The sequence below is a fragment of the Lynx rufus genome, unplaced genomic scaffold (assembly GCF_022079265.1).
Source record: "Lynx rufus isolate CCGP_SWC_20201006 ecotype Redwood Valley unplaced genomic scaffold, mLynRuf1.p SCAF_15, whole genome shotgun sequence".
NCBI lineage: Eukaryota > Metazoa > Chordata > Mammalia > Carnivora > Felidae > Lynx > Lynx rufus.
The window spans coordinates 61,649,329-61,893,121 of record NW_025814829.1 but is presented as its reverse complement, the minus strand read 5'-3'; the positions used below and the strand labels follow the sequence as shown (position 1 = coordinate 61,893,121).

Below are 243,793 nucleotides of genomic sequence, written 5' to 3'. Positions count from 1 at the left end.
CTGCTATGCGCATATACACACATCTAGTTCTATTTCTCTGGAGAGCCCTAATACGGTGTTCTAATCCAAAGAGCAACACGACACCGTCTTACTCTCCTCTGCCACAGTGGCAAAGACCAGTCCTTTGGGCACAGGGAGGAAATTGGCACGTGTGCAAATCTGTCGAGTCAACATATCCTCTTGGAGCCCGTCCTTGGAAACAGCTGCACGTGGTGGGGGCGTCTCACACGCGTTAACGACGTTCATGAGGACGCTGTGGTCCCCCCACCCGCCAGCACCCACGGCCTCCCTCGTCCAGGGGCTCCAACGCCTGGCCAATCAAACCAGCCTCCCGGCCACAAAGACTGGCCACGCCAGGCCAATTAGAGTAAATGAGTGAATGCAGGAACTGATTTTATTTTTATTTTTTTAAAGAGAGCTTGCTTCCTCTTCTGAGAAGACAGCGGTCAGGCTCCCGGGAGCCATCTTCCACCGCGAGGGAGACGGCCAGCCTGCCGATCCCAAGCCCCGGGAAAGACTTAGAGCCACATCAGCCCCACGCCAGAGACTTCTCCCGGGACAATCGTTTCTCTTGATTGACTCGGTAAGTTTAATTTGCGTTCCCATAATCCTGACTGGCTCCACAGGGCTGCGCCGACCGCTACAATAGCGGGAAAGACCATCCAGCGGCCGTCAACAGGAAGTTAAGTAACCGGCCAGGATCCTGATAACGAAATCTTTCGTAACGATTAAACGCCAGGATGCAGGTCTGTAGTTGTACGTGTAGAGACGAGTCCACATCATAGTATCGAGTTCTTTCGAAGGTAATAAGACAGCCACAGAATATGCTCTGGACGAGTATGCAGGAGTCTTACCAACGGTCACCTCCAGGGGGTAGAACCATAATTATATGTAACAACTTTAGTGTTGTCTTGTTATCCTTCAGTGCCAACCTCTCACTTTTCTTTAATGTTTGTTTGTTTGTTTGTTTGTTTCTTTATTTGGGGGGGAGGGGCAGAGAGAGAGGGAGAGAGCATCCCAAGACGCCACGCTGTCAGCGCAGAGCCCGATGCAGGGCTCGATCCCACAAACCGTGAGATCATAACCTGAGCAGAAATCAAGAGTCGGAGGCTTAATAGGCTGAGCCATCCAGACTCTGCTAACTTCATACTTTTCTAATCAGAAAAAAAAAATTACTTTCACTCTGGAAAAACGAGAGAATATTTGACATGTTGTGTTTTCGAGAGTTTGGAATGTTCCCGTGTCAAAATGGCCACTTAACAGGGCCCCGGGGGCTCAGTCAGTTAAGAGTCCAACTTCGGCTCAGGTCACGATCTCACAGTTTGTGGGTTTAAGCCCCGCGTTGGGCTCTGTGCTAGCAGCGCGGAGCCTGGAGCCTGCTTCGGATTCTGTGTCTCCCTCTCTCTCTGTCCCTCCCTTGCTCATGCTCTCTCTCTCAAAAATGAATAAACGTTAAAAATATTTTTTTTAATGGCCACTTAACTACACATGCCTAGTGGAAGGGTGGAGGTCCAGTGACGGCAGCCAATGAGGTGGGGATTTGCAGCAGCGGAAACTCTCCTTCCCTGCCCGGTGGGGACGCAAAGTCGTGCAGCCGCTTTGGAGGACATTTTGGTGCCTTCTTAACAAAACCTAAAAAACACACCCTTCCCGTACGATCCAGCAATCACGCTCCTGGGTGTCTCCCCGAAGGAGGTGAAATTTCTATCCGCACTAAAATCTCCACGTGGGTGTTTTAGCAGCTGTATTCAACATTATCAAAACTTGGAGGCTTCTGGAACTTCTATACCCTTGCCCCTCAGTGCTCAGCCTGGAACGCCCTTCACACATTCACCCTCCAAAGTTGACCTCAGACGCTTCCTCGGCCAGGAAGTCTTCCTCTGCACTCCCCCAGTACCTTTTTCATGCTGGTCAGGAATCCCTTCGGCTGCAAGTAACAGAAATTCTGACCAGCAGTGGCTTCAACACATGGGGGTGGGTGGGTATTTTTCCCTCAAGTAGGAAGGTAGAGGGTTGCTGACATTGGTTCAGTGATGCAGTAATGTCAGATCTGGGGTCTCTGAGATTCTCTCCACCTTCCCCTCATGACTACAACATGGCTGCCACTGCTCAGAGCATCAGACACCCACATCACATTCAAGGAAGAGAAGTGAGGGGCAGAGCAGGGTAGAACATTTCTCCTCATTTGCCTTTCTCGAATCCAGGAGGGAAAAAGGCTTTCCCAGGAGTTTGCAACAAGCATCCCTTATACCACACTCTAGAACAAGGGCCCCTTCAGCCCCAGCCTGGACCTACACTTCTGAGATGAAAGGACATGAACAAAATGGGGTCATGTCAACAGGAAAAGCCTTTTTTTTTTTTTTTGATCCTCTTTACCCATTTCACCCTCACCCCCACCCCCGGCAGCCCCCAATCTATTCTCTGTATCTATGAGCTCAGGGTTTGGGTTTTCAGGTTTCACTATAAACACGGTCCTATGGTACTTTTCTCTGACCCATGTCGCTTAGTGAAATGTCCTCGGGTCCGTCTGTGTCGTTCCAAGGGGCAAGTTTCATTCTTCCTTATGGCTGAGTCATATCCCAGTATCGTGTATAATCACATACGTATCATCACTCACCCTTCCACGGACACTCGTGGCTTCCTCGCCTCGGCTGCTGTCAACAATGCTGCCGTGAGCGTGAGGGTCCTAATCAGGGTCCCGATCAGGGTCTCCCTCAGACAAACAGCCAGCGGAGGACTTCCTGGGTCACAGGGTCGTTCTACGTTCAATTTTTCAAAGGACCTCCGCGCTGTTCTCCAGAGCAGCCGCTCCGGGTCGCATTCCCACCTGCACCGGACGGGGGGTCCCCCTTCTCCGCATCCCCGCCGACACGGACTGTTCTGTTTCTGAAGACGGCCGTCCTGACAGGTGTGCGGTGCTCTCTCGCTGTGGTGTTGACCTGTATTTCCCTCGGGATCGGTGACGCTGAGCATCTGTTCCGGTGCCTGGTGGCCATCTGGAGGTGTTCTTTGGAGAAATGTCTGTTCCGAGCCTCCCACTATTTTTTAATCAGATTTTTTTTTTTTTTTTTTTTTTTTTTTGCTATTGAGTTGTGTTGAGTTCCGTTGAGTTCCGCCTGTTTTGGACATTAGCCCCCCCACCAGACAGACGATCTGCAGATCTCTTTCTCCCATCCTGCAGGTTCCCTTTTCCTTCTGTTGATGGCCTCCTTTGCTGTGCCGAAGCTTTTTAATTTGCTGTGGCCCCACTTGCTCATCTTTACTTTCCTGCCTTTGCTTCCGGCCTTTAAGACAAGTCGCTGCCGTTTCTTGTACTCCTGAAATGGAGCCCGGCCCGTAACTCAGGAAGTCTGTGAGGCAACATTCATGAGGCTCTGTGTACACATAAAATACCACCACCGCCTTGTGGCTGTTTACATCAACCTAAAAAATTTTTTTCTGAAGTGTATGCATTTATTTTTGAGAGCGAGAGCAAGCAGGGCAGGGGCAGAGAGAGGGGGAGTGAGCGAGAATCCCAAGCAGGCTCCACACCATCAGCACGGAGCCTGATGTGGGGCTCAAACGCATGAACCAGGAGATCATGACCTGAGCCGAAACCTAGAGTCGAACGGTCAACCGACTGAGCCACCCGGCGCCCCATAGATCAACCTTAACTTCTAAAGCGTGCAGTCCACGCCGCTGTCAGTGGCTCACTCCCAGGTTATAAAGTCCTGCTTTCGAGGGCTGTGTGTTTTCAGCAAAGAAAACCACCCCGCATAACTTTCTAAGGACACAAATGCGCATTTCTAGTGGTAAAATCTGTCGCAGAGCAAGATCACGAGAGACCAAGCCGTTTGGACCGTTAGAAGTTCGCCTTGAAACTTTATCTGTTGTGCTATTCTCCCATATGCTTCTGGACCACCCCCTGGGCAGGTCTGCAGACGACAATGTATTTAACAACCCAAATATAACGGAAACAGCGGATGTCCTCGCGGCCACCCCCCCCCCTCACCGAAGACCAAATACAAAGGGCCAAACCAGCTTTCCTATCACTCAGATGCCCGCTCTCACCCCCCAAAGGGTCAGCAGAAAGCACATCGGAGGAGGAGTTTTTGTTTAGGTCACATAAAGGAAGTTTCTGAAAGTTCCTCCCAAACGCAAGGCAGCAGGGAGCTTTACCCTGGAACCCCGAACGTCCACCTCTGCTGACGACACAGTCCCGGCTGGTCCTCGCACACCTGCTCCGTCCCCCAGCTACCGACTAGAGATCTTCTGTGCGTTTCTGTAATTACCGACCGCGGGAGGCTTCCTCATTCAGTCTTCGCAAGCAAACCAAAAATAGAACTTCTATGAAAATATGTAAATACTGTAATTGAGTTTGGAATATTTCGCATCAACTACAGATGTCTCAAGATAGAATTTTCTTCCTAGCTCATTCACTTTCGTTAGAAACGCTTCAGTTTCCCAAAAAAGGAACACTCGCGTAACGAAAAGCCTATCTTCTTGCCGACAGAAAAAGAATTCCAGAGCACATGCACACCCACCTAGAACTGAAGGAACGGGACATCCGCGAGACAGGGCTCAACTTTTAGTCTCCACACCTTCCGGCTGGACCTCTGACTTCGTGCCGGTTACCTTCCTGTTGTCGACACCAAGCAAGTACCCAGGACGACACTCAAACGGGCTGGCGAGGAAGGAGTGACAGCATGTGCGCGTCTACACAAGGGCAGAGGGCAGGGGGGCCGGGGCATAGCAGGGTCAGGGGACACCCAACCGTGGAGGAGCCCCTCCCCCCGCTCCAATACACAAGGGCATGCGGCCTCCGCATCTGTGCACCGAAGCAGCTCCGGGACCAGAGTCGCAGGATGTCCTGTCGTTGACGCAGGGGAACAGGAGCCCGGGGTGCACACAGACAGGGCCACCGCACTGTGCCTCCGGGCTGAGGGCTGCGACCAGACGCAGGAACGCTGCCAGGCAGACACCAGTGGTTCCGAGGGCACCACCAGGATCCGGAGTGACGGCACCAACCTCAGTGGTCGCCTCCCAGATTCTTCCTTGTTCCGAGGATGCGTGTTCCTGAGCGACTGGGGCCTAAGGATTTGGGCCACTTACAAGCTGCGCTTAAGGTAGAAGAGGGAAGTTTCCCTTCTCTCGGGTCAAGAAAGAGTAAGGCAGCCAGCCAGTGGCCGCAGAGGAGACGCCACCTGTGAGGCCTAGAGGGAGGGGACCGGGCCCTGCACACCCTTCCCCTCCGGCGAAGCCAACGGGCCCCGCGCGGCCAGGGTGAAAGCAGTGACTTGGGCATCAGGCCCGAGGAGGGGCACAGGGTGGATTAACACAGATCCTGGAACACCACCTGCTCTCAGAGACCACTAACCCCAAATCTGCTCTCAGCCAAGGACAGGGGCAGTGACAAGGAGCGGTCCCCGTGGGGGGCCAGCTCCCGGCTCAGGCCCGAACACCCCCACCCCTCACCCTGGATACCTAGTAAGTAGAAGAAAAACGATGCCGGGTGTTAGCACGACTCTTCTGAGTATCTCAACCCTCCCAGTAGTTTTCTCAGGGCAAAGGGTGCTTCCGGAGATTCCGTGCCCACCACAGGGACTCTGTGGGCCGTTCCAGCTCTACATTAGCTCCTCGCCCGTGTCGCCTGGCCAGCCACCAGCGTGATGGCCGGAGGGCTGTGAACACAGGCGCCACCAGACTCGAGGGGGCACAGGGCCAGGGGAAGTCCCAGACACCGGGCCCCTAGTGTGCGGCGGGCAGAACTGAACACGGGCTCCCCTGGGACGGGACAAGGAAACTCCTAAGTGGAGACTTCCCACCTAAAATTCAATGAAGCAAACGCACAGACGTTTAAAAATGACTTTGCTGTTTAGAAAAGGGACTTACAGGCCCCATGGATGTGACTAAGGGCACGGAACGTTGGGAGTTTTGAGAACCGATTTTGCAAAGCTGCCCGTTGGTGCACAGTCTCGGGGGGACCGCGATGCAGGGGCCGAGTGGGAGCCCAGAACCTACCTTCCTGGTCTCTAGATCTGAATGAGGACTCATGTACCTGATCCTTAGTGTAAATTTCTTTCCCTCTCCGTGTCGTTTCTCATGAAGGCCAAAGGGCCAGCTACACGCTTTTTCTATACACACGAAGCCTTCTCGCAAAACCGCCACTTATGAAGAACACAGACTCCTCGAACATCATTCGCTATGTTAGTGGTTTCTTCTTTACGTATGGAAGCGATTCTGTTACCTGCTGCGGAAGAAATCACTCTTGGAAGGGAGGGGGAAAGAGTTAAAGTTAGACACGATGAACTCGGAGGTTGTCACCCGCATACGGATTTTTTCATTCGGGGCATAAATACAGACTTGGTTTTCTAATGAAACACGCGAGCGTTCCTAATGGTTTTGATTCGAACAGAAAGTCGTACTCAGAACACCGTGGAGGCCAGGTCACGTCTAGCGGCAGGTGCGCTGGCGTATTTGAGGCTCCGGGTTAGGGAGTTTCTGGGCAACAGACATCTATAATCGTTGGAAGGAAAAGTCCTTTACAAAGACAAACTACTCAGAAAGACAGCTACACGTACCCAGTCTGTACGTGAGCAGCGTTCACACGTGTGCCCTCACCGGGAGACTCCAGCCGCCCGCGGGGTCTGCACCGCGGATGCTGGTTTGTGTCAGTGCTCGATATCCTGACCACCCGAAACTCACTGTTTTAGCACTTTCTTTTCTAATCAATCTTGGGCGTTTTTTTTTTTTTTTTATTTTGAATGTTTTGTTCTTCTAGTATCTTTAAGATATAAAAATCTCTTGATCTTCAACCATTATCTAGAAATGACACAAGGGGACCCACACAGCTCACGGACCTCCAGCAGGGCTCGGCTCATGCAAATGCCCTTTCCTGAAGGGCCATCCGCTCTAGCGTCTTCGTTTACTGTATTCAGACCCAGGAGAAAGCTACTCTGAACAGTGAATGTTCTGGGACGCCTGGGGGGCTCAGTTGGCTAAGCGTCCAACTTTGACCCAGGTCAGGTCATGATCTCACAGCTCGTGGGTTCGAGCCCCGTGTCGGGCTCTGTGCCGACAGCTCGGAGCCCGGAGCCTCCTTCGGTTCTGTGTCTCCCCTTCTCTCTGCCCCTCCCCTGCTCACACTCTCTCTAAAAGATAAATAAACATTAAAAAAAATTTTTTTAAGTAAATGTCCCCCACCACATCTTTATGTACCTACAACGGTCCTGTTCACTCAGATCCACGGGTCCTTGGACACACACTTCAAGTTCTAACTCAAAAGTATCTAAGTACAAATACTGAGTGACTGTTCAGTGACAAGTCAGAAGTACTGAGCATCAGGACTTTCGGTGTTCCTCTCGCGATCCCTTTCTCATCCCTTAAGTTCTGAGGAGACGTACAGGGACAAATTCATGTAGTCAAAACAAAAATGGCACCACAGGAACAGGTCTGCCTTCAGGAAACACGACTACAGAGCGCCGACATAAAGGAGCCTCTAGAGAGTTCTTTCACACGGCTCACTTCATGCAATGCCATTTTCATGCTGCCAGTGACAGAGGTGACAGGATTACAAGGTGGCCACTGACAGAATGACAGCGACTCTGCGGCATTTGTCAACGGTGCTCTGTAGAGCACTTCACGATGGCATCGGAAGGAGACACAGGTCCTCGGACACACGCGTGTGGCTGTGCAAATTTAACTGGTTGTCACGTTACTTGATGTACTTTTGAGCGGGGTTTGTGATTGATACATGAAGGGAAGCAAAAGTCTGAGAGAGGACAGGGAGAGGGACACCAGCGGACCGTTTGGGGACGGTGGACGCTGACGGAGGGAAAACCCGGGTCTGGCAAAACAAGAAAGCCAAGGATAGCCCGTACCTCTGATGAACACATTCAAACTGTAAAATGGCACTCAAAAATCAGTGTTTCATGAAGTCAGGTAAAAAGTGCCGCTGCTTAATGAAGGTTTCGAGAAGCTGGCACACTGAGTGAATGGACACCGCAGACCAGACTTCACGGTGTCTAGAATTCAGGGCTTGCTCAGGCCCTGCTCCCTGCAAACCACACAGGGAGGCCGGACTGCGTGCGTGAGCGTCTAGGCCGCAGAACAAAACGGAGTGAAATCAAACTCTCGTCACTCTTGACTGGGAGACGCCAACAGGGCTGAGAGGAGAGGGGACACACAACAGCCATTCTGAACAAAAAGTACACACGACCACATCTGTGTCTATGTTACTCAGTGTGTTCGACTTAGGGACTCTGGAGGGAACGGTGACGTGCCGTGTAAACTTTACGTGGGTTGAAGTCCTGGGCGTTTTGCACGGGCTTTCCACATGCAGCAGAACTTACTTCAGAGCCGACAGCCTATTTCACAGTATTATCTGAGCGTCACACACAAGCAACATGTATATACTGCAAGTTTATTTCAATCACACAAACGAAGTTAGCGTGTAGGAAATTTAAATGAAACAGTACGGTAAAAATGGCAGAGAACCGAAAAGGCTAAAGAGGAAGCACACCTAAAGCACGAGAATCCAACATTCGTTAGTGTTTCGTCCTCGGTTCCGACGGACACTTGACGCTGGCAAAGTGTGGACGAACCGCGACCGGGACAGCCGTTCCGGAGAGACCTCGGCACCGGCGGGAGGTGTGTACATTCAGTTGGTTTGCGATGGACCGTCGGCCGTTGACACAGCGCACAGGACGGATTGGTCACGGGTCAGATCACAGTGTTGAGGAAAGAAGTGCCTTCCTGTAACTAGAAAGGACCCCTGAACTGCACTCAGCTTCAGACAGCCCGTGGACTAGAGCACAAAAACCGTCGTCTGACGGGGTTCCGAGGAACATCGCTCTGAGAACTTCCCGCGTGAGTTACTGAAATCTCTAACGATGACAAAACTGTCACGTAGGACAGCGGATGTGTACAGTGATTTCATCAAACGTCTTGTAAAGAACACATTTAGCAATCCGGGATAATGCAAAATGATGGAAAATGGCGTGATTCAACACTGGTTTTCTGTCATTTTACACAGATATCCTGCTAATGTTAGACCAAAAGGCACGAGACAGTTAGCGCGTAAACCGGTTCCTTTTTGAGATCTAGCGTTTTACTGCAGTCTTTTATCTCACTTTGGACCACGTGCACCCAGCATCCTATCCTACTAGAGACCAACAACCAACAAAATCACGTGATTTCTCACCAGATTTATAGGGGACATAAGCGTTTATACCATCGAAGTGTCTGCATAACCGAAAGTACAGTAATAAAAATGAAAATGCCTCCTAGTTCTTCTAGAAAACAGTACTTCAGAAGCCTGCCGCATCTTGAATGCCTTTACTACTGCCTGACCATGAAGAGGGACAGAAAACACAACCACAGACCTGAGTGAGGACAGCTCACCCATCACAGATTAATGTCAAACCGCAGTTTCTACACAAACGGGAACTACCGTAAGCAGGAAAAACCTCCCTCGTTCACACCGTTTGGAAGGGTAATGGCAAATCCGCAGCCTTTAGAAAACTATGCTATCGACAAGCTCCGTCTTCCCAAATGAGATTACGAAATCTAGAAAGCAGATGAAAATGGATTACTTCTTCAAAACTTTAGTGAAACTTCAGATAATCAAAGATTTCAAAGCAAGTATGGCACGTAACTGAAGCATACATCAAGACAGAGAGCCTGGAGAGTTTCTGATTTCCTAAATTTTCAAAAAAAAAAAAAAAAAACTATCATTGCAACATACAGAATGTCTCCCCTATTTTAATCTTCGTGAGTTTCCAGGAGAAGGGTGTGGATTACGAACGCACGCACACACACCCGAGTCGGGGTCAGCAGAGGATCTAATCCCGTCCTCCTACCCCAAGTCTCACTCTGTCACCGGAGAACTACTCAGAGCCCCTCGCCGGTCCCCGCTGCCGCGTGACTGACGCCTGTGACCTCAGTCGCTGCTGACGCTGCCACATCTTATGTTTCCACACAACACAATTCAAGAGCAGCTTTCCTGGTCAGAACATGCACCTGAACACCTGTCCGACTGCAGGGCACCTAGGTCATAGTAACTGCCAGATTCAGGGATCGAGTTTTCGAGTCCCACAGTATGATGTGATTCATGTGAAGCTCAGAATCATGTTTCAGACCATTGAAATTACTGAAGCTAAAATACGAACAGCTGAAGACATGATGTAAAAGATTAAGTACTTGGTTCTGCTAACATATTTACCAATTAAAGTCACAAAATATTCCTCATTATTATTCATGCAGGTAATTGAGAAAAAAAGACAATGCAGAAATTAACTTTAAATGAAAACTTATTCCTTCCCTTCCTCCCACCCCCTACACTCTACAAAATGTTTTCCCTGGGACCAGGCCTTGAAAAGGCCACTACATATTAGTGTGACATGCATTACTGTTTGCAATTAAAAAAGCTAATTTTGTGGTGGTTGTAATTACATTATAAAAATGTCCACATGCATAAATCTAAAAAAGGTTGAAAACCTACAGTAAATCTACAATATATTGTTTTACATTTGACCACTGGTGTGTGTTATGTAGGAGTCATAGATTTGGTAAAGCATTTTAACAATTTAGGAAGGCATCTAAATCTTTAAATTCTGGATGAATTTTATGTTGTAATCTACAAAATTGCATGAAGGCTAACTCGAGAGACTTCCTATCATTCTAAAATTCCTCAAGCCAGACAAATCATTTTTAGGACACTTTCTTATAAATATCGCCCTTTGAAAGCACGTACAATTCCATTTGTTCCACGTTTTAGGATCTTAACCTCCACAGGGCTGACCTCAATTACGGAACATCACACATGATAGGAAGACAAACCTGAGAGAAACATTTACAATACAATAGCGTAACTTGCTAAATTCTTCATCAGCACTCTCTGAAAACAAACTTCTTAAGCCTTTCTCCTCTTTATTTTAGCAATGGGTTGTGGAAAACGTGCGATTTTGTCTTGACATGAAAATATTTCAATGCACGGCGATTCTGCCTGATGGGCTTAGGATTTTCTGCATAACCGTTAAATGGGAACTCTTATCCGACCCTTCCATCCTGTTGAAAAGGTCAGAAGAAAGCAGCAAACTGGAGGGAAATCGCTGATCGCCAGAGCAACAGCATCTGAAGGCTCACAAGTGCGCCGGCTCTCCTCCTCCCGACCATCTGTATCCACTTTCTTCTCGCGGCTCACAAAACGTAGGGGCTTGTTGTTAACAGCTGTTGTTTGCAGGGGTCTTTTTTCTTCCTCCAGCTACGGTCCTGTTTCTCCTGGGCTTGCTTCTCTACGCAGAATTGGACTTGCTCAGTTCTTGCCTGATCGCTGGGTACGAGAAGGAAACGCATTGCGAGTAAATTTGATGTGGAGGGAAAGATTCATTCCTAAGAACCCTCAGCGACTGTGTTCAAGCGCCCAGCAAAAAAAGATGGACTGACCTTGCACAGACCTTTGTTTTCTTAATACAAAGATGGTACTAATTCTTATGTGTGTACACACACACACACACACACACACACACACGCACACTCATTCACTTGCTCTCTCCCTCTTGCTTACAACACAGAAGAGTGGATGCCGCGGGCTCAGAACAAGAGGGCAGCGGGTGGGACTGGAGGACAGGCAGGGACAGGCCAGCTCCCCTGGACTCCACACCTGAGATGTCAGGACTTCTTTACCTGGGTTTTTACAGCTTCCGCTGTAAGGAGTGGGCTCTTCCCGCACCCCGAGCCACGCGAAGGGCAGGATACTATGCGAAAGTAATTGGTTTATGCCCCCAAGCAATAAACTGGTTATTTCTTTGTGTGCAGATCTTTAAAGACAGGTATCGTCAAACGGTACAGGGGCAGCAAATCTGCCGACATACTCACCATCAATGAGCTCTTCTTTTAGCTTTGTTAATTCTTTTCTCATTTCATCTAAAATGTCCTAAAATATTAGAGAAAAACAGGAATGCAGAAAAAAAATTACTCCTCCAGATACTCTTGCTTGCATAAAATTCTGAGAATATATGAAGTTTGATGTACGGTTTTGCTGCCAGACCACTTATGTCTTAGGGTAGCCTCGGCAAATCATGTTTTAACAGTCTTCTCTGATTCCAGCCTAGCGAAACATGAGACACCAGAATGCTTTCTAAAACTAAAAATAATTCTGCTGTCCAGAGAAAGGCAGGATTCAGATGATTTCTAGAAAAGACAACAGCTCTGCTTTGAACCTCATCTTCTGGGAGCAGTATGAGAGTTGGTGCAGAACGAAATTTCAAGGAACAGGAAAACTACACCAGAAGAGCAGATCCTGGCCGAGCGGTGATCCGGTCGGAAGCACAGGATTCCCCGGGGACCCCGCCACAGCTGCCAACTGTGTTTCGAGGACTCTGGGACTCCCCTGGCGGGCCCTCAGGGCCGCCCTACCGGGTGGACACGAGGCTGGAGGGGGCCCTGCTGGACCCGCAGGTCCGAAATGGCAGGTACCAGCCGCACGCAGCCACCGAGCACCGGAGACGTGGCCAGGCTGGGCTGAGACGCAGCGCCCGTGTAAAACGCACCAGAGTTCAAAGATTCGGCGTGAAGAAATAATGTGTAATGACGTGTAATAGCTCTTGGGTAATTTTTAAACACTGATTACATATGGAAATATTATTTAGTTCTATTAGGTTAAATAAGATATATTAAAATGAGTTTCGCCACTTCACTGACTTCACACGGCTGCCAGAGAGTCTCCGGCATTCACGTGACCCCTGTCACACTACGATGTAACAGTGTCGACCTGGACGCTCCTTCCTCCAGGAAAACCATTCCATCCTCAAATAGTTCGCAAAATCTCGATTTCCAAGTTGATTTTGGAATAATAGACACCCCCACCCCCTTAAAAAATGACCAAGAACGGGGTCATGTGACAACTAAAAGGGTTTCTGACAAGGCGATGCAAATCTGAAAAGTAACAGCTACCCTCAGGGTGGACTAGTTCCCAGCGTGCGACCTTCTTTAACGTCGCACACTTCAGGTTCAGATTCAGCTGCTCTGTTTAAGTTCATTTTCTTAAAAGGTTTTTCAGGTTTAAAATAAGGTTGAAACTATCAGTAACTCCCCCGCTTTACAATAAGGAACAAGCACAGCAGTTATCGGAACAGCCTCGCCTCACTGTGTCCTTATTCCAATTAATAGGAATCAAACCTTTCCTCTCTTCTCCTCCCCTACAGACAGCCAAGAGTGTACCACGTTCTTAAGCGTGTGCAAGTACTCTACTCTAAAGTGTTTTCAAGAAAAGAAAGTCACGTTAGATATACGGGAAAATAGGGGCTTGATCATCAATGACCTCAAGCTTCCTTTTCAAACCACCTAACTCAATTTAACTTTTCAAACAGCTTTGCAGTTTATAAAAATTAGGTTTATCCGAAACATTGTCCGTATTTCTCTCCTTAACTCGTATTTGACTTTAATTCCGAACTCCTACCACTGCAACATTATCCGTCCCTTTTTGAGCCACGAACATCTGCTAGCATTTAAAAAAAGGAGTGACGCCATGGGGAGAACAGGCTTTGAGGAAAGGTCTGGGTTCTGATCCCGACTCGAACTACGGACGGGGCCGCGGGGCTGAGCGGCGTAACTTCTCAGAACCTCCGAAGCACACAGTTGGAGTACACACGCTGTTGGACGGGCCTCCACGAGGACCCCTAGACGGTGCCGCACCGTGAGCCCGGCCAGTGCCCGGCCTGCGCGTCCGCCAGGGGGTCGGTACGAGGCCACCACGGGGCCTGGTGTGGTCACCGCTGTCAGAGGCCACCGGGTGTGCGGGATGGGAAGGCCAAGGGGACGCTCTCGCTGCGGCTCCTCTGGGCTCAGGTGCTCCGGCTGGCCTTCCCCTTCGAATCTTTTTAACACTACCAATTTTTTAAAAACGTATTCCACCTCCTCTAGGAATAAAATCTTGGAAAGTCCACCATCTCCTCACCCGTCACTCCTTCTCTTTTCCTGCTTCTGAGCACGTCCTCGTACAATGTGTGTCCACGTACGACATGCATCCACGTACGATGCGCGTCCGCGTACGACGCGCGTCCGTGTACGACGCACATTCGGGTACAACGTACGTCTGTGTACGACGTATCCAAAATACGGACATCTTTTTCTTTTTCATAAAGGTGGGATAACTGTTGGCACAGGTTGGTCACTGTTTTGCCAGCACGGGTGAGGGCTCGCGATCCAGTATTTTTTTTTTTTTTAATTTTTTTTTTTTCAACGTTTATTTATTTTTGGGACAGAGAGAGACAGAGCATGAACGGGGGAGGGGCAGAAAGAGAGGGAGACACAGAATCGGAAACAGGCTCCAGGCTCCGAGCCATCAGCCCAGAGCCCGACGCGGGGCTCGAACTCACGGACCGCGAGATCGTGACCTGGCTGAAGTCGGACGCTTAACCAACTGCGCCACCCAGGCGCCCCTCGTGATCCAGTATTAAATGCTCTCAACTGTGACTCCTTCATGGCCGCTGGGTGTTCCCCCACACTGTCCATCTGTATACTTCTACAGTATTTTCTTAGCATAAATTCCTGGGAGTGAAATTTCTGGGTTCAAAGGTAAGATATTTATCTTGTTTTCCCAAACTGCTTTCTAGAAAACAGAGGTACCGGAGAGTGCCCGTCTCCCTCCCATTCTGGACAAGGCCAGGTCTGTTGGGTCCATTTTTGCCAGTGTCCGGTGACAAGTGCAAGCCTATTTCCCTTCGCAATTATACGCCACGCACTCACGTTTAAAGTTTATATTGCGCCACTGCTGGAACTTTTACATTAATGCCCTGAACCAAAAAAATTAAGGTTTGAAAACAATAATACACTACTAATGCTATTTCATTTGTATAAAAATATCTAAACTCTACATTCTTCTTTTTAACTTTTCTTTACTTGAGAAAGGGAGAGAGAGAGGGAGGGAGAGAGAGAGACACGGAGGGAGGGGAGGGTGGAAGGGAGGGAGAGAGAGGGAGAGGGAGAGAGAGGGAGAGGGAGAGAGAGGGAGAGAGAGAGAGAGGGAGAGAGAGAGGGAGAGAGAGAGAGACAGGGAGGGAGGGAGAGGGAGGGAGAGGGAGGGACAGAGAAAGAGAGAGACGGAAGGAGGGAGAGAGAGACACGGAGGGAGGGAGGGAGAGGGACAGAGAGAGACGGAGGGAGGGAGAGGGAGGGAAGGAGAGAGAGAGACACGGAGGGAGGGAGGGAGAGGGAGGGAGGGAGAGAGACACGGAGGGAGGGAGGGAGGGAGGGAGAAAGAGGGAGGGAGAGAGAGAGGGAGGGAGGGGGAGGGAGAGGAGGGAGGGAGAGAGAGGGACAGAGAGAGAGATGGAGGGAGGGAGGGAGAGGGAGGGAGGGGGGGAGAGAGAGAGAGAGACAGACAGAGGGAGGGAGGGAGGGAGAGGGAGGGAGAGAGGGACAGAGAGAGAGAGAGAGATGGAGGGAGGGAGAGGGAGGGAGGGGGAGAGGGAGGGGGAGGGAGGGAGGGAGGGAGGGACAGAGAGAGAGAGAGAGATGGAGGGAGGGAGGGAGGGAGGGAGGGAGAAAGAGAGAGACACGGAGGGAGGGAGGGTGGGAGGGAGAGAGAGAGAGAGAGAGACAGAGGGAGGGAGGGAGAGGGACAGAGAGAGAGACGGAGGGAGGGAGGGAGAGCGAGGGAGGGGGAGGGAGGGGGAGGGAGAGAGAGGGAGAGAGAGGGAGAGAGAGGGAGAGGGAGAATGAATCCCAAACAGGCTCAGTGTGGTCAGCGTGGAGCCAGACACAGGACTTGAACTCACGAACTGTGAGATCACGGCCTGAACCGAGATCAAGAGTCAGACTCTCAACCGACTGAGCCACCCAGGCGCCCCTTAACTCTACACTCTTTTCAAGTGCGTTCACGCTCTGTCGAACACATGCACACGAGACAGTTCTAGAAAGAAACCAGTGCACCAGAGGCAGCTGCCAATGAGCGTGCCTACCTGCTTCAGCCTGTCGTAGTCTAGCCCCTCTGTCTGGACGCCGTTGGCACTGGGCTGCGACGAAGGTGCAGATTTTGGTCTGTACAAACAGAATTTCCAGGACAGGTAAACGACACTTAGGATGTTTAAGAAGTTCACAAAAAACTGCAAATTTACCAACCCAACACCAGATTTAAGTCCCTTTCCTAAAACACACTGTGTTAACAAGTTAATTGTCAAAGTTGCAGGACCGACTGGAACATAAAGCAGAAAGTATTTCTCACGGGGCTCAGCGTTTCCAGCCGTAAATGGTCTCAGTAAAGAGACCAGGCAACGCGATGGGACCGCGGCGCTTCTTCCGGCAGGAGCGGAGGAGCGCGTGCTCCGGGCAGGGGCTGGAGCGAGGCCGCGTGCGACACAGTCTCGTTCTTCTGAAACCGTGCGGTGCCCACTAAACGTCTGGCGAACTGACCCCTAATGTGAATCGGTTTGCAAATCCTGCGCCTTGGTTTTGGGCCGAAAAACACTTTCCTGATGAAGTTTTTACGGAGATGTCATCCGAACAGCGTGTTTCCAGCTAACTACTTCCACAAACTTATTTTGTTTGTTCGTTCGTTCGTTTTAAAAGGAAATGCCACACAGAAGCGGACTGCCAACTAGGACTACGCTTTTGGAACGCGAGGCTCTACTAAAACTTCTACGTGAAGAAGTCAGTCTTAGAAATCGAGTATTTTAAACAACAGTTTCAGTATCAAATAAACCAGTCCTGTCTCCTCTCCAACTCTGGCAACCAGAGGGAAGCCCAGGGGAAAACCTGGAGTTTTACCGGGCGTTCACCCAGGTGGTTAGCCTGGTAAAGTGGCCACGCTCTGAGGGCCACACATCGATGCAGATGCAGACTAGTAGTCAAGTCACATATCATCAAGTTCGCGGAGGACCAACGTCACAAATCTGCACCAGGACTCGGTACCCGTCACTTTGCGAAGCCTCTTACAAGGCTTATCATCCTCTAAACCCATAGACGCTGGTCGTGAAGATGAACTATTGAGTTACTTTGCTTTCATATCAAACGTACGACTGCTTAAAAGGCTGAGAGGGAGCAAGTCGACCGATTTGGTATCATGAGGCAGCCGCCGCTCTGCCCTTAGGAACAAGGGAAGTAATACCTTTCAGAGAACTCCCCTCAGTAAGCACTGAGCTGGGCCGGGGAGAAGATTTACAGGACACAGCTCCTTTCCCCTGGGAGGGGACGGACCCCTTTACACTTCGCCGAGGGGACTGTTGAATCCCCTAGTCACCGAGGACGTGCAGATCCGCGGCAGGGAAGGCAGGGGTTCCCTGCAGAGCCCGAACTAGTGAAAACCCTTAATGGTCGACAGACACACTGTGTGCATTTCCCTTCCCCACGCTGTCTGCTCCTGCTCGTCGAGTTACACTGCTAATTCCTCTGCTTTTCTTTTACTCTTTACATTGAGGTGGTACAACCAGCAAATTCTTTCCTCCTAAGTTCTATAACGAATATCCCCTGACGTTCATATGAGTGCCTACAGCCTGCTAATTAACTGGGCGGTATGTTATGACTATATCCGTGTTTATTAAATAATACAAAGCATTATACAATAAACGATTGAGGAAACATGCAATTAAGAAATTTTCATTCATGCTAACATGCAACCCACCACCACCACCATCACCATCACCATCACCACCCCCAGCCCCATCACCATGATAATTAACTAAAGGGGGGAACTTTTCATACTGAAGGAAAGAAGTAATCACCACTTTTTTAAAACAAAGGTTTATCAACCTTCTATGGGGGGGGGCTCTACGTGGGAAAGCAGCAAGATAATGGAGAAGAATAACAACAGAAAATCTCATTAAATGCTATTTTTCTCTCTTACGTACTAGCAAATTTTCTAAGTCTTTTGGTTACAACGATTAAACCACCTCAAATAAAAAAAGCAGGAAAAACGATTTCACACTTGTGATATAAACATTTTATGCAGGTTTAACTGGCTGACAAACTTTAAATCTTTTCAGCATCAACAGCATGAAAATAATTTTAGCTAGTATCAATTTGGCCGAATACAATCTGATTGCAGAACTTCTAAATCACTGCCAGGGACACCCCTCTGTATACTATTTAAGTCACGTTCCCAGTAGACTTGATGTGAATTTTTAAAAACAGGTGCATATAATAACATGGGCAGATCTCGGTTATTTCTAACCCATGGATTTTCACTGAAAATTGATAACAAAACGAGGTTTCCCAGAGGCTTTTGTGTTACCTCTGGATACCTGCCTATAAAATAAGTACTATAATATTTAAGTCCCTATTCTGCCAAATTAATTCTAAATATTGTGTAAGCACTTGAGGATTTTTAAAAATTGTCAACTTTTTAATTAAAAAATACGAAATGTGCGGTTCTTCTCTTAACTTTAGTAATGAAAAAAAATGGTATAACAGGACTTATCCTAGAGAACAATCCGCTTGGGATGTTAGATGTCAGATTGTTAAAGACACTCAAGTACGTAGGAGACCGAGATTTTCCTCAAAGAGTAAATTTTTCACAATTGCGGCTGTAATAAAGTCCCGTGCTCCACTGACAAACAGTAAGAAATCTTCTGCTCCACCTTTTAAAGGCTTTGTCTCCTACTTCTATGGAGAACAGCCTTTCGAAGAAAATGCACAAGCTACCAAGAGCCTGGAGAAAACACAGGGACCGAGACCCCTATCATGGCCCTGCGGACGTGTGCCCCGCTGCTGTTTATCCCCAGCCAACTACAGAGTGATGGTAGGGGGGTGAATACCATTAACTTTTCTAATTATAATCTCTTAGAGTTTTTAAAAAACTCTAAATAAAGCTAAATGTGAAAGGTCTGACCTTCCCAAGTATCCCCCTCGTGGTGATTACCAGTCCAGGTAGAAAAAGCTCAGCCCTGCCCTGAACGTGTCAGTTAAAAGTCTCAAATCACAAAGTCACATCAGGGTGATACCTGTGTAATGAATCATAGGACCTGTTGTCAAAAACAATCTGATTTTTCCTTGGAGAATCCCGTCTATGAAGGGGAAAAACCATTTAAAGGGAAATACAATAGAAAACTTTTAAAAAGTAATTCTCATGAGGTTACCGTTTTATAGGTTTGCAGTCACAGCAAAAACAATTAAAGGAGTCCATTACCCTTAAAACAATCATTTTTTTCCAGTCCAGAAGACGGTATCTGGACACAAACTCTATCTACGGTCACGTGAGGTCACTCCCTCTACTTGACGATGACTGAGGACAGAAAGGGGACAGACGCACGCTGACCCTCTGTACAGACAGACAGCACACACGCAGACACAGTAAAAGCTGCCCACGCCGAGTATCGCAAGTACCAAGACCCAATAAAAACCACTGCCGCTTTAAGTATACACAAATCAACTCTTCTGAAAGAGCACGTAAACAACTCTTCTTCTACCCTGAATGTAAGATCTGTGAGCTCTTACTGAAAACCACAGGAAGAACTCACAAAGGTTCCAATGGTACATTCCAGCCACAGTCTGAAGTATTCGAACACTCTTGCTTTCACTCTACTGTCCGAGGTCTTCACTCAGCGACTACAGCACAGTGCAGTATCTGGCGTGTGTTGTAAGGTATTAACCCACCTTACCACTGACGTAACTTCGACAGGGATATTCATGACAGAAAGGGGTACTTTCACTGCCCTGCAAGGGTGAGGTGCACCTAAATAAAAACGTGAAGTGGCCAATACACTGGCTCTCAGAAGGAACAGGGGAGGAAACGGGCAGAAAAGCAATACAGTTCTGAGTCTCTCAGACACACTTCTAAAACCCTCTTAGGGCTTAAAACTGCTTGTGGTGACATTTTAAGGCAGGAATCACTGGCTGGATCCAATCCATCAAAAGGTGTATGAATGGTCAGGAAACAACAGACAGTTTCACAATTTCCATTTCAGGAAAGGAGAAGCAAGCCATCCACCAGAGCAGAACACGATTATGACACACTCCTGAGTAACAGGATCCAGTGTTTGGTGACTCAACAGAAAACTCCTTTTCTTAACGTGATTTTCAGAACACTTCCTTAACTTCCTTTAGAAATCTGAAAACTCTTTCAAAGAATTCTTTTTAAACTTGTTTTAATGTTTATTTATTTTTGGGAGAGAGAGAACGAGCTGGGGAAGGGCAGAGAGTCTGACTGGGGGCTCGAACTCACAAACTGTGAGATCATGACCTAAGCTGAAGTCGGACGCTTAACCGACTGAGTCCCCCAGGCGCCCCTCAAAGAGTATTTTTTAAATGAACCCAAACACGTCGAGGAACCTCCTGTGTTTGGAGAACCTCTCCCAGGTCCCTCTGGAGATACCCCTTCTGGCGTGGACTTGGGATTAGCTTCAGGCAAGCGCAGCAGGGAGCCCTTGTCACTAAGGTGGGGACGAGGACTAGACGCAGAGAGAAGGAATTCTAGCCCGCCGCACTTCAACCTTCAACAGACACACAGGACACCACCGTTCTGGTCTCTGGGATGCACTGGATAAACTGAGCTTCAAGACGCGCTCGTGAAGAAAAGCCATGCAAACTCCCAGGGACGAGCTGGAAGGCCCTATCAGTCAGGTTATCTGATAAACACCAATCTTTCTACTCTACTGAAAACACGGCCACAAAAGCAATTCCTGCATTTTTTCCGAAAGTCAGATACACTCATCTTTCAGTCACAGAGAAACCAGAAGATTCTATACATTGAAAAAGGCTCCGTTTCTTTGCGGAACTCACGTAATTGTGCCACTGCCCCGTCTCTGCCGGCACAGAGAGCCCAGAGAAACACACCCAAATTTACCATCAGGCTGATATGGGACAGATCTGTGTCGGGGTCGGGGTCGGGGGCGGGGGGGGGGGGGGGAGGGGTGTCTATCCTCGTATTTTTCCCTTTTTAGGTTTCTATCATTAGAGTCAAGTCTGCTTTTTTAAGAGGCAAAAATAAGGCAAATAAGGCCAGAAAGAAAAGGCAAAAAACTGTTTGGTCCCGAGACACATACTTTTTTCTGGGAAAAAAAAAACCCAAAAAACAAAAAACAAAAACCAAAAACAGAAATCCTTTAAACTGTCTCAGAAATCAAGGGAAAGTCTCATCTATGTTCAAGACCTGTGATACAAATTTGTTATGACAACAAAACACGCCCAGCTAAGAAATGCTGTTTGCTAAGACCACGCCTCGTGGCCCGGGATAAACAAGGTTAACCAGTCTTGTTTCTGGGCACTTTTTCTAAGTTGACTATAATTAAAGTTTCAACTGAGACAGAAATCATCTTTTTACTTCACAAATTCAGAACTTCAGGTTTTATTTTGCTCTTTCTTAAACACTAAATGAAATTTCTCTCCGGCTGCTTTTCAGTTTAAAACATAAAAGTTTCTTTCACAAATTACATTTACAAAATGAAGGATGTCACTGAGACTAATGGGGAAATGTGACTATGTCACATCGCATCATGGTTCAATGTTAACTTTCTTGCGAGAACGGTACTAGGGTTCCGCAGGAGGACAGCCTGCTCCTCAGGGAAAACGCAGAAGGATGAAGGATGAAGGATGAAGCAAATTTGCAAACTGCTTTCCAGAACTCCAGGGAAACAAGCGTGGATGTGTAAACAGGAGCTCAAAGCCAATGTGGCAAAACTAGGAACTGGGGAGTCCGGACGATGGGCATACGGGTGTTTGCTCTTCTCTCGACTTTTCTGTAGTTCGGAAGGACCAAAGCGATCTCAAAATTTCAGACAACTGGCTAACAATAAGCATACGGTGGGGTCCAGACAATCACTAGGAAGAATAGAACGTGCTCAGTGGTTTCCAAGAGCAGTAGGATTACAGGTTTTATTTGCTCCTTTGCACACTCAAATCCACCATTTGATTTTTCCTACAACGGAAATGTAGGCGCTAACCACGTGTAAATGTGAACCTTAGAGAACACAGGTACCTGGAGATGACAGGTGACTTGCTGCCATTCACTGTATTCGCTCTTTCCCAAGGTTTTCTTGCTGGTTCTTAAAAATATGGAACATAAGTTATTAAATACCTTATGTGCTCCCAGAGTTACTGTGAAACAAATAACAAAATCCTAGACGCCCCTATACATGTTTAGGCAGTAATACAGATAAACAAAAAATTTTTCATTTCAATTCTGAGCTTTAATTAAAATCTGTAAGGATTCTGGGCGCCTGGGGGGCTCAGTCTGCTGAGTGTCTGACTTCAGCTCAGGTCATGATCTCATGGTCCGTGAGTTCAAGCCTCACGTGGGCTCTGGGCTGACAGCTCCGAGCCTGGAGCCTGGCTTCGGATCCTGTGTCTCCCTCTCTCTCTGCCCCCCCCCCCCCTTGCTTGTGCTCTGTCTCTCTCTTGCTCTCAAAAGCAAACATTAAAAAATGTTTTTTAAAAAGTAAAATCTGTAAGGATTCTAATTTGTACAACCTCAGACCTTAAAACAGGAAGAAATGAATAAGCAAGTGTGACCAGCCCCCCTAGGAAAACTGCAGACTGTGAAATGTAAAACACTGTATGTCTGCACGCCAGGGGCTAAAAGTCTAACGAGCAGGGCTCCCTATCCGATGAGGAGTACTTGGCTTGGCGGTCTATAGATACGCCTCAGGGAACATGCAAATGAACTATGAACACGTTTGTATAAAAATACAGTCGGCCACCCCTTCTCGTTGGGGGTGGGAGGATTCACAGCTCTTTTCACCTTGTGAACAGCTCTGGGACCCTTACAGTGGAGCTCTGAAGAATCTGTGCTCTTGGTAACAACATACATATAAATTTTGGCTTATGGAAGAAAGATAAAGTTATTACAGTAAGTGGTTCACAAAACAGAGGATTTTTAAGGAAGGCAATGTCAAAGTGATCTGAGTCCTATTTAGAGGAAAAACAATTCACAAAGTCACAGTCTTAACCACAAGATAGCTATCGAACTACCGAACAGTCACCATCCAATAATGAGAATATGAGACTATTGTTGGGTTTTTTGGAGAATGGGTTACAATCACAAAAAAGGAAATTTTTTAGGATTTCTAAATAGTGCAATTCTAGAGGTCGCTGGTAGTCTCCAAATCAAAACGAGTAGGAATTAACATGGACATTTCTCTGCAGTGATTACTTATGGGTCATTCAAGATAGTAATTCATTGAAATCATCAAATTTATTCATGTTGCTTTATTCCAAATTAGATAAAAAAGCTGAAGAGACAGTCCAGCTCTTTGTCTTTTGGTCAAACACAAGGAAATGACACGTAAAACATGAGAGCCTCACATCCTAGGCACGGACACCGCGCTCGTGCAGTGCCCGCAGTGACAGGTGGTTTATTTGTATTCTGCATGAAATACTCTCCACCCAAGATTTCTCCACGTCAGAAACTGCACTGAATTCAACACTTTTCAAAGACTTTAACGAGATTTTCCTTTTACCTTACAAATTAGAAGCTTTACTTCCTTATCAGTACCACCCAAATGCATGGTTAAAATGACAATGCTCTCTAGTTGAGAACGTTTTGAGATGGATGCCAGTACTAATAACTGCAGGCTCACTTAATCTTTTTTTTTCAATAATGTTTTTTAAGGTTTATTTTTGAGAGAGAAAGAGACAGAAAGAGAGAAACGGAGCATGAGCAGAGGAGGGGTAGAGAGAGAGGGAGACACAGAACCAGAAGCAGGTTCCAGGCTCTGAGCTGTCAGCACAGAGTCCGACGCGGGGCTTGAGCCCACGAACAGTGAGATCGTGACCTGAGCCGAGGTCGGCTGCTTAACCAGCTGAGCCATCCAGGCGCCCCTCACTTAATCTTTACCTTTAAGAATCAATGATTAAAGATACTTCCCTCTCATCTATGTATATTTCCTTGCTTTAGCAAATAATGTCAAATCATTAACAGTAGTACACACGGAATGTGTTAAAAATTATGATTTTCAAAGAAAGAATCACCAGAAAAAATCTTCAGGTTTTAACGGATCTCCCAATATCACAGAGGCAGAGGAAAAACAAGTCACTGCTTCTGAGCGTGAACGAAACACTTTTAACATTTTCGTGGCCAAGCAGGTACTTGGTCCAAACATGGGTAAAGGGGAATTTTTAATTGAGGGGCGTTAGTATTTTGAGAAGGTTCTCAAAGGTTGAAATAGATCTCCTAAACTTACCGGGTGTACTTGTCGACGAGGCCTTAGAAGTGACGGGCTCGGAATCTTCCTAAACATACAGAAACTCGTATTAACCACACCACATCTGCTAGAATAACCCGGGGCACAGACTCAGTGCCGCACTCTCCTCCGCCTCCAGTCCTTCTGGTGCACTGCCCGCCGTGTCTTTTGTCAGCCTCCTGCCCCTTCCGTTCCAGCACAGACTGTCCTCCTCTGCCCCAACTCCCCTCCCCGCGTCCTGTCCTCGAGCACCCTCCCTGAGCGGCACCAGCCACCGAGACAGAGCCAGATGTCACAGACGGGTCGGGGTGATGGCACGGAATACCAAACTCGGGGGGGCGGCGGGGGAGAACACCTGTACTGCTCAGACACCGGGGCACCAGGCAGATAAAGCCCGGCTGACATGGGGAGGGAGGAGGGGGCACAGCCCAGAACCATGGGGCAAACAGTTCAAAACCAGGATTCAGTCTAATCCCTTCGTTTTCAACAGCAGGTAACTGAGACCCTAAGAGATTTTAAAGCTCAAGTGAAAGGTCATTCTCTCACCTAAGGTACAGCACTTACTCTACAGGTTAGAATTCAGTCCTTTCCCCACAAACTCAACCCATCTTACGAAGAATGCTAGTAAACATTTATACGCGAGGCTCCAAACAAGCCATCTGTTGTACGTGAAGGACCGAAAGAAGCAGTGACAGATTCCAACTAATCTCCGACACCGTCTCCCGAAGGAGCTCCGCTGGCTCTCGTGCCGCAGCCAGGCAGACTCTTCATGAACTCACGTGTTTGTCCTCTTTCTGTTCGGTGTCTATCGTTGATCCCTTTTCAGCAATTCTTCTCCTAGAAAGAGGGTAAGTCAGATTGTTAAAAAATTCATCTAACTCTTAGCAGAACAACTACTTCTCCAGAGGGGAAGAACTGTGCCTGGCTCAATTACAGCTGAATGAAACGAACACGACCCTCTCAATCGTGACCACATTCACGTAACTCCTCGCTTACCTCCTGGCCAGCAGGGCGCTCATCTCCTCCATCAGCCCGCTGCCCCCTAACGGGAGGGGTCCGTTCCCGCGACCCGTGTCTGATTTGGACAAGGCCGGATTCGCGCCGATGGTGCTCCCTCCACTCGGGAAAGAGGCATCCTCCACCTTAATGAGAATAGACACACGGTGAGCCCCTACATTAGACGACCTGAGCGTTACATTCAAAACAGAAGGAAGACTTAATTTCAATACAAACATCTAAGTATTATTTGTAAAATCTTTTTAAGAACCTATGGAGTGAATGGCGTGGATTTACATAAATCGGTGGAAGTTTCATCAAAGTTAACGTCAACAGTAATGGGATAAAACGGGATAGAAAATAACGGGATAAGACATGTCTCCCTGTTCGATACACTGACAAGGACATACACTTTGGGAGGGGGAAAAAAAAAAGGGTAACCTGCCCCAGAATGCATAATACAATGAGGAAACCTATCAGGGAAACCAAACTGAAGGATGAGCCACAAAATCAGTGCTTTGCAGACGTCAGCAACGTCAACGTCGTGTAAGAAACACTGAGGGGCTGACACCGATTACAGCACACTCGGGACATCACGACGAGATGGACTCCAGGATCTTGGGCTAGAAAAGTGACGGAAAAGACATCACTGACCCCAGATGCAATATCTGAGTAGGTCTGTAGATTGTTAACAGCCCATCGATCCAGCTTCCTGACTCTGATCATTCTACAGTGGACACACAGGTGCATGTCCCTGTCCCTACAAAGCAGGATTTACGGACACTGTAGAGTGGTGTGTCTGACAAAAGGGGAGAGTATTGTGTTCGCCCAGAAGGAAACACAAACACACGGAAAAATCAAAGCAGATACTGTAAGCGGTGAGTCTGGGCGATGGGTTCACAGAAACTGCACTCTCTCAACTGTTCTGAAGTATAAATTATCTCAAATTTTTCAGTCAATGAAGTTCATGAAAGTAGAATACGGTAAACTCGGTACTTGAGTCGCTGAGAAAGGACAGGACACACACACAGAAAAGGGGACACTCGGAAACGCATTTACCCGGGACACTTTCCTCAGTTTTGCTCCGGCAATCGCAGCGGCAAGTCCAGTCAACGGGCGATTGTCTTCAGACACTGATCCCGCAAAAAATCCAGATGCGGGGAGTGGGGGCGCGGGAGGGGGCGGAGGAGGGGGGGGGGACCTGGTTGGGAAGGGGGGGGCGGGGGCGGTGGGGGCGGCGGCCCCGCTGCGGGGAGCGGAGGGGGGGGGCGGCGGCCCCGGGTGGGGGGGGCGGCGCTGCGGCGGCCGGGGCGGGGCCGGGTGGGAGCGGCGGTGGGGGCGGAGGTGCGGGTGGTCCCAAGACACCGCCTGCAGGAGAGAGACGTTAGACAGCCGGTCAACGGGGCGCCGCGCGGTACCCTCTTTGGGAAGCGGTGCAGGACGCCACCGCCTCCAACTCTCACTACGGTTCGTGAGCTCCGCTTAGCACAATGTTAAAGTCTGGATCGGGGTGAAAAAGATACTAAATTGTAAAGCCAAAATAGAGGACTTCTTACTTTGGATTTTTGGGTGTTCCCGGGATTTGGTAAATAAAATAAGTGCTCGCAAAATCTGCGCCTGGGGCAGCGTCCCCGAAAACAAGCTAGTGTATGTGAGGGCGGTTAGTAAGGCCTGAAGAAACAGACCCAAAGTCGTCTGCGTGCACCCCCAAAGGCTGAGACGGTAAGTCTGCAGTGGTGGAGACACTGCCTGTGCCGACTGAGACCATGAGAGGGCATGGGTCCCCATTCCAGTATCTTACGCATGTCCCACACTTAAATCCAGTGTGCACAGAATCACCGAAATGAAGGAATCTACTAGAACAAAGCGCAACCTCAAAACAACCAGAAGTAATTAAAGGATCCGGAATTGGAAGTAGAGAGGTTTTTTTAGTCTAGAAGACAGGGGAAGAGAGAAACGTCTCCACGTCTAGTAAAACCACAGAGAGAGTGAACACGAACTTCTTTCGTATCAGAAGAATGACCTAGTAGGCACTCCCCTCTTGGAGAGTTTCAGGACAAATAAAATGCTATTTGCACAATGGGTGGGGATTTTCTGCAGCTGCTAACTGAGCACTGACTGAGCGGTTCACACAAGCTGAGAACACCAATGGCTCCTAGAAGAGCACAGAGCAGGGGACGCCTCTCTTCCCGGGCAGTGGGCCCCGAGGGCGGGGGGAGGGGGGGTGGCTGTCAGGTCAGGCTCACTGTGCCTCTCTGTCCAGCACCGTGGTCACATGTTACGCATCTGCACATACTAGAATTCTGGCTCAGTGTTTAAGCCAACTTGATAAGTCAAGGAGAAAAAATATGTACACAGCAGTAACAAGTCTTATTATTTAAGAACCAAGACTTTTTGAAGGAGGTGTTTAATTTAAATCCAGACTGTAACACTGTTTCTTTATAAATACAAATCTGTCCTATTCCTTCCTTTACTTCCTGCTAAATCCTCTTTTTGAAAAAAAGAGTTGCTAAGCATCGTCTTTACTTCCAGAACCAGGTCCTCCTCTACTTACAAATAATCCACCCTCAGAAGGTCACATCCGCCCTCCCCCGTGACCATGACAGCACGGCTGGGCAAGGGGAGGGGCGGGAGGGATAACGGGAGAGGATGCGTATTCCCTTCCAACCACCCCTTCAGCCCACCACTGCCTGGCACTCGGGAGCACGGAATCCACTGGGGCATACAGCAAGCCTGCCATTCTTCCCACCCCTTGTGCAAAGTCAGGCTGCCCCACAGGATTCAGGGTGCACCTACCCCCTCGAGTCCAATGTGGGAAGCCCAAATGAGACAGGGCCCACGACCGGAACTGTGCCAGAGCAGACTCTAGGATGACACGCTTAATGACTACAGCTGGGCACCAAGTCTATCCTCCAAATTTCCCACAAACTAAAGGGCCACAAGGGAGATCACATATTCACTGTGCAGACAAACGTGTAAGTAACGTCTTCCTAGTGAAATTGAAAAGATCTGTGTCGTGGGGGCCACCAGATACCGGACCCCCCCCCCCGTGATCCTGTGGGAGACACCAAAGTCCCAATCGCTGTGGGAATTCCTCGTATGGATCCTCCGAATGCAACCGATCCAGCAGAAGACCACCTCACTTGTCGGCCACTTGTTCAAACTACAGACAGCGTGGCACGGTGACGGGAGGCCGTCCGCCTGGAGACACCACCCTCCCCGTCCTTCCAGGCAGTGACGGCCGCTGGCGCGCCACCTTTCGAGGGACGAGTCGTTAGCAGCAACGACGGAAGCCTTACCCTGTTGGGCTGGAGTCTCGGCCGGCTGAGAGGCTGCCTGCGAGCCTGGCTCAGAAGCAGAGGAGTCCCCCAGCACAGAGTTTAGAGGAGTCTCCGCAGGGGCAGGCGCAGGGGCAGCTGCAGAGGGAGAAGGGAGAACACTAGGCTTGGAGGAGGGAGTTGAGGCAATGGGGGTGCTTGGAGGAGGAGAGGCTTGAGATCCACAGTGTGAGCGCGGTGCGAGGGAAGGCGGTGGCGGCGGCGGCGGCGCTGCTGGCCCTGAGGTAGGCGGCGGAGACACCGGACACGTGACAGAGTCAAGCGGCCCGTTGGGTGCTGTTGGTGACGGAGGCAGTGGGGGCACAGGAGAAGAAACACAGACAGGGAGGACAGGCCTCGGACCGGTCGCTTTGCCGGGGGGGCTGCTAATCATGACCGGAGGAGATGGAGGGAGGGGCGACACAGTGCAAGTAGACCAGGCACAGGGCTTCGCGGCTGGAGGCTGAGAAGAGGGTGTGTTCACGGGAGAAGAAGGCCGAGAGTTTTTGTTCAGAGGACGAGGAACCGTAGCGTAATGGGGAAGAACGGGGTGGAAGGCTGAGCCTACAGATGCTGCAAAACGTGTCGCCGAGTGCCGAAGAGGTGGTGTGGGGGGCGTGCAAGTAGGTGGCAAAGCGGTCACCACAGCATAGTCAGGACTGGCGTCTGACCCTGGAGCTGCGATGACTTTAGCATAGGATGGAGGAGGTGCCGCAGGAGGCTGGCAGCCGGCATACTCGGGCAGCGGCGCGCTATACGGGGAGCTGTCGGAGGGCGGAGCTGCGGGAAGGTGGGGAGCGGCAGCAGAGACGGGATAAAAAAGGAGAGAGAAAAAGGGAGCTAGTGAAGCCACAAAACCAGCACTCGGACACAGCGCACACACGCAGACCGCGGTTAGTCCCCGAGAACGCGCTCACTCGTCCATGCATCCTGAGACCCAGGGGAGGAGGACACGGGCTCGCTTTCCGTCTGGCGAGCGTACTGACACACGACATTGCTTACTTAGCTCATCTTTGGCAAGAAGAAGATTCTATCTCAAGTCTCGTTATTCAGTCCACTAAAAGGACATTCAAGTTACGTGAGTAGGACCACAAACAGAAGAGTAAGTCTGCTTGTTGTTTTACGAACAAATAGCGAAACTGGCAAAAAGTTTTACAAAGGGCTAAGGGCCCCCTGTTCGTGCTTATTTGTGGATAAGTTTTGTTTCTTTGGTCGGCTACAACCCCAGAAAATAACGAGGCGGTTAAGAACAAGTAAATTAGCTCAAACGACAACCCATCAACCACACTGAGACCTTGGATACAGGCCATATGGAATAGGAAAATAATTCTGAGATCCTATGACAGTAAATGCCAATTTTAGTGAACGTCTCAAACTGTGCTTTTTAACGCTTACATCTTTCGATAAATTCCATCCGATTTAGTAAAAATTTTCACTAATTTTTTGCAGTACTAGAATACATGGAAGCCAGTCAGTTTTAGAGAGGGTACTTTTCGCCTACTATTCTGAATTCCTCCTTCAAGCACTTTAGAGCACAATCAAACAAAGTTCTTGAACAGGACAGGAGTCAGGACAATTTAAGCAACCTCGGGGGGGGGGGGGGGCTGTGTTCTAAGTTCATCCAAAGTAAACACTTCCCACAAAAACACACTTGCACTTTACAGCCAATTTACAGGGAGTGAGAAGACTTGGAAAGCCGGGCGGCACGTTTCCGACTTTCTCAAGCCCCCGGCGCTAAGTGCAGTAACACCGCGAGGGGGAAGGAGGCGGCAGAGCAACAAGTGCGGCCTGCTTCTCCGTGTCCCACTTGCTGCCCGCCCCCCCCGCCCCCGCCCGCACATGCACCCGCACGGAGCACGGCGCGCGCTTCTTACCGGCGGCCGACAGCCGGCGCTCCCGCTCGCGCTCCCACTCCAGCTGCTCCTGCCGCTCCAGCTGCTCCTGCCGCTCGCGCTGCTCCCGCTCCCGCTCGCGCTCGCGCTCGCGCTCCCGCTGCTCCTGCCGCTCGCGCTGCTCCCGCTCGCGCTGCTCCCGCTGCTCCCTCTCGCGGTCGAGCCGCTCCAGCCGCTCGCGCTCCAGCCGGTCCTGCCGCTCGCGCTCCCGCTCCAGCCGCTCGCGCTCCAGCTGCTCCTGCTCCAGCCGCTCCCGCTCCGCGCGCTCCACGCGCTCGCGCTCCACGCGCTCCCGCTCCAGCTCCTTCTGCCGCTGCTGTTCTTGCAGCTGCCTGGAATTCCGAGACCAAAGCCATCAGAGCGGCGCGGCGACGGCCGCCGTCCTTAGAAGCCTACTCGCGACGAGCCCGCGTGCGCCTCCCTTCCGATGCACAGGCGAAGCGAGCGGAGCCTGCCGTCCACGGCGGCCCGCACCACTTCCCAGCCTCACGGAGAGGAGAGTAACTTAGCAGGGTCACTAGCAGCACACGACACTAACGGCTCATTTTAGTGTGCGCTGTTCATGAGGGAAGTGCCACAAATAAAGGAATTTTCCAAGTAACTGAGCGTACCACCGTAGTGACCAAGTCACTCTTTTCGAATGTTCACGATACAAGTTAATACGTCATCATTTTAGAAATACAACGGCCGGCGAGCCACGACAACAGCTCCGCCAAAGTTTGCTCCATTTATTTTTAAGCCGTTTCCCTACTGCTTCTGAAGGATCGCTACCGGCAGATTTGCTAGGAGAAAAGGTACACACACATCTTAAGATTCTGGATACATGGCTCCAAACTGTTCAGGATTACTGGCTGGGCTTCCCAGCAGCCCAAGGATAGAGAGAACTTCCTTTCACCACTGGGGTCTTTCACTGCTGCTAATGCACGTGCTGTCAGTCACGTGACAGCTGGCCTCCTGGCCCCTGCAGCCTACTGGGACACAGCTGCCTGTGTCCTTTGATGGGTTTTCTCCCGGACAGTTAACATTCCATCCTCATTTGTAGAGCTCTTCTCTCTATTAAAGCTAACAACCCATCGTCACAGATGTTGGTTGTATGTATTTTGAACTTTTATTACGGCCTTTTAACTGCCTTTGATTTTTAAAGTGTCATTTAAAACTGTAATATGTTAGATTTGTTAAAGTTGTAATACAGCTTTTAACTTTTACATAGAGAGTCTAGCGGTGGGATTCCTTCATGTGTTCTGCCTCTGACATCCTTCTTAGCCCCTTCCCACAAGATTATGGAATTACATGTTTTTACAACAAAATCCTTAGCTCATATGAAATTCATCTCGGGTTTGGGCACGCAGTAGTGAGCCACATCACTGTACCTTTACTGGCAGAAGATGCCGCCTTTCTGTGTGTTGACTGTTTCTGAAATTCTACATTTGGTTCGTGGATGTTTGTCTAGAGTGGCACCAGTATGCCTGGACGTCTGAAAGAAATGATCTAGTAGGGTGCATCCATCCTTATTCCTCATCCTTTTGAGTTTTTCTAGAGGATTCTCAGATACTTCGCTTTCTCTGGCTAAGTTTTAGAATCACTTTGTTAAATCTACCCCTTCTGCCAAGACCTATCCTTCTCAGTCCTAGTAACACTTTCTGAACTTTGAAGATCGATGGAAAACATTCATGTCTTTTAACCTCCTTGTCTAAGAATGTATGGAATGTCTCAGTATTTATGCAATTAAATTAAAAATCCCCTTCTTTCATGCTAGGACTTCAAATGCTGGCTGTGGAATCGCTGTGATTATATTAAAACCTACAGAGGCCCAATGTATGTGGCTGTGAAACATATAGCTTGCTTTTAACTTCCATACATACATGTAACAGAGCAAGCAAAGGTCTCCAAGTACCCACCTGGACCCAAACAACAGTCTTGCCATAAAAGTTAACTTTCTCCAAATAAAAATACTCGGCCCCATCTTCTACATAATAATCTCATAGCACCGTGGGTAAGATTAAATGAAGTAATGCCTTGAAAGCTCTTTAAAAAGTGCCTGAAAGCATATGAACACTCAATAAATGTGAGCTATAATAATAATTGTTTGGAAATTTCAAATTAGGACTTTCCTTGGACTGGCTAATAGCCTGGCTGGGTTCCAATTAGAGGCAGAACTAACTGACAGAGGGTGTATGCTAATCTTTGTTCCTCCCAGCACTAGCAATAAACCACTAAGGTTCTTCCAGAAATCTCTCCCCGTTTCCTAAACTGACTATAAAAAAGGAAAGAGCCCACTTGACAAGTGAACCAATCCCACTTCTGTCGGAAGAACCCGAAGCCTCCCTTGGGACAGGTCACCAGACTTGACAATATTGCAGGAGACGGGGTGCCTGGGGGGCTCAGTCGGCTGACAGCTCAGAACCTGGAGCTGCTTCAGACTCTGTGTCCCCCTCTTTCTCTGTCCCTCCCCGACTCACGCGCTGTCTCTCAAAAATAAATAAATGCTAAAAAAATATTTTTTAAAAAAGAATATTGCAAGAGAGAAGCAGAAGAAACCTACGGCAGTGCTCAGGACAGGCAGTGGTGGAGACTCTGGCTGGAACATAATAAATCAGAGTTTTAGGGCACAGTACTGACTTTGTTATGCTGCTGGACAACCGCTAACTGCCAAAGTTACGGAGGGTAGCAATATCGCTACAGGGGTGAAGGCAAGAAATTCGGTGTACTCACAAGGATGTTTTCAATAATAAACTGGGTAGACAGAGTCGGTTCTTTTTGTAATACCTTCTAATAAATAAACTTGGCTGGGATGTACCATTAAACTTAAAACACGGTCTGTGTCAAAAAATAAGGGCATACGCTATAATGGAATCGTCTAAACAACCTATTGGTCCAAAAGGCGAAGAGACGCCCACGTTATTCTAACCAGAGCACATCTGCGTCCAGAAGCTGAGGGGAGGTATCTCAGGGCACGGAAGCTCACGGAGAAATCTGTGACGAAAGACCCAAGTCACTGGGCCCCTGCAGGCTTCCGTGCCACCTCTTTCATTTTACTCCCGTCAAATAACGTGGGTGCACGAAGCTTACTAACAAAACCAAAAGACGACTGCTCCGACCTTTCCAGCCCTGGCTCCAACACCAGAGACCATTACTGCCAACTCTTTTTGGATGTTCCTTCTGTTTTCACTTTAGAGACTGCCTACCGATGCCTCCTGTGGGGCCCTCACCATACCCAGGGTCCCTAAGCACAGTCCCAGCAGAATAATGAGATCCATAATCAGAGTTTATGTCACTGACACAATAATGTAAATACTGTTCACAGCTAAACCATAGAGTATCCTAAAACTACACTGCATTTCTTTTTATTTATTTATTTATTTATTTATTTATTTATTTATTTATTTATTTATTTATTTATTTATTTAAAGTAATCTCTGCACCCACGGTGGGGCTGGAACTCATGACCCTGAGATCAAGAGTCGCATGCTCCACAGACTGAGCCAGCCGGGCGCCCCTCACTGCAGTTCTCATTCAAGTTCTTTGGGTTTTGATTGTTTGTTTGCTTGTTTTTACCTCCAAGTTAATGGCCACTTCTCCAGGCGACACAATGCTTTTATCACTAAAAGTAAGCTTAAGTCACAGGCAGAGGCCAGGTCTGAAGGATTACTGCATAATGGCATTTACAGCCAGGGAATCCTGACTTAAGAAGATTATTCCACAGGTTAGGATATTTATTCTAGCGTTCTCAGCCTATCAAAGATCAAGAGTATCTACTGATGTGGGAGAGGAGCACATTGCCAGATGGCTTCCCCACGATCACGGACACACGGCTGGAGGAGGCAGTTCACAAGCTGCAGAAGATTCCGCTGACCACACAGTCTCTTGATTTGAAGGATGGACGGAAAGCGTTAAAAGCCCCTGGCTCATTTCTAGCCCGCTCGCTGAAAAGATGCGCATCTAAATATATTTCCCAAAGTAGTGTGTCAACAAGAAAATCTCAGGCTTACAAATCTTTAGTAGTGTGAATAATTCTCACCTAAACGGGATGGCGTACAAACATGACATGCACACGTTTTGATCTCTAAAGCAGGACGTTTGTATTATCTTTTTGGGGGGCAGTTTCCAAATTTATAATCTCTGCTTTTCCCAGAAACACCACTCCCGACTCTCATACAGGAAACGCAGGGACGCCTCCTCCTAGAGCTGTGCTGCACGGTTTCTTCACTCTTTGCTAGAACCATCCGAGGACCTCTCCAAAGTACCTGGGCTCTAACCCTGAGGTACGCACAAATTCTACCAGACTGATTTTTCTCTTAAGTTAGGATATGCATTTTACCATAATTTGAAAGTTTCTGAGAAAATGTACATTTTTCCAGAAACAATTACAGTGCAAAGGACCAATATCATAGCCACCAAGAGCATTTAAAAAACATCAAAAATAGTTCCTCCTACCACCCAAATACCCCCTTCCTCGAAAGAAGTCTCCCCAAATGTCAAGAGATGCCCAAAGCACTGGCCAACAGTGAGAGTAATAGTTTTTTAAAAATATATTCAGACACGTATTTAGTTTATGTTGACCCAAAGACTATTTTTCTTAAAGTGAGCAAAATATAATGAAATTTAAAACCACATTTCGTACAGCCTTACCTATGATGAAGAGTGTTATTAGGTAGATAGAGAATGATTTAAAGTCTGAGTTGACAACATTTAGTAACACTACGATGCTACCGACACTTGTCAGAAAATAAAACTACATACATCTTCTGATCACATCACGTGGGTTATTCCACTTCTTCATTAGTAAGCAAATACAAAACGGACCAGATGAAAGCAGAGGATGTAGGTCTCAGTTACAGAGCCCCCGACACAGGCCCGTACTCACAGCAGCAGGCGGTCGACTCTGGGTCCATCCGGCCCCGGCCGGCTGACTGGGGGGCTGTACAACCGCATGGTTCCCGGCCTGCTCTGTGCTGGGACTACCAGGCCCTTTTATATCTTTCAGGTAGTGGTGCCCATTCGCTATTTATAGACATTAACTAAATTACGTCCTATGTTGAGACTGAACACAGGACTGACTCATGTTTCTTAAATACGGTTTTCATCACAGTCAAAGAAGCCAGATATTACTAATACGAGTAGAAACCAAAGACTGACGTCAACAAACGATACGTACAGGGGTAGAGAACTAACCAGTAACTACCGTCACGTTACCAGAGTCAAGGTACTGGACTCACTAAGACAACACCTGGAGTAAACATCTGTTTCATCAACTCGAATTCACGCTCATTGAAACAGAAAGATTAAACTTGTAAAATGCACACACACCTTAACAGTCGTGTCACAGAGCGTGTAACAAAACACAGCTTCCGATCTCGCTCTCCAGAAGCAGAGCCTTTCGATCTGGCGCTGATGTCAGGTTCCCACATACGGTGGCTTCTTGAGCTCCCCCAGTTCTCAGCTGTTCAGTCGCACGGTACCCGCTTTCTCCTTCACAGGTGAGCCACCTCCTGCCCCTCTCCGCCACAGAACCTCATCTTCCTCGCTCTTCCGATAAAATCACGACACCACTTTGGATCCCAATATTCACGGCCAATCACATCTGCTCTTCCGAGCAATTTCTTCCTTGTTCTGGTGTCAAAAATCACTGTCTCCTCCCCATCTGGTTCTTTTCTTTACACTATCCCTACTTCACCCCAAACTCTCCAACCGGAACCGTAAACACTCTCGACATGACCCGGCGCATCAGGTGATCCGCTCTATTTCGTGTTCCCTCATTCTTGCTTTTCCCAGGAAGCACCTCAGATCCCTGGCCCGTCGGACGGGCCCCGAGGTCTGGCTTTCACCTTCAGTGATGCCGGGAACTCCCTAATCTCATCCCAAGATGGGTGCCTTGTTTCCTGGTGGGGCCACGACGTCCTCATTCCTGAATGGTTTATTCTCTCACTTTATTTTTAAATGCTTATTTTTTTTTTTAACATTTTTTTATTTATTTTTGGGACAGAGAGAGACAGAGCATGAACGGGGGAGGGGCAGAGAGAGAGGGAGACACAGAATCGGAAGCAGGCTCCAGGCTCCGAGCCATCAGCCCAGAGCCCGACGCGGGGCTCGAACTCACGGACCGCGAGATCGTGACCTGGCTGAAGTCGGACGCTTAACCGACTGCGCCACCCAGGCGCCCCTTAAATGCTTATTTTTGAGAGAGAGCATGCGTGAGAGGGGGTGGGACAGAGAGAGAGGGAGACAGAGGATCTGAAGCGGGCTCCGCACTCGAACTCACGAACCATGAAATCGAGACCTGAGCCCAAGTTGGATGCTTAACCAACTGAGCCAGGCAGGCGCCCCAATTCTCTCATTTTAACAGAACACCCCTTCCAGTAGCTTCCTGGGAAGTCGTACAGAGAAGAAGTTTGGAAACAACCTCTCAGGATTTGAAGCCCTCCGGCCCACCCCAAGTTCTACTCTCGCAGTCTACAACTCCAGTGACAGGCCCTGTCGGTGGGTCTGTTTTTCTCACTTACTGGGCCGGACACTGGCGAGTCGTGTCCATCCAGACCTGGGGCCCCACAAGTGAGAACCCAGGGCCCAAAGCCGGCCACTCCCACTTGCCCCTGCTGTCCCCAGCAAACTGCAAAGAGGCGAACCACTGCCACGGAAGCCTCAGGGCCACTCTCTGGCTAAAACATTTACCACCTGGCCCTACTCGGAAAAGGTCTGCAGCGCTCTGACCCACACGACCACATCACTGAGGTCCAGGAAACTTTCTCCTGTCATTTATTTGCAAATTCTGTTTCCTCAGGCTTTTCGTTCTTTGCTCCCTTAAAGCTCCCATTATTTGGATATCAGACCTCCTGATCTGATCTTATTTTATTTTCTTTCTCGTTTACTGTCCCTTATCTTTTATTATAACTATTCCTAGGGCAATTTATTTTTCAAAACTTCTATTTTTTTAATGTCTAAGTACATTTCCTTACTCTCTGAATGGTTATTTTTTAAATAACTAGGGTTTCTGCTTTAGGAGTGAAATATATTCTCCTAGTTTTCCAAAGCTGTTACAGTGTATTTTCAGGTTTTCTTCTGCTCCCTGTATTACACCTATTTCCTCCAGCTTCAGTTTGTTCTGTCTGTTGTCATCTGTCTTCAGGCCACAGAACACAGGAGCCCGGCTGGCTGCGGCAAGGACCAAATACTAAGGGTCCGCTACAAAGTATCTTCTTCCCAGTAGATCTAACCCCCCAGCAAAGATAGATTACAGGATCCAGGCCAAAGGAAAATGGTGTATACCTTTCTCGTTATGGGAAAATACTTAAGTATTAAAAAGCAAGGTGCCTTTTTATTATACGACAAATTCAAGACAAGACTACTAAAAAGCAATTTCTGGGGCACCTAGGTGGCTCAGTCAGTTGAGCGTCTGACTCTTGATCTGGTCATGATCTCATAGCTCGTGGGATTGAGCTCCATGTCGGGTTCTGTGCTGATTCCCTCTCTTCCTCTCTCTGCTCCCCCCCGCCCCCCAAAGCATGCAAGCACACGCTCTCGCTCTCTCTCTCAAAAATAAATAAATAAATAAATAAGTAAAAAGCAGTTTCTTAGCATGGCATACAAAGCACTTTGCGAGCTGGACTCGACCTACTGGTCTAAGGCGGGGGGGAGGGGTAGCAAGGACGGCCCCCTGCTCGCCCCTGCCCTTACCCTCTGCTCTTCCTGCCTGGAATGCTCCGCCAGGTCCCATTCAAGGCCTGGCTCAAAGCCATCTCCTCAGGGAACCCTCCTGCCATCTCCCAAGCGGCACAGACAGAAGCCTAAGGAGCATGAAAACAGCGTGTCTTATCTTACCGAGCTCTACTCCGAACCATATACACTCACATTTTCTGTCTCTTATACCTAACACCTACACATACGTGAATTCACTACCAGAAACCTCCTGGCTTTTTCTTAGAACCTTTATTCAGGTCTCTACTCTCAAGCAGCCTACGATGTTCGCTGTGAGGGAGGCCCTTCTGTAAACCAGACCCTCAACGGTAAAAGGTAAAAGAGCGGGTGATTAAGTCGTAAGGGTTCAGAAAAGCCAGCCACCGACAGACCCGGAGGAGAGTCTACGGACAACGAGCGGCCGCCGAGCGAGGCACGGAGGAGACGCGGGGGCGCAGAGACACCGCCGGGGCCCAGGACCCCGATGCCCGCAGACGTCCGGCCAAAGAACTAAGCCGGACGTGAGCACGGCTCGCGGGGGCGCTGAGGGGAAGCGACACACGGGACTGTCTGGACTCATTCCGGTCCGCAGACGTCAACAGTCAAACTCTCCCCTCCCGGAATTCCAGAAAAACCCTGACCGTGCCTACGCAAACTCACGACAAAGCAGAACACGGAGGGGTCGGCGGCAGACCAACTCCTTCATCAGGTCTACGGAGGCGGGAACAGCAGAGCCGGAAGTCTCGGCCTCCCGCCCGCGTCTCTGTAGACAGTGTAGCCGAGCACCTGCCCGGCGCCCTTCCGCGCACGTCCGGCGAAGGTCCCAACCGCGCGCCGCCAGAGCTCCCCCCGCCCGGTGTCTCCCAACAAAACCCCCTCGGCTCGCACGGTCCCTCGCGCGGCTCCGTCGAGGACAACTCACCCTCCCCGCCCCACCCGCTCGGGTTAAAAGCCGTGACCCTCCCCTGCCGGCACCCCGCCCCCAAGGAGCCCAAGCCTCTGCCTTCTCGCCACGTCCACCCCTCGGCGGAAGCCACCCCCGGGTCCCGCCTAGTTGACCGCGACGGCCGCCGAGTCCCCCCGCCGGACGGTCCCGGCCGCGCGCCCGCCTGCGTGCGCGCTCCCCTCTGGGCTAGTCCCCGCGGCGCAGCCAGAGGGACGGCCGAGACGGCGAGACGACTCACGTCCATCGAGACCACTCAGCGGTTCCTCCTTCGCTCAGAACGAAAGCTCAGTTCTCCGCAATCGCCTGCCGCGTCCCGCGTGACAGGACTCTCCGCGGGCTTCAAACCCACCTACCGCTCGCCCCGTGCACTTGTTCTCTCCGCCCCAGCCTCAGGGGCCTCTTCGTCCACGGGCACACGCGTGCACCAGCACCACGAGGCCTCCGCCCGGGGTGCTCCCTCCGCACGCGGCGCACTTCACCCCGACACCCACCTGGCCGGCGTCCCCTTGCCCCTCTGGCCCACACGCCCGCCTCTACTCGGTCTCTTCCGGGGGCACTACTCGCCTACGGGGTCGACGGTCCCTCTGACTGGGGTAAGGCTGTTGACGTCCCCGCCCCGCTCCGTCGTAAGCAGGGGAACAGACGGCGCCCGGAACCTCGCTGCGCCGCAGAGCGGAGGCGACCACGGCCGGCATCCGTGCCGAACGTGGCTGAAGCAGACGGGAGAAGAGGGGGCAGGAGAGGCCTCCCGCGAGGCCAGGGGACAGGACGCGAGCGGGCAACGCAGCCACGATCAGGCCGATGAGCAGCCGCACCGCCACCCTCTCCTCCCCGAGCTCAGCTCGGCAGACGCAGCGGCGTTTACCACAGACCGCCCTCTAAGCAGACACGCGGCCTCGGGTGAGTCACGGCTTTGGGGCAGCCGGGGCCGGCTCGCATTTGTGGGGTCCCCAGGCCGGTCGGCCCTCCACCCTTGTTCCCTACCTAAAGGACAGCCTGCCAGTCTGTGTGCTCTGCCCGCCTCCACAGACCCCCGTCCCCGGCAGCCCTCGCTCTCAGGAAGGCTGTGTCCAGCAGAGACGTCACCTCCATGATGCAACGGGAAACCCGAGCCAAGGACGGATGCTATTCGATCGAATCCGTTTACAAAGAAGCGGACCACTCAAGATTACCAGATATTTGAGGAATACGGAGTACAAAAGACAAACAACCCAGCTCTACAGGAGGGAGAGGACTCAGAGAAAGGACGAGAACATGAGAGACTTAAGATATTGGGGCGCCTGGGTGGTGCAGTCGGTTAAGCGTCCGACTTCAGCCAGGTCACGATCTCGCGGTCCGTGAGTTCGAGCCCCGCGTCGGGCTCTGGGCTGATGGCTCGGAGCCTGGAGCCTGCTTCCGATTCTGTGTCTCCCTCTCTCTCTGCCCCTCCCCCATTCATGCTCTGTCTCTCTCTGTCTCAAAAATAAATAAACATTGGGGCGCCTGGGTGGCGCAGTCGGTTAAGCGTCCGACTTCAGCCAGGTCACGATCTCGCGGTCCGTGGGTTCGAGCCCCGCGTCGGGCTCTGGGCTGATGGCTCGGAGCCTGTTTCAGATTCTGTGTCTCCCTCTCTCTCTGCCCCTCCCCCGTTCATGCTCTGTCTCTCTCTGTCCCAAAAAAATAAAAAATAAAACGTTGAAAAAAAAAAAAGATATGATCGTGAGTCTGGAACAGGCTGTTAAAAAGGGAATGATTACAAAACAGAAAAAGCTCTCTTGGAGATTAAGACTGATCTTTCAATGGAGATCCACCATCGTCCCACCCGATTAGGTGGCCGTGAGCCAGGGGTGTGGCCTGTGGGCGCGTACAATGTGGCCTGTCTAGACAGTAATGCGTGGTAAGTGTAAAATACATTCCGAATTTTAAAGACTCAGTATGAAAAAGAGAATGTAAAACACCATAACAATTTCTACACTTACTTTATGCTGGAATGATAATATTAAAAAAAATTTTTTAAATGTTTATTTAGTTTTGACAGAGAGAGAGAGAGAGAGAGACAGAGAGAGAGCGCACAAGTGGGGGAGGAGCAGAGAGAGGGGGAGACAGAATCCCAAGCAGGCTCCAGGCTCTGAGCTGTCAGCACAGAGCCCGACGCGGGGCTGGAACTCACAGACCGCAAGATCATGACCTGAGCCGAAGTCGGATGCTCAACCGACTGAGCCACCCAGGCACCCCTGGAGGGATAAGATTTTAGATAAACTGGGTTAAACACGATATACTATTAAAATTAAGGTCACAGGTTTCTTTTTTACTTTTGCTAATATGGCCACTAAAAATTACATACATGGGCCATACTGTATTTCTAGTAAATAGTGCTGGTCTAGGATATGTGGCTAAAAATATTGCCAATGATACAGAACAAAAAGAAAAAAGCAGAAAATGAAAAAATAGAAGTATACTGAAGCAACAACCCTGGAGGCCAGCATCTGACATGCAGGAGTTCCCAAAAAAAGTCAACAGAGAAAACAGAGAAGACATGTTAAAAAAATAAATTTTTTTAAAAAAAATTAAGAGATGTGCTTATTAAGTTTTCAAATGGAAAAGGTCTATTAAATATTAAGGTTAAAGAAAGAAATGAGGGAGAAAGAAACTACAAAACTCAAAAACTTTAGCTAGTCACATATTCGTGAGGACTCCAACTACCCTGGTTAATGAGGTTTAAAGGGACCCCAGAGTGGGGTAGGGGGTGGGGGGGCTCCCCTGCAAACACACGGACAAGACAGCACACCCAGGGGGCGGAGCGGGACGGCAGGACCACTGAGCCCCCCTCGCAGAGGGAGCAGTGAAGAGACACAGGTTCAATTTGAAAGAGAAACCGACAGCAGGACTACAAATAGTGGCCACTGGTAACGGGCAGGGACATGAAGAATTCGGGTTTCCTAGTAAAGTCAGCCGCCACTAGCCATCACTCGACTAATCAGGAGACAGAAATAGAAACATATTATCTCGCGCTATGGAAGAAGCCATCCAAAATACTAAAAGCAGAAACGGTTAGGAGGGATTGATTCTGGAGATTAACACAAAGGGAAGGCCACACGCTCCCCCATCTCCGGCCCTCCGGCGCTACCTGGGATTCTACCATGAACACACGACTTAAAGAGGAATTAATCTGACAGTAAGCAAGTGGGAAAAACTGAAAGGGATCTAGGTTAAAGGCAGGAAAACCAACTAGAAAACGATGGCAGTGCGTAAGGAACACACACCAGAAAAGCTATCGGTGACGAGAATGTCCGAAGAGACAATCTGTCAGGCTTTCCGAGACAGAAGTCACAGGGTATGCCGGAACAGAGCCTGTGAATGAAGATAATTACAGACTTCCTAAAGCAGAAAGTCCGGGTGAAATACGAAGAGAAGGAAGTGTGCGCGCCCTGAGGTGTTAGCGGGATACCCAAACGCATGCGTTCCGCAGCAGAACACTCACTGAGGACCACTCGTTGGAACCGAGGGGTCTGTGACCCTCCGAAATGTCATGCAGGTGCTGCACAGAAGAGCACGTGTACGCGCATTTAAGAAGGATGCAGGGCTGGGTGGAAGAGGGCAGGAGTCCACTGCTGGCACCAAATTCTCAAAAGGACGCGTGGATTCCATTTCACTGGAAATATGGATCTCAGGTGCAGGATCACGGCTGTAAACATGGGAGCCGTCAGCATAAGACGGTTAAGAGAAAACTACAATATCCCACAGAATCCTCAGTTTTTTGAAGGTATACCATGTACAGAAAAAACCCAGAGACAGCTAAGCGCACGCCCTTGCGGAAGAAACGGAAGGGAGAGCAGTCCGCGATGAACAGAGACTACAGTACCAAAAGGAAGAAAGCAGAGGCAGGCTGTGCACCAGGAGAAGAAACCTAAACCAGAAACAAGCCAATGATGATGGAAGCAGCATTTCCAGGAGATCAGAGCAGACACCAACAGATTTCACCAGATAAAAATGGAAGCGGGTGGAGGAGAGCAAAGGGAAGGAACAGAGATAAAAATGAACACCAGGAGAAAGAAAGTGGCGTCCAATGGAAGGTTTATCCAAGAGAAAGAAGAGGGGCGCCGGGCTGGCTCAGTTGGGTGGGAAGTGCGACTCTTGATCTCGGGGTTGTGAGCTCAAGCCCTACATTGGGTGCAGACATAAACATTGGTTTTTTTTAATTAAAAAAGAAAAAAAAGAAGAAAGTCTGTGTGTGACTACGGACAGAAAATAATTTAAAAATTTACACCAATTTTTTGGACGATTTCAAGTCTTCAACTAAACAAGTAACATAAACAACATCCAATTTCAAATCCTGACGTATCTTCCCACATACAAGCAGAAAAGCCTCAAGTCCAGCTGAGCGCTGCAGGGCTAACACCCAGATGGGACAGATACACACAGCGTTTTCACAGCAATCAGTAAAAAATTCGCTCAATACTCATTTCCAGTACAGCCTCAAGCTGCAAGTCGTGGACAGCCCTCCATGTAGCGGACGGCCCTTCAGAGACCCTTAACCAGCCGGCAGCATCCTCTGCGGCTCCGGTCTCTACTCTGTGCTGTCCTCGCCCAGCACCTGTCCCCAGGGCCACATGCTTGTCTGCTCCACGACGTGAAAAATTATCCGTTACATTTGGGTTCTCTCCTGGTTCTTCCTGGCTTTCTACAAATGGGTTACTCCTGATAATACTACAATCATTTTTTTTATTAATTATTTTTCCGTGTGTAGGGGGGGGTGGGCAACAGTATCATTACAATTTCTAACTCTTGAAATTATTTTGGAATGTTTAAAACACTCAATACAGAACTTTTAAACCTTCCTTATTTCTACAAAAACTTAAGTTTTATTTCTGTTACAGCATCACTCAAAAGAGTTGGACAGATTTTCGACCAAACAGAGAGGGATTTAACCAGAGAGGTTGTGATGAAAACAAAATTCATTTCAGAAGGGCCTTCCCCAAGGGCCACGCATTGACACACAGAACGTGGTGAAAGATCCCCGTCTGTCTGTCTGTCTTTCAGAGGAACATGACACACATATCGAGACAACATGGAAAATATGAAGAGTGTTTCAAATGTGGATCCAAATCAAAGGTCACAGGAAGAAACTCTAGCTTGCCATGGAGCAAATGTTTGTCAACTGGAAGAATCCATCTGTAGGACGGTTATCAGCTCTCTGTAATAAACAAGTGACCTACTAGTGATTAAAAATAACAGGGGTGCCTGAGTGGTTCAGTTGGTTGGGCGTCTGACTTCGGCTCAGGTCATGATCTCATGATTTGTGGGTTCGAGCCCTGCGTCGGGCTCTGTGCTGACAGACAGCTCTAGCCTGGGACCTGTCTAGGATTTTGTGTCTCCCTCGCTCTCTGCTCCTCCCCTGCTCATGCTCTGTCTCTCCAAAGTAAATAGACATTAAACAAACAAACAAACAAAGGCAATGTCAACATCTCCAGAAAGTTTTCATTTGTTTAAAGTGGAAGGCCTGGGAGAACCTGGATGGCTCAGTTAGTTAAGCATCCAACTCTTGATTTCGACTCAGGTCATGATTTCATGGTTTGTGACATGGAGATCCGAGTCAGGCTCTGCACTGACAGCGTGGAGCCCGCTTGGGATTCATATTCTCTCTGTCTCTGTCTCTGTCTCTGTCTCTCTCTCTATCTCTCTTTCTCTCTCTCTCTGTCCCCCCCCCTTGATCACACTCTCTCCTATTCTCTCTCTCAAAATAAATAAAAGATAAAATAAAATAAAATAAAATGGAACACCTGGTTTCACTAATTCAGTTTTAGTTGCTGAATGTATATAAAACTCTTTTGTTACAAGTTTGGTAGCTTACAGTTCAGAAACTCTGCTAATTCAGAAAAAAAAAAACTATACCTAATTGAGGCTGTGTTACAATTTCAAATCTATTTCTTTATAAAGGGCATTGAAGCAACGAGATGATACTATTGATCTCACTGAACGAGCAATTTAATCATGAACAGAGTGAGTTTGTATCCATTACTAAGCTCTATGGTAGTATCTCAAGATCAGAGACTTATCCAAACAGCCAACACGACGCCAACTTTCTAGTTAAATTAGTTATGTGAAAGCCGTAATGACCATAGATCAATCTATAACCACTATAAAAATAAGACTCCGTGAAGTGAAAGTCATTTCGTATGCTGCTAAGGGACTTTTAAATGGCTGACAAGACACAATCTACTTCCTATACCAGGATGCTCGCGGGCCTTCCGCAGTAGAAAGAAAAACTGCAAATAACAACTTTTAAATTTACCTTCTTTGAATTTCCAATTCTTCTTGTGATGGGCCATTTTGAACTTGGGCAGGTAGCTGTGAATTTTGTCTAGGCAATGTTGGCCCTAAAAAGGGAGGAAAACATTATAGATGAACATTATCTTTATAGCTAGCTGGACAGAGGAGATAAAATCATGAGAAGAATAACATAAAACCATCACATATTTACAAATGTATCTTCTTTTTTGTTTAGCAAAATAAAATATAAGCTTTACATAACACACAGCAAATGAAAGACTGCGACATAATACTGCCATCATCCCCAGAAGGCTTACTTGAAACAAATGGAAAACACCAACAATAAAGGAAAATAAACATTTACATATGAAGAGCTTGAGGAAAACAAGTGTTCAATGAGCATCTGAATAGGCGCCTGAGCTTGGCATTTTCTAGGACAATGAGACATTCTCTTCAGGGTACTTATTCATGAAGTGGGGAGGGAGAACTTAAATGAAAAAAATCAGAATTCAAAAACTCACCTAAATAGAACACTGGAAATGAAAAACAGGAGAGAGAGAGCATGAGAACCTTATTACTAGGATGAAGTATGCTAATGCATTTATCAAATTTGCCCAATTTAAGCTGCCATTCTTATTTACTGGCTTGGCATTTCCAGCACTGGTGAAAACAAACATTTGCTAAACTTCTAAACAGAATTAGCCTACTTCTCTGAATTTTTAATGTAACAGAGGTAATCTTAGCAACTTTTCATTTGGGGTAAAAAACAAAACCCCCCCCCCCAAAAAAAACAAAAACCAAAAACCCTGCGTTCAAACCAACACGGCTCTGTCACGAGAAACTAATGACCCTTCATTCCCACGTACCATGTACAATGCAGACCCATTTTTAGCATCTTATAAAGAATGCCATTAAATATGGGACATTTTAATGTCACTGGATATAAAAATTAAATGTATCATGAGAGAAATGAACACTGGACCTAATATGCAACGCCCACGGTTAAAACAGAACAATCTTGAACTCTAACCCAGTAAACAAAAGAATCCAGTAAACAAGTAAATCTAGTGTGTCAGCAAATGCCCCTAACAGATATTGTGAAAGTGTTTTGTAGACCACTACTACAAGAAAGAGTTGATGGACAAACACTTCTGTGTACTAATGCCAATGCTCGTATCTCTAAGTTAACAGCACAAGAGCACCAACTGTGTGCTCACTGAGTGAAGTGACCCTCACAACTAGAAGGACATGGCAATATAATAATACAGTACTGGTAGGTCCCAAATGTAGAAAAGCAGATGCTTTGATCTAAACTTACCTACTAAATTTTTTCCTCATCTCTTTCCCCATTTCTAGATTAATCATGTAATTTGTCTTTTGGAGGACAAATTACATGACAACTGCAGTGATGTATTTCATTAGATTTCCTAACAGTCTGCTATTTTGATAACCACCTAAAGGAAGTATTAAAATGTATTAACCCCATGTCATCAGCAACAACAAAAAAATCAAAAAGCTTTTTAAATTAAACACGCACTTAAATCTGCATAAACAAAAAATAAAACTTGTCTAGCAACCAGGCTGGAATTCTTTCCTTCTCTTGGGAATGAACATACTGATGTTAAAAACAGACTATCACATTAAGCCATACACTAATGTCTAATACTTTTATGAGGAGAAGATGTCTCACCTCTTTGGCAGAAGGAGGGAGAAAATAGAAGATCAGGGTGGGGGTAAACCTGAGAAAATAGAAACTATTTGGGGGAAGCATTTTTTTTTATAATCCAAAGTTACATCTTTCCAAAAATATTAAATGTTGAGCATGTAGCTTGGGCAACTCACGAGACCATTATGGTTTAACTCTTTTTTAAAATACTGTTTATTTAAATGAAAGCCTGATGCTGCTCGAATAACTAAACAGCTGGATGCCAGCAGGCCAGAGAGACTAGTCCGGCACCCACTTCCACCTCCACGGGTGCGCCAGACTGCTCACACCCAGAGCAAGCATGTGTTACCCTCCACCGTCGTGCCAACAGAGGAAATTCACCAACAGAAATCTATTGATACAAGTTTTAACTCAAATATGTAAATTTAAGGAAAAGGTGTCAAAATTTCAACTCAATCCTGATTTTATTAAACAGATTTGAAAAAAAAACAGAAACAAAAGTTCGACAGAACTCGAAAAAGCTTGAATGAGAAAAAAGTATTTTTTAAAAGGAATGTACAGAAACTGTTTTGGTTTTTTTCTAAGTTAAAAACTTAATGAATTTGTTTTAAAAGCAGGTTTTAAGAATGTGGGAAATATTTTCTGGCTGGTATCATTAATTATAAAAATAACGTACTACAGTTTATTCGTGCAGCTAAAACAGGAAAACTTCAAGGAAAATCCTTTTAAAATGACGGGAATTTTGATCCGAGAAAAACTCTAAAGATGATTTTCTACACGGTTCTTTGTGATAACGGGCAGCTGGTCTCTCCATAGACCTCTGCACGGTGGCCGGAGAGGAGAAGCCATCTCCCTGGCGTCTTCTCGTACTTCTATTTACTTTAGTTGTTTTGTTGGCTTCTTCTCCATCAGTACTGTCAAGTCATGACAATGACACACTGAAATTCATGTGCATTTAAAAATAATGTAAATATACTGAAAGCGATGGACAGGAGAGTTCTGGGTCAATTATGAACTCCAGTATACGAGGTCATGCTTCCTGTCAGCCCGCTGGGTTCTACAACTGGTCAATTACAGCAACATGAGACGGCAACTATGACCAATCACGGCTGCCAGCTGCCATTGTATTTTCTGTAATGTAACAATTATCTTACTTTTCACATGGGTCATATTCCTAAATGGGTACCTGTCTTCTCAGAGAATGCAAAAAAGGCACTTTCCTACGCAGCGGGTGAATCATGAGCTCTGAGCTCGTGTGCTGGCTGACTGTTCTCCTCCGGGGGAAAGTAAGAGGAGAAACCAGGGAGCCCGCTTCGCTCCCCCTGGAGCGTCATAAAGAACAGCGGCGATATTCGAGGATTAGTTCCTCTGTTTTATTACCACAGCCAAAGACAAGCGCTGATATTAATTTGTCCTGGCTACAATTCACGTAGCAGAGATGTGACTTAGTTTCTGATAAAGAAAATGTGTCCATGTCGCTGCTATGTTCTCTATAAATGATGGAAATCAGAGTGAAGGGTCCTGGAAACGAGGACTTCATACTGAGTTTTGGCTAAAGCACATCCACCTGCCACCACGTTTTAATTTTCACAAATGTAGTTTTCACACTTAGCCACAGACTATTTAAAAACACAGGACTAAAAGACCAATAGGTGCTATGATACACAATACAATCAAGTGTAAACTTAGCAATGTGGTCATTATATTGTTGTACACAGACTATGGCCTACAGATCGATTAAAGGTAATAATGGGGAAAATCTGCTTTTTAACACATTATTTTTACAACTTAAAAATTCATCTTTATTAAGGGCAAATCAATCTTCTCTCTGCAATTGGGTTAATTGTATCTATTATTCTGCATGTGGAACTCAACACGGTAAGTAGCAAAGTACAGAACACCAAGTAGGTTCTCAGAATGAAGTAAAAAAAAAAAAAAAGTCCTCTAATAACAGCAATACGAATAATAACTCATGGCTAGTTCAAAAGGTGGCCTAGAAGAACCCCCAGGAGGAGGCAGAGAATCACAGGTGAGATAAACCCCGGGGAAGACGGGGGCTCGCGAGGGGCCACACCCCCCAGGCTCACTGCTGTCTCTGTCTCCCCTGAGCAATCCCAGAATGTTAACTTCAGGTGATTAAGAAATACATCCGAGTTTTCATTTTTGGAAATTTCTAACACATGCTTCTTTGCCTCAACCAGCAAGTACATAAATTTGAAAATAATTCTCTTTATAGCTAAAGAAACAATATCAGAAATACTGAAGAATCACATCAAAAACTGAGTCACATGGATAAGTACATACACACAGTTGAACTGCTCATCTAAAATTTGAGCAGTAGGTCACTTTATGATTTTCTCTCTTGTAAGATAATTGGGCCAGTCAGGTATACAGGAGTAAAAAAAGATATATATACAGGAGCCAATAAAAAAGAAGTTTTAAGAATTACAAGTCACTTTTTGAACTTGGGTTTTCAAACTGGAAAGTGTGAGAATCAAATGATACAAACGACTCGGACGAAGGTTTGTGTGTGCGTGTGCGTGCCTCTGGGGGTGTGTGCGCACGCAGCCCTCTGCTCGGGTAAGGGTACGAAGATGCACCTGTCTGACTACCTGTAACCTGGGGCAGCTAAGCGGCACAGCCGGCTGCTGCGTGCGAACGGCACACATGTGCGCACGCGTGTGCACAGGAGCGGAAGAGCACTCGCTAGGCCCAAACCCACTCCTCGGCAACAGGTGCCTAACCTAGTGCGGGAAGAAGGCCGTCCCTCCCAAGCCAGCCCGGTGAAGCAGCAATGGCTTACGTCTGCCTCACGACATGGGTCACCTCAAACTTCATTCCTGAGCAAAAGCTCCCTTCAGATAAGGCACATTCCTCAAAACACACTACGGTGGGTGTAATGCTGTCCCTGAAACTGTAAATTAAAAGGCTGCTTCAAACAAAAGAGTTAAAAACAGAAACAAAAACCCCTCTCGTTCATGTTGGAAGAACTGAAGAGGAATTCGTTTTAAGACTCTCATTCTAACCAAATCCCCACTAAGAAGCCAACTCAAAAGCTGCCCAAATCACCTACGTGAGCCCCAACAGTATCACAACATGAAACAGTAGCCGCTGTGGATCCCAAACACCACAAACCAGACTATGGCCTACGGAAACAAAAGTTATGGAAATGTGCAAGTAGTATGTACCACAGCTTGAAAAAGTAATGTAAACATAATGTTGCTTACCACAGAAAATACATCGCAAATTAGTGCTGTCCTGGGTAGCAGCAACCTTGCTCTGGGCTGCAACAGACACCTTGGTGTTAGAAGCTTCAAAGGACAACGGGGCCATCTGAAGAACTTCACACAAACTAAAAGGTGCTTTGAAAGGTTCAAAATGTTTTTATACATACGTCCTATCTAGATCCTCATTCTGGAAGCTCTGTAATTTAATAAAAACGTATCTTCTTTAATATAAATTTGAAAAAGAATTTTTATGTGTAATCGTATTTGTGGAAAAACCCTGTAATAAGCCACAGACCAAACGATGCCCTTAGAGCTTGTTTTCCGGGTGACACAATCAGAGAGTGCGATCCATTTACATTTTACGATTATGTTTTAGAAAGTAAATGGAACGGTTTATGAGGTCAAGACCCAAGGCTGAGTTCGTTCCATGGAATTACTGCTCATTTAGAAGACTTGACGGCTGAGAAACATTCTGGAGAAATGCTCACGATGAACTCAGCGTAAGATGGACTCAGTTCCACTAGTTGAAAAAGACAAAAGACGTTGTAAACAGCCTGGAGAAATTAAAGTGTCTTATTAAAGTCACTGATGTAAATCAGAACATCTTCGTTTGCTTTGCACTTTGAAACGCATCAAAAAACTATTGTTTTAAGAAGCCACATTTTGTTCTTTTTTTTTCCTCAATGTGTATATATACTTGACAAGATATCATATTAAAAACGTGTGGCCATATCAAACAGTCATTTAATATTTAGGTTATCTACATTAAAATTTACCTTAAGTAATAATGAAATAAATTCCCTTTAAGAGAAAAAACTCAACAAGAAGGTGGTAATTTATGAAAAGGGGAAGAAAGGGTTACATAAAATCAAGGTGATGCTCAAAAGTGGGGTAGAAAAAACAAAATTAGTATTTTTCTTAGGATTACATTAATGACATCGAAAACTTTACATCAATAATTTTCTATAAAATCCCCAAGAAATTCTTTCCAGCATGGGAAATATTTTCCTTTTCCATTGGTATTAACCAAAATCAACGAACAGATTAAAACATACTGGCTTAAGGAAGACTGCATAAAGGCTAACAAGACGGTATTTTAGATTTCCCCTAAACTGTGCTCTTTAGGTAACATGATTAATACTAAAAAAGTCTCCACAGAATCAGAACAAACCAACTTATATTTAAAGATTGTACATCTGAACATGGTAATAAATCTTATATAATCAGGAGAATTTATCATTTTTAGAAATTAGATTTAATATAATCCAATTAAGTTTAAATCTTGCTTTAAAAACAATACATACAGCAGATATTTTCAAACAGAAACAGAATAAATAAGATTGATAAAAGGCACCTTTGCTAAGTACCTCCAACAACCCACTCGAGGCCTGTGAGAGCCGCAGGCACAACATTACTGTAATGACAGAAGAGACCACAGGCATGCATATAACATGTCTACCAAGTCAAGCACATCACTGCAGAGGAGAGAAACGATTTAGGAAATTGTCAATAATTCTATTTCAAGTTTAAACTTTAAAAGAACCTGTCTTACCGATGTCTGTAAATGACACTTCTAATAAAGCCTTTATTAAATAAACATGCCTGGTCTTCAGCTTTTATTCTTCAGTTCCTTTAATTCATATTTAAAGGAAAAAAGAGTCAGGGAAATATAAAAACTCACAAGGAAAACCTGAGAAATGATGTCGCCTCTGACAGCAAAGAAACTGCCACATTCCAGTACCGATCATTTCGGCAGAGTCATCTGACAAATTGTCAGAATGCAGGTGAACCGTTAGGACTGCGTGAGACAGAACATTTTCACCCAGAAACGTCTGTGCTTGTCACAGTTTACGCTATCACGCCTCACGCTTGCACTTGGGATCCTCAGGCACCTGCTTTCCAGGACCCGTGCTCCCCGCCAGCTCCCGGCCACCTCTCCATCCTACTGCAGTTCCCCTTCCCCGGAGACACTGAATAATTCATTCAGTCACATGCATACGCCTGCAGGCACTTCCTGCTGAACTCTGATGCTCACTGGGGAGGGGGGAGGAGGAGGAGGAGGGAGGAGCGTGGGAAGGAGCACTCACTGTCCGGTGCCGGGAGGCCCACAGTGGAAGCAGGGTCACGGCTGCCATCAGTACCCCGGGACCGCGCATGTGCCTCCGCAACAGCGGCTCTCCCCGAGTCGGCCTCGCTGTGAACGGGCTCCGAGCTGGGAGAAGAAAGGACGGGCCCTCCAGGAAAGCATCAACTGAGGAGTAGGTTAAGGGGAATCAAGAAAGCAAAACTGAGCATCTCTATGTGACTTCCGGAGAAGAAAACTGACGACACGTATCAGCTACTCTGACCACAGAACAGTCTCGTCGTGGCTGTTGGCTCATTTCTAACGTGGTCTGGAAGGCAGCGATCCCTCAGGCTCGGCCTTTCGCCACTCTCTCCCCGTAGGTGTTTGTACGAGTGGCGCAACGGTGAAGGCCGGGTCAGGCAGCAGTAGCGAAAATGAGAGGCGGGTCAAATCGATGGGCATGACTACATTTTCCCGCTAGATGTGATCACCACAGCAGACCCGTAGCATCCCATCCCACGGCCACTTGTAAAGGGGATATTACCCATCTCATCATTTCTTCTGAGGATTAAATGAGATCGTTTGCTTAAAGCCAGTTTTAATTTGATTTACTCTCTGGAAAGCTGATCTGTCGAGTGAGCACACATCACCAGCTTCCAAATGAGCAGTGTTCATGCTTCTGACCATCAGTAAGGGCTCCCCGGTATTTCCCTCGTGATTGCAAAGTCCTACTACATACACTGAAAGGGAATGAAAGCAAACGTGTGTGTGTCTGTTCTAAGGCGTCCAGAACCGAACGCAGGGAGACACTGCGCTGCCTGCGTCAGAAACAACACGAAACAAAAACACGTACCGTGGGAATGCCGACTGCTGCAGCCACTACAGAAACAGTATGGAGGGTCCTCAAAAATTAAAAACAGAACTACCCTAACTTCCGGCAATCCCGCTTCTGGGTACATATCCAAAGGAAAGGAAAACATGGTACCCAGGGAATACCCACACTCCTCAGTTTGCTGCAGCATCACTCACAACGGTCGAGACACGGAAACTACCTGAGACAAAAGAACAAAGAAGATGCAGTGTGTGTGTGTGTGTGTGTGTGTGTGTGTGTATAATACTCCATTCCACAACACGATGTGCAACACTACTCAGCCATAAGAGGAAAATCCTGTCATTGGCAACAACATGGATGGACCCTGCGAGCATTATGCTACGTGAAATGAGCCAGGTGGAGAAAGAGACCACGTGGCATCACTTGTACGGTGACTTAAAACAAACAAACACACTTGGGGCGCTTGGGTGGCTCAGGTGGTTGGGCATCTGACTTCAGCTCAGGTCATGATCTCACAGTTTATGAGTTCGAGCCCCGCGTTGGGCTCTGTGCTGACAGCTCGGAGCCTGGAGCCTGCTTTGGATTCTGGGTCTCCCTCTTTCTCTGCCCCTTCCCCGCTCACACTCTGTCTCTGTCTCAAAAATAAACAAATGTTAAAAAAAAAAACAAAAACCACCAAACTCATAGAAACAGTAGAAAAGTGGTTGCCAGGGCCCGTGGGGGTAAATAGGGAGAAGTTGGTAAAAAGGTACAAACTTTCAGCTGCAAGATGAGTAAAGACTGAGGATCTAATGTAAAACATGGTGACTACAGTTTCATAGCACTGTACTGTATAAATGAAATTTGCCAACTCACCAAAATCATAAAAAAACAAAAAAAAGAGGTAAGATGATGGATGTGTTAACTAACTAGATGGGAGAAATCCTTTCACAATATATACTATATCAGATCATCATGACGTACACTTTAAATATCTTACAATTTTATTTTTCAGTAATACCTCAATAAAACTGGATGTATACACGTGTGTGTGTGTGTGTGTGTGTGTGTGTGTCAGACTGCACGGCTCCGTGCCAGAAGAGGTGAGAAAAGAGTAAACTGTGTTCAGAGGGATGGCATTTTTAAAGTGGCACTTTAATACATTTTCAAAAAAATTTTCCTCTTAAAATATGTGGTTTTTAACAAAAGAAAATCTTTACCTATCTCAGGAATTGGAGCACCACGCATCTAAAGCCACACCTGGAACAGCGCCCACAGCCGCTCGGCTCTCCCGTCCGTGTGCCGTGTCTCAGGCAACACTGCACATGTGATGGGCTTCCCCTGCCTCTCTTCATCTCTTCGATCTTTCCCCAACTTACGGCCTCAAAGGCATTTTATTTCCTTCTAAGCAAAAACGTGAGTGAGAACAGCTGCTAACAGCTCACAGACTGCCGATCATTTACTAGAGGCTGGAACGGCGACAGTCTCCATGTGCTCCCAGCCCAGCACCCGATCTGCCGTGGAGGCTCTGCCTCTGGCCAAAGAAGCCTCAAGAGTCAACCAGAAGTAGTGGCCTGGTCCTGCCACCTGCTAACACTTGTGTAAAGGCAGGAGTGACCCACGTCCCACATCCTCTTCCCTGCAGAGCTAAGCCGTCCAGCAGACCAGCTGACAACCTCCCCCCTGCCTCGGTCACTAAAGGCATTATTATTAAGTATGTGCACGGCCAAGCAGAAGACTATTGTCAAAAACCCGACCAGCGTTTGCTGGAGTACTGGCTAACTCTTCAGCCCGCATGGTGATCTCGGGTGCACAAACTAGAAACCTCGGGCCCTCCGCACCCATTCCTTTCTACTACTACCAGTTAACCTACTTGCAACCCCGTAATCTCTCGAACAGTCTCCACTGCCACGGGTCATGTTCCATGACCTCTTGTCCACACTGGTGGTTTTCAAAGTGGGACACATTTCTCCAGAATGCTAAACATACACTGGGGTGGGCAAGAGAACAGCATTTCTATTTCTGCTCATTTTTCTCTCATCCTTTTTCTTGCTTTCTTAATGTTTTATCATGTACTCCGTATGTCCACACCGAAGTGCATATACTGAACCATACACACACCCGGAGCAGGGGAGAAGCTCAAAAACGAAGATACCAGCAGCCTGGGCGATGACAACAGCATCACTGGATGAAGCTGCCCATTCTGATCTCGGTACCTCCCCTTCCCCACGGCAGCCAGTGAGACCCTAACAACCGAACCAGACGGAATTGCCTGCCTTGGTAAAATTTCTTCCACTGCTTCTCACTGCTCTTAAGATAAATAGCAAACTCCAGTGCCTTCTCTCCGTGACGTGACCACTGCCCATCTCACCCAGTCCATACTCTGTCTCCCGATGGTCCAGGCACACTGGTCTTTCCATCTTTCAGATGTGCTCCCCCTATGTCCCTCCCTCCACAGGGCCACCTCACACACAGAAGGCCCACGCCATTCTTCTCGTGGTGTGGTCGGCGGGAGTATTTCCTTTTGAGCCAACTAGAACTTGTGAGCAGCCAACACTCAACTGGAGTCCCTATTACCCCCAGACAAATAAGAGAACTACCCCCTTCACCAGGAGCGCTTTCCCCTACTTCAAGTTTTATCATGTATGTTTTTTTTGTTAGCCACTTAAAAAATCTGAAAGGAGATAATAAGCATAAATATAAACTTAGATAATTATCAGAATTTCTAAGAAAGATGAAGAATCTATCTAAAGACTTAGGAGAAAGGTTTTAGTATAATATTGCAATTAGGCAAAGTGGTCCAAACTTACACTTGGATGAGAGAGAGACAGAGAGAATGGACTTGCGACAGCCCACAAAACCGAAGTCGGGTGGGGGTGATGGTAAAGACGTGCAGTTCCGTGGGCAAGGTTCATGGGGGGGGGGTGCACTCAGTGACATGAGGATGTCTCAGATCATTTGTAAGGAAAGTCACAACTTTGCTCGCTTATCCACATGTAGAGCTGAAAGTCTTGTCACCACGAGAAGTGTTTTCATTCTAAATGTACAATATGGAGACTTTCAAAGACCAAGTCTCTTCCCTACTTTTACAGGAGAAAAAGAATGAACAGAACCAATAAAAGTACACAGTTTCTAAGCTAATGCTCTTGGATGTGGGGAAAAAATGAAGGCAAGGCAATTCTGGGCAGGAAAACTGAGCTCAGAGACAAAGAGGATGAATGTCAGAGACTTCACCAATCGGTCATGCATTCACCTCTATGTACAGCTTGGCACGGAAAATTACTGCACAATTCTGCTATAACTCACCAAGTTTTTAAATGCTGGGGGTATAAAAAAATCATTCATTCATTCATTCATTCAGAGAGTGCGCTCACGCAGGAATGCTAAGGCGGGGGATGGGGAGGTTGGGCGGGGGGGGGATCTCAAGCAGGCACGCCCAGCACGGAGCCTGATGTGGGGCTCAATCCCACGACCCTGGGTTCGTAACATGAGCCAAAATCAAGCAGCAGACTCTTAACCAGCTGAGCCACCCAGGCACCCCAGAGATTAAGTAATCTCTGCACTCAAAGTGGGGCTCGAACTCACAACCCCGAGATCAAGAGTCGCACGTTCCACTCACAGAGCCAGCCAGGTGCCTCTAAAATGTTCAGTTGTTTTAAACTAAAGAATCCGTGGAAGGCTTTCTGCTTTGCTCTGAAGCTCTTTATTTTAAAAAACTGCTAAGATCCATGGGGCACCTGGGTGGCTCCATCGGTGAAGCGTCCGACTTCAGCTCAGGTCACGATCTCACAGCTCCTGGGTTCGAGCCCCGGGTCGGGCTCTGTGCGGACGGCTCAGAGCCGGGAGCCTGCTTCCGATTCTGTGTCTCCCTCTCTCTCTGCCCCTCCCCTTCTTGTGCTCTCCCTCTCTCTCAAAAATAAACATGAAAAAAATTTTTAACTGCTAAGATTCAGTCATCACTTTTACTGTACACCAGTCACACAACTTTAAAATGAGGAAGCCAACTGCTGCAGCGTGCAAATCCACTGGCACGGTGAAAAAAGCACACCTGGACACAGGAGACACGCTGTTTACTAGCATTTACTTATCACACTGCCAGGCAGGACACATGCTCTTAGAAGACGGCTGAACCTTGAAAACATCACACTAACTTCGGTCCTATCAACACAAGGTCCACCCCGAGTGCCATCTGCGGAAGAGACCAGAGACCCGCTCCCGGTCACCTTCAGACTGGGCGAGTGTGACTCAAGGCTTAAGTGTAGAAGACCGGTGAGCCTGAGGGAGTAAGGAAAAGGAATTCTTCTACGGCAGCACCACGGTAAAGAGCAGAACAGGGTTTGTAAAGGAACCTCCTCCCTGTAAACGTGTCTCTTCCTACACGAATGACACCGTCATAACCAAACACCCCTGAGAATTTCCAGAAAACAGAGGTCATCTGTTTCCTGCGAGAATTTTCTCAGACGTTGTAGAAGCCCACGGAAACAGCAGGTCTACTCACGAGGACTATTCCTGGTTCCTCCACACGAGAGTACGCTGTTGGCTCACGCCACCTGACCCCTCCGCTCTGTCCCACGCGTGGGACTCGGGCTGCCTCGCAGACACTTCTGACCACGTCTGTCTTCTCTGCCCAGGTCACAGCCCCTTCGGGTCGACTATTTTAAATTACTCGCTTTTGTTTCTCTCATAGCACGCAACCTAGTACCTTATTAGGAAAACAAATACTTTTCTTCTTTGACATCATGAGACCACCTGCCTCTTAGGAGTTTTTTATGGATTACCAAAACAATATTCTTTATGGATAAAATACCGATTTTAAAGATACCACTGTTTAATACCATCTTCAAAAAATGGATTAGAATTTTCCTATCTTGCCTACAACATAAAACAGGAATGCCCGAGGTTCACCCACACGCACGGCACTAACGTGGATACAAACACAGACAGACAAGCCCACAGCCCACAGGGCACTGCCACACTTCCAGGCGGATGAGAGCACGGCCGACTCCCAACCATTACATCTGCACAGCAGGCCTGGGGGCCACTGTGGGTTGTGACGGTCTCCCCAGAGAAGTGGATCCTACGGTTCATTTCTTACCATTAATGAACAGAATAGACTCTGTTCGATTAAAGCTTCTCTCGGGGCTCCTGGGTGGCTCCGTCAGTTAAGCGTCCGACTTCGGTTCAGGTCATGATCTCACGGTTCACGGTTTTGAGTCCCGTGTCGGGCTCTGCGCTGACAGCTCAGAGCCTGGAGCCTGCTTCGGATTCTGTGTCTCCCTCTCTCTGCCCATTCCCCACTCAGTTTCTCTCTCTCAAAAATAAACAAACATAAAAAACAAACCTTTAAAGCTTCTCTCTACCCCCTACATCCGTGTTTACAGATGGAAAAGTCCTATAAAACAGGTATCTGAATTTCTGACATCTAGCAAATGCTTCTCCAATCTATGGGCAACAAGTAGGACTAAAATCAGGACTTCAAGTGAAGTAATTGTACATAAATGACTATTCTCAGGCACTGAAACCAGCAAATCATCAAGGATGACATCCTTGGGTCACTGCAGCACAATTAATTAAACTTAGGCTAAATGCAAAATACGCTGAGAAATGCGGTCCCCCGCTAGACCTGCAGCAGGTAATGCATTATGAGATGCCTAACCGTCTGACTGCCAGAGAAGCGAAGAAACGAGAACGAGACGTAGACAGACTGTCATGTCTGCCTGACAGCCAACTTCAGGCTAAAGTAACCTCCGGTAAGACCAGGACATGTAAACTAATCAGAAAAGTCCTATCTGTCCCTTTTAGTCATTCGGTCACATCCATCTTGGAGCGGGACAAGGTATCCTGGGCCTACAATGTATGACGAAGGCCATGCTCGTGAACAGCGCAATATTAGAGTTGAGTTGTGGCCAAGCTGTTTGCTTTCCCAAACAGCAAGTGATCAGGAGCTTGTAAGTCTTGAAGTAACCATTTTCAGTTCATTTATTATAAATAATAATCCCCACATTATATGATCATGTAACCATTCATCTATCATAACATAACCAAGAAGTCACAGACGTACCAGTTAGAAACCAGAAGAACCTGAATTTCTAAGAGGCAGAGCTAGAACAGCAACCACAGATACTCGTGTTGGACAGAAGGTGGTTTCAATCTAATCGCCGGGCAATTTCCATACGTCAGGCACAAAACAGGGCCACCAGACCTGCATTCTCCCTGTTGTTGACAGATGAGGACAACGGGGCATCAGGACTGGGCTCCGCCCACTTCTCCGACTGGTGAAGTCCCGCCCTCACACACCCAGCCCCCAGTAAGTCATCCTGATGGCAGGAGAAAAGATACAAAACAGAAAAAGAGGGAATAATAACAATAGGAAGAGAAGTTTCTCTGTTATAGGCAAAGCAAGGCTTGTATTGAAGACAGAATCCTGCACTAAAGAAATAAAAAATATGCAATAATCAATTCCCATCCACTAGCCAGTCTTATCCCACAGGCAAGACGTTTTCACCACGCTGCCGGGAAAAGCTAAAGAGACGCTGGAAATTCTTTTCTCAGTCAACAGTCTCCCTGATGACGGGTTAGGGCAGTCATTCTCAAAAGTTTTGGTCACGGGGCCCCCAAACTCTCTTAAAAATTACTGAAGCCCCTGAAGAGCATTTGCATGAGTTACAGCTGCTCTCATTTGCTGTATTAAATAGACAATATTTTTCCACTTTTAACTTCTAGTAATTCACTTTAAAAATAGCAATTAAAAATTATCATTATTTTCCAAATAAAAAAATATTAGCTATTAGGACAGCATGCTTTTCTATTTTTACAAATCTCTTTAATGTCTGGTTTAGTAGAACACAGCTGCATTATTTCACTCTCGTTCACATCCGGTGTGTTGTGTGTGGCACGCTGTTCCGGCTGAAGTGTAAGGAAAATGGAGTGCCTTACGGACCCCCTGAAAGGGTCTAGGAGAGGGTCCTCAAGGGTCCTTGGAGCACACTTTTTAGATCCCTGAGTTAGGGCTTTCAATTCAAGACTTCTGATGCTGCAGGTAGTTTAGCCCAAAGAAAAGGAGAATATGGAGAACACTCAGGCAGACCTCAATCCAGGCATCAGTCCCTCTCATGACACGACACGACACGACACGACACGACACGAAAGGAGTGGTAGCTACAAAGTGAACATTCGAACTTTCCCCCTGGTGACTAAAAAACTCGATACAGAATAATTCCAAGGATTAGTTAGTGTAAATGCTAGAGGGCAGGGTTATCCCAAACAGATGAGAAGGACGTGATACATGAGTCATTATCATTTGCATGAATCCAACAGTCACTTTCCTGTCCCAGAACTTCAAGGCAGTCCTTGTGGGGTGAACGTGAGATCAGAGAGCAGAGGTGCAAAGGGAGGCCCAGGGAACAGAACGTACCAGAGGCAGCCTTCCAAGAAAATCTGGCTCGGTGTACCCACTGAAAGTGAGGGTACCTACGTACCATGCTGGGGAGAGCGGAGACCCACCACCCAAATCACTTTCCAGAAACCCTCAGTTCCCCCACTGAACCCCAGTTGGGAAGGGCAGAGACACAGGCTGGACACTGAGGCTGCGCGACGGGTGGGGCACAGAAACTAGGAGCCTAGCTCGGCAGCCCCTAGCCTGGTCAACAGCTGGAAACCCTTTGTTACTTTAACCAACACCCTCGACCAGACAGATGTCCAGAGTGAGCCTGTCCAAAGAACTATCTTTCACGAGTAATCAAAGATACATAATGGGTCATGTTTTCAATTCAGGTAACTGGGATTGTTTCAACTTTTCTTATCAGTATCTTGGCACAATCACAAAAGCACAAAAAGATCCGAAAATTCCTAAATGTCAGCAACAGTCCATTAGAACTTCTGATAGGTTTTAGATTAATTATCTCTACGAAGAGCTGGTAAATTTCAGTCCCAAACAAAGCAGCTCAGGATCTGAATAAGTAGGTGTCACAATGCATGGCACACATTGTTTCCACAACTTTCCAAGACACACAACTTCAGCTGTGTCCCAGTGGTCTTCTGGTGACAGCCTGAAAATCACCGCTCTCATCTGACCAGAATTCTCTTCCATGGAAAAGGACATCTGTATGTAATGCACACGCTAACTCTCTTAATAAATCACTGAACTGTGGGCTTAACATTAACGTATTTGCGCTCTAATTTCATTTTAACATCTAATAAAGAAGTTAGTAAGTTTCTTTTCCCTACCGTGAGCTACTTGAAAACAAAACTGTGCCCGTGTGCTTTTCTTTCTAGAACCCAGACTCAGGTTCATAGAGAACTCAGCTTTATGCTGAACTACATTTTCATTTCCATGTCTTTCTCTCAAACCGGGGACTTTCTTCATCTGACAGTGGGGCCATTTGGTCTGCAAACACGCCGCCCCCCCAGGCTACAGGGGGCGTGGGGCGTGGGAAACGACCGGTTGGGATTTTCTCATGCACACACTCACCTAAGGGGACACGGTGCTGGAACACGGGCTTCCTGCTCAAACTCGCCTGGCCCTCACTGAAATCTCCGGTTTCAGTTTTCCTCTCTTGTCAGGACCCCCAGGCTCCCGCGGCCCCCTTTCCAAACCACCGCCGGTTGCTGGGGTCTGGCTTCGTGCACAGGATCCTCGTGCTCCCAGCCTCCCACTGAGCGGCATCACGAGGCTCTCAAAGCGATCACACCTACCTTCTGCCCCAGGACAACCCAATCATTGGCTCCTTCCCTGCCGGGCGGCCTCCCCACCCTGGCACTTACACTGTTACACCGCACGCACTTTTCACACTCAGCTCACAACGCCACCTCAGCGGGAACGCACGCCCAGCTGCTCCGGCGAAAAGCAGCCTCGCTCCCCTTCACGTGGAACTTCTTTCGGATTATAGCTGTGTCTTATCCTACGAGACCAGAAGAAGCCTGGAGGAGATCTGAGTCCAATTACTACCCCTGGCATTTAGATGCACTCATATGATGGATGAATTCGCTAATTTCCTGTGAGGAAATAAAAGCAACGAGGCAGGTCTTCACCAGGGGGTAAAGCCAAGGAAGAAGCTGGAGAAAATTTCAAAGTCCCTCTACCACTTTTTAGTCCTCGAAGTTAATCCACACAGCAGAATTTTCTAGGAATTTATAAATATCAGCGTTCAAAAGTAACATTTTATAGCTCGCTACCGCTAGTGCCTTCATCTCCTGTAATTCCCATAACGATATCCTAACACATTCCCACAAGGGAAACCACTTTGGAGAAGGTGCCCGCCAGAGGAGGAGACATCTTGGGCTCCAACTGTAAGTGCTTTCCACCGATTCACAATAAAAGACCGTGACATTTTACTGAAAGACATAAAGCAAAAAACAAATGAAAGTTCCTTTCTTTCCTATTTTCTCACCCTAAAGTGACTTCCCTCAAAAGCCTCTTAAATGCACTTTGAAGATGCCATTTGAGAAGCAGAGGAGTGGCCTGAGGGCCAGAGGACCCAACCCCAGGCCGGCCTCCCTCTGGGTCCTCGGCCTCGCCTCGGGCCTCCTCCGGGTGTGTCTGTCAGGTTATGCAGGGCCTGAGGGAACCCATGTCTCCCCTGCCAATATTTGTGACTAGAAGCCGGGGTCCCAGCTCCTGCAGATCAACCTCACCTTACTGTGAAGACTGACTTCATAAGCAGAAGAGGGAAGGGCAAAAGTGAAGCAGCAGGTGACGGTGACGCCACCTCCAAAAAGACAGTCCCACCGACCGACCCCAAACCTGAGGAGCAGCTTCTAAAGGTTATCGTGCGAAAAGAAAAGATAGGACGAAACAGGCAGAGAGGGAGAGATTAGGGCCTGAGGTCCGGGGGGGGGGGGGGGGGGGGGGGGGCGAGGCAGAACACATATTCTGGAACAATGCTGGGAGCGCTGACCTGGCTGACCTGGCCTAAGGTCCCTGTAAAGAATGTAACAGACCCCACCCGCGCCCCCTCAGGTCCCCCTAGGAATCTGACTGAAGACCTGGCTGAAAATAAGGAGTGGCATAAAACCTGTGCCACACCAGGGACCACGTGGCCACAGACGGGAGCTGAGCAGGACTGGACGACCCAGCCCCTGTGGCTGCCCAGCAGTGAGGGATGAGGGGAGAGGGATGGGAGTCACCAGAACCTTACAGAACAAGGACCCCTGCCTACTGTCGCGGGCATTCGCTCTCGCGTGTCCCCTCTCTGTAACAAGAGCTTCCGTACTCCTCCTTCCTCATCTTCTACTCGAATCAACTTCTACCTGCTGCTCATTTTACTGTGCCCACACCTTCCTTGTTCGACGCGGCGAGACAACGAACCTCAGTATGAGGCAGAAGTTCTGCGACAATAGTGACAAGCTTAAGTGACCGAACAAACTAAGTGGAAACTACCACCCAAGGTCACGTGTGGGATCCTCCCAGGGTCCGATCCTGTACGGTTTTCTGGGGGCACTGAAGTGCTCCCAACGCAGGTGTCCAAACCGAAATCTGTGCCTCCCCACCCCCGTCCCCGTCCGCTTAAGGCCACGTTCACCACGGCCCCTGCCGGACACATGTGGCACCACCTGACCACGGCATAGCCTCGTCCCGGCCCGCCCCGCACACCACTGGACAACTGTAAGCGAGTCAGGGCACAGGGCCACGTCGCGGCTGTGGCCCGGGGCCAGTCCCCGGACTTGTGCAGGCTGTGCCCCCGCCTCTCACAGGAGGTCACGGCCGACTGTGGGCCATTACAAAGACCACCAGTGACGCATGCGCCCGGTCGGGAGCCGGCGGGCAGCAGGCACCTGATGAACACGTCGTTCCCGCCTCAGCCCTGCTTTAAGGACAAAATGCCAACGGACGGGCATGGAAGGTCATAGTGTCACCTGTGCTCCACTCAGCTCGCTTTTTGCTGGGGCTGTTTCACTTCCGGGGCAGCATCACAGTGGCACCAACCTCCTGCCGGGCAGCCCTTCCCGTCCTAAAGCACCCATCTGGTCACAGGAGCACTCACCCAGTGTCCCCCAGCCCGGCACCGAGTCGCAGGCCCTCCCAGCCTCCCCGACTTCTCCCTCGGGGTCCCCTCCTCCATAACCCCTTGCGCCCAGGCCACCACACGTCTCTTTGTTGTTTCCCAATCTCCCCAAGTTCCAATGCCCCCAACCCCATCTAGAATGTTCTACCACTCATGAGGCCTACTCATTCTTCAAAACATAACTCAAGTGTCATCTTCTCTTTAAATCCCCCCTTTGACCCTGGAACCTTCTCGGGCATTCCAAAGGCCTTTCTGCATACTTCACTCACAGCACTTCCACACCGTGTGCCAACGAGCCGCTCTCGTTTCCAGCAGCTCTGGCCAGACTGGAAGCCCAGGGGCCGGGGACGGGCTTCTCTGGCGAGAACATTCCCAGTGCCTGGCACAGACCCTGCGCTCAAAACGTACAGGACAGCTTCTGCAACATGACCTCAGTATTGTCCTGTGGATACTGCCACCTTCAGGACTGAAAACTTCAGGACTGAAAGTGTTGCTGGTAACTTAAGATATTTCTAGAAACTTTTTGAGATTTTTAAAATCCAATTAATTCTAAAGCATATCTCAAAAATATTAAAAAATGCTGAGATAAAATTCATATAAATGCTCCCATTGAAAGATATATCAGACCAAGTTTCGAGCAAAAAAAAAAAAAATTAATGGAATCTCTCTATATTAAATGTTTTAAAAAATAAAAAAAATTTTTTTAAACATGAGGATTTCTTTGACTGTGATCCCATCTTCAATAGCTATAAAATAATATCTATCAAAAACAGTCTTAGTTAATGGTAAGGTATTTGAAGGTGTTCCTTCTACAAAGGTATGCTTAATCTTGGTTGAAAAGAACAAAAGCAGAACACACTTGCTGGTTTCAGTCTGATTTTCCTTTTAAACAAGTGAGTTTAAAAGATGATTTCCTATTTTCAAATGACCTGGACCTTTCTCAAAAACAGATTGTGCAAAGTTACCTCCACTAATCATCACAAGGACTAACTGTGTATTTTATGTAATCCACAACTATTATCTGCAAAACTGTTATAAATGTACTTGACAAATAACACAGAAATGAAAAATAATCAGTCTGGATAACACATTTTGAATGTAACTCTTTAAAATCGAGTCTACGTCCGTTAGAGAAAGGAGACCGAGAAACTGTAGCATTTGGTATAAAAGAATGAAGCCTAATTCAATTCTTTTTCAAGAATGTTAGAACATGTGATTTGTGTTTTTTAAATTCCAAATATAACTGGCTGTATTTAGCACCTCCTGTACTTTCCAGTATATTAGATAATTGCACAGCAAGTTAAAAACAAAATAAAGGAAAACATTCCTGCCACCCTCCCTTTTCATAAAAGAGATGGAAATATCACACACACACACACCCCCCACACAGAGTACCTTATAAAGGTCAGTATGAATAGCCCCAAAGAAAGCTGTTTTTTAATTAAAAAAAAAATTTTTTTTGAGGGTTTAGAGGACTCGGGGGCAAGGGAGAGAGAAAGGAAAACCGGGCTATTGCGGGTTTTGGCAGAACGGACGGGTTAGTGACCGCTGCCCCCGCCTGGCGCCTCGGCGGCCAGGGGCCCCCGACCCCCACGTAGGTCAGAGAGGCTTCACGGTCTCGTCTGTGTGTGCACTGGGTTTCTGAAGAAGACGTTGTCTGAACAAAGGTGTGTATGACTTTAACAAGCCTAAAACTTACTCAGAAGGATAAACCGGTATTCAGTGGCTAATACTGACATTAACAGCTAAACAGCAAACAAAGAAACAGAAATATTCAATATAGAAAAGTGGTTTTAAAAAGTGCTAACCATGAAGAAGCAGGAAGACGGGGATCTGCAGTCGCTTTACCTTTAGGGATGTTTATTTCTGTTGCTTCTGATCAGAGATTTATTGGGTATATTGTTTGTGTAGGGAGGGGACACACAAGTTAAGCTTTTTCGACTTGGTTTTGGCAGGAAGACAATGGATGGTTTCAGCAAGGAACTGGCTGTGGACCCAGAGCAAACAGCTGTGGAAGGCAAGGCATGCTCCAGATGAGAGGGGACATTACTGGGGGTGTTTGCTTAGGTGGCTGGGAGGGGCCCCCTGAATAATACTGGGGTGATACGTCCGGATCCCAGTTTGGAGATCCGCGGAAAAAATTTTACCCTTCTGCTTCCTAGCATCTGAATCCTCCTGTGCCTCCATTCCCAAGCCAATTAATTAATGCCATCAAAGATCAGAAATTACCGTTTATCTACAGTAATTTATGAAAAAAGTCATTTCCTAAAAAGCTCAGACTATAAAGAACACGATCCCTCTCACATGCTTTGTTTTCTCTAATGAAACTGCCATCAAACCAAGGGCCTCTGTGCCTTGACAGGGGCCACGATGCAGGGAGACAGTTAAGACGGGCCAGCCTGTCCTAGCAACCTCTCCGTCGCCTCAGCCCACGGCAGTACAGGCTCAGGCTGCGACACAGAAGAGAACAAAGCTTCAAGACCAACTGAGAAGACTCTGCTAAATGTTTCTGCCTTACCAAAATGTTTGTAGCTAGTGAGATGATGGGCGATCTTCGGAAATTACAAGAAAATGTAATTGAGTCTCTCTACATTAAGACTCATTAACTTCAAAAGATCCAGATCAGAAGAAAAAACATTAATTAGCATTTGCCTTTCGAAAGCCAACTATCGGACTACATGCTGATAAAAACAATCCTTTCCATTTAATTAAAAAAACCTGGATGACAAGATAAAAAACAATCATTTTAACCACTTCGATAGCATTCAGTTCCTAATGTAAGTCCACCGACACTCTTCTGAAGGTTGAGAAATAAAAATACTGCTCGTCTGTTTTAAACACAGCGAAGCCGAATGTCACTGTCTACATACCCCCTCCACACTCTGGTCCTTGGATTATGTGTTATGCAGCTGGCCTCTTCATGGGATGTGAAGGGTCACAACTCTGGTTTCTTCCCTAGGGTGAGACCATGACGAGAGAGGAGCAGCACTGTGCCCGCGACGGCGCCCACAAGGGACCCCCACCGGCGGCACTTCGACCATCCACACCCATGACTGTACACACCGGCAAGCGGTCCCATGCTATCTTCTGCACTTAGTGACACATCAGAAGCTCCAGAGGCCTATTTTCTCAGATCGACAGGATGTAAGAGCTATGTACAGATTATCTGCAGAAATCTTAATTTCCTCAAAAGATCTAACATAAACCATCTACAGGCATAAGAACGTAGTTTCGGCAAGATTCCCAACTGTCTTCTTGCTCTGAAATTCGTATCTGAAATAGACTAACACATGGGCTAGATAAGGCATGGTATAAATAAGGTTTCTAACATATCTATGATAGGTTTTCAAACTCTGTACCTTCAACAGAATATCCAAAATTAATCTCTCTCCCCTCTTAAAATACACAAATTTTGTTGATAGCACATTCATATCATCAAGATCACTACTAACAACACAACAAAGGCAAGAATAATTGTACTTCTATTGTTTTACATAAGACACTTACTTTCAGAATATAAAACCTATCTCCCCAAAGAGATAACCACACATTGGTGTATTTCGTTTTCAATTCTGTGGACCAAAATTAAAACACAGCTTATCTCTGATACCTATATAGTTTTAAATCCTGGGTTTTTACAGTGAATTATCTCTGCAGATCTTTAACCATCATCAAGTGTCAGAGGAAATGCAATTCATGGCTTGCACCACCTGAGGGCACTCCTAAAAACCTTTAAACAACTTTCAGAATCCAGTTCTTGCCTACTAGAATGAGGGAAACCCAGTCCTACTTGAGGCTCATGGGCTCAGTAGTGGCTTCAAAAACGTGTTTCAGAAAACACTTGTGTCTTCATACGAGGTGAGATGATAAATACATGTAATTTCTATCCACTGCACATTCTCTGAGCCTCACATCCGTGCAACAAAAGCTGAGGTTCTAGAGAAGAATGAGCATAACTAACTTACAAATGACAGGGTTACAAATTTACTAACTAACCAATCTCATAAGACTATCTTCAGGCTCTACGTTTAGCATCAACAAACAAAAGTTCACCTTTCTGTGGAAAACAACAAAAATTCAAGAATTATTTCAAATCTATTTAACACATACACACACATGGCACCTCGGTTCAAGGAAATGAGTAAGCCTGGACACCGTACCTGTTTCCTGTGAATTCAACACCTCTAAGGCATGCATCATGGCACTTGCGAAGACATTGGCATCTTCCTTGCTGCCAAAGTTGAGGCCATACACCTGTCTGGCGTCTCGCCACTGGTGGAAGGTCTGTGTAGCTTGATTGTACTTCAACCCTTTAGGAATGGCACAGTTTATCACGACCTAAAAGACAGTAATTCCTTATAGAGTCAACCCAGTAAGTGGCAATATCAACAAATCCTGATTGGACAGACTCATTCAAAACTGGTCCTGATGGACCTTGGCCAAAACAAAACAAAACAAAACAAACTGGTTACAACAACTATCAATGGTAAAATCAGCCTGTAAAAATAACGGTCTGATGGAAGTTAGCTGTCTGATGGTTACAAAGGTCTGGCCTTTAAACAGTAAATCAGCAGGACAAAAGAAAATCCAGATCTTCGTTAAATACATTTTTAACATGTTTACTAAAGCATTATCGGGGCGCCTGGGTGGCTCAGTCGTTTGAGCGTCCGACTTCGGCCCAGGTCACGATCTCGAGGTCCGTGAGTTCTAGCCCCGCATCGGGCTCTGTGCTGACAGCTCAGAGCCTGGAGCCTGTTTCGGATTCTGTGTCTCCCTCTCTCTCTGCCCCTCCCCCGCTCATGCTCTGTCTCTCTCTGTCAAAAATAAACAAACATTAAAAAAAATAAAAAATAAATAAAGCATTATCAATTCAGAAAGCATACAAAACGTAAGCACGTATCTCAGTGAACGTTCCCACGTAGCCAAAATCCTGATGGAGAAATAGGATGTTAACACCAGAAACTTCCTTCCTAAATGCTCCACCTCCCAAAGGCTCTAGGGCAGTTCCACCTCCCAGATCAGGCCTGCAGCTTTCTGAACTTCACGGCACATGACTCAAGTACAACTGTGTGTGGGCGTCATCGGTCCGCTGCGAGCGGCTGTGCTTTGTCCTCTCCCGCTGCTGCTGCTCGGTGGCACTCCATCGTACAGACCATGTCTATTGACCCATCCTCCCATACTGGACATTTGGATTACTTGCAGTTCAGCGTTATTAAAAGCAGTGATGTCACGAACATCCCGCACATCTTCCGTCTTCCAGTACATGAGCACCCACTCTGTCGGGCGTATACCCGGGAGTGGGGTGGTCACGGGCCAAAAAGATACGTTCGGCTTCAGCAAAAAACTCCACGTGGCATTCCAAACTGGGTCTGCCAATTTTCACTCCCCTGGCAGCATGCGACAGCTTGCACGAGTGCACAAACAACACCACGTTATTGGAACTGTATTTCTCTGATCACTAATGAGATTTAGTGCTTTTTCATGTTGTAACGGCTATCTGGATACCTTCTTTTATGAACACTGCTTTAATTAAATCTCTTGCCCGTTTTTGTATACTGAGCCATCCATCTTCTTCTTTATTGATTTGTAAGAGTCCTTTATATATTCTGAACAAGACCCCCGTTACCTGTGCTGCAAATATCTTCTCCCCTAACGGTGTCTTCCGATGAATGGAAGTTCTTAACTTTTATTCGGTCCAAATTAGCCTTCCTTTCCTTTCACAGTTAATGCTTTTATAACCTGCTTAAGAAGTGTTTCTCAGTCCCAAGACCATGAAAATACTATCCCGTGTTATTTTAGGAGCTTTATCATTTTAACTTCCAGAGTTACATCTCCAATCCACCCGCAGACGGTTTAGGCCTCTGGTGTGAGAGAAGGCTCGAGTTTCCTTCCCAGGATGGCCGTCCAATCGATCCGGCACTATTAACTGTGCTTCAGGTTTCTACTTTCCACAAATCAGGTGGCTAAACAGCTCCATTTTGTTCTACTGGTCAGATGCCCACCTGTGAGCCAAAAGGAGAGTGTCTCCCTCATCGTAGGCTTCTCCTAAGCCTTGACTGCCGCTGGAGTGCTGTCCTCCTTACTCTGCCCTTCATTCTTCCAGGGCTATCTTCAATCCTGTGTGCGGCCACGGCTCTGTATTCACACGATTCATTCTGTGTTGGTTATGCCATCTGCCAGTCTCTGCTTTTCACTGGAGTGTTCAGTCCACTTATGATGTTTCATATAAATTTGGGTCTAAATCCATCCTACCTTCTTTTGGACTTAATTATTATTACCCTTCTACTAGCTCTAGTCACACCGCTGTTGTGCTAGCGGCTGCCCTAGAGATCACAACAGGCACCAAAACATGACTGTCACATTTATGCAACAGCGGATCGCTTAGGATTTGCCCACATTTACACTTTCTGCTGCATTTTATTCCTCCTGCCCTCTCCAGGCTTCTGAGGGGACCCTTTCTGATCCCGAAAAACACGCTTTAGAACTTCAATTTCTTTCGATGCAAATCTCCTCGTGATGAATTCTCTCCATTTTTGTCAGAAAGTGTCTTTAATTCACCTTCATTTTTGGAGAGGATTTTTATCAGGTACAGAATTTGAAGGGGTCACGTGTTTTCTTCCAAGCCCAGTACCTTCCTAGCTCTTGCTGGTTCTGCCACTGGTCAGCTGGTCAGTCAGCTGACCACTCTCGCTCGCTTCAGTCTTGTTTCCACTGGCAGCCCGCAGGCCTCACCCTGCGAGGCGTGAGCGTCCGGTGTTCGCGACGGGACAGGTTTAGATGGTTTCCTTTCCATTTACCTACTTTAGGTCTACAGCATCTCTAAGTTGACATTCTATTACAAACTTGAAAATTCTTGTTCATGATCTCCTCAGTTTTTCTTCTGCCCTCCATCGTCTCTTCTCCTTCGGGCCCCCAATTACACACACAATTTCCACTATATTCACTAGGTCTTTTTTCCCTTAATCCCCTTCACCTCTTTCGCCCAATCCCCCCACCTCCGCCCACCCCCATTTATTCTCAAGATTCATGAGCCTTTGTTTTTTAGATTCCACATGTAAGTGAAATCCTATGGTATTCATCTTGTCCCTACCCTCCAGATCCATCCCGGTCGTTGCAAATGGCACTGTGTCTTTCTGTGTACCTGGCGGAGTAATCCTGTGTTGGTCATGTGTCCCAAATCCACTGTATCCTCGGACCTAGGATTTGGGCCTGGGTAGGGCCAGAGCCATGGCTGGGTTAGGGTTCGGACCCAGGAGAAGACAGGGGCCTATCCACCCACAGTGCAGAGACCTCTCCAGAGGGCAGAGTTGAAGGCAAGGGTCACAGTTTCTGTTTTAGGACTACACTGAGGTTTGGGTTAAGATTAGATTTTCACTCAGGGGCACCTGGGTGGCTCAGTCGGTTAGGCGTCCAACTTCGGCTCAGGCCACGATCTCGCGGTTCATCAGTCCAAGCCCCGCTTCGGGCTCTGTGCTGACAGCTCAGAGCCTGGGGCCTGCTTCAGATTCTGTGCCTCCCTCTCCCTCTGCCCCTCCCCTGCTCACGCTCCGTCTCTCTCTCAAAAATAAACAAAAAAAGATTAGATTTTTGCTCAGAATCATACTCTCCAGTTCCATCCATGTCATTGCAAACAGCAATGTCCTTCTGTGCTCCTGGCTGCGTAACATTCCACCGTGTACACATACGTCTTCTCTGTCCATTCGTGTGTCAGTGGACACCTGGGTTACTTCCACATTTTGGCTACTGTAAGTATTGCTGCAATAAACGCAGGGGTACATATATCTTTTGGAATTAGTTTTTGTTTCCCTGGGTCTCTTAAGCTCTTTTTTATACGCCCATGTTTTTCTCTCCCCGAATGTCTTAGCTTCAGTCTGAACATTTTCTTATGATCTGTCTTCCAGTTTACGAATTCTTTTTAGCTGTTACTAATTTGTCGTCATAGTCATCACTGACCCGTCAGTATCAGTTATTCTTCAATTCTGAAATGTCCTTTGGTTCTTTTTTCAAGCTTCCAGTTCTCGGCTGAAATTCTCACCTTTGTGCTATTTCCCTGAATATATTTAGTATTAGTTATTTTAAAGTCAATTTCTGATAATTCAGCTGACTGGATGGACTCCCAGTGGATCTGTTCTATTACTGCTCCTCTTGTCTCCTCATATGCCTGGTTACTTTGACCTAACGCCAGACATTGTGTGTGGACAACTGTATGGAAAGTCTGAGACCCACAATGATGCTCTAGTTTTCCAGGGAAGATTTATGTTTGCTTCTGGCAAGCAGCTAGGAAACTAACAATCTGAAGTCAACTTCATCCAACAGTGAACGAAGCGATTACAGGCTGGGCTTCAGTTCCCATAAAGGCCAGCCTCACTCTGAGTCAAACGTCTTCCCACCGGACAGGGCTTCTGGGTCCCACATCACAGCCTGGGGATTACCAAGAAAGCTCTCCCCTCATTAGCAGGCCCTAACTTTGGATTTTTGTTCTGCCGGTCCCAGGAGTCTGCCAAAAGCCCTGCTCAGTCCTCTTTCAAAACCAAGACATGACTCAGAGGTCTGAAGCTGGGCTCACTTCTCTGGTTCTCACTTCTTTCTGATCTTGGACCCAGAATTCTTCTCTGTCATGTAGGCTCTCCAAACACAGTTTCTTCTTAACATTCTGTCCAATTGTTTTAGTTCTCACAGAGAAGCTCTATGTTACCTCATCTACCAATACCCAAACTTGAAATTATTTTTAAAATATGGCCCTATATTGTAAAATGTATAAAATATGAAGACCTTATACTAAGTGAAATAGGCCAGACATAAATCGACAAATACTGTCTCATTCCACTTATCTGAAATACCTGTAATAATCAAACTCATTAAAAAAAAAGAGGAAAAAAAAAAAGATAGAATGAAGGCTGCCAGGGACTAAGGAAGAGGAACACAGGGACTTTCTATTTAACGGGTTTGGAGTTTCAGTGTGGGAGGATGAAATGGTTCTGGAGATGAACAGGGGTGATGCTCAATACTGTGAAGGCACTTAATGCCACTGAATCGTACACTTAAAACTGGGTAACATGGGAAATTTTACATTGTGTGCACTTTACCATAATTTAAAAGAGGATGGCCTTTTGTCATGTGATGTTTATAAGCATCGGGGTGGGGGGCCACACACAAGCCATCCATAAAGGTGTAAGTCTCACCGCAAGGTGGGTCTGTATCCCTACTTGGCAATCAGTCTGAAAAGGTCAGGCAAGAAAAAAACCAGCCACATTCACTTTTTCAATTGTTCAGTAACAGAATGTTAAGAGAAGGGGGAGAGATTGTTACTTAAATCACATTATGTCATCACTGGTTCACTTTCTCCACTGTGAGAAATTTAACACGTTCATTCAATTGCTTCATTCATTTTTAACTTTCAAGGGTAGGCAGTGCCATACATCACCTCGAGAAACTTTATTTTTTATTCATTTATTTTATTTTATTTTATCAAGTAGGCTCCACACCCAACATGGGGCTTGAACTCATGGGCCCTGCAATCAAGAGCAGCGCCCTTCACTGACTAAGCCAGCCGGGCACTTCTCTACAAACTTCACAAGTAAGGGAAAGCCCGCGTGTTCATTTAACACTAAGTGTTTGCTGGGTGTCCACTAGGGGCGCCCTCACGTCCGGACCTGACAATAATGCGCGGGTTATTCTCTAGATTAACGGTGACGTTCCATCCTACACGTGCTCACCCACTCCCCGCCGGACCCTAACGAGCACACTGTGCACTGAACGCCTAACTCTTCCTGGTCTCCTTGGTTCAACACCTGATCTCATCTGCGAAGTTGTCCACGACCCTCTTCCCTGTCTTCTCAGCAAACATCCTTCTTGTATACCTCTCTGTGCTGCGAATGGCACGTACCAGGCTGAAACCACTCACTGCGTGTCTTCCCCCCCATTCCCTACTGCCGCCCTCCTGCAAACCCAAGCACGGTGCCCAGAACACAGGAAGCACCAAGTGGGAAGCAAAAAAAAAAGGGGGGGGGAGGAGTAGGTGATTTTTTAAACGGCTCTTACTACAGAAAGTTTAGACACTGTTTAATAAATTATAGTCTGTTTCAGCTTCACTGATAACCATTGAAAAATATAACAAGGTACTCTGGAAAACCAATTATTTATTAGATTTATTCTTAGGTAATCATTTTTGTTACTCCAAGCAATATCTTTATAAAATTATACAGCTGACCCTCGAACGACAAAGGTTTAAACCACATGGGTCTACTTACCCACAAACATTTTTCCAAAATAGTCTTGTTTACAGTCCTGTAAGTGTATGTTCTCTTCTTCATGATTTTAAGAACATTTTCTTTGCCCCACCTTACTTTAAGAACAAAATGAATAATACATATAAACTACAAAATATGTGTTCATTGACTATGTTATTGGTAAGACTTCCAATCTAGGGGTGCCTGGGTGGTTCAGTCGGTGAAGCGTCAACTTTGGCTCAGGTCATGATCTCACAGTTTGTGAGTTCGAGCCCCATGTCAGGCCCTGTGCTGACAGCTCAGAGCCCGGAGCCTGCTTCCGATTCTGTGTCTCCCTCTCTCTCTGCCCCTCCCCTGCTCACGCTCTCTCTCAAAAATAAACATTAAAAAAAAAAAAGACTTCCAGTAGACAGTAGGCTATTAACAGTTAAGCTCTGGGAGAGTCAAAAGTTATACATGGATTTCCAACTGCACGGGAGGCGATGCCCCTAACCCCCAGCTTGTTCAAGGGTCAGCTGTATTTTCAAGTTGTTTGCTGCTAGTTAAACTGCTCTTACATCCAGCAACCATGATGAGCAATCTTACTAGTTCTCATATTTTATCTGCAGCTGCTCTTGGCATTTTTTATGTACTTCAGTGAATAAGGTCAACTCTGTTTCCAATCTGTATAGCTTGTGTTCCATCATATTCATGTCACTAGGTTACCTCCGCCTCTGCAATGCTAAATGAAAATGACGAAAGCTGAAATCCTCAACTAATTCCCGAGTTTAATGGAAATTCCCCCCCAATATTATACTATCCTGTAAGATGTGTGGTGTAGGTTTATACAATGCATCTTTATCAGCTTAAGAAAATTCATTTTTATGCCAAATATGCTGAGATGCTTATGTACGGATTTTATCAAATGCTTTTTCTGAATCTCTCATTTCTTGCATGTTTCTCCTGGTAAAGGACATTAAAAAATTAGCTAATGTTAAACTAGCCTTACATTACTGAGATGGAGACAAACCTTATTTGGTTAAGAGGTGGTATTTTTTTCATATACATTGCTGCATTTGGTCCATTGATATCTTATTGAGGACTTTTGTATCTATGCCAGTGTTCATAACTGAGGCTGGCATATAATTTTCCTCTCTCAAATTGTTCTGTTTCAGATACCAAAATTGTACTAACCTCATAAAATACTACTCTTTAGAAGAGTTTGTATAAAACAGGTAACAACTTAAAGGTTTTTAAATTTTGTTTATAAATACTTTAGATTCTCTCCCTCCTTGGTTTTTAGATTTTGGGGGGAGACTATTAACTACTGACTGTGGGCCTGTCTTCCCATTATTCTGCCAGTCTTGGTCAATTGTATTTTTCTACAAAATGACCCATTTCTTGGCATAAAGCTGTTTATGATACAGTTGATCTCTTTACCGTAACTATAATGACATCTCTTTTCCAATCCTACTATTTTTTGTAACTTTTCATTTTTTATTTGATTCTACCAATTTTTCCATTCAATGAAACAGCTTTTGGGTTAATGATTTCTATTTACGTTTTTTATTTAGTTAATTTCTCCTTATATTTTTACTATTTCCTTCTGTTTTCTTTGGGTCAAGCTCGCCATTAAGATTTGTCCATCTGAGGGCAGCTTAGATGTGCCAGAGTTTTCTATATATCACATCCTGTCACTCAAGTCTAAGTCTTTTATTTTCCAAACATTTTTTACTCTTCACGATGATGTGATTTTCACGTCATGAATTTAGAAGTGTTTTTAAGTTTCCAAACATTTTGGGACACCTGGGTGGCTCAGTCACTTGAGCGTTGACTCTTGATTTCGGCTCAGGTCACGATCTCGAGCCCTGTGCTGACAGTGCAGAGCCTGCTTGGGATTCTCTCTCTCCCTCTCCCTCTCCCCTCCCCTGCTCGCTCTCTATCTCTATCTCTCAAAATAAACAAACTTTAAAAAAGAAAGAAGAAAGAGAAATCCACACTCCTTTGCGTCCTATGCTGATGGTGTGTGGCCCAGCGCGGAGCCCCACCCCGTGTAGACGGAGGTCTCAAAGCCCAACCTCCTGCAGGCCCACAGCGGCTGCACACCGACGACAGACCTGAGTCCGTAGCTATTCACAGTTCTTAACTGCCATCCTGAAACACGAGGCTGCCGCAGCGCCTGTCTGCACACTACACCAGGGTTCCTGGCAGAAACCTGGGGAACGGCCTTCCCTTAGTTAAGGACTCAGCCAGAAAGTTCCTATTTTCCTGCATGGGTTTGACACTGGTCGAGTCCATCATCTTACCAGAACCAAAAGTATTTCATAAATCTGTCTGTTATACAAGTTCTTGCTGCAGTTCACATATACTTGGCGCTGGTGAGGCCCCACCCACGTTCCCTCTGTCTACCTCTGCTCGCAGTCCGCTGAGACCCAAGACATCACGTCATCACGTAGTGCAGTCACCTTTCTGAGAAATCCGGAGTAGGGAAATAGGAAAGGCTTAGTTTTCATCCCAGGTACGAATTACAAAAGCCCAACTATTCCAGCAATCTTAAAACCTACAATGTTTCCATCATACGTGAATTTACAGTATTTGCTGAAATTACTAACATTTTCAACTCCCTCCTCTAGCCCCACACCTTTGGCAGGAAATGAATTCCTTAAACACACAACCTGCTATTTAAGTGGTATTTCACATTTTTTTGGTCCTAAATTTACCTTAGATTCCCAAACCTAGCTAGCGGGAAAGCCAGAAGATCTAACGAATGTTCATAATTTAAAGTCGTATTTGTATTTTTGTACAGTTAGCTCTAAATCCTCATCCATCCAAGGTGGACAGGGTGGGAAGGCAACCCCATCCCAGTTTTCCCACACGGAGTAGGCTGACTGTAGTTGCCAAGAGCTCCTTTGAGGGTGCGGACTACTTTACAGTCTTCTGTAATTCTACACAACTTGCACTAGAAGGTAAGAGACCCTTACCTGATGGTCCTGAATCTTCCTGCCCACCACTCTGAACGTGTTGTTGCCTGTATGGTGATATATGTGAACTCTGCTGAACCCCGTCGAGCCACCAGCTGGCACCCACTTCTTGTTGGCATCATCATAAACCATCACAGCAGCTCTTGCCTGACAAATACTCTGTTCACTGTAAAAAAATAAAACATGCAAACTTAAGACATTTAAAATATGCTATGTTTCCCATTCAGCTCCACAAACCAGAGTGAGCCCACAATTAGTGCCTCACTGGCTGCTAGAACAACGGGGAACATGACAGAGGCTTCCTGCCTTGATGGGTAGAGTCTAAGGGGGCAAAAGAGACCAAAAACTGAAGTGTAGTGTGGGACCGGCGGGAAGTCAGGATCCACGAAGAGCACATAGATAAGAAACACAAGAAATGTTTTCTAATCTAATACACTGAGTATCTAATACATTCGTCAAACTGAACACAACCACAGATATAAATTAACCGTCATCGTTCAACTGCACGTATGTTTATAATACTGGTGACCTGTGATTACCCACTCTTTACTGGAAAGGTGATTCTTACCACCGGGCTTGCTGCAAGGCCAACGTAACAAACTCTGACCACTTCCATCCGGTCCGTGAGATATGGAGTGGCCACTAACAATCAACTGATGGCAATGTGACTTAAGTCCTTGACTCCACGTGGGCAAGACAACATCCCATGTTCATTCAAACACGCGAAGGTAAAATGAGATCCTTTCTAAAGATCCCTCGAGATTTTAGATTCTAACCCTCCTAAGTAAACGTTAAAGAAGAAAAGACTAATTTCCAGGAAGGATCTTTAAATCTCAGCTTCATTCCCATTATTTGTTACCAAATAAGACTGAGATACACAAATAAAATGTAGAGATGATCTTAATTTCATATTATGTACTAGGTTCATCTTTTAAATATTCTATAATACTACTGGGGAAAAAAGGGCTGATTTGAATTTTATTACTTCATACCATATCTTATTTTTAAAAAATCAAGTACCAAGAGTGGGTAACAGAAGAAAACAGGTACGTTATGTTAGGCCACACCAATTAAAACGACTCAATCTCCACGTCCAAGACTTAGCTGATGCTTAAAGCGGAGACCAGTGGAGGTGCTCCCAGTGGCTCAGCCAACCTTACCCTTGACAAAAGTACTGCCCATTCTACCAATTTTAGCCTCAAAGATTTTAAACAGTTACCAGCGTGGGTTCTTGGCCAATATCCTCAAAAACAAGTCACTCTCAGACCCTCCCCTCTTACTCACACCTCTGCCCCGTCCCTCAATAGCCTGTGTTTTACTCTTATCATGTGACGTGATGACAGAAGATCAGGGGAGACCCACTGGGGTGACAGCACTGAGCGATCCGCTTGCTCCAGAACAGCGAGGTCATCACTATTTCTACCTTCCCATCAGAGACACGTCACAAAAACGAACTCATAACAATACGTGTGCAGCACAAACACTGAAATAAAGTGGTACTGTCTAAACTTTCATGCTGCACTGAAATTTCTTGGTAAACTAGTTCTGGGAATAAAAACAAGTTAATTACAAAAAGTGTGAGTTATTTCTAAATGCCTAATTAAAGAGCACCCGTCAGCTCAAAAGTTGAAATCTCTTCATGGCTCACAGCAGAAATACTTGCCAAGTGACAGCATTTACAGGGCCCTGCACAAAGATTATGTGAAACAAGCTTAGGCAAAGTGCCCCTTACAGCATACAATCCAAGACACAAATCTACCATTAATCGTAAATAACAAATCTGTAAATTAATACATAACAGTATTTTCCCATTCTCAAAAATTAGTATTTCGGGACATATGTTTCCTAAGGTTCAAAATACACTATCTCCTCCAGAAGTCCCAGCGGGATCATATAAGCCAAAGCAATAAACCCCCATTTGTTGTATATTAAATCATTCCATGCCTAAAAAAAGTGTTTGTTTGTTTTTGAGTTTATTTACTTTGAGATACATAGTGAGCAGGGGAGGGGCAGAGAAGGAGAGAGAGAATCCCAAGCCAGGCTCTGCGCTGACAGCAAGGATCAAACTCACAAACCGTGGATCATGACCTGAGCCAGAATTAAGAGTTGGACCCTCATTCGACTAAATCACCCAGGCGCTCCCCCCACCCCATTTTTTTTAATATACGTAGGAAATCTAAAAGCAAGAGATGCCCCCACTTTTACCTCCATTTTCCTTCCCCACTGCTCTAGAATGGGTTTCTGGAGACATTCCAAATACTGAAGCACACAGTTGACCAAATAGCTTTGACTAATCCTTGATTAATCAAGACACATACAAACTACTTAGCAATCAAATGTCGGATCACCTCCATTTCCCTGGGAAAGCTACAACCACAGAAACAAAGCCAGGTAGCCAAGGACAAAAATGCAACAATTAGTTGACTAGTTTTCTAATGAAGATGAAAGGAAATCTTCAAAATGAGATGTCAAAAATATAAATCCAGCTCTAAACGAAGCCAAGAAGCACCAAGAGAAGCCAAGATTAAAGAGAAGAAAAAGAAGCGGGTAACAGGAACACGGCCATGTGGCAAAGCTGTAAGGGACAGGTTATGCCCAAATAACCCCGTCGTCCTGGAAGCCACCGGGCGCTCAGGGAAGCCACAGCAAGGCCCGGACAAGAAGGGATGGCGCTGGCCGCTGGAATTCTTAGTGACAAACGCAAACCAAATCTTTCCAGTTCCATTCCACAGCATCGGAGGGCCTGTCCTCACTGGACAGACGTCTCTGCCATTATAAACATCCCTTGGTCTGTGCCCCAGTTCCAGGTAAGGGGCTCCTAAAAGCCCTGGGATCTCCTGGGCGACAAACATGTCTCTGGTATGCTAATAGTGGCTCCATGCTTCAAGATGGAGGCTGGCTGCCAGAAATACCCAGCCTGCTTAGAGGGTTGAAATTTTCAGTTCCACCCCACCCCCCACTTCCGGGGAAGGTAGAAGGGCCAGAGACTGACTTCACTCACCAGTGGGCAATCATGTCATCACTCACGCCTACATAACGAAGCTTCTATAAACACACCCAGACAAGCTTTACCCCTCGGTGCTGGGAGGGTGGCAAGCCGGCAGAGGGCACGGGAGCCCTGTGCCTGCCCCAGAGTGTGCACTATGCAGTTTTTCCACCTGACCGCTCCTAAATTATACCCTTTATTTAAAACAAAACAAAGAATAGTAATAGTAAGCCGAGCAGTTTTCTGACTTCTAGGAATTATTCTAGCAAATTACTGAACTTGAAGGGAGGTGGTGGGGACAGCAGAATCTGTGGTCAGCTAGGCGTTAAATGTGCAGGCAGCCCAAGGAGCCCGCTGGCTGCTGGTCCCTGAAGTGGGGCCAGTCCTGGGGGACCGAGCCCTTAACTATGGCACCTGCGCTAACTCCAGAGGGTGTCAGAAGTGAACTGAACAGGGACACCAGTTGGTGCTGGAAAATGGAACTGGCGGTTGGCTGATGCAAGAAGAAAACCACACAGACACCAGCTCCGGTTAAAGGTGAGCATAAAATAGGCCAGTGGTACCCAGTTTTGGATTTCATGAACCCACAGACTTCAAAAATAGACCGGATGGATCTACAATCGGCTGACAAAATTTTGGTCTACTTTCCAGGGAGGAGATGGGGGGTGGGGGGGAGGGAGGAAACATCAAAGCAACTTATTAAAATGAGAATATTCTGGAACTTAAAAATCTCAAAATAAAAATCATGTAATGTAATAATGTAAATGTAGTAACTAGCTTTCTATACAATTCTCTAGAACACAGTCTATTTTTTCCCCATTTCTCCCTGGTCCAGTGAAATACTTAAAAGGGCCTGCTTTCAAGTAGGACTGGCCTCAGTCACGAAAGAACTGCCTATACGTGGGTGTATATATGAGCAACGGAGAATTGACAGAAACAGCTTACAGATTTTTCTGATAGATTTCTAGCTTTCTCTAGGATTTTAGCTGAGAAAACGAGTAAACTTCCAAATTGCTGAAATTATATACATATGTGTGGTTTTTCAGGGAAAAGTGAAAGATTTAAGTACCAAAGCTACCGAAGAGTCAAAAAAAAAAAAAAATTAAGATGAAGATCTAAACAAAAGCAAAGCGAAAGAGACAAAAATTTTATGACCCTTCTAATACCATCCTATCTGTGTTATACTAAGCCTCTAAAATAAACACCTAGTCGAAGTCAACATTCTGAGTCAGTAAAGGAACTGCACATGAGATTAATATTAATATTAATTAATATTTTACTAAGCTACGGTTTTGTGAAGATCAAGCACTAAATTAGTTATAAATAAAAATTTCAGGGGCACCTGGGTGGCTCAGTGGGTTAAGCGTCCAACTTCAGCTCAGGTCATGATCTCATAGTTCGTAGGTTTGAGCCCCACGTCAGGCTCTGTGCTGACAGCTCAGAGCCTGGACCTTACTCCGAGTTCTGTGTCTCCCTCTCTCACTCTCTCTCAAAAATAAATAAATATTAAAATTTTTTTTAAATTTCATTTTATGACCAAATGCATTAGGAAGATATTTCATCTTCCTAATATTAATTTTGGTATTTTAAAAACCATGGTATAAAAACCATGACACTACATTACAATTTTGTGGCTTTACCAGGTAATTCATTTCTGAATACAGCCGAATTTCTGGGACGAAACTACATGATGGTAAAGGCATGCCAAATTCTATTCTCATAGGTCCCAGGGTTTAAACAGCAGACTAAGGACTGCTGGGTTATTCTCCTACACACCACTTACTGAGGTTGCAATAAAGCCCAATTTTTGAAAACAGCAACTTCTCAAAGACACCACTCGTTAGTCATTAACTTGTCAATAAAGCATGACTATGACAGTGCCTCGCACACAGTAGGCGCTCTTTGAGTGCCTCATCAGTGCAGTTTCACCCAACAAAATCCTACTCCTCAAGGCCTGAATCAAGTATCATCCCTTCTGAGAAGTGTTTCTGGGGTCCCGCTGAGTTGCCGTAGCATTCGGTGATCTTTCAAAGAGGACGACTCTCTGAGATGTTTGAGCCACAAGAGGGGGCCGGGATTTTACTTGAGGCCTTTAAGCAGAAAATGACTTCCGTTTTTAAAAGCGGACCAGAGCTACTGTGTCAACAAAGAGTTCAGGAAGGTGACAGAAACTCAAGCCGCTCAGGCTGGCATGAAGACCAGTGCAGGCCATGCGCGTGGGGAGGCGCAGGGAGGGCAGCACGCGAACCCAGGTCGGAAGCGCACCAGACGAGTCTGCTGCTAGGAGACGGCGGGGGGTGGGTGGGGGGGGGACAAGCAGAGGCAGGAAGAGATAATGGACAATACCCAGCATTTTACAGATAAGGAGTATGGGGCGCAACGCCATGTGCATATCACTATTGAAAGTCATGGTCCCAATTCACTTATTTATTTTTACACACATATAAATGTGCCTTCGGCACCCCTGAAATCCCCAATATGCAACACAGAGCCTAACCCGCGGTTAGGCTATACTATACAACCTCTACTATACAACCAACCTCTTAGAGAAAGAGAATTAGCACCTGGTCTGTTGTGATACTGAGTCATTCCATGAACTAAGATGACAGTAATTCAGAAGATAAAATATTAAAACAGAAATTACACCAAAAGTTGCAAAGTTTTAAGACAGGATTTCCCATCTTCTGCTCTGATGTCAATATTTTTGCTCAAGCCTGCAATTCTATAACATGTCAAGCATTAAAGAGGCTGAAAGCAAAACAATGTCAGATTTCAATTCAATTCCACAAACACCGTTCACACCTATATTGCACAGCTCCTCGGGCACAGAGTAAAACGGAACTAGGCCATCTCAGTTATAAAAGATTATGCACTCCAGCTGGAAGAACACCTGTGTGATGTTAAGCACCAGCAGAATCACGACAGTGCTTTTTCTCTTGGCTCCCCACTCCAGGATCCAGCAGCCCTGCAAACCCATGGGTCATTCCAGAATCCTCCCTACCCTCATCCGCCCAGGCACTCAACTCGGAACCAAGGCCTGCCAATTCTACTTCCTAATGAACTTCTAAATTCTTTAGCTCCCTTTGCTCACAGTGCTCAGAAGCTCTGGGCCCTCCCCAGTTTCACAGCAGTCTCCTAACTGGTATTTCTGACTGCATCTTACTCCCTCCTCCAACACTTCTGCAGGGGCATTTTGCTAAGTGAAGCCTGATCGTGTCACTCTTCAGGTTAAGACATTCCAAAGACTCATTTCAGGACAGACTCTGGCTTCCTAACGTGGCAGACAAGGCCCACGGTGATTTGACCTCTGTGTTCCTCAACATTCTTTCTTTGTTTCAAATATGTACTGATGGCACCTGGGTGGCTCAGTCAGTTAAGCATCCGACTCTTGATTTCAGCTCAGGTCATGATCTCAAGGTTTGTGAGTTTGAGCCCCACATCTGGCTCTGCTGACAGTACAGAGCCTGCTTCAGATCCTGTCTCCCTCTTTCTCTGCCCCTCTCCCGCTCACACACACGCTCACACACACACACTCTCTCTCTCTCTCTCTTAAAAATAAACATTTTAAAAAATAAAAATTAAAAAATATGTAAAGTAAAATTAAAAATGTTTAAACACACATATGTATTAGGCATGTAAAATGTGCCAGGCACCACTCCACCACCCTAGTGCTGGGGACACATCTGTGTTCACAACAGTCCACCCCCAACAGCACAGTGACCATGATGCCATCCTTGTCCATATATCCACACCCTGCACCTGCCTGTCCCGTTACCTACCTGCACATTGCCTCTTCCCAAATGCCTTCTGCCTAGTACTCAGCTGGCCCCCCAATTTTAGACACAAGTGTCACATCCTCTTGAAAGTTTTTCCTGCCCCCCCACCCCCACAAAAGGAGTTCACCCATTCTGTTCTCACAACCCACTATGTGCACCACCTCTCCACCAACATCGTACTAAACCCCTGAAGGGCAAGCACTGTATCTTTTCACCTCTCCTAGTTAAGATCTGTTAAAAATAGTGACTTGAAAAGTAGTGACAGACAGTAATTGAAAAAAGTAAAAAAAAAAAAAAAAAAAAAATGTAAGTTTTGGTAAGAACCCTGAAGTATGCGAGGGAAAGCCCCCTTTTTTTACTTTCAATACCCATATGGACAACCTACCAAGCCCTCTGCTTTCTGGCTGTAAAACCTATCATCAGCACTCAAAAGCCAGAGCCGGGAGGCTCCCCACACACACCCCACTCTCTTCTCCCAGCAGTTGCCTTGTGTCCTGATCAAGAGTCAGCTGTGTTTGTGCCCAAATGTAGCCATTCCGACTGTATTTGTCTCGCAACTGTGCAACTGATTAAGCTGCCACTGTGCGAGTACATAGAAATCCTACCAAATTAGGTTGAGCGTTTCGGAAAGTCTCTGTCAAGGTCTGAATCACTCAACAGCTGTGAGGCACGTTATCAAGGGCGGAGGGCTCACCCGGGTCTGGCAGGGTTCACATTCAGAACACTTCACGTGCGCCCCAGTTCTCTCCCACCTTCCAGAAACCAAAGCTGAAACGCATGATAGAACACGGGTGTGCCTTAGGAAAAAAAAAGATAATGTAGAATTCTCACCACCAGACCAACATGAAAAGCTTAAGAGAAAAAGGGTACAGAATTAACACGTACGTTATAAGGTAGACTAAGACGTTTAAAGGCACGTATCATTTTTAAGGACACCACACTTCAACTAGTTCGGTTACCCAACCATTACCATTACCACCAGGGCAGGTCACCCTGGGCTCGAGAGCTTAGGGCACAGTTAGGAAATGCTAAATAAGCTTTTCTCCTTCACGAAAAACTTGCTAAGATTCAGGGGGAGAGCTGCCTGCTAGTAACAGTCAGGTGCCGCTGTCACAGCTGTGTCACTGAGGGACACATGAGAGATGTCAATGCCACTGACAGAGACAAAATGAAGGCAGCAATCCGTCTTCTGCAAGGCAAGAAAACCGTCTGGGAGGCAGCGGATCCAATTACGTAGTAAGGCAAACCCTCCCGAGAAGACCACACAATTGTACACCTTTCTAAGAAATGCCAAGGTTAAAAAAGCAAGTAAAAACACCAGTGTGTCACTACTAAACTCTGTCCCACAGCACGCGAGAAGCACACGTGCAATCTGGCGTAATAAACGACCCAGTCACCAAGGAAAACGACCAGTACATCTAAGGCAAGATAGCATGTGTTAGAAAATGTTCGAGCAAATCTGTTGGGTATTCCTGTAGGCTGAAAAAAAGCTCTTAAAATAGGGAGAAATCATTAGGTTGGGTAAAATGCAGAAGTACCTGAAAGGGGGCACTTACTTCTACATGCGGTCATGCGTTTTCAGGAGTAACGAGGATGGTCTTTATAGCCACCTTTATGTACTACCTGGCTTCCACCATGAACGCCTCCTACTTGAATTAAGTACAGAAAAGAGCTCAACTCCATCCACAGCGTCCCTGGAGAGGGAGGAGTGACAGAGCAAATGAAAAGGCACAATCGTGGTGTTCTCGAGAACACGAGAACGAGAGTTTGTGGGGAGAGAAGAAAAGGGGGTCATGCGGGGCAGGAAGCAGCAGGAGCAGTGAGGTGATGGGGACCTCTCAAGGGCCACCCAGACTGGGCTCGGATGGAAGCAGATCTGGCCTCACCACAAAAGAGCACAGGGAAACTCAAGCTCGCCCCTCCCCCCCCATCCCCACCTCTTCTGGGGCACCCAAGAAGACTAGGTAACAAAAGTAAAGCAAATGTTTTGTTTTCTTTTTTTATCATGGGGCGGGGAGAAGCAGAGAGAGAGAGAAAGAGAGAGACAGAGAAAGAGAGAGAGAAAGAGAGAAAGAGAATCCCAAGCAGCTCTCAAGCCCAACATGAGGCTCGATCCCACGACCCTGAGATTATGACTTGAGCAAAATCAAGAATCAGACACTTAACTGACCGAGCCACCCAGGTGTCCCAAGCAAATGTTACTTTTATAAAAATATTAAAACCAACTGCATCAGAAGACTGCACTCTACAACTATCCATGGACAAACTTATTTTCAGAGCCTATGTTTTAACATATGACTTCACTGCATGCACAAAAATCCTAACAGAATGAAGGAAAATATATGAACGGGTTACTCCCCATAGTACCTTGTACAGACAGACACACCCCCTCTAAAAGTCATAGTATGGGACGCCTGGGTGGCTCAGCCAGTTGAGTGTCCAACTTCAGCTGAGGTCACGTTCTCATGGCTTGTGAGTTCGAGCCCCGCACAGAGCCCACTTGGGATCCTCTGTCCCCCTGGCTCTCTGCCCCTCCCCTGCTTGCACTCTGTCAAAAATAAATAAAACTTCTAAAAAAATAAAAATAAAAAATAATAAAAGTCATAGTCATAAGAACCCAAATCTCTTTACATTATCGAAGACCTAAAACCCAGAAACACTTCAGTGACACAGGTATTTAATTACCGAGCCAGTGTTGTGAAGAAAACGATGCTAACAAAAATACGAATATATGAATACAGCACTAAGTGCCACACACTATTCTACGTACTTTGCCTTTATTAATCCATTTATTTGCCAACCTTCTTTGGTAGGTATCTGTCAATATCCCCATTGTACAGACAGGAAATTGAGACAGAAAGGGCGTTCAGAGCTGCCAGTCTGCTTCAGAGTACGGGCTCATAGCCACTCTACCTGAATAACAGAGTCTTTCAATTCTATTAGTCGCACAAAACTACCTCTTCAAAGTTTTCTACTGTCTCCACATTATATTTTATGTAATGTTTTATTTGAAGCTAGGGGAAGGGAATCCACATACAACTGACCCTTGAACACAGGGTCTTCAATTGTGTGGGGATTTTCTGATACATGACGATCCATCCTGCAAACATATTTTCTCTTCCTTATGATTTCCCTAACATTTCCTTCTCTCTAGCCTACTTAGTGGTAAGAATAAAGCATATAATACATATATAACATATAAAATATGTACTAATCAACTGTTCACGTTATTTGTCAGGTTTCCCAGTCAACAGGAGGCTATAATAGTAGTAAAGGGTTTTGGAGTCAGAAGTTATACGCGGATTTTTGACTACACGAGGAGGGTTCGGTGCCCCTAACCCCTGTGCTGTTCAGGTCAACTGTATATACAACGGAATATTACTTAGTCTTAAAAAGGAATGAAATCTTGACACGCACTACAACACGGATGAACCTTGAAGACGTCATGCTGAGTGAAATAAGTGAGACCCAAAAGTACAAATACTGTGTGACTCCATTTACGCAAGGCACCCGAAGTGGTCAAATTCACAGAAAGGAGAACAGTGGCTGCCAGGGGCTGAAGGGAGGGACGGATGAGGACTGATTATTCAATGCGCCAAAGTTCAGTTTGGGATGATAACCAAGTTCTGGAAACAGGTGGCAGTGACGGGTACATAATAATATGAATATACTTAAGGCCACTGAATACACACCTAAAAATTACAAAAATAGTAAATTTAGTTATATATATTTTACCACAATGAAAACTATATACATAATAGTTTTAAATATTTTTAAAATGTAAGAAAGTATTTCTGTCCAGCAAAGAATAAAACTATGTTCACCTCACTTGCATTTGGTTAAAGGTTGTATTAACACAAGTTTAAAAAACTTAATTTTACTAAAGAAAACGGATGACATCTTACAAAACTAATCTAACTTGTTATAATAAAAACTTTAAGGTTTGTTATGTTCCTTTGTTTGAGACACTCCACTGCTCTGACTTGTTTCTAAGACATCTCTTGGGGTTGTTACTGACAAGCCATTTCTTCCTCCTTCTAAACTTTGGCTGTAAAATCTCACCCCCATGTATTTCTGGCCCCCGCAAGGACTAGAAAGAGGGTTCCCAATGATCCCTACCCTCCTGGTACTCACACCGTCGTGTAATCTTCTCCCACCGCACGTGGGCAGGACCCAGCGATCTGCTTCCATTCTACGGCAGAAGTTATGGAATATCATTCCCAAGATCAATTTACAAAGACAGTGGCTTCCGCTTGAGGAAAAGGCCCAAGTGACAAGGCCACCTGGCAGGAAGGAACTGACCCCCGCCTCAGTCCAACAGCCCACAAGCAACTGAATCCAACCAATAACTCTGTGAAGGGGCCTCGAAGCAGGTCCTCCAGCGGTGACTTTGGCTGGGACTGTAGCCTTGGCCAGCATCTCAACAGCACTTGCTGAGAAAGCCGTACTCAGATTCCTGATCCACAGAAACTGTGTGATAACAAATGTGTATTGTTTTAAGTCATTATGTTTTGCTGTAGTTTTACGGTATGGCCATGAATTACTTCACCACCTGGACCGATACCCTCTCGTCTGTCCCTAAGACCTTAAACTTTTCCCCCCATTATATTAGTTCCAGGTGTACAGACAATGATTCAATATGTGTGTATATTGTGAAAATGATGACAATAAATCTAGTCAACATTCATCATCCTACACAGTTAAAAATATTTTTTCTTGTGATGAGAACTCTTAAGAACTTAACAAATACACAATACAGCACTGTAATGAGACTCCTTGGGGATCTCACACTCCATACACCCCATGGCACTTCGCACGTGACACACACACAGGGTGCATATTCTCTAGGCAGGCACCCACCTTTTATGAATTGAACTTGCAGTTTCAAAGATCAATTTCCAAGATACCAGCGAACCTAAAACCTCATTAATAGCATGAGAGCTGACAAAAAGTATATACATTTAGAAACAGTCACAGAAGGGGGAAATATGTGGAAACACTTCCCTGGGCAACATATACCTCTGCTATCCTGGCAAATCCTCCCGTTAACAAGAAATTTTTCTCAGAACCACTGATCAGAGATGATTTCACCTGTTTCCCGAGGGGTTTGGCTTCACATTATTTTCACCAGGTTATAGGGCAAAAAACAGCCACCGTACTTCCAAGCACTGCCTGAGTTAAAAATATCAAAGGGGCGCCCGGCCGCCTCAGTTAGTAGAATGTGTGACTCTTGATTTCAGGGTTGTGAGTTTGAGCCCCATTTTGGGTGTAGAGATTACCTAAAAAAACAAAATCTTCTAAAAAATTTTTATAAAGACCACATACAGATGATTTTAGCTACAAAGACATCAGACAGGACCAAGTTAGGACTGACTTAGAAGTAAAAACAGGTGTGGGGCAGGGGAGGCTGGGGTTTCACTTATATCCTTCATATTCTCACTTTGGTAGGTTATTAACCTCCTGAGGTAATAATTCAGTGAACACGTGTGACAACAAACCAAAAGACAAGTGCCACATGCGATCAAGAGAGAAAAACTGAAGAATGCTGTAGGATCTCAACCTTTCCCCCCAAAAAAGTCTGTGCCAGGAGGGTCTGCTTCTGGCCCAAGTAGTGGCCTCATGGGCTTTTTTCCAAATGAGCCTCCTATAGATAAAACTCTAAACTCTGGGTAAAATGTACAGAACGACTATCTGAAAGTGCTGAAGAATGACTGGAAGGCAATCAGCTCTGGTAAAAACAAACAATACAGGAAGAGATCCCTGATTTTACAGCTTCAGCCCAAGGACAGGCCCAGAGTCTGTGCTACCAGGCAGAACAGCCCTAACAGAAAACCCTGTGTTTCTAGCTTCAAGAACCAACAGATAATGCTGAGGGCAATGCAAGGTGCCGGAAAATTGGGAGGATAACTGTAGGGGAACAAAGAGGGGGTGCACGGTCTAACTCTCTTGGCGACCCCTAAAATGATGCATGTGCGGGAACTTTCTGAGCAACCTCTCCAAGGCTAAAAGGCCAACTAAAACACGAGTGGCTGCCCGCCTGCTCTAACAAGGTCACCACCAGTCCGCAGATCACTGTAAGGGAAGTCACAGGCTCCAGAGTACATCACCGACCAGGCCCCTAACTCAATGAAGTACTGAGCAGCCTCAGAGGAGAGACAGAGACCAGAGCCTCGCCACAAGACGAAGGTGAGCAGCGTTGGACTGAAGGCGGCTATTATCTCCATGTTCAAGGATAGAACTGAAATGAGAAGACAGGAAAGAACAGGTGAGAAATTTTTAAATACCAAATGAAATCTCTATTATTGAAAATACGTAGTTTTCCTTACTATTGAAGATTAAAATTCTCTGGATGGGCTTAACAGAATGGAGATGGCAGATGAAAGAATTGGTGAACTTTACCAAGTATCAATAGAAATTACCCAATCTAAAGATGAGAGAAAAAAAAAAGACTGGGGAAAAGATGAACCTTTAGGGTGGTACCAGCAGGTCTAACCTACGTGCAAGAAGACTCTGGAACCAAAACAAAAACAAGAGTAAAAGACGTGGGAATAACCACAGGCAGGCATATGGTAGCCCAAGATAAAGAGAAATGCTTGAAACACAAGAAAAAAATGAAACATTACATATAATTCAGATGACCATGGACTTTTCTTCAGAAACAATTGGGACCAGAGGACAGAAAAACGTGAATGTCAATCCATACCTCGTGCCACCAAAAAAATTAATTCAAGATATATCATTGACTCAAACAAGCTCAACGTAGAAAGGTTTTAGACGGAAACAGAGTGTCCAGTGAACAGGGGACAGGCGAAGTTTCAGCAAAAACCATGGGAGAAAAAAGTCGGCAAGTTAAAATTTACTCCCATCCAAACACACACCTTTAAGAAAATGCACATGTATGAACACTAACTAGATCTCAGTAAAGCTATCACAGAAAGAAAGGAAGGAGGGAGGAAAGCAAGGCTCAGAGGAGGAAAAATCAGCAAAACATAAACCTGACATGTATCCAGGTTCTATTTTTAAAACTCCTGCAACTAAATACAGATCCTCCACCCACTTATGATGGGATGAGGTTATTACGTCCTGATAATGATATTTTTTAAGTCAAAATGCACCTAGCACACTTAGCCTACGGAACATCCCGCGTGGCCCCGCCCACCGCGCACGTACTCAGAACACTGACACTAGCCTACGGGTGGGCCAAATCCTCCAACACAAAGCCTCTTTTACAACAAAGCGTCGAGTATCTCACGTAGTTTACTGAACGCCATACAAAAAGTGAGGCCCAGCCCGGCTGTGTGGATACAGCATGGCTGCGTCCATCGTTTGCCCCCCGACGGTGTAGCTGCAGGGGAGCTCCAGGCCGCTGCCCAGCACCGCCAGAGAGCAGCCCTGCACACCGCCGGCCTGGGAAAAGATCAGGATTCAAAGCTGCAAGTACGGTTTCGGGCCACTGTAAAGCCAGAAAGTCCTCGGCTGAACCACTGGAAGTCAGAAACCGTCTGCAATTAAAGGACAGATAACCCATCAAATATTGGGCAAATAACTGGAACAGACAGAACATGATATATAAACGTGATAAACATGATATAAACATGATATATAAATGGTCAGGAAATCCACAAAAAAGGGCTAAACATCATTAGTCCTCAGGGAAACACAAATGGAAATCACAATGAGATACCACCGCCCACCCACCCGAATAGCTACGAGGCGGCCCGACCGTGGCCTTCACACACGAATGCCTCGGGAGCTCCGAAAGGCCGGGCGGCACCTGCTCACAGAGCTCAACACGTGTCTACCCTCTGACCCTTCAATCCCAATGCTAGGTGACGCCAAGACCTGGAAAGTGCCCGGATATCCCGCAACAGGAAAACGGTAACTGTGGTGCGTTCACACAATGCTGTGTCACCGAGCAGGAAAGGCTGATACCTGCAACAACACAGGTGAATGGCACACGCATCCGCTGTGAAGGAAGACTTACACACGGGGATGCATTCTGTGACTGCAAACAAATGACGCTCTGGAACGGGAAACGCTCGTCGATAGCAGAAATAAACGGTTACCTGTTTATTTCTGCACAGAACAGCGGTTACCTGTGCAGGAGAGGGACGAGAGTGGGGATGACATGGGAAGGGACCTCAAGGAACCCTGCCTTCTGCCTCCCAGCATGTTCTGCATCTGTCAAAACTCTCCCAACAGTTTTGCCACAAGAGGAAGAAAAACTATTACTGGACCCTGGTTAATGATACACATACTGAAGTCCTTGAACAGTGCGCTAGCAACTAGTGACATACATCTAAATAAGCAATTTATACACACACATATAAATGGATAGATATGTGATAAATACAGGAAAAAATGAATGGACAGACAGGTGGCTGCTGGAGATAGGAGGTTGGGAGGGGTGAGGTATGGCGGGGGTCAAAAGGTACAGCCTTGCAGTTATAAAGAAGTCCCAGCATGACAAATATAGTTAATAACAATGTATTGTGCACCTGAACGTGGGCAAGACAGGAGATCTTAAAGTTCTCACCACAAGAAAAAATATTTATAACTGTGCATAGTGACAGATGTTAACTAGACTTCCTATGGTGATCATCTCACAGTATAAACATCCATCAAATCATTATATGCTGTTCACATGAAACCAGTATGTCAATTGTATCTCAATTAAAGAAGAAAAAAGATATAACCACATGTAATTTTTCTTCACATTTGTGCCAAAATCCAGTAAGCATATACATTTCATACTGCTGAAATTAAAATCCCGAACAATGTTAAAAAAAACATTAACGGAATCTGGATTGTGGGTGTACTTATTTTCACTGAACAATTCTTTCAACTGTTTTGTACGTTTGAAATTTCTCACGACAAACTTTTGGGTAAGGGGGTTATTAACCCAGGGCTCATGCCTGTGCAGCATTCTCTGTAAAGGAGCTAATTATGCACACACTTCACACCCATAATGACAATTATATGACACGGTACGTTTTAAAATCTTTGTTAACATAAAGAAAAGACAAAAGACTGGCATGCTTTATTTCTCCATATCCATTCAAATAAGAATCCTAAAAGTTTTAAACGGGATCAGTTTAGAAACAATGTGTAGATGAAAATAGTCTGGCAGCAGTATAATGACTGGTCCCCTCCCCTGTTCTCACTACACACACACACACACACACACACACACACACACACACACACACACCCGTAGAGACAGTTTCAGCAGTAGCTGTGAGTAAGCACCATACAGGTATTTACAGCCCATACTTCTCTCCTCAGCTCCAAACCCACATGGACGACTGCCTAGTATGTCCCGAACAAACCTCAGAACACCCCCTCTTTGCTTTCCCCACCCTAAGTGCTCCTCCCTCTATTTCCATCCCAGCTGACGGACACCGAAGACCCCCTGCAGTCTGGCCCCAGCTAGAAAGAGCAGGGCTGCTCCGACTGCCATTTCTGCATTGGCCAGCACCACCCAAGTGTCTCTCCTGGCCCCTCCTCCTTCGGCCAGGCGGCCACGGAGTTGGCGCATCCTTGTCTCCTGCTGCTGCGGGGCTCCGTGTCTGCCTCCCGGCCCAGCATCAGCACGCCCTGGACAAGGACAGGCCTCCAAACATTACCTGCAAGATGGAACGTGCCACTTTGCTCCCTAGGAGACTTTAGTTAAGAGTATTTTAAGCAGGACTTTTACAAAAGAGATCCACATTTCTGCTGGTTTAACTAATGTCACTTTCAGGTAAACTGTTAAAGACGGTTTATTCACATAACCACACCACTTCTGTAGTTAAGACCAGATGACACTGAGATCTTAGATTTCCTCATTACAGAACTACCGCTAAGTATACATGTTACCAAAACCATCGCTACACAAACCATATCGTTCTTCCTCACAGAGCCCGCAGTTAACAAGGCTTCCGATTTCCTTCCGGAATCGTAACATCAGTGGCAAACTGTAGGGAGCGGGTGTCTTCAGATGCACAAGAGCATGGGTGTGAACCTCGCTGCCAGCTCTGAGGACTCCATTCACACAACTGTGGACCCAAACACGTTATTTAGCCTCTCAGAGCCTCCGCCTCCACATTTCTAAAGTGAAATCATAGTAGTACCCACCTCGTAGAACGGTTCTGAGAATGAAACCATGTGCGTCAAGCACTTCAAGGGCCTGGCACACGGGGAATACTCCGTAACACCATCCGTTACTAGAACTGCAGCAACGGCACTGTGGCAAAGCAAGATAGCAACTCAACGGGGTTCCAGAATCACAGGTGAGCACAACACGACCAAACTACCACCGTGCACCCTTCACTTGTGACGTGCTGACAATCTGAAGACCCACCGCGTGCGTGGAGCCGTCCTCCGACAGGTGCAAGATCGGGACTTCCCACTCTGCCGGTGTGGGCGTGCGTGAACGGAGCCTGGCCAACTTCCTACCATCTGTGATCACCGGGGCCTTCCTTGTCTCTGCTCATCCCGGGGCTGCTGTTTTACGGGCAGCTACCAAGCAAGGCTGGGTGGCCAGTTATAGGGCTGGGACTTCACAATGGCCCTGAAGCGTCGCACCCTTGTTTCTATTTACGTGATCGGCCACCGTGTGTGACTCAGCAAGGGTTATGGGTGCTCTGGGTCCTAAGAAGGTGCTTTTTGTTAATGTTTAATATTTGAATTAAAAGTCAACTCAAAACTAGACGTATGTCCACATGACACCGCAGTACCTCAGATACTTGGTCAAACTAAATGGATCACGACCTGATGCTGCTCCTGCTGGCAGATGGCCTCCTGAGCCTGCTTCTCTCATCATCCTAAGGAAACCCTCAATCTTCCCAGAGTATTTCTTGAACATTCATATGCGCCAGCTGCCAACTCCTGCTCAAAACTATTTCCTATGTTGCGAAATTCTGGCCTGAATCCTGGCCTGTCCTCTGCAGCTGGGAAAGCATGTCCTCACCACTTTCCCGTGTAAGGCTCCTGCATACACACCAGGAGTCCGGGCCCTAAACGCGACACACCAGACCACTCGGCACAGTTAGCTAGATCAGGCAAGGTCGGCACGCTTCAGTTCTGCAAACCAGACCACGGGACCGCACACAGCAGGAATAACAGAAACGGCTATCCGAGGATCATGTGAGATGGCACACGGCGGACCTCCAATAACATACACCGGTCTGCGAGCCCTGGAGAGCCCACGGCAAACACATTTCTTGCAAGTGTCATGTTTCATATTAAAACTTAATGAGTATTCTGCAATTCACTCCATTATCCAACCTGTTTTATTTTAATATGACGCTCCCCCAAAAGCCTCTCGATAGAACTGACCCTCCAGGTAAGTATGCCACATTCATCTCGCATACCACGGCCTGTCCCGCGAGGGTAGGAGAGCGCCCGCACAGAAGTCATGGGACTGTCACTGACAACAGAGCATCATGACGGAAGCAAAGAGGGATTCAGGAGGCACTAGCATGATGTTTCGTTCACACACTTCAGCGGCGTGTTCAGAGAGGAATCACAGCACCACAGGATCGAAGAGAATCACCGGCCATAATCTGAACAACAGCGGCCCACTTGTACCACGGGTCTTCGGCCCGATACGAACTGCATGCCGTTCAACAGATTTTGGCACGTTTTGTCCTGTGCTTCCACAAAATGTTGAAACGAGGTGGAATGGTAGCTATTACGTGTTTAAAAAGAAGGTGCTGGACAAAAAGGCCTCAGTGCTGTGCTTTTCTGATACTACCGGCAAAGCGGAGTTATACTACAATCAGTGGTTTCTTCTTTTATAATTTTACAGTGTTTATTTTTGAGAGAGAAACAGAGAGACAGAACACAAGTGAGGGAGGGGCAGAGACAGAGGGAGACACAGAATCCGAAGCAGGCTCCAGACTGTCAGCACAGAGCCCGACGTGGGGCTCGAATTCACGAACCGTGAGATCACTACCTGAGCTGACGTCGGCCGCTTAACCGACTGAGCCCCTCAGGCACCCCAACAGTCAATGGTTTCTTTGCAGGCAAGACTGTTCACTGGCACCTGCCAAAGTGGTAACCTAGTTGTGCACCTTGCCTGGTATCAGCTGTAAAAATTCTCTTTGGTCTACATTAAGAAGCTGAAAGGAGTATGTGCACAATAAAAGTTCAGGTGAGACAGGGGCGCCTGGGCAGCTCAGTCGGTTCAGCCTCCGACTCTTGATTTCAGCTCAGGTCGTGATCTCATGGTTCAGGAGACTGAGCCCCATGCTGGGCTCTGAGCTGACAGTGAGAAGCCTGCTTGGGATTCTCTCTTCCTCTCTCTCTCTCTGTCCCTCCCCTGCCCACTTGCTCACTCTCAAATAAGTAAACACTAAAAAAAAAAAAAAAAAGTACAGGTAAGGCTAGGAATAGAAAGATGATTCTGTCATCTTGAGAACCAAACACACTGCTTCTCTGGCATCTTGACCTGAGCCAAAGTCAAGAGTCAGAGGCTCCACTGACTGAGCCCCCAGGCGCCCCCTCACCGAAGACACTTCCAAGCACAGCACAGAATCTGTTTCTGGGATTTCTTCAATGAAATCCCATCATCACAATCTACCAAACCTCGTCATGCCCACGGAGGCACCAGTCTCTCTTTTCTCCGTTCCGTTCAGCATGCTATTTACTGCTGGCCGTGCGGAAGCGGAAAGCCTTCCTCGTCCCATCATCTCGTTAGTTGTTACCGCTCAGTCTCCTCTCCCCGTTCACATCCACTGGGCCACCCCTCCAGCAGGCCTGCAGGGGCCACAGCAGTCAGTCTAGGAATAATCCTACCACCGATGATTCCCACTGTGTCACAACGATTCTTTGACCCGAAGGGGTGGCAGGGCAGCGGGGTGTCCTGGCAGCACCTCTATCCACAATGTTAATACGTGAAGCATAGTCAAGTGTTTGCCGAATGTCAAATGAGCAAATGAATTTACCACGCCCACGTGAAACACTGGACAACCACTATTTTAATCTTCTCAGACTTTACAAAATTAGAGATCAACTTTCACAGAAATAACCTACAACTCCGTATTTGAAATCAAGGGAACATGCACTATCCAAACATCCAGAATTGATACAATTTAGGAAAAACAGGCATATAGAAAACTCAACATTTACAGTATCAGGTCTATGCCACTGAAGCTTGGGAGCAACTCACTCTTAAAACCACCACACTAATCATGGCACAAAGATTCAAACTAAGTATTTCTACTCATCAGATCACAACGAGTCACATCTTGACACGAGTAGGTGGCCGATCTTACTTCACTCCCAGCAAAATTAGGGGAAGGGACTCCCGGCTCCCCAACAGTCTCCGAATCACGAAACGTGCTCTGTCATGACAAATGGGTACCTAAAATACCACACACCACCCAGAACATTCTAATGTATGATGTTTCTGCCACGTTCTCGTCTGTTAGCTTAATCTTTTCCCTGTGTGGCAGCTGACTACCAACTGGCACAGGTCCCAAACCCTGATCTTATTCCTGTCATTCACAGCATCTCCAAGCACAGCTGTGGGATTTTCATAGTACAGCTAAAAATATAAAGTTCAAACATTCAATGAATTTCATCTAGCATTTAGGAATATCACTGAACCTAATTCACGTTAAAGTAATTTAGCAGAAGGCAGCATTCAAAACGATGCATAATCCAATTCATAAAAAATAAAAATGTTTTGGGCTGTATTTTAATTTTAGAAGTGTCCTCTTTTTTCTTCAAGATACGTAATGCCTGCATCTAACTGCACTTAGAGTAATCGTTTTATTATTATTTTCCTTCTACTAAAGAGGATATTCTTTTTGGCTAAAAATTTAGAAACCATAGCTTCCTCAGTATCCTGATATAATTCTTGGCCCTCCCACAACTGTAACAGAGAAAGACTTTTCTGAAGCCGGCTTACTTCGTCTTTGCTCCAATGACCTCATAAGCCACTTAAACTGCAAAAGGTTCGTGTCACCTTTTAATACTGTTATTCTGCAAGTCCCATCGCTAGTGAGACAGACAGATGGCTCCATCTCACACGAAGTACTCCTTACTGAAAAACCCAATATTCAGATACTGTTCTCCCCTCAGTGACCATCACAACAGGGACTTACACTTAGGTGTAACCCAGCAAACCTGTCCGACTGGTCCCTCGACCAGTCAGCAGCCCCTGGGCTGGATCAGCAGGGGGTCCAGGGGGCTCAGGGGCACTTCAGCTCTCTCTGGGCTATGATTTCCTGATCTCTGTAACAAAAGGACTCCTGAAGTCACCCAAGTCGTATCACAAAATAGGAGGGCCACACACAGCCCTAGTGATGCTGTCCATACAGCTGCCCCGGGAGGGGGCAGATCTGGCTTCAGATGAAGCTTTTTCAAAAAGTTTAACTATTTAAATTTATTAAGTAGCACTTAAATTCTACTACAAGAACAAAGACTACACATAGTCTTGTCCAATTATTAAGCCTGAAACGAGTGATTTAGCCTATTATGCTACTCTGAATTAGTTACAACAATTTCCAGGAAATTTAACTTACTTGGTCTAGGATTAGAGTTAAAAACTGGATCTACTAGACAGACAGCCGTTTCTCTTCGAAAGCCACTAAATAAAAACACAGGCAGGTGATCCAGATGCAACCCGGTGGCAAAGGGTTTCTCTCGCAGCCGGCAGCTGGCAGGCAACTCCTCACACAGCTGCCACCTAAGACTGGACTCGCTCTACATGTTCTCATGAGAATGAAACACCTGACCAGTGAGAGGAACACGGCACATCAGGTGAACAAGCGCCGTAGCTGGCAGCTGGTGTGGCACCATTTCCGTCATTTCAATGAGCACCTGGGGCACAAGACTCACGGGAACCTCCCCCCACCTTCCGTATCTCCCCTGCTTTCTCCCTCTTGAAAAAGACCAGAGCAGCTCTCCAGTCACACCCGGGACACCACCCCTACCCACAGCAACCACTCGTGTGTGCTTCTGGTCCGCAAAAGAGCAAAGATTCTCCCAGGGACGCGTGACGGTGTGAATCTTTACCCAGAGAGACTCTGTTTTGTAAAGGTAGTGCCCCGGGACCAGCTTAACCCTGAAACCCAGCCCGCCACCCAAGCTGGAGGACGCTATACAGAATAATCTGTCTTCGTCCAACAGGTTAGGAGACATGTGACAAGGAAACCCCGCATGCCATCTGGGCGGACCCCTTTGCTACACTAAATCTGAACACGTTTTCATAAATGACTCATAAGGCCTACAAGGTATGTTCTAAGATCATAGTCTGTGGCAACCCAGATCTAAAGTTAAGCTGTTTAACTGTTTTTTTTAATCTTTTTAATCGGTGGCATAAAGAGTTTCCCTCTATTTAATGTTTTTTACAAGTACGGTATCAGCATTATCTCGTTCTATGCTTCCAAATGACCTTAACCTTCACAAACCTCTGCAAGGTCAGTGTCTTGATGGCTTTTTAAAGACACGGTAGCAGCTGCGAAGGACTGAGGGAACCTACCACAGAGCGTGCAGCTGGACCCAAACCCCTCACACAGAGTTTACTACAGCCACATTCCGGGCAGGGCAGTTAAGAGAGAAGGAAGGCGTTTACCTTACGAGAGCATTCCTGTGCTCTACTCCCCAAGTACCGAAACTTTACTTTTAATGATTAATCATTTAAAAAGAGAATGTAAAATATACCATCTCCTGCTGCCCTCTAAGAAAAACCTACACAAAAGCACACAGGGAACAAGAAAGTGAGAAGGGAGGAGGGAAGGAAGAAGAGGGAGAAGAAAGGGAGAAAGAAAAAGGGAAAAAAGAAACAGTCAGAAGGTGTATCCATAACAAAAGGCACTAAAAGTCCTACATCAGCAGGAGCTTCAACGGGAGAAGGGAGGCCTCACCAAGACCATCAGGTGTAATAAGGTACTTGTCTCATTAGAGAAGATACAGTCTTTGGTAAATTTTCAAAACCAACAAAAGTAAACAAACATACACGTTTTAAGAGCCAATGGCACTCACTCGTGGGCACACAAAGTATAACTTTCAAACCAAAGGGGAAAAGTCCACCTATCCAGTGGAAGGCGGGAAGAGTAGAGAGGGGTGAAAAAGAATAAAAGCAAAGTAAGTTAAAGACAAAGGCTGGAAAAGCAGTCTTAATACCCAATAAAATATAAAGCAAAATACAGAGGCATGACAGTTAACAGAATAAAAAGATAACTGACAGAAAACTACCATCTTAACTGTGATAATAATGTTTGATTCAAGCAAAAATCAGTGGATGCCAAACACTGAGATGGAGGTGCTGGCCATTCGTTCCGTCTCAAAGCATCACCCCACAGACTACTTAATAATAATAGAGCGTCACGGAGGCCTCTGTAACAAAGAGACGTGATGCACGCGCACCATGTCAACAAAATGATCAAACCTAACATCCCAGAACTGGAGAAAAAGGTCATCACGGGGCTCCACGTGACAGGCTGGAAAGAACACAACGTCGCTATGTAATATTCCTGCCTCAAATGTTTAGCCCACATACACTCAAGCAGAAACAATCGAACGTATCCAAAATAATGAGCATTTAACAAAGCTACTGGCCAGGATTCCTCAAAATGGCAATGGCAAGAAAGGGGGAGGAAAGGCTGAAGAATGGTTTTCAGAATCTAGATTAAAGGAAACCAGAGAGACCGGATGAGCAGATGTAACCGGTGAATGGACGGAGGGGAAGAGCAGTAATGAACGTTGCTGGTAAACTTAAGAAAATCTGGGTGAAGACGGTACATTAGACATCACGCATCAGCGTTAAACACCTACAGCGGGATGACTTCGCTGTGTGACAGAAGCAAGTGCCTGTGCTGTCACATTGGTGGGGCTGCGTGCAGCTCTCAAAGGCTGTACCCAACACACAAATATACAAGGGGAGTATACTTGGGGAGTAGAGCACAGGAATGCTCTTGTAAGGTAAGCAGATATGAAAAAGTATTAACTGGTGAATCTATGTAACAAGTACATTAATTTTCTTGGTAACATTCTTGTAACTTTGAAGTCTTTCCCAAAAAAGTAAATTCAGAGGAATGTCAAAATAAATAAAGAGGTTACACACTGATGAAAACAGGAGAGTAAGATCTATTTACCATGAACAAATTCACTTTAAACAACATGCCTCGAAATATACCTAACAACTAACAAAACTGTAGGAAGAAAATCAACAATTATTCTTAATTTAACCTACTGCTCAGAACTGACAAATCAAGCAAACAAAATATAAGCAAAAAATATCAAAGTCCTGAACAACACAATTAGAAGGCTCAAACTGGAAGTACACAGAATGCCACTCCAAAGAGAAAATACATAGTTTCTCTAGCATATCTGAAACATTTATAAAAATAAACCATGTATTGGAAAAAAGGACACCTTGTTAAATGCCAAAGAGTCTATTTTATAGATTATGCCCTGATATAATACAATAAAATCAGAAATGTATAACAGGGGCGCCTGGGTGGCGCAGTCGGTTAAGCGTCCGACTTCAGCCAGGTCACGATCTCGCGGTCCGGGAGTTCGAGCCCCGCGTCAGGCTCTGGGCTGATGGCTCAGAGCCTGGAGCCTGTTTCCCTCTGTGTCTCCCTCTCTCTCTGCCCCTCCCCTGTTCATGCTCTGTCTCTCTCTGTCCCAAAAATAAATAAACGTTGAAAAAAAAATTTTTTTAAAAAAAGAAATGTATAACAAAATAAGTATCAAAAAATTCCCAAATTTGGAAACCAGAAAGTATAATTACATAACCCTGAGGTTAAAGACAAAATCAATAAAAGTTAAGAAACATTTAGTAAACAGCTGTTAGAGCAAAGGCGGAACAGGCGGAACTGAAGAGGAAAATGTGTGGCTTTAAACACATTTATCAGAAAATAGAAAAGGTAAAAAATTTTAAACCAAAAGAGAAAACTCAAAGGAATAAAAAGGAAGGAAATCACAAGAAAGGCAGAAATCAATGCAAATTTAGACCAAAAGAACAAGTGAGGAAATCAACACCACCAAACCTGTTCCTGGTCGATGCTAAGAAGCCAGGCAACAGGCTGCTGAGAGCGATCAAGAAAAAGAGAAAGACGACCCAAGAGTAGGGAACTAACTGGATTTTCCTAACACAGGAATTTTAACTAAACACTACTGAACGCCTAATCTAAATAACTGCCAAAATTGTCACAAGAAAATATAGAAAATTTGAATAGATTGAAAAGAAAAACAGAGGGGCGCCTGGGTGGCGCAGTCGGTTAAGCGTCCGACTTCAGCCAGGTCACGATCTCACGGTCCGTGAGTTCGAGCCCCGCGTCGGGCTCTGGGCTGATGGCTCGGAGCCTGGAGCATGTTTCCGATTCTGTGTCTCCCTCTCTCTCTGCCCCTCCCCCGTTCATGCTCTGTCTCTCTCTGTCCCAAAAATAAATAAACGTTGAAAAAAAAAAAAAAAAAAGAAAAGAAAAACAGATCGAAAAACGCATCAAAAGATTAAAGAAACTGAAATGGCAATGTTCCTCTCACACTCCCGCCCACCACATACACAACCACAGACACATATCACACATACCACACATGCACCACTCACGCGCGCGCGCGCGCACACACACACACACACCAGACAACACCAACACAAACTCCTGAGACTATTTTTATTAGGTAAATTCTATCAAGTTTTACCTAATGAGGAAAGTATTCTTATCTTAAACAAGTGTGTTCAGAAAGTAAAGACCAAAGGCTGCCTAAATCATTTTATCAGGCTACCGTGATCTCGCTTCAAAAACCAGGTAAGGGGCGCCTGGGTGGCGCAGTCGGTTAAGCGTCCGACTTCAGCCAGGTCACGATCTCGCGGTCCGGGAGTTCGAGCCCCGCGTCAGGCTCTGGGCTGATGGCTCAGAGCCTGGAGCCTGTTTCTGATTCTGTGTCTCCCTCTCTCTCTGCCCCTCGCCCGTTCATGCTCTGTCTCTCTCTGTCCCAAAAATAAATAAACGTTGAAAAAAAAAAATTAAAAAAAAAAAAAAAAAAAAAACCAGGTAAAGTTACAGGTTAATTCACTTACAAAAGTAGGCGTATAAATTACGGACCAAACAGATCCAATAGTGTACTTAAAAAAAAAAAAATAGGGGGCGCGTGGGTGGCTCAGTTGGTTGAGCGTCCGACTTCCGCTCAGGTCATGATCTCACGGTCCATGAGTTCCAGCCCCGCGTCGGGCTCTGTGCTGACAGCTCAGAGCCTGGAGCCTGCTTCGGATTCTGTGTCTCCCTCTCTCTCTGACCCTCCCCCATTCATGCTCTGTCTCTCTCTCTCTCAAAAATAAATAAACATTAAAAAAAATTTTTTTTAAAATAGATTCTCCATATTAAAAGATAAAAAGAAAAAACACGTCTACCTCAATAGAAGCAGAAAACTTGAAGGAGTCTATTTAGTAATTTTAAAATCTTATCAAGCCAAGAACAGAGGAGAGTTTCCTCCTTTTGGTAAAGGTTATATACACCACAAAAGCCCACAACAAATACAGAGAAACTTCAGCCGAGCCCCTGCTTCCGGTGAGTCATAGAAGACTGTACTGGCCAACACGGAAAAAGGAAAGAGAGCTCACCTGAAGAGAGCAAGCTGGCACCATGGCCAGTGACACCCCCATCTAGCTAAAAGAACCGATGAAGTCCATTCCCCACCAAATCTGTACGTTTCATGCAATCTCAAACCTTAGCTTCTTCAAGAAGCTCAATAAATTAAGCTATTTATGCAAAAATAATGCAACACCTAAATCAAGCTGAAAAAGAATAAACTTGCACAATCAGGCAGTGAGACATACTATTAAATTCTAGACGCAACAGTGAGAACAGCAAAGTGTGAGCCCAAGCACAAGGGCCACACAGAAAAAATGGGAACTTTCTCTGTGACACAGAATGAAACGATGACTTAATAAAGGCTAAAAGGGGGGCGCCTGGGTGGCGCAGTTGGTTAAGCGTCCAACTTCAGCCAGGTCACGATCTCGCAGTCCGTGAGTTCGAGCCCCGCGTCGGGCTCTGGGCTGATGGCTCAGAGCCTGGAGCCTGTTTCCGATTCTGTGTCTCCCTCTCTCTCTGCCCCTCCCCCGTTCATGCTCTGTCTCTCTCTGTCCCCCAAAAAAAAACAAACAAACAAACAAAAAAAAAAAAACCTTGAAAAAAATAAAGGCTAAAAGGGCATCTCAAATCAATGGCCAAAAAATGGACTGTTTAATCAATGGTTCTTAACTGTCCAAAATGTGGACTCTACCTGAAAACAATCGTTTTCCCTATGAAAAATTAGGTAAATAATTTAACACTTAAGATTATATGTGGAACTTTTTTTTTTTTTAACACTTATTTATTTTTGAGAGGCAGAGACTGAGCATGAGTGGGGAGGGGCAGAGAGAGAGGCAGACAGAATCCGAAGCAGGCTCTAGGCTCCAAGCTCTCAGCACAGAGCCTGACGTGGGGCTCAAACTCATGAACCACGAGATCATGACCTGAGCCGAAGCTGGACGTTTAACCGACTGAGCCACCCAGGTGCCCTGATGCGGAACTTCTTGAAACCTCACAGGATTTTTTTTAACAACACATACAGTTCTTTACTAGAGTTCAAAGTACATGTTTATAAGCTAGGAAACTATTAAAGGGAACAACCCCTGAAATGACTTAAGATACCATAGCTTGCAGCTCCCATAAAATTATTTTTAATTATATAATACTCTAAATTAGATAAAAGTGGACAAAGTACACCTTCAAATAGAGCCTTGCTTTTCTCTTTCTCCAAAATGCAGTTCTGTAAATCCTAAAGTTCGTCCCTAGTGCCGTGAGTCACTCTCATTTTCAAAGACAACACTCAGGGCATATAAATCAAAAGGACTATGGAAAACTACATTAAGGATGACACTTGTATTTACCAAACGTAAAGTTTTAAAAAATCATAGCATCAGCCAATAAACAAAAACATAAAAACGAAATCACTTTAGGGGCGCCTGGGTGGCTCAGTCGGTTAAGCGTCCGACTTCGGCTCAGGTCATGATCTCGCGGTCCATGAGTTCGAGCCCTGCGTCGGGCTCTGTGCTGACAGCTCGGAGCCCGGAGCCTGTTTCGGATTCTGTGTCTCCCTCTCTCTGACCCTCCCCCGTTCATGCTCTGTCTCTCTCTGTCTCAAAAATAAATAAACATTAAAAAAAAAATGAAATCACTTTATATAAAATTTCAACAACTTAAGTAGCATATGGCTATGGGACTGAATGGTCAAATTAAAAATTGTCAGTCACTTAGAATTATAAAGAAACAAGATTATGGTCAAATCAGAAATGTGTCACATAAAACAAATGAAAATAACCACCAAAACGCCTTTCACATATCAGGTTGTAAGGGGTCAATGTTATTTTTTCAACTATAATTCAATGTAAAACTTTCTGTGCGAAAGTTCTGCTAGAAATTTCTGCTAGAAACTGCTAATAAGCAAAAAGTTGTGCGTATGCCAAAAAACTTTCAGTAACAGTACAACGTTATGAGTAAAATATTAAGTCATCCATCGCACTGAATAAACTCAGAATCCTAAGCAATTTTTAGTGGTGGACAATAAAAATGGGAATGCTTTGTCCCTTCATTGTGAAAACACCCAACTCTTAGGGGGCATTCCAGGCAAATTAAAGTCCAGACTCTTTTTACCATTTTTGGCCAATGAAGTTCCTACTGTTCCTTTTTTCCTTCAGACCATGTCAGTGCCTTGGGAGAGAAGGGACAAATGGAGCCAGAGGGGAAATCAGAGCTTCCTACAAGCAGGAGCGTAAACAAGCTGGTGGGAAACACGCACTGGCTGCTACTGAACAAGGGAGAGCTACACACAGTTTACCCACTAGAAACACCACCAGTGTTTACAAATCCTACGTGTTAACATGCAACACTGGACTATGTTAATAACAACATGTATAAGACCAAACAGTAGAAAGCCTCCTTTTGTATTCGGCTGAGTATCACAAAAAAGCACAGTGTATTTATAAATGGGGAAAACACAAGACTTGAAACTAAGCATAATTCAGACTGTTTAGGGAAGCCCTAAGTGAAAAGATCACAAAATGGCTGCAAGCATACTTTTATCAACATTAATTAGACATTACAGGAGGGGCTGTCCAGGGTTAGACAATTTATACCCAAAGGGGATGATGTCACCCTACCGTGTTGATTTCTCTCAGGGTTTCTGAAAGAAAATCTACACAAGAGAAAAACAATTCCAAAAATATGAACCCAGAACAATCAAATGCTTGTTCATCTCTGAAATGCAAATAGGAAATACCAAATTATAATCTTAAAAAACGCAAGCACCGTCACAAACACAGGTTACCGATCTCCACTGAAAACCAATGCTGAGTTACAACAGGAGTCCTCTATCCTATACTGGTTTTACTTATTTTTTTTTTATTTTCTTTTAATGTTTATTCATTTTTTGAGACACAGAGACAGAGCATGAGTGAGGGAGGGGCAGAGAGAGAGGGAGACACAGAATCTGAAGCAGGCTCCAGACTGTGGGCTGTCAGCACCAAAGCCCAACATGGAGCTCGAACTCACAAACCACGAGATCGTGACCTGAGCCAAAGTCGGACGCTGAACCATATACTGGTTTTAAACTAGCATCACAGAATTAGAAGAGCAAAAGCAACTAAATAGATCGTATTCGAGAAATCATTTTAACACTAACTACAATTAGGTGGAAATACACACTGTGTCTTGAAGTGAAAAATGATAAATACTATTTAAAATTCTTAAATTCTACCAAATGCTAATGAGATTTCTATTGAGAAGGTTAGGGATGCCAGAAACGAAGAACACTGAATCAAGGACTCTACCCCCAGCCATTAACTAATTCGAAGGCTGACAGCCAAGTTCACGGTTAGCTTCACTGACTACCTGGACAGGAGCTTCACAACCATGTCATACTCAATTCTCACAAAATTCACAGAAGTAGGTACTGTTGCTATCCCCATTTTGCAGATGAGGACACTGAGGCTCAGACATGAAACCACTTGCCTAAGGTTATAAATGTACGAAGCCATAAGCCCAGGATTCCAACAAGAGCCGTCTGAGCCCAGGATGCTTCCCCAAACTGCCACCAAGCGTGTATAAATTGGATCTTTTTCATTCCAACTTCTTCATCCGTGTGATGAAACATTCTAACAAACGTAAAAAGAGCAATAGTGTTTTCAACTATGAAACAAGACAGATCTAGAAGCTGTGGAAAGGAGAGACCAATCAATAAAAATAAATGCCCTGATCTAAAAATGGACAATTCGTAAAACATTTAGAGAAAATGGACAGAGATGAAAAATATTCAAGTTCTCTTTGGCAAAGAAACGCAAAGTAAAACAAGATATCCTTTTAAACCCTGATAGTGTCAATGTGGGAAAGGGGCCTACCTTGTTGATAAAAGTGAAACGGTACAACCATTTCCAAGGGCTATTTGCCCTTATAAAAATCAAGAGTCTTTGAAATGTAGACAGGCAGTGACTCAGCCAATTACATTGTTTACAAGCACGTTACTTAAGGTAAGTGTGTATGTACATATAAGAATGCTAAACCAACAGCCCCTCTGGATGATGGAAAATTCCAACATGGGACCAACTAGGTAAACACATTTTCAGACTGATTTTTTTGGGGGGGGGGATACAACTGAGCCCCTAACAAGTATTTTCATGATCTCTTGTGCTTTGAAAGCATGAAAGATCTCATGAAACTGCAGATATTCAGTCACTCGTGAATAGACACGCATATGGTAATTTTTTAAATAATATGGATCTATACTATATTTAAAGCTGACTTTTTAAATATTAAATAGGGAAAAACAGGATACAAAACACCTATTTTAGGAAAAAAGAAAGACCAATACAAAGAGAACATCTTACAGTCAACTCTATGCTTGGCACCTTTACAGACATCGTCCCTTATTTCCTGACAATCACCCTGTAATGTACTGTTGCTCTCACTTCACAGATTTGGGAGCAAATCTCAGGTTAAGTAATTCAGGGAACCGGTCCAAGGCAAGGCTAATCTTCACACCAGACCTTATATATTCTACCTCAAAGCCCATGCTATTTCCAAGATGTCACCCCAATACGTTCCTTTCTCCCGTGGTATTAGAACTGATACTATAAAATAAAATCAGTAAAAGACATCCAGAACATATTTAAAACATGTATATTAAAAATGAAATAATACTGCTTTCAAAGCACAAGAGATCATGAAAATACTTGTTAGGGGCTGAGTTGTATCCCCCCAAAAAGTCCATCTGTTGGAGTTCTAACCCCCAGCACCTCAGAATGTGACTGTATGTGGAGACGGGTCTCTAGAGAGGTAATTAAGGTAAAAAGAGACCATACTGGTGGCCCTAATCCTTCTGAGAAAAGATGAGGACAAAAAGGGAAGAGAGTGCGAACACGGCAAGAAGGGGGCCGACCGCAGGCAGAGGAGACAAGCATCAGAAAAAAACAAACCTGCCAATACCTCGTCTTAGATTTCCGACCCCCAGAATTGTGAGAAAACACACTTCTGTTTCAGCCACCATCTGTGGCACTTTGTTACAGCGGCGGTAGCAGGCTGATACAGTGCTCTTACTCTACAAATACTGAACGCTGTAAAAACCTACAAATGACGTCCCCCGGTTTGAAAGAAAACATGCTCCTTCTAGATTATTCTAAAGCACCAAAAGAAAATATTTTACAAATACCTTTTTTTTTAAGTTTATTTATTTTTGAGACAGAGAGAGAGAGACCGCAAGTGGGGAAGGGCAGAGAGGGGGGGGGGGGGAGAGAGAGAATCACAAGCAGGCTCCACACTGTCAGGGCAGAGCCTGATGCGGGGCTCGAACTCATAAGCCATGAGATCATGACCTCAGCCGAAGTCAGACGCTTAACTGACTAAGCCACCCTGGTACCCCTACAAATACTTTTAAAGAAATATTACATCATTTTAGAAATATACATAAATTTAACCTCCTAGAATCACCATGTTAGTTAAAAAGCACTGCTGGTCCATTCAAAATAAGCATGAATAACCTTACAATCCTAGAACTAGACCCTCTGACACATACCCAACAGAATAACTAAGCACCTGTCAAGGCCCGCAGGCCAGAAGCCCCGTCCCCTGAAGGGAAAAGCCACCTGCCCGGCCAGCTGCCCGCTTCCTGGAGGTCAGGTGCATACATGCAGCCCCACAGCACAAACACTCCTCCCAGCTCATGGCAAAAGAAAAACACAAAAAAACAAAGCCTCACACTAAACTCTGACTGACTGCCAAGCGCCCTCGAACATTTGAGAAATCTTCCAACTTGAAAGGTAAGAAACAAAATAGAGGGAGAGGAGAAATTTTTTATAAAACAAGACAATGCAGGGAAGAGGAAAGACTGCAAATTATATATAATTAATATTTTCAAAGGGAAAATAAAGATATTCATTGGAGAAATAAGAATGTTATTAGAAGAAATATATATAGGGGCACCTGGGTAGCTCAGTCGGTTAAGTGTCCAACTTCAGTTCAGGTCACGATCTCATGGTTCATGAGTTCGAGCCCCACATCGGGCTCCGTGCTGACAGCTCAGAGCCTGGAGCCTGCTTCGGATTCTTTGCCTCCCTCTCTCTCTGCCCCTCCCCTGCTCACGCTCTGTCCCTCTCTCTCTCAAAAAAACATTTAAAAAAAAATTTTTTTTAAGATAAATGAGGAAGAAAAGAGAAAATAATAAAAACTGGTCCAGGGCACCGGGGTCACTCAGTTGGTTAAGCATCCGACTTCAGCTCAGGTCATGATCCCACAGTTTGTGAATTCAAGCCTCACATCCGGCTCTGCACGGACAGCTCAGAGCCAGGAGCCTGCTTCAGATTCTGTGTCTCCCTCATTCTTTGCCCCTCCCCCACTTGCGCTCTGTGTCTTTCTCAAAAATAAACATTAAAAAAATTAAAAAAAAAAAAAAACTCGTCCAAGAGGCCCCAAAACCCCATAACAAGACATCTTCCTTTTCAGACAATCCAGTACTAAAGGAATAATAAATTGCTTTAGCATTGAAGGGCACATGTTTCTAGATTTAGAGCATCCATCAAGGGGCGCCTGGGTGACTCAGTGGGTTGAGGGTCTGACTTTAGCTCAGGTCATGATCTCATGTTTCGTGAGTTCAAGCCCCACATCAGGGTGGCTGCTATCAGCATGGAGCCTGCTTTGGATCCTCTGTCCCCTCTCTCTCTCTCTGTCCCTCCCCCACTTGCACACTTTCTCTCTTAAAAATAATAAAATACTTAAAAAAATAAAAATAAAAATAAATGAAGCATCCATCAAAAGCCAAGCACAATGAACTGTTTTTTTAGATTCATGCTAAGACACGTAAAGTTTCAGAGCACCAGGAATAAAGGCAAGTCCTAAAGACTTCCAGAAAGACAAAACTGGTTTCTTCCAAAGGACTGAGAAACAGAAGGACATCAAATTTTTCAGAGCAACATTGGAAACTTGAAGACACTGGAGTGATGCCTTCAAAATTCTGAGGAAAAATAATTTCCAACCTTGACTTCTAGCCACAGCCAAATTACCAATCAAGATTTTAAAAAAGATATTATTCTCTCTTTTTTTTTAGTTTATTTTTTTAATTTATTTTTGAGAGAGAGAGCAGGGAAGGGGCAGAGAGAGAATCTCAAGCAGGCTCCACACTGTCAGCACAGTCCCCAATGTGGTGCTCAATCTCACAAACCATGAGATCATGACCTAAATAGATACCAAGAATCAGAAGTTTAACTGACTGAGCCCCCCCCCCACCCAGGGCCCCTCTAGTATTCTTAATATTGTAGGTCTAAAAGAACTTGCTTCCCATGCCTCATTTCTTAGGAAGCTACAAGTGGTAACCAAGACAAAAAACAGGCAAAGAGAATCCCCAGGACGGTGAAAATTGTACTACAAGAAGTTGGCCACAAAAACAACTGGTCCAAACTGGAACAGAAGGTTAAAGGTATCCAAGAAGAAAATAAGCCTGGTCTGTGCTAAAAGGCAAGTTAACCATTAGTGGGAGAGTTTGAGCCTGAGTAAGTAGTGAGTGCATGGAAATTCAAGCACACGCACACTAAGATTCACTAAATCCAGATAAAACAGTCTTTTGCAAGGTAAATGTGATCATGGTACACAACCAAGCTGAGCTGTAAATGGTGTTTATGTAATCATTAGAATGCAAATCCTGGTTAACCAAAATTTGTTACATAACTATCTACAAGATGAAAAGAAAAACACACATACATCATGGGGAGACAGTGCTAAAAAACTAAACCCCTATCTTCCATAACAGGAAGTCAAGAGACAAATTCTAAAACTGGAGCAGGTTAAATGTTGGAAATACCAAGAAACTGTAGAAGCAAGGAAAAAGTGGCAGTGGTTCCTGTGGAGACCTGGATTCTACAGGAAAAAAGAATAGGGCTAAGAAGCCCTTTTTTTTTTTTTTTCAATTCTAGGTCCTGTATTACTATTTGACTTCACGAACTCTATGCTACTTTAATAAAAATTACATTTTAGAATCCAGCTTTAAATTTTAAAAATCACGCTTTAGAACAATATTTAATTACACAGGAAAGTATTCACAGTACATTACCAAGGAGGAATCACAATATAGAACATTATGTTCAATTAAAAAAACCAATCCTGGGGCGCCTGGGTGGCGCAGTCGGTTAAGCGTCCGACTTCAGCCAGGTCACAATCTCGCGGTCCGGGAGTTCGAGCCCCGCATCAGGCTCTGGGCTGATGGCTCAGAGCCTGGAGCCTGTTTCCGATTCTGTGTCTCCCTCTCTCTCTGCCCCTCCCCCGTTCATGCTCTGTCTCTCTCTGTCCCAAAAATAAAATAAACATTGAAAAAAAAAAATTTTTTTTTTAAAAATTTAAAAAAAAAAAAAAAAAACCAATCCTACATAAGAAAAAAAATAAAAATACACACTGGAAGTGTTTTTTTTCTGGAATAGTGGCATTATTTTCACTTCCTTACGTAAGTTTTCTGTGTTGTTCAAATTTTCTATAATTTACGTGCATTACTTTCTAATTCAATCAACCCAAGAAAGAGTAAAAGGTTAGTAGAGCCCCACGACCGATGAATTAAATTAATACTGATTCCTGCCCCAATAAGTCACTTACGCCCCGCCATGCAGTTAAAAATAAACTTGTGATTTTGATAAATACTACAAAAACCCTGGGGGACACTCTTATAATCTAGCAAGAAAACAAAACAATGCCCGGTCCGCACGTGTTCTCGTTTTTTTTCCAAGGGTGCTTCCATTTCATCAGTCTTAAACTTCACACCAAGATTATGAGACTCAGAGAGCTGACTTCCAGCTAGACGACACGGTCGCTTTCTAAGCTTAAAATGTAACCAAAGAGATGGAACGAGGAAACCACTTAAACCTTCCCTTATGTCCAAAACAGCTAAAATTCAAAGAGAAAAAAAGGCAACCAACAAAATAGAGGAAATATTTATAAGACAACTGCTACGAATGCTGGCTTTGGCCCACACACGCATGCTCGGGCAAGAACAAATCCTCAAATGTTCCTGACATTATAATATCCCAACCTTAATGCAAACGCTCATCAAAAGTAGAATGGACAAACAAAGCAGCCTTTCACAGAGTAAAACGAACGATATGCATGAGTGACACAAATCTGACGTTAGAGTGAAAGAAACCAGACCCAGAACATTGCGATTCTAGTTACAGACGTGCCCAAACAGGCAAAACCAACCTAGGTGGTTACATGTCAGATACTGGTTACCCTGTGGGGACAGACTGTGACTATGAGAGGGCAGGAGAGGAGCAGGGTTCTCTTTAATCGGTGCTAGTTACGCCGGTCTGCTGAGTCAGTGAAAACTGAGTTAACTCTGGGACGTGTACTTTTCTGTATACGTTATACATCAATGCAAACTTCAAATCAAAAAATGGTTAAGATTCAGATGACCAGCAAGCACATGAAAAGATATTCAACATCATTAATTATTAGGGACAGATGAATCAAAAACCACGAAGTTCCACTTCATACTCACTAGGATGGCCACAATAAAACCCAAAAACCCATACCCAGTACCTAAAATCAAGTGTCGGTAGAGGATGTGGAGAAACTGGAACTCTTGCCCATTGCTGATGAGAACGTAAAACAGTAGGGCCCCTGGAGAAACCGGTTTGACACACTGCCAGTAATTTGAACGTGGATTTAGCGCATGACCCAGCAATTCCACTCCCAGGTGTATGTCCAAAGAAACTGAAAGAGGCACTCCAACAAACACTTGTATATACGTGTCCACAGCAGCTCTACTGACAACAGCCGAAGGCAGAAACAACCCAAATAGCTACCTACAGATAAACGAACAATCGAGATGCAGCCTATCCACATACCCAGCAAAGGAGTAAAAGGAATCAAAGTGTGAAAACCACTGAAATAGACACCTGCTGGAACGTGGGTGACCCCGAGACCTCAGCTAGACAGGAGAGGCTGGACACAAAAAGCCACATGTTTTATGATTCCATTTATATAAGATGCCCCGAATAGGCAAATCTGCAGAATCAGAATGCAGACTGGTGGTTGTCAGGGACTGAGGGGACGGCTGGGCAGGGGACGGGGGCAGGAAGAAACAGGAAGTCACTGCTTCATGGGTACAGGGCATCCACTTGCGGTGATGAAATCTGGAACCAAATCGTGCTGACAGTCACACATTATAAATGTACTTAATGTCACCCAAATGTACACTGTAAAATGGTTACCATGGGGTGAATTTTACGTTACATATTTTACCACCATAAAAAAAATGTTTTCGAAAAAAGGGAACATTTAAATGCAGGCCAGGATACAGTAAGCACTCTCCATACATTGGTAATTAGAACATAAACTAAGAACAATTCATTTTGCAAAGTATTTTGGCGATTAATAAGTAATTCATCTTTGCCCCAGTTCATGTCTCCTCCTGAGAGCCCTAAGAAACGAAAAAGCTTTAGATCCAAAAGGGCCCGCTGTAACATTTATAATAGCAAAACAAGCACACACACATACACACACACACCACCAAAAACAACTAAATGACAAGCCATCAGGGAATAGGTAAGTAAGTCAACAATATAGTTAGAAATTACGGCAAAACTAAAAATGTTTACTAAAGGCATCTATCATAAAATGGGGGAATGTTTATGTTACGAAGCAAATGTGATTAAAAGCAAGGAATACAAATTCTATAAACAAGAACACCTCAAAGAATGTTTACTATGGGTTTGCCGCGGTGACTGTTTTCTTTCTGCCTTCTGTCCCTTGAACAAAGCAAGCTTTCTCATCTCAGGGCCCTTGGAACAGCTCTGTTGACTCTGAGTACTCTTCTTCCTCACTTCACATGACTGTCTCCTCATCTTTCAGGTCACCTCAAACTTCACCCCTTCCCTACCTACTCGGATCACATCAGGCCTCAGCGCATCCCCTGCCCCGCCCCTTTCCCACCCCACGTTTTATCTTCTTTGCACCCATCTGAGAATAACTGACTTACTGGGACATGTTTCTCCTCCATCCCCTACTAGGACGTACACCTCCTGGGGACAGAGGCTTTTACCTTGTCTAGACACACATCCCCACCAGATAACCGTACCTGCCAGCAAAAATGAGTATTTGTGAAGCTAATCAACGAATACCAGTTGACTGATTAATGTGTTCCGTCTACTTTCCCACAGTTTGTCAATTTTCTATAACAAACACATATAATTTTTGTTTTTAATCCTGTTTTTAAATATAAAACTATTTCAATGGGTAAATAATTACTTACCAAACCGAAGAAAATATAGAACTTTGTTGGATTCTCCCTAAGGACAAGCCAAAGATCTGGTTTCCAATCTTAACAACAAAAATAACTAGTTATAAATCCTTCCTAATAGAGGATAATGCTCTAGTACACTTTACAGTCTATCTTTTCTATTTTCAGAAGCTCAGAGATGTGTCCCAAATTTCTAGTTCCACCACCCATGCCCTTCCCCGAACACACACATCATTTGAGTGGTATTTTAAAAGAGTCGCATGTGAGGCATGAAAATTATTTCAGAACTCACTGGAAACAGTATGCAAAAATATGAAATAATGTTGAGAAATAAATAAATTTCATTTTACTCTTATAAGTGAATTTCAAAAAAAAAAAAAAAAACCAGCCTAACTACATTTACTCTTCTGATCTGTAACTGAAATGCAGTTTCACAAGAATATAACTATATTTAGTATCTATAATTATATTTATGTTGCGTCCATATATAAAAACTTGAAAAAAATGTCCTTTTCCGAAGAGTTGGTTGAGATATTCGAGAATCAAGTATGCTGGGACACCTGGGTGGCCCAGTGGGTTAAGCAACCAACTCTCGATTTCAGCTCAGGTCATGACCTCCCAGTTGTGAGATCTAGCCCCGCTTAAGAATCTCTCTCTTGGGGCACCTGTGTGGCTCAGTCGTTTGAGCGTCCGACTTCAGTTCAGGTCGTGATCTCGCGGTCTGTGAGTTTGAGCCCCACGTCGGGCTCTGTGCTGACAGCTCAGAGCCCGGAGCCTGCTTCGGATTCTGTGTCTCCCTCTCTCTCTGCTCCTCCCCCACTCATGCTCTGTCTCTCTCTGTCAAAAATAAACATTTAAAAAAAAAAATCTCTCTCTCTCCCTCTGCCCCTCTCCCCCATTCGCTCTAAAATTAAAAAAAAAAAAGCGCTACCGTTTTGTAGAGGACAATGCCAGATTCCAATAAAATACAAGCTTTCAAAATTTACTGTTATTATGTTTGACTAGTGATTGGAAAACTACCCATCCACTAAATCAAGGTTTGAAGATGTCCAGCTTAAGGGCTGAAAATCTACTGAGCTCGGGCCAAGAACACAACCCTGAACATCAAGACAAAACATAACAAAACGGTCATTTCCACTTATCGTTCTGTAGTTACCAGTCTACTAGCCAACGTGCCAGCAATTTTAAATGCAGATTTAAGTTCTAGTCACAATGATACAACCAAACTACATACACAAACGTACCTCCAAAATCTTGTACCTCACCCTTCCAGGCTCAGATACACCAAAGACCTTCTAGGTGACGTCCCTAGGTAGCACACGCAGACTTCCTAGCTTATGACTGACAGCTCGAAGCCCGAGCCTAAATAGACACTGGGGTTATTCAGATCCTGGCTTAGGATGCAGACGCATTATCTGGTATATAAAAGTAGAGCATACACCCACGTGAAAGGTACTCACTGCAGGTTCTCATTTCTGTAGTATTGAAGAAGTGTTCCCTCGTGATCCGAAGAATCTCAAGACAGCAGTACTAAGTCACAGGGTGGCAATCAAGTTAGTCTCTTCTGTAAAGTCTTGACACAACTGGAACCATCAGAACCGGTAAGACATCTGCCCCCCGGATGCAACCCAAACCCACTAGGCAAGCTCAGGATTCGTGCGGTCAAGTAAATTCTACGCCAATGCTTCTAAAAGCTATTAGAATTGAAAATTCCAACACAAAATATGAATAAATCTCGCTCACACTGCCATCCAAACAACAGGAAGGCACTTGTGTCTCTGCCGTTGCCCAAATAACACGCGGCTAATTTTTCATGTTCTCCCACCACCAGCTCATGATTAAACACTGAACAAGAAAAGAAGACAGAAGCAACATTTTTAATTTGCTCAATACTAGCTGTCAACTCCTCTTCCAAGGAAGCTCCCCTAAAGAGAAACGTTATCAGTTAGAAGCATTACCAGCCAGCAGAACTAAGTGAATGTAACCGAGTGAGCGGGCATACACTCATCCTTGAGGCAAAGGAGCACGACCCGACCCAAGGAACCAGAATGCAGACTGCAGCTACAACCAATGTGCACCTAATCCCCAAACGGACTGTTCAGCAGCTGCTGCCCCTGCAAAGCTGCCTCCAGCCTCCTCCAAACATCCCCCTGGAGGAAAATGACAACGTCCTAACATTCAACTTTCCGCTAACTGGGGAAAAGAAAGGGCTAACCAAGGGCCAATATCCCTAAAAACTACCACCACCAGCAGCTCTTTGTATGAAGGGCTTACTTACCCATCTCCCTTGAAAAGAATGGCCATCCGGATACAACACTGGCCACGGGGATTGCTTTTAATCAACTAGGTGCCGGTCTGATATTCCCCTCTCCTTCTCTCTCTCCTTCCCAGAGAGTAGCGCACGGAACTAAGTGGCAATAATCGCCTCTGTGCCTACTGTCACTCCTGCTTCATCACTCACTAGAGAGGAGGTCACGGACCCTACAAAGTGCTCAGGGCTCCCCCCATCCATCCATCCATTCAGTCCACCACTATTCCCGACAGCCTGCTAGATGTCAGGCACTATGCTGCCTTGTTTTCCTCTGAGTCACTGATGAATCTTCAGGGATTTCAGAAGCAAAACTCAACTGGGGATTTTCATAATCTGCTTACGACGCTGGAGCGAACGAGACTGCTGTCTCTGTGCCTTGGGTTTTCTAACTACCTTTATACGGACAACTACCAGGAAGCCCTTCAAGCAAAACAAGACAAGCCACAGGATGCTGCCACAGCAGGAAAGCAAAAGGCTAAGAAGCCCCAGCACCCCTACGATGGGTACCCTGAACTGCAGAGACGGCCAACCCACATCGATTCATCTCCCAAAACGGCATTTGCCAACTTTTGAGGCCAGTGACGAACACGCCGTGCAGACTTCAACCCAGCACTGCACACGCACAGCTGCGTGGAACGGCATCTCCCACTGCCACGTGCCACGCATTCCGACACGGTCTACTCTTCCAGTTGTGTTAAACACGGTTAAAAACTCGGTTTGAGGACCACCACCCGAAAACACTCCCTAGCCTTATTGCGGGGACAGAGGAAGGGAGAACTACTGGACAGAAACCCGTCAGGACCCGGAGATGAAGGGGAGTCCCCGCTCCCCAGGCAGGTGAGGGAGCAGCACCAAAGGGAAGGGGGCCTCCTGGCCCGGGCATCCCAGTGTGAACTCAGGATGAACGGGTGGTCCGGAGAAAGATTTCTAAGACATCGGGTCAACGTGTCTAGCAAACAGAATACAGACACCGAAAATATCTGGAACGATTAAACGTACTGGGTCGAACCACATCAAACCGCCTCTTTCTAAATGGTCTCTTTAAGAACATCTTCCATTTCTAACCGCTCCGTAGGTCACCTGGGCCACTTCTGATGAGAACCCTGGGGAGGGCCAGCAGCTGCCGTGGGCAAGAGCCACACAGCGGCCCGCCTGCGGGTGTCAGGGCGCCGGGGGGTGTCCGCGCTGCGGGCGGGGCCTCTCCTGGGGTCTCCATGGGGTGCCCCTTGGGGTGTCCGCGGGGGTCCCCACGGGGTCTGGGCGCCCAGCCGCCGCAGAGTGTGGGCCACGGGCCGTTTCACGACGGCCCCTGCGGCACCGCTCAGCTCGGTCAGCCCGGGGCGGGTGCTCGGGCGGAGGTCGCTCGCCGGCGGCACGAGGGACTGGACGAGCAGGAACCGGACGACGTGGCGGCTGGGGGCTGCTGGCCTCCAGGGGTCGGCACCGCCCAGCGGCAGACAGGCCGGCCCTTTTCCAGCCGCGTTCAGGCGACAGGTCTTTGTTCCGGACACGGTCCTCGGTCTTCCGACCGCACACGCCCTGCAAGGTGCACCCTGACCCCGACTCACCGCGCCGGGGCCGGGCCTCCTCGGCCCTCCAGGGTGGGGTGCGCCTCAGCCCCGAGAAGGATGCTCCTCGGCCCCGGGAATGGACGTCCTCCTCATTGCCGGCTGGGGTCATGCTCCTCGGCGCCGAGAAAGGAGACGCTCCTCAGTGCCGGTCGCGGGGGGGGGGGGGGGGGGGGGGGGGGGGGAGGGGAATACGCCTCAGCCCCGAGAACGTCGGGCTCGGAGCCGCCCTCGAGGCCAGGGCTGCCGCCCTCCCGGCATGCAGTGCGGCCGACGGCACCCACACTTCCGGCCGGCAGCCCCCGCCCTCCAGACGCGGCACGTGCCGGGGCGGGGCCTAGCCGTGCCACACACGCGGGGACGCGGCGGGACAGGCGCCGCGCTCCTCACGCGCCACTGACGTCGAGGCCACGGTGCACCGTGCCCCCTCCCCGACCGCGTCCCCGCCCCGAGCCAGTTCCCCAGCCACCGGAGAAGTCCCAGGCCCCGATTAGGGGGCACGCTACTTTCCGGCGCCGCGAGGCCCACCCGGTCCGCTCGTGTTTCCGCCCACGGGACCCGGGCTGGGGCCCAACCCGCCCCGCGCAGTTCTCAAAGTGGGTGCGGGCCCTGACGGTGGACATGGCCCTCGCCAGTCTGGGGAAATGCACTTGTGTGCAGAGTCTCGTGCTGGGAAACGAGACACCCGCCCGGGATTCGGTCTTCGCCAGAAAATCCCTGCCCCGGTTCAACTTGGCCCGAATCTTCCGACGCGTGACAGGGAGAGCGGGCCGCGTCACACCAAATTCCAGAACACCTGCGCCACCCTTCACGGCCCGCGGTGTTGCCTCGCCGCCGCCGAAGCCACTGCCGTAGGGACGCTTCCGCACACGAGCCCCCTCACCCCCGGTCCACCTGTAACCTGCTCGTGTGCCAGCAGCCCTCCCGACCTACCGCCGTCCCACGCACGCAGTGTGGCCTCGAGAACGGCCGGCCACAGGGGAACCCCGCTACTGTGCGCGCTCACAAGTGGAATGGAAACGAGGCAACCCCCCCCCCGGAACAGAGACCGGGCGCTGCCAACGGGCCGGGGCGGCGGAACCGGGGACGGGTCCCACACGTCCAGCTGGGAGCCGAACTCCAGGGCGTCTCCCGCACAGCACGGTGACCACTGCTCACCGTATACCGTGCACTGCAACGCTGGTCAGACACTGCATCTCAAAAATGTTCTCACCACAAAGAAAAAGGTAATTATGTGAGGACACGGAGGGGTTACCCAACCTTATTGGGGTCATCGCTTCCCAACATGCACGGATCCCAACATCACGGATTCACACTGCACACTTTAAACTTACCTACGTTATATGTGAACAAAACCTCAATAAAGCTGGGGAAAGAGGTGGATATGTAAGGTAATAAATAAACCTACCTCTTTTTTTGTTTAAAAAATTTTTTTAATGTTTATCTTGGGGGGGAGGGGGCAGAGAGACAGGGAGACACAGAATCCGAAGCAGGCTCCAGGCTCTGAGCTGTCAGCCCAGAGCCTGATGTGGGTGGGGCTGGAGCCCACGAACTTCAATTCAAGATCATGACCCGAGCTGAAGTCGGACACTTAACGGACTGAGCCACCCAGGTGCCCCCCTTTTTTTTGAGAGAGAGAGAGAGCACGCACACCCACCCGTACAAGCAGAAGACCAGAGGAAGAGGGAGAGAGAATCCGAAGCAGGCTCGAGTGAGGAGCCCAACTCAGTGCTCAAGCCCACAAACAGTGAGATCACCACTTGAGCCAAAATCAAGAGTTGGGTGCCCAAATGACTGAGCCACCCAGGCACTCATCTTAAACCTACCTCTTTTTGTTTTTTCATGTTTATTTATTTTGAGAGGAGGAGAGTGACAGAGAGAATCTCAAGCAGGCTCTGAGCTGGACAGCACAGGTGGATGCAGGGCTCAAACCTGCGAACAGTGATATCATGATCTGAGCCAAAATCAAGAGTCCAAAGCTCAACAGACTGAGCCACCCAGGCACCCCCCCAACCCTACCTCTTAATCAACCACCGAGGTTATTTTACACGTACGTCGCGAGGACCCTGTCATTCACCCACCACACCCCTCGATGGTTTTTATCAAATTAAATATTTTGAATTCAAACTTCCAGGGGCCACATGAGCCTCTAACAACTGAACACATCCCACCCAGGCATGCTCTTTGGCCCACAGCTTGAGCTCTGCCTAAGCTCTCCGCGGCGTGCCTGTTCTCCCTTGCAAAGCTCTACTCCCACAGCTGGGGTGACAGGAGCATTGGCTACGGAAGGGAGGGACCATCAGGACCCACTTACGCTCACACGCACTCTCTCCTGGGAGCCTTCTCCTCAAATCACGGACTTCAAAAGCAGCTAAAAATCTGTTTCTACCCCCAACATGAAACATTCTGTGTACTCTCACGTTACATGTGCAGAGAGGGTGTTTTTAACGTGTCCACTCTTTAAGTCTTATTAAGACCATGCAACGATATGGCAAAGTGTTCAGGATGCTGTGTTAAATGAAAGATACCAAAGGTCATGCAACTACAGTGTCAGGGTTTATAGGTAACTTCCTTCGCTTTCCTGTAGTCCACATTTTTGTTGACCGTGCTTTTAATTTTAAATTGGAGGTGACGGACAGGTTCACTAGCTTGACTGCTGTGGTGATGGTTTCATGGGTACGTGCATGTCAAAACTTATCAGACCGCACGCTGAATATGTGACACTGACTGTATATGAAGAGTACATCAATGAAGCTGTTAAAACGTCTCCATGGTATGCAGTGTTTGAGAAACCACGGCAGAATGACATAAACATGTAACTACAGGACAGGCTGGAAGGTGGGGGATCAGACAGGAATCTCCTCCATAAAGTCACTCAGAGAGTGAATTTCAAAAGGAAGAAATGACAATCACGAGAAAAAAAGAAACACACTTCTAAAGAGAACCCCTCACACACACCCAGAGCGCAGAAGCCTTCTTTACTTGAAGCAAAAAAGAATTCGCAAGTTAGGGGGTTAGGAGAAGAACTTTAGTATTGCAGAAACGATTCTGAATTAGACTAAAACTCAGAAGAAAGGCAGCAAAGAACTTTGAAGACACTAGAGTTCTTCCCATGGATTTGAGAAGCCTCAGAAAAAATAGGCTCAGAGAAACGGACAAGATAAAACAAAGAGATGGGGGGTTTTCTTGTTTGCTTAGGGATGTATGCTCTTTGTGCCTCGCTTTTATAGGTTACCCTGTTTTTTGTATTTTATCTATAATTTAGTAAATTAGTCCTTTCCATTTGTTTCCTAAAATATTTTCCCAATCTTTTTACTTTGATAAATACTAGTAAAATACTTCCCCAAGGGCTCTCAGATTAGATGGTAACCCTTTTGGGTTGGTAGCTATTCTAAAAAAACACCTGTATTATCTTAGAGACTGAGAAAAGAGAAAGTAAGTCGCTAACAAGTCTTTTTATCAGCAAATCCATAATTTCACCTATAAATGAGGTGAAAAAAATCACCTAAAGCTAATCCAAAGTAAAATGACTCTCTCGTTAACAAGTCTCTTGGAAAATATAGAGATTTTACATGTTAAAAGCTTCCTGAGGTAGTGGAGGTGAAGCGATCTGTCCCAGAAAACGAAAGGGCGTTCTGTTTCCCACATCTGGACTCTAACCACAAGGAGCTGAAGAAGCCCAGATGAAGGTCCCCTGAAGGGGACACAGCCCAGGTCCTGGTACTAGTGACACCTGTCGCAGGGTCGATTCTCCCCAGCTCACACCCTTACACAGCACGGACATCACCGTTATCCCTGTATCCCCAAATAAGTGGGAAAGCTAAGGAGAAAGTGCGCCTGACCTGGTGGGACGCGAGGTGGCCTCTCCCCTTGTCTGACACTGGACGGTGGCAGGCTGTGGTCAACGATGTGCACGTGGAACACCCAGGACCCCCACTCTCCTACCTGACCCACCCCTGAAAGCAGAGTGGACAAGACTAGCAACAGTCCTAACTGAAAAATGCGTCTTCATTCCAACAGTCAAAACACATGAAATCCCTAGTTAGGAGATGAATATTGTAGTTTCAAACACTAAGGTACAAGCAACCACTTAAAAGCAATACATGATACTGAATAATTGTACATTATTTCTAAATAATTCTCACCTCTAATTCTAGTTTTTCTGACTCACCCAACACAACATTTGGTAGACGGAAGTGATTTTCTTTTTAATAGCTCAGAGTCTTACAAGAAATGACCTGCTGTCTTACCAAGTTTCTTTGACATTTTCTAGAGTCGAGTTGAGCCTCACCTTCTCTTGTTACCATAGAGGGGTTGCTGCAAGCCTGCTTCCTCAACAAGCTCTATAATCCCGTAAATTCAACAGATTCCTAAAGTATTAATCAACTTTTTCCATCACAGATCTTCACCTTTGAGACACATTTCCCATCTTTTTTATATGTGACTGAATTTTGCTACCTTCCTCTCACCTGGGGATCATCTTGGGTGTGTGCTTCCAGTGCTCCTCCTCAGACTCGGGAGAGTGTCCATGCCCACCACCCACTGGGGCTCCTCCCGGTGCCCCACCAGCACTGGAGAACAGGGACAGTGACCCAAGCGGGGCCGTCGCCACTTTTAATCCAAGATGTTTCCACCTGAAGGCTACAGAAAACATTCCCTGACTTCCATCTACGAAAGCCGGACGAGCGGGGGGACATGCAGAAACCACGTGAAGCCACGCAGAGGGACACGGGGGGGACTCTGGGCCTCCAGACCGCAGCTCTGCCCGCCTCCCCGGGCCCCACGGCCGCTCAGGTCCTGGACGCCGCGCACTTCTGGAGTGGACGTGAACTTCCTTCACCTCCTCTCCCGCACGGACACAGCCAGCTGAAGTGCAAACGGGGTGCAGCCCTGCCGCCTCAGGAACACCGGGTGACTTCCAGACTGGTCTCGGCTGTGTCATTAACCTCTTGTGTCTTCCGCTGGGCCCTCATGCCAATAAGGGCCCCAGTAGGCTCTACGAAGGCCCGGGCAGTGACAAAACTGAACCGCCAAGCATGCCGACAGTTCAAGTTGCCGCGCGTCCGCTGAAGGACCGGTGCCACGTGCGAGCAAGGAGCAGTGTCTGCCGGCTGGGGCCACGCTGCGGGGGGACGCTCACACGAGGGACAGCCCAGTAGGAACCCCCGCACTCAGCCGTGGGGGGCGGGGGGGTACAGGTAACACTGCTCTCACTGGAAGAAAGTAACGGCATCGAAAGCTTACAACATGAGGGCAGAAGATATTTGTGTTAATGTTACAAGCCTTATATTGACATTTTTTTGGAATTTAGCCCTTTACGTTATTTTCTCAGTTAAAACTCTAAGAAAACACCGTCACTGTGATACCTATTCATCAGCAAGTATAACTTCATAGGAACATACCACACACGTTGATCTGGACACGTGAGATTTAAGGTGCTGAGTAGATACTCAGCTGTCAGCTTATCATCTAGAGCTCACAAGAGAGAGCGGGCCAGAAATTGAAGGGTGGGAGTCAGCAGCACGCAGGGGTGAAGCCCAGGGGCTACGAACACTGGGGAGGACCGAAGTCTGAGGGGGACAAGAGAAGGGAGCACAGGGGAGGACCAAGAGATGAAGCCAACGGTGGGGGGTGGGGGGGGGTGGGAGCCAGAGCCGCAAGTCCCCACGTCACAGAGGCTCCAGGCCAGGACGGCCCACCGCACCGGGGGCTGGGACAAGGCCAGGGGCGACCAGGAATCCCTTCCCTCCTCCTCCTCCCTTCGGAGAAGACATTCTACCAGCACATAACCGCTCGGAATCCTAGAACGACCGTTTCGAGAAAAGCCAGCGTGCCTCCAGAGTTAACGATCTGCCAGCTAAAGAAGCATCAGTGACTCGGGCTCCATCAGAGGAGGCGCCCCTGGACAGGTGGCTCCCGAATGGGGCTCCGGAGGCCCCCCGCTGAGCATGCAGAGCCCACTGGCTGGGGGAAGGACAGGGCCAGCTCCCAAGGGAAGGGCGCTGGAAACACTCACCACTTTGTCCCACACCACCCAACTTACCAAATCAGTTCAGGGTGTTGGAAGCAGAACAAGACAGTGGCTTCCTGCACCCACGGCTCGGCATTAATGAAAGCCCACCCGGGCGGCCAATGCATCACCACGGAACTTAAGGGAAGCCGAAGGAGAGGCTGGTGGGCAGGCCCCCCTTCTCCCAAACCCGATCCCCGCATCATTAGCCTCTAGGTGTGATTCAGGATAAAGCCCAGCACAGCCGTGAGTCAATTCTTCTAGATTGAAAGGTCAACATCAAAACATTGTCCGCTGCTCCAGCTACAGTGAAGTGGACACTCTGTACCTTCCCAGGCTGGCAGGAAGACTGCTACAACGCTTCTGGAAAGCATTTGGCATTACGATTCAGGAGCTTTTAGAACTGTTTCTATTTATTTGGAGATCTAATACTATTTCTGGAAATCTATCTTAAGGAATTAGTCTGCAATAAGGAGGAAAAAACCCTTTGGGTTCCTGAAAGCATCATTCATTATACAAAATCACCTTCAACCATGTAAGTAGCCATTTACAAGGAAATAGGTAAATTACAGTGAAATATGCAATTAATAAAATTGAGTTTTTTTAAAGCATAGAAAATGCAAAACATCAAGTGAACAAAAACGCATAAAGTATAATCAAACATGTATGTAAATGTACAAAAATAAAAGGAGGACATTTTGGGGGTCCCTGGGTGGCTCAGTCACTTAAACGTCTGACTTCGGCACAGGTCATGATCTCACGGTCCGTGAGTTCGAGCCTCGAGTCCGGCTCTTTGCTGACAGCTCGAAGTCTAGAGCCTGCTTCGGATCCTGTGTCTCCCTCTCTCTCTGCCCCTTCCCAGCTCACGGTCTCTTTCTCTCTCAAAAATAAACATTTAGGGGCGCCTGGGTGGCTCAGTCAGTTGGGCTGCCGACTTTGGCTCAGGTCATGATCTCGCGGTCCGTGAGTTCGAGCCCCGCGTCGGGCTCTGTGCTGACAGCTCAGAGCCTGGAGCCTGTTTCAGATTCTGTGTGTCCCTGTCTCTGACCCTCCCCCGTTCATGCTCTGTCTCTCTCTGTCTCAAAAATAAATAAATGTAAAAAAAAAATTTTTTTTTTTAAATGAACATTTAAAAAAAAAGGAATTTTTTTTTTTTTTTAAGATGGTGCAACTGTGAAGAGAAATGGAAGCAAACAGTAGGCTAACTCTGGTTGATCAGGATGGGAGCATACCAATTGGGGAGGATAGGGGGCAAGGGGGTCGCAGGCAGAAAATTTGCTGGAATATTCGGTGTGCTGAGGGAGGCAGTCAGAGGGAAAAAGAAGTTCTTTAGCTAAAGAATGGGAACAGAGACACCGTGTCCGGCAGAAAAGAAGTGGAACCTCACATCAACTGAAAGTTGGGGTGACACCTGGCTTCACTCTGGCCCCACTGCCCGTTATTAGACTGCCAGTCCCCAAATCACCTCCAGCTTATCCGCGAAAAAGAAAAGCATGAATTCAGAAGATACTAAGTAGGTGCTCCAGTGCCGACTGGCTTAAGACTCCGGACGGCATCACATCAGAATTCTCTAGTAACCACGTACCTCCCGGTTATGTTCATTCTACACTGTTGGAAAATGACTTGCATTCTCTGTACATGCTCCCAGAAGGAACAGCACGGAAGATGGGCCAGAAACAAACTGGGAAAGGGAACTCGATCTTCTTTATGTGATTAGCTGTAACATTTATAATTTCATGTACAATTAACCATAAAATGAAATAATACAAACTGCATCCTTTAAAAATACTTAGGAAAAAACACCTAAAACTTATGACATTTATGATTGGTGGTCAAACTAAACTCATTAAGTGTCCAAAATACCACTAAGGTACATTAAATTTACTTGAAAAAGCTACAGAGGTAATTTTATGAAGACCACTAACCAGAAAAGAAACTGATGCCAAGAGAGGGCGCCGTCCAGTGGCAGCTGGGCGCCGGGTGTGGAAGCTGGGGCCCGAAGCCCCGCTGCCAGCAGCACTGTGTTTGTTCTCTACACCTCTGTCCCCATTTGGAACACAGTGAGAGGACTCATCCTTTAGGGATGCCATGAAGATCAGACAAGTCGGTTTATCGAAAACACTTGGAAGCCGGCCTGGCCTAGGTCACAGAGTAGACACACGAAGCTGTCCCTCAGTCCTGGAGGAGGACGGAGCCAGTGGCCGGAACAGTGCTGTGAATGCACGTGAGGCCCCCAAACTGCACGCTGAGGACAGTTAGGACAGTACGTTTTACCATGTGTCTACTGTGCCTCAATTTTTTAGAAAAAGGCTTTGCTATTAGAATTTTCATTTCTCCTGGAAAAAAAAAAAACACTATCAAATTCTACATGAGACTCTATGCAAATCTAGGATTCCTATAAAAATAATCTTTATCAATCAAGGAATTCTGATATCAACTTCTGGGTCATACTTCTAAAATATAAATTTCAAAATAATGTATTGTGCTCCGGCAAAGCTCTAATGTCTGAATTATTTCACTTGAATTTTCCAGCAAAAATGTATTCATTTTTGAGTAAATGATAACAAAACCAAAATACAAATACAACACAAAACAAAACCAGAAACCCTTTCTTTGAACACAAGCATTTTGGTGTAGCTTCTACACAGGGGCAGAAAGACCTCACAGGCCTTAAAGGGAGCTCATTATAAAAAGCAACAAAACCATCTTTAAACGTGTGTTTTAAAATAAAACCTTGCAAAATAGCCCCAAAGCACATCTCTCCGATTACGAAATGAGCACGCGGTGCAAAGGGACGGAGAATACCAATTTACTACACCCTATACTGACTGACAATGCTTGTTGCATAGCAACGAGATCCTGCGGTCTGAAAGCAGACAGAACCCCTTTTCTTGACTCGCCGAGCCACACTTAACCCCATCGAGGCTGAGAAAGGATGCAAAGACCGTTTTACAGACACCACTACCAACACCCGCGGTCTGAGGATGCAAATTCTAGAACTAGAGAATCCCAAACCCAAATCCCAGCCCCTGTGCACCGTGAAAGACACTGATGTCTCCTCGCTCTCAGGGCTTCCCTGCTAGAAACAACTGCTACTCATGGTGGACGCCTTTCTTCTAAAAGCATCACCTGCGAGAGTTGGTTTTTTTAAAACTCCAAGGTAATAACATACCCACGCACCTTTTGTTGCATAATTTAAAAGAAGTAATTTGATCCTTTCAGTTTAGTTTCTAAAAATCGTAATTTATAAGCAAGGGCTACAATTTCCTAACAGTTTTCTCCTACTTAAAATTTATTGGAACTATTTTTATGTTATTACCTATATGAGTAACTAGTAACATCTCATAAAACTTTTTTTTTTTAACAGAATTCAGTTTCGTCTAAAGAAAACCAAAAGCTTGCAGCTCTTCTGGCCCTGGTCTGAAATCCTCTCATTGTGTTGGGATTTCCCCATTTCTCTTGAGAAATGACTGCCAAGCCCCACCGAAGAAACCCGACTAAATACAGATAAACTCACAACCGTGTTCCCCAACTTTTCAAAGAGAAGGCCCTTTACACTCATGAAGCGTAGGGGCACCTGAGCGGGTCAGTCGGTTGAGCGCCCGACTTCGGCTCAGGTCATGATCTCGCGGTTCGTGCGTTCGAGCCCGTGTCGGGCTCTGTGCTGACAGCTCAGAGCCTGGGGCCTGCTTCGGATTCTGTGTTCCCCCCGCCCCGCTGTCTCTGCCCCTAACCCACTCACATTCTGTCTCTGTCTCTCTCAAAAATTATAAATAAACATTAAAAAAATTTAAATTCATGAAGTATATTTTTAATGTACATTGACAGAGAAAATGTGATTTAAAAGCAGTCTGAATTTCCTATCTTTTAAATTAATCTGGGTAATGTAACAGCACGTACACACACGTGCCATCTACCGCACGTGAACACGGCATCTCAGATGACAAAGCTCGGTGCACACAGGTGCACACGGACTCCTCAAGACAAGCCTACGGCTGCCCCCGGAGCCCACAGATTGGAAGTCATTCATCTACGAGAAAAGCTGGAATCACTCTGAAGACCTGGGGCAAAGCACATCCAGGTTTGGAACTGAGACGGCGCCGGGTCCAGGAGGATCCAGCGCTCGCCGGCCAGGCACTCCCGGGCCAGGGCACCGCCGAGGTGAATTCCTCCCCCAAAGGGCAGCTGTGCCCACACAGCACGTCGTTTCACTTCGTCGTTCAAAGACTCACAACGCCCAGCCAAGTGCGCCACACGGCCCATCGCCTCCTTCCTGCGCAAACTCCTAGCTGAAGGCGGACACCGCCCTGGATGCGATCTTAGGGAGGGGAAATTGAATCTGAGAAGGAGCACCGGAAGGTAACAGAATTAGAGGCCACGCAGAATGCTAGGGCCAGGGTCTTTGGAATCACGCAGGACTCTGATTTGAACCTCAGCTGTCATTCGCCAACCACACGACTAAGCCTCAGTTTCCCCCACCGTAAGTGAGGACACCAACCTCATGGCTCATCCTAATCCATCACATAAAGTGACTCACGGGAAGCACTTAGCAAGTCTCCTGGCCTGTCCCTGAAAGTGCAACAAAGAGTAGCTATGACAACCACAGATCTACTCAATTCTATGTAAGCAGAGAACATTAAAAGTTGTCCTATGTAACTGGCTGGCCCATTTGGTTTGTACCCAGTGTAGGCAAAGGTTAGCCTCGGAAACACTGTGATCTCTGGCCAGGGACTCGTGCCCCGTGCCCGACGTGTATCGGGATCAATGAGGACAATTCAGCAAGTCTTTGGGACACAAAAGTTAATCATGAAAATATCTTTAAAAAACAATGAACTGGGGCACCTGGGTGGCTCAGTCGGTTAAGCACCCGACTCTTGATTTCAGCTCAGGTCATGATCTCACGGTTTCGTAGGTTCGAGCCCCACGTCGGGCTCTGCGCTGACAGTGCAGAGCCTACCTGGGATTCTCTCCCTCCCTCTCTCTCTCTCTCTCTCTCTCTCTCTCTCTCTCTGCCCCTCCCCTGTTCATTTTCTCTCTCTCTCAAAATAAATAAACTTTAAAAAAAAAAACCACTAAGTTTATTTTAAATACTTACATGCAACTAACAATGAGGTATAACAATTTCTTTGAATGGGTTTTATTTTGTCACATTAAAATTCGAAAGCTTGTTTTTTTCATCTTCATATAGTTTCTAACTTACAAATGGGAATGTATGAAAGGACTTTCAGGATAGATTTTCTTTTTTAAAACACTATTTACAAATTGTGCTTGTGTTACCAAGCTAAAGTCTAAATAACCAAATAGATGAGTCTTTTGCAATAAAAGTAGGGAACAGCATGAAAATCACCTTTTTTTCTCACTTAAACACAAAACATTTAAATGTTTTAAATGTCAAACTTTTGAGGTGCCTGGGTGGCTCAGTTTGGTAAGCGTCCGACTTCAGCTCAAGTCATGATCTCACAGTCTGCGAGTTCGAGCCACGCGTCGGGCTCTGTGCTGACAGCTCGGAGCCTGGAGCCTGCTTCGGACTCTGTATCTCCCTCTCTCTCTGCCCCTCCCCTGCTCGCACTCTGTCTCCAATCTCTCAAAAATAAACATTAAAAAATTTAATAAACGTCAAACTTTTTTTTTAACTTTTAAAAATTGTACAGTAGCTCCTGACATTACCAGATTCAGAGCGGTGGTTCACAACTGGGTTGACTTTTCTCTCATTCAAAATCTGACACTGGACACATTTTTGCTTGTCACTACAGGGCGGGGGGGGTGAGGGTAGGGTGGGGTGAACTACTGGCATCTAGTGGCAGCCACCAGGGGCAAGGCTGGGCATCCTACAATGCCCAGGGCAGCCCCCACGACACAGAATCATCTGACCCCAAACATCAATACAGCCGAGGATGAGGAACCCTGATTTAGAGGTTGGGATCCATCCTGAAGGAAAACTTGCTTTCTTACTAAACTTTCTTTCAATATGACTAGAAATACCCAGGATTTCCAAGCACCATTTGTTGAAAAGATGATCCTTTCCCCATCGACTGGTCTTGGCACCCTTGTCAAAAGTCCCGTGACCACAAATGTGCAAGTTTAACATCCAGGGTCTCTATTTGGATCCACTGGTCTATGGGGCCAGTTTGTGCCAGGACCACACTGTTTTGATTACCGCAGCTCTGTAGTAAGTTCTGAAATCAGTTAAGTGAGAGTCTTCCAACTTTGTTCTTTTTCGAGATGGCTTTTGACTATGCCGGGTCCCATGGGATACCATCTAAATTTCAGGATGGGTTTTTCTATTTCTGCAAAAATATGCCGGGTTTTGACAGAGATTATATTGAATCTGTAGTAGATCACTGTGGGTAGTACTGTCATCTTAACGTTAAGTCTTTAATCCAGGGACAGAGCTCTGTTCAAGTTAATTAGGTCTTTGATTTCTTTCGGCAATATTTTATAATTTTCAGTAGACAAGTCCCTTCCTTGCTTAAATTTATTCCTAGGTATTTTATTATTTTAGACACTACAGTAAACGGAACTGCTTTCTTATTTTCCTTTTTGGATTGTTCACTGCTGGTGTAAGGAAACACAACTGATTTTTGTGTGCTGATCTTACACCCACAACTTTGCTGAACTTGTTCATGAGTTCTAGTGGCCTTACAGGTGTCCTGCCTGTGTGTATATGTAACGTGTGTGTGTGCACGTCCGCCTCTGTATCTGTCACCTGGGGCCGTGAGCTGATTAAAGGGAGAGATGGATGAGGCCAACGCTGCGGTCCACACCCAAATGGGAAACTCAGACGAGAGATGACATCGACATCCTAACCCCCAGTACCCCAGAACGTGACCTTCCTTGAAAACAGGGTCATTACAGATGAATTAGTTGTGATGAGGTCACACTGGGGTAGGCTGGGCCCTTAATCCAATATGACTGGTCTCCTTAAAAGAGGAAACCACCACATGAAAACAGAGACACACAGGGAAAAGACAGCCATATGATCAGAGAAGCAGAAATTGGGAGTGATGCATTTCTAGAAGCCAAGGATTGCCAAGGATTGCCAGCAAACACCACAAGCTGGACGAGGGAGGGAGGGAGGGAGGGAGGGAGGGAGGGAGGGAAGGAAGGAAGGAAGGAAGGAAGGAAGGAAGGAAGGAAGGAATTCTGCCTCAAGACTGTAACACAAAACCCTGAGTTTCCAGCCTGCCTTACAAAGCTCAGACTTATCAACCCCCAATACCATGAGTCAATTCCAATCATCCATCAATAAAGGAAAAGAGGGGATCTGGAGATCATAAGAAAAAACTGCCTACTTCATAAATGTGGCCCACAATCTATACCAAAACCTGACTGCATCAGTTTCTGGGGCGCCTGGGTAGATCAGTCGGGTGAGCATCCAACTCTTGATTATGGTTCAGGTCATAATCCCAGGGTCATGGGTTCGAGCCCTGAGTCGGGTTCCACACTGGGCTTGGACTCTGCCTGGGATTCTCTCTCTCCCTCTGCTCCTCCCCCTGCTCTTATACACGTGCGCACTCTCTCTCTCTCTCTCTCTCTCTCTGTCTCTCAAGAAATAAAAATTTTAAATATAAAATAAAATTTTAAAAAACCTTATGAATCAGTTTCTAATTTTAGTGCTTTCCACAGATTCAAAGAGAACCGCATCAATTAATCAGTTAAAGGGAAACAGGCTTGCTGACTGGGTGACAGGAACTTATTCATATAATCAGGTTTCCAGGCAGAAAAAAATACACTTGGTGTGTTGTCCTTATGCTTTCAAGTACATTACATATTAACATTTACGTATAAAAATTTTTTATCCAAATACCCCATCGTGACACCTTTGCTTTGTCACTTATTCATACCTGTGATCACAGAGATACAAAAACATACTGTGTTTAACGCAAAATTGTTCAAAGTACTGTCTTAATACCTTTGAAAATCACGATTCAGAGAGAGAATTAAAATGGGAAGGTCTAAAACAATCAGTAATCATGAATTTAGCTTTTACATGTATTTTTTTAGAGTTACTGGAAGTCCCTGATTATACCCGGCGTGTTGCAAAGCGCTTACGGAACTGGCTGGAGCGAGAGAAGCCTCCAGTGCGTCTCCGAGGGGAGTTTATGCCTGGAGTGGCAAACGCTCTGGAAGGTGGACAGATGCTCCGAGCTCACTACAGGAGTGATCGCTGAAGACGCGGACTAGAAGAGGAAACCGCAGCGAGAGACACTGCGTGGGCACAGAGGCAGCTTTCTGGAAGACAGAACAGAAGGAGCAAGACCAAAAGCCCAGTAGCGCCCCTGGGGAACCTCAAGCACACCATTCCAAAATGAACGAGGGGCACTGAGGCGCGGCTGGAGGGTCTGCAGGGCCCCGAGCGCCAGGCGGAGGCGCCCCTTCCGCGGGCCACGCAGGGGCAGGCCGAGGTTCTCCAGAAGGACATGAGGGGGGCACCAAACACAAGGCGGGAAGGTGGAGGGGCGGAGGCCTGAGGGTCCGATGGTGGGGAAGGGAGGCTGGTCCCCCGTGGCGCAGGTGATGGTTCTACCATTCAGGGCTCTGCTTCTCAATCTGAAGAATCATATTAACATATTTCAGACATCATTTTAAAATCTAGGTTCTCTGAGAGTTTAACGTTCCTTACTTTTAGAGTGCCTAAAAACAGAAGTCTTTCATGGTAAAGGCTGAAGAAAAAAGGCAAAGAACATTCAGAAGCCTGTGCTTACTGATACAAAAGCAAAGGCACAACACGAAGAGAGCGATAACTAGAGCACACCAAATCCATAAATCCTCCAAATGCATTATGTCAGACGGCGAGACAAGGCAGCAGATGCGTAATCTCATCGTGCACAGAAAGACCCTGAGGTCTGGGCAGCCAACGGAAGGCCTCACAGCCAGCAAAGGGAAGGGTTCTGAAGCTAAAGGTGATTCTGTTCAACTTGACTTCTCTTCCCAAAATGAAAACACCGTGAAAAACTTCCATACCCAGAGGAACACGAGAGGATGACAGAGAGACTTTCCTTAAAGTAGACGATCCGAACAAAATAACAAATGAGTATGACAAAACACTACAGCAATACAAAACAACGTTGTCAATCTGCCATAAATAAAAAGCACTCTACGTGAGAAAAATTTTAAGTATGATTTGCAGGTATTTCGAAAGAAATCAAACACAAATACACGAAATGGTCTCTAGCCTCACAATACCATCCATATACCATTCCTCAAAGTTTTTGAAAAGTGATTCATCGCTACACCCCCGCCTAAGCTATAAGCACAAGGGAACGGGTCACGTCTACGCTCACCTTTACTGTTTTAAAGTGGTTTTTGAGGATTTATCTTTTTGGGCCGTGTCTCTAACTTTGGAATCCCAGAGCAAGGATCACGCAGGAACCATGCCTGCAGGCCATGACCAGGAGCTCAGTCTTGAGTGTCACGGCAGGGGGAAGCCATGGGGCGTGTGATACGGGAGACTGAGCTGACCAACCGTGAGCTACACAGAGCACCTGTGAGCTTCTGTGGCAGGTAACAGGAGACCAGATGGGACAACCGCCCGATGCAACAGCAATCCAGAAGCATACACATGTTAAAACGTAATACAGGACAAAACAGGTTCGGGGGTCTTGATGGGATTCGCTGCCAGATGCCCCTAAGATGCCAGGGTTGCCCAGGGATGCAAAAGTAACCTACCGCCACAACACCCACTACTGAACTAACCATTCGTAAAATCAGTCCCCATCAGGCGCCTGGGTGGCACAGCTGGTTAAGGGTCTGACTCTTGATCTCGGGCGGCTCAGGTCACGATCTCACAGTTTGTGAGTTCGAGCCCCACGTTAGGCTCTGCACTGATGGCGTGGGGCCTGCTTGGGATTCTGTCTCTCCTTCTCTCTGCTCTCACCCACTTGTGCATGCTCTCTCTCTCTCCAAATAAGCTTAAAAATTTTTCAAAAAAACAATCAGCCCCTATCAAACATCCCTCCCAGGTCGCACGAGCCCCTGTCCGTCCAGTTCACCTTCTCCCTGTCGGTGGCTCAGTGACTGACGGACGCTTCAACGACGGAGCAACACAACGCAAACCATGCACAAAGCGGGAGTGCAAACCTTCCCGGAGACGCGGGCCTTCGTGACGTCACCGAACACGACACGAACAGTTTCCAACCAGCGGCAGAGCCGCTGACAAAAACGACAATTTTGAGAGGGACGCTGACTGGGCAGGAGAACGAGAGGGCGGCTGACAGGTGGGAGGTGTGCTCTATATCCTGACGTGGGTGGTGGCTACACACGCATTAGACGCGGTAAAACTCCATCACGCCGTGTGTGCACTTACAATACACTCCGCCATATCTACATTAGCCCTTAAGGGGGAGAAAAAGGAACGCAAGATGTCCTGTGACCTCCAAGAAGCACTGGGTCTGGATGTGAGGCCTAGAAACCCTACAGCCAGCCGGCCCCGGAGGCAGAGAGGTGGCAGAGACCCCTGGGCGCAGGGTGCCAGCGGCCCGCTCTGCCCTGGACCCCCAGGGCAGGGCAGCAACCGTGCCTAACGTCCTCGCACGGGGCAGGCTGTTACTTGCAGCCAGAAGCATCTTAACAGAGACAATGAGCGAGTGACTGGAGAAAGCCAAGACAGACGAGGCAACAGGAGGTCAAAGAAATACACCGGAAATCGAGGTAAAGCCCCTGGCCTTCCGAGTGGAGCCCCTGAGCATTTTGGCAAAACGACTTTCTTTGGGAAGACGCTAGAAAAGTCTATCACAAGGGGCACCTGGGGGGCTCCATCAGTTAAGCATCCGACTTCGGCTCAGGTCACGATCTCGCGGTTCGTGAGTTCGAGCCCCGGGTCGGGCTCTGTGCCGATGGCTCAGAGCCTGGAGCCTCCTTCGGATTCTGTGTCTCCTTCTCTCTCTGCCCTTCCCCCACTCACTCTCTGTCTCTAAAAAATGAATAAACGTTTATTTAAAAAAGTCTATCACGATATGAAGGGTGCAGTTCCATGCTATCTTACAATTTTAGAGAAAAATTATGTAAAAATCAGCAACTAACACTTGATTCACTCTTGTTCCATTCTAAGAATTTAACACAGCTGCAACCACAACACGAATGTTTTCATAATTTTGTTTCGTTCTTCGAGAGGAAACCCAAATAAAACCTTTCCTCCCTACCTGGCTATCACTGAGGTAGCACTCCTCTTGTAGGGTCAATTCATTTGACATGGCCTTGCCCTTGTACCAATTACCTTCAGAAAATAAAGATCCCTTATGTGATGAGATCACGAAGAAAATAAATCACTCACTCACATGTCTGCATTTTAAAAGTTCTAGAAGTCCTAGAAGTTCTAGGACACAGAGGCCCCGGGGCAGACTGGTCAAAAGTGTGAGCCCCAGAATGGCCTGCCTGGGTCGGAACCCCCGTCCGCTGGGGACTAGTGGGTGACCCTGTGGAAGCCGCTCTTCTGGGACTCTGTGTCCTCATCTACAAAGTAACAACGGCTCCTACGGCAGAAGTTGTTGGAGGAGCATTAAATAGGCAATATGTAAAGTATTTCAGTCAACGAGTACTCAACAACTGTTAGCTATGATATTTCAAAACCTAAGACAACCAAAGTATATAAACGTCAACGGTGGAACTGAATTATTAGCAAAGGAAAAGCTTTCTTAAAATCCCAGGCATTATGTTTAAATACAAGCACATACAGTTTAAATAAAATTAAGACAAGCAAACATGGAAACAGATGTTGTACTTATACTGTAAAGGAGCTATAAGTTTAATTTCTAAAGATAGAAGAACTTTATTTTTATTTTTTTTAACATTTTTTTTTTATTTCTGAGAGACAAGAGGGAGACAGTGCGTGAGCAGGGAAAAGGGCAGAGAGAGAGGGAGACACAGAATCCAAAGCAGGCTCCAGGCTCTGAGCTGTCAGCCCAGAGCCCGACACAGGGCTCGAACTCACGAGCCGTGAGATCCTGAACCGAGCTGAAGTCGGATGCTCGACCGACTGAGCTACCCAGGCGCCCCGAGAAGAACTTTTTTAAAGGTACCATATCAAATCTATTGTGCTAGAAACTACTGTGTTGCCGTACCTTCTAGAGAGGATGTGAAAAATCTGAGTACAGAAGGGGGGGGGAAGCATGGAAAACTTGGTCAATTCTCTCCTCTACTCAAATTAATCCATTAATTTATCACAAGTCTAATTAAAATCCCAACAGGTTTGGGGGTGTCACTTTTCCTTTTATTTCATTTTTATTTGTTTTAAATGATAAAATAATTCTAAAACCCCTTTAGAAGAATGTATTAAATGGAAAAGCAAAGTTTTGAAAGTTCTAAGAAAACAAACAGTAACTTCCCTTACTAGACATTAAACTACAAACTTACAGTTGTTAAATCATGAGGAAATAGCACCGAGTTAGATCATTACCGCGTCCAGAAACAGAACTCGGTGTTTATGGAAACCCAGTACGTACACATGAACGTGGCGTTTCAAGCCAATGAGAAAGGATGGCTTAGTCAACAGAGGATGGTGACAGGTGACCAGACACGCGATACTCAGATCCTAACCTAAACTCCCACCACCTTACATCAAAATAAATTGTAGGTGGCTTACACTGAAACATAAACGAAGCCATAAAGAGAAAAGAAGAAAACGTAGGTGAGTACACAGACAATTTTAGGTTGGGGAAGGCACGACAGCAAAGGCAGAAACTATCAAGGCGAGGACTGACAGAGGCACCTCTCTACCGAAACAAGGAAAACTAAAAGCCAAGGTGAATCGTGTCCCAGGTCCATCCCCTGCAGTCTGCTCCCACACAGACTCTGGGCTTGACCACATGACCGGCCAGGGCCCAGGAGACAAGGGGATAGGTGACAGGCAGGGGTCCGACAAGAGCCTGCACACCAAGGCTGCCACTTCTGCGTGAGCTGCCCACAGAAGGCCCGAGAAGGCCCAGGTGAGTCCCAGGGAGGTGCCTCACGCGCCTCCTACTGGCTGCGAGCTGTGTGTCAACCACGTGGGAGACGTTATACCTGCACGATGAGGGGCTCCCTGTTGAAGACACAATAAATCACTGCAGGAATGACTTAACATCCCACCGGGAAACAGACAAGCACATGAACAGACGATTCGCACAAGTACAGGGATGTCCAATAATCACACGAGGAAACGTCTGACTCTCCTAGTAATCAAAGAAACACAAATCAAAACACTGACGGGTGCCTGGCTGGCCCAGTCGGTGGAGCCCATGACTCCTGATCCCGGGGGGTTGTGAGCTCCAGCCCCACCATGTTGGGCATAGAAAGAGCTTAAGAAAAATCTAAAAAATAAAACACAATAAATCTAAAAAATAAAAACAAATATTTACTGTGGACTCATAGACACCTAGGTGGGAACTAGGAACACAGCCAGATCAGGCAGGACCTTAATAATCCGGGTTTTATTCTGGGAGTACTAAGATGCCACGGAAGGCGTTAGCAGCGAATGACAACAGCAACCGGCCACGTTTACGATCATTCTGACTGCTGCCCAGAGAAGGGGGGATGAGGATGGAAATGAGAAGACGCTATGTGTCCACGTGAGGGGCGCCTGGCTGGCTGTCGGGGGAGCATGGGACTTGATCTTGGCATTGTTAAGTGTGAGCCCTACGTTGGGTGTAGAGATTACTTAAAAATAAAACTTTAAAAATAAATAAATGTTCACACGAAGGGACCGGTGGCCCATATTTGAGTGGGGTCAGAGAGACGAAGAAGCAAACAGGTTGACCTCAGAGGACCTAACAGAAAAAAGTAAGAGAGAGGAAAAAATACTTACTAGGAATTTATCCCAGAACATAAATAGATATGCAGATAAAAAAGATCAAATATGTACACAAAGACATATATCCGAAGATGTTCACAGCACTGTTTTTAATTTTTTTTTTTTCAACGTTTATTTATTTTTGGGACAGAGAGAGACAGAGCATGAACGGGGGAGGGGCAGAGAGAGAGGGAGACACAGAATCGGAAACAGGCTCCAGGCTCTGAGCCCTCAGCACAGAGCCCGACGCGGGGCTCGAACTCACGGACCGCGAGATCGTGACCTGGCTGAAGTCGGACGCTTAACCGACTGCGCCACCCAGGCGCCCCAGCACTGTTTTTATAATAACAAAAATAGTGAAAAAAAATCTAAAAGTCCATCCCCTAAGGAGTAAATTAAGCAGATTAAGGTCACCCAAAGCATAGTGAAAATACTACGCATTCTCTTAAAATTACATAGATCGGTACTGAGTGACAAGAATTATGTAAAAAGGCATCAATTACAAAACATATAATGTAGAACAATTTCACTTACAAACAGTACGATCTCACTTTTACTTAAAACACACTCGTACATACATAAACATACTTATGGCTGCATACGTGCGTTATAAAAAGTCTAGAAGGCTATAAATCAAAACGGCAAAACTTTAGATAGTTTGATTTTGAGTTATTAACATCTTCATACTTTCCATACCTTCTGAAATCTACATCAAAACTGTACTGGGAGTTTATAATGGAAGGGAAAAAGTAACTAAAACAAAACAAAACACTGACCAGACATTAATTGGGACAATAGTCATTGGTTCATTTTCTCAAAATACTGCAAACGCAAAGATTAAAGAGATTACAAAGCAATAAAAATAACAATGTTCTAAATTAAAACTTATGATTCATAAATCTTAAAGTGTTAAAAACTCAAGAGTCACAATTTGCTGGCAACCCCAGGCTAGCATGAGAAGGGGAGAGGTAGGGACATCTCAGGACTCTAGAACGAAGCAGACACTCAAACGGAACCAATGCGTGGTCACCCTAAAACCACAGGAAGGTCCCTTCGCTGCAGGGGTGAACGCCCAGCCTGCACCCCCCTGTGATGCGATCCAAAGAGCTATTCCTTTTATTTCACTCATGCTCTGGGTTCTTCAGGAAGCTTCCACCGCACCCAGCTGACACAAGTAACACAGAGACCGAACAAGACAGAACACGGAGGGCCTCGCACACACAGTGAAAGGCAGTCAGTTTTGGACTTCGTGCCATGAGATGCACTGGTTACCGAGACCACATGTTTTAGAAGAACTTTACCCCTGGAAAAGTCCTCAGTCCATCTAAAGATGTCAAGGCTACTCTGTTCCCCAAAGACAAAGCTCTCTTTGGTATCTGAGGGTATTGCAGACATACCCAAGAAAAATCACCAACAGATTACACGGTTCTCCTAAGATTCTCCTGATTTGCTTCATGGACCATCAGTGAGCTCACCATCAGGACCCCTGGCAGGGCCACCAGAGGGAGGGCCCCAAAGCTGTTTAGGCCGCCCAAGGCGCCTCAGCGAGGCTTCCCTCCCGCACTCCCACCTGCCTGGCTGTCTACAGGGAAAGGCCCAGGGACTCGGTCTCCGACCTCTCTTCTTTAGAAAATACGAACACGTCCATTTAAAATATTAGCCCAGGGGCTCCTGGGTAGCGCAGTCGGTTAAGAGTCCGACTTCAGCCAGGTCACGATCTCGCGGTCCGTGAGTTCGAGCCCTGCGTCGGGCTCTGGGCTGATGGCTCGGAGCCTGGAGCCTGTTTCTGATTCTGTGTCTCCCTCTCTCTCTGCCCCTCCCCTGTTCATGCTCTCTCTCTGTCCCAAAAATAAATAAACGTTGAAAAAAAAAATTTTTTTAATAAATAAATAAAATATTAGCCCAAAGTTGTAAAGATGTCAGAAACTGTGTACAGCAAATGACAGGATCTACTCTAGTGAGTAAGAGGAAATAATAACCCGAGGATGAGGTAGCATGGCTGAGATATCATCCACATACCCTTAACGTCACCATTTGAAAAGATCAGATTCAGTGGGTTGTGCAAACGTCAGCACCGTTTCATTCCAGAACATCTTCGTCCCGGGAGAAAGGAGCCGGGCACATACCCACAGGAGCACCCACTGCCCACCCCTCCTTCAGTCTCCTGCTCGGGCCCTGGCCACCGTTTATCTTCCCGCTGTCTCTAAAGACGCCTCTGCTGGTCACTGCCTATCATTGCAATCCTGTAACGTGGCCTTTCGTGTCTGACTTCCCTCCCTGAGATGTTTTCACCCCTCTGTGGCATGTGGCACTACTTTGTTCCTTTTCACAGTCAAATACTATCCCATCGTATGGACATACCACACGTTGATTATCCATTCATCATCAATGGACGTTCGGGCTGTTTCCACTTTTTGACTATTGAGGATAATGCTGCCATGGACGTCTGCATGCTAATTTCTCCGTGGACCCACCTTTTCATTTCTCTGCGGTCTACAGCTAGGAGAGTAACTGCTGGGTCAACAGCAACTCTACGTTTAACCTCTTAAGGAACTGCCAAGCTGTTTTCTAAAGCGGCTGTGCCATTCTTTTTCTTTTGTAATGTTTGTTTATTTTTGAGAGAGAGAAAGCCCGCGTGCACGGGAGCAGGGAAGGGGCAGAGAGAGGGGGACAGAGGATCTGAAACAGGATCTGCACTGACAGCACAGAGCCCAACACGGGCCTCGAACCCACGAGCCACGGGATCATGGACGGAGCTGAGGTGGGACAGCGCCGAGCTCCCCAGGCGCCCGCCGAGCTCCCCAGGTGCCCACGGCAGCTGTAACCATTCTTAACGCAAGTTTAAGAGACATCAGGCTTTCAAAGAAGGGATTCACTCTCATCAAGTCCATTTTGTGCGCCAAGCGCTACGCCTGGGTTTTATAGAATTTCTGATTTGGTTTTCCCAGTAGTTCTATAAGGCAAAAAGTATCTCCATTTTCAAAAACAAATTCAAATCTCAGACCATAACCGACTCAAAAATCAACTACTTAGTAAATGACAAAATAGAAGCCAAACTCAGGCTGACTTCAAAGCTGGTCCCCTTCACCCTCCGCCAAGCAACCGGTATGCTTAGATGCATGCACACTGCTTCACACCAAAATGATTCTTTGGAAAAGCTATTTGTTAATTAAATTCATTAGAATCATTCTAAAACAGAAGCTTCACAATGGAAAGAAATTTCTAGAAAATATGAGCTCTCTTGTTGCACAACTCACTGTTTACTTTCTTTAGCAAATAACATTTGTATGCAGTATTACTGAAAACAAAACCTATCTATATATTGCCTAAACATTATACAGATCAGCTTCTTCTGCCAAAGTTCTATGAATGGCCAAAAAAATCTGGGTATCTTCCACCGTGGACTGAACTGTGCCCCCAACATTCACAGGTTGAAGCCATAACCCCTAATGCGATTATATTCGGAGATAGGGCTTTTAGGAGGTAATGAAGATTACATGAGGTCATAAGTTTCTGCGGTTTAAGCCACCCAGTCTACAGTATTTGGTTATGGCGGCCTGAGCTGAGTAACACATCGTCCTTCATGAGTATCAGAAACTATCCAATTATTAGCATTTTAAGCAGTGGTAAGAATCAAAACAAAGGAGGCACTAAGTGGAAGTAAGTTAAACCCACACACATGCAAAAGCTTTCTGCTAAAACAGTATTTACAAGTCCCATGATTGAAGAGACTGTAAAACAGAATGATGGCCCTTCTATTAATTCAGGATGCAACAAGGTAGTCCAGGATCATGGTAACCTCCACAGGGCTCTGGAGTTAAACAAACCCCAGTCTCGCTCTTTTTGGCCATTTCTTAGCTTTCTGTTTGAATAAGAAACAAACTCTACACCTATTCCTGTGCTCCAGATGCTGGCATTTGTTTGAATTAAATTAACATTTATTACATGCCAAATACTATGATACACCCTTTCGTACCCAGAACATCTTTTTTTTTTTTTTTTTTTTTTTTTTTTTTTTAATTTTTTTTTTCAACGTTCTTTATTTATTTTTTTGGGGACAGAGAGAAACAGAGCATGAACGGGGTAGGGGCAGAGAGAGAGGGAGACACAGCATCGGAAACAGGCTCCAGGCTCCGAGCCATCAGCCCAGAGCCTGACGCGGGGCTCGAACTCACAGACCGCGAGATCGTGACCTGGCTGAAGTCGGACGCTTAACCGACTGCGCCACCCAGGCGCCCCTCGTACCCAGAACATCTTAAAGAACATTACAGGTGCTCCCAAAACGGTGGTTGCTATTACCAGTGAACAGATCCTGGAAAGGAATACCCTAGTCAAAGCCAAACATTTACATCAACACCCACTATTTGCCAAATATTTTACCAATACCATAAACATAAAAATGCAAACCCTGCAGGGGTGCCTGGGTGGCTCAGCTGGTTAAGCATCCGACTTGGGCTCAGGGCACTATCTCCGTCGGTGAGATCAAGCCGCACGTCAGGCTCTGCACTGCACCACCAGTGCGGAGTGGAGCCTGCTCGGGATTCTCTCCCCCCCGCGCCCCGCCCCTCTCTGCCTCTCTGCCACTCAAGTGTGCTCTCTCTCTCAAAATAAATAAATAAACTTTTTTTTTTAAATGCAATCGCTGCCTTCAAGAAGCTTACAATGAAAAGAGACAGATTCAGATATTTATAAAACAACACAGTAAACTCAAAAGCAAAAAAATATACAGAGCATATGGGAACACAGGGGAATGCCAGAAAACTTCATAAGCTCTTATTTGGAGAAACATCTGTTGAGGTACAGCTCAACTCAGACTCCTTTAACTTTTACAAATACTCAGTCTCATCCATCAATTGGGGGGAGGGAGGGTTAAGTCGACACAGGAAGTGTTTAAGTCCCCTCTTCCTCCCCCACAACCGCATAAAAACTGAAATCACATTTTCCCAAATCCTTCTTTCGCCGGCGATAAAGACTGGGTGTTTTGTAAGTTACACAATTACCCTAGATTGAAGCTGTGAGGAGGGTAAGTAACCAAAACCATCAGTCCGGTATGTGATTCCTTCTACACCAGCCAAATGGGGTCTGCCTAGTTCCTCTGGGGGAAAGTCACACATCCAACAAGTACAGTGTAAATGAAGAGCAATGACAACAGAGACGCCAGTCTGTGCATCCTTTCATGGGTATGTCACTTGTCACCTGACACGACAATCCTGTGAAATAAAAGGATACCTCCATTATTACCAGTCTGCTCAATTAATGAGAAAATCCCGAATCTTCTGAGCCTTGATTGTACATTCTAAAATGCATCTTAAGCGTATCATTACCATAAATGAAAGTAACAAAATCCTAACAAGTATTTCGAAGACTCTAAACATCCACATAGGAAGGAAACGTCAAAGATCAATCTCCTCACTTAGGAAGTAAGAAGGCTGGACTAGATCAGACGAGAAGGACCATTCCAGGAAACACCCCCACTGCCACACTCTGGGTGGCCACACGCGGGTCCCAAACAAACACCACTCATGCACGCTTTCCCACCAAGCCCAGAAATGCATTTATGTGTGAGTCAACAAGGCAGCCACCAGCAGTTGGGAGCAGATAAGCAAAATGTAACCTACTTACCATCCTTGAACTAGAAAAGGCCCAGAAAGGTAAAGCAAACTGCCCGAAAGTTTAACATAACTAGCCTAAAACAGAGCTGAGCCGGGAAACAAGAGCAGGAATAGAACTGTATGCTGCTTTATAAAGCATACAAAACATCTTCTCTGCCCTTATCATTTGACTCTCACTACCCAGGCAATAACTGTCCCTGTTTTTACATATTTTTAAATGCGGATCAGTGAAACAACGTGATTAGCTCAAGGGTATCCAGCTAGTAAGTGGCTTTGATGAACCCTCATAACTCTACCACACCCAGGGGGCGCCTGGGTGGCTCAGTGGGTTGAGCGACTGACTTCCACTCAGGTCATGACCTCACGGTTCGTGGGTTCGAGCCCCGCGTTGGGCTCTGTGCTGACAGCTCAGAGCCTGGAGCCTGCTTCGGATTCCGTGTCTCCCTCTCTCTCTGCCCCTCCCCTGCTCATGCTCTGTCTCTCACTCTCAAAAATAAATAAACATTAAAAAAAAAAAAAAGTCGCCCAGTAGAGAGTGTAAGTATGGACGATTTACACGTAATATGGACCTAAGAACGTCTGAGTTCTCAGCCACTAGTCTACACGCAATTATGTTATATCAGACAAGCTCCTCTTTCCATCAGAAAAGAGTTTGAGGAAGTAACCAACTAGGTTAAAAAAAAAAAATCACTTAAAAGGCCTACACTATGTTAAAATTACATATACACACACCTGCCTCAAACATAAATCCTCTTCCACTTCTAAAACATTACACAAATGAAAAATAATAGAACCAAAAAGTTGCACGTTACCCTAATAAAACTACCAGTTTTCTGGGTCTCCACCTTTTTTCACCGTCTCGAGTAAGAAACACACTTTCTCGTTTTGTAAATGATCCTCTTTAAATGAAGTATTAACACATAATTCCACATACAGCCTTTGACACGTGTAGCATGCCTTTAAGATGGTCTCAAGAATGGACAGCATCACTCGGTTCCCTCCAGCCTGGGAATATTACACGCAGCGAGCCTGCTATTCCTGAAATTGAAGTCATCTGAGAGATCTTATCATAAATACTTAAATGGCAACATATTCATCATATCCTCTCTTCGGAACTCTGACCAACTGAAATGGAAATTCCTGCCCATGCATTCCTATTTCTGGATGGACTTTAAAACATCAGAACTACTCCTTAATATAAAGAGTCAATTTAATACTACAACGCGTATGTCCCACAGCACTTAAAAGCATCACTGAGATGAAGTCAAATGTTCATATAACCTGAAAAGCCCTTTCTTAAGCACCAAAATATCCCAAACCCTTTTGCAACCAGCACAAGGACCTTTTATTCCCATACCAAACCAGCCTACTTTTATAGGGATCTGTGGAAATGTGTCCACCTGAGTTGTACGAACCACCTACCAAACCATCTAATGCCTACTAAGTGAAAAGCTGATCCTCTTTTGTGCTCTTAAATTATTCAAAATGAGCCTACAAAGAATTGCCGTGGACTACCTGGACGAGCCTTTCAGACCGCTGCACCAGCTTGTTTTTGTGCTACTGGAAAGTATTCGTGGGATTCCTTCCTCTCCAAATTTAGAAAGGAACAGAGCAGGAAGCATAGAAATTACAAATCATTCTTCCTTAGAAAAGGAACTTTTAGGGGAAGACACAATTTACCTGTGACAGGCTGACAACTATACAGGGTAGTGATCAAACTTCACTGAATACCCAGAACTACTTTTTTTAATTTTTTTTTGGTTCATCACCTCTGAATCAAACAACTTTATAATCATTTTATTTTAAAACACCCCAGTTTCACTGTTCTACATTTCTCAATGTTGATATAAATTTACCCAAAATTTGGGGGGAAAAAAAAAAAACTTGTAACTTCTGGTCTGCAAGACTCCTACAGCATTAAATCTTTGAAAAAAATATCAACAATAGTATGAGAAGATATAAGGTTACCCATGTTTTATTACAGTTCCTGCGTTTTCAAGGACATCAGTACGTGGAGGAAAAAAAACATGCTCAAAACCCACGGTTCAAGTTTCTCAAGCCATATTTTACAAAGATGATGTTTTTGGTTTGCATGCCATAATTACATTTTAAACTGATCCTTCCCGTTTGAAAATAAGTTGTGTGAAATGACTAAGGAAAAGGGATCTCTTAGAGACACAGCACTAAACACATTTTTAAGGCCAGGAAGATCAAGGTTTGAAACTTGGAATCAGAGAAAACAGAACTCAAATTCCCAGTAAGCTACAGTGAAAAAATACAGCTATGTCACACGAGAATGTATTAAAAAAAAGGGGGGGGGGGGAATGTTCAACCTTGATGGAATAAAAAGAAGGAAAACTAGCGTTGGAAATGGAAACTACTTAAATTGAGGCAGAATCCCCATGACATGACATTTTCTCGCCCAAGCGAAGGAATCCGCAGATTCGATCGCCGAAATCTCGCATCGCCTTCCGAAGGTCTGGGCAGCGGCGGGCCGTTAATCTTTAACACAAAGGAGCGAGCGCGGCGAAGGCGCCGCGAGACCACCGCCCCCCGAGGCCGGCGCCCGGCGCCCCCGGGACCCCCGGAGGCGGGACCCCCGCGGGCGGGCTTGCGCGGACCCCGGGGCGCCTCGCGGCCGCCCCCACGCGCGGGGAGAGACCGCCGCAGCGCCGGGCCCGCCGAGGCCGCCACGCTTCCCGACGGCACCCCGGGGCCGCGCTCGGCGGCGGGGGAGGCGCCCACGGGCAGAGGCCAGCGCGCCCCCCACACCCACGCGGGCCCGCGCCCCCCCGCCCCGCCGCCTCCCGGTCACCTTCGGGCGCCCCGCGGGCCCCCGCGCCCGCACGCTCGGGGCTCCCAAACTTTTCTGCTCCCCCCCCCCCACCCGCCCACCCCCGTTACAGCCGGGCTCTCGGGACGAAGGCGCACGACTCCTCACCTCCGCCCGGAACAATGCCCGTCTCCCGGCAACGCGCACGCCGGGGCCTGCGGCCCCCTCCCCATCCCCACCCCCGGGCCGGGCCGGGCCGGGCGCGCGGGCGGGGGAGGGAAGCGGCCGAGCAGGGCCTCGGGGACGGCGGGCGGAGCCGGGCGGCGGCGGGTGCGGAGCGAGGCCCGAGGGACAAAGGGACGGAGGCGCCGAGGCCGGGCGGCGCCCGCCGGGGGTTGGGGGTGGGGTGGGGGGGGACTCCTGGGGGTCGCGGCGCCCGCCGCACAATGGCCCGCCGCCCCCGCCCGCGCCCTCACCTCATGGTGCCGGCGGCCGGGGACGCGGGGGGGCGCGAGCCAGGCCTCTCCTCCGGGGGCGGGGACGCGGCTGGCGGCCGGCGCTACACCATGTCCCCGCGCGAAGCGGCGGCGCCGGCCAGACGCGGGAGACGCGGCGGGGGCCGCGAGGCTGCGAGCGCGGGGGCCGAGGCTGCGCGTCGTCCCGCTGCGGGAGCGCCCGGCCGCCCTGGGAGGGGAGCCCGCCGCCGCCGCCGGGCCGAGTGCAGGCGGCGCCGCAGCCGCGGAGGAGAGCCGCGAGCGCCGCGCGGGGCCGGGGAGGCGGGGCGCGCGGCCGAGGAGCACGCAGGCGCCGCCCTCGCTCCCTCCCCGCCCCCTCCCGCCCCTCCCCCTCCCCCCCGGCGCGGGGGCGGGGCGGGGGGCGCGCGGCGTGGGGCGGGGCGGGGAGGGAGCGCCCCCGCGCCGGCCGCCCGGGCCCGCCGCCCTGCGGAGCGGGCTCGGCGGGGCCCTTTGTGGCCTCTCGCCCGCCGCCCGCGCTGCCCCCGGGCCTTCCCCGGCGGCCGGGCTGCGGGGGCCTTGCGGGGGAGGCGGGTGGCTAGCGGGTCCTCGGTGGGGGGGGGGGTGGCTAGCGGGTCCTGGGGGGTGGCTAGCGGGACTGCGGGAGGCAGGGGGGGGGCTGCCTGGCGTGCGGGGGCGGGAGCAGCGGAGGCCTGCGGGGGACAGCTGGGGGCTGCGGGGCAGTGGTGCTGCGGCGGACAGCGAGGCCTGCGGGGGCGGCAGCTGGGGGCTTCGAGGCCTGCGGGGAGGAGCGGGCGTTGGGGGGGACAGCGGGGACCTGGGGGGGCTGCGGGGGTCGGGGGGGGACAGCGTGGGTGGGGGGGATTGCGGGCTCTCCAGCCGGCTCCTGGGCGGGGGTGGGGCGCCTAAATGGGCCGCGAGGGCCGCCGGGGCGCCGCACCAGCCGGGAGACACGGGAGACACGCGCACTGGGGGCGGGCATGACCTCATCGGCTGGCTCACGCTGGGGGGGAGGGGGGAGGACGCGGGCCGGGGGGCGAACCCGCGACAGTTGCAAAGGCTTGCGCAGGTCTTCCCTGCGCTCCAAGTCACCCGCTTTGAGCTGTCGAGTGGGGCGCCGTGGAAATCCACGGGGGCGGGGGGGTGGGGGCCGTCCTCCAGCGAGGCAGAATTTATGGTGTGGGAGGTTGTCGGCCCCCAAAGCAAATCCGGGAATCCAGTAAGAATTCAGACTGGACAAATGGCAGGCGTCCTGCAGTCGCCAGGAGGAGGAGGAGGGTGGGTCTCCTCTGGGGTAGGTGGCCCTGAGGAAAAGGTCGGCTGCTGCGGGCTCCCCGGCGGCCTGCGCGGGCCCGTCCAAGATGGAGGCCCAGGCAGGGCCCCAGGAAGCCGTTCAAAAGTTTGGATGGTTTATTTTAAGACGGAGGTACAATTCCAACTGTAGTTATGCCACTGGAGACCGTTTACACTTGCAAAGGAAACGTGAGCAGGCGACAGGCATGCTTGGTCAATGCCTGGCTTGTCTGTGATGGAACCGCGCGGCCCAGTTTTCACTATAAAAAGCATCCTGGTTTCAGACTCGACGCTGAGTTATTTTCTTTTCGGAACCCGCAGCCTCCAACCAACAGTGACCTGCAGCTATGGCACAGGCCCAGGGTGGCCTCAGGTGGCGAAAAGCACAGTGCCTCTGCTTTAACGTGGTGTTCTTGAAGAACGCTAATTTCCGCCCACACACCTAATTACAGCTTACCGCCACACAGCATCTTATTCAGGGACCTCCGAGCGCTGGGAGAGAACACCCTCGCCAGTCAACTGTCCTTGTTGCCACATTACGGGCAGAGACAGGGAGGTGAAGAGCTCAAGAACTGGACGAGTTGGTTCAACGGGCACCGTTAAGAATGATAGCTACCAACTGTGAAGGTCATTGTCTCCGCATCAGTACCGCGGTGGTTTCCATCATGAAGACCGGGGCCCTTCCAATATTACCCTCCCAATTAGCCAAAGACCATTTGCTGCCGAGGCTTTTTTTTCTTGGAAAAGTAATAATAAGACGTGCTGAAGTATCTTGGGGAAGTATTAATAAGACACGTTCGACCACAGAGAATTTGCACCACTTTGCCTGAGTCCATTCATAGCAATACAGTAAATCCAATAGAGCTTGTGTTTCAGGGAAAACTCTCAGGAAGGGCCAAAAGGGGTGGAGATTTTGCTGTAATGACTCAAACCACCTCCTGTCAGAGAGAGAGGCAAGGATAAAAATGCCTTACAGATGACTCCATAACTTACTTCTCGTTTGTGAAATTTAATCCATGCCGCACTCAGTAAGCGATCTGTCCCATCTCTATCCTGACGGCAAACATTCCAACGAAATGGGCACCGAATTAGGCAATCCGGGTGGAAAAGCCTCCTCTTATTTCCTGTGTTTATTAAAAATGTACCAGCCAAGAATCTTGGCTGCCTACGGCCATTTTCATCCTCTCGCATGGCAGCTCGCCAGTCGGTCATACCATTGCCTTTGGATTTAGATATGGCAACGGGTGGCCTGACCTCCAAAGGTCATTCTGTGGAAAGGCAATTTGTTGTCTCCGGGACAAAAATGTTATTGCTTCTCGTTCATATTTGGTTTAACAGTCAAAGAGGGCCGAGAGGAACTGGAGCTAGGAAATCACAGACTAATCCTGGCCACAGAGGAAACTTTGTGGAACATGTCACCCTATAGAATTAAAGAATTTTAGGGGTGCCTGGGTGGCTCAGTCGGTTGAGCATCCGACTTCAGCTCAGGTCATGATCTCACAGTCTGTGGGTTCGAGCCCCGCGTAAGGCTCTGAGCTGACAGCTCGGAGCCAGGAGCCTGCTTCGTGTTCTGTATCTCTCTCTCTCTGCCCCTCCCCCACTCTCTCTCTCTCTCTCTCTCTCTCTTAAATAAACAAAATTTAGAAAAATATTCTTTCTAAAAAAAGAATTTTAGAGATGGAAAGAATCTTAAGTCCATCCCACTCATTTTTTTCCAAAAGGGAAAGCGAGACCCAGAGAGGTTAAGTAAATTGCCCGCCGTCACACAGCCCCTCTGTGGTCGGACTTGAACCCAAGATTAACAGTTACCGGTGTACTGCTCCTTCCGCCACATCACGCTACCTTCCTGTGGCAAGAGAAACAGCGGCGTGAGGCGGTCAGAGTTAAAGCTGATTCGCTTCTCGTGGACCCTGCTTAACAATTAGACTCTGTTGGCTCGGCCGGATGGAGAAAATGGTCTGAACTCTCACAAGTGTTGTCCAGCCGGAAGCCCAATGCCTGGCCCTTCTGTGGGCATCCAGATGTTAGAAAGGCAGGAAGGTCTGCCTGCTCTAATCTAAGATGAAAAGGAGACTAGTCATCAAAAGACACAGGCTTTCTCCTTAATACTAAGTGTATGAACGTCCACCTCCCTCCCTAGAGCAAGACCCCAGCGGCAATCTAGAACAGCCAGCGGAATAGACCTGCCCCGAGCCCCAGGCGTCCACAGCCTTGATGCTGGTCTACACCTCTGTTAGCAGGGTGCACCCAGGCGGAAGATGAAACGGAAAATATGCTTCTGTCGAAGATGACTTTGCTTTGGGAGTGTTGTCAGTCTGGCTCCGAGGGTTCTCTCGGAACATGCCGTGTTTAAATTCGTCTGATACATCAGTGTGGGTTTGCCCTCCATTTATGGGCATGACTAATGCGGTTCAGCAGTCAGGCAAACAGCGCGAGAGATTGTAGGCACGGTCTCCCCAGCGCCCCAGAAAAGGGCTCTCCCCTGAAAAATTAGGAGTTACTTAGGGACGGGACGGGTGAGGAAGAGAAGGTAGTCTCCAGTGGGTCGTGACGGTACCCTTTCTACTCCTCCGTATCGGTATTTTTTTCTTTTGTGGCAGTTCACAGCAGAATTTTTGTTTATCTCTCCAAGAATGGAAAAAAGAAATAATGTAGAACATGATATTCCAGTAGGACTCAAGATATTTTTCTTACTCATCTTTCAGCTCTAGCCGCCCATATATAATCTGGGTCCTAAAATATTATCAGGAGACATAGACGCGAGGGGAAAGTATTTGCCTCTGACATTTGCTTTTTTTTTTTCTCTCTCTCTCCCATGTGTCATTTTCTCCCTTCCAAATTAGGACTTATTCAGTTAATTTCATTTCCTCTTCCCAGAGTCTCTTTTCACAGCGCTGCACTGTGTGAACTTGACAGAAGATTGTTAAAGCCCGAACGGGAACGTTGCGGTAACATTAATTGGGAGAGACCGTATTCTATAAAATGCAATACTACATCATTTCCACAAAATTGAGCCCCGGCCGCTAATTTAAAGAGTACGGCAGGTGGGCTCAGTTCTAGATAACAATAAAATCATGGTGCTTTACAGATTGGATTTATTTTTTTTTCAACGTTTTTTTTTTTTATTTATTTTTGGGACAGAGAGAGACAGAGCATGAACGGGGGAGGGGCAGAGAGAGAGGGAGACACAGAATGGGAAACAGGCTCCAGGCTCCGAGCCATCAGCCCAGAGCCCGACGCGGGGCTCGAACTCATGGACCGAGAGATCGTGACCTGGCTGAAGTCAGACGCTTAACCGACTGCGCCACCCAGGCGCCCCTACAGATTGGGTTTAAAAGAAGCACCACCACAATCTAATTCTGAGCTCTTAGGTCTTGCAGAATCTGCCAGTGGCTTGGGAAGAAAAGCTAGCGGTTTCCGTTCTTCTTGCCTTGATTTCCTCGTCCCGTGTACTGTAACGTAATCAAACTTGAGAATACCGGGCAATCACCTTAGGGACCGTGACGATCAGGTGACAGCTCACCTTGGAATCTCTCCTCAAAGGAGATCAGGAGGAAAGTTAATAAAGAAAAGATTCGTTTCTGCCTAATCGCAGTAGAGAAGCAAGGTATTACCACTAGCATGTATCCTGAAGAAGCTGTCGGGAATTAATTCACACTGCATCACCCCACGTGGTTTGGGGCTCCCCTCCCACATCCAGGTCGTTTCAAAGTCCATTAAAAATCCCGATTATCCTTCTCGTTGAAACTGTTGCCCAGCACGGTGATCCGGCCAAGTTCTAGTTTGAGAAACTATCTCTGCATCTTGATTTTTCTTAAGTTTAAAGTCCAAATCCAGTCTCTGGTCAAGGCTTGCTACAGCGGGAAGAAAGGTTTAACCTTCACACATTTAGTGCCTTTGGTGTCAAATGATGAGATCCAATGGTGTTGTCCCATCAGTTCTACACAAGAAGGGTGGAATTTGTAAAGTCCTTGAGAAGGTAGCTGGGGGTTAAATACTTCTAGTAAGGGAATTGAACTGCAGATCAAAAAGTAAGGAAATGAAGGGCAGAACAGAACCTCGCCTTCTCCTCTCTCTGCACTAACAATACGTGCTTTAGATGGAAGCCGATACGGACAGGCTCTACGTTTGAGAAAAGTAATGTTCTGGAGCCACAGGAATGTGGGAGCGGAGCGTGGCTGTGATTGGCCCACGATGTTATCTGCCAACCTGCCAGGCATTTATGTACCTCGGTTCATCCGACATGCCTGGCCTGGGAGGTGGGTCCCCTGAGGGTCATCCTCACAGCTCCCCAAAGTGAAGCACAGGGAGGTTAGGAGGCTGGCCCCAAGCCACCCAAGCAGTAGAAGAGAAAGCCGGAAAGGCCGGTTCGGCGGGCCACGCTCTTAAGCTCTGCCCCCGATGGCCTCTTCGATTTCACTTCCTCGATTAAAGACAGAAAAAGAGAAAAGGGCTCAACGTCCACTTAGGAAAGGGGACGAACATTTCAAAACAAAGCAAAACACTCACAAGTCACTTACCTCTTCCTTTCTGTCCGCCCGGTAAATCCTGGGGCTCAGGCTACCCGGTCATAAATAACCACCACCTGCCCCCCCGCAGGCAGAGATTTGTAGCCTGAGCCTGAGCCTGAGTACCCAGGCTTGTACCTCGCGCAGTGTAGGGACCCAAAAAATGAGCTCAAAGAGTCTCCAATGAGACGCCACTAATAATGTCTGTTTGTTTGTTTTCCAGAATAATAACGCGACTGAGAGTTTGTTTGCTTATTTTCCAGAATAGTAAGGCTACTGAGAAGTGACCCCTCCGCCACACCTTCACCTCAGGTATCCCAGGCTCACGAGGAGCAGAGCAACGGGTTCTTGAACCAACTCAGTGAACCAAGAGCTCGTGTAGAAACGCTTGGAGTGTGTTGGCTGACATTTTTGGTGGGATACAGGGCAATCGACAACGAGGCCAAGCCCAGGTGTGTTTTTAAAGGGATCTCCAGAAGGATCTGCCTTCTCTTTCTTATTAATCTTCCAGTCAGTATCAGGGAGGCGAGATGGGGGAGGTGCCACACCCCCTGGGTGACCCCACGCTGCCTGGAACTTTGGTTGTCTGCAGAGCAGTCAGGCATAAAGTCTCAGTCTAATAGGAGACTTAAAATCTCTGTAAAGGACTCGTCTATTTTTCTTCCTTTATCTTTTCGGGAGAGACTTTTTTAGGCCTGAAGGACTCACTAAAAATATATCACCAATGCACGTGGTTATAATATGTCAGGGAAAGGCCTTGAATGGAAGCCTACTTACTATCTTAGCCTCTCGTCCGTGCTTTCTTGTCTAACCCAGGTGGCATTTCAGATCTGTCAAGCATCTCGTCGTTCACGTTTCCTTAAATAGCTCCCGTTTTGTGTGTTTTTTGCGATGTTGCCCTCACTGAGCGTCTCACTGAAGTTGAGTTTACTCAGCGTCTCTCACTTGCAAATAATATTCCCCTTCAAAAGCTCACCGTCTGGGGGCGCCTGGGGGGCTCAGTCGGTTCAGTGATCGACTTCGGCTCAGGTCATGATCTCGAGATTTATGGGTTCGAGCCCCGCGTCGGGCTCTGGGCTGACAGCGCGGAGCCTGGAGCCTGCTTCGGATTCTGTGTCTCCCTCTCTCTCTGCCCCACCCCCGCTCATGCTCTGTCTCTGTCTCTCTGTCTGTCTCTCTCAAAAATAAACATAAAAAAAATTCAAAAGCTCACAGTCTGGTCTTTTCCTTCTTATTTTTTACTTTATTTTCTCCCCTATTGCTAATGAGACGATAGCCTCGAGTTGCTTGATTTGAGTTATTTATATCTTCCGGCCTCTGTTCAGTATCAGGCCCGGTCTGGTGTTCCTTTCTGACTGAACGATGCCCAAATTAAGTTAAGAGTCAATTCCTAAGACAGCTGGCCTGCGATTCTTCATCTTCCTCTGGTATCCGGAGCACCGGACGGTCTGTTTAACATTGAACGTTGGCGTCTCTAGCTAAGCTCAGAGTTTATGTCAGGTTTGACTCCCGGGACTTTCAAAGGAACTCTGTTCTGTGACTGGGTGGGGGGTTACAAGCAGGGAGGGAAAGGTTCGCACCGTCTAGGTGGTGAGCAGAGATGCAGAAAACCTCTTGACGTGGGGCAATCTGATCTCTTTGGTGCCTCCTTGACATCAGTCCATCGCGTGGAGGCCCGGAATTGTCTCCTAATGGTGGGGTTTCTGGTGAGACGACACTGAATGGTATACAGCAACATGGGCCCTGATGCTAAATCTAACACAACCACTTAGCCATTATTATCAACTTGTCAAAGAAAAGGAGCTTTTCTGCTTTGTCCTTCCCTCCAGGTCCCTTTATCAGGCTTCTGATTGCCACTGACAAAAACCCAATGCCAAGTAGCTTAAGCAAAAGAAAGAAAGAAAGAAAGAAAGAAAGAAAGAAAGAAAGAAAGAAAGAAAGAAAAAAGAACTTACCGTGTATTTCAAGTGCGATCTTCAGGCTAAGCTAGATCAGGGCTCAATGTCACCATCTCCAGCTTCGTGCATTGACCTAGTCTCTCCTACTGCCCAAGTCCCAATGTCACATTCTCCCAGCGCTGTGATCCCCAAGCTGGACAGCCTGTCCAACCAGCAAGGACTCCAGACCAGCTTGAGCCGCATGACCATCCCGAACCAGTCCTCGGGACCAGGGTAAAGAGGTTCTCCAGCTGGCCAGGAGAACATGGGTCATGGGTCCACCCTGTGGTCACATTCTTTACAAAAATGATCACGATAAATATAATTTATGCTAATAGATAATATTAGAATAGTCATAATAATACCCCAGGCCTTTGGGCTGGTCTCCCACATTGATGCTGAGCTCGGTCACGTGACTCGCTGTGGCCAATGAGATAATAGCAAATGTGACACAAGCAGAGACTTGTAAAGTCTTGCTCACTGGGGCCTGCCCTTACGTGTTGCTCTTTGGAAACCAAAAACGCCACGGACACGTGAAGAAAGCTGGGCTCGTTTGCCAAAGAATGAAAGGCCACATGGACAGAAGAGAGTTGCCTGAGTGGAGGTCCTAGACCAACAGCCTGTCAACCCCAGTTTGTGAATGAGGGTTCTAGACCATCCAACCCCACCTGAGCTGATCCAGACCAAAACGACTGCCCAGTCAACCTACGGAACCATGAGAAATAATGGTTATCGCTTGAAGGCCGCTTAAGATAATGGGCAGATTGCTATGGAGCAAGACAACTGATATACCGATTCTCTTCAAGAAGTCCCCACGGTGTTGGAGTAGGCCAATGTCTGCGGTCGTGAGGAGGCGATCTTTGGGAAAGCCCAGCCGAAGTGTGTCCAGGTTCTGATGTCAAGGGCCACTCCAAGGACTCCTCAGGGTCCACGTGGGGACAGCACACCTCCTCACTGGTTGATTGGTTAATACATTGGAGAGTTCTTCAGGCAGAAGAGAGCGCAGGAAACGCAGGATGGGCAAGAGTGAGCAAAATGATAAAAATTCAGGGCCTCAAAATAAATAAAAACTTTAAAAAAGAGGGGGCGGTGCCCGGGTGGCCCGGTGGGTTAAGCATCTGACTCTTGGTTTCAGCTCAGGTCATGATCTCACGGTTCGTGGGTTTGAGTCCCGCATCGGGCTCTGTGCTGACGGTGTGGAGCCTGCTTGGAAATTCTCTCTTTTTCCTCTAAATAAATAAATAAATAAATAAATAAATACCTTTAATGTAAAACAAACTAAAAGAGTTTCTTTAAATTTTTTTAATGTTTTTATTTTGTTTTTGAGAGATTGACAGAGTGTGAGTCAATTGACAGAGACAAAATCCGAAGCAGGCTCCAGGCCCTGAGCTGTCAGCACAGAGCCTGACTCGGGGCTCGAACTCACAGACCATGAGATCATGACCTGAGTCAAAGTGGGACGCTTAACCGACCGAGCCACCCGGGCATCCCTCAAGCCTTGACTAAAATCTCATTTAAATGTTCCAAACTGTTCCCAGTGGGCTCACGAGATATTAATAGTCATTGTGCTCAGGTTTAAGGTTCCAGTGGGAACAGCACCCTTCTTAGGCCATCAGGTTGGCGGTGAGGGTAACTATGAGGACGATACTCCCTCTAATCCACCGGACTCTTCAGAATCACTTGGCAAAGTTCTCAGTGAGGGACCGCTGTCTGGCTAAGGAGCCAGGCGTGAGTTGGGATGAAACCCAGGTTTCTCTCCGATTTGAAAAAGACACTGAGGTCATCCTCCAGAAGAGTTCAAGAAGACCATTTCCTTCCAAGGAGAGAAGAGGAGAGGAAGCAAATATTCCTGGAGGTCTCGGAGCAAAATGTTAGATCTTGGCCTGTCGATGTACCAGGCGGCAATCCAGGGCAGTAACTGCAGAAAAGCTAGAGTTTGTGAAAGATCCAAGGAGGCTGTAAGAAGGAAACTTAGAGCTCAAGACACTTAGGTCTGACAGATGTGGACGTGGGGGTCAGGAGGAGGGAAGCACCAGGGCAGACTGGCGAGGAATGAGAGGCGCTTTGCAAATACTTGGGGCGAAGTGTTGGGCAAGAGGGTCCCGGACCCAGTAGATTACGTGTGCCCTCACTGGAGGACCCCTCCGTGTTTTTCTCCTTGGGGTCCCAAGTCACTCTCTGGTGCCCTGGACAGGTCGACTGGATTGTCATGCATGCCAGAGGTGGAACGGCTTATAACAATCACTTCCTTTTTATTAGTATTATTATTTTATTTATTTTTTTTTTAATTTTTTTTTCAACATTTATTTATTTTTGGGACAGAGAGAGACAGAGCATGACCGGGGGAGGGGCAGAGAGAGAGGGAGACACAGAATCGGAAACAGGCTCCAGGCTCTGAGCCATCAGCCCAGAGCCCTCCGCGGGGCTCGAACTCACGGACCGCGAGATCGTGACCTGGCTGAAGTCGGACGCTTAACCGACTGCGCCACCCAGGCGCCCCTTAGTATTATTATTTTAGAGAGAGAGGAAGAGAGGGGCGAAGGGACAGAAAGAGAGAATCCCAAGCAGACTCCATGCTCAGCAAAGAGCCGGACATGGGGCTCGATCCCACGACCCTGGGATCATGACATGAGCCGAAATCAAGAGTCGGACGCTCAACCAACTGAACCACCCAGGCGCCCCAATGATCACTCCCTCTTAAACGGTTGTAACAGCCAGCTTGCGCTGAGGGGATGATTTCTCACGTAGTAAAGCGTCGGGAAAGGCGGGGGGTGGCTGGTGTCTCAGTCAAAACTGTCTCTGCCTTTTGTTTTTACCTCCCTGAGTGTTAGTTTCTTCCTCTCCAATTGGCTCTAACCGTGGCCGCCAGCACCTCCTGGCTCCCCTCTTACTTGGCCATCAGAGGGGGGACTCCAACGGACTCCAAAGGACCGTGGGCGAGGAAACAGAGACCGACTTTCATCGACTCGCCTGGGCCGTGTGCCAGCACCCAGTCTAGCCTGGGTCCCACGCCTGGCCGGGGAACCCTTCTAGAACCAAACCCTGCAAGGAGAGAAAAGGAGGCTCCTCAAAAGAAGAGAGGGGTTTTCTCTGAAGATGGAAATAAGACAGCTGCACACTCTTCTAGCTTCCTTACAAAGCCCTGCTGCTTCCCAATGGACCGCTCGTTTAAGGAGTCCGATGGAAAAGAACAGAATAAGGTCTCAATAATGGCAGAGTGCCTACGGACCGAGTTCTGGGCAATGTCTCTCTCTCTCTCTCTCCCTTTATTTTCTTTTTTCATTTTATCTCCCTCCATATTTGACTTCCTCTTAATGTTTTATTTCTAAGTAATCTCTGCACTGAACATGGGGTTCAACCTCAGAACCCCGAGATCAAGAGTCGGACGCTCAACTGACGGAGCCAGCCGGGCGCCCCTCCGCGTTTCTTTTCACCTGGATGTGTAATCAAAATCGTGAACATAACAATAAAAACGAAAATACAGAAGAATAAAGAAAGCTTTTAAAACCAGCAGTATTAAAGATAACCCAGTGGTCTGCATAATAGAGATGCATTCAAAACACAGAAAAATATTAAGATAACGTTTCAAACGGGTGGAAGGTGGTTTGTCAATCCTTAAATTATTTCTAATTCTCATGGAGTTTGTGATTACCCCTACTAACATCTTGTTGAGTTGCTTTTCGCTAATGTGTGGAACAGGGGCTTTGTATTATATTGCCTACTGAATTTTACTGTATAAATGTCTCCCTTTGTTGATTGGATGGACCAAGAGGTCCTTTCTGTATTTGTTTCCGTCTGTGCCCGTTTGGATTACTTTCAGACATCAATCCAGGGGCGCCTGGACGGCTCAGTCCGTTAAGTGTCCGACTTCACTCAGGTCATGGTCTCACGGTTTGTGGGTTCGAGCCCCGCATCAAGCTCTGTGCTGGCAGCTCGGAGCCTGGAGCCTGCTTTGGATTCTGTGTCTGCCTCTCTCTCTGCCCCTCTGTCACTCACGTTCTGTCTCTCTCTCTCTCTGTCTCTCAAAAATGAATAAACGTTTAAAAAACGTTTTTTTAAGACATCAATTCGTAACTAAATACAACCAAGAAGAAAGCCTGTAAAATCGGATCAACCGCCATGTTTTTAATTGATTTCATCCACCGTCTAAGTTCAACGTACTGTTTTTAAATAAAATGTATTGTACTATAATAGCACTCCCTATGTATACGTTATTTCAAGGAGCTTTGGCAAATTTATAGGCCATGTCACCACCGTTACAATCAAGGAAAAGAAAAAGTCCATCACCCCAAAAAGCTCTTTGGTGACTCCTAGCTTCCTTCCCTCCAGGCTGCTTTGTGTCATTACACATTAGGTTTGTTTTTCCTAGAGTTTCATACAGATGTGATCTCGCAGTGTGTACTCGTACATCACGTCTTTTCGCATAATGTATTTGTGATCCTTCCAGTCTGTGTCCAACAGTAGATCGTTCCTTTTTATTGCTGAGTAGTATTCCACTGTATGGATAGACCGCAATTTGTTTATCCATCTATCTATCGATAGACAATTGGGTCCTTTCCAGTTTTTAAGCTATCATGCATATGGCTGGTACGAACATTCACGTACAAGCCTTTGTGGGAACGTATGTTTTCGTTTCTTTGGGATAAAGGTTTCGATTTGGAATGGCTGGATCACATGGTTAGTATATATTTGACTTTGACTTTACAGAAAACTGCCACACTGGCTTCCAAACTGTTGTGCCATTTTCTATTCCCCGTATATGAGAGCTCCCTTCGCTCCACATCCTGTCAACACTTGGTCTGGTCAGCCTTTTCAATTGTGACCATTCTCGTGGATCTGTGTTGTTATCTCACTGTGGTTTTAGTTTGCATTTCCCTGGTGACCGGCGATGTTGAGTGCCTCCTCGTGTGCTTGTTGGCCATCTGTATACTTCCCTTGGTCCTTGTTATCGCCGCTCTTACATGGTTAGACTCTCTGGTCTAGAATGTAAACTGCTAATTCAACTCCACTGCGAACCCAGGTCTGATCGTAACCTCACCCTACTGAGAAGCCTTCACGGAGCCCTATTTGCTCAAAATAAAGTTGGCACAAGACTTTTTTAAGACCAATTTCCTGCCACTTTCCTTCCTTATCTTTTCTCCCTATGCTCGCATTAAGGTCCAGCTCGAAAGCCTCCTCTTCTGGGAAGCCTTCCCAACCTCCTCGGGTAGAGCTAACATCTATCTTCATGCTTCTTTGGCGCTCGGCGTGAGCTGCTACCACAGTCCCCACCGCACCTGACGCTGCCCGCCTGCCCGGAGTGTAACTCTTCAAGAGCAGCACATTTTTTTAATGTTTATTAAACACTGCACCCTCCTGCACCCCGAGGGCCTCGCAATGACTCCTGCTTGGAACGAGATGTGTGACTGAGCGGTTAAACACAACACCTGCCTCGAGACCGACGTCCACCCTCTGTAGACCTCCATTTCCTCGTGTACGCTGAACGTACGAGAGCCGGTTCAGAACATCTTCCGGGTCTAATGCTTTGAAATTCTATATTTTGTATTGGAAAGAGGGTGAAAGGGTAGGTTTCACCGCATTCCAAAACTGGTTGACGGTCCAGGGGCGCTAATTAGATGACTGGATTGTCTTTGGCCGTGATGCTTGCAGGAGCAGCGTCTGATGCGAGAGGAAAGTGACAAGGTGAAAATGGTTCCCTTCCCAATCACCTTTGCTGGCCAACTCGGGTGATGAACACATTGCACCCTTTGGGGCTAAATCTCAGCGCAGCAGCAATAGCACGTTCTCACGTGTGCCCGCGAGTCCATGCCGTTATGTTTCCATGTGTCATGGGCTTTTTCTTCCACAGTTTGAGGGAAGGCAGAAGGAAGAATGATAGGGGCACCTGGACGGCTCCGTCCGCTAAGGGTCCGACTTCAGCTCAGGTCATGATCTCACAGTCTGCAGGTTCGAGCCCTGCATTGGGCTCTGTGCTGACAGCTCGGAGCCCGGAGCCTGTTTCAGATTCTGTGTCTCCCTCTCTCTGCCCCTCCCCTGCTCATGCTCTGTCTCTCTCTGTCTCTCAAAAATAATAAACATTAAAAAAAATTTTTTTAAAGAAGGAAGAATAATAGTTAGGAACACGTAGTATACGATTTAGCTATATGGTCACAATTCAAGCGACCTAGTAACTCTGACTTAAATTGTAACTTGTAGTATTGATCATCTTTAAAAAATTTTTTTTTAAGTTTATTTATTCTGAGAGAGAGAGAGTGTGTGAGTAGAGCAGGACAAAGAGAGAGGGAGAGAAAGAATCCCAAGCAGGCTCCACGCTGACAGCAGATAGCCCGACACGGGGCTCAAACTCATGAACTGTAAGATCATGACCCGAGCCGAGATCAAGAGTTGGATGCTTAACCAACTGAGCCACCCAGGCACCCCTCATCTTTTTTTTCAAAAAAAGGTTGTTTACCAGGTATATCAAGTTAAAAATATATGATGAGCCTTTTTTTTCTGTATATAACAGGACAAATATTGTTTTAAATAACGCAGGTTATCTATCATATGTTTTGACCCGTAAAATCCAAGAGTTTCTTTCCCCCATGATTACCCTGGAAAAAGTCAGAAATCGAAGCAGTCTATGAGAGCTTCTGAACTTGGTCCCGGTGTTGCAGCATTTATTAGCTGGCAACAGCCAGGGCCAGCTGTATAATTTGGATTTCAAATTTAGTAAGTGGTAAATCATTCGTAAGACCCAAAATACACCAAGCTTACAGCAGCGACAACATTGTTCGCAAGCATTTCAGAAAGACCACAAGCACGCTGCCAACATGTATCAATTGTTCTATAAAAAGACGCACGTGAAGACACGCTCCGCAAAGGCCTGATGGGGCTGAAACCGCATTCGAATAACCATGAACCGTCAGGTAACTCAGAAGTGAAAGCTGCTCGTGGAATTCTGTCACAACAGCCTTCCAGGACCCCTTCATATTTTGTAGGAGTTTTGTCCAAATTAGGGCCATTCTTCCTCCTCTGACAGTTTGAGAGCCACATTGGGTTGGCCCATTCTACAGGCGTCTTTCCCATACGTAGCGGGTCGATATTCCCACCATTTTCAAAAAGGTGCCAGGCCAGAACTGCCCCTCTGGCTGGCTGTCTTCCACCATCTAGAAAAGGAGAGAAACGGTCTTGGGAAAGAGTCTACCCGGCGGGACTCCTGTAAAAAACAGGTTTCGTGGTTTGGTTTGTTTTGTTTTGTTTTAACTCTACAGTATCCCCAAGAGAGTCCGGAACAGGAAAACCTCCCAAACGCATAATGTGAAGTGATTATTTTTTCAGGATGCTTTACCATGCAGCTATCAAAAAGGAAGTTAATTATTTAAAAATATGGGGACATGGGGAAATGCTCTTTAACATGCAGTGAAATGAGAAAACCAGGCTCTCAGATTGTAAGAATAGAGTAAGGCCAACATTTATTTATTTTTTTTTTAACGTCCATTTATTTTTGAGGGAGAGAAAGAGCACGCGACAGTTGAGGAGAGGCAGAGAGGCGGGGACAGAGGATCCGAAGCAGGGTCTGAGCTGACAGCAACCAGCTCGACGCGGGCTCCAACATATACACACGGGTACAATATATGTACCTATGCACATAAGTCCGTATACATATGTGTGGGCTGTGTGTTGGGGGGATTGTATAGAATGGAGGGCTATGCAGAAAATGTTAACCAAAGTTATCTCTGGACAGTGGCGCTATTTTTCTTTTACTTACTTTTCCATAATTTCTAAATTTCCTATCATGAATGCTTCTTATTTTGTAATAAAAAAGGGGTTTTTAAAAAGATCTCTTAAAATAATTGATTATAGGCCTCTTTTAAGGGGCCAGCTCTTCAGTGCATTGAAAATACGATTTGGGGGGCACCTGGGTGGCTCGGTTGGTTGAGTGTCCGATTTCAGCTCGGGTCATGATCTTACAGTTTGTGAGTCCGAGCCCCGCATCGGGCTCTGTGCTGATGGCTCAGAGCCTGGAGCCTGCTTCAGATCCTGTGTCTCCCTCTCTCTCTGCCCCTCCCCTGCTCGCACTCTGTCTCTCTCTCTCTTTCTCAAAAATAAACAAAAAATTTTAAAAATTAAAAAAAAAAGGTCAAGATGGTAAATTTTACGGTATGTGTATTTTACCACAGGAGGGAAAAAAAAAGTAACATCTCTTAGCAGAAATTTAGGGATCTCTAGCATCACTTTTGGAGTTTGGGGGGTTGTTTTTGTTTTTTTCCCAGAAATCAGAGGCAAGTGCTTATTACTTCTCTGGAATATCCTATTTTGTTCTAGTCACTCTGGGACTGGCTTAGTCGGTAAGTTATATCTGTATTTCACACTCACATGTCAGTAGTAATTGTAAGTGGACGAGGGCCGGGGACTTGGGCCTCTGGAAAAAGGATCAGAGCAGTGGTAATGTAAATGCTCGCAAATCCTTCTAGCCATTTCAGAAACTGCTACTTCCTTTCCCCACTCCCAGTAAAATGTCCAAGTTTTTGAAAATCTTAGGTGTCTCTGAACCCTTTTGGAAATATAAGATCGTACGACTGTACTTTACTACACTCCCATCTATAAAGTCACTTGTCTTAAAAGACAGAAAACATTGATGGACCCCGCAAAATTCAGTTACTTGAAATGCCTATACACACGTGGCTGCAAACCAGAAATGTAGACAAATACTTGACTTAATTATAACATTTGGTCCAACGCTCCTAACCTTGCATGAAGGAGAGATTGTCTCGTTCAGCGGAATGACTTCCTTAACAATGAACCATTCATTCGCATGTGATTGCCCCAGAAGGAGAGAATTACCAGTTCTTCAAAGTAGCTTTATAAAGCAAAAAGTTAGCCTTTTGGGGGGGTCAGAAAGTCTGGGAACAGGTTGAGGCAAGAATTCAGATCTGGATTCATTCAGCCGGTTTCACATGGATGTTCTTGGTCTGAGTTCTAAACCAGTGGCCCTATTCTGATTAAAAAAAAATTTTTTTTTTACTTAGGTTTACTTATTTTTGAGAGACAGAGAGAGACAGAGCACAAGTCTGGGAGAGGCAGAGAGAGAGAGAGACACGGAATCCTAAGCAGGCTCCAGGCCCTGAGCTGTCAGCACAGAGCCCGATGCGGGGCTCAAACCCACAAACTTGTGAGATCATGACCTGAGCCGAAGTCAACCGACTGAGCCACCCAGGTGCCCCGCTATTCTGATTTTTAATGCAAAGAAATCTTCATCATGCTGAACACAGCTGATCTAAAGGAGACTTTATGTGACCAGCACAGCAGAGGGAGCAAAGGCTGAGCGGGCCAAGTGGCCCCCGTCCTCTGTCTTGAAGCCAAGGTAGACATGGGTACAGAGGTAAATAATGGAGGACGCATCTACTTATCCTCCTCGGGAGACAGTTTTTCACCCAGAATCGTCTACACAGCACCGTTCACCTGGGTTGAAGTCTCCTTAAAATAAAACAACTCCGTGCAGGGGGCTCTTGTAACGACAAGAAATCTATAATACCACAGGGCTTGATTAACCAAAGTTAGCAATGGGTTTTAACGCAAGAAGAAAGAGGTTCGGGAAGACGGGGAGAGACAGTTCCTGCAGAAAGGCAGTTGGAACGAAGAGCTGACCCTGGGAGGAAGAACACAGATGGGGCACAGCGAGATGAGCCTGTGCTCATTATGGTCATTACTGGTACCATGACAGTTTGACTGGCACAAGAGAACAGGAGCCCAAGGAGCATGAGAGATTTATTTGAGGTCAGACAGCCAATCAAAAGGCAGGATGGGATCTTTATCCCAGGACTCTTGATTACACATGTTGACCGTCAAACTGCGGAGGTCATAATTACAATGTTCGGCATTTGAATGGGAGATAGAGCATTTTCCTAAATCGTAAAGAACCAAAACGTATTTGTTGGCCGGGACCTCTTTTAACAGAGCATCACGACTGTGTGGCTTAGCCCAACAGAAATCATTGCCTTCGTCCTGGAGACAAGAACCCAAAGTCAAACTGTGAGGTGACTCCTCCCGAGGGCCACTCCACGTCTCTCGCCTAACTTCTGGTGGTTCTCTGGCAACTTTTCACATCCCTTGGTTTCTGCCAAGAGACTTCACTCTCCACCTTGATGTTCATACGGCGTGTTCCCCGTGAACGTGTCTGCGTCCAAATTTCCCCCCGTTTTTTATAAGGACACCAGTGATCTTGGATTAAGGGCTCACCCTACTCCCGTATGACCTCATCTTAACAAATCACATCTGCAGTGACTGTATTTCCAAATAAAGTCACAGTCTGAGGTCCCGGGGGTCGACACACGGATTTTTGAGGGGAGGCAATTCCACCCAGAGCACACCTCCGCAAACCCAATGGCTCATCATCGATGCTTTTATTCCAGGAACTCCGTGGGACTAGAGATGATTTTAAGACCCTCTACTCTGCCACAGTGTAGTGACGCTGAATGCCTCAGGGCAGATATGTCTCCTGGGTGGCTCTGTGGCTAATTTTACTTTATTCTCAGGAATAAGCAATCATGAATACTTGATGGGCTCGTGAGCCAAATGCCTGGAATCCGTTGTTTGCGTTCAGATTACAGGACACAAAGACCTTCACTGCATTTGGAGAGAGAGACCGGCAAATGAGTTGCGTCCACCCAAGAGCCTGGTCCCTCGGGTCACCTTTTCTGCTTTAACATTCAAAGGCTGATCCCAGGAGCAAACACTGTCCCCAAACAAGGGTCTCGCCTCATCTACTTACCAACCATGAAAACAGGTTCAGATCGGTGGTGTAATCGATGCCCTAACACAATCCGCGAGGACAGCCTGAAGGGGTGTTCTTTTTTTCTTCTTCTTCTGTTTGGTCCATTTTTTTGTTGGTTTTGATGGAAATCTCTATTTTGAGAGGGAAAGTTATAATTGCTTACTGGAAACAGATGTTTTTTGAGTCAGTGGATTAGATGTTTTTATGACTATATTGATTTCGGTTTCACGGAATGTTGCGCACATTCAAATATTGTATACGTGGATACACACATGAAACCTATCTGTAAATTACCAACTGTAACAATAAAATAAATACACGTGAAACCCACCACCCCGATTAAAGACCAGACATCACCCGTCACTCCCCGCTCCCCCGGGATGTACGTAACGTCCTCGACGTGTTGTTTTGCCTAGCGGTGTGTGGAACTCCCGGAAAGCAGTGGAGCGCAGGACGCCTGGGGGGCTCAGTCGGCTAAGCGTCCGACTCTCCATCTCAGCTCAGATCTTGATCTCAGGGTTGTGAGTTCAAGCCCTGAGTTGGGCTCCACGCTGCATGTGAGGCCTACTTAGAAAATAAATAGGGGCGCCTGGGCGGCTCAGTCGGTTAAGCGTCCGACTTCGGATCAGGTCATGATCTCCCGGTTCATGGGTTTGAGCCCCACATCAGGCTCGCTGCTGTCAGCCCGTCGGCGCAGAGCCTCCTTCGGATTCCGTGTCTCCCTCTCTCTCTCTCTGCCCCTCCCCTACTCGAGCTCTGTCTCTCTCTGTCTCTCAAAAACAAATAAACGTTAAAAAAAATTTTTAATAAATAAATAAAATAAAACTGGGGCGTCTGGGTGGCTCAGCGGGTGAAGCGTCCAAATCTTAATTTCGGCTCAGGTCATGATCTCACCGTCGTGAGGTCAAGCCCCACGTAGGGCTCCGCACTGGCAGGGCGGAGCCTGCTTGGGATTCTCTCTCTGTCCTTCTGTCCCTCCCCCATGCTCTCTCTCTCAAAAAAGAAAGGTTTAAAAAATAGATAGATAGATAGATAGATAAATGGAGGGTAGTATATGTAATCTTTGCTCAGCTCTTTGCGTTCAACGCTGTGGCTCTGGGATCTACCCCTATGGCCACACGTAGCTCTTACTCCTTTTCATTGTCACGTAATCGTCCCTTGTGTTAATGCTCCAGTTTACTCGTCCATCTTCCTGGAAAGGAACACTCGAGTCGTCCGCAGTTTTTGTCCTCGTGTGAATAAACAAACATTCCATGGGTCTCTCGGTACGTATGTCCCGAGTTACTCCGGGGCATTGGTTTTCAAACTTAAAAAAAAAAAAAAAATTCTGGACACGCGTCATAAACGTATTCTGCACGTACAGTAAGAATTGTATACATCTTCAGTCCCCACATGGGAACTCACACTCAGATGAAGCACTTGATGAGACAGAAGTTCTCCTTACTACAGACAACGTCCCTTAAGTTTCTCTATTGTATTCCACGTGGTTTGTTACAAACGCTGGCTGTGTACTAGGACTCGGGGAAGCCGAAAGTTATACTTGGATTTTCGACTGCTCGGGGCCCACTGCCTCTGGCCTCCTCCCCTGTGCCAGGGTCGACTGTGCACCCGGGAGTGAAACCGCCAAGCCGTAGCTCTGTGCCCGTTCAAGTTCACAACCAAATGCCACAGTGTTCTCCAAAGGGACCCTGCGAGTCTACCCGCCCTCCAGGGGTGGGGGCAAAGGCCCCAGTGTCACACCGCCTCCCAACACCTGCTCGCTCGCGCTAACCGGCGGGCTGTGCAAGGACATCTCACCGAGGTCTGCATTTGCAGTTCCCGGAGGACTGATGAGCCCGGACGTGTTTTTGAGTCTTTCCTCACCTTCTCCGCGACGTGACCACTCCTGCCTCTTGCCCACTTTTCTGCCGGGCTTTCTGACATGGCACCTTTTGGACAAATGGCGTCACGGCGTGGGCTCGTCTCGCCCAGGGCTTACGTGGGAAGATAACCCTGTTCGGGGCGCGGGGAGCCAAGGAACTTGAGCTGGTTTGGGGGACTGAGGGTTTTTGCCACCGAAGCCTTCCCGTGACCCTTGTCAGGAACAAGCGTGCCTCAGGACTACTGCCCTCTCTCAGCTAGACCCAGGGCTCTTTCTCTTTGTCCCTTTCTTGAATGCGTAATAGTTGTCGAAGATGACAATCTGAGGCTGTCAACCTCTTCTCACTGACACTGCCGGAGACACAGCCGCCTCCCCCCACCCCCCGCGCCCCCACCCCCGCCCGGTGCCCTGTCATATTTCTTTTCCACCCTTCTTACTCCCCTGCCCCCCTGACACTGGGATCATGGGCTCCTGCACACACTAGAAACTTCTTTTGATGGCACCCGTGCTGTCATCTGGAGCTGAAATTCTGGACCTTCTCTCTGTGTCCCCAGAAGAGGTGGAGAATCGCGGGCCACCGTGGGCTGGTGGCATTGTCGTGGCGCTGCTCACGGACCCCTGCCCACACGTTTCGCCCAGGGCCCCGTGCTGCCGCATCTGGGCCACCCGGGCCTTGTCCCAGGAAGCCTTTTGCGGCCGCGGGGTCTGTGAAACCACATCACAAAGGGATGATGGTTTTCCATGGTGACCATGTTATAATTGGGGTCTGTGTTGTCGACTAAATCAAGCATAAACGTAGCCACCCCAATATCATTAAACACAAAATTCGAACAATACACAGGCCTCCGTAAGGATGAACTTCTGACCCTGAAAACGAGCGAGGTTCTGTTCGCCGCTCATGTGACCTGGAACACGACTTTGTTATGACAAGGGTCACAGGTCTCCTGTGGCTTTGTTTCGACGCCGTTACTCTCGGGAGCGACTCTGGGCCCTGCTTCCCACATTTCAGGGCTCCCACCCTGGGCTTCTTGGAGCCCACGCACCTGGAGGGAAACTTTGGACTTGACATCCAGCCCCTCGGGCGCCCACCTCTAAGATGCCAAGCCAACAAAAGCAAAGGGACCAACAGGCCCCCTCCTCTGCTTCAGCCAGAGAACACTTGTTTTCTTTTTTATAAACTGAATCCCGTGTAAGAACTCGTTTTTCTAAATGCAACTTCTCATTTCTTTTTTTTTTAATTTTTTTTAATGTTTATTTATTTTTGAAGCAGAGAAAGAGAGAGCATGAGGAGGGGAGGGGCAGAGAGAGAGGGAGACACAGAATCCAAAGCAGGCTCCAGGCTCCGAGCTGTCGGCACAGAGCCCAACGCGGGGCTCGAACTCACAGACCGCTAGATCACGAGCTGAGATGAAACCAAGAGTCGGACGCTTAACCAACTGAGCCCCCCGGGGCGCCCCCTTCCAGTGACATTTTGATGGCTGCTCAAGGACTCACAATCACCCCTGTCCTGGCTGCTACAACCTTCTGTGTCCTTCCTGTGGCCGACCGACGCGGCCTCTCCAGATCCCTGCTCCCTCCGTCCCCAGTAGTGGAGTTTGGGCCCCACACCCTCACCCGGCCGGACGCCTCCTTTCCCGGCCCCGCCATGGTTTAGCGCGGCCGCACGACTGTGTTCTCCATTGTGAGAACAGAAGAAACTGCTTCTCCACGTACCCTCTTGCACCATCGCCCAAGCTGAGCGACACCCCCCCCACACACCCACACGCAGACGAGGACAAGTCTGGAGGAAGGAGCAGCGATAGGAGGGTCGCTGCAGGACCGTGCGAAGCTCGGCTGCCCCAGCAGTGGGGACACCTCACCTCCAGGTTGGCCTAAGGGTCGGTCGTCAGTCGCCACGTGAGTGGTCTGCAACCTATTCCGGAAGAGAATCAGCAAATCCAGTAGTTTTAGAGTCGAGAGAAGTCTCGGGGCCTTGATGCTTGTTCTAATCTGGGAAGGGGGGGGAAGCTGCTTTTGGATTTCCGAGACCCCGGGGAGCTGGGGTGTGGGGTGGGATCATACTTGACACGGAGACAGAGACACCCCCCCCCGGGGACCAGAGAGCTTCCCTCCTTGCAGAAGTAGGGTGCAGGGGGTGTGGGGGGGACCCAGCCAGGCGACCATCTCAGGTCCCCCAGCGAGTCTGAGATCCCCTTTGACCGTCCTGAATGAGATCTCTGCTCTGGGGCCCCCCATCCTGGTCCAACCTCCTTTGCTTTTATTTAGCTTGTTCGGGTTTATTTATTTATTTTGAAAGAGAGAGAGTTTGAGCAGGGGTGGGGCAGAGAGAGAGGGAGAGAGAATCCCAAGCAGGTTCCGCACCGTCAGCACAGAGCCCGACGCAGGACTCAAACTCACAAACCGTGAGATCACGGCCTGAGCCGAAACCAAGAGTCCGATGCCCAACCGACTGAGCCCCCCGGGCGCCCCAACAGCCTCCTTTGCTTTTAGAGAAGGCAACTGAGCGCGAATGGCTTCTCCAAGGCCACACGGTGACGTAGCAACAAAGCCGGGACCAGAACCCGGATATTCCTGGGGCGTAGGCTATGCCGATGCACCGTGACGAAACTCTCGGTCCCATTTCACACTGTAGCGTCAGCCCACCGTGCTCGGCGGAAAGAAACGTCTCTCGACCTTGGCCTCTGGTCTGTCCCACCACGGCTGACATTCCTGCTTGCCCTCCGGAGTCTCCTGCCTGGGGCGCTGCCCTTACCCGAGGGTCCTCCCCTCTGCCTGCCAGCACGGTCTTCTCTTCCCCCCCACCCTTCACTCCGAAGACACCCCCTTCTGTCTCACCCCAGCGCCTGGTCTTCTCTCTCTCCTCCTGGTCTTGGCACAGCACGTGCCCAGGACCCCTCGGAGGACAGATCGCCTGGAAATCCCGTCTCGCGACAACCAGGAATAAACGAGCAGCGAGCCACACGAGGCTGGTTATCTGGAAAAGTCCATCACCTCCACCGTAGACACTCAGAGCCACGTTCTCAAAATGAATGAGTGTAGGGAAAGGGCCGGATTCCCAGAAGACGGCGCGTCCTCCGCGGCTCATACGTTCTCCCTGTCGGCACCTTTCCGGCTGAAAAGAAATGGGAAAGCCGTGCGTGAGCTCCTCTCCGCTGCTCTTTAGATCAAGAAGGAATCCCACATGCTTCTACGGCCTCCATATTTCTCTCCCTTCTCTCCTTTCCTCTTTGTTTGAGGATCCAGGCCATTGAACAGACAAGGGTCAGAGCTAAAAATAAACCCTCATTTCCTTGCACCGCCGATGATGTCATTCGCCGTGTTCTCAGGTCTCCAGAGTCCACACCAGACGCCCAGGCACTTGCAGAATAAGGCCTCGGATGGCAAGCGGCTTCCTGAAGTCCGGGGCATTGGCGCGGCCCCGGGGCTGGGCTCCCCCCCCCGGAAATTCATCCCGATCGCCGTTCACGCTCATCACCTTTCACCCCGAGATCTCACCCAGATTTGTCGCCAAGCACATTGCTTACCAAGAACACTGCTCTCAGCAGAAGGAGGCCCGGGCTCTGCAAAACGAGGCAAGGGCCTGAGTGGCTGGGGGCATCTCCAGCCAAGTCAGGAATAAAATGTACTTTGTGAAAAGTAGAGAGATGTGTAAGACGGGTCCAGGGTGGAGGGAGCAGGGCCCACGCCCAACAATGCCCTTTTCCTGGACCAAACACTTATTTTTTTTTTTTTTAAGATTTTATTTTGAAGTCACCTCTAAACCCAACGTGGGGCTCGAACTCACAGCCCCGAGATCACCAACTGAGCCAGCGGGGCGCCCCTGGACCAACCCTTTCTACAGAGGGCTGGGGAGTCCTGTCAGTGGCCTCCTCCTAAGACCACATATCGGCAGAGCGCGAAACACGGACTTCACCGACTCCACCCCTTGGTTTTGGAGGGTTAACTTCCTGGTAAACAAGGGTGAGAAAATAATGCACAACGATACTCCCTCCATACTTCTCGTGAACGTGGGCTTCCTAGGTCTGAGTACCCGGTGGCTCCCCTCGGTGATTACCATCTGGGGCGTTGGATGCTTCCGCTCCTTCTACCGACGTCCTCAAGTGTCAGCCAGACCCCCCAGCAGACGCAAAGACATGATCGTCAAGCGTAAAGAATGATCTCTTGCCTCCACAGGTGACAAAGCCCAGAGTGGCATTTGTCAATCTCAGCTTTCCTCGCTTCGCCTGAGTTTATTTATAGAGGCGAAGCCGTGCCTCACCCCCTCCACATTCTCTCCCGCGTCCCTGTGACCCAGCTCAAGCTTGAGCGAGTTGGCTGGTGGACGGTCAGTGAGGTCTGAATATTTACATAGAGTCAAGGAAGAGCACACTTCAGTATTTTAAAAGCCTGGCCTTAAAAATAGCGGTACAAATATTTCAGGATGAAAAGAATCAGTCCCAAAGCCCTTCGTTAGCCCCTTCCCCACCCCCCTCTTTCGTAACCGGAAGACTTTTACGTGACCCACTGCATCTGGGGCCGGTGTCGTGTTTGTGATGTTTATATAGTAACCAAAACCTCCAGATAAATATTTTGTGTCGTTACAAAACGTTGAGCAGGCCCCAAACTTGGAATAATCTGAAAGAGAACGAAACACTCCATGTGGGGCAGTCGGGAACCCCCCCCCCCCACCGTTGTCGATGTAACTTGGACATGGGAAAAGAAAGAGCCGGCCCAAATGGTTGCCATATGTCTACCGCGAGTGGACTTTGCAGGGGGGGTGGGGGGGGCGGGGGAAGGGGGCACGGAGGAGGGGGCTGCGCCCAGTGTCCCGACAGCTGGTCACGTGCGGTGCACCATCTTTGCACCTGTCAGCTGTCGCCCGGTGGACGTCTGTGTGATAAATGATTAATGGTCTCCACGGGGCTCTTCTTAACGCTAAAACATTCAGTGCATATGGTTCGGGCCGGCCCTCCGGCCCGTCCTATCTGGCGGTCATCGTGGAGGTACGTTTGTTCCCCCGGGGCCGTAACGAGGAGTCTTGCGGCTTGCAGGAGAATCTTGGAGCCGACGACACAGAGCGTCAGTCTTTAGGGACGTGAGAGGGAAAAACCTTGTTTGGAGCCTTCGCGCAGAGCCTTCTAGAGGAATACGCGGGGTCGGTGCGGCGGGAGCATGGAGAAAAAGGAACAGGAGCTTTGTAAAGACAAAGGGCACAGCTAAACTGATAACATTCCACAGGAGAGAGAGAGAGAAAGAGAGAGAGAGGATGGGGAGAGGACGCTCCCAGGCGCGCACGCATCACGTGTGGCTGTGGGTTCGCGGGAACGGGGGGGGGGGGGCGGTGGTCTATGACATAGGAACCACAGCTGTGGCCGCGTCCCAAGGTCGTCGTGAGGAATAAAAGCTGCAACGTACAGGCTGCTCACGACACCGCCGGGCACACGGTGAGCCTGGCCCACAGTCACCGCTACGACCCTGGCCCGACCTCTGAGACGCTGCGAGCCACGTTTCACGGCAACGACTAGAAACCTCGAGCGGCAAATCTTCACAAGGGCTTTGATCCGGAGCAGGGATGTTCCCCGGTCTGTTCCCCGAAAGCCCTGGCCTGGGGCGGCGGCAGCCCGTCCCCACCCAGGAGAAACCCTACCCTCACCCCGGCTGAGTTAGCAGAAGGCTGGCCTCCTTCCCACGCGGGGCCTTTTTGCCCTTGAGGAGTTCAAAGCATTTCTGGAAGCTTTGCTAATGGGGCAAGGAAGGCTGGGTGGAACCTGAGATAGCTCCCGCCAGGGCCGCGAGCCAACAGCTGTGGCGATGCATTTGCGGTGTCCCGTGTCACTGCATCTGACCCCGGGCCCGGGGATCCCTGACAAATGGTTTTCATCTGTCTGGAAGCCAACAGGAGGTGAATGGGAGCCAGACTCTGGCCCCAACAATGGTTCCCTGTGCACGCCGCCCCCCCCCCCCTTATCCTCGTCCCTGCCAGGGAGTCTGGGGGGGGAAGGCGGGTTCCCACACTTCGGATCAATGAGGGGACTATTTTCTCTCCTGTTTTCAGGACAGAGTTGTTTGTTTGTTTCTTTGTTTGTCTGTTTCACTAGGACATTCAGGGAACTTTCTTGTCCCGGGGAACCTGACACCTGGGGCCCGCCTAACCGGTTTTGAGCACTGACCGTCATTTGAGGAGGAACGGTCATGCTAACTGTCCTCTCCTGAGCACCTACCTCGTACCTCGCAGTGTCACAGGTGCGTCGTGTACATTGTCCCACTTACGTAACAGTGTGTCCCCAGGACCCCGTTATCGAGCAGGACCCCCTCGATAACGGGGTCCAGTGATGGCCAAGGCGGAAACCGACTCGCTTTCCCCTCCACGGGCGGCCGCCTGGCGTTCTAAGGAGCATCTCAGAGCATTTTGTCCTTCTCAAAAATAGCTTATAAAGTTTCCTGGTCATCAAAATGACGTACGTTGATGTTAGAAAATTTGCAAAATGTGAAATGCATTCAAAAGTACGAATTCTACTACCCCCTTTAACCGTTAGAGTTTTTCCTTAGGTAGTTTTCTGTGCATATATTTATCCTATTGCCTCCCCCCCCCCAAATTGGGAACCTGAACCTTTTCAGACTTTCCATAGATTTTTTAAATCTACTTAAAATACCAGGAAACCTATTTTACCCGGTGAAGAAACCATGGGCTTCTGAAGTTCAAATATAGCTCAGAAAGCCGGCCAAGCAATTTCTAAGAGGGGCCTATATTTGGCAAAATGCCTTTTTCCACCCTGACAGAGGCTTTAAGTGCCTCATCAGTTTTTTTTTCTGGCAGTGGGACCGCTTTCCAGAGGCAACCGGTGGCTATTAGCATCATTACAAGTTCTTAAACCTCTTTAGGCATTGATCAAGCTGCAGATGTGGCAAAAATTTAGTGGCTGAGAAGGAACATACATTAAAGTCTCCAGCTGCCAGCTCAAGGTCACAGGGACTATAGCCTCGTTCTCTTAACGTGGGCGTCCAGCCAGACCCCATCAGTGGCATTTTACCGTCGTTAGAAACCGAGGAGGCTTTGCTCTGCATGTAATTTAGCATTTTCTATTTTCACTCGGCCTCCCGGATAGCTGTGTGAGTTCCTTTAAAACGTCACTCCCTGGGGCGCCTGGGTGGCTCAGTCGGTTAAGCGCCCGACTCTTGGTTTCAGCTCAGGTCATGATCTCACGGTTCATGGGTTCGAGCCCCACGTCGGGTTCTGTGCCACTCAGAGCCTGCTTGGGATTCTCTCTCTCTCCCTCTCTCTCTCTCTCTCTGCCCCTCCCCCGGTTTATACTCTCTCTCTCTCTCTCTCTCTCTCTGCCCCTCCCCCAGTTTACACACTCTCTCTCTCTAGATAAATGAATAAAATTAAAAAAAAATTTTTTTTGGGGGGCGCCTGGGTGGCTCAGTCGGTTGAGCGTCCGACTTCGGCTCAGGTCACGATCTCGCGGTCCGTGGGTTCGAGCCCCGCGTCGGGCTCTGTGCTGATAGTTCAGAGCCTGGAGCCTGTTTCAGATTCTGTGTCTCCCTCTCTCTGCCCCTCCCCTGTTCATGCTCTGTCTCTCCCTGTCTCAAAAATAAAATAAAACATTTAAAAAAAATTTTTTTTGAAAGTCACTCCTTGGATAGAAAGCCCATCATGGGGTTCTCTCGTGGGCAGAGTTTATACTCTGTTTTGATCGTACCTTTGCCCCTGAGATACGAAGCAGTAGCATTTTGCCTATCGTGTCCGATCACATGGGATTATTTCCAGTAGAGGCGGCTTTGCCTGAAAGACAGCCAATAATCTGAAAAAGCTCTTTACGCTGGAGACACGCACGGGCTTCCTGGCAGGGTGTGCCTAGAATTGCAATGTCTCCTCTGCCCGGAAGTGCCCCTTGGTATCCACGCCTTCTGCGCCCGCGTGCACAAAGGTACACGGATTGCTTGGGCGCTGAACGTGGTCGCCCTCTTCGACAACTTGAACTTCATCCCCAGACGTTGTACAAACCATTTCTGCAGGAGCATGCCGGCCGGACGGCCCTTCCCACGGCTTCTCCAGGCGGCTTTGCGCGTCCACTTGAGAAATGGCACGGGGCGATCGATTTCACCAGGGCCCTGTGGGTACATACGGAAAAAATGTGGGAGCTATGTCACGAACCACAGTGGTTTGCGTTCCGTGTAATTTGAAGACAAGATTCCTTTGCTGCCAGTCACTTACCTCCCATGTGACCTCCGTCGCCAACATTTCGTAACCGCCGAGTTTTTGCCAGCGCCCGCATGCAGAGATGGGTTTGTATTGAAAAGCACATGAGAACAGCACATTCTGATGTGGTTAATGTATCAGCAGTTTCCACCCGAAGCCTTGATGGCTGCCCGGTCCCTTTCAGGAAACAAAAGACCCGGGGAGGCCAGCTCATTCTGTTAGGGCTCCTGGAGAGAAGGGGGACAGGACGTCAGAAATAAAAAGAAAAGCCTTCTTCCTTTGAATTACCCGAACGTCCAAAGATGGGCACAGTCACAGGGGAGAGTACTGGGCTGTGCATTTTGATCTGATTTTTCGGACCATCCCCTTCCGACTGGGCAGCTCGACTGCGGCCGAAAACCGGACTCACAGCGGCTCCGACGCATAGAGATTTCTTTTTTTTCACATAACAAGGAGGCGGGAAGCCGGCGGGCCGGGCCGGGTCATCAAAGACTCAGCCCTTCTTCCTGGTCCACAAGCCTCGCCAGGTCGGGCTGTGTCCTTGCGTTTGCCCCGTCACGGAGGCAAGGCCGTGTCGGACGCTTAACCGGCCTGGGTTTTTAAGGCAGGAAGAAGGGGTCAGGGCCGTGCTGGCCAGATGGCCTCCCTTCATCTGGGAAGTGACAGGTCTCCCTGAACCCTGAATCGGGTCACGTGGCCACACTCGACAGGCTCGGGTGCTAGCTGGGAGCGCCGCCCTCGTGAACAGTGTGGCTCCGTTAGTGCCCAAGTGTGGTCAGAGGCTACTTGGGGACCGCGGCGGGGGCAGGGTGCTGAGCAGTTGTTCACATGGGTTCCCAAAGGGGTAGGCATCCCACGCAAGGGCGTCCCCTTGCTTACGTGACAGCAGTCCAGAAAGTTCTGTGCATACATGAAAAAAACTGTTTTAGTTGATTTATTTTGTTAGAGAGAGTGAGAGGGACAGGGGCAGAGAGAGAGAGAGAGAGAGAGAGGCAGAGAAAGAATCTCAAGCAGGCTTCATACTCTCAGCTCAGAGCCCGACGCGGGGCTCGAACTCACGAACCGCGAGGTCACGACCTGAGCCGAAGTCAGATGTTTAACCAACTGAGCCACCCAGGGGCCCCCAGGTGTGAAAATTTCTGTAACAGAATGCTAATTCCCCCTTATAATTAATTATTATGAAATCGCACTGGGTTAAAATTAAATTGGGTCTTTCTAAAAGGTAAATCCGACCATTGTAACTCCCCCTCCCCCCCCCCAAACCCCTGCACTTAAAACCCTTCAGAAATTTTCTGTAGCTTTGAAGGTAAAATGTAAAATCCTTGGCATGTCCCCTAGAGACCCCCGGGGACACAGCCCCTGTTTATTTCAGCAGCCTCTCACCTGCCTCTCTGCCTCAGGGCCCTTGCACCTGCCCCTCCTTCTACTCAGAAGCCTCTCTCTCCCCTCTGGGCCTGGCACTCCCTGCTCATTCTTGAGCTCTAAGACGAGAGTTTCCCTGGAGAAACACTCCCTGACCTCTCGGTCTAGCGTGGGGCAAACTCATATGAACCCCAAGTACCCCAATCTCCTTCGCGTGTATCTGAAATACTAGTCGGCAGTGAAGTGTTTCAAGTCGGCTTGCCCTGCTAGAATGTCAGCTGGGCGAAGGCCCTAGCTTTCTTGTTTACTGCACCGGGTTCATTGTCTGCCGTGAAGTCAGCACTTAACAAGCATCACTGAATGAATGAAATGAGATATTAAAAGCACGAGACTGCTTTTGCTGACAATTATGCATTTGTGCCGCTCAAAACATGGTCCCCAAACCGGTGCCAGTCCGCAAGAGGTTGGCCGTTGACCTGCAAGATCAGTATAGACACTGAAAGTCATCATTGAGGGGCGCCTGGGTGGCTCGGCCGGTTAAGTGCCCGACCCTTGATTTCGGCTCAGGTCGTGATCCCAGGGTCGTGGGATCGAGCCCCACGCCGGGTTCCGCACTGAGTGTGGAGCCTGCTTGAGATTCTCTCTCTCTCTCTCTCTCTCTCTCTCTCTCTCTCTCAGATTTAAAGAAAAGTCAGCGTTTAGAAACTTCATAGCAATTTTAAAAGTGTCACTCTATCATTGGAAATTTTTAAACAAATAGTTCTAGAAACGTTCAAGCCACCAATAAAAGACTAGCATTTCTAACAATGGAGGGTCAGCTCCTCCCTCCCTGCGAGGGGGGTGGCCACACAGCCCTCCTGAGTGGGGTCCTGTCCCCCAGCTTCACAGCAAGTTGTCCCATGTGGACACGCGATGTCATTTGCCTGTGCCTCAGTTTCCCCCTGTGTAAACGGGGCTGATGACGATTCAGCAGGGCGATCCCACGCGGGGCGTTCAGAAACGCTACCTGAGCGTCTGATGTTATTATTCGTGATGCAGGAGAGAGCCATGTTGCACAAAATAAGAAAGGATTTTTAAAAAATAAAACACGGTTTTGATGAAAGTAACACTTGGCCTATGAAAGCACGCTGAACAGGGATTGAAGTCAAACAGCACCGAGAATAAACAGCCCGCCGGGAGGGCGAGAGGCTGCGTGTGCCCCAGGCAGGCTGGGACCCGGCTCTGATCTCCTATCAAGGAAAATATTTGCACAGCAGGGCTGGCAAATTCGAGCACGGTTCTTCTATGGGAAAACTTGCAGTCAGAGAGGGAGGGATGCGTATATGTTTTTTACTCTAACATTCTTCTCCAGCTCAGAGCGGACGCCAGAAATCTCATCCTTAAGGCTGCGTCTTCTTAGTTGAACGAAGGCTCTCACGTAACGTGTGTTAGCTAGTAGGTGGTAGTCTCTTTTGAAGTTCTTGTCAGTCATTTACACCTTAGTATGAAGAAGGAAGTTGAGGGAGGCTTTTGCTCATTTCGTGCTCTAACGGGCCCTGGCTCCCTAACCCCACCCCGGCCCCCGCAAGTCCTGCCCATCATGTTCAGCTTAGCTCATACCTTCCACTTGAACATCGCCCTGGGGCCGTCCAGCTTCGCTGTTCACCCGCCTCCCCGCCAGGACATGACTCGGCACGTGTCTGCACCCCGCCACCCCCGGCTCTATGCGGCTCCGTGTGCGTTCATCTTATTCCCGTCTCGGCGCTCAGGGACCACACCTGACGCTTCCTGGTCCCCTCTCCTCCCCCGGCACAGACCTGCACAGAGGACACTTCTCGTTGGGTGACGGGGAAGGCGAGGTAGAAAACCCAGGGCACCTGTGCCAGTGGAGGGAGTGAGGGGCAGGCAAGGTCATGGTGACCTTAAGAGAGCATTTTCGGTGGGGTATACACTGGGGGTCGAGCAGCAAGGGGGTTGGAAACAGTGCGGGCAGGAATTGCAAAGGGGAGTCTTTTTTTCTCTCTCTTTCTTGCTTCCCTTTCCTCGTTGTCTTCTTTCCGTTTTAAACTTTTTTTTTAAGTGTTTATTTATTTATCTGGAGACAGAGAGAGCAAGTGGAGGAGGGGCAGAGAGAGAGAGAGAGAGAGAGGGAGAGAGAATCCCAAGCAGCCTCCGCGCCGTCAGCGCAGAGCCCGACGCGGGGCTCGAACTCACGAACCGTGAGATCGTGACCCGAGCCGAGATCAAGAGTCAGACGCTCGACCGCCTGAGCCCCCCAGGTGCCCGTCTTTCCGTGTTGCTGAGGTCTAAGGGCCCGGCAGCCACGTGCAAGGTCGAGGCGCGCAGCGCATGAGGACTTGACTTCCGGGTCCTGAAGCAGCGGCCACAGCCGGCTCGGCGCGGGTCGCCCCATACGCCCGCAGAAAAGCGAAGAGAAAACGGTTTTCTCCCTCGTGACGAGAACTTTGAGAATTTACTCTCTTAGCGACTTGCACAGACGCCCCCACAGCAGCGTCAGCTACAGTCACCGGGCTGGACGTTAGTCCCCAGGGTCACTTGGATCGATCGGGGGCTCCACCCTTCTGACCCCCGCCCCCACCGCACCTCTGGTAGCCGCCGGTCCCGTCCCTTTCTCCGTGAGTTTGGACTTTGTTTCCCTTTGTTTTAGATCCTACGTGTAAGCGAGAGCCTGGGGTGTTGGCGTTTCTCTGCCCGACTCGGTCCCTTCGCACGCGCCCCCGAGCTCCGTCCACGTTGTTGCACATGGCAGCATTTCCTTCCTGGTACGCGCACATGTGTGAGTGTGCGTGTGTACGTGCGTGCCCGTGTGTGTGTCTTCCTCGCCCACCGCCCGTCGATGCACACAGGTTGTTTGCACGCCTGGCTGCAGGAAATAACGCACTAGGAGCACGGGGTGGGCAGATGTCTCTTGCACACGAGCACGGGGTGGACGTGTCGATTGGCTTCCCGGGGACAAACACCCCAAGTGGAGCTGCTGGACCGCGTGGGAGCCCCTCATCACCGCGTGAGGTGCTCCCGCGTGCTTCACTGGTGCTCCCACCAACACCCGGAGGGGCTGCCTTTGGGCCACATCCACGCCAGGCCTGTCGTCCCTTGTCTTTCTGATGCTAGAAAGTCCTTTATAAAAAGAGGGGCGCCTGGGTGGCTCAGTCGGTTGAGCGTCTGACTTCGGCTCAGGTCAGGATCTCACGGTTCGTGGGTTCGAGCCCCGCGTCGGGCTCTGTGCTGACAGCTCGGGGCCTGGAGCCTGCTTCCGATTCTGTGTCTCCCTCTCTCTCTGCCCCTCCCTGGCTCGCACTCTGTCTACCTCTCTCTCAAAAATAAACATTAAAAAAACTTTTTTTTTTTAAGAAAGAGTTTGTCGGGGCGCCTGGGGGCTCAGTCGGTTAAGCATCCAACTCTTGACCTCAGCTCACGTCTCCATCTCAGGGTCGTGAGTTCGGGGCCTGTGTTGAGCTCCACGTCGGGCATGGCGCCTACTTAAAAAGAAGTTAAAATGGGGCCACTTTTCAGCCGAGGCCCCCCCCAGCTGCCCCAGTCACTCAGTGTCACAGAGCTAGCAAGCCGTGGGGCTGGGGCTGTCCCACGTGAACAGCAGTGAAGGGAAGGACGAGGGACCCAGACGCAGGCAGCTTGGCAGGTTTGGTGACGGGAAACCGCGGGCAACGGTCATCTGATGTCCTCTCTGTCTGTGAACTCAGGGTGGGGTGACAGCGGAGGGGTCGGCGGGGAGGGCCATGGGACAGCCGAGCACCTGGCAGGGTCCATCCGCCGGAGTGGGGACTGGTTCCCACTTGCCTCTCCCCGCTTCCACCCTGCAAGCTGAGGGAGGGACGGAGGGCCTGTCTTGGAGGTGTCCCAGCCAAAATGCCAACGTAGTTCCAGAAAGAAGGAGGACTCCCTGGTCACCGGCTGGCACATGTCGGAACAATGGTCCTGCTGCGTCCTGGAAAACTGCGCGGCCACACCCCTGTCATTACCGTCCCTATAATCCTCCACCGGCTCTTGGATCAACTTTGTAATTTGTACGAGCGTTCATTTTTGACTTGCCGAATCTCCGCAGCATGACGGCTTTTAGTTCTGGAATGTTCCGCTCACCCCATCGCTCATTCACTCATTCCACAAATGTTTATTGAGAGTCAGGCAGTGGCACCCGATTCATCCAGCGTGACGCCCCCCTCCTGGGTCGGGGGACACCTCCGCTCCAGCCGGACTAGGACGGAGATGGTGCCCAGCATGCAGGCAGCTTAGCCAACGTGTGTTGGCTACACAGGGCGGTGACTGTGACGCCAGAGGAGTTTAGGCTTCAGCTCCCACCTTTAAGTTGGAGACCCCGTCTTGCACTGGCCCCTTCCCAGGCTCTGGGAGCGGCCCTACTGTGTGCTCTCACGGTTATAAGGTTTTTGGGTTTTTTTAAGTTTATTTATTTACTTTGAGAGAAAGAGAGAGCACATGAGCAGGGTAGGGACAGAGAGAGAGGGAGAGAGAGAGTTCCAAGCAGGCCCCACGCTGTCAGTGCAAAGCCGGACTCGGGGCTTGAACCCATGAACCGCGAGATGGCGACCTGAGCCGAAATCGAGCGTCAGACACAACCGACTGAGCCCCCCCAGGGCTCCCCGTCACGGTTCTACGTTTCTATAAAAATTTTGAAAGTACGATATTTTCACTGGCGTCACCTCTATCTCTAACCAGCTCCCTCCGTCCCCTGCCCTCAAGTCAAGGGACGCTGGAGTGGCCACGGGCCTTTGGAGACCCGGCTAAGAGGAGCTACCGGGGAGACATTTCGTATGGGCCACGGGGGACATATTCAGGCTGCCTTTTGAGGTGTGCTGAGGTATCTCTAGCTGGCCGGAGTAGGAGTGACTTCCAGGAACATTCCAGCCGCCCGCCGTGGAGACTCGCCCGTGCCACACGAGGGAGCAGGGTCAGCTGTGGGGTCACAAAAGTGAGTATGTCCTGGGCTCCTGGCACTGTGGGTGTGTGGGTGTCAGAGAGACCAGATCTTTCTCAAAGAGGGCCTCCAGAGTCGTTTAAGCCGCCGGCCGGGGCAGACACCCAAGTCCGGTTCAAGGTCTATCCTTGGTCCTAGGACATCCATCCAACCCTTCGAGTCAATGGCCCAACCTCCTGGATGTCGCTCTTGTGAAGACAGCTCGACCACTTTCTCCAACGGGCAGCTAGGTCGCCGTCAGCTATTCGGAACAGACACATCCGTCAGATCCCAACCCCCCTTCCGTAACATCCACGTAAATCCCGTCGCTGCCAGACTCCTTGGACCAAATGGTCACACCGGAAGCAACGACCGTGAGGAGCGACGTCCATCCGTTCGTTCATTCAACAAATGTATGGAGTCCTTACTGTGAGTCAAGCGGTGGGGGTGAAACATTAAATAAGACAAAAGTCCCCTTCTTGGGAGAGCTTGCGGTCTCGTGAGGGTGGGGGTGAGCCAGCCGCACACTGAGAAGGGCGGTGATGAGCTCGTGGGTGGGGCGGCCCACGCGGGCCAGGCGAGTCAGGGAACGTTCCTGGGAAAGGCTGAGTCAGGCGCTTGGCAGGGATTCGGTGGCCCGGGCGGGAGGGGGGACTGGATCAAAGGTTCCCAGGGCCGGCCGGTCATGAGAACCACCTGGGGGGAGCCTCACGACTCCCAGACGCACCCAGACCTACTGACTCAGAATTTCAGCGGGCTGAGCCTTAGGAATCCACCTAAAAAAAAAAAAAAAAAAATCACCCAGTGGTGTTTTTTGATCAACCAGGTTTGGTGAGATGTGGATGCACTTTGTGATTTGGGGGTTGGGGGAAAAGCCTGCGGGAAGGGGGGCATCGTCTGGTGGGAGGAGAGAGAGGACATAGGTGGGGGGCGGCAGGGAGACTTTTCAGGCTGGGGGACCCAGAGCCCCCAGGTGGGCCGTGGGAACAGAGAGGGACACAGGCACTCAGCTTGGCAGGGGCCCACGTGGCTGCCGGCTAAGCCGGGCTCCCTTCAGCGGGCACAGCGCCAGGGGCACGGGGCCCCCGGGCCTGCGCTGTGAGCCGGACGGAGAAGGGCGGGCTGCCCAGCGACCCTGCGGCTTTCCGGCCCCCTGAGCTGTGCGCCCCGTCCAGCCTCCCCTTCTTAAGATCAAGACACAGCACATGCTGCCATTTATCTTTGAAAAAGGTGGGTTTTTTAATGTCTATTTGAGAGGGGGGGAGGGGCAGCGAGGGGGACAGAGGATCCGAAGCCGGCTCTGTACCGACGGCAAAGAGCCCGACTCGGGACTGGAACTCACAAACCGCGAGATTGTGACCCGGGCTGAAGTCAGACTCTGTGTCTCTCCACTCACGCTCTGTTTCTCTCTCTTTCCCAAAAAGAAATAAAGAATTTAAAAAAAAAAATTTTTAAAAGGAGGAATGCTGCTCTGAACATTTGTGTGTACGTTTTTGCATAAGCATAGGTTTTCAATTCTCTTGGGTACGCTTGCAGGAGCAGAATTTCTGGGAAGCCCGTGTTTAATTTTTTGTTTTTCAATTTTATTTGAGACAGAGAAAGAGAGAGAAGGGGAGAGGGAGAGGGGCGGAGGGAGAGAGAGACTCTTAAGCAGGCTCCACCCCCCAGCACAGAGCCTGACAGGGGGCTCGATCTCATGACCCTGGGATCATGACCTGAGCTGAAATCAAGAGTCGGACGCTCCAACGACTGAGCCTCCCGGGCGCCCCCCACGTTTAACTTTCTGTTTCGCAAAGCAGTCGCTGCATTTTACACCCGCACCAGCCGTGTGTGGACGTTCCCACTGCCCACACCCCCACCACTCTCCTGGGGGGCAAAGCGGTTCCTCACTGTGGTCTCCATTTGCACCTCCCCTGTGACAGACGACGTGCAGTGTGTTTTCATGTGCTCATTGGCCATTGTCTCTCTTCTCAGGAGAAATGTCTATTCGAAGCCCATGCCCATTTTTTTTTTAACGTTTATTTATTTTTGAGACAGAGAGAGACAGAGCATGAGCAGGGCAGAGACAGAGAGAGAGGGAGACACAGAATCCGAAACAGGCTCCAGGCTCCGAGCTGTCAGCACAGAGCCTGACGCGGGGCTCGAACTCACAAACTTCGAGATCATGATCTGAGCCGAAGTCGGACGCTTAACCGACTGAGCGACCCAGGTGCCCCGCCCACGCCCATTTTTAAACTGGGTTTTGTTTTTATTGTCATGTTGTAAACGTCCCTCATATATTCTATATACGACTCCCTTATCAGGCGTATGATTTGTAAATATTTTCTCGAATTCTGTGGGTTGCCTTTTCACTCTTTTTTTTTTTAACTTTTAAAAAATGTTTATCTATTTATTTTTGACAGAGAGGGGTGAGAGCGTGGGCAGGGGGAGGGGCAGAGAGAGAAATGGAGAGAGAGAATCCCAAGCAGACTCCAAACCGTCCTCGGGGAGCCCGCCGTGGGGCTCGATCCCGTGAGATCACGATGAGCCCAAACGAAGAGTCGGACGCTTAACCGATTGAGCCCCCCCGGGGCTTTTCACTTTCTTAATGGCGTCCTTGAAGCCTAAGAGTTTTTAATCGTGATGAGTCCAATGTATCTATTTTTTCCTCTGTCACTCATGCTTGTGGTGTCATATCTAAGAAGCCACTGCCTGATCCAAGCGCTTAAAGATTTGTTCCTGTGCTTTCCCTTCACAGTTTCATAGTTCAGCTCTTGCATTTAGGTCCATGACCCACTTTGGGCTCCTTTTTATAGGATATGACAGACAAGGCTATTGTCGTTCTCTTGCGACTACTGTATCTTTGTGGTAAGCTTAGAAATCAGGGAGCGTGAGACTCCCAACTGCTCTTTTGCTGTTGTTTTCGTTGTTTTGACTATTCTGGGTCCCTTGGATTTCCATATGAATTGTAGGATCCCTTTGTGGACGTCCGCAAAAAAAAAAAGGCAGCTGGGATTTTGGTAGGGAGAGTATTGGCATCATCTGTTCTTGAAGTACGTCTATGAGGTCACTAACAGGAGTATTTATCACCTGTTAGTACTCCAGTATTTATTATCTGTTTGACAGATAGGAAACAGAGACCAGGACGGTGCATTTTTAAGCCCCTCGGTCTGACAGTGCTGTTTTCGACAGCCGAGCAGATGTCTCCTAAAATCCCATGATGCCTGTCTCCGTCTCTGTCCTCAATTTGCAAGCAACTATTTACTGAACAACTGCTCTGTGCCAGGCACAGTTCCAAGCACTCAACAATTTAAAGACCAAGCTTAAGAGAGGACCATTTGAAGCGTGCTGTCAAAGCAATTGTTCTTTCTGATATAGAGAGACGGTGCCCCTTAGGGATGTCCGTTCTCTGGATCGTCCAGAAAACCCCAATTAAATTTTTTTAACGTAACAACTTACAGGGGCGCCTGGGGGGCTCAGTCGGTTGAGCGTCCCACTCTTGATTTCGGCTCAGGGCATGATCTCACGGTTGGTTCGTGGGATCGAGCCCCACGTCGGGCTCCGTGCTGACAGCACGGAGCCCGACGCGGGGCTCAAACTCACGAACCGTGAGATCATGCCCTGAGCCGAAGTCGGATGCTTAACTGACTGAGCCCCCCAGGCGCCCCGACCGGCAATTTTAAAACGTCGCGTGAAGCCAGGGGACCCCCTTGGGTGCGGACGAGGCGAAGTTCACCTTCTGAGCCCGAGGACGTGGGAAGTCGAGGGGCAGGTGCAGGACTTAACCACAAGAGTAGCAGAGATGGCTCAAGGTGGTTAAACTCACAGCCGGGACAGGCCCTGATTGGGAAGCCTGCACCCCGACGCGGAATGTGAATATCCGAGTCGATGCAAAACCCCAAATCTCGAGCCTCCAGCTCGCTTGAGCCCCCCGAACCCGCAGAGGTGAACCCCCTCCTTGCTCTGAGACGACTCCGTCTGTCCACTTGGGGACAGCACACCCCTCCCGTGGACCTGCTGCCTTCCACCCTTCTGGCCACTAACCAGGATGAAGCCACGGCATGGCCGGGCCAGAGACAGGCTGGGTCTGAGACGGGCAGAGGGGCTGCTCTAGGGGAGCATCTGTCTCCTAGAGCCGCTGGGAGACAGCGGGCAGGATTACGTGAGAGGCGTGGTGGCACGGGGGCGGGGGGGCGGTGAACAGGGGCGAAAGAGTTTGCAAAAGAGAGATTATCAGTTTGGGAGTCGTCCTTCAGGACACAGGAGTCCAGGGGCACAGACTCAACGTGCTGCCTGAAGGTTCTAGAAGCGTGAAGCCGACGACGGCCCTCGCTAAGTGAGGGAGAGTTGCCAGGGTCGCCCGGCAGACGATGAGGCAGGGGAGACGAGGTTCAGAGAGGCGGGCATTCTGGAATCGATAACACTCTGTGCAGCAGGAGAGCCTGCAGACTGTACTCCCTGGGGGCGCCCGGAGGTAAGCGCGAGGGGGCACCAGTGTCACCAGGAGCCTGTCAGCTCACCAACAGTAACGGGGACTTTGGGGCGCCTGGGGGGCTCAGTCAGTTGAGCGTCCGGCTTCCGCTCAGGTCATAATCTCACGGTCCGTGAGTTCGAGCCCCCCGTCGGGCTCTGTGCTGACAGCTCAGAGCCTGGAGCCTGTTTCGGATTCTGCGTCTCCCTCTCTTTCTGCCCCTCCCCCACTTGCTCTCTCTCTGTCTCAAAATAAATAAACATTCTTGGGGCTCCTGGGTGCCTCCGTCAGTTAAGCGTCCCACTTTGGCTCAGGTCATGATCTTGAGGTTTGTGAATTACAGCCCCACGTCAGGCTCTGTGCTGATGGCTCAGAGCCTCGAGCCTGCTTTGGATTCTGTGTCTCCGTCTCTCTCTTCTCCTCTCCCGCTCGTGCTCTGTCTCTCTGTCTCTCTCAAACACAAATAAACGTTAACACAATAACAAATGGTAACGAGGACGAGAGGACCCCAAAACAGCAAGGACCAGAAGTTAACCCCCAGAAGCCAGGTGGCTGCCGTTATCATCGTTCGGGGGCCGGAGCCCCTCAGAGGGCAGTGAATAGAACACAGCGAACATACCTGGGCGAAAAGCTTCTGCCCCGTCCGTAGGACCACGGACCGAGAATGGATGATCGATAAGACGAGGTCAGCCGCTGCAATACACAGTTGTGCTCCTTTGCTCAGTTTCCGGAAAGGAGCTAGTTTGCAGACCCAGGACCCGTGGAAAGTTCAGGTCCCCAGTAGGAGGGCCCTTTAACATGACGGCGGTGCTCGTGGCGGGCGTTCCCCCAGCTTTTCCCTAAAGCGGCCCGTGGTGTTTATGTCGGTAGCCGTGTGTTAGCTGCTCTTTCGAGGATCGAGACCCTGAGACCTGAAATTTCATCACGGCACCCCGGTTAGAGTGCGTGCGGAGGGGGGCCAGTTAGTAAATGGAGGCTAGCCCGGGGCTGCCCCCCGCCACTGGCCCCGTGTGTGCCCACCTGAGTCCACGGGCCCAGCAGGTGGTCATGTCCCGAGCCCCTGAATGTGTCATTAGAATGCACATACCTTGGGTTCTCGGCCTCCGGCAGAAAGGCCTCTGAAACGGCTCGGCTGGTACCACGCCTGTTCCCAGGAGCCAAGATAGTAAACGAAAAACAATCGCGCGTCGGCGGGGATGGAGAGGGGACGGGGTTTCACAGCAACTCCTGCAAAGCGATTGCAGAAGGAATTCGGGCTCCCGAGGGGTCTAGGGCTGGCGGTGCCCAACACGGCTCCGTTGATGGCCGGTCTGCGCCAGCACGCGTCGGGCAGACCCCGGGCGACGACAACGGATGACTGTGGTCCACCAGGCGGGAGCCACATCTGCAGCTGCCGTTTGCTGGGACAAATTAACATAATTGCACATAATACGAGGCCACGGAGCCAGGCAGCGTATTCTTTTCCGTCCCTACCAAAAGGGGATCAGAACACTGGATTCATTTGGAACAGACAACATATACGTTTACGGTCTTGCCCCAGGGCGGCGTTAACGCTCCTGCTCTCGGCCTGATGCGGTCCCGAGAGACCCGGACCGGCTGGGTGTCGATGACATCGCGCTCGTCGGACGAGCTGGGCCAGCAGCGACTAGTGCATTAGAGGCCTCCGTACCGCAGGATTCCAGAGATCGGGAGGAAAACACTCAATGTTCAGCAATATTTTCAGGGGTCCGGTGGTCTGGTGGACCACAGGCTGAGACGTCCCCCCAAAGTAAAGGATATGTTACTGGCCCCTGCGCGTCCCGCCACAAACACGGGAAGCCCGCACCTGTGGGGCCCTGAGATTTACAGGCAGCACATTGCACCCCCGGGAATATCACTTCCACCCACGCACCAGGGCGCGGGGAGGCCGGTCACCTTGAAGCGGGGCCAAGGGCAAGAGAGGGCTCCGCGGAGAGCATCCGGGCTGCCGCACTCGCGGCCCCACCGCGTGGACCCTATGGCCCGGGTGGCCCTACGTGACTAGAGGTGTCAGCGGAATTTGTGACACGCGCCAGCGGGAGGATCGCAATTCAGATCCCCCAGGCTCCTGGAGTGAGTTCACGCCGTCTGCAGCAGAGGATTAAATACCTTTCTAGAAACCTTCTGGCATGCCGGTAGGCCTTCCTAGAGACAGACCTTGACCGCGGGACAGGTGACCAGGCATCCGGAACTGCTCATCGTGAGCCTGGATGCCCAAGCCTTTGGCGTCCTAAGGCCAGGCGGTCCTAAAAGGGCGCACCGTGAAATGGCAATGGTACATCCAGGATCGCCCGAGAGCAGGGCTGAAGGGCGTACGGGACGGAATCTAAGCCAGTTGGTGGGCCAGACCCCCGTCTCTACTGACCAAGCACCTCTCAACTCACTCCCGTGGCTCCGTGCGGATGGCAGGTTATGACCGGTTAGCGGAGAAGGGAAGACCCTGAGCGTGGTTCGTGGAGGGGTGGGCTCGATGTGTGGGTGCAAGCTGAAAACGGAAGGTGGCCGCTCTGTGGTACCATTCAGGGGTGACCTCGAGAAACAATGGTAGGCGGAGTCCTCTCAGCGGCCAGACCTTCCGGTGATGAATCCGTCATCCGGTTTGTGAGAAAAAAGCAGCTGGGTGTGGAATAAACAAGGGCTCGTGAGTAGTGGTGAGCGGCTTGGCCTTGAAAGAGACACATCTGAAGGCGGGAACTAGGACGTCTGTGATTCGGACACTTCGATGGACCTATGGGAGGGGGCGTGCCGTGCCGAGGTCACCGGTTAGCTCCCTAATGTCCCCGAGATAGCACCTGCCGAGGAAGAAGTACTCAATAACCCGGTGGGCTGGAGTCACCCCAGTGCAGGCCACGGTGGGCGGGACACAGGCCACCCGTGGGCCCAATGGCGCCAGTGCCCTCAGCGCCGCCGACCTGTGCGCCCAGCCTGCCGGCGGAGAGACCGGTCGGAGCTCTCTCTTTGGTCTCAACCCTCGAGGAGTCCAGCCAGCCGCCTTAGAAGGAGTCGCAATTAGATGTTTTTAACAGCAGACGGGCCGAAAACCGAGTATTCATGAGGTCTGGGCGGGAATGACTACCTTCATGGCTTTACAGCAAGGGAGGCAACCAGTGACGGGAAAAAATGACCAGATTTGAATATTTTAACACTTAAAACTTCTATGCAAATACAGAGGCAACAGACTGGGGGAGAGTTTGCATTGGACTCGAGATGCAGAAACGAGGGGCGCCTGGAGGGCTGTCGGTTAAACGTCTGACCTTGGCTTAGGTCACGATCTCACGGCTCGTGGGTTCGAGCCCTGCGTCGGGCTCTGTGCGGGCAGCTCGGAGCCTGGAGCCTGCTTCAGAGTCTGTGTCTCCCTCTCTCTCTGCCCCTAACCCACTTGCACTCTGTCTCTCTCAAAAAATAAATAAACATTTTTTTAATTAAAAAAATTTTTTTAACATTTATTTATTTTTTGAGAGAGACAGAGTGTGAGCACGAGATTCCGAAGCAGGCTCCAGGCTCCGAGCTGCCCGCACAGAGCCCGACGCGGGGCTCGAACCCACGAGCAGTGAGATCGTGACCTGAGCCGAAGTTGGACCCTTAACCGACTGAGCCACCCAGGCGCCCCACGTTTTAAAATTTTTAAAAAATAATAGTTTTCAGTGGTTGCAATGTATTTTGCTGGTGAGGAGGTACAGCCTTATTTTACTTGAGGCTTCCTTTTTCTTTTTTCTTTTCTTTCCTTTTTCTTTTTTGTAATTAATTCTGCAAGAGCTAGACAGGTACTCCGGGGACATCTCTGCCTTCCTCCAGGCGGGGCCTCAGCCAGCACCAGTATCCAAGGGCTCTGGGTTCGGTCGGCCGGCTCGGGGTCCCACCAGATCACGGGATCCACGTTACGGCGAAAGAGGGTCCAGAGAGGCCGGGAGGGTGATGCCTGCCCGACCACCTCGTCAGAGGCCGTGCTGGAGCGGCCCGTTGAAGCATCCCCGTGGGGACACCGCGAGGTTGGCGACAAACCCTTTCAATCTGGGAACCGAGAGGTGGGAGCGCGTCCAGCTCCCCCCACCACCTCTCTCCGCGCCCCGCTTAGGGGACCTGTGCCTCCAGTCTCCGTGACTCTGGGCTCCGTGGGGACAGAGGTCCTGGTTCCACCGAGGGACACAGAAAAGCCTGCTCTCTGAGCTCCGGCTCCCATGTGGAGAGTCCCAGCTCTTTGCGCCAAACGACCGGCAGGCATCACGTCAGGGGAAAATGCAGCCGATGGGTAAGAGGAGGTAGGATGCTATGACGCATCGGGGGCAGGAGAGTACGTGTCAGCACGCAGGTGACTCCTGCCGTCCCCCGCCCAGTTCTGACGGCCCAGGGGCAAGGGCAGCCGCGGTGGCCGAGAAGCACACGGTGACCCGGGACAGGTGTCTCAGAAAGAAGGCTCTGGGCCCCCCACCAGCAGAGGTGCTACCTGTGGGTGAGGGGAACCTCGGGTGGACGCTGGGGTCAAGGGGAGAAGAGGAGGGTCAGCTCGAGCCCCCAAACGGTCTGCCCCACCCCCGTAAGTTGCTCCAGGAGCAGCCCCCTGGGTCTGGAGGGAAACTTCTAGAGGGAGAGGATCTGGGCGCACCAAGGGTGGTTACAAGCGGTGCTGCGATGTGGTCCCCACCGGGACCCGGGGCCTTACGCCCGCAGCGGCCGGTGGGGCCGCCAGTGCCCAGCCTCGCTGTCAGCCGTCCTGGACTCACCCCTGTTGTGGAGTCTAGTTCCTTCCCGAGGGCCGTCCTCGTCCCGTGACGGGGGAATCGGGGACAGAACGGCCTGGCCCCGCGCCCTAACCCACGACAGCCCTGAATGCCCTTGGGGCTGGCGGACGGCCTCGAGGGGGCTGCCTCGCAGACCGATCCCGCCGCTTCCTCTCCCTGCTGTGGGAGCTGACCCCAGACGGCTCCTCGGGAACCGTCCCGCGTGCCCCCGGGGAGCCCGCCGGGGACACGGGCATCTGAGCAGACCTGGAGGGAGCAGGAAGGGGAGATGGTTCCAGGCAAAGGGACAGCGAGCCCTAAAGCAAGACGGTCCCTGGGGTCAGGACAGCAGCAGCCGAGCCCTGCAGGGGAGGGAGCGGAGGGGCCGAGCGGGACCAGGACGCCATCACCGCTGGGACTGGGCTCTGCATTCCGAGTGGAGGCAGGGCAGGGCTTGGATGCGACAAGTGACACAGTCTACCTTCAAATGTAAACACATCTGGCTGCTGTATCGTTGGGGCGAGGGTGGGCACCGGGGGACCGCTTAGAAGGGTATGTCAGCGCCCCCCCCCCGGGAGGGGGGATACGGACACAGCGGGAAGGAGTTGTAAACGAACCTGGTTCCAGGCGTGTTCTGCCGGCAGAACAGGGGGATCCGTGCAGGTACGACAGAGAGAAACGTACTCAAGCCAACGGAAATTCCTCCCGCCGTGCTCTCAGGTCACTGTCCCTTATTTACGTTTTGCTGCTTTGGGTTTCCGGATATTGTTATTGAAAATTGTATAGAGGAGCGCCTGGGTGGCTCAGTCGGTTGTAAATAATAAAACATTTTTAAGAATGTTTGTAGAGTACATTTACACAGTCTGTTATTTTCTTTCTTTTTTTTAATGTTTCTTTTATTTTTGAGAGAGACAGACAGAGGTCGAGCAGGGGAGGAGCAGAGAGACAGGGAGACAGAATCCGAAGCAGGCTCCGGGCTCCGAGCTGTCAGCACAGAGCCCGACGCGGGGCTCAAACCCACGGACCGCGAGATCACGACCTGAGCCGAAGTCGGACACTTAACCGACGGAGCCACCCAGGCGCCCCACGATCTAGTGTTTTCAACCAATCGATCTTTAATGCTTTCTAGTTGTCAGTAAATGTTGTTCTACATAGTCATTTTTTAATGAATTAATTCCCATAAAATTCCGTAAAATCAATCATTTTCATGAGTGTGTACTTCGTCCCTTTTTGGGGAACTTTTAGGTTATGTCTCAGCTTTTTACTACAGTAACCCCCATCACTCTAGGGTAAATGCTAAGAAGTAGGGTTACGAGGTCAAAGAACGCGCACATTTCTAGGGTTTTCGAGATGCAGTCCCAGTTGTCCAAGCACCTCCGAACTACACGATCTCCACACAGAGCTCTAATTCATAGATGAACGTTGGCTTTTCGCTCAACGATGAACAAAATACATGCGCCGAAACAAGCAAGAAGGAAGTCACAAGCTCTCTTTGGAAGAATAATCGGCTTCCCAGGCAAGGACGTTACTTGCGGAAGAGAGAACAGAAGAGATAGATAGAGGGAAGGTAGCTGGACGCCTAGAACGTGACGAGGCAGGTCTGTACTCGCGCGGGACCTGACCTTCCAGAAGCTTCCGTCTGGCTTGGCCTCTGGTTAATGGGGCAGCCATCCCAGGGACTCTTGATCGTACTCTGCCTGCCTTGCACCTGTCCCCACGCAACACCCCTGTTAACACTTGTCCAACGCCACCTCCTCCTGCGGGTGGCTCTTGTAGGCTAGTCGTTGCTTTGGAGAGGCGCTCATACATCCTCGTCCCTTCCAGCCCGAACGTTTTCTGCTGGTTCACAGAAGAAATGGCGGCATTGGCAGAAAAACCGGGTCAGAGGTGGAATGCGGCTAGCACAGACTCCCACAGGCATCGGCGTCCTCTAAGATGACCGGCTCATAAGCCAGAGAAGACTCTTCTGCGGGGACATCAACAGCCACCTTGACCTCACGCCCTAGCCTCACGTCCCGGGCCCCGGCCCAGGCTCCTGGTCTCCCGTGGGCTCTAGCCCCTGGCTGCGATTAACGGCCCCGCTTTTCTTAGCAGCCTGTGGAAGACACCTCATCTGTCACTCCTGACTCCCTCCCCTTTCCTTCCCGCGTCTGGGCTGCCGGCTGTTTCCATCCGCCCTCTCCCCTGCCCGTCCGCTCCTTCCCTCCATCACCTTGGCCTGCAAAAGCTGGCCTGCAAAAAATCCCGTGAACCGGGCTCCCACGAAGGTCCAGAGGACCTCCCGCAGCTCCACACGCGTGCAGGGTACCGTTTCTACTCTACTCTGGCCCCCTCCTTGCTTTTCAGCTTCGGCCTGCCTCCTCCCTCATGGTGCTCCTTATGATCGGACCCCCCCTCAAAGCAATCGCCTCCTGTGCTTCTATTCCAGCGTCCCCCTGGCCCCCTGGCCCCTGCCGCCGTCCTCCCTGTTTCTCGGTCTGCTGAAGCCCTTCTCATCCCGAAAGGCCGAGTGCCTTCTCCAGGCAGAATTCATCACCCTGTCTTCTGCGTTCCCACCACACTCCGTCTCCCGCCGGGGAAGCAGTGATCATGGTATCAGTTGCCTCCCGGTAGACAAGCAGTTCACTGAGGACACGGGGCATGTCTCTTTCTTTCATTTGTGGACTCCTAGGACCTCGCTCGATGTCAGGCATACAGCAGGTGCTTCCTAAACACTGCCCGAAACTAGGCTGACTCCGAACCAGATTCACGTCACCTGACCCTTATCCGGTGCCTTCGGAACGCTGCTCCGGAGCAAAGCGTAGGGAGGACGGGCGTCCCGTAAGGCGGAGCGGACGGACTCCCGTCCCAACTCCCCGCCGGCCATTTCTGTCACCTGTTGAAATTCTAGTGGAAATGCACTCTTCTGGGTGTGGTATTACCTCCAGCTCCGTTGCGATTGTCCCTGGGAGCGATTAATTTTCACTACTGCTGAGCCTGGCAAAGTGTTCGTGCTCGAGGGGAACTTGGAAGGCGCCCCAGCGCCTCTCCAAAGCAACGACCAGCCTTCAAGAGCCACCAGCAGGAGGACGTGGCGGAGGAGAAGTGTCTGGAACGCTGGAAGGAGGCAGGGCCAGGGCAGGGTGAGGGGCTGCTTGAGGGGGCAGCAAGGAGGCATGGGAGCCAGGGCAGGGGGTGCCCAGTGGGGGAAGGACGTGTGTGCTGGGAGGGAGACAGCAAAGTTCCCGCTACTCCCCAGTCTGGGCAGACGCGTTCCCCCTGGACAGGACTGATCCCCAGTTCTGATTTCCAATCACCTCCGGTAAATCTCCTTTTTGCTAGAGTGCCAGAACATTCTCAGGTAATTTTCCAATTTCCATGCGCCTTAATCTTAAAAATAAATACATGCCTCGTGGCGTTTTTTCAGAGGGGTGGGTGTTTGATGAAATAAAATGAGTGACAACAGGGTGTCACAACTCAATAGAGGTTTCGCGTGGCTGGTTTAGAGTTTCCCAGGGAGTGGGCGTTTGATGAACTGAAAAATGAAGCGGTTCCCGAGTCACTCTGCCCCTACTATGCCGATCTGCAAGCGCGTAACCTTCCTACACTGCTGAAGAGCTCCCAGCCCTGGGGTGAATGAACCCTGCAAAGCTAGTACGCGGAGCTCACCCGGCAGGCAGCGGGGAGAAGGCTCTGGAAGGAAACGTTAGCAGTCAGTTGATGGCAGCACGGCCCCGGGGGAGGCGGAGCCGGAGGCGGCACCAGCCAAGGCCACCGGACAGGCATCCCGGTTGTGGCCCGAGAGCCTTCCTGGGAACACTCAGGACAGCGGCAGGTGGGAGCCCCGGCCTCACATTTCGCGCTAAAAGAGGCCACCGCCTGGGGTGCCCGGTGGCTCAGTCGCTTAAGCGGTTAAATGTCCGACTTCGGCTCGGGTCATGATCTCGCGGTTCCTGAGTTCAAGCCCCGCGTCGGGCTCTGTGCTGACAGCTCGGAGCCCCGGGTCCTGCTTCAGATTCTGCGGCTCCCTCTCTGCCCCTCCCCCACTTGTGCTCGCTCGCACTTTCTCTCTCTCTCTCTCTCTCTGTCTCTCTTTCAAAAATAAATACACATTAAAAAAATTTTTTTTTTAAAGAGGCCACCACCTAAATGGGTTGAGATGCACCATTCCGGCTCTTTGAAGTCAGAGGTTCACACCGCCCGGAGAAGAGGGGAAAGGGAAAGTTAGCCTTAAGTTAGCGTCTGTTTCTTCTCGGGCTCCGTGGTGCCTTTCGGGACTGGGAGAGCCCAGGAACATCTTCCTATGTTCGAGGGCAATCCGTGCCTTAATTTCACGTTGTTTAGCTCTGGATGACGTAGGGTCATCCGGCGGATGGAGAATACAGGAGTCTTCGGTATGCGATGACAACCTCGGATTAATCGTCCGAATTGTGACCTTCCCATCTCCCAGACGGGATCCCTTTCGGCCAGGACCCGCCTCCGGGTCCCAGCAGGTGGTGTTGCCGATGTGGGGACACCTTCACAGGCGTCCTGCTGATCCCCAGGTGACTTTCATCCTTTCCCCACGTCCCCAAGGGCTCACTCCCTCTCCCTCCGGATTTTCCTGTTTCAAAACTCCGCCTAGCGATAACGCAAGTCAGGCCCCTGTGGACGTTGTCTGAAAACCAGAACTCTCTCTCAAAGGACGTCTGTACCCGCTGTCCGTATACGAAGCGAAAGAGAGAAGGTCCTTTGCTGAGCTCAGACGGGGGCCCGGAGCGCCGACCTGCCCCTTCTAGCCCCTGGAGAGCCAACCCGTCCCGGGCTCCAGAATCCTGCCATCGTCCCGATCACAAGGTCTCCATCTCCCAGGGAAATTTTGTCAGCTGGCATTTCAATGGCTGCTTTAAAATATTACAAAAGATCTGGCGGAGTCCCCACGGGAGGGGCGGGCACCTGCGTCCCGGCTTGGAAGCCAGCAGGCAGCGGGGGGAGTCTCGGTGACCGCTGCCAGCTCGGCCCGGTGGCTCACTCGCTGCCACCCCGTTGGCCGTCGATGTGTCCCGCGAAGCGCCTGGTTGAGGGAAGGCCTTAGGAGGAAGCAGAGAAGGGAGAGAGAGAGGGTCGGGCGGCGCGTCAGCTTGACTGTCCCAAGCCGCTTGCCTGCCGAGGCTTGTCCAGGAAAATGCCAGTGGCCACTTGTGACCAGCCAGCAGGGAACAGACGTGCAGGGGCACACGCTCGGTGTCCCGGGGTTTCTGGATCCCGCACCCCTGTTGAGGGGGGCCACGCGAGCAGCTTCCGCCGGGCCGCCTACTGAATCCAACACAGTCGTCGCTTGGATTTTTCTGGAAGGGGGGGTGCTCCGCCTCAGTGAGCGGAGGAAGCCGCTTGGGTGTTTGAATTAATGAAGTGCAACGTGCGTTCTTGGGAACCGGTGAGCTGTTCCCAGGACAAGGAAGCCGTGACGCGAGGCCCGGCTTCGGGGGCTGATCTCAGGGGCCTGCTGGCCATAGCGAACCCACCCCCTCCTCCCAATTCCCGTCCCCGGCCCGACTCGCAGGCTCGCTGTGTGCTCCAGCCAGGTCCCCAAGCGTCCTGTCCTCTGAAAACGGACCCGTCCCGCAGGGCACACGCCAAGGGGGTCTCCCCCTGTGGCATCAGGGGCAGATTGTGACACTACTGTGGCCAGAGCCAGGGGGCTCCTGGGTGAGGGGCGCTGCCCTCCCCCCCACCAGAGCCTCGGCCCCACGTGGAGCTCCATGGGCTCACCCTCGGGACTGTCCTGACAGGCAGCTTGAGGCAGTGAAGGTCCGGGAATTGGGAACAGCACAGTCTGGGCTTAGAGACAATGATCATACGTGCCTTACAGAGTCACTGCAAAGAAATGAGCTAAGAGATGTGAAGTCTGAGACCAGGGCTCTGCCCACAGCAGGTGCAGCGGCTTAAGTGTGAGCCACCTTTATTTTGACCCTGGACGTGCCTCTGTTCTATGCCTCAACCCCCCCCCCCCAACGGGGCCACACTCCAGCCATGATGTCTTTCAGATGGGAAAACAGGGGCGGCCAGGGGCCATTGTACTGCCACCCGCCCCACACCCGTGTCCGGGGCCCCGCGGTGTGATGCGACGTGTGCCCCAGATGGCCTCCCACTTCTGTGCTCCAGAACCTGCTGGCAGGCAGACCACCCTTCTCCTCCTGCCCCAAGCCGGGAAGAAGCACAGTCCCGTAGCCCAGATACGCGCATCTGCCTTTCCCCGGGGACGTGAGCCGCGCGGCCGTGACTGTGACCGCGGAGGCCCCGCCGGGCACCGGTGGAGCGGGACGTTCGGGAGCCGTGAGCTCTTCACGCTCCCCCCCATTTGGCCGCCCCTCTTTGGCCAGGCCCCGCCGTGCTCTGCCTCGAGGCACTGGAAGTCAGTGATCTCCGAGGTGGTTGGTTGTTTTAAGGGGATTCAACCGATCGCCAGTGTCTCGCGTAACAGAAAGTCCAGAAGGAAGGCCGAAATGCTTCCTTTCTTTCCTGCCTCCGACGACCCGAACCACAGAATCAATAACGCCGTTCCAAGCGCAGCGTCCCCAGGATGAGACGAGAACCTGCTGGGGGGCCTGGCCGGTCGTCCGGAGCCTGCGGTCTCTGGCCGGGGCCCCGCTCTGCCCCGTGAGTGCCCGTCCCTGCCTGGGATGGCAGCCAACGAGGCCTCGCAAAGTTCTCGAATTTCACAGGGGGGCTTTGTTCAGGGCTTGGGCCTTCACAACGGTGGGCGCGGTCTGCTTGCCCCATGGAAGGCTCGCCATGTCCTCCTGGGTTCCCACTGCCTGCCCTCACCGACTCTGTCCTGTGGGCGCCTCCGAGCAGCCCGTGACATGGTGTCATGATCATTCCCGTCTTCCCTGAGGTCATGGACACTCGGTGGGGGGGGGGGGAGCCCCACATGTTACCAAAGCAGCAGGGACAGGGGCAGGGTCCCAGCCCAGGCGCAGGACTCCTGTCCGTGCTTCCCTTACCACGGCCGTCCCACATTCGGACATTTCTGGTGTCACAGACCACCCAGCCGCGGTTTGAGGACGTGCTGATTAGAGATCTCGGGGTAGCTGGGGTTCCGGACGTGTCGTGGGGAAGACGCTGTGGGGACCCCGTGCCTGGGGGGACGAGGGTCTAGAGGCAGAGCTCGGGGGTCACCCCTGCACGCTTGCCCCTGTGCTCACTGTTCCCGGGGGGGAGCAAAGTACTGACTGCGGGCCCCTCCGTCTACGGATCTGCGGGTTTTCTAACTTGTAAACAAAAGAGGCCCCGGGTGCTGGGGGCCCAGTCCGTTAAGCCTGGACTGCAGCTCGGGTCATGGTGTCACCACTCGTGAGTTCGAGCCCCGCGTCAGGCTCTGTGCTGACAGCTCGGAGCCTGGAGCCTGCTTCGGATTCTGTGTCTCCCTCTCTCTCTGCCCCTAACCCACTCACATTCTGTCTCTGTCTCTCTCAAAAATAAAAACATTACAAAAAAATTTTTAAAAAGAAAGAAAGAAAGGAAGGAAGGAAGAAGCTTTCTGTAGCTGACGCGCAGTCCCTTTTAACAGACGGCACGACCAGGCCATGACAGCAGCTGACAATCTTGTAGGTTTGCTCTGATCACGCCGTGATCGACACTGGTTTCCGCTCTACCGCTGTCCCCACGGTGCAGAAGGGAGTTCGCCTTTTTCCTCCTTTTGCTTTTGCCACGCGGACTCCCTCCCAGGGCTCAGAGCAAGGGGCAGGTGCGTGTGGGTCAGAAAGCCTGATGTTACGCGAAGAGTAGATTTAGGGGAGGGTCACACTCCGTATTCAGATCAGTTTGCGTTCGTGGGCCTTGGCCTGGGAGGAGAGGAGGGTGCGGGGCAGGGAGCGTCCCCAGTGATCTCTGGAGTCCCCATTTGACTGTCACTCCCAGACCTGATAACATCTGCGGCTCCTGCCCTTCGCAGGAAGTTTTTGTCCACGTTGAAGGTGAGGACGAGTTGGTTCCAAGTAGCAGAAACCAAATCAAGCCAGCTCACGCACGAAAGGACAAGTCACTGAGCGGGGTAGAGGTTTCTCTCCGGCCCACCGGCAGGCAGGTGGGCAGTGGCCACAGGAGCGAGACAAAATCGGGGACGGGAGCGTCTCCACGTGACCTCTCTGCGCCCACGTCCACTCCTCTTGCTCTATAATGGACTTTCTTTCTTATTTAGTTATTTTGAGAGAGAGAGGGCGTGGGGGAGGGGCAGAGAGAACGAGAGAGGGTCCGAAGCAGGCTCCGAGCTGTCAGCGCAGAGCCCCATGCGGGGCCCGAACCCACGAACAGTGGGATCGTGACCTGAGTTCACCCTGTGCCACGCACACCCTGCTGCCCCGTCCCGGTCAGGGGCACCGGCTGCCGCGGAGTGAGCCCTGGGCCGTGTGGCTTCTGCCTCCCGCCACCTGGCTTCTGGGCCAGCACACGTGGGCCTTTTAAGTTTTTATTTTTTTTAGTAATCTCTACACCCAACGTGGGGCTCGAACTCACAACCCGAGACCAAGAGTCTCACGCTCCTGTGACTGAGGCAGCGGGCGCCCCTCTTTGAGTGGCCCTTCTCCTGCCCCCGCCCCCACCCCCACCCCCCACCCCCACCCCCGCCCCCCAGCCATCCCAGCACCCTGGCTCCCACAGTCCGGGCCATCTCCTCGGCTCTGGTTTGGGGGCCCTGCCTGCCTCCTCCCTCCCCCCAAGGCTCCCCTCCCCCGGCTCCCATCCTATAGGGACCGGAGAGAAATGTCTCCCAGGGCCCGTCCCCTACTGACCCTCCCTCCCTCCTCCCACCGCCCCCAGTTTGGCCTCAGAGCTGACCCTCCGTGCTGACACCATCGTTCTCATCCTCGGGGCGGCTCATTGCCCACCTTCACAGAGAGGGACACAGTGACAATCTAAACCGAACGGAGAAAGCAGGAGACATTTTTTAAAAGAGAGAAAAAAAGAACAGATAATTTCGAGAGGACATTAAGCTCCATTCAGGGACACAATCCCCAATCAACAAAATGCAAAGCAGGTGGTGACTCCAGGGGGGCGGCTGAAAGGCAGCCCCGGTGGTGAGAGTGTCCCACGTGGCCTCTCTCGCTGGCCGCCCCACCCCCAGCACCAGCCCCGCGACGTCGGTGGGGGGGAGGGGGGTGCACGTCTGAAGGGTTCTGGGCCTCCCCTGCCTCCCTGAGCGCTTACGAGGCCTCCCTCACCGGGGAAACTGAGTCTCCCTGAGAAGTAATTAACCCTCGTGATGTCTCCCGGAGCACTGATCAGGGTCGGGGGTTGAAGAGTTTGGCTTCTGGAGGGAGGGGAGGGCAGTCAAGCCTGGGCCCCCCGCACCCCGGCCCGAGGCAGTGGGGCGCTCCCAGCCAGCTCGGGCCTCAGGATTGTTCTGGGGGGGGCCCCTACTCCCTAGCAGACTCTACCCGGGGGTCTGGTTCCTTTCGGCGTCTTTTCTTAACTCGGGAGTCAGACGGTAGCAGATGGGAAGAACCACCTGTGCTCAGAGAAGATACCAGGGGACTAGAGATCCAGACCGGGCCTCAGGGAGCTCACCGCCCCGGGGCGAGAGGCCAGACACAGAAAGACAGGCCGTCGGTGCATCCAGCGTCACGAGACAAGGTATTTCCCCCAGCCGAAGGCCAGGAGCGCCAGCATTCGCCGTCTGTGAACCGTATCGGTTCTTCCTTCTAAGAAGCCTCAGGCTCCCTGCCAGCGTCTCGGGAAACCTTGGTCAGATTCCCCCTCTTTCATTCTTCTCCATTCCAAGGCCGCGACGTCTCACTCATCCTTAATTCCACAGCCAGGAGAGCGAAAAACTCGGGCCACAGGCCGGCCCGCCAGGCAACTGGCCCAAGGTCGACACAGACTCGAAGGTGCGGCCAAAGGTTTTAGAATCCCCACGGGCACCTCCGTCTTCACGCCCAGAATGAGTTCGCTGAGTGTCTAATTGTTAAGTGCCCTCTTGGAAGAGGCAGCGTCCAAGGAGAATCCGAGAATCGGGGAATGAGAGCCAGCACGCGGGGCTCGCTGTCGATACAGTGATAACGGAACACGACGTTGACCGGGGGGCGAAGGGAGGCTGGGGTGTGAGTGATCTTCCGGTAAAGGACCGGATCCGAAAGAGGAAAGGTTTTGGGCTTTGTGGGCCAAATATCACCTCTGTCACCCCTTCTCCTCCTCCTTCCTCTTCTACTTTTAAAAAAAAAAATTGAAGGGGCGCCTGGGTGGCGCAGTTGGTTAAGCGTCCGACTTCAGCCAGGTCACGATCTCGCGGTCCGTGAGTTCGAGCCCCGCGTCGGGCTCTGGGCTGATGGCTCAGAGCCTGGAGCCTGTTTCCGACTCTGTGTCTCCCTCTCTCTCTGCCCCTCCCCCGTTCATGCTCTGTCTCTCTCTGTCCCAAAAATAAATAAACGTTGAAAAAAAAATTTAAAAAAAAAATAAAAATAAAAAAAATAAAAAATAAAAAAAAGATTGTGTTGGGGCGCCTGGGTGGCTCTGTCGGTTGAGCGTCCGACTTGGGCTCAGGTCATGATCTCGTGGTTTGTGGGTTCAAGCCCCGCGTCGGGCTCTGTACTGACAGCATGGAGCCTGCTTGGGATTCTCTCTCTCCCTCTCTGTCCCTCCCCCTCTCAGACGTTGTCTCTTTCTCTCCCTCTCTCTCTGCCCCTTCCCTGCACACACACAAGTTCTTTCTTTCTCTCAAAATAAATAAACACTAAAAAAAAAAAAAAAAAAAAGGACACCATCAGCAGATTCCAAAGGCAACTTTGAAATGAGAGAGAAGATTTCCAAAAGCCACTTTTCTGATCGGGGGTTAATACACAGACGATACAAAGAACTCCTACAAGTCAACAACAGAAAAATCAAATAACCCAATTATAAAATAAGCCAAGGGCTTGCGTAGACACCTCTCCCAAGACGATGGCCAACAAGCCTACATTCAACATGACTAATTACTTGAGAAACAGAAATCAAAAACCACAGTGAGGTATCACCTCACACCCATGAGGATGGTCCCGCTCAGAAGGAAAAACAAACCAACCAACCAGTAAATAAAGTGTGCTGGCGAGGCTGTGGAGAGTGGGAAGCCTCGAGCACTGTAGGTGGGACCATAAAGTGGGTGCAACCGCCTTGGAAAGCGGTGTGGCGTTTCCTCAAAAAGCTAAAAACAGACCCCGCGACCCCACTGACGGGTGTGCGGCTCACATCCAAAAGGACTGAAGTGTGATCTCAAAGAGATATTTGCACACCCATATGCACAGTAGCCGAGAGGTGGGGCCAACCCAACGGCCCTCAGTGGATAAATAAATGAGACACACCCATATGCACACCATGGAATATTATTCAGCCCTGCAAAGGAAGAAGATCCTGTCCGGTCACGCGTTACATGCGAGGGAACAGGGGCGAGACACGAGGACGTCGTGTGAGAGTAATCAGCCCGTCACAGAAAGGCGAATGTTGTGGACTCCACTTCTGAGAGGTGCCTAAAGGACATTCGTAGAAACAGAAGGGGGAACGTAGCCAGGGACGGGGAGAAATTGACAAGTGCTGGGGGACGGGTACAGAGTTTCGGTTTTGCGAGACAAATTCTGGAGACCCATCTTACGAAAACGTGAAAACACAACACCACTCACTGAGCCTTACGCTTAAAAACGCTGACGAGGATACATTTGATGGTATGTTTTTTTAAAGAAATATTTAAAGGCCCAGCCAGAAAAAAAAATCTGTGACCATCCAAACTATTTTAAGTGTCCAATTCAGTGTGTGGGGATTAACAACCCTTTAAAAATGTAAAAAAAAAAAAGGGGGGGGGCACCTGGGGGCGCCTGGGTGGCTCAGTTGGTTAAGCATCTGACTCCTGATTTTGGCTCAGGTCACGATCTCACGGTTCATGAGATCGAGCCCCACGTTGGGCTCTGTGCTGACAGAGTGTAGCCTGCTTGGGATTCTCTCTCTCTCTGCTCCCCCTACTTGTGCTCTCTCTCTCTCTCTCTCTGAAAATGAATAAATGAACATTTAAAAAGCAAATAAAATAACAAATCAAAATGTAAAAAACCAGCCCTTGCAAAAACAGGCTATCGCTAGATTTGGCCCACACACCATAGCTTGCTGACCCCTGGGCTAGACCAATTACACGAGACCCAGATTCGGCAAAATGTACAGGGTCTAATCCGGGACAAAGGGGAGTCATCCTACACGAGAGACGGTAAGGTGGTTAAGACTCATCCCCTAGACGTTCAGCTCTGCCTTGTGCTGGCTGTACGATCTCAGACAAGTTATGCCCCCCTCTCTGCTCTCAGCTCATCAGTAAACCTGGGGCGAGCACCGACCCTTCCTTGTGGCGTCATAGGGAGGCCCCCGTGAGAGGACAGGCAGAGAGCGCTGGGCGCACGGGAAGACCACGGGGGTGTCGGCCTCTAGGCCGGTCAGGAGGAAGAATCTGGAGCATTCCGTTCACGGCTGAGGCCGCTGGAATCCCGCGATGAGGTGGCGGTGGGATCCGTTTGCTCCGGCGGACCGGGAGCTGTATGGTCCCCTCGCCCTGGGGCTCCTGCGAGGGAAGCCAGGCCCCCCAGGCTAACTGATGGGACATTGGACCTGCCCCTTGGCCGCAAGCTTCAATGCAGGGCAGGGCAGAGACTGTCCCCACCAGATACAAGCGGGGGTGACCGGAGCAGGAGGGGCAGGGGACGAGGGAGTCCCAAGAGGGAGAGCCCGGCGCAAGCCTCACACCAAGGGGGCCCACACACTCTCTGTGTCACACCAGTGGGTGTGCCCAGCGGTGACAGGGCCAGGGACAGGAGGATGGCCGTGCTCACGCTGACTCCTTAGCAGGCAGCAGAGAAATTCGGGATCAGGATGAGAATTCTGACACTCGCCCTTTAATGCCGGATTTAAAACAGCCTTCAGCTCCCACCCCCCAACCCCCCAGACCAGCATCAGCGTTCAGCCCCCTGTGGGCACAGCCCCGTGGGAATCAGTGTGGGAAGCTAACTGGGAAACTTCAGCCGTGGCCGTGGCCGTGGCCGTGGCGGGCTCACGTGGTTCCGAAACACGAGCCAGCGCCGGAGGCGGTCACGAGGACGGCGCTGGCTCCAGCCTGGTCCCTGAGTGCTTCCGAAGCGGGAGATGGGGCCTGGGGTTCGCACCCGCCCCCCCTCCCGGCGAGTCCCCAGGGGTCACTACCGGACTTGAAGGGCACCCAGGCCAGGTGGTGGGTGGGGATCTGTTTGGTTTTAGAGGAAAAACAACCACAGATCGGATTTCAAGGCTTTGAGTCTCTCCACGCCCTCCTTCCAGCCTTTTCTAAATAGCCTGGAGCCAGGACCACCTCCCCCCCGCCCCCCACTCCAGAGGGGAGGTGGCTGGGCAGCCAGCCGGGCTCCAAGCCCCCAGACCACCTCCAGCAGTCTGCCAGGCTTTCCTGGATGGGGGGAGAGACAGGAATCCGTAGGAGTGTCCAGCCCAGTGATGACCAAGCCCAGGTGGTTCTGACACCAAGGGCAGGACGCCTGCAAGGTCCATACTGGGAACTCAACCAAGAAGAACAAACGAGCAAACGAGATCAATTTTCCTCCCACTGGAGCCAGGATTTTCTGAAGCCAAAGCTACCCATGTTCAGAAACGCCCTCACCCTGTGCAGGGACCCCACCCCCATCAGGACCCCCTCCGTCCCCCCTCCTCCTGAAAACCGGTCAGGTCCCTGCCCACTCACACCGGGACCCCTCCGAAGTGGGAGCAGCCAAAGGTTCACGAGTTGCTTCCCCGAGGGTGGGTTAGCCCCCAAACTAGGGCCGGGTCAGGAGTGAGGGCGTTTAGAGCCTAGAAGTCCCAAACCACCCAGACGGTGCCCTCCCCAGCCCTGGGCACTGCGTCCAAAGTCAGGGAGGGGGTCGTGTTGGGACAGAGGACCACGTCCCTCATCACGTGTACCTTCAAACACAGCCTTTCCGTCACCCTTGGGGGGTTGTTCGGAGAACGGTGGCATCACACGTCGTCATTCCCTCCGTGGCATGCTGACCCCGCGGGCGTCAGACCCCAGGTCCAGGCGTCAAACCTCCGTGGCCGGAGCAGAAGGCTGTCGAAGATAATACAGGAAGGTATGTTTAGACATCATTGCCCAAAGCTGGTTCCCTCTAACCGCACATCCAGCTCCCACCGAGACAAAAATTTACATTAATTTGCATTTTAAACAATTGATTAGTCTTCTGAAGAGTACTGATAGACAGCAGCAATTACCAACCAAGTAATCAGTTGCAAATTGCCAATAATTGCTGTCATTTCGAGTGTGCTTTTTTTTTTTTTTTTTCCCCTCTTCATTTTCTTCTCTCGGCTCTGGCTCTGATTTTATTTTTTTTTTTTTTTAAGGAAGGTCTACACCTGGGGGGGCGCCTGGGGGGCTCAGTCCGTTGAGGACTGGCCCACGTCATGATCTCACAGTTCGTGGGTTCGAGCCCCACGTCGGGCTCTGGGCTGACAGCTCGGAGCCTGGAGCCTGCCTCGGATTCTGTGTCTCCCTCTCTCTCTGCCCCTCCCCCACTCACACTCTGTCTCGCTCTCTCTCAAAAATAAATAAACATTAAAAAAAAAAAAGTAAGTAGTACCCCCAAAGTGGGGCTTGAACTCATGACCCTGAGATCAAGATCACGTGCTCCACTGACTGAGCCAGCCAGGCGCCCCTACCTCTGCCTTTGATTTTAAACCAACAGATTTTTATTGACCTTTAGACAAGGCGTAGGCTAGGAACCGTGGTGCCTAAAACGGGCACCATCTGAGTATTTGCAAATGAGATATTCGTGGTCTGGCGAGGGGTAGGAACACGGAGAAGAAACCCAAGTGTCAAAAGAATGGTAAGTGATGTGCGTCGGCTCTGAAAAGGTGAAAATGACACTGGACGTCCGGGGAGTTTGGTCTTAAGTTGCTTAAGTCGTCAACGACTCCCATTTCCAGGGGAATGTTGTCCTTTACCTCCGTGGTTTCCAAGCTTGGAAGTCTACGAGTGGTTGACACAAGTTCAACGAACGACGCGTTCTACGGCCAAAACCACCTGGGGGACGTGCCAGTCGGGTTTTTTAACACGGAGTTGAGATGTGATTGACACACAGCCCACGTCGTCTCAGCGCCCACCCCGCGCAGAGCGTCACATAGGTTTCGAGAGTCAGGGTGCCTTGCAAACGAGTTCGAGACAGTGCAGGCCCTACACTCGACCTTGGAAGAGTCCCTCCTCCGCGCCCCGTTCCCCACACCCAGTACAAATTAGCATCTTTGTAGACCCGGTGATTCTGGAGAGCCTAAACGTTCAACTCGGTTTACACGGCAGAGCTCAAACCTCATGGTCTCCCTGGAGTTTCCCCCAAAAGCCCAGCCCGTACTCACCCCTCTTTCCTCAGATCTCCAAAAGCACTTTGATATCACCAATTCAGAGCCCCACCTTTGCCTGTCTCCTGTTTATACGGTTCCGAATCTCATACTGCCCAGCTTGGCCCAGAACGCACACTCCGTGTTCACTAACGACAAATCGGCCAGTTGTTAATTGCACTCGAGGGTCGCGGAGAAGAGCGGACGCGGGACTCAGGAGACCAGAGTGGAAATACTTCCCCTGACTTATTGACTGTGTGACCTTAGGAAAGTTACTTAACCTCTCTGGACTTGAGTTTCTTCAACTGTCCCTCATAAGGTCGCCGTGAGCATGAAGGTGAAGTACCGGGCACACAGTCAGCATTTAATACACGTCGGCTGTTTTCATTACCGATCTGCAGTGCCTGCTGTCCTCGGTCACCGAGGGAGGGACAGAACATGGCCCGTGCGTGGAGAGCCAGACCTCGAGGGCAGCCCGAAACACCGGCCCGAGACATTGATTGCTTATCTCTCCTGAGATCTCAAAGCGCTTCAAAATCCCAACTTTGCAATTTTCCCGGGAGTCCCTTGACATAGGCCGGAATCCAATATAATTATCCTGGGTTGGGGTGGGCGGTTAGCGGCATGCTCAAGGTTACTTCCCAGGGTCAACCGCAGGCCAGAAATAGAAGTTGGCTCCACGGTCACCTCTTTGTCTCAGCAGCTTCCTCTCAGCGTGGTTCTGGCAAAGATAAAGCACCAGGAGCGAGGCAGCACCTGGGGTGAAGGTCAAAGAACGGCGTCTGTGTTTAGCGCGGCCTTGATTGACGATGCTTTTGTCCCTTCGGCCTCTGCAGGCTGGCTGATTGCCCCAGCAGCCTCCCGTCCCTGTCCGAGCCTCAAAATAGTATTCCCTGACCTCCATTCAGCAGGCTCTGGAGGGAGAGGGAGAGCGGGGGCGCACCGGCGCGCCACGGGGAGGACTCACCAGCACACAGCGGCTCCCTGACCTCAGACCTTCCTGCTCCCCACCCCCCCCCCCCCCGGGGCTGCCTTGGCCGTCGCCACACTCACCAGCTCCTTGGAAGGAGCCCACGGTTCCCTTGCCGCTTCCGTAAGCAGGAAAAGTTCTCCTCCGCCAGCCCCTCGCCCTAGCACGCATCCAGGGACCGACCCGGCCACCGGCCTATTTATGACCGTAAATGCGGTCCAGTGCAGGAAAGGGCACAACACAAAACCACATAAGGACAGCTCGCTGAGAAAACTCGTCCTGTGTGTGTGTCTGTGTGTTTTCAAACCCCTCTTTTTCCTCCCCCTCTGGTTCCTGAGTTCTTTTGTTTACAGTGATCACAGTTCACGGTTTATGGAGGCCCATGTTGCATCCGGGGCCTCCCTCGACCGCCCAGATTGTCACGGGGCATTTACTGCCTAAGACACCCAGACAGGATGGGCAGGCGAGGTAGAAGGTGACCAGGAAGGGACAGTGATCTTCGTTGGGGCCCCCTCGTCGCCAGAAAGTGGTGTGAGGGGGTAACAGATGGACGATGGGGGAGCCCGGTGGGCCTGACTCCTTGCCGGTGGAGATGTGCAAGCAGGTGGGGACCGAATCAGGAAAGCATAGACGTACAAACAGTGAATTCCGGGCCCCGCTCTGTCATCACAACACTCATGCGCAGCGACGGTCTGATGACCCAGACGCTCTCCTCATGGCGAGAGGCACGGGTGGGGAGATCCGAGGGTAGCAGTGCAGCCAGGACCGGGGCCGGGAGGCTGGGGCTCAATTCCTGATCATCTGCGCATTGTCTCTGCACCGTTGGTCAGCCGCCTCCTCCAGAGAGCCCTCCGGTTCACAGCCGCTGCTCGCAGGGCTTCACATCTGCTCTTTATCACGCAGAGCATACCAAGCTCTTTGTTCCTCTGAGTCTCTCTGCCCTCCAGTAGTTGACAACATGTGCAGAACACAGTGCTGCCTCTGCGAGAGAATGTGCTAGAATGTTCTGGAACCATCCTCTCAAAGTGTGCCTGCCATGGGACACCTGGCTGGTTCAGTCAGTGGAGCGTGCGACTCTTGATCTTGAGGTCGTGAGTTTGAGCCCCGCATTGGACATAGAAAGAAAGAAGGAAGGAAGGAAGGAAGGAAGGAAAGAAAGAAAGAAAGAAAGAAAGAAAGAAAGAAAGAATCAGTGTGCCTGCCTAGAGCAGTGTTCCAAAATCTCACTTTTCACACTGAGAGCTAATATGCAAATCAAATAAAAAGACCCACTTATTTGCATTTTATATGTATTTTAAATGACTTTCCCCTGTACCTGATCTCATCCAATTATAGATACCATCAATAGAAGAAGCGCTTTTATTTTTGTAGACCACCAAGGGGGGAAAAAAAAACTTGCATTGATTGCAAAACGCATCCTGATTTCAGAGATATTAAAATGGGGGGGGGGGAGTGCATCTCAGAATTGATACAATATCACACGCAGAGTAATAATCTCCTTTTCATTAGCTTCTGGCAGTGAGTCAGGCCACCGCACCCCACCCTCTCTGCGAGTCTGATGTGAGGCCAGCCTGCTCCGGAGTTGATGCGGCTCGAGAAAGCCCGGGGGGAAAGGAAGGTGGGGGTGAACGGATTCAGCGTTTCCAAGGACGAGGTACCACACGGGTGAGCAAGTCCAGTCCCCCCGTCTCTGCTTCCTGGGTCTGCCAAATAACTGAGCTCGGGATTCACGGACAGGGACCCGGGGAGGGGGAGGGACGAGCCTGTAAGGGGTCGCCCGTGTCCGAGGCAGTGTAGACCCTGCTGCAGGAACGGTCCCGGCCACGGAGCTGAACGAAGCCTCCGTGGAGAAGGCGTCCGACCTGAGCCAGGAGGCAAAGCATCTCAGGACGACAAAATGCAGGGAGGCGGAGAGACGGGCACCAGGACCAGGTGACCGTGCTGTCCTTTAGTGACAGCTGACCACGGGCAGCAAAGCCGGAGGAAGAGGTAGGCAGCTGACTTCAGGGTCGTACACAAATGCTTCAGGGTTTTGGACCTTCTCGGGCTGGCCGTGGCCACCATCCGGTTTTTGAGCTTGGGAATCATTGATGTGAAACAACATTTCAGGGGAGCGGGGGGAGATACCTAAGGAAAAAAATACAAGGAAAATACACCCCAAGATTTATTGGAGGGACTATTACCAGAAAGAGGACAGGACAAGACAGAGCGGTTTGGGGACACGGGGGGCAGAGGTCACCGACCTGGATGACCAACATGAGATCGGAGAAGAATCAGCCTTCAGGTGGCTGGAGGCAGTCGTGACGTTGGGGAGGGAACGGGAGGACGCCGGGTCAGGAATCGCTTGCACAGAGGTTCTGACGTCATGGGAAAAGATGAGAAGCAGAAAGGAAGGTTCAGGACCTCTCCGGAGAAACTGGTTTTTGTTACAAAGTATTTGAAACACGCTGAGTAATATAGACAACAATAGAGAGGCACCTCGGACACACGGGGGGGGGGGGGGGGGGGGGGGGGACTCCCAGACCCGGAGGGAGTGCTCCCAATTGGGGAGGGGATGCTCCCAGACCCAGCAGGGGTACTTCCAGACCTGAAGGGGGGTGCTCCCAGACCAGGAGGGGGGATGCTCCCAGACTGGGGGGGGTGCTCTCAGACTGGGAGTACTCCCTGACCCAGAAGGGGGGTGCTCCCAGACCAGCAGACCATGCTACAAAGCCAGTCCAGAGAAATTATCAATTTCCTCTTCCTCCTGCACATAAAAGCTATGTTTGCAGGATACCGTAGTCTGGTAAGTGCGTAATAGCAGATGTCTAAAAAACAGTGTCCGAGGGGCGCCTGGGTGGCGCAGTCGGTTAAGCGTCCGACTTCAGCTCAGGTCACGATCTCGCGGTCCGTGAGTTCGAGCCCCGCGTCAGGCTCTGTGCTGACGGCTCAGAGCCTGGAGCCTGTTTCGGATTCTGTGTCTCCCTCTCTCTGACCCTCCCCCGTTCATGCTCTGTCTCTCTCTGTCCCAAAAAATAAATAAACGTTGAAAAAAAAAATTTAAGAAAAAAAGTGTCCGAGAAAATTAAAAACGAGGAGCACACCTCAATCAAAAAATACTTTATTGCAGGGGCGCCTGGGGGGCTCAGTCTGTTAAGCATCTGACTTTTGATTTCAGCTCAGGTCATGATCCCAGAGTCATGGGATCGAGCCCCGTGTTGGGCTCTGCGCTGACGGCGTGGAGGCTGCTTGGGATTCTCTCCCTCCCTCCCTCCCTCTGTCTCTGCCCCTCCCCAGTTCATGCGCGCGTGCTCTCTCTCTCTCTGTCTCTCTCTCAAAATAAATAAGTAAACTCAAAAAAAATACTGTATTACTAAAACACCCTAACCATCATCTGAGTCGTGATTTGCCTGCTGCTGGAGGGTCCTGCCTCCCTGTTGGCGGCTGCTGACCGGTCGGGGTGGTGGGGCTGAAGGTTGGGGTTGGGGCAGTTTCTGAAAATAAGACAAGTTCGCCTCATCGCTGGACTCTTGCCTTCATGAGCGAATTCTCCGGAACACGCGACGCAGCCTGATCGCATCTGACCCCTGGCGGAACTTCTTTCGGGACTGGAGTCCTGCCTCAGACCCTGCCGCTGCCTTATCGGCTCAGCTGATGTCCTGTTCCGAATCCTCCGTTGCCATTTCACCGGTCTTCCCGGCGTCTTCACCGGGAGGACCTTCCGCCTCCAGAAACCGTGTGCGCATCCGATCAGGTTTGACGAGGAGATGGCAGCCCTTCGGTCCCGTCTCAGCCCCCACTTCTGACCCCGGTTCCCTTGCTGTTTCCACCACAGCTGCAGGGGCTCCCTCCCCTGACGTCCTGAACCTTCAATCTGTAAAAAATGCGATATCTGTGAAGCATAATAAAACGAGGTAGGCCTGATAAAAAACACTCAGATAGTCAAGTGTCCCTCTTTCCATGTATCTGCTTCAGATTCTTTTAAAAACATTTTTCCCCAAAGAAAAAACAAACATCGCAGATAAAACTGAGGTCACTCCCATTTCCCTCCTCCCCTTCCCTGGAGAGAAACTCTATTCTCCTCTTGCTCTGTGGTCCTTCCAATTATTTACGTTTCTCTTACGACCGAGAGAGAGGGACCCGAAAATATTATGCAGGGATTCTAAATTGTTTATATACACAGTACAATAACATGCATATCTTTTTGAAATTTTCTTTTATTTCACTCAATACCTGTGTTATGTGTCGGAAATTCATCCATGATTATATACATGTATATTAATATGTATTATATTTATTTTAACTTTAATATCATATGTCCTTATATGCACATGCCAGGATTTATTTCTCCATAAACAACAAATCAATGGGCATCGAAGGTGTGATCCAAATATATGTCGTGCACGTGCCCAAGAGTAGTTTTTTTTCTTTTTCATGTTTATTCATTTTTGAAAGACAGAGAGAGACAGAGCACAAGCAGGGGTGGGGCGGAGAGAGAGGGGGACACAGAATCCGAAGCAGGCCCCAGGCTCCGAGCTGTCAGCACAGAACCCGACGCGGGGCTCGAACTCACAAACCACGAGATCATGACCCGAGCTGAAGTCGGACGCTCAACCGACTGAGCCACCCAGGCGGCCCTGAAATTGCTTTTGTAATCTATGCCTTTTTTCCTATGGGGTTGGTAGTTTGGGGAGTTTGTTTTGTTTTGCTTTGCTTTTTTAAAGTTTATTTATTTATTTATTTTGAGAAAGAGAGAGAGATTGGCAGACAGAGAGAGAGAATCCCAAGCAGTCTCCATGCTGTCAGCACAGAGCACAGCGTGGGGCTCAAACTCACAAACCATGAGATCATGACCTGAGTGGATATCAAGAGTCAGACAGTTAACTGACTGAGCCATCCCGGTGCCCCTGTTTTTTTGTCTTTTAACTAATTTGTGGGAGTTCTTTATCTATTTTGGGCAGAAATCCCGTCAGTTGCCTGTGGTCGTAAATATCTTCTCCCCGTCTGTGGCTTGTCTTTTAACACTAGTCGGTGTCTTTAGTTTTCCTTTTCATTATGAAAATATTCAATCAACCACAAAAGTTGAGAAAAGAGTAAAATGAAATCATATTATCCGTTACTCAGGCTCAATTGCTAAAAGGCTTTGTCTCATGCGCTTTACCTCTTTTTTCTGTCTTCTATCTCTGCTAACATATGTTCTTTTACTATTTTTTTTAATGTTTTTTTATTTTTGAGACAGAGAGAGACAGAGCATGAATGGGGGAGGGGCAGAGACAGAGGGAGACACAGAATCGGAAGCAGGCTCCAGGCTCTGAGCCATCCGCCCAGAGCCCGACGCGGGGCTCGAACTCACGAACCGGGAGATCGTAACCTGAGCTGAAGTCGGACGCTCAACCGACTGAGCCACCCAGGCGCCCCTTTTACTATTTTTTAAAGATTTTATTTTGGGGGCCCCTGGGTGACTCAGTCAGCTGAGCGTCCAACTTTTGCTTTCGGCTCAGGTCATGATCTCGAGGTTCGTGAGTTCGAGCCCCAAGTCGGGCTCAGTGCCCGACGGGGCGGAGCCTGCTTGGGATTCTCTCCCCGCCCCCACTCCGATTGCCCGCACTCTCTCTCTCAAAATAAATAAACAGTTAAAAAAGATTTTATTTTTAAGTAATCTCTACACCCAACGTGGGGCTTGAACCCACGACCCCGAGATCAATAGTCACACGCTCCACTGACTGAGCCAGCCGGCGCCCCCCCTCCCACTCACACATTTTAAAGCAAATCCCAGACTGTACGTCACGTCCTCCCCACATACATCAGCAGCCGTCAAACCACGGTGGACACTTGGTAATCCTGCCACCGTGACACCTGTCAAAATGAACACTTTCTCCACCACGTCACCTCGGGCGTAGTGACTGTGGATACCTGGGAGTTTTTCACTGGGCTTTGATTTTTCTGCTGCCAATCACAGACGTCCCACTGCCTGGCCCCGGGGTTACCACGGCCGTCCTTCTACGTGAGGACGACCCCGGAGGTTCCATCAGGTGGCAGCCAGAGAAGCCGGTGACAGCCTGCCCGCCCCCTGCGGTGTGCTCGGATCGAAGGGCGCAGATGTTTCCGGGGGGAAAGGGGGGCTTTGGTACAAATACTAGATTCCCTTCGCTAGAAAGTCTAGGGATTCCTCCCTGCACTGCTGAGCCCTGCAAAAGAGCCCAAGTCACCGGAGTTAACGGGAAGATTGGAGCAGCTTTGGATAAGACACCAGTGAGGTAATGTCTGGTTTTTGTTGAATATCCCGGATAGATTACTCACCCTCGCTAGATACAAGGTGAAGATACCGTCGCGTACAAACGCAAATCCTGCGGGAAACGGGGCCCCCGCTGGCCCCGGACTGGGGAGCCCCTGTGCCGTCCCAAAGACCCCAGGCAAACGGCCCAGTCGGCTCTGTGATCTTTGCAAACTCCTTTTCCCTGGGACCCCAGGCCACCGCCGAGAAGCGAGGCGAGGTGCTCTCTTCCGGCAAGATCTCCTCTCTGGCTGCAGAAGAGCCTCGTGTAACCAGAACAGTCCCCCAGGGCGGCGCTCAGCAACTCTTGCCTTCTGGGCCCTCAATCCTGTGCCTGGACCAGCTCCTTCCATTTAAAAAGCACTTTCCAGGGGTGCCCGGTGGCTCCATCGGTTGAGTGCCCAACTCCTGATTTGCACTCAGGTCATGAGGTCACGGTTGGCCGTGGGTACGAGCCCCACATTGGGCTCTGCGCTGAGCCCGGAGCCTGCTTGGGATTCTCTCTCTCTCTCTCTCTCTGCCCCTCCCCGCCTGGTGCTTGTGCACACGCTCTCTCTCTAAAACAAACAAAAAAATTTTTTTTTAAGTTTATTCACTTTTCAAGAGACGGAGAGAGAGAGGGGGAGACAGAATCCGAAGCAGGCTCCGGGCTCCGAGCTGTCCGCACAGAGCCCAACGCGGGGCCCGGACCGCGAGATCGTGACCTGAGCCGAAGTCGGACGCTCAACCGACTTAGCCCCCCCGGCGCCCCCAAAACAAATTGAAATGAACAAATAAAAAGCATTTCACGAGGAATTTCCACATGCATTGCTTCGATTCACAAGAACTTTGCAAGATGAGCAGAGAATAGTGAGGCCCGGCTTGGTTAAATGACCAGGCAGGGCTCCAAATGGGGAGCAAGGCCACGTGACCCAAGGCCACGTTTCCCTGCATCCACTGAGGGGGTTGGACAAAGCTCCCCGAGGTAGTCCCCTTCCCGGCCCAGGCCCGCCTTCACCCCGCCGCACCCCTCTTGCCGTCTGCCAGGGCCCCTCCCTCCCGCCCACAGCTGCCCAGGGCAGCCCGTTCTGCAAGGACAGACTCGCCAAGCGTCAGGGAAATGGGCCGACTGCCCCAAGGCTCCCGCTTCACCCCACACACTCTCTGACCCTTGGTGGCGGGGTCCTTAAAAATGTCATTTCACAACGACCGTCTGGGCAGACAGCAGGGCCACGGGTGTTAATATCGTTAGCGTTGGCCAGCCTGGCATCTTGGTGGCACGCTCAACACTGGGCCAGGAAGGGTCTCCGGGGCGCGAGAGAGCAGCAAGCTGACGCTGTCCGCCACCCCACCCCGCGAGAGTCCTCCCCACCCGCCCGCCACCCGGCTGGGCTCTCTGTGCCGCGCAGTGCTCCCGGCTCCTCCTCTGCAGAAACCGCCAGCCCCCAAGGGGGCAAAAGGCTTTAGTAATCTGGACCTAAACGGCTCGATGTGGCGAATCACGTGTCGCAGCAGCACCTGCTGTCATGAAGGTCAACACCAGAGTGACTGCCTCTCACCGTCCCCACCCGGCGAGCCGCGGCCAGAAGCCTGGGCCAAGCAGAAAGTCACGGTCAGCCCCGGTGTTGTATTTCACCGGTGGCTCTCCGATTTTTTTTTAATGTTTATTTACTTTTGAGGGGGGGAGGGTGGATCGAGAGAGGGGGGGACAGAGGATCCAAAACAGGCTCTGAGCCGCCATCACCGAGCCTGGCACGGGGCTCGAACTCACAAACCGTGAGATCACGACCTGAGCCAAAGTCAGACACTCAACCGACTGAGCCCCCCCAGGCGCCCCGACAACGTGATTTTTTAAAAATAGAAACACAGTCAAAGGGGCGCCCGGGGGCTCAGTCAGTTGAGCATTCGACTCTCGGTTTTGGCTCAGGTCGTGACCTCGCGGTTCGTGAGTTCGACCCCTGTGTCAGGCTCTGTGCTGACAGCGTGGAGACTGCTTGGGATTCTCTGTCTCCCTCTCTTTCTATGCCTCTGTCTCTCTCTCAAAGGAAATAACATGAAAGAAAGAAGAAAGAAAGAAAGAAAGAAAGAAAGAAAGAAAGAAAGAAGAAAGAAAGAAAAGAAATTTTATTTTATTTTAATTTTTTTTAATGTTTATTTATTTTTGAGACAGAGACAGACAGAGCATTAATGAGGGAGGGTCAGAGAGAGAAGGAGACAGAATCTGAAGCAGGCTCCAGGCCCCGAGCTGTCCTCACAGAGCCTGACGCGGGGCTTGAACTCACGAACCATGAGATGATGACCTGAGCCGCAGTCGGAGGCTCAACCGACTGAACCACCCAGGTGCCCCAAGAAACACATTTTAAATATGTTCTTTCTCTCAATCTTCAGAATACAGCTGTGCCTGGTGACTGTGGATTCAAATGTGGGCCTCTCTTCCTTTCTTCTGATAAGGCTGGAAGGGAAAATATGACCCCGCACCAAAAGGGAACAAACCGAGGCCACAATTGTTCAAGAGTAAATATGCACAGCAGGGGACCCTGGACTCCGACACAGCTCTCCTGGCCGCACCTGTCCAGACCCCGGGTCCTGACTCCTCTCAAGTCCTTCCTCCGGTCGGTCCCCCTAAACCTCTCAGCTGTGCCCATCGTCACCCCTCCGGGCACGGTGCTGGGCTCTTGGAATCTGCTAGCTAAGCGAATTCTCTCAAAGCGCCTATGATGCTCCTTCTACACAGCAGGAAGCGGATGCCCGTGGTGGCTGTGATGTCCCCAAACGGCGCCGGGGCCGTCTGGCTTAGTCCTAAGGGCTCGCCCGGCTCAGACTCACTCAGGGAGTCCCTCGAAGGCACCAACCGTCCGTATACTTATTCCCCAGCCCGAAGCACCGTGTCTGGGACAACGGACGTGCTCGGCAGCTACCTGCTGGGTAAACACTCACATAGCCCAGGACGGAGGCGGGGAAGGAGGCTTAGGAAGGCCATTCTGTCTGAGCCTGGACCCCCAGGCTTTCCCCGGGCACGAACTCCTTCCCCGGCTTTACCCGAGACCCCCAAACACCCCACCCTCAGATGGACTCCGAGCCACCGTCTCCTGCAAAGGCAGGACCTACTGCACGGCTCCGGGGGCCCCCAGCCTGCCGCCCGACGCCAGTCCCCAGGACCGCACTTCTGTGCCTGCGCTTAGAGGCCACGGGCTCCCCGCGAAAGCTGGGACTCCGACTCGCAGCTTCCAAGGTCACGTGCGGAGGGCGGAATCAGATGGGGAGCCCTTCCCAGAACGTCCGGGCGAATCAGCTGCTCAGGTTGGGACAAATCCAGAACATGTGCCCACACGGGGCAGCGGATTGCACGCCCTAATGTGAGCCAGCTGGTCTGCAGAAATGGCCCACGGGAGGGACGGGGACCTGGAAACCGCCCAGAGAGCAGACTCCTCGGCGGGGGAAGTGATGAGTCGACTCTGCCCACGAACAAGGGCTTTACTGAAGTCCTTGCAACAGGCCTAGCAGCCGCTCGCCTTGGGGTAGCCAGAGTGGGGTGACCCCTGACCCTTGGCGGGGGGGGGGGGCACCTGGGAGCTCAGTCGGTTGAACGTCTGACTTGGTCACGATCTCACAGCTCGTGAGTTCGAGTCCCGCGTCAGACTCTGCGCAGACAGCTCGGAGCCCGGAGCCTGCTTCGGATTCTGTCTCCCTCTCTCCCTGCCCCTCCCCTGGCCACACTCTGTCTCTCTCAAAATAAATGAACGTTAAAAAAATGTTTAAGATGACTCTTAGATTCAAAGTTCTAAGGCATCTGGCCCCAGGCTTGGCACGGACATGGGTGAGCGTGGCCCTGGGGGCGGGGAACCGACGTGGCCACGCTGGGGGCAGCGTGGGTGCAGAGAATCGAGCCAGACACACAGATGTGCCAGGCAAGACGGGACAGGACGGCCGGACGGGACGGCTCAGCCTTGGGTCCGGAGAACAACTTTCTTCCGCGTCTTCCTCTCTCAGCCACGGTCACGGCCGCCCATCAGCAAGCCAATTACCAGGTCCAATTATCTCCCTTCAGCCTCCTCCTGGCCCCAGCTGCCACGGCTCTTGCCAGAACTCTGCTCACCAACACCCTGGCCCCAAAAGCCCCAAGTCAGCGAGAGAAGGTTCTGCCCGCCGGGACCAGCTGCCGGGCTTCCCGACACCAAGATAGGCCACGGGAGTTCAAGGCCGGCTTCAGAGCGGTGCCGGGGCCCGTGGGCCGCTGCGTCTGGACCGAGATGAGGTGGGGGCGCCCGGCCCCCTGGAACCGCAGCAGCAGCCGATGGCCGCACCCCTACCCTAGGAGGTCGGGAGGCTTTCGAGGCCTGTCGCTCCGCGGTCAGGGCTTGCCTAGAGCCGAGCCTGGGCCTCCGGGCCGAGCACGGCTGGGAGACGGGCCAGGGCTCACTCGGGGACGCTGGGAGAGTCCCAGCACCGTGCCACGGCCCGGCCACGTTCCCTTACGCTGCCAAAGCAGGTGTCCCACCTCTGCCCACGGGTGAGGCCGAGACCCGCCCGTGTCTTCCTGCCCCGAGCGGGGGCGCTCACTCCTGAAGACGCCCACACCGAGGAGCCCTCCGAGCGGTACCACGGTGACTCAGCCCTTCCCCGCCTTGCGGCCCAGGGGACCAGGACCGGGCGCGCGTCGCCGGGCAGTTGCGCATCCTGAGAAGCAGCAGAAGTGACTTGGGGCCGCTGCTTGGAGAACAGGGGCGTATTGTGCCGTTGGGTGCAGACGGCCATAGGACATCTGTCGGCCCTGTGCAGACGCCATCCGGGCCCCGTGCAGGGGGTGGACGGGCCGGCCGGGAAGCTGGGAGGTTTCCAACCGGAGTGGCAGGAGGGCGGCTGTGCCCGTGGGATGCTGGCGACCCACGTCCAGTAGAAAGGAGGTTTAGAAGCCACGAGGGACGTGTTTCCCCGCCCTCACCCCATGCGTGTGACAGTCCAGATCTCAGCACGCACACCTGACATGTCTCAGGGGATACAGAAACCCCACTAGTGGGTGATTAAAGAATGTTTTCCTAAAATCACTGGTCGGGGGAGGGGCAGTTTCTCCCTGTGTCATCAGCAACACTGACTGAGTGAGACAGTCTGAAGTGTCTGGTTACAAAGGTCAGCGCCTGTCCCCCCCCCCGGTCGCCCCCCCTCCAGCCCCTGCATCCTGAAGACAGACCACAAAGGGCAGAAATGCTTCCCAGGAGCCTGAGCCACCAGACACACCCAGCTTGCAGCTGGTCGCTCACCGGGGGGACACGGAACACCCCACCTTTGTACCGAAGACAAAGGCTTTGCACACTTTGTTCCGTTCCTCTTTGGCAGTGGCTGGAGGGCTGGGTGAGGTGGGCAGAGACGAGAGCAAGGGACAGACACTCGGTGTGCGCCCAGCGTCTGAGGAGGAGAGCGCGGCCAGAGGGGGGGACGGGACGTGGGACGGGGCAGTCAAGCCTCCGACTGGCTCAGGTCATGATCTCACGGTTGGTGGGTTCGAGCCCCGCGTCGGGCTCTGACAGCTCGGAGCCTGGAGCCTGCTTCGGCTTCCGTGTCTCCCTCTCTCTCTGCCCCTCCCCTGCTCTCACTCTGTCTTTCTCTCTCTCTCTCAAAGATAACTAAACATTAAAACATTTTTTAAAAAGACAAAGTCAAGTCGGGGTGCTGGGGTGCCAGGTACCCCAACCTCTCGCTGGGGAAGGTCCGCACCTACCCCCTGAAAGCTGGTCTCTGCTCCCACCCTCTGCATTCGAAGGCCTGGCCATTCCGTCTGTCATAATCTGGCCTTTATCCTCAAATCCCAGCTCCCCTGTGCAGCCTGTCCCGATTCCCACCCACCCCCCCCCCCCCCCAGAGCAGAATTCTGAGACTTGATCGTGAACGTTGCTCATTACTGCTAGCCCTGTTCCGGACCCTGTCTTTCTTGTGCTGGGCCCACCCCGCCCTCACGAAACCCCAGCGAGTACCAGCTCAGAACGTGTCGATTGACTGCTGGACTGAATGACTGAAGACACAGGCAGCCGGGATCAGTCAGGAGCCTGCAGTCACCACTTCCCGGGCCACCCAGAGGGTTTCCAAGGCAGAGCTCGCCGCCGAGCAGAGACGTCATCTGAGTTATTAATTAATGCAAACACAGTTCATCCAAATCCTCCAGGGCATGGTTAGAAAAAAAATCCAGAACACTGAAAAAAAAAAAAAAAGGATAAAAATAACATTTACCAGCCTAGAAATAACTCCCAGGCTTTTCTCCCCTCCCTCCCCCCCCCCAGGCCCCCGTCACCCTCCAGCTGGTTGTCCCCTTCCCGCACCTTCCCACCCAGCTTCTGTGGTGATTAACAGAACTCCCACCAGTGACTGCTAATTGGGTTAATGGAGGGACTGCGGACTTGTACTTGTCCCCGGGCTGCCAGGGCCACCGCCCTGGCTGCTTCCCGACTACCTGCCTCTCCTCTGTCCCCGGCTCACTAATTTGCAACAAGCACCTCCATTGTCACCCACACGTGGGGCTTTGGGGGTTCAAGTAAATCTCCCTAAGGCGGAGAACAGAGGACGCTGCTATTTCGGTTTGTCTCGCGGACAATGGGGCCATTCTCTGGGGCCCGTGGGCAGCGCGGGGACCGAGTGGTGGCGGGGGGGGGGGGGGGGGGAGGCGGCCAGGCAGCAGCGTGCTGGGGCCCAGTGGGGGGAGCACACGGGGGCGAACTTGGGACTTCTCTTCCCAGCTTCTTGGGACTCGCATTTCATTCCAATCTATTTCAGATGCAACTGACAGCCAGGAGCCCGGGGATCTTGGTGTCCCCGCCTCCACGGGCGGGCCTCAGGGCTCCAGAACACCCTATTGTTTTCGAGATGTTTTCATTCTGCCCAGTCTGTTTCACCTTAAACAGATCATTACCTGCCCAACTAGGGCAACGTCAGCCTTGTGGAGCGGGGTGCCCCTGGGACAGCCTTGCACCTGGGGGCGCCTGGACCCGCAGAGGCTGGGGGTTGAGGGGGGCATCCGGGTTCTAACGCTTCTCTGGTCTCTGAGCCCCTGGCTGCTGGAAGGAGCTTTGTCTCTTTGAGGAACTTTCTCTCCCTTTGCCCCTCCCGGCCTCGGGGTAATCCTACTGTCACCACCAGCTCCGGAGTGCTGGGTGGGGTCCCAGGGGCAGCTCTGGGCTACTCCCACAGACCCGCCAGGGAGAACTGTTTGGGACACTGTATACTGTCACACCTTCTACTGTCTGGTCCTCACCGCTGAGCCCCTGGGGGGGGGGGATGCTTATGTCCACCTGACTCCCCAGTGTGCCCCCGTGCCCAGGTCCTGGGGGCTCCATGCGTGCTCGGTGTTGCCTTGGGCTTTGGCTATCTGTCAGCTTGCCTTAGCCCTGTCCCCCTGTGCTCTCACTAGCGTGTGAGCTCCCCGCACTCAGCTTTGTTTTCACTGGAGCCCGGGAGAGGTGCTCTATGAGTAATTAATGAATTAAACTGGGCTGGAAGTCCCTGGCGATCAAAATAGGAGCCCGGTGCGGGGGCTGGGGGGGGGCGGTGTCTCCAGAAAGGAAGGGTTGATGGAGCAAAACGTCACCGTCACCGAAGGCACCAGCAGCTTCCCCGGCTGAGCTGGGAGTGTGGCTCCCTGGGGACGTCTTCCTGGGGGGGGGGGGGGGACAGGGACAGCTCCCTGGGACTTTCTGCTCACCACTGCCCTCCGCTGGACACAGGGACGCGTCCGCTTGCCTTCCTTCCCCACTCTGGACACAGCTACTGGGCTAACCGGTTTCTCGGTCAGCTCCTCTTACACCCGATTTGTTTCACCCTGACCGTGTGACCCAGGAAGGCACCGGAGGAACAGCGGCTGCTCTGACTCCCAGCGACTAGTGGGTTCATCAGACTTCTCACTTATAGGTCGCGTCGGGTGGGGGCGCCTGGATGGCTCAGTCGGTTAAGCGTGGCCTCCTGATTTTGGCCCCAGACCATGATCTCATCACCCTGGGAGTCCTGTGTCGGGCTCTGTGCTGGGTGGGAAGTCTGCTCGGGATTCTCTCTCTCCCTCTCTCTGCCCCTCCCTGTCTCTCTCTCTCTTTCTCTCTCTCAAAATAAATAAATAAACATGAAACATGAAAAGTAAGTCCCCTCAGTTTGCCAAGAAGCTGTTTTCATCTCCCCAAACGGAACTCGGCTGGGCCCCAGGGCTGGCAGGGATTTGGACACACGAATCTGAGGCTCGGGGAGGAAGGCAGGACTGAGCAGGAATCTGGGGGGAAGAACTGCAAAGGGGGACCCCCGAAGTCTGCTAGCTCGGGACGGCTCCCGAAGGAGTTGGGGGCCCCAGGACGCAGAGCAGGTAAAGCCAGGTGGGGAGAAGGAGGGACAGGGCCTGGCAAGTCTGGGAAGTTTTAAAGACGACGGGGTGGGGAGTGGCCTCAAATGGGGCCGAAGAGTCTAGTCAAGAAAGGACGGAGAGGTGTCTGCGGGGATCAGCGGACACCTGTGAGAGCCGCTCAGGCCGCAGGGTGGCCACAGGGTGGCCGGAGGGGACATGTGCCACCCACGTGCTTGGGCTGACGGGGGGCAAGGATGGGAGAGCACAAGGGCTTTAGGTTTCGGCCTTGCTTGCTGGGCAACGAGAGCAAAGTCCTGCACCGATCTGTGCAGTATAATCTACTCTCAGACCCGGTTTCCACTTTTTTTTTTAATATTTATTCATTTATGGGGGGGAGGGGAGGGAGAGGAGAGAGAGAATCCCAAGGAGGCTCCAGGGGCGGTCGGCACAGAGCCCGACGCGGGGCTCGAACTCAAGAACCGCGAGATCGTGACCTGAGCCGAAGTCGGATGCCTCACCGACTGAGCCCCCCAGGTGCCCCTCAGACTCGGTTTCTTCATCACCTAGAAAGGAGAGTTGCACAGACCCATAATCCCCTATCCAAACTCCTTGCGGCCACATGCTTTTGGGAAATCACAGCTTACTGGATTCCACAAGGCAACACGGTGCACCCACCGTGAACCACCTAACACCACTGGCACAGACCGGGCTCCACCCTGTGCTCAAACACGCCAAGTGGGACAAATAAAGACTCCAAACAACCTTCTAGGAGGTCAGGTCAAGTTTTCTACCAACAGAGTTACTAAGATACTTTTGTTTTTCTGGGCTTTGCAGATTTCCAGGGTCGTGATAAGGACTGGAGGGCCCCCCTCATGGGATTGTTTTAACGCCCAAATGAGATACGTGTGTGTGACAATGAAGCCAAGTGCACTTTACAGAGGGCACTCCTCTGGTAGCCTTCCGGAAGCCGCTTGTCTACAGCTGGGAAAATAACCTGGTTCAGAGAATGCATCGAGTGTAGCCGTGGGCACTGGAATGATCCACGGAAGTCTAACCTCTTCCTCATCTGCATTTCTCTCTCTTCAGGGGCCGGGCCCAGGCCGAGTGACGGGCACCCTCACCTTGGAAATCCCTGCTGTACTGTCACCCTTTCTGCCAAGGTGTGGTCTCCGTGAAGCTGGGACGAGGTCCGCCTTGCAACTGACAAACCTTTCGCTCCTCGCTGCGCAGAGGGCAAAGCTGGCATTGTCTCAACTTCTATGGTCTTTTTTTTCCTCTGGGTTTTTTTTTTTTAATGTTTATTCATTTTTGAGAGACAGAGCGGGCAGAGAGAGACTGAGACACAGAATCCGAAGCAGGCTCCAGACCCTGAGCTGTCAGCACAGAGCCCGACACAGGGCTCGAACCCGCGGTCCGCGAGTCGGACGCTTAACAGGCTGAGCCCCCCAGGCCTCCCGCTTCTGTTCTTGGTGGCTCTTCCACTCAATTCTCATTAACTGGGCCCCTGACCCTCAGTCCTCCTCTTCATCATGCCCTCTTTCCTACCCACAAGTGATGTTAGTAAAGTGTGGACAACACAGCTCACCATGTCCTCCCTCCCCGTCCCCTGCAAGGCAGGGGGGAACCTTCCCCCGGTCACACATCTGTACCTTTGGCCCCCCCCTTCACGCTCTCTTTGAGATCCCGCTTTGCAATTTCTCTTGTACTTTTCATCCGTCTCGTACGATTCCATCTCTGGAAGTTACAAACAGGCGCAAGCTCTTTCCATCTTAAAAATTAACACTCTCGGGGGTGCCTGGGAGGCTCAGGCGGTTGAGCATCCGACTCTCGATTTCAGCCGGGGTCAGGATCCCAGGGTTGTGGGATCGAGTCCCGTGTTGGGCTCTGCACTGGGACTGCTCTCTTTCTCTCCCTCTGCCCCTCTCCCCTGCTCTCTCAAATAAAAAATTTAAAAAAAACAAAACAACAAAACACTCTTTCTTCACCAATGTCTTCAAGCCACATTGTGAGCCTTCCATGTATGGTTAGGCTCTGATAGAGTATAAAGCGGCCGCCTCCACTTTTCCATCTCTTCCGCCTCTTTCCATCAATTGCACCCAGACTCCGCAGGCTGACCGCAGCCCCTCCGGCCTAGGTCACCAACGACCACCAGCAATCGACTTGTTTCGGGCCTTTGCACCTGTGCCCTGTCTGCCCCCTGAGATCACTGACTGGTCCCTCCTCAGAACCTGCTCCTCCCCTCACGTCAAAAATCCTCCTGGCCTCCTCCTTTTCCCTCTCTGACAATTTCCCCTCTGCTTCTTGTGTGGGCTCTGCTCCGTCTCTCTAACCCTTCGAGCTTGTGGCTGTTCCCCAGGTTTGCCCTTAGTCTCCTTTTCTCATGCTGTCCTCCCACGCTGTCCTCCCACGAGGAAGGCTCCCTGATGCTCTATCTGCTGATGACTGCTGCTTCACACCCCTCCTGCAGTTTCTGACGGAGACACCAGCTCAGCTACCCGAGGGCTCCACCTGGATGTCCCGAAGCTCAAGCCCGGAACTGAACGCCCCGTCTTCCCCAATCTCCTCCTAGCTTACTCTTTTTTCCTTGCCCCGTACGGGGTGACAGCTGGAGCCCTATGAAAGGCATTGAAAAACTCATCTATGGTGGCAGAAAGCAGATCAGGGATCGTCTGGTGGCAGGGGTGGGTGTTGGGGGGGGATTAAATATAAAGTAGCACCAGGGAACTTTCTGGAGATGAAGAGAGGTCTCCGATCCTGATTGTGGTATTGGGCATATTGACCAACGGGTATACACACATATACGTTGGTCAAAATGCAGCGGACTGTACGTTTAACACCAGTGTGTTTTACTGTACGTAAAATATAACCAAACAAACTTGGTGAAAGCAAGCGTCACCCCACTGCCTGGAGAGCCAAGGCACATCTCGTACCCTGGCGCAGGGCACCCTGGCTTCTTCTCTTCCCCCCGCCCCTACACACCCGCACACTCCCTGCTCCCAGATCTGAAGTGGGCCTGGCTGTCCCAGGCACCCCCGGACTCCGCTAGAGCGCCGGCGACCCCCCAGGCCACCGCGCTTCTTCCGGGGCCCAGCGAGCCACATAAAGGTCCGTCGCCCAAACTTTTCGGTTGCACTCCCGCGTTTCTGTCTCCTCCTCCCTCGCTAGGCTGCGGGCGCGACAGCCGGACCCGGTGGTCTCCGGGCTCCTGTCTCCTGCGCTTCCCGCCCAGCGGCTCCACCGCAGTAGCGGGACCCTGGGCCTGACCACGCAGTTCCGCTCCTCCAGTCCTGCAGGGGGCGCTGTGGCACCCTGCCACCTGTCTCCCGGCTCTCGACTCCTCCCGGCGAGCTCCCAGACGCGCACGCTCGCGGCTCCGCCCCTCCTGGCAGCATCCCTCCTTCCCATTGGGCGAGGGCGGGCCGGGCCGTCCAATGGGACGGGGCGTTGGTGCGAGGAGGCGCCGCCATCTTGGGCCGCTGGGTCTTCGCACCGGTCGCTGGCTCCCCGAGGTGGGTGGAAGGTGGGTCGGGTCGCGCCGCCTGCGGTCGCGGGCCTCGCCTCCTCTCGCGCTCCGCTGCGGCCCCACGATGCCGCAGTACCAGACCTGGGAGGAGTTCAGCCGCGCGGCCGAGAAACTCTATCTCGCCGACCCTATGAAGGTAAGTCGCCGGCGGGGCCGCGGGTCAGGATGTCTTCCCTGCCGCCCGCGCGGCCTCCGGAGCTTCTCCAGCCCCCTGGCCGGTGCTGGCGGTGAGCGGAGACGGACTCTCTCCTCCCCGGGGAGCGGCCGGACGGGGTCCTCGCGCGGCCCTGCGCATGCCCTCCTCGCCCCCAGGCCCTCAACCTCCCCGGCGCCTTCGCTGGGTTTACGTGTCTCTCAGGGCAGGGCTCCTCCCCCTGCAGCCGCGGCCCGGGTGCCCTCTTCCGACCTCCTGCAAATAAAACCGGGACGTTTGTCTGTCCCCGCCGAGACACTTGAAAGAGGCCCCCCAGTTGGGAGGCATCCGCACCCCTTAGAATCGTGGTTCTTAACCTTTCGGAGGTCGGTGCCCTCTTGAGTAAGTGAGAGTGCTTGCACCTTTTCCCCAGAACATCAGCGTTTGCAGACGGGTTTAGGGGGCTCGTTCACTACCGCCACAGAAGTCGTAAGTAGATGCCAGAGGTCAGGTCACCGTTAAAGGGCACGGAAGTCCCAGTGGCGGGAAGTTAAGCCTTCGGGTCTTGATTTTTCTTCCGCTGGAGATTTTATTTATTTTGTTGTCATACCCAAAGAGTGTTTAAATAATGGGGCGCCTGGGTGGCTCAGTCGGTTGAGCATCTGACTTTTGATCCCGGCTCAGGTCATGACCTCAGGGTTCGTGAGTTCCAGCCCCGCATCCGGCTCTGTGCTGACAGCTCGGATCCTGGAGCCTGCTTCGGATTCTGTGTCTCCCTCTCTCTGCCCCTCCTCTGCTCATGCTCCGTCTCTCTCTGTCCCCCCCAAAAAAAAATAAATAAACGTTGAAAAAAAATTTTTTTTAAAGTAAGACATAAAAGTAATAGTAAATAGCTGCTTCCTAATTAAAAAGCCTGCTAGGTTTCTAGACCTAGAAAAGTAGCAAGAAGCTGTAAGACAATAAAAAGTCCATTCTTTACAGTAAAAGGTTGCAATGATGAGAGGTGGTGGAATGGGTTAGGTGTTTTGGGGGTTGAGTATGTTGTTTATGACCGGATCCCTGGCTCCTCCATTGGTCGACTTCCCTGTGTGCAGGGACGCTGCTTCTCCAGCTCCAGCTGCGGGGACAGTGCGGCCCAGGACTCGTGTCCAGCAGTACCCACAGCTACCAGAGTGTTTGGAAACAGGGCAAAGAACATACACGTTCCCATCGGGAGCCATCATGTTTCAAGAGCAGGGTCGGGAAAATGAAAGTAAAATGGTAGTTACAGAGGATTGCTGTGAACACGGCCAGTCTAGAAGAGGCCAGAAGGGGAACCTTCCAGCTCCTCACCCCATAGAAAATCCCAGTGCCCTGGAAACCTCTGCCTCCTCATGACAGCCTTCTGCGGGTGTTTGTTGTTTTATGGGGATGAGGGGAGGAGTGCGGAGGGGGAGCTGGACCAAGTTTTCTTGGGCGCCTTCCAGGTGGCAGCCATTCAGGTCCTTCTGCGTGTGATTTATGTGAGCGGTTAAGACCCTCCCTGGAGGGAAACGAACAGTCTTTGATACGTTAGCTGGTTTGCCCGGGGTCTAAGAGGTGAAGCCAAAGTTCGAACCCACTTCTCTAAACCCCGAGTCTGAGCTCTTCCTGCCGGTCTGTGAAGACGAAGAGACGTTTCCTCGGGACTCTGGAGCCGGTCGTGCGGAACCCTCTGTCCTCTTCCACCCGTTGAGCCCGTCAGCACACCCGCCAGCTTTAACATCGCTGGAGACGGTGTTCCCGCTGGACCACGTAACAACCTCCTAGTCGGTCCTTCTGTGTCTCCGGTCCCTCCTTCATTCACTCAGGCCACACCGTCTGAGACAAAAACCGACTTCTCTGTTTCCTGCTTAAATGGCGTGTTTACACCGATTGCCGGAGAAAGTCCAGGCTCCCGGTCCACAGTCTGACCCTCTCCAGTCTTTCTGGCTTTTCCTCCACTCTGGTGCCCTGACTTTCCAGAATTGTCTTCGTTCGTGCAGCTGCTTCAGCTTCTCTCCTGCCTTCTTCCCTAGAAGCAGAACGGCATGCATTTCCACAGCTGCCTTCAGGAAGCCTTCTTACACCTCCCCTTCCCCCAACTTAAATCATTGTTTTCTCTTCTAGCATTCCCCCCCCCCCCCCCCCGAGTATGCCTTCGTGGGATTTGATCCGTGCTGTCCTCTGTCTGGTGTTTTGGTTGAACTCATAAGAAAACAAGAACCTGATGGCTTTTTCTTTCTTTGTGGCGTCTGACCTGGTTGTCTTAGGTGCCCCCTAACTTACAAAATGGACCCTCTTACAGTGACTCTCATTTCTCCTCATGAAGCCAGCAAGCATTCTTTTAACAGAGAGATGACTTTACATAGTTGTCGTGCTTTGTACATTGTAAGGTTTCATTGTGTTTCTGGAAAGCTGATTATTTAAAACATGCAGAACGGAATTAAATAGCCCAATAAATAGAATCGGGTGTCCAAAGATAATCTAGTTGTAATTTGCATAAGTGCTTGGTGAGTTCCCTTTTGCCCTTCACCAAAACAAATCTCATGGTGGCGGCCTTTTTGTCCCCCAATCCTGGGAGAGCAGAGAGCATGACAGGAAAGGCTGTAGGTTACAGCTCTTAATACCCCTTTTTGTATTGTTTCCACACTTGTCTTGAGATTTCAGGTTCTACATTGTAACCATTTTAAAAACGTTCCTACTGGGGCGCCTGGGTGGCTCAGTTTGTTAAGTCTGACTTCAGCTCAGGGCATGATCTCACAGTTCAGGGGTTCAAGGCCCGAGTCGGGCTCTGCGTTGACAGCGTGGACTCTGCTTGGGATCCTCTCTGCCCCTTCCTCTCCCGTGCGCTCTCTCTCTCTCATTATTCTTAAAAAAGAATAATGTTAGCAAAGTTGTGAACTCTGTCGGGAGATGCTTTCTTTTAGGTGAGTCATTTTCTTGGCTGTCTAACCGTAGCATGCCGAGCAGTGAAAGGAATTGTGTAGCATGGTGCTCAATGTAGGAAATATTTTGGAAAAGTTGAGGATGGAGACTTCTTTCCAAGACAGGGTTCTGCTTTTCTGTCGTAACGCATCGTGTCGTGCCATCATGATAAAGACGTGTTTGTGTCCGAATCCGCCTCCTGAGAGCCTGGAGGAGGGATGGCAGGGACCGCCGCGGCGGGGCTTCCTGAGACGGATTTGGACCCAGACGCCCCGTCTGCTGTTTTTCCCACTGCTTTTCCCATCATTCCTCTGTGGCGGGGTGGTGGGTATTGCAGGGTAAGGAGAACTTTCTCCTCTACCCCCCTTAGGTTTAGTATTTAAAACTGGGGACCCGCAAATCACCCTGACAAAGGACAGAGTAACAAGAGGAAAAAACCCCGACACGTGTGCACATGAATGTGCACGAGTTCACAAAGCCGTGTGACGGAGGAGACAGAATCGGGGCCTCTAACCTGTCTTACCAAGGTCCTAAAGTGTGGGAAGGAGGGTACCCAAAGGAAAGCGGGTTTGGAACTTCCGGGAAGAAGGGTATGCTGTGGGAATGCGTGGTAAATGAGACTCGTAAGGTTGGCGATGCCCTCTTTTCCCAGTAAGGAAGAAAGGGACACCTTTACTCTTAGGAATTTATGTCGGGGCGCCTGGGGGGCTCAGTCAGTTAAGCGTCCACCTTTTGATTTCAGCTCAGGACATGATCTCAGTGTTGGTGGGTTTGAGCCCCACGTTGGGCTCCACGCTGACAGCACAGCCTGCTTGGGATTCTCTCTCTCCCTTGCTCTCTCTGGCCCTCCCCTTCGCACGTGTGTGAGCGGCTCTCTCAAAATAAATAAACAAACTGGAAAAAAAAAAAAAAAGAAAGAAATTTATGTCACTTTTACAAAGGTTCATTTATGTCCTGCTTGTAGCCAGAAGGGGCAGAGAGAGCTAATTGCTCTGAGCTCGGGTCAGTCCTTATGCCACAGTGATAGGTTTGAGGTGGCATGGTGGGGTCCCCTTCAGTAAATAGACCGCCCCCAACTTAACGTTGGTTGGACTTTCGGTGCTGCAAAAGCAATATAAGTTCAGTAGAAAGCATGCTACGAATTTGAATTTCGATCTTTTCTTGGGCCGGTAATCAGCAGACAACGCTCCCACGAAGCCGGGACCGCCGGTAGCGGGCCATAGCTCTCCATCGGCCACGCCATCAAGAGGATAAACAGCCGGTACGCTCCGAACCCCTCTGTACCCACGCAGGCATCGTTTGCAGTGTGGTGTTCGACAAATTACATAAGATGTTCAGCATTTTGTTATCAAATAGGCTTGGTGTTAGATAATTTGGCCCAACTGGAGGCTAATGTAAGCATTTGGAACGTGTTTCGGGTCCGCTAGGCTGTGACGTTTGGTAAGTTAGGTATGTGAAATGCATTTTCGACTTAACGATATGTATTTTTTTGAGATTTTATTTTTAAGTAATCTCTACACCCAGCGTGGGGCTTGAACTCAACAACCTCAAGATCAAGAGTCTACTGAGCCAGCCAAGCGCCCCCTTTCTTAAAAGTGATTTCTACACCCAGCACGGGGTTCGAATTCACAACCCTGAGATCAAGAGTCGGATGCTGTACCGACTAAGCCAGCCAGGCGCCCATGATATTTTCAATTTATGATATTTTCATCTGACGGTGGGTTTATTGGGATGTGACCCCATCATAAGTCAAGAAAGGTCTGTGTATCCTAAACCGACTGAACCACCCAGGCGCCATTAAGAAAGGTCTGTGTATTCTTAATGCCAAACCACCTGAAGAGTCTCCTGGACGTTCCCTGCGTGTGGGTGTGTTTGGGGAATTTTCAGTACATCTCTTCCAACTGGCTGCAAGTTAAATACCCGGCTTTTAAAAAAGTTTTTGAGAAACGAATTGTAGTGATAGGAATGGACTGAAATACCTTTTCCTACCTCATTTCGATAATAGCAAAGATGCTTCTGGGTGTTTTGGCTATTAATTCTAAAAGAGTGCTTTCAGCGTACCTGAAGACTAAGTTATTTTTGAAAAATGTCTTCTGACTTCACTGTTTCTAAATGTGTATTTTTATTTCAGGCACGTGTGGTTCTCAAATATAGGCATTCTGATGGGAGTTTGTGTATTAAAGTAACAGATGATTTAGTTGTAAGTATACATTTTTATTTGTTGCATACTTCCAGACTTGTTGGAATTAATCCTTTTGAAATTACTTATGTAGCATTTATACAGATCGCCTGTTAGGATGCTTACTTTGCATTTTGTTCCAAAGACAACCTCCTTCTAGAAGCTGCCTGTATAGACTTTTGGGGAATAACTTCCTTCATCAACACAGTATGTCAGGTGTAATTTATTTCCTTTCAGACTTGAAGCGAGAGGAGTGTGGAGACCCAAAGTGGACGCTCCTTATGAGCGTGTGAGAAGGTGATGGTATTTGAACACAGGTTCTAGGCTTTACAGTCCGTCCCCTCTCCTTCCCCGTCTGCTCTGTCTTGTCACTTGCACACATCCCAGTAATCCCTCGGCCCCCTGCCACCTGCTCCCCACCGGCCACTGCTCCCCACCGCCAGTGGCCGTCTGCTGAGCTACCCTCCCCTGAGCTACTCTCGTCTGCTGAGCTACTCTGGGTGAGACCCCGTCAGCAGCCCCTCATTTTCAGACCTCATGTTCTCATCAGCTCGCATGTTACCGGACCTCCCTGCTGCTCTGACACAGGAAACCACTCTCTGGTGGGAATTATTTTGACATCTGTTGTTCCATTTTACTTTTTTTCTCTCTTCTCTGTTTCATTCCTCTTTGTAATAAATATTGGTTTCTCCAGGATTCTGTCCTTGGCCATCTTTCCATACTGCTTCTGTAGTGGTCCGTTCAGCCACGGAGCCCAGGACTGCCTGGGTCTAGGCCTGTCTCCAGATTTGTACATTTAGCTCATGCTTTTCTCCTGACTTGCCGCCCAGCTCTCTGTTGAGCATCCTCGCGTCGGTGCTTCTCGGAATTAGCCCATCTAGAGTGGAACCAGACTGCCACCTCCCGTTTCCTGGCCTTGGTTGGTTACACTCTCACCCACCTGCTCAGAAACCCTAGGATAATGTCAGGCTCCCTCCTTTCCCGTCCTCACCTGCACTGTTCTGCACTCGAAGAGCGTGTATTTTGATCCTCTCACGTGCCCACGTGCTCGCCCGGGCCTTCGGGAATGACCGGCCCGAGCGCCCTCGTCTCATGTCCTGCCACGAGGGCCCCATCTTCGCTCTTCTCCCCTCAGTTCAGGGCGTCGTCCTCACCTGGCGAGCCTGCCAGACCGGTCTCCTGACTGTGTGCCTGCCGCCAGTTCATCTTCAGTGGCCCCGAGGGACTTCTACAAACACACATTTGCTCATTAGGACCCTGCCAAGAAACCTTAGTGCCTTCCCCGTCGCTGCTCGCGTGGCCGCAGCCTCGTGTCCCCTCCACCCTTCGCCTTTTCTGTTACCTGGGGGCTCCTGGGACCTGTGGGCTGTCGTGAGCTTTCCCACTTCGCCGTGCTTCGGAGGGATCTGTGTCCGTGTCTGCAGCTCTGAATCCCACCCCCGCCCCAGTGTGGCAAGACTGATGCTTCTCTTCCCAGACCCAGCTCAGAGGGTTGCTTCCCTCCAGCTTTTCTTTTTCACTCTCTCTGTCCTGTATCGTCATTGTTTCATCATATTTGTCTTTGTAGTAGATTGTGGGCTTCTGAGAGAACAGGGAGCAGAGAATTCTTACCTGTGTTGCTAGCGGTTAGCATGATGTCTTGATCCGGAGGGTACTTAGCGAGCAGGCGTTTATTTTCCATTACTGTTTTCGTAAGGTTTAGTTTTTTAAGTTCTCTCTACGCCCAGCGCGGGGCTCGAATTCACAACGCCAAGATCAAGAGTCGCTCGCTCCATCGACTGAGCCAGCCGGGCGCCCCGGTAAACATGTTTTTCGTAGGTTAGTTCTTTTAAACATCTTATAGTGACTGGAAATCACTTTTTGTCTCCGGTTACGTATTATACTTTTGCATCGTATATTTGTGTTGAAGGTCCCATTGTCAGGTTGCACAAATTCAGACTTTGCGTGACCACCACGTGTTCCGGGAACCACTTAAGTTGGGTGAGGTCACTGGAAACGTGAGACAGGACAAGTAAGCGGAGGTGCAGTCGGTCAGACCTGGAATCAAGGCGTTCGAATCCTAGCTCGGCCCTTTCCCGGCCCTTCACCCTTGGAGAGGTTTGGGCCAAAAGTTTGGCTTTCCGGGCCTCAGTTTCCTGACCTGGAAGCACCCCGGCGGCGGTCACTTACCCGACTGGGGCGTGGCCGTAAACCACCCGTGGGGAAGGACGCGGCTCTGCCCCGCCTCTTCTCGGGCCGCACGCGTGTCCCTGAGCCTCGAGCGTTCACTCTGAGGATCGTTTCCCCCGTGACGGGCACAGAGTGGAAACTGCTGCGTTCTGTGTTTAAAACAGCAAACAACACAGAACTGATGTTCACACAAATTGAGGACCTTCCGCCTCTGGTCGTGATTCTGCCTGGTTCAGGACTCCCGGGTGGCAGTCTTGGAGAGGACTTGATGCATCCCTCCTGTGATTCCTGTGACCAGATCGAAATACAATCTTTTGTTTCTTTGTTAAAATTGCTGACAGTTAGTCCGTGTTTGGAAGGAAGCAGACACAGTTGAACCCATTCTCCTGAACAGTAGATCTGGGAATCCGCTCCAGCGGTAAAAATCTGGTCTCTACTCACCCTTGAAACAAGTTTGCGCACCTCTCTTGCTAATGCGTTTTAATAGTTAACGGTCCCTTCGCAAACTCAGCCTTGGGCTACGTTTATTTTTGTCCCCATGTGGCTTTGGCTTTTCTATAATCCCATTTGTGCATCGGTTTTTCCTCCTCCCATGACTGATTTAAACATCTTCTATGAATCTGAAATCTTTTTTGTGAGACCGGAGTGACAAGGCAGATCCATTCGCCCTCACGGCCTCATCACGAGATTGTCACACGTCCCGCGATGTGCGAGCAGACATTTTCAGTAAGTGATTTTGGAGGGCAGAGTGGATTCAGACCATTTGGGGATGATAAGATCGAACTGTAGATGACTTAAGTTGATGAACATTATTGCAGGATCGTTCATTCCCTTTGTTTAAGGCTCATGTGAACCCTTCAGATGGGCCGGAGAAAAATGGACCTATTATTCCAAAATGAGGGAAAGAGCTGCCAGCTGAAATTTGATATTTTTGAAGACTGTGGAAAAATGGTATTTGAGAGACCTCCAGCAGGTCTTAAGTACCTGCCCAGTGAACAGTGTAACTTACAGCAGAGAAGAATTTGGTTTGGATTAAACATCGTACATCCCTTCAGCATATCAAGGTTGGACGGATTTATGCAGTTTAGTTGAGGCAGTGACCAGCTGTGAGCAAGTGATGCTGGATTTTCTCTTAAATTCTCATCACTGCCTCCTCCCCATCTCCCATTTGCGGTAGGAAAAGGGATCCTCATCCTGCTATGCTTTCCCCAGTATAACTCCATGATTTATGACCAGATCCCAGGGGAAAATAAGCTGATTCCAATCCTTGAGTCCTCATCAGACCCCACAGCAGGATCTAGCTTATTACTTAATTGGTCATTTTTGAGACACCTCTGATAAAGTTCATTTCATTTTTTTAATTTACAGCAGTGGAGTTGGGAATACTGTAAGATACTAAAGGAATGTAATTGCTGGGGTCTTAAAAACCTGAGTGTATTGGGGCGCCTGGGTGGCTCAGTCTGTTACAGCTTCCGACTTGGGCTCAGGTCATGATCTCCTGGTTTGTGAGTTCGAGCCCCACGGTCGGCTCTGTGCTGACAGCTCAGAGCCTGGAGCCTGCTTCAGATTCTCTGTCTCTCTCTCTCTCTCTCTCTCTCTCTCTCTCTCTCTCTCTCAAAAATAAATAAACATTAGAAAAAGAAAGAAATGATTGTATTTGCCTTAGTATGACCTCTGGAGGGAATGGGATAAAATGTGGTAGGAAAGACTCAGGTTTGTACCCAATCCTACATTTGCTACATTGTTAATCCAGTTTTAAGAGTTAATGTGCGAGTTAATGTGCGCTTTTGAAATTTCTGACAGTGTTTGGTGTATAGAACAGACCAAGCCCAAGATGTCAAGAAGATTGAGAAATTCCACAGTCAACTAATGCGACTCATGGTAGCCAAGGAATCCCGCAGCGTTGCCATGGAAACGGACTGAATGGTTTGGAAGGAAGATGACCCTTCTTTGGAAGTAAATATCTTTTGAATTTGAAAACAGTGTCGGGAGAGAAAATACTTTATGTAACTAAGTGGGCTCTTCAGAAGCGGGAGATCGTTTTTTGTACTTTTTTTGTAATGTTTGCGTTAGAGAGCTAGGACTGTAAATGCTTTCAGGTAGAAAGCCTTTATTTATTTTTGGAAATTGAACAAGAAATGCATCTATGTTGGAAACTTTTTGCAGATCGATGTTGGGCGAAATGCATAATTATTCCATGGTTAAGTTTGTATCCGTAATTTGAAAATGAGCTGTCAATAAAAGCCCATTCTTCCTTAAATTTAGTGAATCTGTCTTTAAAAGAAAATGAACCGTACACATTTTGCTGCATTGATAGGTTTCTTTTGGAGCATAACGATTGTGTCGTTGAGGACCCACCACCGTCGGGTACGGTGAGTGGAATTCTGTGCACAGCAACACGCCTGTCTGTGGGCGAGGCGTCTCAGCTGTGTCTCCAAGTGATCATGGAACCAAGTGTGCTTGACCTAAAACGTTGCGGCTTTAGCCTGCAGTTTTTACCATAAAGGATTTGTAGTATCATTCGCTTGTTGAGCAGATATTTGCTTTGAATCCAGCTTTCAGTGCCCGAGAACAACCGCAGTTACTTCAAGCGCATGGTCACTGCTGTACTGAGACCACCGTATTCCAGAAGGCCTTGCCACGCGTTTCCCATCTGTGTTTTCTCAGAAGGGCTAACGATGTGACCCATGAAGTCTGCGGGTGTCTGCGCCACCGCTGCCCGTCTCTCCCTTCACCAGGATGTTGTGTGTCTGTCACGATGTTATGTTGTCCGCTGAACCAGAAGTATGAGGTTATTTGATACTCATCATATAATTGTAACCCGAGTTTCACCACCTAAATGTTCGCGTGTTGCTTCCTATGTTAAAATATTTTTTGTTAGGAATTTGTCGTGTTGAACAAATTTTAACCTGGGAAATTCCGTCAGCCATATGACTTTTTTCATGTTTCCGAGAAGTCTATAAAATATTATATGGATGTATGTTGTCTCTTGAAGTTTTTAACTTCTCAAGAATTTATTGATTTCTTGACTGGCATATACTATATTCATTTAGTCTAAAATAAGCCTAGTGATACTGTAAGTAATTTTTTTTTGTCTGTCAGTGCCTTTTATTACATGACTTTCTGTGAAGATCTATGTTGATGGCAAGGTGGTCTCCTTGGTTAAGAAAAGTAACATCAAATAGTAAAGGCTATTTTGGGTTTGTGGTACCCCCGCTGCCTAGAACGAATAGGGTCACTGGAGGATTTTTTGGATCTTTTTTCTCTCATTTACACCTTCCACTTCTTAACGGTACTTCGTAAAAATAACCTGGAAGGGACAGACTGGGATTCGAGGTCCTGGGGTCCTCGTAGCTCAGAGCAGAGGGCACACGCACGCCAGACTCCCTGGCCTCCAGTCTTGGCCCCACTGCTCGCCGACCCTGGTCTCAGGATGCTTCGGACACCGGGCTCGCAGGTGCTCCTGGGACTTGACGAGGGCTGAATGGCGTCACCTCTTTGAAGCCCTCAGCGCGGTCCCCGCAGCGGAAAGCTCCATCACAAGAGCTGTCGGCAGGAGGACAGTTCTCAGGGAAAGGGTGTGGCCCAGCCTTTAGTTTTATTTCATAATTTTAATTGAAGGATTATTTAGAGACAGCATCTGCCTTTTCTGCCGAGAGCTGTGTCTATTATTAAACGCTGCTTCTGGCATTTGGGAAGTGAGACAAGACTGCCCGCAACAGAGCGTGTTCTTCTGTGGGGAGAAGCCGAAATCCTCGAACCTAAAACTTGTGTTTATTTGTCCCTAAACAAAATAAAGTTATTAGGAGAATCAGTTGGTAAACGTTTTGCATTTCTTAAACACTACATAAACAGCACAACAGCAAACATCGTACGTTCTGAAAACTGCAGTGCCGTATCCTTCGTTGTTTGTTTTTTGTTGTTTTTTTAATCATGAAGTGTTTCTAGACGCTGTAATCGGGCTTCCGGGGACGAATTCTCAGCACCTTGTCGGTGGCGTGTTTGATCCAACACTGCTGACGCTAAGACAAGCCAGGAGAAGTCACCGTGGTGATTGAGATTCCAGATGTAGTTAGCAGGTCAGATCGTCGCATTTCGTGTTTCTCTGACAAAGGCCCACTCTCTGCACCTTGTGAAGTGTTGCTGGTCGGCCACACGTGTTCTCTGCCGTCAAGGGTTGGCTTCTCCCCTTGGGCCTCCTGGCCGGCCAACCTTTTGTCTTAAAAATAATCTTTCTCAGCCACAGCTTTTAAGTCACTGATGAGACGCGGGATTGGCAGAATTTCACAGTCGATACCGCCTGCTGCCCTTAGAAATACTTAACGTTAACAACCGCCTGGTGGGCATGGCCTTCACAGTATTCTAAAACCAGTTCAAAATGAGACGTGAAATTAGTTGCCCAGGAGCAGGAAGAGGTCCCGTCCTTCCCTCGTACTGAAAATGAACCTAAAAACCAGATCCCTGTATTTACTGCGCCCCTACTGTGCAACCTAGTAAAACCCGCCTTGTGGTAATGGCAGTATCGTAGTAGTTCGTAGTATTTCTCTTCGAGACGCAAGGAAAATGTTCCCCTAGTACTGCGGTTAAAATTTATGAGAGCGGAAGAGAGTCCCAAGTATGGCATCCTTCTTGCACTAGTTGGGGGGCGCCTGGCTGGCAGAGGAGAGTGCAGATCTTGGTCTCGGGGCCGTGAGTTTGAGCCCCGCGTTGGGGGTAGAGGTTACTAAAAAACAGGGGCACCTGGATGGCTCGGTTGGTTGAGTGTCCGACTTTGGCTCAGGTCAGATCTCATGGTTTGTGAGTTCAAGCCCCCATGTCAAGCTGTGTGCTCAGAGCCTGGAGCCTGCTTTGGAGTCTGTCTGCCTGTCTGTCTCGCTCTGCCTCTACCCTGCTCGTGCTCTGTCTCTGTCCATCAAAAATAAATAAACATTAAAAAATTAAAAAAAAAATAAAAGCGCTGGTTGGGCTGGTTCCCGATGAGGCGGAGCTGAGTGCGTGGAACAGCTGTTTGAGGACCGTGAAAGGGAACCGTTGGATTAGGGGAGGTCAGAGTTTGAAGTACCCCTGAGCCAGCGGTGAGTCCTTTCTTCCCTTCTGGTATCCCCCAGCCTGAACTCGGCACACTGAGAACCTAGAAGTGAGTCCTGGGGCGCAGACAGGGGACCTCAAGCCCTCTCGGTCTGGCTCAAGGAGGAGAAGGGTAACTCCTACTACGCCCAAGAGAGTGTAGAAATCCTTTGTTTTGGTTTTTTCGCTTGTTTTGTGTTCCCTTACAACCCTCCCCCCAGGCAATCCCAGGATGGTCAGGGCATCAACTATAGCTGTATTTCCAAGAGGGTAAGAGCCAGTCTCCACTGCATTTTTCTCTGCCCTCCATCTACTTGGCCTGGGTGTAAACACCGTGGCAAAAGTAGTCTAGTGGCCGGAGAACGAGAGATAGAAGGAACCAGAAAGTACCAGAAGTCACAGAGAGGAAGAATTCAGAAAGTGACCTGGTAAATTGTTTGTGAACTCCTGGGTCCATTGCCAGCCTGCACATATGTATGATCAGATCCTTTTCAGGAGACCAGAGACTCCGCCTGAACTAATAAAAAGACCACCACCCAAATCCCAGACGGGCCACTGGGAGGCATTCACATGCAGTAGGTCCAAAAAGCACTGCAAAGATTTTGAAAGTTGAACTGATATTCCCACTTGCCTTCTGAAGGCTAGGATTCCAGTGTCCGATCAACTGTCAAAACATTTGCCTGATCTTATACACATGAAACTAACGTTTTATGTCAGTTACGCCGGAATTAAACAAATAAATAAACCTTTGCCTGCAACCTAACCAGGTTGACTGCCTGCTGAAAGAAAAACCTGCTATTTTCCGTAGGATTTAAACAAGACCCAGTTTGATGATGTTCGGAATGTCAAGGAAACCATCCAGAATTACCTGGCATACCAGGAAATGGGGAGAAATCTCAACTCTCAGAAAAAGACCATCCGGAGATGCTAGCACTGAGCTATCACAGATGTTGGGATTATTTGACAAAGACATTAAAGCAACTATTACAAAAGTGTTCCAGCAAGTAATCAGGAATAGTCTTGTAGCCAATGAAAAAACCCAAATCACAGCAAAGAAATAGAAGATAGTTATGTATGTATGGAAGAACGAAGTGGAAATTTCAGAACTGAAATACACAGTAACCAAAATTAACTCCCAGAATGGTCTTTAGTGTAATGGAGGAAAGAACAAACTTGGAGATAAACCAAGAGAATTTAATCTGAAGAACAGAAAAAGATTGGGAGACAGCAAAGACACGAGCAGAGCTTCAGAGATCTGCAGGACGATAATACAGGGTCTGACATTTGTGCCTTCAGAATCCCAGGAAGAGAGAAGAAAGCATGAAATATTTGAAGAAATACTGGCTAGAAAATTGCACTCAAATTTGGTGAAAAACTTAAACCTATAGATTCAGGAAACTCAGAGACCCATGCCCCAACAAGTACATTTTAATATCAAAAGATAGGTCCTAAGAGCTTTAAAACATTGCCAAGAGAAATTAAGATTTAAATGAGTGAGCTATTGCATTCACGTGTCAGAGGAATCCGTATTATCAAAGTGTCATTTTTCCCTAAATTGATCTATACTTCCATTGTATCTCTTGTATCTCTAGTTAAAATCCCAGTAGGCTTTTTTGTAGAAATTGATACTCTGATCTGAAATTCACATGGAAAAGCGGAGGACCTGGTCGAGAATAGGGAACAGACCCACACACACGTGGATAACTGATATGTTATAGAAATGCAAAAACGAGTCATGGAGAAAGGACAGTCTGTTCAACAAATGGTGCTGAGGTTATTAGATATTTGTTTTGGATTTTATTATGTAATCCACACCCAACATGGGGCTCAAACTCAACAACCCCAAGATCAAGAATTGCACGTTCCACCAACTGAGCCAGCCAAGTGCCCTGCAAATGTAAACTTTGGCCTCTGCCTTGTACCATACACAAATATTAATTTAAGATGAACCACAGGGGAACCTGGGTGGCTTAGTCAGTTGGGCATCTAACCCTTGATCTCAACTCAGGTCTTGATCTCAAGGTCGTGGGTTCGGGCCCCACATTGGGCTCTGCTCTGGGCATGGAGACAACTGAAAGGAAAGTATTTTAAAAATTTAAAATGAACTATGGATCTAAATATAAAGCCATAAAACTTCTAGAAGAAAACGAGGATTTTTGTGACCTTGGTTAGGCAAACATTTCTTAATCTGTATGCAGCCTATAAAAAAAAAAATTAAAATCTTCTGTTCTTCCAGAGTCACTGTTAAGACACAAGCCACGTATCAGAAAAAATTATCTGTGAGGCTCCTAGGTGGCTCAGTTGGTTAAGCATCTGGTTCTTGGTTTCAGCCCAGGTCATGATCTCATGGTTCGTGGGATCGAGTCCCGTATCAGGCTCTGCACTGTCAGCAGAGTCTGCTTGGGATTCTGTCTCTCCCTCTCTGCGCCTCCTCCACTCATGCGCTCACTCGCTCTCTCAAAATAAATGAACTAGAAAAAAAATTATTTGCAAAGCATATATATATAATATATATAAGAACTCTCACATTGAAAACTCAATAACCGCCCCCCCCCCCAAAAAAAAGTACACAAAAGATTTGCACAAACACTTCACTGGAGAAAATGTACAGATGCCCAAAAGCTCATGAAAAGATGTTCAACATCATTAGTTGCCATTTAAAATCAAGTTTAGGGGCGCCTGGGTGGCACAGTCGGTTAAGCGTCCGATTTCAGCCAGGTCACGATCTCGCGGTCCGTGAGTTCGAGCCCCACGTCAGGCTCTGGGCTGATGGCTCGGAGCCTGGAGCCTGTTTCCGATTCTGTGTCTCCCTCTCTCTCTGCCCCTCCCCCGTTCATGCTCTGTCTCTCTCTGTCCCAAAAAAAATAAATAAAGGTTGAAAAAAAAATTTTTTTTTTTAAATAAATAAAATCAAGTTTAAAAATAAGAAGAAGCAACCAGAATTCTCATGCAGCTGATCGGAATGTAACCTGATACAGCCATTTGGAAAACAGGCAGTTTCTTTTAAAATTATGCATACATTTACCACACACACAAAGGCCTGTATGTGATATTATGTGATATTATTTTAAAGTAGTCTCTACACCTAACATGGGGCTCAAACTCACAACCCCGAGATCAGAACTCGCATGTTCTATGGACTGAACCAGCCGGGCGCCCCAACTTCTACATGAATATTGATAGTGGCTTTATTCACTAACAGCCCCAAACTGGGAACAACCGAAAAGTCCATCAACAAGTCTGGTTACTGGATAAACAAGTTGTGGCACGTCCACACGTGGCCATACCACTCAGCAATGAAAAGGAATAAACTGTCAACACACACAACAGCATGGGTGAATCTCAAAATAATTATGCTGAGTCAAAGGAACCAGATGTGCAAGAGTTCCGTGCCGAATGATTTAACTTAGGTAGATTTCTGGAAACTGCAAAATAATCTACAGCGACTGCAGATCAGTGGTTCCCTTGGGGAAAAGGGGCACGTGAACAGAAGGAATTGCAGTGAGACGCGAGGAAACTCGGGGGGGGGGTGGGTAACGGGGGTCTTCACCAACTCGCTCTTCCTGGGCTGCTCCCAGCCAGCATCTGACCACGGCAGGGGTGCCAGCAGCGAGCCAGTCCTGCCCCATGCGGCCTGGCCACCACTTCGGGTGGCACTGCCTTCTGAGGCTCTCCCCAGCCTCTCCCTTCATGGGTGTTTCTGCCAGTAAATGTGCACGCTTCCTATTCCAGCTTGGTGTATTTTCTGGAGGACTTGACTTTATACAGTGCCTTCACGTGTGTGTCGTCTGAATTTGAAGATGTTTGCTAATTTTCTGTTGAGTTGTTGTCATTTCTTTAAGGGTTCTTGGGAGCTCGGACGAGTTCCTTAACCTCAGTGCCTCAGTTTCCTCCTGTGTGAATGGCAATGATAATAGTATTTACTTCATAGGGTTGTAATACAGATGAAGGGAATTAATCACGTGTAAAGCACTTAAAAGCGTGCTGGCACATAGCAGTCTCTACGTGTTCAGTAAACATAAAAAAAAAAAAACAACGGTCCTGTGTGTGTTCAGAATGTCCTTTGCTATGTACGTTGCAAACGTTTTTGCCCAACCTGTCCCTCATGTTGCACTTTTGCGTGGGGATGATTTGGTTCCTTGCAAACCAGTTTCTTTCCTGTGGCTGCCACATCAAATCACCACAAGTTTAGTGGCTTAAAACAACACGAATTTATTCCCTCAAAGGATCAGAAGTCCAAACGGACTCTTAAAGAGCTGAGAAGTTGCCAGTAGGGCTCACTCCTCCTGGGGCCTCCAGGGGAGAATCCATTTCTCTGCCTTTCCCGGCCCCTGGCTCACAGCTCCACATTACATCGCCCCATTTCTTTATTTTTTAATTTTTAAAAAATGTTTATTTTAGTTTCGAGAGAGAGCAGGAGCAGGAGAGGGGCAGAGAGAGAGGGAGACACAGAATCCGAAGCAGAGTCCAGGCTCCAAGCTGTCAGCACAGAGCCCGACGCGGGGCTCGAACTCACGAACCGTGAGATCATGACCTGAGCTGCAGTCGGATGCTTAACCGACTGAGCCACTTGCACTCCATTTGCACCCCATTTCTGTCTTCACATCACCTCTGCCTCGTTTGTCCTTCTTGCTTCCCTCTTACAAAGACTCTTATGATTACGTGTAGTGCCCATCCACGTACTCCAGGATAATGTCTCCATCCCAATCACATGTGCAAAGTCGCTTTTTCCACCTAAGGCCGTATATTCACAGGTTCTGGATATCTTTGGGGGAGCCATTATTTCTCAGCCTACTAGAGATGGGCCTTTTGTCAGACACAAGTTCCAGATTTGGACACTGGCCACTGTCTCTCCTAGTCCACGGCTTTACGGTTTGGGCTGGATGTCAGTGTGGTTGGCATTCACACACACAACTCAGAAGCACAGGAGAGTCAAAGCCTATGAGCTCACCCTTGGCCGACTTGACCAATGGGGGCTGGGAGCTATTCCTCCCACTCCCTGGGAGCCGGGTGGACGGCTCCGGGACTCAGTTTATAAAGCTCCTCAGAAGGTTCCATAGAAGCAAGCACCAGTGGCCAAGTTGAAAACACATCCTTGTATTGTCTTTTCCTCCTTTGAACCTCTCAGCCCTCACTCCTGTCCCTGGGATGATGTCCCAAATGAGCTACTTGTATGGAAATCCATGTCTTACCCTCTGCTTACAGAAGTATCTCAGAAATCAGAGCCAGAAAGAAAAAAGGAGGCAGGAAAAAGAGGAGAGGAACAGCAGTTCAAGACTTGGATAACAGGAATCACAGAAGAAGGAAAATGAAGAAATCCTCAATGAGATGACTTAGGAAATGCTTGCAGAAGTAAAGGACATGACTCTGCAGACTGGAGGGCCCTCCTAGTGCCTCATGTAACACGTAAAAGTAAACCGAGTATCAAAGCCAGTGACGGAATTTCAGAACAGTGCAGGTAAAGAAAAGATCCTAGAAGCTTCCAGAGGGAAAACGAGGTTCTTTAAAAGGATCGCGCATCGAAATGGCTTTGGACTTGGGGCGCCTGACTGGCTCTTGATCTCAGAATCGTTGAGTTCGAGCCCCACGTTGGGTGTAGAGATGACTTAAACAAATAAACAAAAAAAAAAAAAAAAAAAAGGAGGATGACTTTGGATTTGCCAGTGGCTACTACCAGAAACTAGGAGATCATGGAGCAAGGCCATCAAACTTCTGAGGGGAAAATCTTTCCATTCTGGAGTTTTGCATTAATCACTGGGAAACATCGAATAAAGATGTTTTCCAGCCACACTTCAATTAT

The 243,793-nt window shown here is 49.1% G+C and overlaps 2 protein-coding genes and 1 long non-coding RNA gene across 5 annotated transcripts; 2 read left to right on the top strand and 1 right to left on the bottom strand.

The window, feature by feature from the left end:
• The first annotated feature begins 436 nt into the window (after positions 1 to 436).
• On the top strand, positions 437 to 17,563 carry LOC124510308 (uncharacterized). Its single transcript, XR_006961667.1, has 2 exons — positions 437 to 583; positions 16,163 to 17,563. It is a non-coding gene; the product is annotated as an uncharacterized LOC124510308 (long non-coding RNA).
• Positions 8,386 to 146,902, bottom strand: ENAH (ENAH actin regulator). The gene is given in 17 exon segments (XM_047077161.1): positions 8,386 to 11,311; positions 11,857 to 11,914; positions 15,942 to 16,020; positions 21,890 to 21,956; positions 24,093 to 24,141; positions 24,872 to 24,929; positions 25,089 to 25,234; positions 26,148 to 26,306; positions 26,309 to 26,356; positions 26,359 to 26,456; positions 28,388 to 29,185; positions 30,280 to 30,629; positions 45,186 to 45,270; positions 50,057 to 50,113; positions 68,096 to 68,273; positions 77,125 to 77,290; positions 146,838 to 146,902. Coding segments are annotated over 17 exon segments (2,499 nt in total). The 3' UTR covers positions 8,386 to 11,273.
• Positions 146,903 to 225,471: 78,569 nt separating this feature from the next.
• On the top strand, positions 225,472 to 236,740 carry SRP9 (signal recognition particle 9). Of its 3 annotated transcripts, none has more exons than XM_047077159.1 (4): positions 225,472 to 225,656; positions 230,710 to 230,778; positions 234,730 to 234,882; positions 235,482 to 236,740. In XM_047077159.1, exons 1-3 carry the CDS (start codon positions 225,585 to 225,587, stop codon positions 234,847 to 234,849), a joined length of 261 nt encoding a protein of 86 aa, XP_046933115.1. In that variant the 5' UTR covers positions 225,472 to 225,584; the 3' UTR covers positions 234,850 to 234,882; positions 235,482 to 236,740. The 3 variants fall into 3 exon arrangements, with proteins under 3 accessions (XP_046933115.1, XP_046933116.1, XP_046933114.1); XM_047077160.1 differs by lacking the exon at positions 235,482 to 236,740 and adding an exon at positions 235,244 to 235,475; XM_047077158.1 differs by lacking the exon at positions 235,482 to 236,740 and having other exon boundaries at positions 225,474 to 225,656; positions 234,730 to 235,186.
• The last annotated feature ends 7,053 nt before the right edge of the window (positions 236,741 to 243,793 follow it).

Excerpts from the sequence above, each read along its gene's own strand:
- SRP9 (XM_047077159.1), top strand. The coding sequence starts at position 225,585 with ATGCCGCAGTACCAGACCTGGGAGGAGTTCAGCCGCGCGGCCGAGAAA. Across the intron at positions 225,657-230,709 it reads ATCTCGCCGACCCTATGAAG|GCACGTGTGGTTCTCAAATA; the intron begins GTAAGTCGCCGG and ends TTTTTATTTCAG. Across the intron at positions 230,779-234,729 it reads AAGTAACAGATGATTTAGTT|TGTTTGGTGTATAGAACAGA; the intron begins GTAAGTATACAT and ends AATTTCTGACAG.